Below are 288,358 nucleotides of genomic sequence, written 5' to 3'. Positions count from 1 at the left end.
ATGTCGTCATCAACATCATTAATGAGAAAAAAGGAATTCCCATCCTCTCAGGTTACTGGACTGGGTACAATTCAATCAGACAGCTAAAATTTTATTTTTTACCTTAGCACGGATCTCACAGCACAAATAATACTGCTCCTTCAGCCATCCCGAACAAGCACCGCTCAAAGTAAATTTGGGCGTCCTTTTCAATTGTGTTGAGTGAGGTACCTGGGAGGATACGGATAGGTTTCTTAATCGATAAGACCCTGTTCGGGCTGTTCCGTGCTTACGTAAACAATAAAAAGCAGTTTAAATTTTTACTTTTCCTCCCGCATCCATTTCCATCGGTGCGCCGCAACAGTGCCTAAAAGTCTTCCGGCTGTAAATTAACCTCACTTTCATCAGTTGAAAGTCTTCTCAGCCATACTCCAACCATTCTCTACAAGTATCTAACACCCAGTTTCTCAGCATACAAAGTGAGAACCATAAGCTAGTTGTGAAATTGAAAGTGAGAGAGAGAGAGGAGAAGGTGGCGGAGATGGATGCACTCCGAAATCTCGGCCTTTGCTTTATGCTTGTAGCCTCCTCTTTCATCATTCGGGACAACGGCCAATCCCCTGTCAGCACCGAAAATGCCTTTCCAATCTTTTCTACATTCATCCTCGGCCTCTGGATGGTAATGCTTTCTCTCGTACTTCACATGTTTCCATTAGCGGTGGTGCGGATGGTTCATCAAGAAATGGAGGCAATACATTTCTACATCTTTGGTCTTCGCGTTGATTTTCTCTTCTAGTAGTATTTCTACTTATGATATGTAGTCTGCTCTCTTTTTCTTATCCTTTTTTCTTCTTCTTATTTTGTCTTTGTTGTAATTTGAGGTGCTCTTATGAGAAGAGCCCTTGTTCTCATCAGTTTTGCTTGTATGCTCTGTTTAGCTCCGTTCTCTAGGTGTGGTGGAATAATTTATTAATAACAGTTAAAATTTTCCAATTTGGATAAACGACGGTTTTGCTCTGTTTTTTTGTGTGAGATGCTCTGTTTTGTTTGATTCTCTTGTTGTGGTGGGAAATTAGTTAATAACAGTTAAAATTTTCCAATTTGGATAAAATATGGATTTGCTCTGTTTTGTTCCGTTCTCTAGTTGGGATAGGATAATTAGTTAATGACGGATAAAAGTTCCCAATTTGGATAAAGAAGGTATTTGCTAACAGAGCATTCTATTCTAAGCTTGTTTTTGTGTGAGATGCTCTGTTTATATTTTCATATTTTAGGGCATTCCATTCTATTAAAGGTTGTTTTTGTGGGAGAATATGAGATGCTCTGTTTATCTTTGTAAGAGCATTCTATTCTAAGGATTCTATGATATAGCCTGTCATAGTTCCGTTTACGTATGACACCAACAACTAATCTAGAGCAGTAATATTAATATTAATGATTAAAACATACATGGTATATAACTTAATTATGGACTATTAGAATTGATTTTTATATGGTTAAGATGTTGAAATTAAAGAAAAAAAAAGAAATTGATTGCAATTTTCGGCACTAATTTTTTTATAAAATAAGTCATTTAAAAAAAACGTCTGGTATGCTTATAGAACCTTCTGTTATGTTGCCAAATATAAGGCTGCAACTGTATTAATATGTATAATCGAACACCTTCAAAATTTGAAGGATTGCAAAAATATAAGAAAAAAGCAACAACCATGGCACCATGAACAATAATTGTTCGTGCAGGATTTGATTTTCTCTCGAGTTAATTAATAGCTAAGATATAAATTTAATATTATTGGCATAAACAATTTGAAATAATTAATTAACTTAACATCATATGATATATCTTCTTATATTCTTTTTTGTCATTAGACTCGTGTTTTTAATAAAATGTAAAATGAGTGTTTTATAAATTTGAAATGAGTTTTAATAGAAAAGACAACAAAATGCATGGGTAAATTTGTGAGTTTTTGAAGTTTAGAAGGACAAATATGATATTATGAAGTTTAGAAGGGAAATATCTAATTTCGAAGTTTTTAGGGGTATACATGAAATTCCCCCTTAAAAATATTTCTTAAGGAATTTCTTAAAAATTATGACAAAATTAAATAGTTAAATTTGAACAAACGTGGCTCAAATGCTAAGATTATTAATTCACGTGATTTGATTGTCTTTTTTAGTTTGGCAACAACACGACGCGTAAAAATATGACTCGATCATGATAAGCTATGTGACTCAAGTTACAGTTGATCGGTAATAACACGGCACGATACGACACATATTTAGATTGGATTATAAAAAATATATATATATAGATAAAATTGGCCTGTAGTTGAAAATTTGAATTTCACAAAAATCCTGCCCACAGGGGCAGAGGATTTGATTTCTCACATAAAAGTGTTCCTATCAATGTTCCTATCAACAGTCCTAATATGTCAGAGGATTAATTTGGTTCTAATTAAGTAATAAATATGACATATATTGAATTCTATATATTGCTTGTGTTTTTCCCATCATTTTAAATTAAATTTTCTGATTTAGCGGTGAGTAATCTATATAGCAAAGATTGCATAAAATGTTCTAATTTCAAACTCTGATATTTTGTTCATCATTTTGGAATCTTAACATTTGATAATTTGTCAACAATTATCATACTTTATTTTTAATTTGAACAATGTTCAAATAATTCGTGTCTTTTATATTTTATTCATATCTCATATCTTTATTTTCATTTTTTAAATTTAAATAGTTCGATCTGATCAACTCAAAATTATCTTCCTATTAAGAAGTGCTTGGAAACCAAATTTTATATTTTTATAAAAAAAATTACTACTTTTAGATATATTCAAAATTTAACCAAATAATTTGGGTTAATTAATGTCTAAAAAACATATTATCAACATATAAAATTACCGATAACATTTCTTCCCCTCAAAGGGAGTGTTTTTTCGTGGGTTTCTTGGAAAATAAACCACAGAGTCAATTTTCTGAACCTTCCAAAAATTGTCATACAATTATCATAAAATTCAATGCTTTCGCAAGATCGGTTTATACAAGTTTTAATTTATTTGTTGGATTTGATAGGTCACGAAACTATATGAGATAGGATTTGACAAAGATGAAAATTCAATTTTGGGAAAAAAAAAAGATCTCGTAGATATGAATACGCACGAGATTGATTATACAAATATTTTTTAATAAATATTTTATTGTACCGTAAAATTTATTGTGAACAATCGTGATTTATTTATATATTCTTATCAATCTTTCTACTCAGGAAAATATATTGATACTTCTTCTGTTTTTCTCTTCTATTTATATATATTTTTATAGACAATTTTTTTTTCTAATAGTCTATCTTGAATGCAATGCTGTTTCCTGTACCATGTACTTTTTTTTTTTTTCTAAAAAAGACAATTTTGGAAAATTCTAAAAAGCCATTTTTTGTTTTTTTTTTTTTTTTTTTTTTTTACGAAGAAGGGTCAAATTTGAGAGGAAGCGTCTAATTGTCCACAGTCTTTTGTCCACCATTTGTCCACAGCTTTGACTTGCGCGAATACTGTAAAATAACTTCTACATGCTGTATAATTATACAATATATCATATAAAATATATCAGTTAATCACAAAACATCCAGCAAATATTTGAAGTGGTCTCATGATAGTTAGAAAAAGATTGCAACTTGCACAACATGACAAAATAAATATACTTTCAAACTGTACTTTTGAAAATTACAGTTATAGAAAGTTATTGGTAGTTAGAATTAGTTATTAGCAGTTATTGGCAGTTAGAGTTAATTATTAGCGTCCGCACTGGGTTGAATATTGTATACTGTAAAATTGAATCTTGTATACTGTAAAATTGAATCTTGTATACTGTAAAATTTTCAAATAATACTGTAAATTTTCAATTGAATCTTGTATACTGTAAAATTTTCACATAATACTGTAAATTTTCAATTGAATCTTCTATACTGTAAAATTTCTAAAACTAAACCATAAAATAATACAATCTATACTGTAAGATAAAATGTAACAAATGCTACATTTCAGTTTAAACTACAACCTACAAAGAATCATGTATACTGTAAAATTGCAAAATATAAACCATAAAATAATATCATGCATACTCTAAAATTGCTAAATCTATACATACATCCATCATCACACAAAAAATATGTTCACCACAAAACAACATATGTTCACCACAAACAACATCTGTTCAACACAAGATAAAAATATTCACCGCAACATTCAGAATAGCATAATAGCAATAAAAAAACTATGGACAAATATCTTTTACATTAAAAATCTCTTGTGTTCATTGTTCAGATGAGTAAGAAGCCTCTCTATCATCTCTTTCCTCCAGATTTTCACAAGATGAATACTGTAAAATTATAGGATGAATACTGTAAAATTACAAGATAAATACTGTAAAATTAACAAATCAATACTCCATATCGCCTTTCTATCATCTCTTTCCTTCAGATTTCCACAAGATGAATACTGTAAAATGACAAGATGAATACTGTAAAATTAACAGGGCAATACTATAAAATTAACATATCAATACTCCATATCGCTTCTCTATCATCTCTTTCTTCCAGATTTTCACAAGATAAATACTGTAAAATGACAAGATAAATACTGTAAAATTAACAGATTAATACTCCACATCGCCTCTTTATCATCTATTTCCTCCAGATTTTCACAAGATGAATACTGTAAAATAACAAGATGAATACTGTAAAATTAACGGGACAATACAGTAAAATTAACATATCAATACTCTATAATTATCGGTGCCAAGTACCATAGCAATTTATATTTAGAGCTGTCATGGATCTCTAACATCTTTATTCGATAGAGTAGATGAGTAAGGGGATCAATAATTAAAAGAAAGTGGATAATGTTTGACAAAAATGTCAGATGGAAACACATGGGTCAAATGACCACATGTACACTTAGATTAACCCGTATAGGCAGGTGCATGTCTAGTTACTCTAGTACCTATACATTTGGTATTAGAATTCTTTGCTTTGAAATTATTGCAAGTACTTGGAGTTCAGGATGAAACATGAAACTTAAGAAACTCAGAAGTACTTACTTGTGTCTAATTTTCCACCCAGCCAGTTACGCAAATAATTTGAACTTGCTGGCAAAGGATTTGTCAGTGATTGTGACGACTTTGGGTCAAATGGCCATGTGTGGAGGCAAGAGAAAATTGCTCCAGTACTTCGACCGGCATGGGTTCCTTTCGTAGTCATACGCTCGTACTCCAGCGCTGCCACCCGTTTGGCGCCGCTATGACCTTGCTTGAAAAGGATCGGTGTCATATGTAGAGAGATAAAGGGGTTAGCGAGACTGGCAGAGAGAGAACTCCGATCAGTGGTGCCGGGTCCGATCGGTGGTGCTGCGGCCGATTGAGATGATCTGATCTGATCGGGAAGGAAGATAATTTGTTAAAAAGTTGATCTGATCGGGAAGGAAGAGGATCTGATCTGATCGGAAGGAAGTTTATCAATTATTAATTTTGTGAGAATATCTATGGTGCTTTTTTTATCTATGGTAGATGAAAATCACGGAAGAAAAGAGATCACTAAATATGTAGAGGGGAGAGAGAAAGATTAGAAACAACGCTAATACTGGAAAGAACGGAGGGAGGAGAGAGATCAATAGTGATAATAAGAAATTTATTTATATATGCGTATTTCAGTTATGTAGGAACCAGAGTCGTTAAAACAAGTTAAATGAGAGTTGGATAGGGTTGTGGACAAATGGTGGACAAAACTCAGTGGACAGAAACCTTTTCTCAATTTGAGAACAGAGAATGAGAGAAGGTGGGAAGAAAATAGATGGAAGACAAGTACAGTGTGGTCATGTGTGGCGAGATCTTATGTAATAGCAACTCTAGTTTTTTAGTTGATTAGCTACCTTTCAATTCAGTTATTTAGTTTTGCCTCACTAATGTAACATTTTCCGAAGTAGGATGTAATGAACATTTTATATTTAACTAGTAAGTGCCGGCCACGCGTTGTCGTGGAAACTAAAAAATTATTTTGATCACCTTCTTTAAATGGAAATTTGTGCCATAATGGATACTTCATTAAATTTAATTATCTTACTATGAAATTTTTACACCTGAGTGCTTTTTTTTTTCAACAAAGTACAGACAAGAAAGAAAAAAAAATGTAAACTATATAACTTATAGCCCAAAAAAGTACTGAATCTTTCATATATTTCCTACATGAACATTCTCCACAAATGTACTATTTACTTCTTTACAATCTGCCACAGTTCTGATTCAGAATATCTAATATGATATCCAACACAACACATTTTTCCCTCAACAATCCTGATTGGAGCTTTCAGCTTTTCTTTTTCTTTCTTTAATTCCAAAAGAACACCATATAAAGATAATTTACAGAGAGATGAAAATTTTCTACACTATTTAAGAATCTAAACAATTTCCTATAAAGTTCCTATGAAGCAGGGATATCTGCAAATCAAGGAAAAGACCGTTCTTTAAACTTTCACAATAATTTGAGAATTGTTATTATTATGCAATTTCCCCCTTTTTGTACATGACTAATGCATAGTAATTGAAAAGGAAGAAAAAAAAAAGACGAAAGGCAATACATCTTAAGGAACTCCATAGGAAAATTAAAACAGTTCTTCCTCTGTGATTGAGGTTATGGTTTATTTGCTACAGAGAAAATAAACAAGCAAAATCAATCAATTAGGTCAAATTAAGTGTATCAAGAAAAACACAGAAATTAGCATGAGCTGCAGGATTAATTCTTTTATCTGCTCTTACGCGTGGCCAGACTCTTGAAAATTATCATAAACCCAAAATTGGAACTGAAGTTACTATCTAATAAAAATGGAATTGAAGTTACTTTCTAATGAAAAAATATCAATCCGGACTCCCAAAAACCCAAAATTGGAAATAAAGTCTTACATGTACCCATTTCATACCTGCCATTTTCATTACAAAATCCTAATTGTATCAGACAATTACCATTGATATAGCAATAGAAAGGTTGACAAAAATCAGCATTTCACATATGAATTAAAAGGTGAGCAAGATATTTCTGCCAGAGAAAAGTAAGAGCAGAGAGGGAAGTAAGAATGTCATTTTGAATTACCTCAGTAAATTTACCAGAGAGAATAGTAAGGTGTCGGCTGGAGAAGGTCGTTGACAATAGACCAGAGGTTCTTACAGGGCTCCCCCAAATGCTCACTTCCTCTGTCATTGATTCATACATACATCACACACTTTTGTTTTAAAAAATAAAATAAAAACAAAGATAATAAAATAGAACTAAAGAAAAGGCACTTGCAATGTACTTTTTACAAGCATGGTCTTCTCAATCAACCAAATTCTGATGTTCAGATATTGCAATTGAAGTTAACAAGACTGTTTACAAACTTTACGCTGACAAGATTGATTAAATACAGTGCCAAGTTCTCGAGTCAGTTCAATCACAGTTGCCATTTCAATTTCTTTTTGCACCCAATTAACATTGCATGATTATTTCTATATTAGCAACAATGTATAATTTTATTTTATCAGCAAGATCAAAAGTACATAATACACAGGAAATGGAAAGAACCACCGTGAAGTTAAAAAAAACTTAACCCTAGCCACACATCAACACTATACACATTCACATTCACATTCATGTTAGATGGAACCAATAATGACATTCAACCCTAAAAATTAGGGCTTGACAATATATAGAACCATTCCGAAGCAGAAAAAGCTAAAAAAAGAGAGTACAAACCCTTCTTTCTCTTCTCAGTAGCCGAGATTTTAGCCTCTTCATGCTTTCTCCTTCACTGTGCGATTTCAGCCTCTTCATTTCTTAGCTCTTCGCGTCGCTCAATACAAGAGCTTCGAACTTTGTGAATAGCCGGTGGCGGAGGAGGAGGGAGGTCGAGACAAGAGACGGAGGAGAAAGAACAGGGAGTAGGTCTGATGTGATGTGGAGAGGATCGCCAAAATTTTGATCTAGGAGAGGAGAGTCAAAGACGGAGGACGGGAGGAGAAAGAAAACGAGAAGGTTAGGAAAAGGAAAGAAGAAAAGGTGAGTCAGTTAGGGGAAGGAAAGAAGAAAAGAAAAAAGGCGGAGCAGAAAAAACGCGTGGAAAAAGATACCATTTCTGTACATATTTGTATGTGGCGAGTTAGTTTATAACTAATTTTAGACTTGTACACATATAGACACATCAAAAATATATATAAAATCTCATATTTAGATCAACGGATAAGATTTGATGAATTTTCTAAATGAAAGGCTTAGATTGCATCTGGATAGATACACCATTCAGTCCCTTTTATTTCAAGGTGCTATTATAAGAGCTCTGATTAAGCATGCCTTAGGGCTTTCATTAAAAATAAATAAATTAAATCATCCGAACGCCTCAAAAATATATCATCCGAACGCCTCAGAGAATCCCACAGGGGTTTATTACAAGTAAAAGTTTGTCAAACACTTGCAAATACCAGCATACATATCCAAAGTTCCGAACGCCTCAGCATAATCCAGCAAACACAGCAAACACATCACAAAAAGCACTACACCTGTCACTGAACAACAAACACATCTTTTTTTTTTGAGAAAAACCCGTAGGTATACTTTATTGAATGAGAAATTGTTACACTACGGCTCTTAAAGAGCATACAACAGCAATAACTTACTAAAGATTGCATCAGAAATTAAAATGTCAACAGTAAGTAAAATTAATCTAAAAAACTTCAACTTCCTAATCTAAGAGAACACTCTAAAATGTGTATTCAAGAGGTGTCTCTCAATTCCCAGTTGCTCAATCAGAGTTTCTGCATTGGTACCCGATAGACCAGTTCGGATTGCATTAGCCAGTTTGTGTGGTTGTGTCAAGGCCTCTCTTCTTATGTGATGCAATTGTGTGTTTTGGTTGACCCTTCTCCAAGCTGTGATGCACTGAGATACCGTATCTCTAGCTTTCCATGAAGGCAGGTCCTCCACATTTTGATCCTGCACAGCCCTGACTAGGATTTTACAGTCCGAAAAAATCAGGATTGTTGAGTCAACATTTTGAGTTGTTGCTCCAACATGTTGCAAGGCCATCTGTAGAGCCCGCGCCTCCGCTTCGAATGGGTCGGCTGCCTCAAACTTACAACTTATTGCATTTTGAAGGCACCCGATTGGATTAAAACACACAACCCCCGCTCCTGCCTGTTTGGAGGCGTCCCAAGACGCATCCACTAGAATTGTTGTTGCTCCCCTTGGAATCTGTACTAGAATCTGTGCCGATGATGGCATTTTCTGAACTTGCTCAGTTCCTAATGCCAACATTGCCCTTGCTCTAGTCAGAATCCCTCTTGGTAGTGTTTTCTTGCCTGCAAAAATCTCTTCATTTCTGGCCTTCCAAAGGTTCCATAGCAAGTTGCATACTTGGACCACTTGATTATCTTCTAGGTTGTGTGTAATTTCAAGCAGTGCTTTGTTAAAATCCGAAGGCATTTCATCTACCCTTAGAGAGAGAGGGGAAACAAACCATGTTTCTCGTGCCACTGGACAAAAAAAGAAAAGATGCATTAGAGATTCATTTTCAGCCTTACATCTTGCACAAATCGGGTTGACCGCACTCATCCTGGTGTGTAACACAGCAGTTGTTGGCAAACCTCCATGAACAGCTCTCCACATGAAAGTCCTGACACGAGGCAACAGGCCTCTCCATGTCCACACTTTTCCTAGAGCTGTCTGTGTTGGTTCATCATAGGTGGGTGGTTGTGCTACTTGCTCTCTCAGAACTTCATATCCCAACTTCGAGGTATACACACCTGTTTTGCTTGGTAACCATATCAGCTTATCCTTCAGTACCTCTTGTGCCCTAGGTGTTTGCACCGATTGCTGGATTAGTTGAAGGGCCTGACCTCCCATGAGTTCTTCAATCAGATCAGAATTCCAGTTGTTACCCGTACTGTCATAAAGCATGGCCACCGTGGTATCTCTTTGTTGGTTTGTTCTTACTCGTTGCACTTCCCATCCAGGAAACCATGGCTGGTTCATTGCCGGAATATCAGTGCCATCCGCTATGTCCCATTCTATCTGCCCCTCAAAGAAGCCTTTCAAGTTATGTATCGATCTCCACAGTTGGCTACAACTCTGACAGCTTTTAACCCCCCAAAAGCCTCCCTTTGGGTAATACTTCGCTCGCATGATCTTGACCCAAATTCGGTCCTGATTCTCCGCCATCTGCCATACTACTTTAAGTAACAGAGCTTTGTTGAACTGCTCAATGTCACGAATGCCTAGCCCTCCCTCTTCCTCCGTGCAGCAGATTTTGTGCCATCCAATAAGTGCCAAGTATCTATCCTGGCCTACCTTACCCCATAGAAATTTGCGCACCAGGGCTGTTATGACCTTAGTTGTCTGTTTGGGTAGCAGGGAAATAGACATATGGTATACCGGAAGGGACAAAAGGACTGATTTTATAAGAGTGAGACGGCCCGCGTATGAGAGCAAATTCATTCGCCACCCAGCTAACTTGGAATAGAACCTGTCAATGAGTGACTTGTTGGTTAACTCACTTTGTGCTGGCCCCATATAAACCCCTAAATACTTCTCATTTTCCTCTGCTAGTTTAGCTTGTAGTGCATCTTTTATCTCCGTTTGTGCTTCCTCAGTGCATCCCCAGCTGAACCACAAAGTGGATTTGTCAGGGTTGATTCTTAGTCCCGTGTGGGACCCGAACTCATCAAGGATTACTTTGAAATTATTCACCTCTTGCACTGTTGCCTCTCCCATCAATACAAGGTCATCCGCATACATCGCGTGGGTAATTATTGGGGCAGATCTTGCCAACCGAACACCATTAATTGCCCCTGTTTGCTGTGCCACTTGTAATTTCTTGGTTAAAAATTTCATTACCAGGATAAAGAGGTAGGGGGAGAGCGGGCAGCCCTGCCTAAGACCCCGGTTTGGCTTCAAGAAACCATCCCCCATACCATTTATCAGAATCGTCACTTTGCTAGCCTCGAGGCAGTACGTTCTGTGTGTTTTTTGTGATGTATGATGCTGAGGTATGCAGATGTGTTTGCTGTTTTTGCTGTCTGGATTGAAACAGCAAACACATCTGCATGCCTCAGCATCATACATCACAAAAAACACACAGAACGTACTCTATTCTCCAGTTCTTCACCTGTGCTGGCTATCCGTATTAAATGTCCACTTTTCATTTTGACTCCACTCATTAACCTGCTTATGACATAAATGGATTTCTTTATATTGCTTGTGTTTTTCCCTAGATATTATTTTAAATAAAATTTTCTGATTTAGCGGTGAATAATATATATAGCAAAGATTGCAAAATAACAAAATAATTAGATAGATTTAATTTCAATTTCAAACATTGAATTTCTTTTTGTTAAATTCTTACTATTTTTAGATAGATTTAAAATTTAATTAACAAAATAATTAAAGTCCATCAATGTCTTAAAAAAATGGATTATCAACATATAAAAATTGTCATACAATTTTTCCTAGACTGGACCATCCAAAAATTATCATACAATTATCATACAATTTAGTGCTTTCTGAAAGGTACACCTGTCTATAGAAGTTTTCATTTATTTGTTGGTTTTGACATATTGGTTTATCACAGGATTATATGAGATGAAATTGGATAGAGATGAAAACTCATTTTTTGAAAAATAAAAATCTCATAGATAAAAATACGTACGAGATTAATTGTGAAAATTATGTTCAAACAAATATTTGATTGTGCCCTGCATTTATTGTGGAAAATATTGATTTATTTAAAAATATACAATTTATTTAAATTTCTCATCTATTTAAAATTATTATTACAGTTAAATAAAATGAATTAAAAATAACATAACAACACTTATTAATTACTTTTCACAAAATACAACTATTTATTTTTCATAATTAATTTGGTTTTGTAAATGCTATCGGTTAGCATGGTACTGAATGAAAAGTGATTAGTTAGAGCTTGACGGTTGGAGAGAAAGCTGACTCATTTGCTTTCTATTTGTTTTCTCCTCCATCATGTCAGATGTGGGATTCCCTGAGGGCTGAGGCTTTGAAATCCCATCTATATGTATGGCCTGGATCTTAGCCAGATGTCAACAAATTAAATACTGCGGGTGGCAAGTGCTCAGCAGAGATACGTGTATCCCAATTCGATAATCATCCGAATAGGACTGGAGTATGATCGTACAGATCACACCATCCTCTACTTCCCTTCCAAGGCTTCTAAAATCCCATCAATATGACAGTACGTACAAATAAACACCGAGTATTATTAAGAGAGAGAGAAAACACTACACCTGTGACCTGTCTATAAGTATCCAACGAGGCAACGACCAGTTTCTCAAGTTGTGAAAGTGAAAGAGAAATAGAGAGAGAGAGAGAGAGAGAGAGAGGAGATCATTTCAAAATCATTTCAAAAAAAGAGGAGAAGGAGATGGAAGCACCTGGAGAAGTTAACGACCACCCTATGCTTCGTCAGCCGGCGAGATACCACATCTCTGATGCACTCTGGCATCTCGGCCTTTCCATCATGCTTGTTGCCTCCTCTTTTATCATTGGAGACTTCGGCCAATCCTCTGTCACCACCGAAAATACCTTTACAATCTTTTCTACGTTCATCCTCGGCCTCTGGATGGTAATGTTTTCCCTAATATGAATTTCACATGTTTCCATTAGAAGCGGTGCGCATAGTTCATCTAGCAATGGAGGCGATACATTCCTTCATCTTTGGTCTTCGCGTTGTTCTCTTCTAGTAGTATTTCTGCTTTCTGCATGTGATTTGTTTGCTCTCTTTTTCTTTCTTTTTTCCTTAATTTTTCCTTTCATGTAATTTGAGGTGAAGAGCGCTCGTTCGTACGCTCTGTTTTGTACTGTTCTCTAGTTGTGGTGAAATAATTTGTTAATAACAGTTGAAATTAACCAATTTGGATAAATGATGTATTTGCTCTGTTTTTATTCCGTTCTCTTGTTGTGGTGGGATAATTAGTGAATAACAGTTAAAATTATCTTAGGTTGTTTTAGTTATTTGATATTGTTATTCTTTTAGTTCATTTATTAAATACTTTCTATATATCCTCAATGATTCGCAAAAAATGAACAGTGTATGTATATATATGCAGTGTAGATTTCATAAATGCTGCTGCTTGTACAAATGCAATATAAAATTTGGCAATTAAAAATATTAATTTGCCTGAATATTTTAATGATTAGTTCTTATCACAAGAAAATCATTATTCTAATTTTGAACTCAATATTTTAGACTAATTAGATAAATTGGGCTTTTGATCAATAATTCTAATGGATGGAATCAGATAGATTTGACTTTGACTTTGACCTTGATGATTAAGATTGGTCATTAATTATATCTGTGAGATATTTCATTTTTATACAATCATCAATTAGTCAAAACAAATTAATATTTATTCACAAACCCACTAATATGTTATTTCACAATGTGACTACAAATATTATAACAGGTCAGCGAATATGTAAGGAAAAAACTGGATTTATAAAAAAAAAAAAACCATTACAATTTTTAATGTTCCGTAAGAATATATGTTCTCAAGAAAAATGGATGCGGTGTTTTAATGAAGTTCATTACCATTTTTAATCTTATCGTCCTCTGCCAGATTTAAAAAAGAAAAAAATGAAAAGACAAGTATATGTTCTCAAATATTATGCAATTAAATTCCATTGATGATAAGTGTGAGAATTGTTATATACCGAATAATTTTTAATTTGCAAAATAAATGAATGTACCAGCTTTATTTCCATATTACATAAAGAAAAAAAAATTAAAAAACATGCGTGTAAATTAAGGCACCTATCACATCTAATCAGCATGCATGGGACAAAATAATTTTGAAGAAAGTGACCGTTCCGCCGTCCTTGCCGTCGAACTTTGAACACTTTTATAGATGTCAAATTTATCGTTGGTACCCTATAAACGAATCAGATTTCCTGCCTCCTGCGGTGCAGGAAATTTATGCTCTCAGAGTCACTGCGGAGTGGACCCGGTTATTGTTAAAGGGTTTAGGATTAAAGTGATTTTAGATTTAGGGTTATATGAGGACCCACTCTGCAGTGACTATGGGGACAGAAATTTCCTGCTCCCAGGAAGCAGACGATTCGGTTCCCCCTATAAAATAAAAGTGCAAAGACTTCTTCATAGATACTTTGGGGATTGGTCATTAATGAATAAAATAAAAGGGCATGCATCGATTCTATTATATATTTAGGTTGTCATAGTTTGATCTGTTTACGGATGACAACAACAACTAATCTAAAATAGTAATAATATTAATGTTGATGATTAAAACATATATATACATGATATATAAATTAATTATGGACTATTAGAATTGATTTTTATATGGCCAAGATGTTGAGAGAAAAAAAATTTATCTTTGTTATCTTTCTCCTATTAGTTTTCTTTTCATAGTTAAGTTGGCTGGTGTCAAAAACTTGATAGTTGGTCCGATGTCCATCCGACCTACTTTAGTTCAACGGGTTCAACCACCGTTCAATCTGCTTTAAGATCCACTTCAAAATTCGTACTAATTTGTTTTAATTTTCGTGAATATAGATCTTAAAATGAATCAAACAGTTATATAATTTATTGAACCAAAAGTAAGTCCGTCGGATCTACTCCGTTCTCGGTGTCAAAATCTACAAACAGATAATAAGTAATTAACTTTAACATCTCTAAATTAGACTCCATCTACACCTCTACAATCAGATAATTTTGTCGAAAGTGACATGGATATGCAACTCAAATGTACAACTATTTGTACTCCATTTGACATAAATCAAGAATATATCTTAAAAACGACAACACTTGTATCTTTCAATTTAGTACAAAATTCAAACAAATTTAATATCTTATAAAAATGTATTATGCATGAGTTTCTTGATTTGAGATCATGATCAACGATCCTAATACATGGTTTAGGATTTGGCTTGTAAAAATATTAACATGAAAAAATTGTGATAATTCAATTTTTCTAAAAGTTAGCATCGTATCATACTCCTTAAGAAAAAAAAAATAGTATCGTATAGGTCATGTTTGATTACTACTTAAATTTAATTGAGACTTAAGTTGCTTTATTCATTTTACTCATATTTTATACTTTATTTAACAGCTCTGCTCATAACTTAAATTAATTTGTTTGAAAGAGTAAGATGTTGAGAAATAAATTTATGTCTATAATAGTGGACCTTACAAGTAGTTTAAGTGTAGAATAAATTAATCCACATGAATATATATAAAGCAACATATTCCAAACTAATTCATATTCTATTACATTTTAATTCTACTTTATTTCTCATTTAACAGTTTAAGTACAGAATATAAAGTAAGAATATTATTTTCATCTTTTACTTTAGGCTCTAGCTACAACCAAACTTAATCATAAAAAATTTACAATTATATGCACACAGCGACCATCCCGCGCTGAACCTATGTCACTTGAATATAATTATAATTTTCCACACTCAAAATAGAATTCTTAAACCATAATTAAAAAAATTCTTATGAAACCAACATGATTACTCTTTTTTTTTTTTTTACAAAAACCATAAAAATCAAAATGCTATTTCGGTCCCGATTTTTTTAGGACCGAAATGACAATTCGGTCTCAAGTATTTTAACAAATTTTTAATGTATTTTTTTTTTTTGAAATCTGTGAAAACAGTTAGGACCGAAATGATATTTCGGTTCTTATGATTTTTGTAAAAAAAAAAAGGTATTATATTGATTTCATAAAAAACTTTTTTCTAATTATGGTTTATAAAAAAAATTCCTCAAAATGATATGTTAGCCAAATCTGTGACCGGAATTTAAATAGACTTCATTTATTAAACAGTTGCTAACTTGCAACAGAAAATCCTCTCCTGGCTTAGCGGAGGGCCAAATTCTAGAAAAGGAAGCTTCCGACGAGCTTTCGTCCTCCCAACCGAATTAATCGGCAAATTGGCCATTTTTATTAAAACCCTAAAATTTTTTTTTTTTTAAAAAGTGCTTCAGTTTTTTTTTTTTGTAAACTGCCCCAACCGTCCGGGGCATGGTTCACTAGGGATCTAATTGTCTGGGGACCAAGCGGTCCTTTATTTTTATTTTTTTTACAGATCTTAATATTTTATTTAAATAATTTTGTGAAGTTTTAGTTTTCTTGTTTAGAGTGTATGCCAAAAAATAAGATATTTGATATATTCATCAAGTGATGTCGTAACTCTTTATAACCTTAACTTGATTTGTCAGTTTGATATCACAAGTTTAAAGATAACAATAATTAAGGACTTGGCCTTCATTTTTAATAATTTATTTTATCTAAATATACACAAGAAAATATAGTTCGATTGCCTCAATGATGTCAACTTCTTCTTCAAAAAATAAGACATTTGATATATTCATCAAGTGATGTCGTAACTCTTTATAACCTTGATTTGATTTGTCAGTTTGATATCACAAGTCTAAAGATAACACTAATTAAGGACTTGGCCTTCATTCTTAATAATTTATTTTATCTAAATATACACAAGAAAATATAGTTCGATTGCCTCAATGATGTCAACTTCTTCTTCATTTTTTAGAGATTAATTGGAGAGCGAGAGAGAGAATAATTGGATTATTTGATTATTGTCAACATATATCATTTACTTGAATAAGCAAACATACACAATAAATAGTAAATACAATTTAAAATAATTATATGGATAATTCTTGAATAATCTCTTAGACTTTTGACTAAACAAAATACCGATCATTATATGTCTACCGTTAATAGAAAACTTAAACTAAATTTTTGAGACACCAAACAACATTTCTTTGCAATTATGATGCTTTGGATGCCCGAGGATTCCCCCTCTTTCCGAAAAGTGGTTATACGCGCAAATTCAACTTTCCTAACCAAAATTATGGTTGTTTAAAGTTTTTTCAAAAGCTGAAATTTCGAAATTTATAACTAATTGTAAAAAAATCCAAATAAATTGAAATTTGTATCAATTATGTGTATTTTTGAATGCTCTACATGCTGGTGTAATCACTTTTGTTGGTCCCTGTATCAGTCCAGAATTGCTAATTTACCAGTAGAGGTTAAATTTGATGTTTTTAGTGCACTACACTATATCAGTGCCCTTTGCTTAGGGCTTGGCTACTGAGTTTAGACTTGGTACCATACCAAAGGTCAGACTATCGTGCTTTGTGCATGGACAGAGATCTAATTTGAGGTTTGAACATATTTTAGTAGCTCTAAACTACTGTTTTAGTACTATAAATAAATAGAAGAAAATCAACAAGCTGTCAGAGCTTAAAATTTTTTGAATAAATGCCAAGTCCTTAATTAGTGTTATCTTTACGCTTCTGATATCCAACTGACAAATTAAATCAAAGTTATAAAGAGTTACGATATCACTTCATAAATATATCAAATGTCATATTTTTTGGCATACACTCTAAACCAAAAAACCAAAACTTCACAAAATTATTTAAATAAAAATATTAAGATCTCTAAAAAAAATAAAAAATAAAAAATATATATATATAGGACCGCCCGGCCCCCAGGCAGTCAGGTCCCTAGTGAACCGCCCCTGCCCCGGCTGTTGGGGCAGTTTAAAAAAAAAAACTGAACTAGGCGGCATTTTTGTAAAAACCTTTTTTTAGGGTTTTAATAAAAATGACTAGAATTTGACAAACAAAACACTACACCTATGTCTATATGTATATCCAACCATAGTTACAAGATTCGCGAATTAAACTCGAATAATTTATTTTTTTGGTGATGCCGAACCGAATGCGAAATTATTTGATTGACTGAACTTTGACTGAATTAAACCCGAATAATTAGCAAATTTTACGAATTATTCACGAATTTTCTCCGAATTTTTCCCATAACATTTTCTTTTTAGTTTCTTTTGCTCTCTTGTATTACTGAGATCTTTAGTCCAGATAATTCCGAATTATATCCGAATTATTTTCGAATCATGATTTTTTGACCTTGCCGAATTGAATCCGAATAATTCATTTGTCACTATGTATCCAACACCCAATTTCTCAGCATATAAGGCAAGGACACATATTTTTCAAACAGAGAGAGCGAGAGAGGTTTTGATACTATTATATATATTTTGTAACCAATAAATTTATTATGAAAAAATTAGATCTAATTTATAAATGAAAAAAATATATTTAAATATTATTTTTTATTAGAATATATATGAATAATTTATTTTTAATTATATTATATTTATATCTGTATTTATATCTGTTTAATATCCAGTCCATATTCGTAGCTGAAACTATCTTTATTTATATCCTTATAACAAAAAATTATAATGAATAAAAATACGATTTTACCATATTCAATTCGGATCCGACAGTTACAACTTTACATTCCTACTACCAAATTAAAAAAAAAAAAATTATACGTGTCAATTTTCGGCTGTGGGGTGTGGGCCCACTTCTTTCCACTTTGAAAGATTTCAACAAATAAAAATTCTTCTCTGTCTGGGAAATAAATCTTCTCTGCTTTATCTAAATTTCAGGGTTCTGTTATTTCTAATTTAGTTCTTTATTTTTTAAAATGCATGAACTTCAAAAGAATTTGTTTTCTCTGCACTAGTGTTTAAAAATGCGGTTTTGTTTATGCATGCGGAAAGCCACTGCATACCGCATATGTAACATGTGGCCGTATATGTAGATGCACATATCCGATTTTATTATACTTTGTTAAAGAAATATAGATAAAATAAAATTAATTTATATCTACATAATTGTTTAGTCTAATAGTTTGTGCTCTTTACTGTGTTATAAAAGTTATAGATTCTGATTTCCTTCACTACAAAATAGTTTTTATGTTTTTTTAAGTCCACATGAATCATTTATGTGTCAATATATTCAAAATCGCATTAACTTGACTGCATAAAATTATGTATGTAGAAAACCACTGCATAAGTATATGCGGCCGTATTTTAAAACACTATTTTGCACTAACTTCGAAATAAATAAAGGGATGAATTTGAAATTATAGGGCCCCTGCAATTTTAAAGGATCGCAGCAGATTTATCTCACAGAGGGTGCTCCTGTGGAACTTTTGGGCTGTGCTTCCCAGTCAACAGTGGATCCCCCCAAGGCTTGGAAGTATATACGTAGGTTGATTAATCGACTGATTTGTCGTCAGCGGTGACGAAATCGTAATGAAATTTTCGACTAATCGATCGATTATTTCCGACTATAAGTGATTAATTCTCTTACGTATCCTTGGAAGTACCATTTCCGTCCAATGACAACACATCGTTATTTACAACACTGATTTCAACAAATACTAAGTGGTATGATTTTTTTATTAATATCCATCATTTAATAAAAAAAATACAGAAATGTCCAAATTTTTCAGTAATATACACTTAATGCACCTCAAATTGAAATAAAAATGAAATAAAATTGCAATTGAAAGTAAATAGATGAGTTTAGAGAAATTTGACATGCGGGATGTTAACGGAGTTCGGCAAAACAAAGGCCTACGTCTCCGGGGCTTCGCAACCTTGAGTGATGCGCCTTTCTATTACCCAATACGAAAGGATTACAACTTGTGAACCGTTGAGCCCTTACACACCAAGCGGGAAGTCAAACGACCAATTTAAAGAGATGAGAACAAGGTCTCTTAGTTCAAGCTACTCAAGAGAAACACTCAATAGATCACTCTAACCTAATCTAATTTGAGATTAGTGAAGTGTGTTTAAGAGTAGGCTAAGCTCTTAGAAAATCACTTTTTAGAAGATTAGGGTCGGCTCAGATCATTTGGGAAGAAAACCCAATATCCTATTTATAGAGTCAGCTCAAAAATGAGCTGTTTGACATAAAACGTTACAACGTTTTAGTTCAGAGTGCGATTTAGGATTTTAATTTTCTGACAGCTCAGTAAAACGTTACATAACGTTTTCTCCTGTAAAAACTTGATCAAAATAGATGTTTTTTGAAGCTCAAATTTAATTAAAATGTTACAACGTTTTGTGTAAACGTTGCAACGTTTAAATTTGAATTTAATCTTTGGTACAATTGTACTTAACATTCTGACATTCCTTAAACATTACAACGTTTCAAGTTGATTATGTACAGCTGTGCTTCAGTAGTTCTGTCACTACTCAAACGTTACAACGAATTTTGTAAAAAAAAAATCACGGTTAAAATCTAATATAAGCTTTTATTTAAATCAAGATTCTAAATAGCATTTATCGCGTTATAGCGAGAAGTCTACAAAAAAAGCTATAGCGAATAACGTCGCTATAACGAAAGCTATGCCACATAGTATTTTTTTTATTTTTATAAAAATTATATCATATATTTGTACTAAATATCAATATTTTCTAAAAGTAAAAAAAAAGTACTGTAGTATCCTCTCGAGCTACCGCGCGAACACGTCTATCTTTCACAATCGCGCGCACACGTCTGAAGAGAAAAAATCAATACAAGGTGATAATTGTGCCAAGCCATCACTATCACGCGCTGAATTCTCTGTTTTTTTTTTGAAAATTTGGTAGCGGCTACCAAATGATTAAATCACGCGCTGAATTCTCAACGGCGGATTTAGTCCTATCCTCTCGTTTATGCATTCAAAACCAGGAAGGGATATAATGCAGTTGGTAATGTTTTAGTACGTGGATATCTTAAATTAATTGTCGCAAATTCAATTTTAGCAAATACCAACATTTATCATGTCCATGTCGTAAATTCATAGTATACCAACCATTCTATTGATAGTGTGACCGTACAGACTCCAGCGTACACCTAAATATTTATATGTTTAAATTAGAACCGTCCGATCATTATTGGCACGAATATGATAGAGCTCTGTGCATTCTTCTTTGGACCGGATTTGCTCGGATTCTGATCAGGCGGTCCAGATCATACAGAAATATTCTGTTATCTCATAGGATATGGACAATCGTATAGCCCGTAAGCGAACTATAAGTATCTCCCAATATCAAAGTGAAAAATCGCAAGTCGTTAGAGGTATAGAGAGAGAGAGAGGAGTTAGGAGTAGGAGGACCACTTAACATCTCTCTGTCAGTTTTTCCAAAAAAAAAAAAAAAAAAGAGGAGGAGATGGATGCACTCTGCCATCTCGGCCTTTTCTTCATGCTTGTTGCCTCTTCTTTCATCATTCGAGACATCGGCCAATCCTTTGTCAGCACTGAAAATGTCGTTACAATCTTTTCTACGTTCATCCTCGGCCTCTGGATGGTAATGCTTTCCCTCGTACTTCACATGTTTCCATTATCGGTGGTGCGCATGGTTCATCAAACAATGGAGGCGATACATGTCTTCATCTTTGGTCTTCGTGTTGATCTACTCTTCTAGTAGTACTTCTACTTGTGATGTGTAATTTGCTCTCCTTTTCTTTCTCATCCTTTTTTTTTTCCTTTTATTTTGTCTTTTTTGTAATTTGAGGTAATCTTATAAGAAAATCATTTGTTGTCATCAGTTTAGCTTGGATGCTCTGTTTTGTTCCATTCTCTAGTTGTGGTGGGATAATTAGTTAATAACAGTTAAATTGTCCAATTTGGATAAAGGATGGATTTGCTCAGATGCTCTGTTTTAGTGTGAGTTTTCTTGTTGTGGTGGGATATTACTTAATAACAGTTAAAATTTTCCAATTTTTAAAAAAGATGGATTTGCTAACAGAGTGCGGGGGTTGTGAAGAGTATAAGAACATTCCATTCTAAGGTTGTTTTTGTGGGAGATGCTCTGTTTATCTTTACATATTTTAGGCCATTCCATATTTCCATTCTATTCAAGGTTGTTTTTGTGAGAGATGCTCTGTTTATTTTTTAAAAGAGCGTTCTATTTCTATGATATAGGTTGTCAAAATTCCGCTTACATATGACACCAACAAGGCAACAACTAATCTAAAGTAGTATTATTAATCTTGACGATTAAAACATACATGACATATAAATTAATTATGGGCTATTATAATTCATTTTTTATATGGTTAAGATGTTGAAAAGAAAAGAATAAAGAAATTGATTGAAACTTTTGGCACTAATTTTTGTATAAAAGAAGTACTTTATAAAGGAAAAACTTATGGCTTTAAAACGCGGCTCGTATGCTTATAGAACCTTCGGTTGCCAAATATATGGCTCCTTGCAAATCAAATTACAACTTTACAAGGCGAATTGACAGTCTCTGTCAATCGTTTCTTTTCCCTCCAGTTTTTCTGTGCTAATTGCAAATATAGCTACATCATGTTGCTGGGACACTGCGTCTAATACCAAAAAGATAAGGCTGAAATTGTATTAGTAAGTATGACGACTAATCGAATAGAGTACATATCAAGACAATTGTCACTTTCATAAGTTGAATGTCTTCCCAGGCATATTGTAAAATCACATCAGGTATTATTAAGAGAAACAAAAATAATGACGCCAGCATTCCAACCATTTTCTACAGGTATTAAGAGAGAAACAAAAATAATGACGTCAGCACTCCAACCATTCTCTACAGAATTTTATTTATAAACCATAATTAACTAAATTAATTTTAACAAAGCAGCATGATTGCTTTTTTTTTTTTACAAAACCATAAAGACCGAATCTCCAATTCGGTGTCCCTTTATTTTGGAACAGGGGCTATCCCTGACAGAAATAGCTTGTTCCTGGAAGAACAGGGGCTATTCCTGGCAGAAACAGGCCGAAACAGGGGTTGTCCCTGAAAGAAACAGGTCAAAACAAGGGCTGAAACACATGAAATACATCACATTAATACAGGGTGTTCGAGAAAAGCCGAAACAGGAGCCCAAACAGGACGAAAGAGGAGCCAAAACAGACCGAAACAGGCCGAAACAGGAGCCCAAACAGAGAAAAATGTGGAGACCGAATCCCCAATTCGATCTCTCCAAAAAGTAAAATTTGGAGACCGAATTGGGGATTCAATCCTTGTGTTTTTCTAAAAAAAAATAATCATGCTGCTTTGTTAAAATCAATTTAATTAATTATGGTTTGTAAAAAAAATTCTTCTCTACAAGTATCCAACACCCCGGAATGAAATCTGCTCTCCTATTCTTCAATCTGAACCGTTTAAAATCGATCAAACAGCTTCAATTCGTTTTAGTAGATTATATTGATATAAAAGAAAAATGTAATTGAAGCCGTTTAATCGATTTTGAACGGTTCGGATTGAAGAAGAGGAGAGTCCTCTTCTTAAGAAAAGGAGCCGATTTGATTCCCCAACACCTCCAGTTTCTCAACAGACAAAGTGAGAACAATCGCGAGTTGTGAAATTGAAAGAGAGAGAGAGAGAGAGAGAGAGAGAGGGAGGAGGAGAAGGAGGTGGCGGAGATGGATGCACTCCGAAATATCGGCCTTTTCTTCATGCTTGTAGCCTCCTCTTTCATCATTCGAGACAATTCGGCCAATCCTCTGTCAGCACCAAAAATGCCTTTACAATCTTTTCTACAGTCATCTTCGGCCTTTGGATGGTAATGTTTTCCCTCGTACTTCACATGTTTCCATTAGCAGCGGTGCGCATGGTTCATCAAGCAATGGAGGTGATACATTTCTTCATCTTTGGTCTTCGCGTTGATCTTCACTTCTATTAGTATATCTACTTTCTGCTTGTGATGTGTTTCCTCTCTTTTTCTTTCTTTTTTCCCTTAATTTTTCCTTTGATGTAATTTGAGGTGCTCCTATAAGAAGAGCGCTCGTTCACAGTAATTTTGCTCGGATGCTCTGTTTTGTACTGTTCTCTAGTTGGGATAGGATAGTTATTTAATAACGGTTAAAAATTTCCAATGGATAAAGGATGTATTAGCTAACATATATGACATATAAATTAATTATGGACTATTATAATTAATTTTTATATGGTTAAGATGTTGAAATTAAAGAAAAAAATATTGATTGCAATTTTTGGCACTAATTTTTGTATAAAATAAGTCATTAAAAAAAAGCCGTCTGGCTTTAAAAGGTGGATGGTATGCTTATAGAACCTTCTGTTATGTTGCCAAATATATTAATATAAGGCTGCAATTGTACTAGTACTTTAGTATGTATGACCAATCGAATAGAAGAAAACAGCAACCACCATGGCACTATCAACAAAATTTGCTCATGCAGGATTTGATTCTCTCGAGTTAATTAATTGCCAAGATATAAATTTAATATTATTGTCAAAAACAATTTGAAATAATTAATTAACTTAACAATTTTTCATTAGATCATGTTTTTAATAAAGATTAAAATGAGTATTTTATAAATTTAAAATGAGTTTTAATAAAAAAAGACAACAAAAATGGGTAAATTTGTGAGTTTTTGAAGTTTAGAAGGGTAAATATAACATTATGAAGTTTAGAGGGAAACAGATAATTTCGAAGTTTTTGAGGGGTATACATGAAATCCCCCCTTAAAAATATTTGCGGTTAAATACTTAAGGCCCCTAGCCTTAATAAAAATTAATTATGAAGGGCCCACTTAAGGAATCAAAGACATTATGGAAACATCTAGTTTTATGGGCCGAATTAAGAAATAAAAGGCCCACAAACTGACAAATTTGAGTAGGGTTGAAAATTTTGATTATGTTGGATATTCCTTCCCACTTTTTATGTTTAATTAAGTGTGGTTGTTCAATGTAATGTGGAATATTATGGGAAGGTATGAGGGGTTTAAGTGCAAATTTGTTACAAGGGGGAGAGAATGAACTTGCCCACAAATTGACAAATTGGCAGGATTGAGAGGTTTGATTGGTTTGGCCGTTCTTTCCTATTTTTTTTCTTTCAATTAATTAAGTGAGCTTCAATGCAATGGATATTTGTTTAATGCAAGCCTATGGACATTTTCGAAAAAAAAAAAAAAAATTATGGGTCAAATTCTGCACTGTTGGGTCAAATATTATTGCATGTTTATGTCTTTCTTTGAATATATCGTTCGCTGGAAGAGTGTTCACACGAGAAATCAAATGGATTTCGTGTAATAAAAGCACCACAGTCAAAAGATGCTCTGGGGATGTGATAGATAGTTACTTTTTCGGTTTTCCGTTAATGTTATAGTTTTCTTGTATGGCAAGTGAGTCATAGCTAGATTTATTATTGACTCGCTACACATAACTTATATGGAAATGTCCCATTAAAATCCTAAGGACAATTCTCGCCTCCCTAACAATTTAATGTTGTTAATTATCATGTCAATGTCAAGCTAGTATGTGACTACGTGGATGTCGTGAATTCACTGTTAGCAAATACCAACCTTTATCGTGTTTAGATTCGGACCATCCGATCATCATTCGCACGACTATTAAAGAGCTCCGTGCATTCTACCTTCAAGGATTTGCTCTGATTCTAATCAGGCGGTCCAGATCAAACAGAAATATTCTGTTATCTCAGAGGATATGGACAATCGCGTAGCCCGTAGCCCGTAGGCGATGTATATAAGTATCTTCCAATATCAAAGTGAAAAATCGCAAGTCGTTAAAGAGAGAGAGAGTTACGAATAGGAGGAGCACTTGACATCTCTCTGTCAGTTTTTCCAAAAACAAAGAGGAGATGGATGCACTCGGCCATCTCGGTCTTTTCTTCATGCTTGTTGCCTTCTCTTTCATTATTCGAGACTTCGGCCAATTCTCTGTCAGCACCGAAAATGTCTTTACAATCTTTTTTACATTCATCCTCGGCCTCTGGATGGTAATGCTTTCAATTCCCTCGTACTTCACATGTTTCCATTAGCAGCGGGGCGCATAGTTCACCTAGCAATGGACGAAATACATTTCTTCATCTTTGGTCTTCGCATGATTGATCTTCTCTTCTAGTAGTATTTATGCTTGTGATGTCTAATTTGCTCTTTTTTCTTTCTTATCCTTTTTTATTCTTATTTTGCATTAGTTGTAATTTCTCCTATAAGAAAATCGCTTGTTCTGAGTAGTTTAACTCGGTTGCTCTGTTTTGTTCCGTTATATCTAGTTGTGGTAGGATAATTAGCTCGGATGCTCATGGGAGAGCAGAAATAAAACCCCAACAATTGTGATCTCAAAGTGAAGAGAATGGAAAGGGGCATAAAGGAGGCATGAGTCAGAAAATCGTATTTCTGTTCTTTTCTTGGTGGGTTTACGAAGGAAGAGAGAAGAAAACAGAGAGATTGCGACATCGAATAATTTGTCTCTTTTCGTCAGCGTGGTCTTTAGAAATCAGATTTTTAATAAATGTTTTCTAATTTAGAAATTGTTGTCCGTGAAATAATTTGGATTAAAAATTGATGATGAAATAGTAATATTAATCTTGATGATTGAAACATACATGGCATAGAAATCAGATTTTTTTTTTTTGGTGGAAATTAATCAAAGGTTTAAATAGCATTTATCGCGTCATAGCGGACTGATTAAAAAAACAATGCTATGTCCAAATAGCGCCATAACTTTTATGGTATGAAAACGTTATAGCGCCGCTATAGTGCGCTATTGAGAACCTTGAAATTAATAGAAAAGTAGAGAGAGAAACTGAAATAGTACAACAGTTTTTTTATTGATAGAAAAATCGGTAACAATTCTATCAAAAATCTCAAATTTTGGAACGGTATAAATATTACCGATTCAAATTGTTTTCTTATTTTTCTTTAATTTGTCTGATCAGTAACAAAGGACATACCATAATCTTTAAAAAGACGGACACTCAGGATTTATGATTCAATTGTTCTGATCGGTAAAAGTATAACCGATACAAACATGCAATAGGCCTATTTTAATCAGATATAATATCATATTTTTTAAGAAAGAAAGTTTCATTTAAAATAAAAAAAATACTCCAAAGTTTAGATCGGTGTGAAATTTACCAATCCAAACTACAACCTTTTTTTTTATTTTTCAAGGAGTATGTGACAATTTATGTACTGATCGGACAAATTAAAAAAAAAAAATTTTAGGATCGGTAATATTTATACCGTTTCAAAATTTAAGATTTTTAGAATCGGTTGAATTGTTATCAATTTTTCTACTAATAAAAAATTTAATGTACTTTTTTGTTTCTATCTCTACTTTTCTATTAATTTCTACGGAAAAAAAAAATCTCCTTTGAATTGGATGTCTTTTTCTGTGTATTTTTGTTAGAATTTGGCCCTCCGCTAAGACGAGAGGATTTTCTGTTGCAAATTGCAACTGTTTAATAAATAAAGTCTATTTAATTTCCGGTCACAGATTTGGCTAACAAATTATTTTGAGTGTGGAAAGTTATAATTATATTCAAGTCACATAGTTAGGTTCAGCGCGGGATGGTCTCTGTGTGCATATAATTGTAAATTTTGTATGATTAAGTTTGGTTGTAGTTAGAGTAAGAGATGAAAATAATATTTTTACTTTATATTTTATACTTAAACTGTTAAATGAGAAATAAAACAGAATTAAGATGTAATAAAATATGAATTAGTTCCGAATATGTTGCTTTTATGTATTCATATAGATTAACTTATTTCACACTTATACTACTTGTAAGGTCCACTGTTATAGACATAAATTTATTTCTCAACATCTTACTCTTTCAAACAGATTAATTTAAGTCATGAGTTAAGCTGTTAAATATAATATAAAATATGAGTAAAATGAATAAAACAACTTAAGTCTCAATTAAATTTAATTAGTAATCAAACATGACCTATACCATACTATTTTTTTTTTAAGGAGTATGATACGATGCTAACTTTTATATAGATAAATTGAATTATCACAATTTTTTCATGTTAATATATTTACAAGTCAAATCCTAAACTACGTATTAGGGATCATCATCTCAAATCAAGAAACTCATGCATAATACATTTTAATAAAATTTTAAATTTGCTTAATTTGTACTAAATTTGCTTAAATGTTATCGTTTTTAAGATATATTATTGATTGATGCCAAATGGAGTACAAATAGTTGTACATTTGAGATGCAGATCGATGTCACTTGCCACAAAAAAATTATCTGTTTGTAGAGGTGTAGGTGGTGGAGTCTAATTTTGACATCTTTATCTGTTCAACATTTATTGCTTGTACAATGCAGGTCCCTACCAAACTTCTCTTTCTTTCTTTTTTTTTAAAAAAAAACCAAAGTTTGGCCGATCGGATTTAAATTTATACCTATAATTTTAATCAGATGGAACTAAAAAATTTGAGACTGGAGACGGTGAATAAGTTATTATAATAAGCTATTAGATTTTGACACTAGTCAACTAAACTATGAAAAGACAACTGATAGGAGAGAGGTAGGGGTGGCAACGAATCGAACCGAATCAAACTTATTCTAGGTTTGAATTTGGTTTGAATAATATTCGAACCGAATTCATTTCGAATCGAATTAATTGTGGACTACATATTTTTCGAATCGAACCCGAGTCGAATCACGAACTAAATTATTTTTTAGTAGCCCTAGTTATACCGGTAGTTTATACATTAATTTTTTCTTGCAGGACAAAATTCACATGGTTTCCTTTTACCTGTATGAAATGAGTGTTTTTAAGTTGAAAAATTGTTCATAAAAAATACATCACAACAAATAATCGTAAAAAGAGAATTAAGTACAAGAACTGAAATATGCAGTAAAACAAGTAATCGTACCTCGAGTGCTCACTCGATCAAACTCTCGATCGGACCATCTAATGAAATGAGAATCCGAAAGGTAGAGAAGGCGGAGGAGAGACGGCCGAAGAGAGAGGAGAAACAACCGTCTAGGCCGGAGAGAGGAGTGACGGCCGGAGAGACACCCAGTTGGCTAGGTTTTAGAGCGAGGGGGAGAGTGAGTTAGGGAGAGGCGGAGAGAGAACTAGATTATTGAGATTTGAGAGCGAGGGAGCGTCGGCTAAGTTAAATTATGACTCTCTTTCTTGGATTTAATTTCATCAAGTAAATGAACAGCCAGTGTTATTATGAGATTTGAACCATAAAAGTTCGCGAACCCATTTCGATTGAACCAGGCTAGGTTTGAATTAATTTCGAACCGAACCTAATTTGGTTCGTTTCAATTCAAATCTATTTCTAATCGAATTAAACTCGAATCAAACCCGAATCGAATCACGAACTACGAATTTTTTTGCCAACCCTAGAGAGAGGTAACAAATTAAGGTAATTTTGTTTTTCTCTCAACATGTTAACCATATAAAAATCAATTCTAATAGCCCATAATTTAATATATGAGGAGAGTTCAGATGCTTTTATTTTTTGTGTCTCTGTCGTGCCTTTATTTTTAAAAACTTTAATAACTCAAAATTTAAAACTTAAAAGTCAAAATAAAACTGTTGGATATAATCTACATTATTTTATCTATGCACTTGTAAAAAATTGTGACATATCAACTTTGTTTTGGTTGTCATAAAAAACTTGTAAAAACACACTAATGTGGATAAATTTCTAGATATTGATTTTTCAAATGATAGATTCACATAAAAACAAAATTGAAATATGATTTTTTTTTTAATGAGCACATAGAGAAAATAATATAGATCACATCTAACGGTTTTATTTTAGTGTTTATGATTTAAATTTTGATTTATTAACGTTCTTAAAAATAAGGGTATGATGGAGGTAAAAAAATAGAAGCATTTGAACCTTCCTCTTAATTTATATGTCATGTATATAAATCTAGCATCAATATAAAACTGAAATTTCTCACATATATAATTAATGGTCAATCTTAATCATCAACGTCAGAGTCAAAATTATCCAATTCCATCCAATAGAATTTCTCACACTGGGTCCGCCCCTGCCTGTTCGAACTATTTCTTAATTCAGCCCTTAAAACTAGATTTTCCAGTATGGCATTGATTCCTTAAGTGGGCCCTTCTTTAAATAATTATTTTAAGACAAGGGGCCTTGAGGACACATGGGCCATGTGGTGATGTGGATACAAACTGTAGTATTTCTTCGTTCATCGCAAATATTTTCAAGGGTGAATTTCATGTATACTCCTCAAAAACTTGAAAATTAACTATTTTCTCTCTAAACTTCTCATATTTTCCCTTCTAAACTTCAAAAACTCACAAAATTTACTCATTTTGATTTCAAATTTATAAAATATTTATTTTACTCTTTATTAAAAACATGAGTCTAATGACCAAAAAAAGGAGGATATATCATATGATGTTAAGTTAATTAATTATTTCAAAATTTTTTTGCCAATAATATTTAATTTATATGTTAGCTATTAATTAACTCGATAGAAATCAAATCAAATCAAATCCTACATGAGCAAATTTTGTTTGATGGTGGTTATTTTTTTTCTTCTGTTTTGTAATCCTTGAAGTTTTGAAGGTTTTCCTCTATTTTGCAATCCTAGAAATTTTGAAGGTTTTTATTAATTGTCTTGATAGTTAAGAGTGTGTATCCTCTGACATATCTCATATTTTGCATGACCAACGTATCCGCGATCCGGTGCCTATTCAGGGATAGTGAGATATCTCATATTTTGCGTGACCAACATGTCCGGTGCCTATTCAGGGATAGTGCAAGGGCAATATTATTTGAGCTTTGAGATTCGTAAATAACGTATTTGAACGGTTGAGATTTTCCAAAAAATTACACAAAACATGAGATATCTCAAAAAATGCAAATTATGTACTCTATTCGATTGGTCATAATTACTAATACAATTGCAGCCTTACCTTTTAGGTTTTAGACGCAGCATCCCTGTAACATATTGCAACTATATGCGCAATTAGCACAGAAAAACTGGAGTGAAAAGAAACAATTCATCTTGGTAGCTGGGCGGGTAGCCGCTACCAAGCTTTCAAAAAACAAAAAAACAAAATTCACCTTATAATTTGATTTGTAAGGAGCCACATATTTTGCAATTAACAGAATGTTCTATATATATATATATAAGCATACCAGCCGTGTTTTCAAGCGAGATAGTTTTTTTTAGAATAATTATATTCATCCCACACTCTTATTTTCCTCTTGTTCTCACAGCTACAATTTAAGAATATTGTACTATAGTCCTCACTAATTAAAGTAAATTGTCCAGTGGTGAAACGAAGTACATTTTAAGGGGTGTTAAGCTATCCTTTCATTTTTTTTTTTTTTAATCAAGTATATAAAAGTTAAAGTAAATTTTATTGTTTTGTACGTGGTAGCCTCCCTATATGATATTACAAACTTACAGGGTATAATAATAAATTTTCAGGAGCACCTTTTGACCGCTTTTTGATTTTCTTCTTGACTTCTAAATTTGCGTGCCATTAATTATTAAAAAATAGGAAATTTCTTGATGGAATTTAGAAAGCTAACCATATGAAGAAAATAAACACTGCTTCTCTTCCTGTTCACTAAAAATAAGATCAGACTAATCAATCGGCGAAATCTCACATAGCGCTCTATGTAGAAATTCAGAAAATAAAGTTAAACAAGAGCTGTAAAATTTAGTTTTACATGAAGTTTGTATTTATTTGTATCCTCATCGTTGGCTAACTTATGTCACCGACTAGTGGAAAGTGACAAATTCGCTGTATATCCTCTAGTTGATAGGTTGCTTCGACTAACTGCTACTCTTCTTATCTCAACTGCTACTACAGAACGAGCTGTTTCAGTCATGAAACTCTTTAAAACTGCGCTTCGAAATAAGATGGGTGACGAATTTCTCAGAGACTATATGCTTGTTTATATTGAGAAGGAAATAGCTAATAAGATTATTTCAGATGGGATTATTGCTCCATTTGATTTTTTAGGAAATCATAGGTCTAAATTTAAATAATATATGAATTTTATGTTTTTAATTTAGTTTTGATAGACATGATATTTTATTGATGCTAGTTATTTATTGTATCTTTTTATGAAGTCAAATAATGAAAGATTTTGTGTTATAAATTTTTTTATAAATGATATTTAGCCTCCTCTATATTCAAATTCTGGTTCCATCCTGATCATATCCGATGTCAAGGAATGCACGTGTATGTCGTAAATTATTTGTAGCATATGAATTCGTAGAAAGTATAAGCAATTTTTTTTTATTACATCCTAAACGATCTTATGTGATAATTTCTTAATAAATATGTTATAGCTATAAATATTATTATGACAATGTAATGAGGGAAGCGAAACTAGAAAATTTGAATAGAGGAGAAATTATGAAATATATAACATTTGAAAAGGTTAAAAATGTGTAGTTAGTGGGAGCTGAACTCAAGACTTCACAATTACCAAATGAAAATCTAACTATTAAGTTACGTGCATACATTTGTTATTTTATGAGGGAGGCTAGAACTATATAAAATTTTTAAACAAACGAAAATTTAATTAAATTTCAATATAACTAAAGATATTATTATGACAATGTAATCAAGGGTGGAACTAGAAAGTTTGAATAGTGAGCTAAATTATAAAATAAATAACATGTGAAAAGGTTAAAAATGTGTGGTTAGTGGTAATTGAATCCAAGATCTCACAAATATCAAATTAAACTCTAACCACTAGCTAGGATATATGTACACATTTATTATTTTATGAAGGAGACTAAACTATATAAATATAAAAGCTTTTTAAACAAACGAAAATTTAATTAAATTTTAATATACATAATTAAAATTTTAAAATCATATGCTAGTAATTTTAATATACATAATTAAATTTCTGAATGTAACTGTGTAATGGTATTATATTAGATATTAGTTATTTAAAAAAATTATTTTATAAACACTTTGTTTGTTTCAAGACATGTTTTTGAAACATTATAATAGGTATAATCTTAAGACATGTCTCGTAATGGTAGGAAAGCTCATTGTTGGTCATACTTTTCTACCATCACCGTGCCGAAATTTTTATTAGTAGTATAACAAAAATAAAACCAAAACACTCACGGAATTTCATATATATTCGGACCGCACAATCAATCTGCGGGCAGATTGGCTTAGAGGTCCCTCAAAACTTAAATATATTCAATATTACAGTGCACTTTTTGTACTTTTGGAGGACCTCTAAGTCAATCTGCGGGCTCCATAAATGGGCCGCAGCCCGGGTAATTATGAAAATCCTCTATTTTGGAAGTGTTTTGATTTATTTTAATTTTTTATTTGTATTTTAATTTTTTTTTTTGTGCTACAAATAAAATTTTCGGATCACCGTGACATGTTTTTAAAAATAAGTTAGATACCGGGGTAACCAACACAACATACTAGATCAAATGAACCGCACTACATTTCGACAATTGTCATACTTTAAAAATAGGTGTATGGTGGACTGAGTATAATGTTTTGTTTCTTTCTTTTAATATTAAAATAGTCGATGTTTATCTGTACCATCGTACTTCATGATGGCCACTGCGTCTAATTGACTCGCTACACATATCCTACGGGGAAATGTTTCTCTTTTACGACTACGACATCCACGTTACACAAACTCACATTACGCAAATTCAAATGTTGCGTAATGGGGATGTCGTCACATATTTGCATGACATAATGGGGATGTCGTCACAAATTTGCATGACATTATGTGGATGTCGTCACAAATTTGCATGATATAATGTGAATTTGTGCAATGTAGTCCATATCGGATTAAAAATTGAAATAATTTCTGGATCAAATTATAGTTCCGCTTACGTATGACACCCCAACTAATTGTTGTTTAAATAAAATTTCACTGACAGTCTCCCCCCCAAAAAAATAACTAATCTAAAATACTAATCTTGATGGTTAAAAGTTAAAACATACATGTCATATAAATTAATTATGGACTATTATACTCTTGTATAAGGTTTAGTCCAAAAATTCTTTTGTATAAGTTTAAATTTAGTCAAGATATAATATTAAATGGTACTGACAGACTATAATTTGCAAAGGGTGGGATTTGTCAATTTGGTGTCATCTCAACTTTGATTGTTTCAAATGAGGTGCTTATTGATATTGGGATAATTCATGCATTTACCTGCATAGGTGGAAAAGAAACAAAGAAAGCTCATGATATATTTTTTAGTTTGTTACTTTGGGAAACACTTATTGATATTGTTGGATCTCCATGGAATTGGATCTTAGCTTGAGGCATTTTCACTTGCAACATTGATAAAATTGAAAGGGACTAAAAGTATAAAGGATTAATTTTATCTCATTTCTATTTTGTACAGGGGAAGAACATGATTTGACCATCTTAGATGATCTCATTACAATTTCTGATGGTGGTGGTGAAATGGCATAAGATAATGCCAAGTTGAAGGCTTTAAAAGAAGGTGAGGATGCACGGGAGAGTTGGTGAAGTTGCGCACATTGATTAATAAACTGTGTTTTGTTGGAGTATGCAAAGTGTTGACAATAGTTGTCAAAGCATAAGATAAACTATGTTATTTTTTTAGAATGTCTTTTGTTTAGTCATTTGGAGTGTTGTAAATTATTTGTTTCTCCATTTGATAGGAAGCTTAGGGTAGTTGCATAGTTAAAAATGTAAATAGAGGAGTTTTACAATACGTATTTTTATCATTAATAAAATTGTTGGTGAGTATAAAGCTCACTGACATTAAAAAAAAGTTCATATATGGAACTTTGTTTCTAACATTGAACTCAATTAACAAAGAAAGACAAAAATTGAAGAAACCACATAAGGATATTGCAAGATTTGATAAATAATCCATACAACATTAATCATTGATAAATAACATCAATGAAAAAAGCAACCCAAGTCAAAGGAACTGCTAGATTTTCAATTTTATTTTCATTTGACTATTTTTTGAAGCTGATACTGTACCAGTATGTACCAGTATTTTCATTTGACTGTTTTTTTTAACTGTATTGAAAAAATAATCTGTACAAGATAGTCTCATTTTGTATTGAAGAAAGAAATGCAATCCACAAGAACATTTTAAACACAGTGAAGAAGTAAAGCATCATAATGCAAAGGGCAATCCATTACAATGAAGGGTAATGTTGTCACTAAAATTATAATGCCATACACAAGGAAACACAAATTATAATTATAATTCTATTACATCAACACAACTAAATATCAAGCACTACATTACATTCAATTTGAACAATAACAAGAGGGCTCGACAATGGTATGGCTTCAACATCTCTTGCAAAGAGGGCTCCACATATGCATCTCCATTGTTATTTCATCACTGCCACAAATAAGAGTTGGCTGAGATTGCCTCTTGAAGAAGAGTTGCTGCTGCCGCTGGAAGAGTTGCCGCCGCTTGAAGACGGGGTTGCCGCTACCGCCACTGGATCGTCTCTCTCTTTAGGTTATCGCGTGAGAGAGAATGAAAGGGTGGCTAATAGAGAGAAAGAGAGGAGGAGGGTCAGGGCTGGGGATCGGAGCTCTCTGCCGTGTGGTCGGGGCTCTCTGCCGCGTTTTGGTTGGGGCTGGGGTGAGGTCGCGTGAGAGAATGAAGGGGTCGGGCTGGGGAAAGAAAGGGTCGCTCTTTGAAATGGACCCTCCAGTTCCGAAAATATTCAAACCCAACGAAATTTTTAGAATCAGATCCATCTGATCTGCACGAATTTTAAAAGACATCCAAGGGATCAAAACGCAATGCACAGAGGGCCTTTTACATTGCAATGTATAATAGCCTATCCCTATATATATATATATATATATATATATATCTTATTCGTATCAATTTTTGGCTATGGGCCCACGATAGCGTATCCTCTGCGGAGGTTTTACCTGCAGTGCTGTGCGGTGGTTTTGATCTGGTCCGTTCGTTTCGGATCGGATGGACCAGATCAGATCTTGTCCGAATTTTAAAAAAACTCAAAATTTGATGAACCCTTAATCCAGCCCGTCCGATCCGAAACGAACGGACCAGATCAAAACCACCGCAGCACCGCAGGTAAAACCTCCGCAGAGAATAGCGATTCATGGGCCCACTTCTCCCCACCCTTTGTTCGTAGATCGATCCCAACAAACAAGAAGTTTCTCTTGCAAATAAATCTGCTGTGATCTTTTGGATTTGAAAGTATATACGTGTTTTTTTATCCCATAAACATTTTAATTTTAGTTATGTACTTTAAGTTGCCTCTTAACAAACTAATATTTCCCAACTAACTGTCACAGTTTGAAAAATATCAAAAAACCTCTTCTTATAATTCTGCAAACTTCACTACTAAATTATGTAAATCGATTCAACGAATTTTCATTACTGGTTTAGTCCTCAATAATAGTAATTTGATTATAATTAGAAAAAAGAACATAAAAGTTTTCCTTTTGTTTTTAGAAGCAGCCTACTAGCTTGTAAGTCTGATCAGTAGCATAAAGAATTGCATCCTCGACTATGACAGATGACCATCACGATCAACCTTTGAAATTTCGTTAAAATATGTCCGGATTAACCATCTAGTGTGTTATCAATTTTCCATTTGGAATTCATAACTAAGATTGAATTGATGAATTCACACTGAGAAAAGTGAAAAAGACAGGTCAAATTTGATTTCCTCTTTCACAGCTCCTTTACGGAGTATACAATGACTATTGTCATGATGCGGGTAAATTTTTTAACAAGATAGTTTTGACTTCACCCAGCGCATGACCTATAGAATTATAAATCGTTGAAGATGGTTCGTGCCCTGCGTGAAGTCAAAACATGCTCTTTTAAAATCAAATCTTTGCCCCACATGACGACATGCAGATACATGCGATATATTCCAAAAATTGGAATAACATGCATCTCTATTTCTGTCTCGTACCGACCATAGACAAAAGAAACTGAGCTATCCAAATTCCGACTTTTTCTGAGGTGAGGAGAGCAATCCGACAAAGAAATTTAGTTCAAATTTTCTATACCCATTCCATTTGCAGTAAAATATATCGTAACCAATTTTTTATCCAGGATTCTGTCAAAGCAAAGAAATTTATTCTTATTCCATAAATATATTACATATACTGAGTGCTGACACACAATCGACAACTACAGAATTTCAGAGAAAACGTGTCTTCTGATCTCATTGCCACAAGCCCACAACCTCTTCACCTTAACATCAAAACGGTATAAATTCCAACAGAGCTGCATGCATGTACCATCGTACCGCTCTCTCAGAGAACCGTCTATAACGGGTTTCTCAGCATAGAAAGTACAATCGCGAGTTGAGAGAGAGAGAGAGAGAGAGAGAGAGAGAGAGCGGAGATGGATGAAGTAAACGACTACGCTCTGCTTCGTCAGCCAGCGAGATACCACCTCCCCATTGCCCTCTGCCATCTCGGCCTTTTCTTCATGCTTGTAGCCACCTCTTTTATCATTGGGGGCTTCGGCCAATTTTCTGTCAGCACCGAAAATGCCTTTAGAATCTTTTCTACCTTCATCCTCGGCCTCTGGATGGTAATGCTTTCCCTCGTATTTCACATGTTTCCATTAGCAGCGGTGCGCATAGTTCATCTAGCAATGGAGGTGATACATATCTTCATCTTTGGTCTTCGCATTGATCTTCTCTTCTAGTAGTATTTCTACTTGTGATGTGTAATTTGCTCTCTTTTTCTTTCTTATCCTTTTTTTCTTATTTTGCATTTGTTGTAATTGCTCCTATAAGAAAATCGCTTGTTCTCAGTAGTTTAGCTCGGTTGCTCTGTTTTTGTGTGAGATACTCAGTTTTGTTCCGTTCTCTATAGCTCGGATGCTCATGGGAGAGCAGAAATAGAACCCCAACAATTGTGATCTGAAGAGAATAGAAAGGGGAATGGAGGAGGCATGAGTCAGAAAATCGTATTTCTGTTTTTTTCTTGGGTGGGTTTACGAAGGAAGAGAGAAGAAAACAGAGAGATTGCGTCAGCTATTAATTTCTCTTTTCGTCAGCGTGGTCTTTAGAAAAAAAAAAAATTTAATAATTTTTTCTAATTTAAAAATTGTTGTCTGTCAAATAAAAATAAAAATTAGCACATCGGATTAAAAATTGAAATAATTTCTGGATCAAATAGATTATAGTTCGCCTACGTATGACACCAACATACATGACATATAAATAGTAATATTAATCTTGATGATTAAAACATAGATGACATATAAATTAATTATGGGCTATTATAATTAATTTTTGTATGGTTTAGATGACATATATATTAATCGAGTAGAGGTAGTCGGGGACTCGAGTACGGGTATAGTCGGGTACGGATAAGGTCGGGTAGAGTAAGGTCGGGTATGGGTCCAAAAATGTGAGTCCGGTCCGGTTTTTGCCTCTACCCGCGTACCCGATCCATACCCGGGCTCGAACACGGATACCCCGGACGACGGGCACAGGCGGGTAGGATAGGATATACCCATTAAGGATATTGTTAATACTCTAGTCTGGGCGGTTAGTAACCGCCCAGACACAAATAATGACGTCAGCACTCCAACCATTCTCTAGAATCTAAAGTACGGTGAAAAATTTTAAAAGAGTAGTTTTAGCTTCATGCAGCGTACAGACTATAAAATCAACAAAGAGTTGCATATGGTTCTTGGCGCTGCATGAAGCCAAAACTACTCTGTTAAAATCTTTACCCCGAAGTACGCGTATCCCAATCGCTAATCACGTCAGCACTCCAACCGCGTATCCCAATGAGAAATAGAATCGCTAATCACGTCAGCACTCCAAGTCTCCAACCATTCTCTATAAGTATCCAACACCCAGTTTCTCAACATACAAAGTGAGAACAATCGCGAGTTGTGAAATTGAAAGAGAGAGAGAGAGAGGAGCACTTGCTAGCTTCTACCAAGTTTTCTCCAAAAGAGAGAGAGAGAGAGAGGAGGAGAAGGAGGCGGAGATGGATGCACTCCGAAATCTCGGCCTTTGCTTCATGATTGTAGCCTCCTCTTTCATCATTGGCGACTTCCGCCAATCCCCTGTAGGCGCCGAAAATGCCTTTACAATCTTTTCTACGTTCATCTTCGGCCTCTGGATGGTAATGCTTTCCCTCGTACTTCCCATGTTTCCATAGCGGTGGTGCGCATGGTTCATCAAGCAATGGATACAATACATTTCTCCATCTTTGGTCTTCGCGTTGATCTTCTCCTCTAGTAGTATTTCTACTTGTGATGTTGTAAGAAGAGTGCTTGTTCTCATCAGTTTAGCTCAGATGCTCTGTTTTGTTCCGTTCTCTAGTTGTCGTGTGTCCAATTTGAATAAAGAATGGATTTGCTCTGTTTTGTTCGGTTCTCTTGTTCTGGTGGGATAATTCTCTGTTTTGTTCCGTTCTCTAGTTGTCGTGTGTCCAATTTGAATAAAGAATGGATTTGCTCTGTTTTGTTCGGTTCTCTTGTTCTGGTTGGATAATTAGTTAATAACAGTTAAAATTTTCCAATTTGAATAAAATTTGGATTTGCTCTGTTTTGTTACGTTCTCTTGTTGTGGTGGGATAATTAGTTAATAACAGTTACAATTTTCCAACTTGGATAAAGGATGGATTTGCTAACAGAACATTCTGTTCTAAGGTTGTTTTGTGTGAGATGCTCTGTTTATATTTTTCATATTTTAGGGCATTCCATTCTATTAAAGGTTGTTTTTGTGTGAGAATATGAGATGCTCTGTTTATCTTTTTAAGAGCTTTCTATTCTAAGGATTCTATGATATAGCCTGTCATAGTTCCATTTACGTATGACACCAACAACTGATCTAAAGTAGTAATATTAATTATGGACTATTAGAATTGATTTTTTATATGATTAAGATGTTGAAAAGAGAAAAAAAATTGATTGCAATTTGTGGCACTAATTTTTGTATAAAATAAGTACTTCAAAAAAAAAAAAAAACGTCTGGTATGCTTACAGAACCTTCTCTTGCCAAATATATATCTCCTTACAAATCAAATTACAAGGTGATTGTTTCTTTTCACTCCGGTTTTTTGTGTGCTAATTGCGCATATAGCTACATCATGTTGCTGGGACACTGCGTCTAATACCAAAAAGATAAGGCTCCAATTGGATTTCAATAACATAAATACATTACAATTTGAGCAAACAATTCCGGTACATTTAGTTTTCTCCATTATTTTTAATGTATATGCGCATTTCATCATCTAATTTCTCTTAATTACCAACGCAGATTTTGATGGGCGAGCAGACTTTAATCTGGGTATTAACATGATTTGGCCTTGTTAAGTGCCAACTCTTTACATTTTAATTTTGTTCTATTCAGTGCCACCATGTGCAAATTTAAAATTTGAATGGAGATAATATAAAATGAAATAAGTGAAATCACTAAGATAATAAAATAAAGTAAAATCTTTAAGTTATAATTAAATTATCCGGATTGAAATTTCTCTATTTTTAAACATATTCTCTCTTATATATGCAAGACAAGTGGAATCACCATCAACATAGATATGATCAGTTCTCTAAGCTCGACATGGATGTAATATAGCTCATGAGATTTTTGTTAGCATTTTGTGCTTTAGTTCATGAGATTCTATATAGTAAAAATCAATTATTTTGAATTTTTATTAGCATTTTGTATCTATTTCTGACCGAAATTCTGAATTAACTCGGCAAATTAAGATGGTGACGGGGCAAATTAAGATGGCGACCGGGCAAAGATGGAGATGTTGAGAGGAATATGGACAAGAATAGAACATGTTCTTTGCTTTGTCTGTTGAAAAATTAGCATCTTCACCTACTCGTGCTAAATGCTTATCAATGTTTGAAATTGGAAACATTTTCTGCAATCTTTGCTATATATAGAAAATGTTCTAATTTCAAACATTGATACTTTTTGTTCATCATTTTGGAATCTTAACATCTAATAATTTGTTAACAATTGTCATACTTTATTTTACCTTTTCTCTTATATTAAGTACGCAGATGACTTAATCGCCAATGATAATTAAAATAAAATTTCAAATTGAATATCATCCATCCGATCAAATAGTATGCCTCTTTTTATATTATACATCTTTTTTTTTCTTACGTGTAGAAGTCTAAATTTATTTAGACACGTACTCGATTGCTGATTCCTCTCCAGTGCTCTCTATCTCACAGAATCTACGTACGCTTCCTCATTTTTTTTCAAAAACTTGCCTAAACTCTCTTATTTGATTGTCAAAAACTCGATTTTCTAATTGGTCTTGATTTCTTTCCTTTTTAAAATGTCATTTAAGAAATTTTTGAATTTATTGATAATTGATTGGTCACACCTTCATTCTTTTTTATATTAATTATAAGGTATTGTTACACTGCTTGTTTGGAATTTGCTTATAATTAATTGATTTTTCTTTTCTATCCTAGCTAATTATTAGTTACTTATAATTGATTGCTACACTGCTTGTTACATTAATATGGTCAAGAATTATTTTAATTTAATTGAAATTTTTGTTTTAATGAAAATTTAATTTCGTTTCATTTAACTAAATATAATAAAAGAATTGCTTCTGTACTCTGGTACCAATCGGTACCAGCAAATAATTTATCCTCTGGTAGCAGAAAATTTGCTTATAACAATTTCTCGATCTCAATGTAACAAGCACCTCCGATATATGATTAATTATTTTCTCAGATTCTAAATGTTTGTCTAAAATTACAGCTTAAAGTTGCTTCGGTTGAAATCCAAATGTCTTTTAGACTCGAGAAAATTCAATGAGTAAGATCAAAATGACTAAAGCAGTTGAATATTTATTTTATTTTCGATAGATACAAGGTGTATATATAATATAATACTACTATGATGCTTTCAATTTGCACCAATTAATTTCTCATTGGATTTTATTACTAATTAATTTTTTTATTTATAATTTCAATTTAGAACCAATCTATTTTAATATTATTCATGAATATTGTTGAATAATTATTTTTTTCATTAGTCTATTTTTTTTTATGAAAAGATGTCATTTTGTACAAATTTGTTTTTATTCTCTTATAATATGTATCTGTTGTAATGCACAGACACAATACTAGTTTTATGTAATTTTTTTTATATTAATGCTATTTGTATTTGTAATTCAAAGAAATATAATAGAAACCACATGGTCACATAGGAGATATTTGAAAATAAAATTAAGATGATCTACTCACCTAGATTATTGTGAATTAATTACAATTATAACTTATAACTTGACATGCTACTAGGGGTGTTCAAATGGTTCGGTTTATTTGGTTTTGAACTGAACTGGTAAGATTCAGTTTAAATGGTTCGGTTGTTCGGTTGAATTGGTTCGGTTCAGTTGATTTTGTGACTTAGTTCGGTTTAAATGGTTCGGTTCGGTTTTGATTTTTCAAAACCGATTAAACCAAACCGACCGATTTTATTGAAAGGTCGAGATTTCGAGTATTATTTTGGTTCATTAATCTTCGGTTCAACCGATCAAACCGAAATTATGAATGTATAGGTATATTGAGTTTTGATTTTTGAGAAAATTCGGTTCAACCGATCAAACCAAAGATTAAATCGGTTTAAATGGTTCGGCTTTAATTCGGTTTGTTATTTTAGTTCGGTCGATTTGGTTGGATTTTCAAACTTCGGTTTTAAGTTCGGTTTAAACCGAACCGACCGTTTGAACACCCCTACATGCTACTACTTATCTGTCAAAGCAACTTCACAATTCACATAATAGGATAAAATCCATTAATAGCAATCAATAGTAACAAATTAAATGAATAATTGATCAATTGAATCTGATTGTGATGTCTTGTGATTTGGGTGGTCCGGTGCCGCTATATATATTGTGTGATTTGGATGGTGCCGCTATGTTATGAATTGTGATTATGATGTCTGGTTTTGCATTGGTGTTGCTATTTTATGTGAATTGTGATTGTGATGTCTTGTTTGAATTGGTGCCGCTATGTTATGTGATGAATTGTGATTGCGATCGATGTCTTTGAATTGGTGCAGCTATGTTAGGTGAATTGTGATTGTCATATCTGGTTTACATTGGTGCCGCTATGTTATGTGAATTGTGATTGTGATGTCTTGTTTGGTGCCGCTATGTTATGTAAATTGCGATTGTGATGTCTTGTGATTTGGTTGTGTACTCTGTGAATTGATAAATGGATAACATTGTGTGAATTGTGAATATTATCGTTTAGGTCACAGTCACCCCACTTTAAAAAAAAACATGATGTGTTTCCTGGAAAGTACTCCGGTTTATGTGGAATTCATATCTTCTGCATTAACAGAACGTGTGTTATTAAATTTGGACCATCCGATTGAGATCTGTATTATTATTAAAAGGTCCCATGCGTTATAGATGTGGACTGGATTGACTTCGATCCTGATCAGACAGTTGAGATACATTAAACTAAAAAAAAAACTCTTTTGAGTTAATGCACAAGATGCGGACTCGTTTATCTGTGGGTGTCTGTTGAATTGTGCTGTACCTGGAGTATGATCTTACAGCTCACACCAGGTCTATGCTGGATCTAAATCTACTGTTATTCTCGTGCATGAACAATAACTCTGTTATTTCTACTTTTTCAAATCCAGTCATTTAATTGTTTCAAGATGCATTCACAGAAAAGTTCTAAAAAAAGTTGATTTGAGATTCATTCCTGAAAAAAAATGAACGACTAGATTTAAAAAACAGAGATAACAAGGTATTATTCACCAAAAAAAAAGAATAACAGCGAATTTGAATCCGTTTTATGCTATGCCTTTGAAATCTTGAAGTGTGACCGTCTATATAAACACCGACTATTATTAAAAGAAAGAAGAAGAAAAAAACCATACCAGCTAAGAGGGGTTATGCCTACAGGAATTGGCTGATTTGTAATATCTATAATTTTATTAGACTAGAGATGTTGTAAACACATTTATTCAATTCAATATTGGTAGCTGATACCAATTTTTCAAAAAAAAAAGAAAAAAACCATACCAGACCAGAGCATACACCTAAATATTTATGTTTAGGGAGACCGACATAAATTTGCCCAGAGGATATTCCGTTATCCTAACAGGAATATTCTGTTATCTCAAAGGCCCTGTTAAGTATCTCACTATATCAAGGAAAGAGAGAGAGTAAGGCGATTCGTTAAAAAGAGAGATCAACTGCCACTTTCAAGAAAAGAGAAAGCAAGGAGTAGGAGCACTTGACATCTTTCTGTCAGGTTTTAAAAAAAAACGAAAACAGAGAAGAGGAGATGGATGCACTTTGCCATCTCGGCCTTTTCTTCATGATTGTAGCCTAGTCAGGATTTGAGTCAGGGATAGGTAGAAATCGGGTTCAGTTTTTTTTTTTTTTTTTTTTTTTCTGAACATGTTCGGATTCAAATTGCCTCCATAATTCTCTTCTCGCCTCCACCCGCCTATCAAATTGCATCTCTGCCTATTGAGTCGGTTGTAATTTTTAAATTACTAATTGATGTCAAAATTACTAAAACAATTACTTGTAATTTCTAAAATAATTGGTATTAATTGGGCGGAGGAGAATCGATACTCCGAGTTGAATAAAGATTTAAAATACATTTTTTTCCTAATTAGATTAAACGACTCACGCATCCATCTCTGAAGTCTGAATTGATAATTGCTACTCCGAATTGAATTTAGGGGTAGGCAGAATTAAATCCAGGAGTAGACAAAATCCATTAAAGAACCTCGTCCAGAAAAAAAAAAAAAAAAATCCAGAGGTAGACAGCTACCTACCCCTGCAGCATTGTGGCTTCGCCACTAGTAGCCTTCTCTTTCATCATTGAGGATTTCGGCCAATCTTTCGTTAGCACCGAAAATGCCTTTACGATATTTTCTACATTCATCCTCGGCCTCTGGATGGTAATGCTTTCCCTCGTATTTCACATGTTTCCATTATCGGTAGTGCGCTTGGTTCATCTAGCAATGGAGGCGATACATTTCTTCATCTTTGGTCTTGGCGTTGATCTTCTCTTCTAGTAGTATTTCTACTTGTGATGTGTAATTTGCTCTCTTTTTCTTTCTTATCCTTTTTTTTTAATCTTATTATTTTGCCTTTGTTGTAATTTGAGTTACTCCTATAAGAAGATCGTTTGTTCTCATCAGTTTAGCTCGGATGCTCTGTTTTGTTCCGCTCTCTTGTTGTGGTGGGATAATTTGTTAATAACAGTTAAATTTTCCAATTTGAATAAATGATGGATTTGCTCTGTTTTGTTCCTTTCTCTTGTTGTGGTGGGATAATTAGTTAATAAATAATAACAGTTACAATTTTCCAATTTGGATAAATGATGTATTAGCTAACAGAGCATTCTATTCTAAGGTTGTTTTGTGTGAGATGCTCTGTTTATATTTTCATATTTTAGGGCATTCTTTCCACTCTATTAAAAGTTGTTTTTGTGTGAGAATATGAGATGCTCTGTTTATCTTTATAAGAGCATTCTATTCTAAGGATTCTATGATATAGGCTGTCAATGTCATAGTTCCGTTTACGTATGACACCAACAACTAATCTAAAGTAGTAATATTAATCTTGATGATTAAAAAAACCATGTCATATAAATTAATTATGGATTATTAGAATTGATTTTTATATGGTTAAGATGTTGAAAAGAAAAAAAAAAAAAATTGATTGAAACTTTTGGCACTAATTTTTGTATAAAATAAGTACTTTAAAGGAAAAAAAAAAGGAACTACTGGCTTTAAAACGCGGCTGGTATGCTTATAGAACCTTATGTTGCCAAATATATGTCTCCTTGCAAATCAAATTACAAGGTCAATCGTTTCTTTTCACTCCGGTTCTTCTGTGCTAATTAATTGCGCCTATATAGCTACATCATGTTGCTGGGACACTGCGTCCAAATTCTAGTACCTAAAAGATAAGGCTGCAATTGTATTAGTAAGTAATTAAGTATGACCAATCTATCACATATCAAGACAATTAGTAAACACCTTCAAAATTTCAAGGATTGCAAAGTAAAAGAAAAAAAAAACAACAACCTGGCGCCATGAAACAAAATTTGCTCATGCAGGATTTGATTTCTCTGAGTTAATTAATAGCCAAGATATAAATTAAATATTATTAGCAAAAACAATTTTAAAAAATTATTTAACTTAACATCATATGATATATCTTTTTTTTTTTTGCGATTAGACTCATGTTTTTGATAAAGGGTAAAATAGATATTTTATAAATTTGAAATGAGTTTTAATAGAAAAAGACAACAAAATGGGTAAATTTGTGAGTTTTTGAAGATTAGAAGGGCAAATATTGAATTTCGATATTTTTTAAGGGTATACGTGAAATTCTCCTTGAAAATATTTGCGTTGAACGCTTAAATACTACATTTCGTATCCACATGGCCCATGTTTCCTTAAGGCTCCTTGCCTTAATACAATTAATTAAGAAGGGCCCATTTAAGAAATCAAAGACATTATTCAAAAGTCTAGTTTTATGGGCCCAATTTCGAAATGAAAGGCCCATGTGTCCTCATGACTTAGTTTTTACGGGCCGATTGAATCAATTGTTGGGTGTACAGTAAGTTTCTGGTAAACGGCCCTTTAAAATTCTAGTTTGATTATTTTGATTGGAACCGATAAGTTAAAGATTTTTGAGATAATTCTTTCAACAGTTTTGATTAGAGTTATAGGTCGGAATTCCTTTGGATGACTAGCATTTGCTTTCTTTGGGTCATGTTTGGTTATAGAGTAAAATTAATGAAGATTAAATTACTTACTCTATGTTACTTTTTCATATTTTATATTTTGTTTGAAACTATGAATTATTGCTTAAATTAATTTATTTAGGGTGCATTTGGATGATCCAAGAATGGAGCTAATCTTAGGTTAGCTCCACTATTCACAAACCTTGGTGATTTAAACACAAATTAACAAATTGGATTAGCTCAAGAATAGCTCAATTGATCTACTAACTCATAGAAATGATGAGTTGGCAAGAACAGAGGTACTGCGGTTATTGATATAAATAAAATATTTGAAGAAGAACTAGGGTGTTCTTAAGTTCACCAAGTCCCGGGGTGAACTCAAGTCTAAAATCCATCGAATCAGCTTTTAACGTTGAATCTGAATTGTTGGAATCCACCTACTTTACGAGTGATGCGTCTACATGTAAAAATATTTAATTTTGAAACTAATTTTGCATAAAGTCAAGTGGTAAAAAAAATTCAAAAAAAATGAATGCATTAACATTAATTTATTTACCTTCTAATTTTAACTACTTTATACTATCATATTATTAGAAATACTTGTCAGAACCAACAAAACACTCCTTTTATGCAGTAATAATTAATAATATCGAGCTACACCAGTATAAACTCTAATTTAAAGAAAATTGCAAGTTCCAAATTACATGATTAAGCTTATGTACAACATGGTCATAATTTAGTAAGCTAGAAAACTAATAGTACAACATGCTACAGTGCACACATCAGTTTGAGTGTATATCCTCTGATATAAGTGAACTTCTCGGTTTATCTCAAAACCAAGACAGCTTTTTACGGAGCCGATTTGGATGCACATAGCAGTATTAATACAAAACATATTGCTTTAATATTCATGCTTTGAGAATTCGAGCAGTCCAGATTTCTCACAGATCAACACAAATTTTGAGATATCTTAGTGGATGTGAACTCCCTAAACCAGTTGTAGTTAGGCAAACCCTTGACTGGTCCTATTGCAGCTATTGCAACATCCTATAAAGAAAAAATAGCACATATATTAATCCATTATAGTTTTTGCTATGCTTACCGTCTTAAAATTTAAAGATGCGTTCTGAGTGTCACTGGAAAGGCAACCATACATTGTTTTATTTTCCTACTATAGTCAGGACTTGCTCCCGGTTGAGGTACATTGTTTTATTTATCCTTGTGGTACACTCACGAGACTTGCTCCCAGTTGAGGTCATTGGATGTGCCCATGCCCCTCCCATTGCTACAAAACTTTTGATTTGAAGGATGGAGGAAATTTATACCTCCCTATAATGTCCCAAGGTTGTAACACCAAGTAGAGGGTTACCACCCAAATATCGTCACCAGTGTATGTGGGACTGTGCAGCATAGGCCCACCCCCCCACCCCACACAAAAAAATAGAAAAATATAGATTTCTCCGAAGCAATGTCTTTTTGTAGCATTCCGTATTGTACCTGATCAAAGAAGAACCGGTTAGCCACACGCTTGACTTCGTTTGCATCAACTACATCAATTCTAGCAAAAAGCTCTGCGGCCGGAATTCGTCGACCATAGTTCAGTATCTTCACAACATAAGCAAATTATTGCAAGTCAGGAAACAGGGCCAAAAGAAATTTGTTTTAATTTAGGAAAATATAGCAAGCAAAAGTAAAAGAGCTGTGCATGACTGCATGTACCTGACAACCGATATCCTCAGCAACATTAGTGGTACTATCAAGGTGAAGCATAAGAGAGTATTTCAGCTGAAAACAAAAATATAGCCTAGATATTAGTCTGATTTTCTTGTGTGAAAATATGAATCTCTTCTACGAGCTAGTCAGCACTGCATCAATATAGAAACAAAAATCAAGCAATAAGCTGAAGAGTGCACCACCAAATTGAAAGAAGTTACAAGTGCCTACCTGATTGTGAGCTCGAGTAACATCATCATCTCTGACACGGTAACATAACCTGCCTATCGATCGCATAATAGCATATGACAGTCTGTCCAAGTGATCAGGCTACAACAAAAATAAGGCCCAGCAACAACAGAATATTAGGTTTGCGTAGAATGATGATGAAAGAACAGACCCTTCTGAAAATAACTATAGAAAGTAATGCAAGGTGAAAAAAGAGATGCAAGTACCTTAGCTACTGCATAAACACCAAAAAGACCGGTGTCCTTGTAATTAGTGTTAAATGTCATCACACTCTCGGAAAATTCCATGACTGCATCATTCCGCATAAGCTCTGATCCGAATATCATATCATGATTGATAAAGGTCCTGTATTATAATACCAATGGTGATGTTTAAACAAAGCAAATAAATAAGTCCAACTCAACTCATCTGAATTAATCTAGCGTTAGTACAATAAATTTGAGGGGCTAATCTGACCAAACCTGATGTACAAAAGCCAACCATTGTCTATTTAAGTACCAACCAAGCACTGGCTACTAGGATCAGTTGCTATGTTTCGCAGGAAGGTCAACACGTTGTTCATTAATACATAAATATATAACCGTGATGTTGTAACAGTTTGGTGCAAACCATCATTAAAACAAGCAAACTTAATGCCTAACCCTACAATACCTCATTGTATGAGAAATGAGATACACGGACCTCTACATATAAGAAATATCATCTCTACGTTCTTTTTAGTTTCTTCAACAGAGTTCAAAATAACACCGCTACCTTTTTCTGTCCACAGTAATCCAGATGGATAGAATGTAACAGAAATGGCAGGTACAGTATCTTTCTGATGAAATTCGCAGAGATAGTTCTACAAGATTATTATTTTTGGAGGAGTAACACATGATGTTTCACAAGTTTTCTACTGGTGTGCATGACATAACTTGTTATTAACAAGTATACATCACAATCAGTCGATTTTCAGGCTCACACATGAAATTAACATAATAAAAAATTATAACAGACAAAAGCTTAACAGAGACCCTGGGTTTTTGCATTGACCAGCACAGTTACTCCAGGAGCCGAGCATTGCTTGCATAACCATCAAAGCGATGCAGTCAGGATCAGTAGCTGCAGCACCCTCAAATGCAACTACAAATTGAGCCAGCTTGACGTCATCGTCAATGATACGGACCTGGACCAAAACTAGTAAACTCAAATAAAAAAGAAACAACAATGTAGCATTATGTTTGCACGTATAACTAGTTATTACCGGTACAGATGGAAAGTAAGTCAAATTGAATTTAAAGAAAAGAAATACATAAATTACCAGACATGTGGAATCAACACACTGAAATAAACACAGCAAAAGGAACTGCCAGTACATTCACTCATAAGCTATTACCAGAGTCATACTAGTAAATCTATAACATCAATGACAGATTATTTGCTCATGACTCACGTATCGACAATTTATTGGGTGTCGGGCAGCTGTGCGGCAACAAATTTATACAGTCCAAAATTTATATTAGAAGAATTGATGACATTGGACAATACTTACCTCCGAACCAGTAAAATAAGCAGGTGATTTGGCCACCAAATGGGACGCAGTGGTAGGATCAGATGACAGCTTTGTGAATAACTTCTTCACCAATTCCACTACTTCGTCATGCTCAATCGCCCCAGCAGCTGAAATAACCTGACAAACATAGCATAGTCATATCTTTAATTATAAGAAAAGAAATTACCTAGGTTTCAAGGCAGGTAAATGTTAACACAAATTTCCTCAATAATATAGAATGGTTACACAAATAACTTTGATGTTATAAGAAAAGATGTCATTTTTACCCCATACTTACCATACGCGGAGCGGTGTACTGAGTTGTTATGTAGTTTTTCAGGTGCTCTTGTGTGATTGACTTGACGTTCTCAGCAGATCCCAAGATGGTTCTACCAAGAGGAGTGTTCTGGAATGCAGTAGCATGTAGGTGATGAAAGAGAACCTTTTCAGTTTGGCCTTCAACCTAAATATCAAAAAAGTAAAACATGTTATGTTCATCAACATTTGAAACAACCAATCATTCAAGTATATATTTCAGATGTCCAATTTTAGCTCATCCGAAACTCCACCAAAAAGGAATAAAAAAGAAATAACCTAGCTTCTAAATTTTAGGATGCCATAAACTGCCTACCGAAAATTTTAAACAAAATAAGTTAGAAAATATATAATTATGCACTAAACAGGTTTGTTCCACTAGCCTGATATATTATTAATCAATACCCTTAAAAGTAATAAAGGAAATTTGTACATGTTGTTATATTATACATTGAACACAATCGAGAAACAGACAAAGGCATATGTTATGTTTCATTCTGCTAAGCTTGAAAGAACGACATGGATAAGGAGCAAGATAGACAAATAATGACAAGATAGTTTAAATTCACAATGATGAATGTAACAAGTACTTCGATGTGGGTGCATTTTAATTTCCTTTATCTTTGCTGCAATGTTGAGACCACCATACCATTTTTTTAGGGGTTTAGTTGGGTCCATTTAGAGGTTTTTTGTTCATCTTTGGTGTTGATGTAAATGTACTTGTTTTGTTTCCAAATAAAATAGAAACGGGTAGCTCTAATAGATGTTTTCCTTAGAAAAAAAAAATACATGTCTTAGATCAAAATAAAGAAAAATGAAAGAAAATTAAGATTAAATAGTAATGCATACTACTCTTACCCTCCTAAACATGTATCAGAGGTTAGGACCTTTCCATAATATACCAACAAACTAACATCCATTAAAAAAAAAATTATAAAATCAGCATACCTTTTGTATTTCACGGAAAATATCATCTCTCTCCCACTCCCATTTGCAATCATCAAAAGTAGAGTTCTGAAGAATATCTGCGAAAATCTCAAGCGCCTCACTAACATTCCTATAAAAAACCTTGGCATAGTAAGTTGTCTGCTCCCTGGAGGTGTAGGCGTTGAAGTGGCCACCCATCCTCTTCATCTTCTGCATCAGCTCATACTCTAAGTGTGATTCAGTGCCCTTAAATACCATATGCTCCACAAAGTGTGCTGTGCCGTTTGTTTCTTCGGCCTCAAACCGGCTTCCAGCATCAATCCATACACCAACCTGTGAAAGGAAATTAATTTGTCCTGGTTAAAGACTCGTTACAAGATGGTTATTATTTTAGTATACTCAGAATTTGTCCTACTTTGAAGATCATACAAAAAAATTATTTGCTGAGCTGTAAAATCATAAAAACAATATTGGTTCTCTAAACCCTTCTAAGCAAAAAATATGTTACTTTGAAGATTTAGATCAAGTGAGGTCCGACGGAATCACACAACCAATTTGTACTCATGATACAAATGACTGAAACAAATGAAGCTGTACTTGACTGAAACAATATTGGTTCTCTAAACCCTTCTAAGCTGTACTTGACTGAAACAAATGAAGCTGACTAAACCACTCACCGTAGCGATATTTATGTCACGCCTCGATTCAGTCGCAACACGAATTCCATTAGGCAGTGTTGTAACACGTGTCTCCGGCGTCGCCATTATACTGGTGTGATACGAGTCGGAGGACGCGTAGCGAATGAATCGATGACCGGGGCGTTCAGGCCACTTGAGCCTAGCATTAACCGCATCTGCCATCAGATTGGACCACATGACCGGGCGGACGAGCATATCGGGTACAGTAAATGTGGCGGCACCGCGCCTAGCTAGGCAGAGGACATTTTGGATCGTCATTCGGGCGGGGTACATGCGCGGATCTGAGCTAGGTCTATTATTGACAAGAGATCCGGCTGCATGGGATTAATCCGGACCAAAATATCTTTAGCGTCAATATTTTTGTTTCATATCTACTAAGATCAGGGAAAATTAATACATTGCCAATTAAGAAACTTAAAATAATAAATATGCTATTTTTTACTGTAAATGAGATATTTCCTTCCATTTTGAGTTCATTCTTTACGTTTATAAAAAGAAAATTCTAAAATAATTAGATGCATTTGTCCAAAAGAATTTACGCTGCTATAGCAACTCTGGAGACTGGAGATGGTAATAGTTCACGCTATAAATTATTTCGACTGAAATAGAAGAATTTCAAGGAATGAATGTAATATCAAAGAATATTATTTTAGATAATGTGTCATTACTATATTTAGTTTGTGTATGGTAAAAATAATATCGGAACTAGTATGATACCCGTGCGTTGCAACGGAGACATATTATAAGAAACAAATATATCAATGAAAATAATAATTACTAAAAATTAAGACACATGTTAATAGAAATTTTATATGATTATGTATATTTAATTAACTTTAATCATGATCTCTGATAATAATTTGATGATGTGATGATTCTTTATTTTTAAGTACCAATGATATCAAACAATAGCTTGATTCGAATCTAATATCAAATATCATACAAACAATTCAATATCAACATATAATATGATATCAAAAAACATGAATAAAAAGTGTTATCCGGTGTATGTATATGATATACACACACACACACATATTATAAGAGAAATATATATTCACACATGTTCCAATTTATATTATTTTTCTTCTTTGTTTCCAATTTAGATTATATACACACACACACACACACACATTGATATATTATATATTGAAAATATATTCTAAATTGCCTACACCAATATGTATAGAAACAAAGAAAGAGAAATAAGAAAATAAAAAAAAAAATGATTTCCATTGTGATCCGTATAGAAACGAAGAAGTAAGGAAACAAAGAAAAAATAAAATGGAAGGTGGAGTCTTCTCAATTGAAGAGGAGAAATATAAAAACAAAGAAATAAGGAAACAGATAAATATATCACTAAATTTCAGGATTTGTTCAATTTTAATTATAACGTATCATGTGGTGGCACATGTGGTGAGTATATTTTTAACTAAATTTAGACTTGTATATATACATAAAACAAATGCATTTAATTAAAAGAAGACAAATTATGTAATTAGAGGACTGAGATCAAATCCGAAGTTTCATCTTTCAATCGTAGCCGTTGGCGGATCGGACACCCAACGTGTTTAATAATAGAATGGATATCAGGAAATCATTTCTATAAAATTACTCGATTAGGAGGGAAGGTCCAATTTATACTTGTGAAAAATTGTAACAAAATCTCACTACTTTGAGAAATCTTGTATCTAATTCTTACAATTTCAGAGTACAAAATATTAAAACAATGGACCTTAACCATAACAACATGCCCAAAATACTAATTCTAAAATAAAAAAAAAGTTAATTAATCAATTTAACTGAACTCCGCCCCTATAGATCCAGAGAAATCTCTTGAATTAAAAAAAGAAAGTATATAAAACATTAAAACTTCATCAACTTTTTTTTACCCTACAGCGAGATTAATTAGATTTGAATACCATAACTTATGACATCTCCATTTGCAACACCTCCATTGTCAAAAGAAAAAAAAAATGTATACTGTTGTCTTGGGGGTGCCTCAAAGCCTTAACTGTTAAGGATCCAATCCATACGGTAAATGAAGAAAACATTTGGGTCTGATATTTGTTCTTTCCTGTCTCTCACTATATATGCAAATATGCAATCCCTGAGATGTGACAAATAAGTGTTTTATCAGTTTATACGCTTATGCATAGGGGAGCGCTATTTTGAAGGCAAGATTTCTATTATTGAGAGCTAAGAGAATTTTTTTTCTCTTCTGTATCAACTTTGTCCTTAATAAATTTTCTTGTAATCTTTCTTTTAGAGTAAGTTATTGTTAACAAAGAAAATATTTAAGACTTAACAATACAAATAGCAGATCTTATATAAATATTTATGGATTCATTAATAAAGAATGTAATTATTTTGACTTTTGTTCATATGATCATGATTACAATTAAAAGGAAAAGAAAATTGAAAGAAAGGAAAGAGAGAGTGATCTCCCGAAACTAAATGACCTTATTTTGTAACACCTTAGTGTCCTCTTTATTTCATATGACTAACATCAGCAGTGAAATATTTTCGAACTAAGGTATGTACCAGCGGCTAACAATATACATTGAAAATATTTGATACCAATAACATGCATGGCAAACTCTCTCTCTCTCTCTCTTTCTCATATACATAATTTATTTTTTTGGCCAAGCATAAATAATACTATTTCGATGTCCCATAATTTTTTTTTTCTTGACCAGGCTGCTTATTTTTTATTTATTTTAAAACTAATTAATTCAGTCAATACCACAACAGGTTAGTGCCATACTGGTGATTCTTCAAATTATAATTAATATAACTACTTCTATGTTGAACTGAGACAAAAATTGAAATTAATTTTTTTTTAAACCCAATCACATGACAATAAACAATCTCCACAAAATAAAATTATCTATTTAATTTACAAATCAAAAGAAACATTTATTAACTTTTTCAGGAGGTTCCATAATTTAACATGTTATATTTTTTTCATAATTTTAATTACACATATTGGAACTAACAAAATTTGACCATATTTTTTTATTCAAATATTTTTCGTTGGATCAAATAGAGAAGATTTGTTCACCATTTTTTCACTAGTCTCAATGAATTATCTCATCATTTAATTACTAAAATTTCTTTCAGACTGTTTGAAATTTGAATCAATATGTGATAGGCAGTAATTAATGGTAGGGATTATTTAAACAAAAAGCTTCATGAATTATCCTTCCATAATTGATAGCAAGAATTAATTAGGAGTATAATAAGAAGGTATTTAATTAATAAGAGGTAAAATTGGATTTAAATCAAAAGTATTATCTTAGTACTCAAAGAATTTATGCGTCTCCTCTTATGCATAACATAGCCACAAGTTTTTCGCTTCAATAATGTTGGCTAGTTATTTGTTCTCTGCAAAGGAAAGAAATACCTTATATCTTATAGTAAAGTAATAATCTTTACCCACCATCTTGCCTTGGGTCTAGTTATAACTAGGACAAATTCCCTTTTGACAGGTCGGTATTTGGATTGACGCTGGAAGTCGGTTTGAGACTCAAGTACCAAACGGTACAGCACACTTCGTGGAGCGCATGGCATTTTGGGGCACTCCAATATACACGGTGGATGAGTTGAAAAGGAAGATGGGGAACATTGGTTGCCACTTTATTTCTCCAGGGAGCAGACATCTTATTATGCCAAGGTCTTTTATAGTAATGTTAGTGTGGCACTTAATATTCTTGTGGATTTTCTTCAGAACTCCACCTTCAATCCTTTAAATTTCATGTTGGAAAGAGAGGCTATCTTGTGTAAAATAAAAGAGGTATGTTGATTTTATCATTTGTTTTTCTTGATTTGGATGTTAGCTTTGGATTGACTCAAAATTGGACATCTGAAATAGTTACTTGAATGATTGGTTGTTTCAAATATTGACGAACATAACATGTTATGCTTCTAATCTGAAAAGCAAAAGACCCAGAGTTCTCCTAGGGTTCTCCGCTCAGCTCCTAGAGTTCTCTGCAGAAAAGGAAAAAAGACGATCCAGAGGGTGAAACGAAGCTGAAGGTTTGAGAGTCGATTCGGGACCGGTTGCTCCACCTCGCTCCTCCACCCCCCCCCCCCCTCTCATCTATCCGGTTCATCGTGCTTTGTCTCAATTGAGCGGATGGATTTATTTAAGGATTCCACTGCTTGTTGTCTTTTTCATTCGCTTCGACTCTCCAGATTCAACTAAGAGTTTGTGAATTATTTCCGCCCCGTAGTATCTACTATATCTATATAAAATTAAATAAGGTATGTATTTTGGTTGTTGCTGATGACGAGACACAAAGAGTTGTCTATACACATATCTCTTTCTTCTTCTTTCTCTCTGCGTGGTGACTGTTCTAGTCTGGTTGATTTAGTTCCCGGTTCCGGTTTGATTCAGTGCCATCTCAGCTGAGCGGTAACTGTCCTGGTTCGGTTTGATTCAGTGCCATTTTCTTCCTTCTCTCTGAGTGGTGACTATCCTGATCCAATTTGATTCAGTGCCTCTCGGTTGTAAACTCCTCCGGGCAGCGTCAAATTCAGAAAAGAAGACAATGTTTCGTCCTCAAGAAAGAGTTCGATGCGGCATAGTCCGTGGGATATGCAACTCGTAGAAATTACTACTGTGTTTACATTCTCAGAGAAGAAAATTGGAAGGCCCACCTACTTGTTATTTGAGCGCGAATAAACCAATTCACATTCTCTGACTTCACATTTCTTTTATTTTCTGACATAGCAAATTAGATGATTGCAACCGCCTAGATGCTTTCAACCAAAAAAAATAACATGTTATGCTTCTTTAGAAGTGGCACAGCTGTTATTGTAATTAATAATTTAGTTCAGTAAGAAAATCTAATTTATTCAATTAAAAGCCACTTGGCATATTTAGGAAAAAAGTTCTTAATTCTTAAAAAAATGATTTGTCTAGATTGTTGAAAAAAAAATAATAACTTGGTACTCAAAACTATCTATACAGACAAAAAAACCCTATTGTTAGTGTTGTGATCTAGAAGTCAATCGTTGAATGATTCTATTGTTAGTGTTGTGATCTAGAAGTCAATCGTTGGATGATTGTATGTAGCGTGTATAGAAATCTTGTTTGATGAATTCATAACCACCTAACTTGTTTGATAAAACATCTTAATGACCTGCTTTTTCTTTTTCCTTCTTTCACATTTGTAAATGTGTTTTTTAAGATAATTCTTTTCCGAGAAAAGGATAATTCAAGGCCTTGGTTATAATTTAGTCATCTTTTGGACGATTAATTTATTGTCATTTGCATGTGAAAGAGAGAAAGAGTGGAAACGATGATTAAACAAATAATAGCTCAGACATATATCCAACAAGGGTGATAACAAATTGCTATACTTGCTCAGGAAAAGAGAAATCAGAAGGTTCAAATATCTGCACCAATGTATAAACACATAATACAAAAACCTCAATATATAACTATCATATTATTAGAAATACTTATTAGAACCAACAAAACACTCTTTTTATGCAGTACTTATTAATAATATCGGGCTACACCAGTATAAACTCTAATTTAAAGAAAATTGCAAGTTCCAAATTACATGATTAAGCTTATGTACAACATGGTCATAATTTAGTAAGCTAGAAAACTAACACTGCAACATGCTACTGCACACCTCAGTTTGAGTGTATATCCTCTGATATAAGTTACCTTCTCGGTTTATCTCAAAACCAAGCCAAAGCTTTTTACGGAGTGGATTTGGATGCACAGAGCAGTATTAATACAAAACATACTGATTTAAGATTCATGCTTTGAGAATTCGAACAATCTAGATTTCTCACAGATCAACACAAATTTTGAGATATCTTATTGGATGCGAACTCCCTAAACCAGTTGTAGTTAGGCAAACCCTGGACTGGTCCTATGGCAACTATTGCAACATCCTATAAAGAAAAAAACAAATTACACTGGTAAACAAAATAAATGTAACAAAAATGTTGATCTTGGAAAATCAAATCATCCTAGCACCAAAACTCATAAAAATAGCGCATATAATTAATAATCCACAGGAAAGGTATAGTATTTGCTACGCTTATAGTGTTAAAATTTAAAGATGTGTTCCAAGTGTCATAGAAAAGGTAACCATAAATATATAATACATTGTTTTGTTTTCCTACTACAGTCAGGAGCCGAGTTTATCCTTGTGGCACACCTAGGACAAGCTCCCAGTTGAGGTTAAAGGGCAGGTAATGTTAAGATTTGAAGGATAGAGGAGATTAATACCTCCTTAAAATGTCCTAATTAAGTTTGTAACACCAAGTTGGGGGGTTAGCATCCAACCGTCTCACCCCAAAAAAGAAAAGAAAAAATAATACAGTTGGCTTCTATGAAGCATAATCTTTCGGTAACATTGCATATCGTACCTGATCAAAGATGAACCGTCTAGCCACACGCTTGACAGCGCTTGCATCAACTGCATCAATTTTAGCATATATCTCTGCAGCCGGAATTATCCGTCCATAGTTCAGCATCTTCACAACAGAGGCAATTTTTTGTAAAATTAGTTGGGAAGCAAGCCCAAAAGGAATTTGTTTTAATTATGGAAAACATAACAAGCAAAAGTAAAAGAGTTATGCATTGTACCTGACGACCCATATCCTTAGCAATAGAAATGACACTATCACGGTGCTTCCTATGAGAAGATTTCACCTGAAAACAAAAGTATATTAGTCTGATTTTCTTATCTGAAAGGATGAATCTCCTCTAAAAGCTAGTCAGCAATATATTGATATAGAAATAAAAATCAAGCAATAAACTGAGAGTACGCCAGCAATTGAGCAAGTTACAAGTGACTACCTCCATGCGGGCTCGAGTAACATCATCATCTGTGACACTATAACATAACTTGCTTATCGATTGCATAATTTCATATGACAGGGCATCCAAGCAATCAGGCTACAACAAAAACAAGGCCAAATAACAACAGAATATTAGGTTTGCAAAGAATGACGATAAAAAAACAGACCCTCCTACAAATTACCATAGAACCACATTAGTCTATGCTTAACAATGCACGAGGCAATAAAAGATAAATTGCAAGCTGAAAAAAGCAATGGAAATACCTTAGCTACGGCATAAACACCAAAAAGACCAGTGTCCTTGTAATTGGTGTTGAATGCCATCACACTCTCGGCAATATCATTGATTGCAACACTCCGCACAAGCTCTGACCTGAAAATAATATCATGTCAGATCAAGGCCCTGTCCTATAATACCAATGGTGATCTTCAAAGCAAAGCAAATAAATCAGGACAACTCAACTCATCTGGCTTCAGCAAGCATTAGTAAAACAGATTTGAGGGGGCTATTCTGGCAAAACTTTGTCGACAAAAGCCAACCATTGTATTTTAAATACCAGTTTAGCACTACCTACTAAGGATCAGTTACTATATTTCAGAGGCAGGTCAACACATTGTTCATTAATACATAAAATATAACCATAACGTCTTAACAGTGTGATGCAAACCATAGATAAAACAAGGAAACTTAACACGTAACCCAACAGTACTTCATAGTATGAGAAATGATATACACAGACCTCTGCATATGAGATTAACACAATAAGAAATTATAACAGAATAAAACTTAACACAGACCTAGAGTACTTGCTCAAAATTTCACCACGTCGCTTATTCCCACAGCCAAGCATTGCTTGCTTACTCCCACAGCCAAGCATTGCTTGCATAACCATCAAAGCGATGGAGTCAGGATCAGTAACCGCTGCACCCTCAAATGCAACTGCAAATTGAGCCAGCTTCATATCATCATCAATTATACGAACCTGGACACAAAATAAGTAGACTCAAGTCAAAGGAAATAGTAATGCAGCATTATGTTTGCACACATAACAGTGTTATAAAATAATTTCATGCAGTCCAAAATTTCTAAAGGAAGAACTGATGACATTTGACAGTACTTACCTCCGAACCAGTAAAAGAAGTAGGTGATTTAGCCACCAATTGGGATGCGGTAGTGGGATCAGAGGACAGCTTTGTGAATAACTTCTTCACCAAATTCACTACATCCCTATGCTCAACTGGCCCAGCAGCTGAAATAACCTGACAAACAAAGAAAGCATAACAATTTCTTTAATTATAAGAAAAAAAAATTTACCGAAGTTTCAAGAAAGACAAATGCTTACTACACGAGAAGCGGTGTATTGAGTTGTTTTGTAGTTTTTGAGGTGGTCTTGTGTGATCGACTTGACGTTCTCGGCAGATCCCAAGATGGTTCTGCTGAGAGGAGTATTTTGGAATGCTATAGCGTGTAGGTGGTTAAAGATAACATTTTCCGGTTGGCCTTCAACCTAAATATGAAAGAAGCAAAGCATGTTATGTTCGTCAATATTTGAAACAACCAATAATTCAAGTAACTATTTCAGATGTCCAATTTTGAGTCAATCCAAAGCTAACATCCAAATCAAGAACAACAAATGATAAAATCAGTATACCTCTTTTATTTTACACAAGATAGCCTCTTTCTCCAACATGAAATTCGAAGGATTGAAGGTGGTGTTCTGAAGAAAATCCGCAAGAATATCAAGTGCTGCACTAACATTACTATAACAGACCTTGGCATAATAAGATGTCTGCTCCCTGGAGGTGGAGGAAATAAAGTGGCCATTAATGTTCTCCATCTTCCTTTTCAATTCGTCCACCGTGTATATTGGAGTGCCCCAAAATGCCATGCGCTCCACGAAGTGTGCTGTACCGTTTGGTACTTGAGTCTCAAACCGACTTCCAGCGTCAATCCAAACACCGACCTGTCAAAAGGGAATTTGTCTGAGTTATAACTAGACCCAAGGCAAGATGGTGGGTAAAGATTATTACTTTACTAAGATATAAGGTACTTCTTTCCTTTGCAGAGAACAAATAACTATCCAACATTATTAAAGCGAAAAACTTGTGGCTATGTTGTATTTTTAAGATCCAGCCAGATCAAGAGAGGTCCGACGGAATCACACAACCAATTGTAACGGACTGGAACACTTACCGTAGCCATTCTTATGTCAACCGTCGTAAAAGTGACCACACGAAGTCCATTAGGCAGTGTCGTGACACGTGTCTTTGGCACCGCATGTATACTCATGTGGTCCACAAGAGGCGGGAAGGGGGACGTGTAGCCAAGGAAACGGGGATGAGCAGCTGGATTGGCTGGAATCATCCTGGCAGCGCAGTGCCGCGCTAGGCGGAGGAGGTTTCCGGTTGACATTCCGGCAGGGTACATGTGCGGATCTGAGTTAGATTTGTTAATTATTAGCAATGCCAATGTTATCGAATCCTACTTCAACCATTTTAATTCTTTAACTTCACTCTATATATATCATATCATATTTTTTTAAGATACACTTTCTTTATTTTAATTATTCATTACTAAAAACTTTATTGAAATCTTTGGCAACTTTTTGGGAATGTTTCAATTATTTTTCCAAATTTGAAAATATAACATAAAGAAATTACTAAATAATCATTTCTTACATAAATACACATTTATATGGAGAAATACACATGTATATGAGTCCATCGAACTAAAGTAGCTTCAATATTAGACATCGGACCTACTCTGTATTCGTACCGAAGATGAGATGAGACATTTGAACTCTAGATCTTATATCATGGTTAAAAAAAATAATTTCTTTTGCAAAGGTAGGAACTTATTATTAACAATTTACTTACTTTTTATAACTTTAATTTCTTAGAAGTAATATTAAGTTCCAAATTTTACTCCAATTAATGTATTGGGTATGATCTATGACGTACGTGCTAAACGAAAAAAAAAATTATGCGTTTTCTCATTCATTGAAGTTTGAGCAATGTAATTATATTAATTAATTATAATAAGGAGAGTTCAAAATTCAAATGCCTTTATTATTTTGTCTCCTCCGTAATTTCACTTTTAAATTTGAGTAAAGCTAGGGTGTGATGTGTTCACTCAAAGAGTTTGGTGAGTACAACTCCAAAAGTTTATCGGATCGACTTCAAACACTAAATCTAAACCGTTGAAATCCATGTGCTTCATGAGTGATGCATGTGCATGCAAAATTTGGAAAGTTTTGAGTTTATTTGCTACATGGTCAAGCGGTCAAAGAAATAATAAAAATTGACTATATAAAACAACTTATAAATTAACTTAATAAAATGTTCATTTCTTTGACCGCTTGACCGCGTAACAAATGAACTTGAAAACTTTCAAAATTTTGCATGCACATGCATCACTCATGAAGCACATGGATTTCAACGATTTGGATTCGGCGTTTGAAATCGATCCGATGAACTTTTGAAGTTGTGCTCACCAAACTCTCTTGGTGAGCACATCACACCCTAGCTTTACTCTTTAAATTTTCTAATAACAAAAAATTAAAATGTATATATCAATATAAAAATGTTAGATGTGATTTACATTATATTATCTATATGTACATAATTTTTTTTTATTACTTTTCAAAAAAAATTTTATATGAACCATAAGTTAAAAGATCAACATTCTGAATTTATCCATATCAATATTTTTTTTTTTTTTGCAAGCTATTGACATCAATCAAAATAATATTGAAATGTCGTAATCTCTTATGTGTGCGTAGAGAAAATAATATAGAACAAATCTAATAGTTTTATTTTGATATTTCAATTTTAAATTTAAGTTATTAATGTTCAAATATAGAAGCATGATGAAAGCACAAGAAATAGAGGTATTTGAACCCTCTTCAATTATAATATATTATTATTAATCCAATGAAGTTCAACATGTGTTAGATTTATTGGTTAGGATATGAAACATTATAGCTAATTACTACTATCAGGACTTAATTTGTTTTAGGAATAGAAACTTGTGTCGAAGAAAAAAATTGAATTAGTCTATTGGTTATAAAAAAAAATTATATTTTCTACACTTTTTTAGTAATAAATTAAATATATTTAAATATTATTGATTGTATTCAAATTAATTAAAAATTAGACTTACGGCGCTCGTAAAAACAAACATGACAAATATTTTGATTATATGTTAATAATATGACAAAATTATTTTCTGAAGCGCAAACTTGTAATTTATAACAAATAAAAAGGATCTATATCATCTCCTCTAATTTATAATACATAAAAAAGTAGAAAATTGTCAAGAGGATTGTAGGGCGTGCGCGGACGATGGATCGACCGCACTAGTGAGTTCTTTATTTAAATTTATTTCTGCAATAACATGTGAAAGACATATTAAATTTTATTATTCATTAATTTATCTCTAATTTACAATAATTTATATTTTATAAGATGTGAACTCAAATTCTCTGACATTTTATACAAAATCAACGAATTATAAGACTAATTATCAATCTGTTTAAAAAATATATATGTTTTATTTTAAAAAAATAACCTGATTAAAAATATTTTTCAAATCGTAAAATCAATCTGTTTATATTGTAGTCCTATTTATTTGAAATGGATAATCTAAATATTTAGTATATAGTTGATTTCACAAGTTTCGTAATGATTATAAATGCAAGAATAGATAGTAGAGGTCTAATTTACCTGTTTTTAGACTTTATAAGGTACTAAGTTATCCGTGTTTACAAATATCAATTAGTTTTTGCCAACATCTTACAAGTTCAACAAACTATTTTTTAAATCAAATAAAAAGATTACACAAATATCAATTAGTTTTTGCCAACATCTTACAAGTTCAACAAACTATTTTTTAAATCAAATAAAAAGATTATAATATCAAATAGAAACAGAAAACATGATATTTATACTTTCCTTGTGATGTTTATTTGAAAACCAACACCAATGCATCATGCAAATTTTGTGCAATGTGTGTTTAGCTTCATGATACTCATCAAACTATCATTGTGATAACATGTGAAAGACATTTAAATGCATGGAATACACAACTGTTGCTCAATTAACTTTTCATAGTTACTCAATTTTAATAAATCTTTACATTAAGATAACTATATCTAATTTAGTGATTCTAATATTATATTTCTTATGATAGGTCAAAGTCAACTATTTTATAATTTGAATTAGTGTATATTGGTTATAAAAATATTTTATATTTTCTACATTTTTTTTAGTAATAAATTAAATATATCAGAAAATGACATTTTCTTCAAATTAAAAATTAGACTTATTGTGCTCTTAAAAACAATGAGACAAACATTTGAAATTTAATTTAATTAACTTGATCCACTTGTAGTCTCTAATCACAAGTGATTAAATAAAAATATTAAAAGTAATTAATTAAACGTTTCAATTCTGATAGAGATGTTAAGAAAATAATAAAAATATTTTCAGAAGTAAAATTTAAGACCTGCAATTTATAATACATAAAAAGTATCAAGTTTTCAAAGATTTTAGGCAATGCTATATCATGTCTTCTCTAATCAATCATTCAATCAAGTTTGTTTCTCTCTTTCCTCACTTATTTTGATGGGATAACTCATGGGCTATGATTCACTTTCTCATTTAAAAGAGACGTGTTTGATATATCAAAAATATAATATTATTAAAGAATCCAACTTTATTGTATATATTGATAACCATTAATCTATAATAAATATAATATTAACATGTCGTAGTTAAATGCTAAACTCAACTTAAATAATAGTATAATGTTAAAAAAAAATGAATTCATCTATGATTAAAAATCACAAAAACAGTGAAATATTGTGAAATTATACAGCTCGTCAGGAGCCACTACAAATTCAGACGGATTAAGCCCAATTTATAATAAACAAGCCACTATAAATTCAGATGAATTGAGTCCAATTTATAATGAACATGCCACTAACAGATAATGAGAATTTATAATAAACATGCCATTATAAATTCAGACGGATTAAGCCCAATTTACATGCCACTATAAATTCAAACGGATTAAGCCCAATTTATAATAAACAGACCACTAACAGATAATAAGAATTTATAATAAACAGACCACTGTAAATTCAGACAAATTAAGCCCAATTTATAATAAACATGCCACTGTAAATTTAGACGAAACAAGTCCAATTTAAGAAAATTTGAAGTGGGGTCCACATGTCATATTTGAGAGAGAGAGATTGCTGCCGCTTGAACCGTTCAAAAAACACTGTTTATATTTTTTGGAATTTTTTTGCTATTTTTTAAGATAGGTAGAAAATCACTGTTTTTGAACCGTTCAAAAAACAGTGATTTTCTACCCATCTTAAAAAATAGCAAAAAAATTTCATCCCTAACCATATTTTAGTATGGATATCATGTTGAACGGTTCGGATCAACAATTTAGAGTTTGAATATGAAGAAAATGAAGATATAAAATATGAGGTATAAAAAAAATGAGGCATTGGAACCCTCCTCTATTAATATTATATAATTAGTATCTTATTATTAGTAATTATTATTAATATATAATTATATAATTAATATTCTATATTGTTAATATATAAAATAATAATTATAATAATATTATAATATATTATAGTTTTTATTAATATATTAATTTTATATAATTAGTATCTTATTATTAATATATAATTATATAATTAATATTTTATATTGTTAATATATTAAATAATTATTTTAATAAGATTATATAATTAGTATATTTTTATTAATAATTATTATTAATTTATAATTATATAATTAGTATTTTATTATTATTAATTATTATTAATATATTAAATAAATTTTATAATAATATAATATATTACAATTATTATTAATATATTAATATTATATAATTAGTATCTTATTATAAATAATTAATCAATTTAGGCTTTCAAAACTTTAGTCCACCAACTCTAACCAAACAATAAATACTTTAAGCTGTGATTTAACTTTAGACCTCAACCAAACATGAATTTAGACCGGTCTAAGTTGGAATAATCAATTTAGGCCTTCTTAGCTTTAAGCCACAACCAAATATGGGTAGAATCTGAACCGTTCATGGATTACAACAACGGCCGCAAGAGGCACCTCAAGTTCTTTCCGGCAAGGCGGCGGTGATGTTCGCTGAAGGCATCTCGCTCGTGCTCTCGCGATGGACGGCGCTATGCGCTCCAGTTGGCCGTCGAAAATCAGTGGGGCGGGCACAAATCTCGAGGCAAGGCCGATCAACTCGTCGCCTCTATCCAAGAATTTTTCGGACAAAAAGAGGGTTAGTATTTTTTTTACACACCTTGCGAAAGTCTAGTATGTATTAAATTTGATCGTGTATAAAATTGGTTACAAACAAAATAGGAATTTGAAGATTGAACTATCTAATAATTGTTTGTTCAGTATAAATTTCAAATTTGGTTGGTTTGCAAGTAAGTTATGAAATTGAAAATAAAATTTGAAGAGTTTTTGTACAATTTCAAAACTCAAACTAAGTTCAACATGTAGTTTTTGAGCTGTTATCTCTTGTTTTCAGATCTTTACATCAATGAATTGGAGAAATTACTAGATGATTACATATTTACATGTCTGATTCCTTAAATACTGAAGTCGATGATGGATGTTTTCCGGAGGTAATTTTCTTATTGTTTTCATTTAATTCCAACTGTTGAATTTGCACTGGCAAATTCTGTTGAATTGCTTTGTATCAACTATCTGATGTGTGCAGGATTTTTCAAAGAAAAGAGAAAAAAAATTATGATTATACTTGTTGTGAACACTGTTCTTTTTGGTATACCAGTTTTAAATTACTACTATGAAACTGCGAAACGTATGCTTCCTCGTGAGTATTATTTTATAATCTGCACTAAATTTTGTATTGGGAAAATAAATGAGTTTGTTTCGGGTGTTAGAAGAATTGTGGAATCTTATTTTGATGGAGGTGAGAAAGTGAGATTTTACTATTTTAGGGGGTCATCTGCATTTTTTGTTTTCAAGCGAATTCTTAATTTTAGGAGGTCTTCTAAGGAATAAATAATTTCTCATCAAGGGATCATTTACATTGAGAATGTACTGCCTAGTATACTCTTAAACAAATGCATTGGATAAACTCGAAAGGTCTAATAATTTATAATACACTTTAACAATTGCTTTCATTTTTCATGTTTGTCACCAATTTACAAAGTTTGTTCCTACTCAAAAAAGTTTTTGAGATTAGAGAGATATTCAAGGTTTAAAATAAAAAATTGTGGTTAACAGGTGGTCAACAATGATGATGACGAGAGCTCTGACGAAGAGGGATCAGAGTCAGATTCAATGGAAATGGAGGCAATACAAGAGATGGATGTCGATCCGGCCAAGACGGGTACCAAACCCGGACCCGACCCTGATGGTTGGACTGTTGTTGCAAATAAGCGCAACAGAGGTAGAAGATCCAATTGATTTACCTAGCTAGGTGTAAAAATTTTGCTGTGACAGTAATGTAATTTTTTTTTAATCTCTAGATAGAGTTCTTGTGGATGATTTTATTATTATTTCATGTTATATAAACATATCGTAAGCTTAATTAATGAAGATGTTTTATAAGGGATTGGGTAATTAATTTATATTGTTTATACATTCGGATAGATTATCTTCTTGTGTAACTAATCTGACTTGTCCAACCACACACTGATTCACACAGTACAGTAGACGCAGGTACAAACAAATTCTAACAAATTGGGTTGTCTAAATTATCTTCGTGTTCATCTCTTATCTTCAAAAAGAAAATGAAGATGCTAGATCAACAATTCAGAAGTATTTTATTTGTTTGATTCTTGTTTAACCTTTTGGAGAAGGATTTTTGTTTGATGAGTGGTAATATGGGAAGATATATGATCTAGAATTTTGTGTAGGTAGAGCCGTAGAGCTATGGTTTTGATCTCGGCTTTTGAGTTCACCGGCTTGCCGAAATTTTTCTAAAAACCCTAAACCCTAAAGCACCGTAAATGTGCGTAGATTTCATTCGGTGTATAAACATATAATCTATCGTTCATCACATGTAATCAATAATTTAATTTAAGATTTAACAATCCCATACAAGTGTTCCCAGCCTTAAAATTAAAATGCAGTCTAATTAAGTAATTGATGTGACATATGTGGAATTCTATATATTGCTTGTGTTTTTCCCCTAGGTATCGTTATAAATAAAATTTTCTGATTTAGCGGTGGGTAATCTATATAGCAAATATTGCATAAAATGTTCTAATTTTCAAACACTGATATTTTGTTCATCATTTTAGAATCTTAACATTTAGAAATTTGTCAGCAATTGTCATACTTTCTATTTAATTTTAATTTGAGCAAGATTGAAATGTGTCGTGTCTTTCATGCCTCATTCATCTCGTATATCTTTATTTTTATTTTTTAAATATAAAAGGTCGATGTGATGCACTAAAAATGATCTTCCTATTAAGATAGATTTTATATGTTTTTTTTTATTTCTTTACTATTTAATTTTTAGATAGATTTAAAATTCGACAAAATAATTAGCGTCAATGAATGTCTAAAAAATATATCATCAACATATAAAATCACCAATAGCATTTTGTCCCCACGAAGGGAGTGTTTTTTCATGGATCTCTTGGTTTTTTCAACACGTACTGGACCATTCAAAAATAGTCATAACAATTATCATATAATTTAGTGCTTTTCTGAAAGGTACACCGTTTCATGTAAGTTTCCATTTATTTATTGGTTTAAGCACATGTTCATTTGTCATGAGGTTCCATTTATTTGTTGGTTTAAGGACATGTTCATTTGTCATGATTTTTTATAAGATGGAAACTCATAATTTTTAAAAAGTGGAAATCTATGAATATGAATAAGTATAGAACTGATTATGGAAATTTGTTGTAGAAAATCTTAATTTATTTTAAAATTATGTAATTTTATTTAAATTTCTCACCTATTTAAAATTATTATTACAATTAAATAAAATGAATTAAAAATAACATAAGTAGATAACAACACTTATTTATTACTTTTCTCACAATACAACTATTTATTTAATTTATCGGATAGCATGGTACTGAACATAGTAACAAATGAATTATTTGGGTTCAATTTGACAGGATCAAAGATTCATGATTCAGGAATAATTCGAGTATAATTCGAAAATAGTTTGGTCTCACAAGGGAGAAAAAAAAAAGGAAAATCCAAAAAAAAGGAAAAAAGAAAGAAAAAATTCACGTTCTTTTTGCGTTTTATTTACAAATAATTTGTGAAATACGTTTTTTTGTGTTTTATTCATTGTTCATTTCGGAAACGTCAAAAAAAATGTTATTCTCGAATAAAATGCAATTATGGTAATTATGGTACTAATGAAAAGTAATCAGTTTGGGAAATAAATATGTTGTGATTCAATGGAATAACAGGGTTTTGTTATTCTGATGTTATTTTGATCTCAATTATTCAAAGTTTTTTATGCGTGAATCTCAATGAAGAAATTTATTCATACACAAATCTCAACGAAATTGAATGGTTGAGATCGACATAACAGGACCTGTTATTCCATTGGAATCACAGCTGATGTATTTCCATTAGTTTGAGCCTGATGGTTGAAGAATTTGCATCCTCTGAGATATTTCATATTTTGCGTTACTTTTTGGAAAATATCAATCGTTGCAATACGTTATGCACAAATCTCAAAGCTCATATAATACTGGCCCCCTACATCACCCTGAATGGGCACCGGACACGTCGGTCACACAAAATATGAGATATCTCAGAGGATACGCACTCATGGTTGAAGGGAAAGCTGACTCATTTATTTTCTATTTGTTTTTTCTTACATCAGATTTGGGATTTCAAAATCTGACGTCATCATTTTAATGAGAGAAAAAAAAAATAGAGTTCTCAAATATGATTCCTCAACCGATAAAAGTCTTAATTAATCCCAAATCTGACGTCATCATTTTAATGAGAAAAAAAGTAGAGTACCCAGTATGATTGTTCAATCCATAAGTCTTAATCCCAAATCTGACGTCATCATTTTAATGAGAAAAAAGTAGGGTTCTCAAGTATGAGAATATGAGATTGGGCTTTGTCAAAGGGCTTCGTACAAAGCATCATTCAAACTTAAGATTAAATGTCTGATTTGCATTGAGATTCGTGTAAACATATTTAAAACTTAATAAATTTAAATAACTCCTTGAATTATTCAATTTTGGATGATGAGACTAATGTTTTTGTAATTATTCAATTTCAGTAATATGAAATGGGCTAATGCCTCTTTTAAAAAAAAAAAATAAATAACTCCTTGAATTTAAATATTTATACGAATTTTAATGCAAATTGGATGATTTAGATCAGGCTTTGGATGAGACTTTGTCCAAAGCCATTTGGACAAAAACTCGACCACTCAAGTATGATTCCTTAATACAAAAAAGTCTTAATCCCAAATCTGACGTCATCATTTTAATGAGAAAAAAAAAGTAGGGTTCTTAAGTATGATTCCTCAATCCATAAAAGTCTTAATTTCAAATCTGATGTCATCATTTTAATGAGAAAAAGGTAGAATTCTCAAGTATGATTCCTCAATCTATAAAAGTCTTTATCTCAAATCTGATGTCATAGTAGGATTCACAAGTATGATTGCGCAATCGATAAAAGTCTTCCGGGCTAATTGTCACTTTCATAAGTTGAAAGTCTCTGCAGGCATAATGTAAATGTAAAATCACGTCAGCATTTGCTTATTTAGGGTTTCCGTTTTCTTATTATAATATAGCATATTATTTTTGCTAGAACACCCATTTGCTTATTTAGGGTTTCCGTTTTCTTATTATATGACGCTTAACATCATGACAGTATCCACACGTAAAATATGAATATTATAACCAAAATGACATTTCACAATAATACATGCATTCCCTATTAAATCATAGAAATTATATCCACAATTTTAATTTTTATATGGTTTGCTATTTCAAAAAATATTATAATGGATATTACAAATACAATAATAGATGGATGGACTGTCCACTAGTAAATTAATAAAACAAATTATGATTTTTTTTGCAGGGTACACAAATAAAATTGAAGAAATATTAAATAGTTGTGAGTTTGTGACCCTTAGCCCATGGAAACCTCGTAAAGACATGCACTTGGCCAGACTAAACTAATCACTTCCTTTCCCAGTAACCTATATCTAATCATGTCTATAAGTACCAACCACCCTCCATCCATCTCTTATTATCCGAATTATTAGGAAGGAGAGGAGGAGAAGGAGGCGGAGATGGATGCGCTCCGAAATCTCGGCTTTTGCTTCATGCTTGTAGCCTCCTCTTTCATCATTCGGGACATCGGCCAATCCTCTGTCAGCACTGAAAATGCCTTTACAATCTTTTCTACATTCATCCTCGGCCTCTGGATGGTAATGCTTTCCCTCGTACTTCACATGTTTCCATTAGCGGTGGTGTGCATGGTTCATCAAGCAATGGAGGCAATACATTTCTTCATCTTTGGTGTTCGCGTTGATCTTCTCTTCTAGTAGTATTTGTGCTTCTGCTTGTGATGTGTTTGCACACTTTTTATTTCTCATTTTATTTTTCTTTATTTTGCTTTTATTGTAATTTGAGGTGATCTTATAAGAAGAACGCTTGTTCTCTTCACTTTAGCTCGGATGCTCTGTTTTGTTCCAATTAAAATTAAAATTGTGATGGGATAATTAGTTAATAACAATTAAAATTGTGCAATTTGGATAATGCATGTATTTCCTCTGTTTTTTGTGTGAGATGCTCTGTTTTGTTCCGTTCTCTTGTTATGGTGGGATAATTAATTAATAACAGTTAAAAAAATTCAATTTGGATAAAAGATGGATTTGCTCTGGTTTGTTTTGTTCTCTTGTTGTGGTGGAATACTTAGTTAATAACAGTTACAATTTTTCAATTTGGATTAAGGATGGATTTGCTAACAGAGCATTATATTCTACTGTTATTTTTGTGTGAGATGTTGCGTTTATATTTTCATATTTTAGGGCATCCATTCTAAAAAGTTGTTTTGTGTGAGATGCTCTGTTTATCTTTATAAGAGCGTCCTATTCTAAGGATTCTATGATATAGGTTGTCATAAAGATATAAAGATAGTAATATTAATCTTGATTATTAAAACATACTTGACATATAAATTAATTATGGACTTTTAAAATTGATTTTTTTATATGGTTAAGATGTTGAAACGAAAAAAAAATGATTGCAATTTTTTGCACTATTTTTTTTTTAAAAGAGAAATTTAGATATATGCCCATCAAAACTTTATAATTCAGACGTTTACCCATGAAAAATTCTAAATTAGTTATTTCCCCATACAAACTTAATTATTTTATTAATATCTCCATTTATTCATTTAATCACTTAAACATATACAAAAATATTCTTAAAAAATAAAATAACAATTTTATCTTTACTGTCAAAAGTCATCCCCACCTCCCTTGGATGAATATCGATCTCCAAGTCCAGTTCTGCTATCCTTTTCTGAAACTTTGTTTCGTGACATTGGATCTATTTTCAAAGATTAACAAAATATAATTAGAACAAAAGAATATAATATCTTGACCCTGATATGTTCGCTGGAGCAAGGTTCACACTTCACTGTCTTCACAGAAGAAATCAAATGGATTTCGTGTAATAAAAGCACCACAGTCGAAAGAGAATTCGCATCCTCTGAGATATCTCATATTTTGCGTGACTTTTTGGAAAATCTCAACCGTTCAAATACATTCTGCACGAATCTCAATGCATAAATAATACTGCTCCTGCGCTACCCCCGAATAGACACCGGACACGTCGGTCACGCAAATATGAGATATCTCAGAGCATACGCACTCGTCAAAAAATGTTACTGGGTATGGTGGGTAGTATATTTTTTTGGTTTCCGTTGATGATATAGTCTTCTAGTATAGCGAGTCATAGCTAGATTTATTATTGACCTGCTACACATATATTACATGGAAATGGCCGATTAAAATTCCTGAAGAAAATTCTCGCTTCCCTTATTTTCTCTTTTGACATACATTAATTATCATTAGAACAGAGAGATTGCGACAGCAAATAATTTTGTGTCTTTTCGCCACACGTGGTCTTTAGAAATTGATTTTTCTAGTGACTTTATTAATTTAGAAATTGTTGTCCGCTGAAATAAAAAAAAATTACATCATAGTTCCGTTTACCTATGACACCAGAACTAATTGTTGTTTGAATAAAAGTCCACTGACAGTTTGGCCAAAACAAAAAAAGTAATCTAAAATAGTAATACTAATCTTGATGATTAAAACATACATGACATATAAATTAATTATGGACTATTATAATTGATTTTTATATGGTTAAAATGTTGAAATTAAATGAAAAAAAATGATTGTAATTTTTGGCACTAATTAGAGAAGGGTTAAAATGCACTCTCCCTTTTGTGCTCCTAACATGCACTTTCCTCTCATATCTTCATTTTCAAAGTTCAAATAGTGGATTCGAACCTTCTAACGTGTTCTTCATATTAAAATGTACTTGGAGACCACATTTTACATTTTTTGAAATTTATTTACTATTTTTTCTGAATTTTTGATTAAACTAAACAATAATAAAAAAATTCACCAAAGTGATTATTTTCAAAAATTCAGAAAAAATAGTAAAAAAAAATTTCAAAAAAAATATAAATTTTGGTCTCCAAGCACATTTTAATATGAACAACACGTTAGAAGGTTCGAATTGACAATTTGAACTTTGAAAATGAAGATATGAGAGGAGGGTGCACGTTAGGAGCACAAAAGAGGGTGCATTTTAACCCTCCTCCACTAATTATTGTATAAAATAAGTCATTTAATAAAAAAAACAAAAAAAAAATGTCTGGCTTTAAAGACGGCTGGTATGCTTATAGAACCTTTTGTTACGTTATCAAATATAAGGCTGTAATTGTATTAGTACTTTAGTATCAAGACAACTTGCAAACACCTTCAAAATTTCAAGGATACGAGAGAGTTTGTCGTGTCGACAAGGCCACGCTTAGCTTCCAACAGAGATAAACCTTCTTGGTTGACACAGGATGAGAGATGGACATGATAAAAGAGGAAGAATGGGAGAAGAAGCCAATTTCTCATGGCGAGAGAGATCGAAAAAGCGCAAGAGAAAGAGAGAGAGAGCGCAAGAGAATGTTTGAATGGTTAATTGGGCAAATTTATGTCTTTCACTCTGTCTCAACTCAATGTATCTCATCTGACGAGAAATGACAAGAGATGAGATTAGTACATGGGGAGAGAGAGGCGTACTTACTCCAAGACGAGAGAGGAGTCCAAATCTGCTGAAATCTTAACTATATTTCGGAAACCAAAAATCCCCTCTCTATTTATCTATCTCTCTCCTCTCTCTTCTTTCTCTCTTAAAATCTTTTAAGAGAGAGAAAGAAGAGAGAGGAGAGAGATAGATAGATAGAGAGGGGGATTTCTGATTCCTGAAATTTCAACTGAATTTCAGCGGATCTCAATTCAGAGAGAAGAGACTTGTCAAAATTTTAAAAGAGAGACTTGGTTTCTGCGCTGTTTAGTTTACCGTGCGTGTGTGCTTTGGTGGTTAATGCCTTTATGGTTGCTTCATCGCTTGCTTCTTTGTTTGGTGTTTTTAAATTTTAATAAAGGGTAATGCTTTCAAATTCGTATCCTCTGAGATATCTCAGCTATTGCCCATGTCCATGTGTAACAGTGTAAGCAGTCCATTAACTATGGAGCCAGCCAATGGTTATTTTTCTGATTAGACCTCGGACTTTGGTTATACTTTTTCCCCAATTATAAAGAACCTAAGAGCCTTCTAGAGAAAGGAAGACCAAAAAAATATCGTCAAAATTATTCTCTGTGGGCTCCACCTGTCACCCTTTCTGTAGGGAGGAAAATTAAAAAAATATTTCTCCAAGATCCACATGTCAACATTTAATAGATTACTGAAAATGGGCCCATCTCTCAGTCTTACTGTAGCTATCACTGTAATAGTACTGTAGCAAACTCCCACCAAGATTATATATATATAATAGATTTGCAAAAATAGAAGAAAAAAAGCAACAACCATGGCACCATCAACAAAATTTGCTCATGCAGGATTTGATTTCTCTCGAGTTAATTAATAACTAAGATGTAAATTTAATATTATTGGCGAAAGCAATTTGAAATAGAGGAGGGTTCAAATGCCTCTATTTTTAAAAATTTTAATAACTCAAAACTTAAATTTTAAAATTCAAAATAAAACAGTTTGATATGAACTACATCATTTTATCTATGCACATGTAAAAAATTATGGCATTTCATCAACTTTGTTTTTATTGTCATCTTGAACTTGTAAAATTGTACACTAATGTGGATGATTTTTAGACGTTGATTTTTCAACTTTTTGATTCATATAAAAGCAAAATCAAAATATGATAATTTTTTATAGGCACATAGAGAAAATAATATAGATCACATCTAACGGTTTTATTTGGACGTTTAAATTTTAAACTTTGAGTTATTTAAGTTTTTAAAAATGGAGGCATGATGGAGACACAAAAAATGAAGGCATTTGAACCCTCCTCATTTCACGTAGATGTCTTCATTTTTTGTGCTTCCATCATGCCTCCATTTTTTAAAACTTTAATAATCCAAAATTTAAAACTTAAAAGTCAAAATAAAACCAGTAGATGTGATCTATATTATTTTCTCTATGTGCTCATAAAAAATTATTACATTTCAATTTTGTTTTTATGTCAATCAATAAGTTCAAAAATTAACGTCTATAAATCATCCACATTAGTGCGTTTTTTACAAGCTCTTGATGACAATCAAAATAAAATTGAAATATCATATTTTTTTACACGTGTATAAATAAAATGATGTAGATCATATTCAACGGTTTTATTTTGACATTTAAATTTTAAATTTTAAATTATTAAAGTTTTTAAAAATAAAAGTATTGTAAAAACACAAAAAATAAAGGCATTTGAACCCTCCTCCTGTGAAATTCCCCCTCGAAAATATTTGCGATGAACGCTTAAACTACATTTTGTATCTGCATGACCCATGTGTCCTTAAGCCCCCTTGCCTTGATACCAATTAATTAAGAATAAGGAATCAAAGACATTATGGAAAAAAATCTAGTTTTATGGGTCTAATTAAGAAATTAAAGGCCCATGTCCTCATGACTTAGTTTTTACGGGCCGATGGAATCAATTGGACGCCCATTTAAAAATCTAGTTTGATTATTTTTAAAGAGCCGATTGAATCAATCTTCTGTAATTACATATATAGTTTACTCCTCGTTTTTCTATTTTATTTCTCATTTGACGGCTTAAGTGTGCTAAAGGGCACCGGTGCTTTCTCAGTATTAATGGAGGCTTTGACGCTGCTTATGGTAATGAAGGTCGCTCTTGGGCTTCGGCGTGGCACTATTTCATGTGTATTTTTAACAGAATCAAAAGAATCTGAAAACTCTGCTTGCGTGTTCTGAGGTACCAGTAAGTGTTGTATATTGGAGAGCCCACGGTGAAGTAGTTAGTGATGGAGATATAGAATATTATGGGGAAGTATGAGAGATCCAAATGCAAATATGTTGTAAGAGGAGAGAATGAAATAGCCCACAAACTGGAAAATTTGAGTAGGATTGAGAATTTTGATTATGTTGAATATTATTCCTTTCCACTTTTCATGTTTAATTAAGTGAGGTTGTTCAATATAATCTGGAATATTATGGGGAGGTATGAAGGTTTAAGTGCAAATTTGTTGAAATAGGAGATAATGAACTTGCCTACAAATTGCCATCCTAATTGCAGCAAAAATATGCTAAAACAAATTAAAATATACTAAAATATGCAAAAATACGCTAATTACAGTAAAAATATTTATGAACAAGTGTAAAAATAAAAATCATGGCACTTCGCATTGCTAAAAAAATAGATAGTTAGAATAGTGAAATATTCTTTCAAATAAAGCATTCCTCTAGCAACACTTTATTTGTAATCAATAATCACATGAAAAAAATAATAATAAAGCTACATAAAATTTTATTGTATCATGCCTAAGTAAAACTAACAATCTCCAAAATTTTATTTACTGAAATTTTTTAAAATAAAAGTTTAATTAGCTCCTGTTTCAGCATCAACAATTTTTTTCCTTTTAGCATTATCAACTCGACATTCTTTTTAATTAAATAGGAACATAAACTTTTATAGTATGCTTAAAAAATTTAACACTTCATCCAAAAAATATACATAAAAGGTAAATTGGTCTTGTGCATAATAAAAAAAAATTGCAAATTTCATTTGCATCATATGTGCACTTAAATTGACATAAAACAAAGTAAAATAACTTCAATTTTCACCTATCATAAGGTCAATTGATACCCGACCCAACATGCACAATAACCACATCTGATCTAACAAATTCTAGCACAATCACAATTCGACCAATTCGAAAACACTCTAATTGAATTCAACAATTCACAATTCAATCATATCACTAAATTGAACTAATCGAATTAAACAACTAATTGAATTCAACCATATCACCAAATTCACAATAAAACTCTAACCCTAACCCTAAATTGAACTAATCGCATTCAAAACCCTAACCAATAACTAATAACTCTAATTAATTTAATCGCATATAACATAAATCATTTTTAATCAAATTTTAACCCAAACCAATAATCTAATCGCATTCAAAACCTTAACCAATAACTAATAACTCTAATTGAATTTAATCGCATATAACATAAATCATCTTTTAATCGAATTTTAACCCAAACCAATAACACTAACCCTAAACCCTAATCCAAAACCCTATTCGAATTTTAATCGCATTCAAAACTTACCCTAATCAAATTTTAATCGCATTCAAAACTTACCCGAAAATTTTAGTCGAGGAGGCGGCGGAGGCAGTGAGGAGCACGAGCGAGGAAGAGGTGGAGGGAGGAGAGGCGGTGAAGGGCAGTGGTGTAGGGGAGGAAGAATGGCAGCGGAGGAGAGAATGGCAGCGGGAGAGGGTGGCGGCGAGGGAGAGGGATCACCAACGGTGAAGGGGCGGAGTGGCGGAGCGTCTTCATTTTTTCTTTTTTCTTTTTATGGCGGAGAGGCGAAACAGAGAGGGGGAGAAGAGGGAGCGCTGGGTGGGTTTATAAAAAAAGTGGAACCGTAAATATTCTATACGGTCCGGAATTAAAATTTCAGTCCGTAAATATTCTGTACAGTTTGGGCATTTTTAAAATTTTCCCTAAAACCCAGTTATTCTTAATAATTTGTTTTATTTTTTGGGTATTTTTAAAAATGTCGGCGGATGAGGCATGATATGATTTAGATTTATTTCTATGAGGGGAGATCCACTTGCACTCTTTTCTTGTGACATCATATTATACTTTATTTTTTTAAAGTTCAAACAGTCAATCCAAACCGTTCAACATGATGGATATATTCAAACGTGCTTGCAGATCAAATTTTTCTCGAAACATAATGGATTTATTTTTCTCAAAACAGTCTATCAAAACCGTTCAACATAATGGATTCATTTTTTAATTTTTTTTAAAAAATATTTTACTCGAAACATAACTAAATTGTGGTGTCAATGGATCCTTTAATATTTTTATCCGGTCTGTACTGTATTTGATAATACGGATACGGGTCAGATTCTTTTTGTATTAACTTATCAGATACGGATAAAAATAATAGAAATTATTAGCTTAACGAATAAGGATATACAGATATAATATGAAAATATCCTAAAAAAAAGTTATTCTTTTCACTTTTGCTAGTATTTAGGAGTCTCGGCCAATAATTGGGGTTGGCCCAGCCCGCAAGAGGAATAAAAAGAAAATATGTTGGTATTTTTCCCGTGATTTTTTTTTATCCAAAAAAAAAATTTAATATAAATAACCACGGTTTAGCAGGAATTTTATTTTTGCCCAAACTGTATAGAATATTTACGGTCTGAAACTTTTTTTTTTTTTTGGAACCATATTGAATATTTACGGTCCGAAATATAATTTTTTTTTTTTTTTTGGGAATTGATTGAAGTTTCGTACGAAAATTGACCGACATACAGTTTTGATATCTCATGATCTGTTTGGTGATTTCATACGAAACTTCACAGCCTTGTTTTATGTTGTCAAGACTGCATGTCGGTCAATTTTCACGATTTTTAGAGATGTTTTGTTATTTTAACCATGGGTGCAAAGTTGGGCTCAGAATGCACTCCTTTAGCAGTTTGGGCAATTTTTGAGACCTGATATCTCATGATATGTTTAGTGATTTCATACGGAATTTTACAGCCTTATTCTATAATGTCAAGACTGCATATCGGTCAATTTTCACGATTTTTGGAGATGTTTTGCTATGTTAAGCTAAAATAGTTAAAAAAATATATATTTATACAAAAATTGAAATGCAAGACTAATAATAACTTCAAATTACATTTTAGTATTAGATTCTAATAAAATTTTCATCTATTTAACGAACACTTGTATTCTGAAATTTCTCATGAGTTAACTATAATTTTGACAAATTAAAATTCACATTTCTATATTAAAAATTCTCATTCTCACAAAATTACTATGGTGCTGACCGTGTCACTTTCACTAATTTTCATTCTCACAAAATAACTATGGTGCCGACCCTGTCAGTTTCACTAATCTGTCAGTTTCACTAATTTTCATTCTCACAAAATAACTATGGTGTCGACCCTGTCACTTTCACTGATTTTGATTCTCACAAAATAACTATATGGTTCCGACCCTGTCACTTTCACTAATTTTCATTCTCACAAAATAACATTGGTGCCGACCCTGTCACTTTCACTGATTTTGATTCTCACAAAATTACTATGGTTCCGACCCTGTCACTTTCTCTAATTTTCGTTGTCATTTTCATTCTTCATTGAGATCGTCCGAAGTACGCCCTTTCATTAGTTAATTCCATTGTCACTTTCATATTTTTGATTTAGATCATCCACTTGACACTACAACTAATTAATTGGGTTGACGTCACTTTCATTCTTCATTTAGATAATCCGAAGTACGCGTATCCCAATGAGAAATAGTTCGATAATCATCCGATCGAACAGGACTGGAGTATGATCGTACAGATCACACCATTCTCTACTTGCCTTGCAAGGCTTCGAAAATCCCATCTATATGACAGTACGTACAGATAAATACCGAGTATTATTATTAAGAGAGAAATGAAACACTACACCTGTCTATAAGTATCCAACGACTAGTTTCTCAACATACAAAGTAAGGACAATCGCGAGTGGAAATAAGTTGCGAAAGTGAAAGAGAGAGAGAGAGAGAGAGAGAGAGAGGAAGAGGAGATGGAGATGGAAGCACCTGGAGAAGTAAACCACTACGCTATACTTCGTCAGGCACCGAGATACCCCCTCCCTGATGCACTCCGCCATCTCGGTCTTTTCTTCATGCTTGTTGCCTCCTCTTTCCTCATTCGGGATTTCGGTCAATTCTCAGTCAGCACCGAAAATGCCTTTACAATCTTTTCTACTTTCACCCTTGGCCTCTGGATGGTAATGTTTTCTCTAGTGCTTGACATGTTTCCATTAGAAGAGGTGCGCATAGTTCATCTAGCAATGGAGGCGATACATTTCTTCATCTTTGGTCTTTGCGTTGATCTTCTCTTCTAGTAGTATGTCTGCTTTCTGCTTGTAATGTGTTTGCTCTCTTTTTCTTTCTTTTTTCCTTAATTTTTCCTTTGATGTAATTTGAGGTGCTCCTATAAGAAGAGCGCTTGTTCTCAGTAATTTTGCTCCGATGCTCTGTTTCTGTGTGAGATACTCTGTTTTGTACTGTTCTCTGGTTGGGATATGATAGTTAGTTAATAACGGTTAAAATTTTCCAATTTGGATAAATGATGTATTAGCTAACAGAGCATTCTATTATTAGCTTGTTTTTGTGTGAGATGCTCTGTTTATATTTTCATAGTTTAGGGCATTCCATTCTATTAAAGGTTGTTTTTGTGTAAGAATATGAGATGCTCTGTTTATCTTTATCAGAGCATTCTATTCTAAGGATTCTATGACATAGGTTGTCATAGTTCCGTTTACATATAAATTAATCTAAAGTAGTAATATTAATCTTGATGATTAAAACATACATGACTTACAAATTAATTATGGACTATTAGAATTGATTTTTTCTATTGTTAAGATGTTGAAAAGAAAAAAAGAAATTGATTGCAATTTTTGGCACTAATATTTTTACAAAAATAAGTACTTTTATTAATTTCAATATTTATTATTTTCATCCCTTTTTGTAAGAATTGAACAGAAGTGTCTTCATAAAAAGATAAGACCATTCACCAACTATGTTAAATACGCGATTTAACTTTTAACATTAATTAAACAATCATTTCCTAAAAGTGCTGTTCTAAGAATATCCATCAGATTGAGATTAAAAAAAATCATGGATCAAAATTACACATAATTTGTAAAAAAAATTGGGCGTTTAAAAGTCCACTAACAGTTTCCAAAAAAAAAAAAAAACAACTAATCTAAAATAGTAATATTCATCTTGATGATTAAAACATAAATGACATATATATTAATTATGAACAATTATAATTGATTTTTATATGGTTAAGATGTTGAAAAGAAAAAAAAAAGATCGTAATTTTGGCACTAATTTCTTTATAAAAGAGAAATTTAGATCTATCAACATTTACCCATAAAAAATTCTAAATTAGTTATTTCTCCATACAAACTTAATTATTTTATTAATATCTCCATTTATTCATTTAATCACTTAAACATACATAAATAGATTTCCGTTGATGTTATAGTCTTCTGGTATAGCAAGTGAGTCATAGATAAATTTATTATTGACTCGCTACACATATCTTACATAGAAATGGCCGATTAAAATCCTAAAGACAATTCTCGCTTCCCTTATTTAAATGTTAATTTCTCTTTTGACCTCTATCAATTATCATTAGAACAGAGAAATTGCGACAGCGAATAATTTTCTCTTTTCGCCACGTGGTCTTTAGAAATTGATTTTTTTTAGTGAATTTTCTAATTTAGAAATTGTTGTCCGCTGAAATAAAAATAAAAATTACATCGTAGTTCCGTTTATGTATGACAACAAGAACTAATTGTTGTTTTAATAAAAGTCCACTGACAGTTTCGCCAAAAAAAAAAAAAAGTAATCTAAAATAGTAATATTAATCTTGATGATTAAAACATACCTGACATATAAATTAATTATGGACTATTATAATTGATTTTTATATGATTAAGATCTTGAAATTAAAGAAAAAAATATTTATTGCAATTTTTGGCACTACTTTTGTATAAAATAAGTCATTAAAAAAAACTATCTGGCCTTAAAAGGCGACTGGTATGTTTATAGAACCTTCTGTTACGTTGCAAATATAAGGCTGCAATTGTATTAGTAATTGAGTATGTATGCCCATTCGAATAAAGTACATATCAAGACAATTAGTAAACACCTTCAAAATTTCAAGGATTGCAAAAATACAAGAAAAAAGCAACAACCATGGCACCATGAACAAAATTTGCTCATGCAGGATTTGATTTCTCTGAGTTAATTTATCTAAGATATAAATTAAATATTATTGGCAAAAGCAATTTGAAATAATTAACTAACTTAACATCATATGATATATCTTCATATCTTCTTTTATGTCATTAGACTCATGTTTTTAATTAAAATGTAAAATGAGTATTTTATAAATTTGAAATGAGTTTTAATAGAAAAGGCAACAAAATATATGGGAAAATTTGTGAGTTTTTGAAGTTTAGAAGGGCAAATATGATATTATGAAGTTTAGAACGAAAATATATAATTTTGAAGTTCTTGAGGGGTATACATGAAAACCCCCCTTGAAAATATTTGCGATGAACGCTTAAATACTACATTTCGTACCCACATGGCCCATGTTTCCTTAAGGCCCTTTGCCTTAATACAATTAATTATGAAGGGCCCACTTCGGGAATCAAAGACATTATGGAAACATCTAGTTTTATGGGCTGAATTAAGAAATGAAAAGCCCATGTGTTCTCATGACTTAGTTTTATGGGCCGATTGAATCAATTGTTGAGCATACTGTAAGTTTTCTGTAATTAGAAGGCCCGTTAAAAATCTAGTTTTTGATTATTTTGATTGTTAAGATTTTTGAAATAATTCTTTCAACACTATTGATTAGAGTTATAGGTCGGAAATTTTTTGGATGACTAGCATTTGCTCTCTTTGGTTATGTTTGATTATAGAGTATAGTTAACGAAGATTAAATTACTTCTTCTATTCTATGTTACTCTACATATTTTACATTTTGTTTGATAGTATAATTATTGTTTAAATTTATCTATCTAAAGAAGTAAGATATTAAAAAATGAACTTGTGTCTATGAAATTAGGCCCTAAAAGTGCAGAGTAAAGTTAGTCCGTTTGAAATACGAGGGATTCAAATACAAATATGTTGCAAGGGGAGAGAATAAGATTGCCCACGAACTGGCAAATTTATTGAGAATTTTAATTGATTGTGTTGGATATTCCTTCCAAGTTTTCATGTTTAATTAAGTGAGGTTGTTCAATATAATGTGGAATATTATGGGGAGGTATGAGGGGTATTAGTGCAAATTTGTTGCAAGGGGAGCGAATGAACTTGCCACAAATTGGCAAATTTCCTTTTTTTTTTCAATTAATTAAGTGAGGCTTTTCAATGGATATTTGTTTAATGTAAGCCTATGGACATTTTCGGAAAAAAAAATATTTATGGGTCAAATTTTGCACTGTTGGGTCAAATATTCTTGCATGCTTATGTCTTTCTTTGAATATATCGTTCGGTGATATTAATTTTTTTTATCCGTCTCATTTTTATGTATAAAATTAATTTACTATTGAATATATTATTCTCAACTATTTTGACATAGGTTTATATTTATTTGCATTTTGGCCCTGAGAATATTTACAATGTTGCCAGACAAGTATTTTGATATTTTAAATGCATATATCTCTCTTTGCGTATATCCCTGGAAGATAATTTTCTTTTCAAAATGCTCATTGCATTTTCCGTAATTAAGCTTAATTATATTATTCGCATGTATACTTATCTAGGTCAGAGGTGAAGGCATATCAAGGAAATGAAGTCAATTGACCTCCACTTATTTTCAAAAAAATTATATTTATACACAATTTTCTATATAATTTAAAGTAAAATGCTATGTATACTATCAATTGATCTTTATTTACAACACAAAAAATTTATATTATTGACCCCTATTCACATCTGACCGTCTAAATTAAAAGCCTAACTCTATCCTGATCAAAGCTATACACATGTGAAGCACAAACAATTGTGCTATGTATTATTTTACGCAATAAAGTATGTAGGTTAATCATATTTGTATCAGATAGGCATCTAATATCAATATCCATACGATAATCATATAAATACATGAAAATTTCATGCTATTTCTTTATTTTTTTAAAATAGTTTTGTTTATATAGTTCCGTGTATCCGTGCATGAAGGGTTTCAAAAATTAGGAGAAATGGACTGGTACTGTACCAGTAAATATCTTTAATTACCCTAATCTGATTTCAACAAATTGACTGCTGCTCTGCTCAATCCAAATAAATTTTTTTTTGCAAACTTTGACGTATAAGGCTATTAAATTTTAAAAATCAGGAGAGTTTCATGTATATCCCTCAAAAATCTTGAAATTACATATTTCCCCTTCTAAACTTCAAAATATCATATTTACCCTTCTAAATTACAAAAACTCACATTTACCTAATTTGTGGTCTTTTTTTATTAAAACTCATTTTTAAATATATCAAAATACCTATTTTATTCTTTATTAAAAATATCACATTTTTTTTGGCATATTTTATGAAGTGTGACTAAAAGGAGGGAAGGGAAAATAAATTACGATGGGATGTATATTTGAATATTATAGTGATATTTTATTAATAAAATTGGAGGAGAGAACTGAATCTTAACCGATTCGAGAGACAGAATTGGAAGATTTGGATATTTTCTTAAAATATTATTATCTTCAATTGACCGAAAAGTGTATAGAAGACATTATTCGATCTTTTATGACATATGATTTGAATTTGAAAAATAATGGTTTTTTTTTGGAGCATGATAATTGTACCTCAAATAAAATATCCGAGTGCGTCCCTCAAGTAGTTTAACAAAAAAAACTTTCAATGCTATCTAACTTCTATTTTCAGCGCTAATATCCAAATATTTAAAGCTCTGTTTAGAGTGAGTCTATGGTACTATGCATATCACTGGTTGTTACTGTGCTACGGCTCTATATTCGAGTTTTCAAATCCTAATGGTCGATCCGAACCGTTCATCTTGTTCTCCATATTAATATGTGTTTGGAGACCAAATTTTACATTTTTTGAATTTTTATTACTATTTTTTTTAGATATTTAGAAAATCACTTGATCTGAAAATTCTGGACAATCCAAAAACAGTGATTTTCAATAAATCTAAAAAAATAGTAAAAAAATTTCAAAAAATGTAAAATTTGGTCTCCAAACACATATTAATATGGAGAACAAGATGAACGGTTCGGATCGACCGTTAGAATTTGAAAACTCGAATATAGAGCCGTAGCACGGTAGCAAATCGTAATATGCACAGTACCATAGACTCACTCCTCTGTTTATAACATTTTACAACGCTACTCGCAAGCATTTAAACTTCTATCTGCAAGCATTAAAATTCTAAATCTGTATAGTTTTAACTCATAACTATTTTTGATTTCAAGCCAAAAACGGAAAGATTTATTTCACCCACTTTTTTTTTATTTTTTCTCTAATCATTCTCATCCATTTTCTCGACGATCCATGATGAATTTTGTGAATCTAAAAATATGAACATTTTTTACTCGATTTTCTCTTTCAAATGAGATCAATGAAGAATTATTTTCGAGTTATATTTGTGTCGTAATTTTTTTTACCATTTTAAATCTTTGTGACTTTCAGTTTTTTTTTTAATTTTTCTTCAAAATAATTTAAACCTCTGTTTACCAGCATATAAATCTCATTAATAATACTTTAAATCTTTAGAATAAAACATATAAACCTCATGTACAAGCATATAAACTTAATTAATAACACTTTAAATCTCTAGAATAAAACATATAAACCTCATGTACAAAGAATTAAAACCTCAACAATAACACTTCACAGCATATAAACCTCAACAATAACACTACATTTACAAAACTCATTTACAAAACATATAAATCTCATGTATAGAACATTAAAAATTTTAATGGTTGTAGACTGAGATTTAAAAACTTGAAAATTTAAAGTGCTCATGAGTTTTACTTTAAAAAAAATAAATAATTTTAAAATTACTTAAAAATATTTCTTCATGGATTTTATTTGAAATATAAAATCGAATAGAAAACGTTCGTATTTTTACATTCGTAAAATTTATCACGAATCGTCGGAAAAATAAATTATAATGATCAGAGAAAAAAATAAGAAAAAGTGGTTAAAAATAATCTTTCCATTTTTGGCTTGAAGACAAAAGTAGTTAGGAGTTAAAACTATGCATATTTAGAATTTTAATGCTTTCAGACAGAGATTTATATGCTTGCGAGTAGCATTTTAAAATGTTATAAACATAGCTTTAAATGTTTTAATATTAGGGCTGGAAATGATAGTTAGACAACATTAAATTTTTTTTCTATTAAACTACTTGGGAGACGCGCTCGAGTATGATGGTTCGAGGTATCAGAACATTTATCTTTCTTTTTTTACTAAAGATCTAAAAAATATAATAAGATGTACATGATTTTTAGGGGAAATTTCATATCTTCTTTATATCAACATCTGCAACTGTGTCGAAAAAGTTTTTTCTATCACTTTATGAAAATGTTTTATTTTATACTTCGAATCTTAAGAAGTGAGAATTTGGTCTCTTTTAAATATTTTCTGTGGTAAATAATATTAAATTGTTAAGCTAAGTATAGTAAGAATTATAAAGAAAAATTGATGTATTGTTTACTTCAACTAACACTAAATACATCCAATCCAGGTCAGTTAGGCCTTTGTTTCATGTCGAAATCCAATGCCTTATTAATTTCACCGTTGTTACACATCACATTTTCACATGATAGGATTATAATTTTTGTTATTTTCTTTTCATTGATCTTTGTATTATGGATTTGATTTTTACTTATTTGAATTATTTTTGACAAATTGTTTTTGAGACAGAAGGTGAAATTTTCATGGTACTCCAGCTGCCAAGAGACAGGGGTGTATCGAAGCTGACATAAAGAAAAATATTTTATGTATCTCTTGCTTCATACCAATTCTCTCTCTCCCTCTCTCTCTCTAAATAAATCTTAAAACTTTGTTTGCTTCTTTTTGTGTGGTCTTTAATGTTCATAAGATCAAATTGGGTTGCTCTGAAAATGGATTTAGTGAACTCCTATCATCTCTAAGTTATGTGATTCCTTCTATTTGTGAAATCTTTCCCATTCTGTATATATTGAATTTGTTCATATTTGACTGGAGAACCCTAAAAAAAAATGAAATGAGACATTTCAAGATCTATTGTGAGTGACAGTTGTTGTCTGAATTTGAAAGACTTGCTTGCCTTTTTATTTATTTTGCCGAAGCAATGCGGGACTTATCTCTAGTATAATATATGTTTGAACAATCACAGAAAAAACAACTAGCAATAAAACAACAAAACTATTATAAAAATGAAAAGGGGAGTGCTATTCAGCACGCATCAATTTAGATTTTGAGAGCTGAGCTCCTTAAATTTCAATTTTACCCTTACTCTTATCTTTCCAACTTAATTGGGAAACGAAGAAGACGGAGCTAATAAAACAAGTGGGCCCTTTCTCTTGTGAAATCTGTTTTACAGTGATTTCGTGTCTCATGTTTGATTCTGAATCGCTCTTTATTATGTAAGCAAAAGTGCAAAAATGAATCAATTAATGGGAGAGAAATTCAGAACGAAATCAAGGATGTCCCCTATCGGTAGCATAAAATCAATTTTTTTTTTAGGATCATTAGAAATTTGAGACCAAACCATATTCATGTAGCAAAACAATTTTCAGTTTTTCATCTACTCCTAAATTTGTAACGCAACCCACTTAAAGATTCAAATTTCAAGCAAGAGAGCAACGACAAGAGAGGCAAAGAGTTCTCCATCTTAAAGTTGAATTCAGCTCATAAATAATTTTTTAATCTCTAACCTCTAAAATTTGTAAAATAAGATGATTGGATTGTATGTTGATTCCTTGTATGAATTATCCATAGCTAACAATAGTTGAATGTCATTAAGGTGTTTGATGAATTGCTTGAAACAAAACCAAAAGTATATGTCATCGCTATCAACGCGAGTATCTACGGGGAATTCGCCGTAGGTACTTGTTATAGTTGCCCATTTTGGGAGCTCATTCGGATCTTTTGAAATTTCGTGGAATTTGCAGGTAATTAAGCACTATTTCATCTATCTTCTGATAAATTGAGCTCAATTTGAAGAACCGGTCCTACCCAGATTATTGTTTGCCATTTTTCTTTCTCTCTCTTTATGTTTCTCTCTAGTTATATCCAAACTACATGTATTGAACAGATAGTGTGTGAGAAATCAAATATTTGAATTCTAAAGAGATTTTTGTCTTTCATGCTATTTCATATGTGCTACCAAAATATTTATGATCTTAATACTTACATCGAAACCCAAAACTGAAATTTCATCTTCTACATCTGAAATAAGATATTTTAATTGAAGATTTTAAGACCATAATTAAAGTTTATGTAATTCTAAGCTTATATTGCAGCTTCTGAAGCGAAAATCTCATGCATCACCTTATATAGCTAAAAGCTGATAACTAGTTTCTTTAAGGAAAACAGTTTTCACATGGTATAAAATGTGCTAGTTTATAAACAAGAAAAGATGGTTGATATAAAATGTGTTACTTTATGACAGCAAGTGATACCAGCGGGTGGTTACCTAAAGTAATAATCACAAACTAAATTTCTGTGTCCATAGCGTGACTCAGTCTTTATAGCATCTAATTTTCGTGATTTGCTTAAACAAAAAAGTTACTATTTGGATAGTGCAAACCCAATAATTATTGAACCAACATGTATAGAGACTGTATACACTGAGTACTGAACCTACATGATATTGTACCAATTGAAATATTGTTGGTGGTAGGGTAACACTTTGTACCAGCTGAACCAACATGATATTACAGTTGAAGAGTCTATTGAGCACAAACAGTGAAGAATTGAATCAATTTTATTGAAATTAAATGAAAATGAGATACAACGACTTGAAAGTCAAACCTAGCTCAAACTCTAAAATTACCCAATAATAGTCTAAATTGGATCCACAGCCACATTCCCCTTTTATAGACGATCCTATTCGTGAAAAAAAAAACAAGAAATAGTCGAGAAATTGTCTCTAATGCACCACAGGATTCCATCTCAGCACCTCGACCTTGTTAGCATCCAATTTGGGTCAATCTTCGTCTCTCCAACAATCGCAGTCTCGCATCCAGTCTGTTCCGTCGTTCCTTCCTTTACTGACAAGCGTGGCCCACTTGTCAGCGACAGATCGCCTCTAACGGTCACGGGCACGTAACTTAACGCAACCCCTATGCAGTGATTAAATGAAAGCTGCCCGATTCCTTTCCGCTCTGACCCAGCTGCCCCTGCCTCTTTTTCTCCCTCGCGAGTCGCGACGTCCTCCCGAGTCAAAGTTGACCGGTTGTGTTCCAATTGCACGCTAGGGACGTGATATAGATTCGTAGAGTAAAGGCCCACTCTATTTCTTAATTAATATGCAAAGGGCAAAACCGGAATTTATGGACAAAATTTTCTTTCAGCGCTGAAAACCTGAATTTATGCGTGTAGAATAGCACTCCCAGTCTTCCACCAACAAAACATAAATAAGCAATAAATTTGCAGTGTCTCCGAAGTACAGCATTAAATGGGTAGTTTCAGTGAATGCGTATCCTCTGAGATATCTCATATTTTGCGTGACTTTTTTGGAAATCACAGACGTTAAAGTATGTTCTGCACGAATCACAAAGTTCAAATAGTACTGGCCCCCTGCGCTACCCCGAATAGGCACCGGACACGTCGGTCACTCAAAATATGAGATATCTCAGAGGATACGCACTCAGTTTCATAGTAAGAAATGAGATTTTTTTTTTTTATTTAGAATTACGTTTATTTAATTCATTCAAACAAGCCTTGTAAGGCCGGATTTTCTTGTAAGGCCGGATTTTCTGTAACTAGCCTCCACCGATCCCTAGGATCGGTGGAGCAAAAAAAATAACAACTACACCGGTCCCTAGGACCGGTGGAGGCCCATTTCGCCCTGCTGTGGCAGCTGCACGAAAAGCCACAAAAAAACAACCCTACACCGGTCCCTAGGACCGGTGGAGCCTCAAAACCATCTCTGCACCGATCCTGTGGATCGGTGGAGAACGCAGATATTTCATGTGCAACCCGCACCTCTCTTCTTCCCTCTTCTTCCCTCTTCTCCCTTCTTCACTTCTCTGCCGCCATTCTTCTTTCATTTTTTTTTTCATTATTTCGTTTTTTTCAATAGAATAGAGGAGTTGCCATATGAATAGATCGTCACCACCATTGTATTCAGCATCGTCTCCTGATTATTATTGTGAGTTTTTTTTTACTCATATGTTTATATTTAGTGTTGTAAAATTAAAAAATATTTGGAGTTAATTTAGAGTTTGATTTAGTGTTTATTTTTTACTCATATGTTTATATTTTAGTTTTTTTTTACTCATATGTTTATATTTTGAGTTTTTTTTACTCATATATTTATATTTAGTTTATTTTTTACTCATATATTTATATTTATTGTTTTTCTGTACTCATATATTATGTAGTGTTTTTTTATATGTTTATATATTTAGTGTGTTTTTTTTACTCATATGTTTATTTAGTATTTTTTTTTTACTCTCATATGTTTATTAATTTAGTGTTTAATTTTTGTTCAGCAAAATGTCACTGCTATTGATCAATGTGTATTATGGTGGTAACCTCCAAAGCACTTCAACAGGTGTTGGTTATGACATAGGGGCTGCATTTACCTTTACTGTATCTGATTCTACCAGTTTTGCTATTATAAAACGGCAAATATACGTTGGACTTGAATTGCTTCCGAGTCGAGTCAAATTGACAATCAGGGTACGTATGAACACAGCACCGCCCGGATCGTACCATTTCTCACTATTTCGGATAGAAAATGAGGAAACTTGGGATGTTATTAAACAAACTGCAGCTCAAGTGGCTGGATTTAAGGTTATAGAATTGGTAGCTGAGGCGCACCAGGCTAGAAACCAAACCAATTATGATCCGTGTCCAGATAGTTTGCCCGGAGGTAGTAACACATCGTCGGTTCAGACCGGCTTTGATCCTAATTCGGGCAGTGTACCTGTACCCACCTACACACATCCGGTTCAGGCCGGTGACGACCTTTGTGAGCAATCAGATCAAGACACAGAATCTGATAGAAGTTCTTTTGATGATGATGATTCGGATGAAGCATGGAACGCAGATATGGACGAAGCGGAGGCTGAAATGAACGACCGAGAAATATTGAAGGATTGGCACAACTCGATCCCATTTCTCAATCGAGGACCTAAGCATCCATGTTCCTCATTCCACGATGATTTGCCAATGCCATACGCGGATCGTGCATTTTTTGCGAACCCCCCCAGGTTAGATGAAAAATTTGCTGAAGGTCAAATGTTTGAATCCAAAGCCAAACTAAAATCAGAACTTGCTGAATTTCACCTGAACAAAAACACAGAGTTAGACGTGCTAAAGAGCAGCAAAACCAAGTATAGAGTTAAATGTAAATCTTCAAAATGCCAATGGAAATTGTATGCAATTGTAGTACCAACAGGTGCATGGACAATTTCCACCAACCCGTTTATCCACACATGTTTTGGCAGTGCTGAAAGGTTGGATAGTCATCAAATGACTTCTAGAGTAATTGCTGATATTATTAAACCGGCTTTGAAAGATGATCTGGAGTTAAGCATTAAAATGGTCAAGCATTTGGTTAAAGTTAAATTTGGGACAGTAGTGCCCTCGTATAATAAGTTGTGGAGAGGTAGAGAACTTGCAATTGCGGACTTGTTTGGGAGTTGGGAGAAGTCTTACGAGGTGCTGCCATCGTTTTTGGCTGCCATCAAAGCGTCTAATCCAGGTACACAGTACCTACTAGAAAGTGAACCATCAACCAAGTTTAATATCAATATTTTCAACCGGGTTGCATGGGCATTTGGGCCATGCATTGAGGCATGGCCTCATCTTCGACCCGTTATCAGTGTTGATGCCGGGTTCTTATCCGGAAGGTATAAGGGTAAACTTTTTATGGCTTGTGCTTACGATGCAGACATGCAACATCTTAAAAAATGCGGACATGCAACATCTTAACAATTCACCTTAAAAAATTAGTTATTTAAATTAACCGATAAACAACTTTAATTATTTAATTACCCTTAATCGGTAAGCCCCACAGACATGCAACATCTTCCAACGTCACTGTCATCTCACCGACAGGTAGATGAAATGTATTGGTCTCCGGCCTCCACCTCTCAACCAGAGCACTAATCAAATGCGGATCAATCTTGCAATCATTAAGGCGAGCAATTTGATACAACCCTAATCTCTTCAGAGCATCTTCCATCCGACTGTTGTAAGTAATACGAGTCTTATGTGAATTTATCTGGTTCAATGAAGAGGAAGGCTGCCAAAAAGAAATAAAACATTATAAACCCTTCAAATACTTCATATAATATTTATTTGCAACAAATAATTAATAGCTATAATCAAAATTACCATATCACGAACTTTCCATGCTCTGTGGTTCTGTGGTGCTAATTTCAACAGCTCCGGATAATTCACATTATCCATTGACTCTGTTAGAAAATTTGATAAACAATATTTTTGCAACTAATGAGAGTCATCACACATAATTATATAAACAAACATTTTTTTCAAGCATATGGCTACAATAATCAAAAATTATGTAAACAACATATCATCTAATTTTGATTTTAATAATAAACTTCATGAATATTACTAATTTTATACATTACAATTTTATCTAATTTTAAACTTCATGAATATTACTAATTTTACACATTTATAAATTTATACAAATTATAATACATATTACTAAAAAGTTACATTATACTACATGAATACTTTATTACACAAATTTATTCTACATAAATACTAAATTACACTAAATTAACATCAAATGAACTATAAATTAACACTACATTAGCACTACATTACACTAAATTAAAATCAAATAAATGCTAAATTAATACTACATTAGCTTAAATTACACTAAATTAAAATTAACACTAAATATACTCCAAATTAACACTAAATTACACCAAATACTAATTTCACACTACATTTCACAAAAACAATCTAAAAATACTAAACAAACTAAATTAAATTAGTTATTTATTTTAATTCGGCTAAAATAAAAAAAATAAAAAACAGAAACTTTTATCTTATCAAAATCGTAGATCTGAAGAGTTTCTAATTCTCTTCGACGATCTGAACATTTTGAAACAATTGGATGGAGAAATGGTTGAGTATATTGAAAGAATAAAAAAAAAATTTAGAAAAACTTACCGTTGGAGAAGAAGCCTCGGACGGGGGAGAAGAAGGAGAAATGGGTGAGCTGCGGGGCTGATTTTGAGAACAAAGCTCCACCGATCCCTAGGATCGGTGTAGAGCTTGCTGGGATCTTCTGTGGCTGAGTAACTGCGCTGAGGAAAAATGGCCTCCACCGGTCCTAGGGACCGGTGTAGTATTGATTTTGTTTGCTCCACCGATCCTAGGGATCGGTGGAGGCTAGTTACAGAAAATCCATCCTTACAAGGCTTGTTTGAATGAATTAAATAAACGTAATTCTAAATAAAAAAAAAAAATCAAGAAATGACTATAGAAATGTAGTAGAATTGCTTTTAAAATATTGGTCAATTGTTAAAAATCTATACACATTTCAGTCATATAAACTTTTTTTTGTTTAACCAACAAAACTAAACTATACAGTATGTTGTTTATAACTTAATTAATTTTTTACTGTAAAAATATAGATACCTTGATCCGAAATTTTTTTATATACCATAATAAAAAAAATCAAAACACCTCCGTTTGGCCAGAATTTCATCTTTACTCAGGCCGTAGATTGACTCTGCAGCCCCATTTTAACGGAACCGTACAGCCAATCTGCGGCCCCACTTCTTTTTTTTTTTAAAGAAACATTTATTAACTAGATGACAAAAAAAATCATTTTCTGTCAAAAAATACAAACCACGCTGCAAGATCCAAAACTTCAATACGTAATTTTTGATATATCTCTTTGAATTTTGACAAAAATAATAATAATCGTGTAAATGACATATATTGAACAATCATAGATAATTTCAATAATTTTTGAATAATAAATGAAACCGTAATCTATTAAAAAAATAAGCAAACGCACACAATAAATAGTAAATGCATTTTAAAATAATTATATGGGTAATTCTTGAATAATCTTTTAGGCTTTTGAAAAAAACTAATACCGATCGTTGTATGTTTACCGTTGTCAGAACATCGATGATGCACCCATGCTTAAACAGTCATAACTTTATTATGTGGGGTCACACAGCCAATCTGCAGCTTGGGTAATTATCGAATTTTGGCCAAACGAGGGTGTTTTGGTTTATTTTATTTTTTTAATATGGTATAAATAAAAATTTCGGTACCTTGACAAACAGCACAAGACGCAATTTATTGAAAATAGGGTTACTGTATTTACAAATTGTAAGCAATAATTTTTTTAAAACTTTTTGAAGCTGCAACTAGCAAAAAAAATAAAAATAAATAAATCGAAACTTCCAGTATATTTATTGTTTATAAATTCTTGGCGGTGAAAGCATAAGAAACCAAGAAACTGGAGAATTTGTGAGAATCGAATTACTGTATTTACAAAGAGGAGGGATCAAGTTACAACACTTGAAAGTTACAACAAAGTTACAACATCATTTTTTTTCATTTTCAAAGTCCAAATTGTCGATCCAAACCGTTAGATATTCAATCTATATTAAAATGTGCTTACAGACCAAATTTTACATTTTTTTAAATTTTTTTGCTATTTATTAAGATGGGTACAAAATTGCTGTTTTTAATGGTGCAGAATTTTAATAAAAACAGCGATTTTGTACCCATCTTAATAAATAGCAAAAAACTTTCAAAAAATGTAAAATTTGGTCTGCAAACACATTTTAATATAGATTGAATATCTAACGGTTTGGATCGACGATTTGGACTTTGAAAATGAAAAAAAATGATGTTGTAACTTTGTCGTAACTTTCAAGTGTTGTAAGTTGTAACTTGATCCCACCTCATTTACAAATTGTAAGTAGTACTTTTTTTATCCTTTTGAAGTTGCTACTTGAAACCAACCAAAAAAATTTTAATGAATATTTTGGAACACTGTTAATTATAAATTCTCACCAAAGAAAGCGCATATGCAACCAAAAAACAGTACAATTTGTGAACCCAAAAAGCTGGTCAACAATCAAACAATTTCAGGGTTCCCCATTTAGCAATCAAGAAGTTGATTTCAAACGGCCTTTAAAAATCAATCAATAATACATGCAAAATTTAATGCACTCTGATGGTACCTCTCAATGGTGGTTCATTGCCAGTGGATTCTCATAAAGAGATGACAGTAAAGTGTGTGTGTGTGTGCGCTTTTTACTTAATGCACCTACACCTACTAATGTACAATAATTCAATGCAGTGGTGCTCTCTGAAAAAGAACACAAAAGCGTGTAACTGTTATTGTCATTAATGGTGGAATTAATTCGTCACTCAAAAATTGAATTGTTATTTTTTTTAAATCAGCTGATAAATAGCCAGTCCATTTTGAATTTAAACCAAAATTTATAAATAATTTATGGGAGCAGATCACCTGCCCCCCGGGGTGCAGGATTTTCCTGCCCCCTCAGTCACTGTGGGGGTGGGGTCGGGTTTAGGGTGGGTGGGGCCGGGTTTAGAGTTTGGGGTAGGTGGGGCCCACTAACAGTGACTCTGGGGACAGGAGATTCAATCCCATAATTTATCTATATTGTATGGTGTTATGTTGGTAAAATATGTGTGCTCATTACTCAATGCACCCACTAATGCACAATAATTCAATGCAGCGCTTTCTGAAAAATAACACAAAAGCATGTTATCTGTTATTGTTATTAATGGAGGAGTAAAAATTTAATTCAATACTTGCTAAGTTATTTATATGGAAATGCATATTATTTGGTAGCCAAACTACAAAGATTGAATTATTATTTTTTTAAACCGTTCGATGAATGACTAATTGATTTTCAAATTATATCAATCTCTTTTAAAATATATTTAAAATGTTCGAGTTATATTGACTATTTAATATTATTTTATTTTGATAATAGTTTTTGTAAGTTGCCACAATAGCTAAATATAAAATTTTCCTATAATATTCATAAAATACAAAGCTTATTCATTACAAACTACTAAAATAAAATAAAAAAATCACTGCAAATTTCTGGTACCTGACTACATTCTATCATATTATATTTTAAATCCATTATTTTGCAAGTAAACTATTATCATAATACAAGTTGGCCAAAATAAATAATGTGGTAACTTCATTTACCAGATAAAATGCGTACATTACACATTTTATCAATGGGTATCTCGACTTCTCGAGTAAATGATAAAAAAAAAAAAAAATGCACTTCCTTCCTTGGTTTAATTTCCCCAAAAAAAATGCATGTGTATCGCGTTGTTCCTGTGGGCAGTACGCCAGTACAATTGAAAATAGTAAAGAAGTTCAATCTATATTGTAATATTTTCTTTGTATATCACACTATTTTGGGTACATTTTGATAGCCATAGAGAGAGGAGGTTAAATCACACTATTTTGATATGTTGATTTTATATGCTCTCGATGCAAACCGAAATAAATTTTAAATGGTATATTTTTGTTGTGTACGCATATTACATGTTATATAAAATATATCTAATCAATTGTTTTATTGTATATAAAATAAAAAAAATAGTTATTTGAGATTTATTTTTATTGGCATCGATCCATTTAACATTTATGATCATGGAATTCGATCCCTCATCTTTTTTTTTCGATGGTTGAAGGATCCCTTATCTTTTTTATTAGAGGCCAATTTTCGGTTTTTGATCTTATCTTCTTTATTCTTCATCCATTAGTATGTTAGGCAGATTTAGAAAAATGTCTCTCCATTTCTAGAGAAAGAAATGTGATCAACTCTAATCAATTTGGAAGGAAAAAAAAAAGAATAATTTTTTTGCATAAGGCAGCTAACATTTTGTCACATGAGTTGTAGAATTGTGAAAATAATTATTGTAATTATTCTTCACGAGAAATGCTTCACCAAGTTGTGCAAATATTTTTTAGACAGTACAACATCAACAAATTAACACGTGTTTTGAAAGAGGCTCTTTATCACTGAAGAACAATGAAGGAGAAGAGATAGCAGATGTATTTTAGTGATAACAATTCATTTGCTTTAGTTGGTCTTTTATCCTAAATCCTTTATTTATTGTAATTAATTGGGAATTTTACAGTTGTTATCTTCATTGATATTATGATCCTTATCATTGAACTGAACCAATCTATATATTATTTTTGAGGAGAAGAACCAATCTATATATGATATATCATTTAGATTGGTCTTAAAATTGCTTCAATTTAAATTAAAAAAAACTATAATTTCAACATAAGAGGAGGGCTCGAATGCCTCACGTCTTTCATGGCTCATTGTGCCTCATATTATTTATCTCTATTTTCAAAGATGAAATAGTCCATCCGAATCAATCAGCATAAAATCCATATTAAAATGTGATTGAAGATCAAATTTTATATTTTTTGGAAAATTCTTTACTTTTTTTAGATAGATGGAAAATCACTATTTTTGGATTGTACTGAAGTAGTGTTTTTGTACCAATCTACAAAAATAGTAAAACAAAAAAAATTCAAAAAATATATAATTTGGTCTTCAAGTACATTTTAATATAGATATCATGTTGATCAGTTCGGATCAATTTTTTGGACTTTGAAAATGGAGAAAAAAAATGTGAAGTACAATGAGACACGAAGAACATGAAACATTTGAACACTCCTCTCAATATAATTGTTTAAAATTTATATTTGTATTATTTACAAACTCAGTATTAAACTTTTCATACGTAATTAATTAATTTCAGTTTCATGAGATCTCATGGTAACCGTTTAGAAGAATTAAAGGCGTCATTTAATTAAATACCCATTCATTTTTTAGACTATCTTATAAGGAATCTGATAATTGTATCTCAACAATATAATAATTTAATTGTTGCTCTCAAATTTGATAAACTCAAATAACAAGCATTCAGTCTCTCCTAATTATAATATAAATTTATAAATACATGATAACATTTAATCTACCAAAAATGGTAAATTAAAATTAAAGGACAAGATAAATAAGAAAACACTTTGCCCTGGCAATTGTTTCGAAGCCCCCTCTGATGTTTTGAGTCGATTTCAATTTTGAAGTCACAGAGGTGACAGAATCATAAATCACCTTGGAAATTGGCTTTTCACTGAATTTTTTTTTTTCGAAAATTAGTAAAATGGTAAAACAATAAACAATAAAATGGTAAAATAGTGGATACTAGATTGCTTGTTTTTGCAATAAATAATACGACAACTCGACAGCTTTATCAGTCTTTTCTTTTTTTCTTGTTCAAAATTCATGTCAAATAAGGTCACTGAGATAAGTTTGCCTTAATTAGAAAGTTTACATATCGACTCCAAAGCCAGTCCTCGAATTCGCATGATATCTCAAACTTTGCGTGACCTTTTGGAATCTCTCAACCGTTTAAATAGTTTTACACGAATCTCAAAGCAAAAAGAATACTGGCCCCTGCGCTATCCCCGAATAGGCACCGGACACGTCGGTCACGCAAAAGTTGAGATATCTCAGAGGATACGCACTCCGCCTATCTTTATCCCATTTTTCTCCTCTTTCTCTCCATTTCCTTTCTTAATGGTCATCTCCATTTCCTTAATTTTATAAAAACATAAGACTCCACACTGTTTCTCACTCCCTACAGTCTTCCGATTACACATTCCGGCGGATTCCGCCGGAATCCGCCGGAAAGTACTTCCGAAAACTGTTCGGCTTAGCGCAGAGCAGACGGAGAAGTTTCCGTCGGCACCGTCGTCTCTTACTGCCACATCAGTCTCACGAGGTGAGTCTTCAAGTGATTTGAGTATTTCTTTTCTTTTCTTCACTGCCTAAGGCCACAGAGTTAAAAGGGTGTGTTTTGGTTGTATTAGGGCTGTGGTAAATTGCAAATAGTCTAGGGTTGCTTGTGATTGTGCAAGTGTTATATAACCCTACGTGGCATGCACTGGGGTTGAACGTTGTACACTTGTACTCTGGACTTTCTGGTTTTTCTAATACAATGCATCTGGCAGCCTCTGCCTGATTTCACTAAAAAAGAAAGATTTGATTATTTGAGATAAGAGAAATCGGAATAATAGAGAAAAATTGAGAGTAAATTGATAAATTGGTTTAGAGTTATGGGACAGTTTGGGTCATGAGTCATGACATGACCTCTAGAATTTTTTTTTTTTTTTTTTTTGAGAAATTACTGGAGAAGGATGTGGGGTTTCTGAGCCAATAGTTTCATAATTTTTACATTTTAATCCAATAGTTATTAATTTTTACATTTTGAGGTAACAAATAATTTTCACAGGTTGAATTATGGATCGATTTTGGTAGCCGGTTTGAAACAGAAAGAACCAATGGCATCGGCAAATTTATTGAAGAGATGACACATAAATACCACTCAGAGTTAAAAGAAGTGATTAAAAAAATTGGGAGCAACCTTATTACCCACATATCTAAAGAGCAAACATACTACTATTTCACGGGCCGTGACATTTATGTTTCCGAAGTGCATGATCCTTTCGTGAACTTCCTTCAAAATCCTTCGTTCAACATATATTGATATAATCAATGAGATGAAATGCGCCATGTTGCGTGAGATAGAAGAGGTATGCTAATTTCGTAATTTTTTATTTTGTTGATGTTTTTTTGGTAGTCTCATTTGATAATGCTGAACATCTCAGCAAAGAGAAATGAAATGGAAAGACACCCACATCAAAGTGTTGATTTCATTCTTCTTTTTATGAATTTAAACTATCTTCCTCTTATTCATGTCAATGATACATAGCATACGTTTTGTTAAAACTGACAGGATGATTATAAGGTGTTGCAATGCTACAACAAGCTCTGAGCCAGATTTGGCTCTAGGTTAGTTTATTTGTTTGTCAGGCACTATTGATATTTAATTGATTGGTAAAGTAAAATTAAAAATAGCAAACTGGCACCAGTTGGAGATTTCAAGGGCAGCTGGTAACAATTGGATTACTACTATACCGAGTCTTAAGTATCAGTTTCCGGCTCGACAACTATGGTGCTCACATGGTACAGTACTCTGTACCAAAAATGGCACTCAATGTGCCAACCAACCAATATTGTCGGACCCAAAACAGTACAGTACCTCTTTGCTGTTTTTTTTATTGGAGGAAGAAGCATAGTCCCTAATTAGGTCAATTAAACTTATATAACCTAATGTACAGGTTTTGACAATGATGAGAGACTTCGAACAACAGGATAGCATTGGGGAAATCAACATGGAAAGAAACGGGACCCCCTCGTCAGAAGGAACAATCACCAACTCCCGAGGAAAGACCAAAAGGGCGTAGAAAAACTAAGCATAGCACCGAATCACAATTACTGATGAGAGAGAAATAGGCGAAACAGGTATGTATGTTTATGATTCATTGTTTAACAGTATGTGCAAATTAAGTGTCATTGGTAAAGTTAAATTTGTTGGTTATGAGGTGCATTTTGTAATTTTAACAGTATGTGCAAAGTGCCTTTGGAAAAGTTAAATTTGTAGGTTATGATGTGCATTTTGTAATTTTAACACTGGATGTCAAAGCAGGGCCAAATCAAAGAAAAATGACTAAATTGCCCCTGTTAAAACTTCTTGTGAAGTCAAATTAGTTTACTGGAACATGTGATTAATTTTTGTAAATTTGAAACCTCTGGTCTGGTTGATAAATAATGAGGTATATATGTGTATGATTAATTTTTAACACGATGTGCAAAGAAAGCATCTTTGGAAAAGTTAAATTTGCAAAATTATGAGGTGCATTTTGTAATTTTGCAGCAACAGAGAAGCAATGACCTGGCCTCAATCTAAGAGACTGGCATGAAAACATGATACTGGTACTGCTTAAAATTCGATAGAAATACAATTCAAAATTAAAAACTAAATCCATTATAACCCATAAAAACATGATACTGGTACTGAAAAGTAATATTGGTACTGTTTGTGGAAATCATGGTTGCACTGTTAAATCATTCTCTTCTAACCTTCACTATAATAAATGGTTTATCGACTCTGGTTTTTGTGATAATTGTATTTAATCTTCACTGGTACTGACAATGGTACTGATGAAAATATTTTCTGAATAGAAAGTTAATTCTCTCACAAAAATGGTACTGATTTTTTTTTTTTGTTAAATATTTTTTTCGGAAAATTATTTATTGGTTTCTTGTATGTACCAGTGGATTTGTGCATCTAGTGCAGAATAAATTCTGTGTAATATACAGTGTCTGTTGTTTAATTAACAATAAATATAGCTGGCAATTGATTTCATATATATGTACTTGACAGCATCAAATTGATTTCATATGTTGTCATCTTTTGTTCTTTAAAATGCAAGTATTGTAAGTATTTGTGGTAGGACCTGACATACATATATACTGCTTGGTACTTGCTAGTAATATTGTATTTACAATCATGCATGCAGTGACTTGTATTTGCTAACTTCCTGTCCAATCTGTATACGGAAAAATGAAACCTTCACCCAAAGTTTTGCACAGATGGGGACATTATAATTGAGTAAAAACTCTAGATCATGTGAGCTTTTGCTTGGGTTCTTTGTTTCTGTTTTCCTGAATTTGACACCCGAGTCAGGAGAAAATAATGCAAAGGATACAGTTTATTAATAACTTGGAAATTAGGAGAAAATACTAAATTACTAATCATGTCGTGTCTAATCTGCTAGTATTTTTTAGGGAAGTGATATTGGAAAAGATTCTATATATAGCCTATATAGTCTTTTAGGCTGGCGAGTTTAACACCATGTGCAAAGAAAAGAAAGCATTTTTGGAGAAGTCAAATTTGAAATTTTTTGAGGTGCATTTTGTAATTTGCAGTTGAACCTGAATGTATAGTTTTTTTTAACACCAGATCAAGGGAGGGAACAAATTCAGCAAATGAATGTTAATGTTAGGTACATCGACTCTAAGAGAAGCAATGGCCTGACTCGATGCAAATAAGAGGTGTTGATCTCTTCTCTTTTAATTTTTATATCTAGCTTTTGTTCTAGAAATAAATAATGTACTATATAGGTTTACTCCACTAGCCTAACTAATTGGTAATCAATGCCCTTGCAAGTTTAAAAGAAATCTTTACGTGTCCTTATATTTTACATTGAACTTAAACAAGTAGCAGACAAAAAACATATGCTATGTATCATTGACATGAATAAGAGGAAGACAGTTTAAATTCATAAAAAGATGAATGAAATCAGCACTTTCATGTGGGTGTCTTTCCATTTCATTTCTCTTTGCTGAGATGTTGAGCATTATCAAATCAGACTACTAAAAAAATATCAACAATTTTTTTTTACAAAATTAGCATACTCTTCTATCTCACGCAACATGGCGCATTTCATCTCATTGATTATATCGCTGTTGAATGAGGGATTTTCAAGGAAGTTTGCAAAGAGATCAAGCACCTCGGAAACATAGGTGTCACGCCCCGTAAAATAGTAGCATGTCTGCTCTCTAGATACGTGGCTAACGAGGTTGCCGCCAATATTTTTAATCTCTTGTTTTAACTCTTAAGTGGTTTCTTTGAATCATTTGTTCAATGAATTTTCCGTAGCCATTGGTTCTTTCTGTTTCGAACCGGCTACCAAAATCAATCCATAATCCAATATGTGAAAATTTGATGATGACTGGGAGTCGTTATGTTTTTTATAAAAATTTGATTGTATGAACTTCGGATTATTTGGCATCCGTGATGAAACTGTATGGATTTTGAGTAGGTTAATAACTTGGATCATGGGTTGTGTGAGACCTGTCTCATTCCGGTTGAGTTGTTCTAATTAAGATGGCCTTACAATCAATCTCTATGTATTCTCTATGTATGTTAAGTTGAATCTATGTTTACCGTACTATGTGAATCAGTGTGTGGTTGGACAAGTCAGCATTTGACTTCAAGTTGTACGTATTACTCAAATTAGTTACACAAGAAGAGAATCTATCTGACTGTATAAAAAATATAAACTAATCGCCCTTTAAAACATCTTCATTAAGCTTATGATATGTTTATATAACATGAAATAATAATAAAATCATCCATAAGAACTTTTTCTTCAGAGATTAAAAAAAAAAAAACAAAATTACATTATTCTTACAGCAAAATTTTTACACCTAGGTATCAATTGGGAGTAGAACTAAGCTGTTCTTAAGTTTACCAAGTCATTTAGTAAACTCAAGTCTAAAATTCATCGAATCAGCTTTAAATAATGAATTTGAACTGTTGGAATTAGCTTGTTTTATAAGTGATGTTTCTACATGTAAAAAAAAATTATTTTGAAATTATTTTGTACATAGTTAAGTGGTAAAAAACAAATGCAATAAAATTAATTTATTAACCTTCTTATTTTGACCGCTTGACTTTATACTAAATTAATTCGAATGTTTAAATTTTTTACATGTAAATGCATCACTCGTAAGATAGGCGGATTTTAACGGTTTAGATTCATAATTTAAAGCAGAATTTGATGAATTTTAGACTTGAGTTCATCAAAGAGCTTGATAAACTTAAGAACAACCTAGTTCTACTCATCAATTGGATCTTCTACCCCTGTTGTGCTTATTTGGAACAACAGTCCAACGATCAGGGTCGGGTCCGGGTTTGGTACCCATCTTGACCGGATCCACATCCATCTTTTGTGTTGCCTCCATTTCCATTGAATCTGTCTCTGAATCAGAGCTCTCGCCATCATCGTCATTGACCACCTGTGCACCAAAAAAAAAAAAAATCATTTTGAGTAGGAACAAACTTTGTAAATTGGTGACAATCATGAGAAATGAAAGCAATTGTCAAAGTGTATTATTGGACCTTTTGTGTTGCCTCCATTTCACAATGTAAATGATCCCTTGAAGGGAACTTATTTATTCCTTAGAAAACCGCCTAAAAATCAAGAATTCATTTCAAAACAAAAAATGCATATGCCTCCTAAAATCTTACTTTCACATGCTCAAATAAGATTCTACAATTTTGCAAACACGCCGAAACAAACTCTCATTTAATTTCCCAATATAAAGAAGGAAGAGAAAATTAATCTGGGAATTATTCTTCTGTACAAAACTTAGTGCAGAGTATAAAAATAATACTCATGAGGAAGCATATGTTTCACAGTTTCGTAGTGGAACATTAAAACTTGTATACCAAAAAGAACAGTTTTGACCTGTTTGCTTTGAGAAACAGCATTTGTTCGCGGAGCTAATTGTTTCAGCTTTTGAATTGATTCATATTTGCCTTCTAAACAATCTTCATGCATTATTATCAATTGCTCAGCAACCTACAAGCAATATTATCATTTCAAATATTATATGAATCAACTCTAAAGAACAGTTCAAACATATTCAGTATTATTATTTCAGGGATTGTGGTCGCAATAAGTATAATCATATTTTTTTCTCTTTTCTATGAAAAATCCTGCACACACCAGATTGTTGATACAAAACAATTCAACAAATTTTTCCAGTGCAAATTCAACAGTTGGAATTAAATGAAAACAATAAAAGAAATGACCTCCGGAACACTTCCATCCCAGACTTCAGTACTTGAGGAATCAAGCATGTAATCAGGTAAAAACTTTAATTTTTTGATTCAGGTAAAAACTGAATTAGTAGGTCCATTACTGCATGCACTTGTGTTTTCCTCTATTTTTTTGTTCTATTCAAATTCAACAAATTTGAGGATGGTATTGTCGTTGCATAGTATTAGGGATATTGAAATTACATTTTATTGTGAATTTTTTAAAATGATATCTGCGAAATTGGTGAATCTAGTGTGTAATTGATGATTTTTTTTTTTATTAACAACTTGCTGATGTCAGGGATGACTCCTAACCTGAAAGTACATATTTGTTATTGTGATTTATATATTTTCTTCTAGCACACTCGATTTATATTTTTTTTAATAATTTGTGAGAAAGATTACAAGTAATTTGCATAATTTTGAATATGATGCATGACATTAATAGCTTAGTAATTGTGTTTTTATGTTATTCTCTATTCTAAATTAGGATTATTTTCCGGTTTCGTTCTGGAAAAAAAAATGTATAAAAGGAGATAATTTTTGCAAAATAATTGTTGTATATAAATTTTTTTTGACAGAAATGTTTCTCTTTAATAAATTTAAAGTTTTATGTTAGTAACAGTACAATTAGTCACGCGGTAATTCATTTATGGAAACACAAAAAAGTTGGTTTCTTTAATATTATATTTTTGATATATTTAAACAAATATCTCTTTTAAATGTGGAAGTGCATGAATCATAGTTAGGGGTGAAATCAGAGTGGATAGTGATAAAATCAGATCTATAACTCTTTTTAAAATTTTCTGGATATGGATACAGAGCGAATATCAGATATATAAGATGGATACGGATTTGAATTAGATCGAATATTTATTAAAATAATATAAATAAATATTAAAAAATATTAAAGTTCATAATATTTATCTAATTATAATGATGAATAACATAAATTTTTCATAATATATATTAAAATATATATTTGGTATATATCTACTATTCGGATACGGATAATTGAAACGTAAAATCATATCAATATCCTTATCCATACGGATATTCAGATATCGGATATCGATATCTAAATTTTAGAAAATTTAAAATGTTTTTATAATCAACCAATATAGACTAATTCAAATTTTTAAGTGCCAACCTTAATTAGCAAAATAAATGATTTTTTTAACTATGATATAAGAGTTAAAATGTCTTTCAACTCATCTCAAGTATAAGCAGTTGATTTTGGACACACTTCCTGTCATAATAAATATAATATTAGAATCAATTACCAATTACCTTAATGTAAAAAATTATTAAAATTGAGTCAATTGAGCAACAATTGTGTGTTCCATGCATTTAAATGTTTTTCACATGTTATCAAAGCTATATTTTTGTGAGTATCATGAAACCTAAACACGCAATGCACAAATTTTGCATGATGTGTATTGGTGTTGCTTTTCAAATAAACATTACAAGGGTATATATAAATTTAATGTTTTCTGCTTCTATTTGATATTCATATTCTAATGCCTTTATTTGATAAAAAAATAGTTTATTGAACTTATATGATATTGGTGAAAACTAATTAATATTCGTAAAACTATTCTTGAAATACGGACAACTTGACATCTTGTTACCTTGCAAACTCTAAAAATAGGTATGAATTAACCTTTTAATTTCTCTCATTTGCTAGTTTACTTCTTGAATTTTTATTTATATCTTGATGTATTGCTGAATAAGATTCATCATTTCAAATAAGCAATTCAAACTAATATATAGGCTGTGATTTTGTTTTCAGCTGAAGTTTGATCTTGAGACTATTTATTCAACTCAAGTTGCAGAGGATATCGGGCGTCAGGTACATACATGAGTATTTTATTTTATGTTTTTAATGTTTTCCTAATTTGAAGCATATTTTTTTGGCTTGTTTCTTGTCTAATTTTGCAATAACTTTCTTCTGTTGTGGAGAACTGACCTATGGGCGAAAAATTTCAGATAAATTACTCTATACTGAAATTGACGCAGTAAGTAAAAAAGATGTCAAATGCATGACTATCCAGTTTCTTGATAAGGTATGATACACAATTTCATGCTCTTCTTCAGAGAAATACACAATATATATGTATATAATATCTTGTTTTGGTTTATAGGATGTTGCAATAGCTGCATTGGGACCAGTTAAGAGTTTGCTTAACTACAACTGGTTTAACAATAGGAATGTCGGCTATATATGCACAATAATTTAACGCAGTTAATACATCTGGTTTAACTACTGGTTTATCGGCCGGTTATACACAAAAATTTAACGCAATTAATAAGTGGATATAAAACATGTTTTTAGAATATTACAATTACAATGTTGAATCAAGAATTTTCTGATTTCTCTTATTCATCTTTTTATGAATTTAAACCGTCTTACTCTTATTCATGTCAATGATACATAGCATATGTTTTTTGTCTGCTACTTGTTTAAGTTCAATGTAAAATATAAGGACATGTAAAGATTTCTTTTGAACTTGCAAGTGGAGCAAACCTACTTAGTACATTATTTATTTCTTTGTAACATTCTTAGAATTATTCTTCTGTACAAAATTTAGTGCAGTATAAAAAACTAATACTCATGAGGACGCATTCATTTCACAGTTAGGTACCGAATAAAACAGTTTTTACAAGTTTGCTTTGAGAAACAACATTTGTTCGCGGAGCTAATTATTTCAGCTTTTGAATTGATTCATATTTGCCTTCTGAACATACTCTTCATGCATTATCATCAATTGCTCAGCAACCTACAAACAATACTATAATTTCAATATTATACGAATCAACTCTAAAGAACAGTTCAAACATATTCAGTATTATTTCAGGGATTGTATTCACAAGTATAATCACAATTTTTTTTTTCTTTTCTATGAAAAATCCTGCACACACCAGATAGTTGATACAAAACAATTTAACAAATTTTGCCAATGCAAATTCAACAGTTGGAATTAAATGAAAACAATAAAAGAAATTACCTCCGGAACAGTTCCATCCTGAACTTCAGTACTTGAGGAATCAAGCATGTAAAGAGCTGAAAACAAGAGATATCATATCAGCTCAAAAACTACATGTTCAACTTAGTTTGAGTTTTGAAATGGTACAAAAAAACTCTACAAATTTTATCTTCACTTTCATAACTGACTTGCAAACCAACCAAATTTGAAATTTATACTGAACAAACAATTATTAGATAGTTCAATCTTCAAATTCCTATTTTGTGTTTTTCCCGAAAATTCTTGGATAGAGGCGATGAGCTGATCGGTCTTGCCTCGAGATCCGCGTCTGCCCCACTGATTTTCGACGGCCATCTTGCGCCGTCCATCGTGAGAGCATAGGCAAAGGGCAGAGAGGGTTGTGAAACGGCAGCAATCTTGGATATGACATGTGGGCCCCACTTACGGCAGAGACGATAGCTACAGAAGCTCACAATTCTCATTATCTGTTAGTGGCCTGTTTATTTTAAATTGGGCTTAATTGGTCTTGTAGAATTTACAATATTTCAATGTTTTTGTGATATTTTAATCATCGATGAATTTCAATTTTTTTAACATTATACTATTATAAGTTGGGTTTAGCATTTAACTACGACATGTTAATATTATATTTATTATAGATTAATGGTCATCAATACATTTGACTATTAATAATTATAATACTTATTTTTTGTTTTTCATTGCTCAAAAAACTATTTTTAAATTAGAAAAATTAGCAGCTCCTCAATTTATGAATAAATACAAAGTAATGACATATTGGAAATTCAATAATTTGCGAGAAAAAATACAAGTAATTTTCATAATTTTGAACATGATGCATGACATCAATTTATAGCTTAGTAATTGTGTTTTTATGTTTTATATTCTCTATTCTAAATTAGGATTATTCTCCCGGTTTCGTTCTGAGAAAAACTAAATATATAAAACGAGATATTTTTTAAAATAAATGTTGTATATAACAATTTTGTGGCAGAAACATGTTTCTCATTAATAACTTTAAAGTTATATGTTAGTAATTCATGTATCAAAACACAAAAAAGTTGGACTCTTTAATAATATTAGATTTTTGATGTATCAAACATGTTTCTTTTAAATGAGAAAGTGAATGATAGCACATGAGTTATCCCATCAAAATAAGTGAGGAAAGAGAGAAACAAACCTGATTGATTAGAGAAGAGATGATATAGCATTGCTTAAAATCTTTGAAAACTTGATTCTTTTTATTTATTATAAATTACATGTCTTAAATTGCACTTCATAACTTTTACAATGAGTGGACCTGGATAGTTTTTTTTTTACTCGGCATGAATTTGCGCTAACTCGAAAATTAAATCTTAAATCATAAAGTGAGGATAATCTTCTACAGTACAGTACCTAAGAAGATATTGTATAACGAGTAGAACTAGGGTGTTCTTAAGCTCACCAAAGTGTTTGGTGAGCTTAACTCCAAAACTCATCAAATTGGTGTATAACTCCACCTTGAACAGACGTCTTCTATGATCTATCACATTCCCTTTGCTTCTTTTTTCTCCCCCTCACCTCTCTCGGATCCAACCGTCAAGACACTAATTGTGGAGTAGATACAATAATTTATAACTCTAATTTTTTGATTCAGCTAAAAACCGAATTAGTAGGTCCATTACTATAACTCTAATTTTTTGATTCAGCTAAAAACCGAATTAGTAGGTCCATTACTGCATGCACTTGTGTTTTCCTCTATTTTTTTTGTTCTATTCAAATTCAACAAATTTGAGGATGTATTGTCATTGCATAGTATTAGGGATATTGAAATTACATTTTATTGGAATTTTTTAAAATGATATCTGCGAAAATTGGTGAATCCAGTGTGTAATTGATGATTATCTTTTATTTTTATTTTTTATTAACAACTTGCTGATGTCAGGGATGACTCCTAACCTGAAAGTAAATATTTGTTATTGTGATTTATATATTTTCTTCTAGCACACTCGATTTATAATTTTTTAATAATTTGGGAGAAAAATTACAAGTAATTTGCATAATTTTTAATATGATGCAGGACATCAATAGCTTAGTAATTGTGTTTTTATGTTATTCTCTATTCTAAATTAGGATTATTTTTCCGGTTTCGTTCTGGAAAAAAAATGTATAAAAGGAGATAATTTTTGCAAAATAATTGTTGTATATAAATTTTTTTTGACAGAAATGTTTCTCTTTAATAAATTTAAAGTTATATGTTAGTAACCAATATTATCAGAACCGGACCGGACATCAATCCGGTAAACCTCCGGGTTGATGGTTCACTGGTTGGACCGGTGAGTCAACCGGTTCAATTACTGGTTTTTTTTAAACAATAACAACTTATAACATGAAAGTCCAGAATGATATTTACTTTTATGTCTATAAATAATTCTATAAATTTAATCAAAAGGTACCAAATATACTTCTACAAAATTAACAAAGCAAGTCAATTGTTTAAACAAATTATATTATGTTAGCTTCATGCTATACTATCTTGCCGGCCTCCTTCAAGCATACTCTATTCCAGCATGTTAAACACATTTTTGTGCTTTTCAACATATCAATATGACAAAATATGTAACATTTGCATTTCTGTACGGTGCATATATATTTAATTCCAATTGTTTAATTTTTTCAACTTCATTTCTTGTTGGCCCATCAAATCACGTCTTAACATGCTGGCTCTACCTCGGATTAAATAAAACAACCAAGAAGCATCGTTCAATCCTCGTGAGCCAACCTGCATCTAGGTTTAGAGTCTTGTGCCCTGCATTGGCTAATTGACTAAGTCCAGTCTGAGAAATGCATTCCTTTCTTCTCAATTACAATGACCAAGCTCGGAACTGACGACTCGGACATGTTCTCCTCATCTCTTTAATTTGGTGGATGCAAGGAACTGTCTTAAGAAAGTCCGTTTTGTCATTTTCCATCTTTGCTGTTGGTTTTGCTTTCTTCTCTGTCGGGCATGCTTCTCTTTTGTTTTTGTGTTTTTAGATGGCATAGAAGACCCCTTCGTTCATCTAAACTTGGTGCACGTGAGCTGTGGAAATAGTTTATAAGTAGTCTTATGTGAGCCACGTTTAAATATGAAAATACCAAATAAAGTAAATGAAAAACTTAAGCGAAATTGTTTTGAACCGGGAATTTGGATCGATTTGATTTAGCGTTTTTTTAATAAAACCGGCCGGTTAAACCCCTTTTCAACGGTTCATTAACTGATGCGATATTCATGAAGAACCGAACCGAACAAGTGTCCGGTTCTGATTTTTTCCGGTTGAACCAACCGGTCCGGTCCGGTTTTAATAACACGGTTAGTAACAGTACAATTAGTCACGCGGTAATTCATTTATGGAAACACAAAAAAGTTGGATTCTTTAATATTATATTTTTGATATATTTAAACAAATGTCTCTTTTAAATGTGGAAGTGCGTGAATCATAGTTAGAGGTGAAATCAGAGCGGATAGTGATAAAACCAGATCTATAACTCTTTTTAAAATTTTCTGGATATGGATACAGAGCGAATATCATATATATCAGATGGATACGGATTTGAATTAGATCGGATATTTATTAAAATAATATAAATAAATATTAAAAAATATTAAAGTTCATAATATTTATCTAATTATAATGATGAATAACATAAATTTTTCATAATATATATTAAAATATATATATGGTATATATCTACTATTCGGATACGGATAATTGAAACGTAAAATCATATCAATATCCTTATCCATACGGATATTCGGATATCGGATATCGATATCTAAATTTTAGAATACGGATCGGATATTATCCATACCGTTTTCACCCCTAAATTTATAGCACATGCATCAAAACAAGTGAGGAAAGAGAGAGAAACAAACCTGATTAAATGATTGATTAGATAAGAGATGATATAGCATTGCCTGAAATATTTGGAAACTTGATTCTTTTTATGTATTATAAATTACACGTCTTAACTTGCATTTCAGAAAATATTTTTGTTATTTTCTTAATATCTCTATTGGAATTGAAACCTTTAATCAATCACTATTTAATATTTTTATCTCATCACTTGTGATATATTAGAGACTACATGTAGATCAAATTAATTAAATCAATTTTCAAAATGTTTGTCTCATTTGTTTTTATGAGAATCTAATTAATTTGAAGAGAATGTCAATAATCTTTTGATATATTAAATTTATTACTAAAAAAATGTAGAAAATTTAAAATGTTTTTTATAACCAATATAGACTAATTCAAATTTTTAAGTGCGCGCCAACCTTAATTAGCAAAATAAATGATTTTTCTAACTATGATATAAGAGCTAAAATGTCTTTCAACTCATCTCAAGTATAAGCAGTTGATTTTAGACACACTTCCTGTCATAAGAAATATAATATTAGAATCAATTACCAATTACCTTAATGTAAAGAATTATTAAAATTGAGTCAATTGAGCAACAATTGTGTGTTCCATGCATTTAAATGTCTTTCACATGTTATCAAAGTTATATTTTTGTGAGTATCATGAATCTAAACACAATGCACAAATTTTGCATGATGTGTATTGGTGTTGCTTTTCAAATAAACATCACAAGGGTAAGTATAAATTTCATGTTTTCTGTTTCTATTTTGTATTCATATATATTCTAATGCCTTTTTTCGATAAAAAAATAGTTTATTGAACTTATAAGATGTTGGTGAAAACTAATTGATATTTGTAAAACTATTCTTGAAATAGAGACAACTTCACATCTTGTTACCTTGTAAACTCTAAAATTAAATAGGTATGAACCTTTTAATTTCTCTCAGTTGCTAATTTACTTCTTGAATTTTTATTTATATGTTGATATATTTCTGAATAAGATTCATCATTTCAAATAAGCAATTCAAACTAATATATAGGCTGTGATTTTGTTTTCAGCTGAAATTCGATTTTGAGACTATTTGTTCAACTAAAGTTGCGGAGGATATTGGGTGTTAGGTACATGCATGAGGCTTTTTTTTTATGTTTTCCTAATTTGAAGCATATTTTTTTGGCCCATTAATTGACTAATTTTGCAATAACTTTCTTCTGTTGTGGAGAACTGACCTATGGGCAAAGAATTTCAGATAAAGTACTCTATACTGAAATTGACGCAGTAAGTAAAAAAGATGTCAAATGCATAGCTATCCGATTTCTTGATAAGGTATGATACGCAATTTCATGCTCTTCTTCAGAGAAATACACAATATATATGTATATAATATCTTTTTAGGAAAGTGATATGGGAAAAGATTCTATATATAGACTGTATAGTCTTTTAGGCTGGTGTACATGTTTAACACCATGTGCAAAGAAAAGAAATCATTTTTGGAAAAATCAAATTTGAAATTTTTTGAGGTGCATTTTGTAATTTGCAATTGAACCTGAATGTATATTTTTTTTAACACCAGATCAAGGGAGGGAACAAATTCAGCCAAGGAATGTTAATGCTAAGTACAGCGACTCTAAGAGAAGCAATGGCCTGACTCCATGCAAATAAGAGGTGTTGATCTCCTCTCCTCTTTTAATTTTTATCTCTACCCTTTGTTCTAGAAATAAATAATGTACTAAATAGGTTTGCTCCACTAGCCTAACTAATTGGTAATCAATGCCCTTGCAATTTTAAAAGAAATCTTTACATGTCGTTATATTTTACATTGAACTTAAACAAGTAGCAGACAAAAAACATATGCTATGTATCATTGACATGAATAAGAGGAAGACAGTTTAAATTCATAAAAAGATGAATGAAATCAGCACTTTGATGTAGGTGTCTTTCCATTTCATTTCTCTTTACTGAGATGTTGAGCATTATCAAATCAGACTAAAAAAATATCAACAATTTTTTTTTTACAAAATTAGCATACTCTTCTATCGCACGCAACATGGCGCATTTCATCTCATTGATTATATCGCTGTTGAATGAGGGATTTTCAAGGAAGTTTGCAAAGAAATCAAGCACCTCGAAAACATAGGTGTCACGCCCCATAAAATAGTAGCATGTCTGCTCTCTAGATACGTGGCTAACGAGGTTGCCGCCAATCTTTTTAATCTCTTGTTTTAACTCTAAGTGGTTTCTTTGAATCATTTGTTCAATGAATTTTCCGTAGCCATTGGTTCTTTCTGTTTTGAACCGGCTACCAAAATCAATCCATAATCTAATATGTGAAAATTTGATGATAACTGGTAGTCGTTATGTTTTTATAAAAATATGATTGTATGAACTTAGGATTATTTGGAATCCGTGATGAAACTGTATGGATTTAGAGTAGGTTAATAACTTGGATCATGGGTTGTGTGAGACCTGTCTCATTCCGTTGAGTTGTTCTAATTAAGATGGCCTTACAATCAATCTCTATGTATGTTAAGTTGAATCTATGTTTACCATACTATGTGAATCAGTGTGTGGTTGGACAATTCAGCATTTGACTTCAAGTTGTACGTATTACTCAAATTAGTTACACAAGAAGAGAATCTATCTGACTGTATAAACAATATAAACTAATCGCCCTTTAAAACATCTTCATTAAGCTTATGCTATGTTTATATAACATGAAATAATAATAAAATCATCCATAAGAACTCTTTCTTCAGAGATTAAAAAAAAAGAAAACAAAATTACATTACTCTCACAGCAAAATTTTTACACCTAGGTATCAATTGGGAGTAGCACTAAGGTGTTCTTAAGTTTACCAAGTCTTTCAGTGAACTCAAGTCTAAAATTCATCGAATCAGCTTTAAATGATGAATTTGAACTGTTGGAATTAGCTTATTTTACAAGTGATGTTTCTACATGTAAAAAAAAAAAATTTTGAAATTATTTTGTACAGAGTTAAGTGGTCAAAAACAAATGCATTAAAATTAATTTATTAACCTTCTTATTTTGACCGCTTGACTTTATACTAAATTAATTCGAATATTTAAATTTTTTACATGTAAACGCAATACTCGTAAGGTAGGCGGATTTTAACGGTTTAGATTCGTCATTTAAAGCTGAATTTGATGGATTTTAAACTTGAGTTCACCAAAGACTTTGATGAACTTAAGAACACCCTAGTTCTACTCATCAATTGGATCTTCTACCCTGTTGTGCTTATTTGCAACAACAGTCCAACAGTCAGGGTCGGGTCCGGGTTTGGTACCCATCTTGACCGGATCCACATCCATCTTTTGTGTTGCCTCCATTTCCATTGAATCTGTCTCTGAGTCAGAGCTCTCACCATCATCGTCATTGACCACCTGTGCACCAAAAAAAAAAAAAAAAAATCATTTTTAACACTATATCTCCCTAAGCTCAAAAACTCTTTTGAGTAGGAACAAACTTTGTAAATTGGTGACAATCATGAGAAATGAAAGCAATTGTCAAAGTGTATTATTAGACCTTTTGTGTTGCCTCCATTTCACAATGTAAATGATCCCTTGAAGGGAATCTTATTTATTCCTTAGAAAACCACCTAAAAATCAAGAATTCATTTCAAAACAAAAAATGCATATGCCTCCTAAAATCTCACTTTCACCTCCATCAAATAAGATTCTACAATTCTTCAAACACGCCGAAACAAACTCTCATTTATTTTCCCAATATAAAAAAGGAAGAGAAAATTAATCTTAGAATTATTCTTCTGTACAAAATTTAGTGCAGAATAAAAAAATAATACTCATGAGGACGCATTCATTTCACAGTTAGGTAGCAAACAGAACAGTTTTTACCAGTTTGCTTTGAGAAACAACATTTGTTCGCGGAGCTAATTGTTTCAGCTTTTGAATTGATTCATATTTTCCTTCTAAACACTCTTCATGCATTATCATCAATTGCTCAGCAACCTACAAACGATACTATAATTTCAATATTAGACGAAGCAACTCTAAAGAACAGTTCAAACATATTCAGTATTATTTCAGGGATTGTGCTCACAACAAGTATAATCACAATTTTTTTTTTCTTTTCTTTGAAAAATCCTGCACACACTAGATAGTTGATACAAAACAATTTAACAAATTTTGCCAGTGCAAATTCAACAGTTGGAATTAAATGAAAACAATAAAAAGAAATGACCTCCGGAACACTTCCATCCCAGACTTCAGTACTTGAGGAATCAAGCATGTAATCATACATCAAGTCCTCCAATTCATTGATGTAAAGAGCTGACAACAAGAGATATCATATCACCTAAAAACTATATGTTCAACATAGTTTGAGTTTTGAAATTGTACAAAAACTCTTCAATTTTCATAACTGATTTGCAAATTAACCAACCAAATTTGAAATTTATACTGAACAAACAATTATTAGATTGTTCAATCTTCAAATTCCTATTATGTTTGTAACCAATTTTATACAAGATCAAATTTAATACATACTGGACTTTATCAAGGTGTAAGAAAATACTAACCCTCTTTTTTTTTCCGAAAAATTCTTGAATAGAGGTGACGAGCTGATCGGAATTGCCTCGAGATTCGCATCCACCCCACTGATTTTCGACGGCCATCTGGCGCCGTCCATCGCGAGAGCATATGCAAAAGGCAGAGAAGGTTGTGAAACAGAAGCATTCTTGGATATGACATGTGGGCCCCACTTACGGCAGAGACGATAGCTACAGAAGCTCACAATTCTCATTATCTGTTAGTGGCCTGTTTATTTTAAATTGGACTTAATTGGGTTTGTAGAATTTTACAATATTTCAATGTTTTTGTGATATTTTAATCATCGATGAATTTCAATTTTTTTAACATTATATTTTTATAAGTTGGGTTTAGCATTTAACTACCACATGTTAATATTATATTTATTATAGATTAATGGTCATCAATACATTTGACTATTAATAATACTTATTTTTTGTTTTTCATTTCTCAAAAAACTATTTTTAAATTAGAAAAATTAGCAGCTCCTCAATTTATGAAAAAAATACAAAGTAATGACATAGTGGAAATTCAATAATTTGCGAGAAAAATTACGAGTAATTTTCATAATTTTGAACATGATGTATGACATCAATTTATAGCTTAGTAATTGTGTTTTTATGTTATATATTCTCTATTCTAAATGAGAAGGGTTAAAATGCATCATTGGTTTTGTGCCTCAATCATGCCCCACGTCTTTATCTCCGTTTACAAAGTTCAAATAGTCGATCCGAATCATTCATCTTGTTTTACATATTAAAATGTGCTTAGAGACCAAATTTTATATTTTTTGAAATTTGTTTACTATTTTTTTAGATAGGTACAAAATCACTGTTTTTGGATGGTCCAGATGCAGTGATTTTGTACCTATCTAAAAAAATAGTAAAAAAATTTCAAAAAATATAAAATTTGGTCTCTAAGCACATTTTAATATGTAGAACAAGATGAACGGTTCAGATGACTATTTGAACTTTGTTAACGGAGATAGAGACGTGGGGTATGATTGGAGCACAAAATCAATGATGCATTTTAACCCTACTCATTCTAAATTAGAATTATTCTCCCGGTTTCGTTCTGAGAAAAACTAAATATATAAAAGGAGATATTTTTTAAAATAAATGTTGTATATAACAAAATTTTGGCAGAAACATGTTTCTCATTAATAACTTTAAAGTTATATATATATCACACAAAAAAGTTGGATTCTTTAATAATATTATATTTTTGATGTATCAAACATGTTTCTTTTAAATGAGGAAGTGAATGATAGCACACGAGTTATCCCATCAAAATAAGTGAGGAAAGAGAGAAACAAACCTGATTGATTAGAGAAGAGATGATATAGCATTGCTTAGAATCTTTGAAAACTTGATTCTTTTTATTTATTATAAATTACATGTCTTAAATTGCACTTCATAACTTTTACCATGAGTGGACCTGGATAGTTTTTTTTAACTCGGCATAAATCTGCGCTAACTCGAAAATTAAATCTTAAATCATAAAGTGAGGATAATCTTCTACAGTACAGTACCTGAGAAGATATTGTATAACGAGTAGAACTAGGGTGTTCTTAAGCTCACCAAAGTGTTTGGTGAGCTTAACTCCAAAACTCTTCAAATTGGTGTATAACTCCACCTTGAACAGACGTCTTCTATGATCTATCACATTCCCTTTGCTTCTTTTCTCTCCCCCTCACCTCTCTCGGATCCAACCGTCAAGACACTAATTGTGGGGTAGATACAATAATTTATAACTCTAATTTTTTGATTCAGGTTAAAACCGAATTAGTAGGTCCATTACTGCATGCATGTGTTTTCCTCTATTTTTTTTGTTCTATTCAAATTCAACAAATTTGAGGATGGTATTGTCATTGCATAGTATTAGGGATATTGAAATTACATTTTATTGGAATTTTTTAAAATGATATCTGCGAAAATTGGTGAATCAGTGTGTAATTGATGATTATCTTTTTTTTTTTTATTAACAACTTGCTGATGTCAGGGATGACTCCTAACCCGAAAGTAAATATTTGTTATTGTGATTTACAACCAATATAGACTAATTCAAATTTTTAAGTGCCAACCTTAATTAGAAAAATAAATGATTTTTTTTAACTATGATATAAGAGTTAAAATGTCTTTCAACTCATCTCAAGTATAAGCAGTTGATTTTGGACACACTTCCTGTCATAATAAATATAATATTAGAATCAATTACCAATTACCTTAATGTAAACAATTATTAAAATTGAGTCAATTGAGCAACAATTGTGTGTTCCATGCATTTAAATGTCTTTCACATGTTATCAAAGTTATATTTTTGTGAGTATCATGAACCTAAACACGCAATGCACAAATTTTGCATGATGTGTATTGGTGTTGCTTTTCAAATAAACATTACAAGGGTATGTATAAATTTCATGTTTTCTGCTTCTATTTGATATTCATATTCTAATGCCTTTATTTAATAAAAAAATAGTTTATTGAAGTTATAAGATGTTGGTGAAAACTAATTGATATTTGTAAAATTATTCTTGAAATACGGACAACTTGACATCTTGTTACCTTGTAAACTCTAAAAATAGATATGAACCTTTTAATTTCTCTTAGTTGCTGGTTTACTTCTTGAATTTTTATTTATATCTTGATGTATTTCTGAATAAGATTCATCATTTCAAATAAGCAATTCAAACTAATATATAGGCTGTGATTTTTTGTTTTCAGCTGAAGTTCGATCTTGAGACTATTCGTTCAACTCAAGTTGCGGAGGATATTGGGCGTCAGGTAGATGCATGAGTATTTTTTTTATTTTTTTTTAATGTTTTCCTAATTTGAAACATATTTTTTTGGCTTGTTTCTTGACTAATTTTGCATTAACTTTCTTCTGTTGTGGAGAACTGACCTTTGGGCGAAGAATTTCATATAAAGTACTCTATACTGAAATTGACGCAGTAAGTAAAAAAGATGTCAAATGCTTGACAATCCGATTTCTTGATAAGGTATATATGATACACAATTTCATGCTTTTTTTTCAAAGAAATACACAATATATATGTATATAATATCTTTTTTGGTTTATAGGATGTTGCAATAGCTGCATTGGGACCAGTTAAGATGAGTTTGCTTGACTACAACCGGTTTAACAATTGGAATGTCGGCTATATATGCACAATACTTTAACGTAGTTAATACATCTGATTTAACTACTGATCTATCAGCCGGTTATACACAAAAATTTAACGCAATTAATAAGTGGATATAAAACATGTTTTTAGAATATTACAATTACAATGCTGAATCGAGAATTTTCTGATTTCTAATAAAATATGTGGACTCTTTACCCACCTGTATAAAAAAAATGTTGAATTGAGTTAATATTGTTGTTGTTGTAGATGTGTTTAAAATTTTTCATACGTTCTTTGGAATTAATAATAAATTAATACTTCTTGTATTGTTACAAATTGAGCCAAGTTAGTAGAGGTGTTTATCAGTTCAGTCTAATTTAAAATAAAATAGATAAACTAAAATTTTATTCGGTTTGAAAAATACAATCGAACCGAGTGAAATAAACTTATCAACCAAATTAAAACTGAATCAAACAAACCAAATTAAATTTTTGTTGTTCGGTTGAACCAAAATAAGAAAATAAATAAATTGAATTAAATTTTGGTTTTTCAATGTTGTGCTTGTATTTTTAAATTTCTGTTGTTCGGTATGGCGTCCGGGACATGCTCTTCTATTTTTAAATTTGTTCATAATATTTACTATTTTTAATATTGTTGTGTATGCTTTTACATATATCAGGTTTGATTAATTTTAATATTTTAGAAATAGTTATTTATAGGTTTCTCGTTTTAGAGATTTATGTTATTATAAATAAATTATGGATGGAGTGTTTGTCCAAAGGGTTTTGGACAAAATTTCATCCAAAGTCAATTATAAACCGTCCGATCTGTGTTAAAATTTATACGGATGGTTTAGATTTACAGAGCCATTTAAAGTTATTAAGTTTAAATGTGTTGGTACGAATCTTAAAGCAAATCAAACGGTAAGGTCCGGCTTTGGATAAGATTCTGTCCAAAGCGCTTTGGACAAAATTCAATTCCATAAATTATTTGTACTCTATGTCATTATGAAGTCATGAAATAAAACTAAAGCTTGATTGCGTGCTTGCATGCTTGGTTCCTTGTTGAATCTAGAGATTGTGCTCCGTTATCTTCATCGGTATTTTTCACTCTTTTTTATCTTTATTGGTTTCACTAGTTCATACTCGAATTTTATGAAATTGAGATTTGTTCTTGATGCTATCAAAGATCTGGGACATGGTCGAAATTGTAGAATTTTTAGAAGCACGAATTTTTAAGTTGCATAAATGGATATGTACAATAAAGGTTTTTATACACTGAACTTTTTTACAACTCAACATTATAAATTGGGTGGCTTATTGAAGTTTGGTCTTGATTTAGAGGATTAATGATGGTACTGTTATATTAATGGGTTTGATATTTTGGTATTTTGGGTGTTAACAGAAACCTTATAACTGAGCATACATTGTATTTCAAATCCGCTCTAAAAAAAGTGTCAAGCAAAATTTATATATGCTTAGTCTAGTCTGGTAATTTCTGATCAACTTTGTACTGGTAACTTTTTTGAAGTATGAGAGTCCAAACAAAAAATTTCATCTCAAAGTTCAAGGATCAAACAGATAGAGAAATATATAATATATATATATGTATAGTTATTTATTTTAATAATTTCTATAATATTTCATAATCTCAAAGTTTCAATGTTTTATGTATTGTGAAGGTAAAAGATGATCAATATTGAGACACATGGTAGTGAGGAGAATTATGACCTTGATAAGATTAGTAGATTGCCTGATGATGTTCGCATACATATCCTATCTTTTCTTAGTACAAGAGAGGCCGTGCAGACATGCATCTTGTCCAAAACATGGAGAAAGACATGGGCTTTTGTGCTGGATCTAAAGTTTGACAGTAAAGAGTTTTGGTTGCCAGAGATTATTGATGATGAAATGGCTATAGAATTTGTGACCAAATTTGAGCTACTGGTGAAAAATGTGTTGGAGAAACGAGAGATATCACGTGTTAACAGATTTCGACTTCGTCAGGATAACTGGCATCGAACTCAAGCTGTTGTCGATTATATTGGCGATGTGATGAAGTTGGGGCCTCGAGAGTGCTCAGTCGAAATGGTTTCACGTAAAAAATTGAATTTAAACACTGATCTCATTTTTACATGTGCATCACTAATATATCTCCAACTGTGGTTCTCTAATAAATCCACTCTTTTGGTAGCTATAGAACCCAACTCAGTAAACCTTCCTTACCTCAAAACCCTTGTACTTTTTTGTGTTAAAATGAGCAATGAATCTTTCAAAAAGCTTTTATTGGGATGTCCCGTGCTTGAAGAATTAGTGCTACGGAGCTGTTATACTGACATCGTTGAGATATGCTCCAACACTTTAAAGAAGTTGGTTCTTCGTTGTTATATTGACATCATTGAGATATGTTCCAACTCAGTAAACCTTCCTTGCCTCAAAACCCTTGTACTTGTTCGTGTTAAAATGAGCAATGAATCTTTAAAGAAGCTTTTATTGGGGTGTCATGTGCTTGCAGAATTAGTGCTACGGAGCTGTTATATTGACACCATTGAGATATGTTCCAACACTTTGAAGAAGTTGGTTCTTCAAAGTTTTGATAGAATAAAAATATTGCAGATTGCCACTCCTAATCTCATGCATTTTGATATTAAAGTCAATAATATGGAGGAAATTATGTTGCCAAGTATGCCATTGCTAGTTCATGCCTCCATCTTCATTCCTGGTTTGTATGTTGATGGTGAATATGTTACTAGGGGACCCCAAATGATTCACAACCTTTCAAATGTCCAAAGCTTACAGCTTGAATTTGATTATCCCAGTAGAAAGGTACTTTCTCTTGGCAATATATTTGAAACAAAAATCTGCAATGTTTCTGCTTTTGCAGGTACTCATTATCTACGCAAGCTGGATATATACATACCCTTAATTTTTTATTAGACATTTATTACTAACTCTCATTTGTAATTAGCTTTGTAAATTTACTTTGTAATGAAAATAGGTACTGAAGAAGGATATTTCTGATTATCCAGTCTTCAACAACTTAAAGCATCTAAAACTTATCAATTGGAGTTTGTATGACTTTGATCTTGCACCATTTCTTCTCCACTCTCCTATATTAGAGGAGCTCACCTTGTCCATTGATGTAATCTCTCTCTCTCTCTCTCTCTCTCTCTCTGTCTCTCTCTCAGTATTGCTACCGGTAAATATTTTCCCATGCCTCAATTAAGGGAGGCAGACAAAAAAAAAGTTAATTAATGAGATGGTAGAAAGTTTAGAAATTAAGTTAACAATATAGTAAAGGCCGTGTAATACCAGATGCTATTTATATTAGCCTACTCACAATTAAGCTCTTGTAGAAGGATATATGATCTATGAAATATATATAACTTGTTTGTTACTACTGAAGGGATGGATCATGCAATTTTTAGACGAGGAGGCAACTCGAGAGGGACCGAGAGATGCATTAGTTCAGCGGGAGTTCCTTAAGACCGTTAGAATTAAACAATATATGGATATATATATAAATGATAATGGATTTGTTGATCGGCTGATCAACAAGTTGTTTGCCCATATTAAGATCATTGGTGAAATCACGCGGTTTTGATTCCTGCTTTTCCCTCTCTTTTGTTAGATTATTATGTAAATTCGTGTGGTTTCCATAGTGCAACTTTTGTTGTATTTATGCCACTGAGCTTCAATATTTTTGTCATTTAGATGTTTTTCTCCTTTATATTTCTGTGCAAGATTTAATTACTCCTATTTGTTTTGTTCTTATTACTCGTAACAATGCAACGATCATTTTAGAAAAAAAAAATTACTTACATCAATTTTGCAACGGTGGACATATGCTTCTAAACAATTAAAATCATTAACTGAATGAAGAATGAAGGTAACACGTGTGTTTGAGACAATCTTCAAATTTGGTTCTGAAAAAAAAATGGTGACGAATCTTTTAGCGCTTGGCTGCTGCAAATGCTATTTAATTTCTATCTTGCAACATGAAATGCTATTAAACATGTGCTTTCTTAGATGAATACACAATTATAAACATGTGCTTGTTATTTATATATTTTTTGGCATGAATGATTTATTGGTAAGAATACACAATTAAAGTTTTTTTTTCTTAGATGATCATACACAATTAAACGTTTATCCAAATTTAACTATTGTTGTCATAATTAAATTAGTTTATTCAATATTTTCCATTCGATCAATGTCTAAGAGTCCTAATCATGCGTGACTTGCATTATCAAGTGTCATGTTGTGCTGTGATCAGATCTTTTGTGTGACGTGCCGTGCTAATTTTACGAAAGATAGTCATATAATACAAATGATTATGACACGAGACACAAGAATCACGGTATGTACGTAAGCTGTACATGTGCGGTGTCGTAACATATTATGTTATAACGTAATTTTTTTATATCCACAAGTCAAACTTTTTTAATCTGAATCGCTAGCTACATGTCCCTCTCTAATATATCATACATGTAACTCATCCGGTACAGCAACTCAGATTGTGTGAAAATCCAAAAAAATCGAAACAACAAAAGTAATTAATCCCCTGCATTTTTATTTAATGCTCTGCATGCCAAGCCTAAATCTTTGATTGATATTGACTCAAAAAAAATAATAATATAAAGTCTAGTTTAATTAAACTATACATATATGCATGCCAAATGGATTCCAGAAGTATATAAATCACTGAAACTTGTAGTCTCCAAATTCATAAGTAAGATGCATCATTAAACCATATTAATCACTTCAGATCCTTGATACATTCTTAAATAAATAAACTAGTTTCAAATTTTGGTTGTCTTCGTATGGCATCCCAATTTTGATTTTTCTTCTTTTTTTTCATTTTTATTTTCTGAATTTGTCTCTGATGTGGCGCCAGTTTAGGTTTTTTTTTTTTGGCAGGGGCCTCGATACAGTATGGCGTCCGGAACTTGCTCTTCTATTTTTAAAATTTGCTCATATCTTTTTTTTTTTTATATATGGTTGTGTATGCCTCTCATCTCATCATATATTTACATATGTTTGATTTAGTAGGATGTGAGAAATAGTAGGTTATTTTTGACATGCTATATTAAGGATGCAATTTTTAGTATTTAGTATGTAAACTATTTTAGAAATATTTATTTATAAGTTTCTCGTTTTAGAGATTTACGTTATTTTAAATAAATTAATTGTACTCTATGTCATTATTCAAGAACTAAAATTAAAGTTTGAATGCGTGTTTGCATGCTTGGTTCTTTGCTGAATCTGGAGGTTGTGCTCTGTTATCCTGATCGGTATTTTTTTTTTCCCCTTTTTCTATCTTTGTTGGTTTCACTAGTTCATACTCGAATTTTATGAAAGAGATTGGGTTTTGTTTAAAGGACTTTGGACAAAGTCTCATTCATAGCTAAGCTTAAATGTTCAATTTGCATTGAGATTTGTGTAAATATATTTAAAACTTAATAAATTTAAATGGCTCCTTGAATCTAAATGTATGTATAAATTTTGATACAAATCAGGCAGTTTAGGTTTGACTTTTGGATGAGACTTTGTCCTAAGCCGTTTGGACAAAAACCCCACCCTTTATGAAATTGAGATTTGTTCTTCATGCTATCAAAAATCTGGGACGTGGTCGAAATTGTAGAATTTTTAGAAGCACGAATTTGTAAGTTGCATAAATAAAGGTTTTTATACATTGGACTTTTTTACAACTCAACATTATAAATTGAGTGGCTTATTGAAGTTTGGTCTTGATTTAGAGGGTTAATTAATGGTAGTATTGTTATGTTAATGGCATGGGTTTGATATTTTGGATTTTAACAGAAACCCTATAACTGAGCATAAATTGTATTTCAAATCAGCTCTAAAAAAAGTGTCAAAGGATTAAATTTATATATGCTTAGTCTGGTCTGATAATTTCTGACCAATTTTGTACTGGTAGTTTTTTTGATGCATGAGAGTCCAAACAAAAAATTTCATCTCAAAGTACAAGGGTCAAACAGATAGAGAATCATATATATATGTAGTTATTCATTTTAATAACTTGTATAATTCATAATCTCAAAGTTCATTGTTTTCTGTATTGTAAAACAGAGTCTTGCAGGGAGGTGGTTAAGTGATTTTAATTGTGAAGGTGAAAGATGATCAATATCAAGGCACATGGTAGTGAGGAGAATTATGACCTTGATAAGATTAGTAGATTGCCTGATGATGTTCGCATACATATCCTATCTTTTCTTAGTACGAGAGAGGCCGTGCAGACATGCATCTTGTCCAAAACATGGAGAAAGACATGGGCTTCTGTGCTGGATCTAAAATTTGACAGTAAAGAGTCTGGGTTGCCAGAGGTTATTGATGAACAAATGGCTGAAGAATTTGTGACCAAATTTGAACTACTTGTGAAAAGTGTGTTGGAGAAACGAGAGATATCACGTGTTAACAGATTTCAACTTCGTTTGCATTTCCAAGTTTATTGGCCTCGCACTCAAGCTGTTGCCGATTATATTAGTGATGTCTTGAAGTTGGAGCCTAAAGAGTGCTCAGTCGAAATAGGTTCACGTGAAAAATTAAATTTAAACACTGATCTCATTTTCACATGTGCATCACTAATATATCTCCAGCTATGGTTCTCTAATAAATCAACTGATTTGGTAGCTATAGAACCCAACTCAGTAAACCTTCCTTGCCTCAAAACCCTTGTACTTGTTTGTGTTAAAATGAGCAATGAATCTTTAAAGAAGCTTTTGTTGGGGTGTCCTGTGCTTGAAGAATTAGTGCTACGTGGCTGTTATATTGACATCATTGAGATATGTTCCAACACTTTGAAGAAATTGATTCTTCGTAGTTGGGATAGACTAAAAATATTGCTGATTGTCACTCCTAATCTCATTTATTTGGATATTAAACTCAATAATATGGAGGAAATTGTGTTGCCAAGTATGCCATTGCTAGTTCATGCCTCCATCTTCATTCCTGGTTTGTATGTTAAGGGTGATCAATATGTTACTAGGGGACCCCAAATGATTCACAACCTTTCAAATGTGCAAAGCTTACAGCTTCAATTTAAGTATCCTGGTAAAAAGGTACTTTCTCTTTGCAATATATCTACTTTTGCAGGTATATATTGTTGGCCTTAGTTTAGGTATTCCATTGTCTACGCAAGCTCGATACATATATACCCTAATTTTTTATTAGGATATTTATAAGTGAGTCTATGGTACTATGCATATCACGGGTTGTTACCGTGCTACGGCTCTACATTCGAGTGTTCAAATCTTAACGGTCGATCCGAACCGTTCATCTTGTTCTCCATATTAATATGTATTTGGAGACCAAATTTTACATTTTTTGAAAATTGTTTACTATTTTTTTAGATATTTAGAAAATCACTTGATCTGAAAATTTTGCACCATCCAAAAACAGTGATTTTCAATAAATCTAAAAAAATAGTAAAAAAATTTCAAAAAATGTAAAATTTGGTCTCCAAACACATATTAATATGGAGAACAAGATGAACGATTCGGATCGACCGTTAGAATTTGAAAACTCGAATATAGAGCCGTAGCACGGTAACAAATCATAATATGCATAGTACCATAGACTCACTCGATATTTATTACTAACTGTCATTTGTAATTAGCTTTTTAAATTTCCTTTTGGTTTTCTCTCTGGAACATAGTTGTAATTTTACTTTGAAATGAAAATAGGTACTGCAGAAGGATATTTCTGATTACCCAGTCTTCAACAACTTAAAGCGTCTAAAACTTATGAATTGGAGTCTGTATGACTTTGATCTTGCACCATTTCTTCTCCTCTCTCCTAAATTAGAGGAGCTCATCATCTTGTCCATCGATGTAATCTCTCTCTCTCTCTCTCTCTCTCAGTATTGCTACCGGTAATTATTTTCCCATGCCTCAATTAAGGGAGGCAGACAAAAACAAAGTTAACTAATGAGATGGTAGAAAGTCAAAATTTATCAAATAAAAACATGACAAACTTCGAATATTTATGGTCAATATATAATTAAATGGACTAGATTAGAAATTAAGTTAACAATATAGTAAAGGCCGTGTAATACCAGATGCTATTTATATTATACTCAATTAAGCTTTTGTAGAAGGATATATGATCTATGAAATATATATAACTTGTTTGTTACTACTGAAGGGAGGCAGGGTCAGGCAATTTTTAGATGAGGAGGCAACTCGGGAGGGACCGAGAGATGCATTAGTTCAGCGGGAGTTCCTTAAGACCGTTAGAATTGGAGAATATATGGATAGATATATAAATGATAATGGATTTGTTGATCGGCTTATCAAGAAATTGTTTGCCCATATTAAGATCATTGGTAAAATTACGCTGTTTTGATCCCTGCTTTCCCCTCTCTTTTGTTAGATTATTATGTAAATTGTTTTGGTTTCTATATTGCAACTTTTGTTGTATTTATGCCACTGAGCTTCAAAAAATTTATCATTTAGTTATTTTTCTCCTTTATATTTCTATGTGCGAGATTTACTGATGCAACATCCTTAACTTGTTGCCTGAAGTTTAATTACTCCTATTTGTTTTGTTCTTATTACTTGTAACAATGAAAGGAACATTTTAGAAAAGAAAAAAAAATGTACTTCAATTTTGCAACGGTGACATATGCTTCGAAACAATTAAAATCATTAACTGAATGAAGAAAGAAGGTAACACGTGTTTTTGAGACAAAAAAATGTGACGAATCTTTTAGCGCTTTGGCAGCTGCCAATGCTATTTTCTATCTTGCAACATGAAATACTAAACATGTGCTTCCTAATTAGATGAATACACATTATAAACATGTGTTTGTATTTATATATTGTATGGCATGAATGATTTATTGGTAATAATACACAATTGAACATGTGCTTTTTATCTATACTCTATGTTCTTTTTATTTATATTTTATGGCATGAATACAAAATTAAAAACAAGTGCTTGTTGTTCTAATTAATGGTAATAGATTGATGATTTGATTACTGAGAACATTCATTTTACTGGTACTGGCATCAATGGTAGTGGTAAAAGAGATGTCTTAACAAAATGTTATGATTATATTTTCATATAGCTCTTGAACCGTTTACACAATTCACAACTTTTTCAGGGGCAAATCTGCCTAAAAAGGAAGCTATCTTTTGCCCAGTTCATAAAATTTTGAATATCTCGCTTGTTATTTATACTTCTTTTTAGTTTGTAAGGGAACCATTTTAATTGAACATGTGTTGCAGTTGGGTGGTTTTTAGATTATTGAATTTAAACAGATTGTTAAGTAATAAATTGGGTTAATATTGATTTAATCCATAGCAGAAAATTGTCAGACACTAATTATTAATCCCGTATTTTCAAATATGACAATTCAGTTTCTGTTTGCTTCTCCTTGCCCAATTCCAAAATAAATTCTCCCAAGAATCAGAAACAATGATTCTTCAATGAAAACCACAATATACCAAAAAATGAACAAAAATATATATATATATTATAGAGTTAGGCTACTATGACATTGGTGTTATTTGAAATTAAATAACACCAACTTTTAAACCCTTAGATCTGCCTTGAGATTCGTAATATCCGCTTTTACTGTTCAAGCACTTTATTTTGTACGAATCTCAAGGTAGATCTAAGGGTTTAAAAATTGGTGTTATTTAATTTCAAATAACACCAATGTCATAGTAGCCTAGCCCTATATTATATGCAAGCAATACAGTGTTTTTTTTTTTTGCCCAAATTACAAAAGAGAAGAATATGAAGGTCATGGCAAAGAAACTTTATTGATAACTTGATAAAAAAAACTTTATAGATAATTTTTAAAACTTAAACATAATTGGGCTGATTATGTCTCACTGATTTGTATCAACAATATATCAAAGATCAGAAACCCAAAACAATATAGAAATTTTTAAAAAAAGAAAAAAAGAAAAAATCCCAAGTACCAAGTCAGAATATGGCAAGCAAAAATATTGGTAGAATTCCATTGTCCTCAGCAAGGAAATAACCACTTTGAGGAATCTATCCAAATTGTTGATCTTTTAGATCTATATATCACAGACTAGGAATTTGGAGTCAATGATGTAAACTTAGGACTTTGATCCCTACGATTGATATTTTATATGGAATATAGTTAATGGGTTTGTCTAAATTGCTGCTGACAGCATTTCAGCAGAGGTGCTTCCGGGGCTATATTTAGCTGTGTGTTGTCCAAACAACAAATCCAAACCGTTAGATGTTTAATCTATATTATAATCTACTTGGAGACCAAATTTTACATTTTTTGGAATTTTTTTACTATATATTAAACTGGTTTGAAAACCGCTGATTTCAGTAAATTTCTGTAGCATTGAAATCAGCGGTTTTCAAACCAGCTTAATATATAGTAAAAAAATTCAAAAAAATGTAAAATTTGGTCTCCAAGTAGATTATAATATAGATTAAACATCTAACGGTTTGGATTTGTTGTTTGGACATCACAAAACAGAAAAATAGGCGGCAGCACCGCCGGCAGCAAATTAGCCATAGTTAATATTAGTATTAGTATTATTACCATCACTATTATTATCACTTTTATTTTTATTATTTTTATTACTACTTTATTACTACTTATATTTATTTTATTATGATTGTAATTGAATTTGTTTGGGACTAATTATATTTATTTTATTATGATTGTAATTGAATTTGTTTGGGACTAAAGGCTTGGTGGTTGGTCGTTGGGGTTGTTGTTTGATCTATATATCACACTGAAAGGTTAGAAGAAGAATATGTCAACCAAATATATAATGGGATGCTCAGTGTGCTATCTCTGGTGAACATTAATCTGCTCCAGCAATATATATGATTAAAAAAAATTTATAGGAATAGCTAAGCAACTCTTAGATATACATAGATCTGAGTAGAGTTGCAAAGATCAATGGCTCATATCTATTGCACTGCATCCTGTAGTAATATTACAAGCAACAAACTCTGTAATCAAAACACAACTTTTACAAGCTTATACTCACCACAAGAGGAGTTTCCCCCTTCTCCACATTAAAAGACCGAACCACTCTCTCTCCCGATGGTAAAGCCACCTCTACATTGTAACCGCCATGGTATCCTCTAAATCCAAAACCACCCGTTGCATCAATCCTTCCATCACAGTTCGAGAGCCATTCTTTCTTCAACTCAAGAAACCTCCTCCCTGCCTCATTAACCCTTCCATCGGCATCCACCAAATGTGAATTCTCTCTCCACATGAAAAGCTCCCAAAAGCCCCAAAAAACAACCCCTTCTACACTTGGGTGTGCAAAGGCCTCTCTCAAAACCACCTCCAAGTCATCCGCTCTAACATGCTCATTTTCGGCAGTTACATCTAGTTCGGTTATCCAAATTGGGATTCCCAAAATGCTCAATTTATCTAATGAATCACATATTATCTCTCCAATTGGGTTTGTGATATGGCCTTGAACCCCTATCCCACCTACCTTCGCACCTCTTTCTTGGAGGTCCAAAATTTGTTCAATGTACTTTTCTGGTGTAGATTTTGGGTCACATCCGTCTTCTACATTGTAATCATTTACAAAAAGAACAGCTGATGGATCAAGTTTGTGGGCCTCACAAAACATGTAGGCCCATATATCAGCACCTAGCTTATCTTTGAAAAATGACCCATGGAGCATCTCATTATTGACATCATGGTGCTTAAATTTCCCTCTATACCTAGTTAAGAGGCTCTTTAGCCGGTTATCGATACATGCCTTGAGGTCATGGTTGTTTAGACATTTGAGCCATGGTTGTACTGAGTCCTCAACCTCCCAAAAGATACAGTGACCACGTAACTGCTTTTTATGCTTCTGACAAAATTCAACGAGATAATCTGAGTCATGGTAATTGATTTTGCCTCTCTCAGCCTCAGTCCAGTACCATTTGAGTTCATTTTCAAACACAGCCCAGTTGAAATTTTTTATGAAAAAATCGGCCAGATCTTCATGGTCTATGTTGTACCGACCGATGCATGTACCAAAAGGGAAGCTGTTGTCTATTTGATTGATTTTTACCAATGCTCCTGTAAGATTGATATTATTTGATCCCTGGAACCTCAGGATTACATCTCGTTTTCTCACCTGGGGACAAAAACCATGTATTGACAAACAGTTCTGAGATGAAATTTATAGAAAAGACCCTTGATTACTCTACACATATAAATGCAATATTTAATGCTCCACGGAGGATTAATTGAGGCATAAAGTGCTGAATTGCATAATAGAATTAATTTGAAAAATTATCTCAAGGGAGCTTAATTTATCTCTAATGATGCTTAATTGGCATCGACCTCAAAAATTAAAATCACTATCAAACAGGGTTGTGTACAGGGCCAGTCAAATTCAATATTCAGGCTAAAATTGAAGTATGCACATAAGAGAACGGCATGCCAACTGGTTGACAAACAAAAAAAATGAATGACACAGAGAGAACTTTACCTTGTCAGTCTTCTGTTTGAGATACTCAAACCGTGCTTTTCTATCATTGGGGAATATTTTCAAACCCATGACGCACAAATCTACACCAGGTGCAGGGCCTTGCACATACACGGTAACCTTGCTCGGTTTCTTCTCCAACCGAAATGAGCCTCTGACCTCATACCATTGATCAGGGCCTGCATCAGTTGTACCCCCGTTGACCCACTGTTCATCTACACCTAATGCCACATTTACCTTTTGAAAACCGACCCCAGCAGGCCCCACACGGACCCATGCCGATACTTGGTATGTCAGGTGGAGTCTCAGTTTATCCGTTATGACTTGGGAGGGGCCCATCCACGTCTCCATACGTCTTGTACAGAGGATGTACTTGCCATTTAGGGGTTGCTGGTATGGGGTTAGATGGTTTGGATGCATAACAGGTAGCATGTGGTGCGATTCAGTGCAGACACTTAGTGAACACGAGCCAAGTGGAGCCCACCCAGTCAAACCACGTTTCAAGTCAGCATTGTGTAATAGATTTACCCCATGTTCTTTATTCTACAAAAGCAAAGTTAAACAAACTCGTAAGGAAAAAAGCTCAGTACAAATTAGGGGTACTAAATGGGTAAAAAAAAATTTCAAATCTTTGGAAAATAAAGGAAGATCAATCTTACCAATAGCATCCCACAATTACTTACCCCTACTCTGAGGTAATTTTGAGGATGCCTGCTCATAACTTACATTTTTAATAGGGCATTACAGCACCTTTGAAATTTTATGAGGTGACTGCCAAAAGAGATCTCTCCCAATTGATATATAAACATGATTTGTTTATCATAACAAAACAACAAAGAAATGTGTAAAAGTTGTTTTAAACCCACCTGAAGACCAGGTGGAGGTGAAGATAAGACTTTCTTTGCAGTTGCAACTGTAAAACTATTTACAAGAATATCAGTTCCAGCAGGTGGACCTTCTAGGAAAATTATAACTTTTTGAATTTCGCCAAAGAGGAGAAGCTTTCCTTGCAAATGCACCCACTCCGTGTCTGACACCTGGCCCCTTTTTTCCAAAAGTTAAACAGAATAAACATATTGCCAACTAATATATATAATTTTATTATTTGTTTACAATTTACTTGTGGGGCAATTTATAAAAAATGCTCAAAATTACAACTTACTTTGCAATGCCTCTGAACTCTTCACGACCATTCTTTCCTTTATACCATATAGTGATACGTACTTCAGACTTGTTACTACTACCTCTTATACGCACAATTGCTGTAACTGTATACACAGCTTTTCTTTGCACTCTTGATGTTATCTCTTGCTCAATACCGTTCCAAGTGTCCCGTCGTTCTGTTGCCACAGCAAAATGTTTTCCTTCTAAAGGTCGAATGTTACTTGCAGGGCCAAAGTCGTCATTTCTCAGGATCTTGCATGCTCTCCCAGTCCAATGGTTTAAGCCATGCTCAAATTGAGGGTTTAGGGTGATGGACTCGTGTTCAGTGTTGCAAACTATCGGATTTTCCAACTTTTAATCAACAAAAAAAAAAAAAAGAGATTAGATGGCAGTAGTGCAATAAAGAACTTGTAAATGGGACTTCTGAAAAAAAAAAAGAACTTACAGGCAATTGACTTGGACCCGCAGGCAATTGATTGGGACCCGCACAGGAAATTTTGACATAATCAATCAGCAAGTCCACGCCAGGTGGTGGCCCCTCAAAGAAGAAAACAGCACATTTTGGTGCAGTATTTAAGGTAAATGAACCTTCAAGCTTCTCCCATTTGTCTTTCCCAGCCAAAACCCTAATAAAGGAAAATTGCAACTGTTTCTTTCAAAGTTGTGACAACATTTATTATCAACTCATACTGTCAAAATTTATGGAAAGACAGTGCCTTCTGCCAAGCTTGTCTCTACACTGTTGGTTGGTTTTTCAACTCTGTGCATAGCTCATGAAGAAGAACAAGATCAATGATTCAGATTTGTTGTTTGGATTTTGAATGTTGAATTATTAATGAAATAGAGAGAATGTGACACCCAAAAGTTATGGCACCAAAGCAGTTCTCTTCATATAAGGAAAGCTAATGTCACCAAATCATTTCAAAAGAGTATGCAAATATCACCTAATAAGTTCATACTTAGTACCTTTCAACAAATAAATAGTTTGTAGTCGAATCAAAGTTATTCAACCGAATCGTGGCTTTCACCTCAACAGGCCCTTTAACCTCTCCGTAAACCCTTACATTGGCAAACAGGAAATATTTCACCCCAATTTTGACTTTGTCTGTGATGTCCTGCTCTAATCCTTGCCACTGCTGAGTTCGTTTGGTGACAAAGGCATAGTTATCCCCAAAATGCCCCTTGATATTATCAATAAAACCTGACCAGTCAGAGGCCACATATGCATGGCAACAGTTAGGTCTCCAAGGTTTGATCCCATCTGAGAAGTCATGGTTCAATATCATATTATCCATGCTTGTACTACTTGAATCAATTGCCCTAATCGCCCCGGGTTCTCTCTGTAGAAAGTCAACATACAATTTTGAAATAATTAAACTTAGTAAAATAAGTGATATTGGAGGGTATTTTCCAAAAAAAAAAAAATGGAGGGTTTTTTATTGTGATAAATGGCAATAATTGAAATATGTAATAATAAAGATAATTACCTTATATGAAATTGTGACGGAATTAATTAGTAGATCTATGCCAGCTGGTGGTCCTTCAAGATAAAAAACTACTTGTTTTGGTACATTTTGCAGCGAAAATGAACCTTCTAGTTTCACCCAATTAGCTTTGCTGACTGAAACCCTATATCGCAAAAGTAACTTAGTAGTAAAGGTTTGATTTGGTCAAAATTTTCTTGTGAACAGTACAAGCTTCTAACTTGAATTATATATGTAAATTACACAAAGTACAATGATTATTATAGTTAAAGCAAAGAAAAAAAATTTTAAAATATGAGATGTATCGTACCTTCCAACACAGAGATAGTTGTCAGAGTTGTCGTGGTTCTTCAATTTTAGTGTCGCTGATACAATAATTGGCCCGTGAACTTCACCAGAAACCGTGACATAAGCTGAAAGAGTGTATTTCATGTCTGGTGTAATTTTGTCTGTAATATCCTGCTCCAGTCCTTGCCAGTTTTGGGTTCTTTCTGTTACAATTGCATATGTACTCCCCGAATTCGGTCTTATTCCATTTATGTAGCCGGATTCATCATGGGCCACATATGCATGGCACGAATTTGGATTCCATGAATTTAAACCCTCAGAGAAATCAAAATTTGAAATTATATTCTCCATTGTTGGGTTTTCTGCTTCAATTTCCGTATCTGTTTTCTGTTTAAGAAAGGAAATCAGTTCCATCAGTTAATGCAACAAAATATTAAGGGAACAAGTCCTAAAAAAATCAAAGAAAAAGGATGCAAAAATCATACAAAAATGATATGCAAGTAACTTGTCATCACTGTAATATTTATCCTTATTATATTCTAGAGAAATTTAGATATATGCAGGTCATAACTTCTGAATTTAGATATCTCCATCAAAATTTTCAAATTAGTTATTTACCCATTTAAACTCAATGTATTTACAAATATCCCTATCTATTGATTTAATCCCTTAAAAATAAAGATTATTATTAATAAAAATTAAAAAGTACAATTTTGCCCTTCAAATTAAGCTGTGTTGCTCATCCTTCCTCTTTTATGCTTCTTTTTCTTCTTCTTTTCTGCAATTCAGCTGGAACTACGAGCTATTCCTTCAAACCAAATAAGATAAATATTGTAGCAAAAACAGGAGAACTATTTACCTGCCAAGGGCTGAATCAAGAAAAGATGGAATTGTGCTCGTTGAAGATGATGACCATAGGATTAGTCTAGGAGCATTGAAATTACCAGTAAACACTGACCTTGTTCAGTTTGAGACATTTTTCTTTCGGGTGTACTAGAATACTCTTGCGTAGTGTTAAAATAAAAACTTAATAAAAAAACTGATTTTACCCTTTTTGTCTTTAAAATATTTATTCGAATAATTTTCTTCAAAAGAAAAAGAAACAAACCAAAACTGAAGATGACAAATTGAGTTAGAAACTTAGAATTTCATTTCCGTAACAGTGGGCATTTCATGTAGTTAGCCTCCCCGGAGTACGATTAGATCATTTGTGTTGTAAACCATAACTAGTCATGGCTTCCTTCATCTGATACAAGAATCCCTAATTCTTACTTTTTCTATACAAATTGCCATAGTCATATCTAGTAATAATGTTCAGTTTCCCTTAGGATTCATCCCTTTAATTAATACATAATTATGCTTGTCTAAGCATATACTTTTCTTGCTTCAGTCTCTTCTTTCAACTCTTGTACAGCATGTATTACTCTTTACTGAATCAAATTAATATATATCTATCCTTCTAGTTGAATTTCTCTAGACGGCCCCTAAACTCAGAAACTCAAGATAATTTCCTTCAATTGAACCACCACCAAAATCAATAAGGACTAATAAAGTAAAAGAGAATATACCTCCAACCAAAAAGTCGAAAGGACAAGCTATTCTTTGATGCCCTTTTATAGTTTGAAGTGAGGGCAAAATTGTCCTTTCAATTTTTTCATTAATATTAATCTTTTTTTTTTCAGTGATTAAAACCAACAGATGGGAATATTATTAAATACATTTAGTTCAAATGGGGAAATAACTAATTTGAAATTTTTGATGGGGAAATATCTAAATTAAGAAGTTATGAAGGGCATATATCTAAATTTCTCTATATTATAAATAGTGAAAAATGCAACCGGATTGTATTCATCATTATCCCATTCATCATTGGTTCATTTTATTTTTTTGTGAAAATGCCCTCTATATCCCAATTATTGACGGTTTGAAAGGAATACCCAACAAATTAATCAAAATTTTGAAGGAAAAAAAAAAACAAAAAGTACTGGTTACCGGAGTCTTGCCACGTGTCTTGTCAGCTGCGGAGGATCGATTAAGTCGTCTGTGACAGAGAGCTGCTAACCACCTCTTCATGCGTGCTTCGTCTGAAGAAAAATGGAGATCTGAGAAAGGAGGAGACACATAGGCATTTTGTCGAACAGCTGGTAGGTGAAGAAAAGTTGTCGCCTGTAGAGGGAAATAGAATAGTTCGTAGAACTACGATTCGTTTCTTCTTCCGGGGTTTAACCTTTTGCTCTGCTATCGCGAAGAATTCAGATCCTGTGCAATACCTGACCGGGTAGAATGAGATCAGACTCGTCGGTTTTAATCTGGCACGAATCTTGAAACGGACTTTCTATTCCAAAATCCAAATAAGCGCCGAATTCCTGGGTTAAGATTTTTAACAGAGCTTTTTTGGCTTCATGCAGCTGAAAAACCATATATATCGCTGTTTTGATTCTATAGTCCATATTCTGCATGAAGCTAAAACTACTCTGTTAAATCTTTTCCCGATTTCATCCAATTTTTTGTCTTACTCGGGTGAGTTGAATCAATATATTTATAGACATCACCTGAGGTAACAGAAATTTTGTGTTTAAATCCGAACCGTTCAAAGTGCTATGGCACGAATATTACAGGACCACATGCATTCCAGCTTCAACCTAATTGGTTCGGATTCAGATCAGATGGTGTGTATCTAAAACGAAATATTTTGTTACCTTAGAGAAAAATGACTCGGGTTCAGGGTTTATGTCTATAATTTTTTCTCGTTCCACCCAAAATGTTTCAAATATTATTATATTTGTCCCAAAATTTTATTGTTCTTTATTTTAACCTCCCATTAATTATGTACGCTATAAAATCTATACCATAAGAAGCTAATGAATAATACGAAATAAAAGTTTTTTTTACTAGATTTTGAGTTAATTTAAATTTTAATGCTCTTCTAACACAATAGATGACAATTAAATAACTCTTTAAGTGAATTTGAATTTTTTTTTTATTTGTAATAGTAAAATATTACTATAAATTTTCATTAATTAAACTAATAAAACTAGTTTATATGACAGTAGAAGAAATATTTAAGTGCATATTTTAGACTTCCAAGTTCCAACTAATGAAATATTATTATATACTTAATAATTTAATAGTTACTGTAAAAAATATTAATTCATTATTTGTCTCCTTTTGGCAAGTTAATTATCAAAAGAAACGATTGAGTATTTTCCCTATGATTTAAATCTTATTCTTCACAAACTTCAAAATTCATTTTACCTTTCGAGCTATAAAAGTTATACCCATAAAACAACATGTTTTAATTTTTAATTACCATATAAAAAAATACAACTTTAAATATCAAGTTTTCCTCGAGTAGTTTAACCGTTTCAGACAAATAATTAAAAAAAAAATACAAGTTTTTTTTTCCAATTCCGTATGGTCATAAATCAAAATAATTTAGGCAATTTAATTCAAATAAAGAACGAGAAACAATCAAAAGTAAAAACGGTCGTACAATGTATTTTATATTTGCTGCAAAAGTCTCAACTAAAGCAATTAGAGAACCAGATAAATTTGCTGCAAAAGTCTGAATTCTTGCAACTAGATCATTGGTACATTGAATTTAAAAACATAGTCATTATTCTTGAATTGACCACAACTCGGTGGAAATTCACATCACAAAGATATTTTAAAAAGAGGCTTGAACTAATTTTGGTTGCCCTTTGTTGTCTGAGCTTGGCTCCTTTTTCTCCTCTTTGGGTTGCTCCTTTTTCTCATTTTTCTCCAATTTAGGGTTTTTTTTCTCCTCTTTCGGTTGCTCTTTTTTCTCCTCTTTTGGTTGCTCTTTTTTCTCCAATTTAGGGATTTTTTTCTCTTCTTTTGGAGCAGTATTATCTTTCTTCTTCAGACCAGCCTTCTCTCTTAGTTGTTCAAGTTTCTCCATTAGTGTTCTTCTCATATCTTGTTTCGCGATTCGTGCATGTGCATCTGCCGGTTCAGTTTGAATCAAGGCCATAAAAAGAAGTGTGCCCGTCACACATGACAAGGCATCTCTACGTGATATATTGCTTCCTCCATTTAGAATTATTTTTGGAGTACTCCTTTCAAACTGCCAAGGTTGAAAAAGAAAAATTAAATACAACAACAAATTGAGATAATCTACATGATAAATCTCACTTTGATAAGTAACAATAATATTTTTTTGTTGGGTTTCTTTGTATTTATGTTCCTGACTTCCTACATATACTTCTTTATTTGGTATTTTGCTTTCTCTTTCAGCTCCACCCCCCACCCAAACCCCCCAAAAGAAAGGCTTACTGGTATAGATCAAAGTTTGCAAGAACAAATGCTAGAGTAATAAAGTTAGTTGTAAGCCCAAATGTAAAGGGCATAGGATGTCTTTTGCACAAATACCCCCTAGAAGACTAGAATTCAGTATTTTAAACACTTCAACAGCAAAAGCTTTAAATTCGACTTCATAAAGCATGGTAAATTAGTTTGATATGAACCTAAAAGAGAAAAATTTATAAAAGAGTTTCCTCTTGTACATAATGCTAAAAATTGTTCTTTCTTTCATTTAGAACCTTTACAATTTTTTCCCATTATGTATAACACATCTCAAGAAATCTTGCCAAGAGAAATCATTGCAGAAATTATATACATAAACTTGCTATTTCCTGAAAAACCTGTGAAAGAAATTTTCACATAATGTTGCAAAAGTTTCACTTTAGAAAAGCAATCATAACTTTTTACATAATTCTTTCAGACAATTAAGACAACAAAAAGGTTTTGGTGCTAGTTTTAAAGAGTTTGTGCAAAACTTCTCCTATGCTACCAGTAATGGTGCAGCAAAAGCGTCTTTCTGAAAAAACATTGCAAAAGACTATCTTGAGTCTAAATATAAAATAATCCCAAATCATACAGTTTCTCAAGAAAATAATAAGAAACAAAAAGCTAGCAATAGCATTTATAGAAGTCTAATACACAATTGTTGCTGCAAGTAACACCCAACATTATTTTTATTCAAATTAAGAACAATAACATTTTGTACTATTTGCAATATACATCCAAGTGTGGTTAAACTGCTACCAGTAAAGGAAAAGTTGATCGATCCCTTTATGACTAGTTTACATGAACTTAAAAATCCCAAATGTATGTCTGTCAGACTTTAAGTTTTTAATCAAATTAGGTTAGAAAAATTACTAGATTAGGTTTTACCAGAACATAACATAAGTTAAAGAATTTCAATCTCACGATTATAATGGTAAGACATGAATTGTAAATATGCATTTGGTAAATACAATAAATAGTTGGTCCTATTTAGAAAAAGTGCTTTATCAACAGTTCGATAAAGCAAATCCAGGGAAATCACAGGTCAAAAGTCACTCGTTATTAAAGCAGATTTTGCAGATTAACCCCACCTTAATAAATAAATCACAACGTGCATTTTACCAATGAACTCAGATGTAATCAGTCCAGAGATCCCCTTAAACCGCTCTCCACAGTGAAATAATCACTAGCTCTTGCATTAATACAAAGTACTGACATTGCAACATTGTACACAAAAATGCAAAGAGAAAACAGATCTAGTTAGATATCAACCTGGAGAGAAGCTTGGGTTTTGAACGAAGAGTGTTTTCTGGTAACAACGTTAGGTATTGAAGGAGTAGTGCTTAGCTTGAGAGAAGAAAACGCCATGTTCTTCGATCTACAGTTGTCCTTTTCTAGTGGAGAAGTGGATCCGCAGAGGCACACTGCTAGTCTGCTATTTTGTTTTGTTTACAAGTTTATTGTTTACGAAGAAAAAAAGATAAAAAGAAAAGAAACCTTTCTCATAATAATTAATACCGATCAAGTAGGCCCCATCATATTGGGCCACGTTTTACTGACTCCATATCCTCTGGGGTAACAAAATATTTCTGTTTGGATCATGGACGTCCGATCGGAATCTTGGTCAACCATCTCGAGGCTGATGATGATTGACGGACCAGATCCAAAGAGATATTTTCTGTTACCTTAGGTGATACGAATTCCAATTTTTTGGGCCATAGTCCACTGCGAGTCCGTATCGTCTGCATTAATTCAGAAGAGATCTTTTGAGTTAATGCATTTTGTCCGTCTGATTGTAATCGGAGCCCATCCAGTCTCCGTCTATAATATAGGAGGTCTTTAATATTAGTGCGGATCTAATATACACAAATCTTAAAACTAATCGGACAGTCCATATACATTAACTCACAAGATTCCTTTTTGAGTTTAGGCAGAGGATACGAATTCGTCCACTGCAGCACTGCCCCTGTTTTGTTTTGCATGCTCCTCACCGACTCGACTCGACGAGGGAATCGTGATTCACATGGTCTTTGAAAGGTATTTTCTTCCTCCAGTTTGAACGAACTGCAGACGTCCAGTCATTCCACACAGAGCACGGAATCTGAAACAACGTGTTACAGGCAGTGTTATCAGAACCGGACCGGAAAAAATCGGAACCGGTGACTTGTCCGGTTTGGTTCATTTAAAGAATCGTTTGTGCATTTAAACCGGTCAAAACTGGTTTGACCGGCCGGGTTTAACTGAGAAATCGTGGAAATATTCGGAAAAAAACCCGGTTCAAACACATTCATATTTAGAGCTAAATCACTATGGAAAAACAAAGGGGATCGAGCTCTATTGAAAATGATAAGGGGAAGAGGAGATTCTGACAGTGTGGACCCATCTATAAAAAAGGTGTTTGCTGTAGCTTTTAAATTTTTTTAGTTTGACTCGATTCTCGAGAATTGGAGAATCAAGTGGCCTATTAATTTAATATTTTGAAAGATATTACACAACGCTATATTAAATGTTAAAAGATTATCATGACCAGTGATTGATTTTGATATTTTGCAAAAAGTTTTTGTTTTTTAATCTATCAAGTTCCTTTTTTAGTTGAAAAAAGTTATATGTATACTCTGAACATGCTTATTTTTATCATGTATGTAACATTTTCTATTTTTAAGAAAACAAAATTTACAATTTATTTTTATCATAGTTTTTTTCATTTTTAAATACTTTTATTGTATTGTTAAAGTGGATCATAGAGATATGAAATTTACTTTAAATCTTTACAAGCACCAATAAATATTGTATAGGCTTTGAATATTGTGTGGACAAGCCTTATATGTTCACTAATATACCGGTCTGCATCAATCTGAATTGAAAAGGTTTAAGAAAATTTTTTTTTGATGACTTATATAATAAAATATAAAAAAGTTGTATGCATCAAATTGGAATTGAAGAACAAATATATAAATATTATCAATTGAGTTATTTATCTAATGAATTTTATTCAAATTAAACTATATATACTGCAATTAATATTGTTTAAGATAAAGATTTAGCAGCTCAATAAAAAATCAAGCTATTTTAAAAAACCAGCAGTTGAACCGGTCGATCCAGTGGTCTAACCAGTAAACCGATGAACCGAAGCTTTACAAGTTTGATGTCCGGTCCGGTTCTGATAACATTGCTTTGCTAGCAAAGCCAACCAGGAGTCATGTTTTTTTTCATTTACATGTAGAAGTCAGAAGCTTCTTCATTAATATATAAGTATTTTATTATTATTATTTAGTATACTGGTTAAGAGACAGATCACTTGGTCGACTTCGCTAGCAAAGCCAACCAGGAGTCATGTTTTTTTTTTTTTATTTGCAAGTTGATATTTCGACATTTTATCTGTAATTTAAAGCGTAATTTACTATAAAACATTAAAACTCGATTGCAAGCTGTATTGGTATAGTCGTAAGCGATTACGTAATGTAGCATCTACTTGAACTCTGTTCTAAATTTTATGTCAATTGAATATTAATTCACAATTATAAAATAACAATAAAAAAATCATATCATGAATTTGATTTAGATTTAATATCATCTCACCAAAAACTACAACATATTGTTGTTATTGAACTAGGTAATATGTTTTGTATCTCAATTGCCGGTGCTAATTACCCGAATTCACATCACCTAAGGTTACCTGACTAAGTATAACTGAATTGAACGGCCCAAAACTGAAAATTTTAACTTGGCACGAATCTCAAAGCACAAATAATACTGTCCCTGCGCCATCTCGAGCAGGCACCGTCTGAGATTAAATCTGAGCCGTCCATTTCAATTGTGTTGAGTCAGAAACCTTAGAGCATCTACATCCCTGAAACTATTAGAGTTTCTAATCTAACGTGGCAGTTTCTAATACAGTTTCAGGAATGTGAGAGAGTTTCTTATTTAGAAACTATATATGCAGGAAAGTTTCTTATTAAGAAACTGTTTATAAACTCTATGTTGGCCAAATGATTGGTTCAAATTGTTTCTCCTTTTTTAATTTGTTGCTGACGTGGCTTAATAGAAACTCTAAAATGAGTTTCAGGGATGTGGGAGTTAGAAACTTTAAAGACCATAATTTCTAAAAAGTAGTTAATAGCTATTTAGAAATTTTTTTGAATTTTAGGGACGTAGATGCTCTTAGAGGATACAAATCCCAATTACCCACCGTCCCGTATCTTTAATGAAAGCCATCATTGCCGCCACCTCCGGTGCCAATTACTATCGAAACACAGAACAGAAGTTTAACTAGTTTTTTTTTTCATAATAATCAGAGTAAAAAGATGGTAATCTAGATCAACTAAACTAAAATTTGATCCACTACTCCAATTGTAACTTAATATATATTGCCAAATTTTATGTCAGAAAATTATTAATATAAATCACCATCCGAACTGAGAAAACGCTTAAGATTGTTGGATACATTTTCAGAATAATTCGGATCGTTAGATAAATTAATAAATAAAATGAATTAAGTTGAAATAATATTAGCCAGATTGTGTGCGAGACGCTGTCTAAGACATATTAATTTATATCGTGTAAGATTTGAAAATGCAACCAAGATAATTTGGAATTATCGCTTCTTAGATACAATCAGAGAAGCAAATTACCATAACTCTACAATAGCCAGCATAGATCAGTATTTAATCAAGAGAAATTTAGATATATGCCCGTCATAACTTGTTAAATTAGATATTTCTCCATCTAAAATTAAAATTAGTTATTTCTCCATCTAAACATAATTATTTTATTAAAATACCCATTTTTTATTTTTTATTAAAAATACAAACTAATATTATAAAATATCTGATTGGACAATTTTACCTCTTACTTTAAACTGTACTGTGTTACACTCAGACTTCATTCCTTCAACACCCAGGCTTGATTGCGAAAATAGAGAAAGAGAGAGAGAGTAAATAAGTTTGAATGTTTGATAGCCTCTTTTATTTCTCTTTGTTGCGTCGGATAAAGGAAATATAGAGAGATCTTTATTCTGATAATTATTTGGTACAATACTCAGGCTTTCAGTTTTTTTTTCCCTCTGTTGCGTCGTATAAAGGGAAGACATTTATTCTCATTTTATCTCTTTAGACCATATATATAGTAGTATAGCAGTTCTCATTTCATCTCATTTTAGCACTCGCTATCAAATCAATGATGAAAAACTCGAAATGAGTATAAATGAAACTTAGAGGGACAAAATGGGCATGCACTTTTACAATCAATGATAAAAAAAAAGAATCAGGTTATATTTCTAAAAACAATGACTAGTGATTTAAATCCAGAAGATTATCTGAAGAGAGGGGATAGAGCTGAACAGAAGGTGCGGAGAAGATGAAGAATCACGCAATGATTAAGCATGGTTACATTGGAATTGGGATCCCTCTTTTAGCTCTTTCCCTGCACCTTGCACCCTGATTTAAAATCATGGTGCTACTTAGCTCAGGGTGCTATTGGATATCACAATAATAAAATATATCGCTTATTTTAAATTATGGTGTAGAGGAAGAACTAATGGGAAGAGGGACGCAACACAATATTTTCAAGGTAAGGATATAATTGTCCTTTAAATTTTAATATTAGTATTAATTAATATTTTTAGACATAATCAAAGAATGGGGAGATCAATAAATTAAATGAGTTTGGACAGGGAAATAACTAATTTTCAATTTTGAATGGAGAAATATCTAATTGAACAAGTTATGATGGGCATATATCTAAATTTCTCTTTAATGAATTAAGATAAATAAAAAAAGTTGAATGAGAGTATAAAAGAATTGTTCATTAATTAAAGAGATTAATCTGGGAACAAAACCCAATCAGAGAATCAGAGGAGAGAGAGTGCATGTATAAATTGTAAGAATAAAAGGAAAAGCATCATTCCGGTAATTAAAAAAAGTATCATATCAATGAATAATCAAAGGTTAAACGGTCTTTAGCCAAGCGGCCTTTGGGCATTCATTTCAATTAATTCTAATAGATAAGCACTCAGAAAAACAGAAAATCAACTGAATTGATTATATATTGGATTTTCTTAGTTTAACCCCGAAGTTTAAAGATATTACAAATAACATTATAATTTTGAGTTTTCAAAATTTAGGTTTCAACATAATAGTGGACCCAGAATAATCATGAAAGTATACTGGTGCCAAGACATACACACTGATAAAAATGATATATTGGAAAAGTACTTCATTAGTAACTGCAAAGAGAGACTAGGAGCAGTTATTAAGAAGATTGAAAAACCTACTGCCAGAGGGTATATATCCAGCTTGAGGAGGGTATGTTCATCAATCTTGGAATTGAGAGTGTGGGTCCAGATAGAGACCACAAGGGAGACTATGGAGACGTTTTGGGAGATGGATATCAAATCAAGGATGGCTTTGGAGAGATTGCGCTTGACCACATTGGCATTTGTTATCATTCCTGGTGGAAGGTGGACTCGGTGTGGTTGTCAAGGTAACCAGGCTGGTACCACCATATGCCTTCTTCTTACATTTCTGACAGGTCGGCCCTGGTTGTCGGTCTCCATGCGTTGCTGTTTAGCTTGTTAGTGATGAGTGTGTGCTTGGGGCATTGATTTAACCTGGTTGAGAGAGTGTGAGTATTTCATCAAGATGTGTAAACCATGAAATATGCTGTCGTTGTACTGGTACAAAACCTGGCCAGTACAAATTGAAGCAAAATTAAGGTTTACTCATCCTCAGTTCAGAAAATGCTGTGGTTATACTGGTGCTAGACCAAACCTAGTTAATGCGACCATCAAATAAAATTGTATACCAGGAAAAAGTTGTGGTTATACAGATAACAGATAGGACCCACACCAATTGTATACCAATTATGATTTATGATTATAGACCAACACTCATTATATTATTTCATTTTGTTGAGAGTCTTCAAAAAATTTCAGTCTTCCCTGGCAGGGTCTAAAAGGAGGGACTAAAAAGCAGAAGTATGATAAAATCAGTGAGAAGAAAATGCTCACTCCAGTTGAGGTATTTATTACAGAGTGAGGCTATGGTACTATGCATAGCACAGATTGGTTCATACTATGGATCAATATATTAATTTTTAGAGTCGAAATAGTTGATCTGAACTGTTTAAGATGATTTCCAAATGAAAATGTACTTGCGACTAAGTTTTACATTTTTTATATTTTTTTTTAAATAGGTAGAAAATCACTACTTTTGAATGGTCTAGAATCTACTGATCAAGTGATTTTCTACCTATCTAAAAAATAGTAAAAAAAACTATAAAAAATAGTAAAAAAACTATAAAAAAAAGTAAAAATTGATCTACAAGTACATTTTCATACGGAAATCATGTTGTACGGTTCAGATCGATTGTTTAGACTTTGAGAATGGAGATATTGATCCATAGTATGGACAAATATGCGCTATGCATAGTGCCGTAGCCTCACTCTTCATTATAATATTTTTGTATTATTTGGGATCATTTTCAAATTATACTCCATACTTTATCAGAAGTGCAAATGAGATTACAAATATGCAAGTCAAAATTATGCAAATTTAGATAAAACCAAAACAAATTATTGTAGTTGGCATCTAATGTCCAAAGAATACCTTTCATCTTAAGTTTTTTACAGTAATAAGTGGTGGGTTTTTATCTGCCTTTTACTTTCATGATTTGGATAAAATCCATGCAATATATTATCATCAAATCGTGCACAAAAATTATCCATCAGAAATTACATCATATTATCCCTATTGTCGATCACCAAGATATGAAAATAAGCCCGATTATTCCTATCTAAAGAGGCTTTTTCATAAATTTATTCATTCATCCAATTTATTGCTATCTAAAGAGGCCTTTTCAACTCACCCCCATCCAATTTGACCCGTTCCAACCCTCCACATGATTTATACAAGTTCCTAAAGCCAGAATCTTGTTTGGTTCGCTATATGATTCTTGTATACTAGTCATAAGACACAGCTTCATGGAAGGAAAAAGAAGTGCATACCCTAAGAAAGTAGAGAAGTCCCATCAGTTGTTAACTCACATAACTGTCCCTTTTCTCTGCGTGTAGAATTCAGATCACTAGAAACCAGTAAAGGACATCGAAGTTCGAAAGTGCTTTGGTTCCTCTTGACCAAGATCAGGCATTCCTATAAGAGGCAAAAATGCATCAGATATGCTAACCTGAAAAATCTGACATCACTAATTTTTTGAGAGGAAGTATTTGAGAAACATAGGCATATGATGATACATTCCATTATCAAAATAATATGAGGCTTTATGTAGAACCATAAGTTCCTCACAACAAGGTTTGTGAAAAAACTGAAGTCTGAAGTGGTAGTATTGCTTAGTCAACTACTTGGCTTGAACTTAATATTGCAATAGGTCTCAAAAAGATGATATCCTACTTCAAGGGATTACAACACCTGCTGGTTCACCAGCACTGTATGGTATTTGGTATTGCTTATGAAAAAAGAATCTCATTCTATGTGGCTTTGACTGCACTTACTGGAAAAATTTAGTTTAGAGCCTTAATAATTTAAATAAATTAAACATTTCAAGGAGATAACAAGTCTAAAACTTACACAACAACCATAATTGTTTTTTCAAAAGTAACCAAAATATAACAAACAAAAAAATTGATATGACTTGAGATCAGAATCTTTGGTTACATGTCAGGTTCAACTTAGCCTAATCGATTCGAAGGAATAGTAGTATAGTACCCATACCTTTTCACAACTCTTCTCCTTGTTGAAGAAGTGAAGCTCCCAACTCCGCTGAAAAAGCAAAGGGCAGCCAGAACAAATGTGCATGTGTTGAAGTGATGGTGAGAGTGGGAGTTCGCGTAGCTGCGGACTGTGCTGTACATGCAATGTATTTACTGAACTTAGTTGTGGTAAAGTTTTCAGTTTGTTGCATTGCATGATAGTAAGTGTATGTAAAAGAGGCAGATCTTCCTTCTTGACCCCATCCCATTTCTCCAAAGCTTCCATCATTTTGAACTCTAAAGTCTCCAAGGCTGGAAAAGTATGATCAAGTTCTTGCTCAGTACCTCCACAAAACTCGGGTCCCACATTTTTTAGTTTGGGCAGGTTTTGTATCAGGAGGTGCCTAAGAACCTGGAGCTGGCCAAGGGGCGGCAGTTCATCACAATCCTGGCAATCTTTCAGAGTTATTCTAACTAATTTGGCAAAGCGTCGGTCCCCTACCCATTTGGGAAGTTTAGAACCACAAAAACCTTTTATTGTCAAATGTTGTAGGTTCACGTTAGGCTGGAGCCCTTCAAGTACCATATAAGAGGATTTTGAAGGTAGCGTTTCTGAACTACAAGGAGAAATTGACCATTGCAAAGTCAATCCTTTTAGTTTTGCCTTATTAACCAGGTTGGCCTTCTCGGCTTCTTCTTTATCACATATATTTTGCAACCCCAAGATCTGCAAGTCACTTTCCAAATTTACCAAATTATTCAATTCTCCAATTCTGCAACTCTGTGAATCACTTGTCACGAAAAATATTGGCAAGTCTATAAGATATTTTAACTTCCCAATGCCAGGCGGGATGCAGACACTGGAACACTTCGGCGTAGGTAATTCAAGATGACGTAAATTGACAAGATGCTTTATACCCCAGGGAAGCTCAGTTAGAGAGTAACAATCCTTCAGATCTAATGTTTGCAACTTGAAGAGACCACAGATTGACTCTGGCAACCTATGTAGTTTGGTTTTCTTGAGCACAAGATAGCGCAAGTGTATTAAGTGGTTGACTGAGCTAGGTAGTTCCTTGATGCTAGTGTGACTCAAATCAAGTGCTCTCAAGCATTTAACAAAGGAAAACAGGTCAATAGACACATTAATTCTGAAGCTTTCATGTTCAGAATTGAACTCCGTTCCACTGATAAGCAAAAGGCTCTGAAGGTCTTTCTCGTTTTGGAGCTGGAATTCTATAGTTTTCTCCAAATCCAAGCACGGAGGAACCAGTGATAAGTGCCTGGCCTTTTCATGCAAATCACACAGTTTATGACCTTCTATTCTGCAACACTTGAGTGCAATAGATTGTATCAACTCATGAAACAGATCATGCACTACATACCTCTCGACACCTGCACCATCCATTGGCAGGTTTTGGAAGAAACACCTCGATACCAACTCATCAAAGTATTTCCCTCCAACCTCTTCATGCTGCACACGTCTGTGTGCCTCAACAAATTCTTGCCCAATCCATAACCGGATTAATTGCTCTTTCTCAAACTCATATCCCTTTGGAAACAGGGAACAATAAGCATAACAGCGTTTTAAATAAGGCGGAAGGCGATTATAAGCAAGTTGTAAAGGTGACAAAATCTCGCTTAGAAGTTGATCATTACTATAAAATCCGCTATGCAAAACATCAAGCCATTTCTCTTCATCAGCAGCTGAGTGAAGAAAATCCCCAATTACTTTTGCTGCTAAAGGTAAACCTTTACACTTCTTGACAATCTCTCGACCTATTGGTTCCAAAGAGGACCAAGTACTGGTATTACGGCCTCCAAATGCCCTTTTCTTGCTGATCAACCAACAAATCTCATCAGGCAGGCAAAGTAGATTATGAACATGAGTAGATTTAACAATGTCACTCACCTTCATATTCTGGGTTGTAACAATTACTTTACTCCCTTTGGCAACGCAATTAAGCAATGCCTCCAGGCTCTCCCAATTTGATTTAACCCAAACCCAATTTTCATCACTCACCCAGAGATCATCAAGAACAAGCAAGACCCGCTTCCCTGTTAGAAACACTAGGAGCGCGTCCTGTAGCAAATTAAGTTCTCTCAGATCACGAGTATCTCCACCAAAACCCTGAATAATTGTTCGTGTTATATTGTCAGCATCAAAATCCTGAGAAGCACTTATCCAACAGCAATAGTCAAAATGATTTTGAACTGTCTCATTCTGGTACCAATGCTGAACCAGAGCAGTTTTCCCGACTCCAGGCATACCGACAATAGAGATAACACCAAAAGACCGATTGCAAGAATCCTCACGTAGCAACAACTTAAGAACACCATTAGAATCCTTCTCTCTGCCACAGAGATCTCCTGTGGTAAGAGAACTGGTCATAAGCCACTTTCTAGAACAGCCACGTCGCGGCGCATCCTCCTCACTCAACCATAGATTCCTCCGGTCAGCAGCAATATCATCGTACTTCTCCATCATGCTCTCAATTTTTAAATTGAAACACTCTGATGGAAAACAGGAGAACAGAAGGCAAACCTCGTGGCGCTTCCTGTTGCTGTCTTTAGACCCCAACAGTTCAAAATTGAAGTCCTCTAGTTGCCTGGCTCTGAAGGAGGAGAACTCGATCTCCTCCATTACATCCTCAGCACGACGCTGAAGGTCTCTGAGTTCTCTTATCCAGTGCTGATCGTACGCATTAGAGATGATCAGGTCATCGGCTGATTTGAGAGCAGCTCTGACTCGATCGAGCTTACATCTGAGCTTTTCCAATTCTTCTTCTTTGACAAAAGAGGGCTGGGAGCCATGAACGAATTGTGAGCTGAGGCGAGCCACCAGCTTCTGGCCCGTATTTCGGAACGAATTTAAGGCGTACCCTAGAGTTTTCAGTAATGCCTCTTGGTCAACCATGGCGTATGGCGTAGAATTATTGGGGAAGGGGTGAGAGATTATTGAGGGAGGGGACTGTGTGAGTGGAATCGAGCAAAATGAGATGGCAAGGTAGACTTCTTGGTTGGTTGACTTGTCGTCTCCAATGAGCAATAGATAGTAGAGGGGAGAGGGGGGTTTCCGATGGGCATCGGACCAAATCCTGTGTTGTTCGATGGGTGTTGCAACTGTCAGATCTGCTATCTGCTTTAGGATTTGTGTGTACGGATTTTAAAGTAGATGCGAAATTGCGGACGCGAATCCTAAAACATATTCGACGGTTTCAACAACCCATCAAACAGGATTTGGTCCGATGCCCATCGGACACCCCCCTTACCCATATTAGAGACGATCAAATAAATAAATAGAGATGAGCATAGTGAGAAATGAATTATTCGGTTTCGATTCGAGGAGAAATTCATAATTAGAAAATAATTTGTAATTATTTAATTCAGAGATTTTAGTTTTGTAAGAGAGAAAAAATAAAAATAAAATATTCTGAAAAAAATCATAAAATTTGCGAATTATTCACATTTAATTTAATCAAAATTCGATCAACTGAATAATTCAGCGTTTGATTTGACTTCACCTAAAAAATAAATTATTCGGATATAATAGACGAATCTTGTCCCTATAGAGACGAGAAGCACCTCTAAAAGGAATTCAGATCATCTTAAATATTGCACAAGAAAATCTTTTACAATTAATGAATTTGGACTGTTCTTTTTAACTTGGCTCGATCCCAAAGCCTAATGATACTGCTCTCTGAGCTAGCTCGAATCTCAAAGTTATAAGATTTAATCTCAAACCGTAAAATGAGACTCTTCCTTGAAGAAAAATTGAATCTCCTAAAAATAACCGATTTTTTTTATTAATATCTAATACACCTAAGATTTTTTAGAAAAAAATTAAAATATCGAACCGCTCAGCGCTCCATTTTTTTTTGTACTGTCAGGATTTTCAACAATCCCAAAAAAAAAGACCGTCAAAATTCTAAAATTAACACATAATATATTTTTTTTTTCATTGATTTGACATGTGTGTTTCTGTGACCGAATGTTTGGATTTGTGATTTTTAAGTAGAAAATTTTATGAACATTTTTTTCTATTAAATATTAAAAATACTTTTATATTTTTTTGAAAATAGATGAAATATTATAGAATTAAATTTATTACAAAGACTGCGACAAATAATCCGGATCAACATTTTTCAATCTGTAGTTTTTGCAATTGTAAGAAAAAATTAAAATATTTCTTTGTATATTACTAAAAAAAATTGAATATGAATTATTGAATATTCCTAAAGGTATTGACATAGTATGTATTTTTTGGTTTCATACAGTGCTGCTTTAATTCTATTATTTGTGTGGTGCATGAAGTCAAAACTTTTTTTTTTTTTTTATCCCATATATGTTTAGGTATGTGCATAGTAATTAAGGTTAAGTTTATTCATAAAATGCAGCTGACAGTTTGTCAATTATAGTGCGATTAATGTTAATTCCTAGTTAAAGATAAGAAGTAAGATGTAAATAATTCTGATTTTCACATGTGGCCCTGTTCGGCTGTGGTGGAGATTTTACTGTTCACGTGAGAAAAAAAAATTCACTCAGACTAAATTTTTTTTTCTCACGTAAACAGTAAAAAGCAGTTCAAATTTTCACCAATCTTATTCCTAAACCCATTCCCATCAGTGAACCGAACAGCGTCGTAAATCGTAATATCCCCATGAGATCTTCCTCTTCCGTGCCCTACGCGATTTTTTATTTTTATTTTTTATTTTTTATTTTTGCAATAATGAATCCTTCAATCGTGGAGGAATGAATATATTAGTTACCACATTGTCCAAACGCTCCTGTTTTAAATTACCAATTCATAGATAGATATCACTCATTAATTTTACAAACACGATGGGATTTTTCTTTGTAGAAATTAATAAAAAGGAAAAGAAAGAAACATAAAAAATACATTAGGTTTTGATTGATAGAAAGATATTCCTGTGATTTTGTAGTAACAAGCTTTCTTTTTTAAGTAGGATTTCTACCGATCCTGAAAAAAGAAGAAGTTTGTATTGGTAGGAATTCTACTGATCCAAACCAATTTTTTTTCCTTTTAATTTTCTTTAGTAAAATATTTTTTACGAAAATAGATATAGTATCTTAAAATTTATATATAATAGAAACATTCCATCTAATTTTAGAAAACTTTTTATATTTTACTAGAGATCTAATTGAAGAATTTCCTCCATCTATGCATCAGATTAAAAAAGACAAAAAAAAAATTGAATTAGTAAAACCACGAGGAAAAATATTTTACTTGTCATAATGATTAAATATTCAGATTATATCCGTATTTTGTGTTATTTTTATTTTCTGATGAGAAAACTAATTTGTTGCGTGATATGTTAATTTTGTTGTATTCGTATACATTAATTAATACTCAATATGTATTTGATCCGTATATATGTATATGTATAATTTTGATCTGTATATGTATATGGAAAATAAAAACAAATACAAATATAATTTTATCATTATCGGATCCGTATCAACACATGCATCATATCGTGCCATGGAGTATCCAGTCCAGATGCATTAACTCAAAAGATTTTTTTTTGAGTTAATGCAGAGGATACATTAATTCAACATGTTCTCCAAATTAATACATGTTTGGAGACCAAATTTTATATTTTTTGAAAAAGTTTTCCTATTTTTTCAGAATTTTTCAAAATAGTCATAAAAATATTAAAAAAAAAAATGAAAAACCATGTTTTGAAAAATTCTAAAAAATAGTAAAAAAATTTCAAAAAATGTAAAACTTGGTCTCCAAGTACATTCTAGTTTGGAGAACATGATGAGTACTTTAGATCGACTATTTGGACATTAAAAATGCAAAAACAACTTATAAGCATATGCCTTTATATGCTTATGGAAGTAGAGTAGCCATGGCCGGCCCTGGTGCTGGGCAGCCAGGGCGACTGCCCCGAGCCCCAAGATTCAAGGGGCCCCAAAAAATAAAAATATTTGTGTATATATAAAAAAAATTGTTTATATTAAAAATAAATAAAATATTAAGGCCCAAAGTTTGTATGTATAAATGGCTCAAATTTTTCTATAAATAAGTATGATTTTCTATAAAAATTAGACCGGCTAATCGCTTTCATAAATACTTTAACACCATATGCTTCTAAGTCGTTTTTGCATTTTAAAAGTCTAAATAGTCGATTCAAACCGTTCAACATGATATCCATATTAAAACATGCTCGGAGACCAAATTTTACATTTTTTTTACTATTTTTAAGGTAGGTAGAAAATCATTGTTTTTTATGGTTCATAATCTTCTGAATCAATGGATTTTCTACCTATCTTAAAAAATAGTAAAAAAAATCCAAAAAAAAATATAAAATTTGGTCTCCAAGCACGTTCTAATATGAATATCATATTGAATGGTTTGGATCGACTGTTTGGACTTTAAAAATACAAAAATAACTTAATAGACATATGGTTTCATAAAAAAAAAGTGTATATATAAAGGGCCCAAAATTTTCTCCCGCCCCAGACCCCAAAAACTTCAAGACCGGCCCTGAGTAGCTAACCTCTATATATATATCTTTGTCATATGTTTTATTTACAAAATTAAATAATATATGAGTTTCCAAAAAAGAGAAAAAAGAAAAAAAAATATCATAGAAGCAGTGTTAGTGGCTATATGTAAAATATTTATTCTATACGTACTAAACATTTCTAAAAAAAATTCATAGCCAATGGCTATTAAAGAGGACCACCCCAATGTGGGACAGTTGGGGCAGTTTTCAAAAAAAAAAAAAAAAAATACTGATGACAACTTTGTTAATTTTTATTTAATTGAGGATATTAATAAAACAATCGGAAGGCCGAGAGCGCAGGAAATAAAATGAAAAAAGAAAGCAGTTACCAATTAATGCGGCCCATATTGGCCTTTTAATATTGTGTTAGCGGTAGAGATGAAAACGGTATGAATAATATCCGATCTGTATTTGATTCGTATTCAAAAACTTAGTTGTAGATATTCAATTTTCTTATATCTGTGTGGATAAGGATGATGATATGGTTTTATTTTTCAATTATCTGTATTTAAATAGTAGATATATACTATATATTTTAATATATATTATCAAAAATTTATATTATTTGCCATTAATTAGATAAATATTATGAACTTTAATATTTTTTATATTATTTTAATAAATATCTGATCTGATTCATATTTGAATCTGTATCCGTATCTGTCTGATATGTCTGATATGTCTGATAACCAATCCGAATCCATATTCGGAAAATAAAAAAAGAGATGTCGATATGGTTTTACCACTATGCAAGCAATTAATATACCAATTCCACTTGCTTTTACCTTAGAATATATTAATGCCTTTGCTGAGAGATATGCAGTTAAAATTTTTCCAAATTTAATGAATATTTCTGCAAATGGACCAACATATGAATTCACATCCCCTCAGGTTACCGGACTGAGTACAATTGAATCGGATTGCTCAAAATTGTTTTTTTTTTAACTTGACACGAATCTCAAAGCACAAATAATACCCCCCACCCCCTTGCTCCATCCCGAACAAGCACTGGCTGAGAATAAATCTGAGCCATCCGTTGTAATTGTGTTGAGTCAGGTACCTGGGAGGATACAGATACCCAACATATATCGTCACTGCTGTTACTGTCACTTTTACATCCAGGTCCACAATTAATGAAATAATCTGATGTGGATGAATTGGTCCCAATGACGATTACATTTCAGGGCTCAACAAAACAAATTTGAATGAATCCGTTGGAAATTAATAAATTAAGCCTATAAAAACACTAAATAATTAAAATTGGGAATATAAATTTAAATAGTGAAGTTGTAAGTCTTATCGGTTGTATATATATTATTCAAGCTAGCATTACAAAATTTCATCAAAATGATTTATTAATTATAGAAATTTGAAGCATACTGAATTACAAGCCCAATGTATATATAGCTTATAAACTCCTACAAATAGGAAGGAGCATTAATTAATTTTCAAATTAACGGGACACACACGTACATGAGAGAATAATAAAGAGACCAGTTTTTTTCCTTGTGTTTCATTGGAATGGAATATATAGGTTTCTTTAATTAAGATGCATAGTCTAATTGAAGCGAGAAAAAGGCAGAGAGAGAGAAAGAATCCAGATGTCCTATATTATATCTTCAAGCAATACCAATTTCACATACTTTTACTTTAGAATATAACAACGCCTTAATTTGCTTGTGAAGTAGGTCAGGGACATGCAGGTAATATTATTCACAATTAATCTTATATATATATATAATTAGAGTGACTACCTTACCTGGGTGTATATATCCTCGTAGCCTAATATAATATATATCTCCACTTGTAATATATAACATCAATTATATTTTCAGAAGAGCTTGAGCTTGTTTGTTTGTTTGTTTGTGGATTGATTAATCGGGAAGAGGAAAGGAGTGTTTCTTTGTGGATTCAGATCTATTCGCCGAACAGTAAGTTTTATCTCTGTAAATTGATCAGTTTTCCTATGTAAACCGGGATATATATATATATATAGAGTTAGGCTGGGGTGCTATGGATAGCATAGTGGCCTCTATGCTACGGCTCAATATTCGAGTTTTCAAAATCCAAACGGTCGATCCGAACCGTTCATCTTATTCTCCATATTAATATCTGCTTGGAGACCAAATTTTATAATTTTCTGAATTTTTTTACTATTTATTAAGTCACTTTGAAAATCGCTAATCCAACGGTTTTACTGTTTTGTGCAGCCACCGTTGGATCAACAATTTTGTAAAATACTTAATAAATAGTAAAAAAATTCAGAAAAATGTAAAATTTGGTGTCCAAGCAGATATTAATATGGAGAATAAGATGAACGGTTCGGATCGACCGTTTGGATTTTGAAAACTCGAATATTGAGCCGTAGCATAGAGGCCACTATGCTATCCATAGCACCCAGCCTAACTCTATATATATATATATATATATATATATATATATTTGGCTACTTTACAGTGGCAATTTGTTTCATATTGTTTCTATGAATTAGTTATCTTTATAGTGGTAATTTTTTTTTTTTAAATGTTGATGTCGATGAAGCCCTTTAATTTATCTGTTTTATATTGCATTCGATAAAATAGATATGCGTAGGAAAAAAAATTATTTATTATCTTATCAGAGATATATGAATATGGATATAAGAGCCGTTTCATACCCATGCATTACACTATTAGGTTAATTGATAAAATAAAATTACATATTATAATTTTTATTTGTTCGTATAATTGTATAATTTGTATTATCATGATTAGTTTGATTTGTACCACATTTTAATATATCTATTTGACATGATGTATTATTTTTATATTTTATGATATTAATTACATACATGATGTATTTAATATATCTATTTATTTGCTATATTTTTTGAATTAAATTATATAAGCTATCAATTTATTTGATAATCACTTATTATTCGTTTTGTTACCCGCTATTTTAATATTTAACAGGTAATGAAAAATTTATATGAATATGTCTCTACCGATCCAATTCGTATGTACGTAACACATTATTGACACCCCTAGCTAGTTTACCTCCACGTACAATTAATTAAGTTGATTAGTTTCCTCGTGAAAGTGACAAATAATCTAATCAAATTAAGTTTAACTTTCCATTAATCTGGATATATATGATTTTGTCATGCTTCTTCGATTAGCATATCTGTGTTCACTATTTAATCACGTTCCACACTTCCACATTATTTTCAGACAGCTTGTTTGTGGATATATCGGGAAGAGTGTGACAAATGAGTAATGAAAGTCGGGTAGAAAGCTGGGTTGTGAAAGTAGGAGAGAAAATAAAGGACGTGTTCCCCGATATTCCCACCAAATCATTGCAAGCATCAACAGACAGTGAAGAAAAGCCATCAATATTTTGTGAAGATCTAGAACGGCATCTCCCATTCGTTTGTTTTGGGGAATTTTATTCGGTGTTACATACATGGGGTTCTACGTCACATGAGGTAGAAAGTGGTTTCAGTGGATGGCAATTTGTTGGATTTATGAGGCGGTGGTTTGATCTCGACTTACGTTCATACAATCAATACATCCAAGAGAAGAAACATCTAGCCCGGGGTTACTATCACCGCGAATGGGATACTAATTACGACGAACTTTTCCTAGAATACCTACTGATCAATAGTTGCATGTTAGTATTTGCCATTCTTTTATTCCAAAATGTTCGGAACGGAATAGAAATTTTGAGTGGAACAAAAGAGATAAATAGGGATCGGGAAGACCAAAGGTCCAAAGAGTTTTATATATTATACCAATATATAATGACAGACCCGATGAAGATCAAACTTCAGATGTTGACCATGGAGTACCAGATGCCGTGGTTTGTGGTCAAGCGTATATATAAAAAGTGTTCCAACTTGAGCAACCATGTTGGTACCCCAATCGACAAACTTGCTCTCTCATGCTTTCACGACCTCTGTCCGGGAATGCACAAGTCTAAAGTGCATGGCGATACCTGTACTCTTCCCCCAGGTGGCTTCAAACATCTACTACACATGTTCCATTGGAGCCGAACCCCCGAAGAGAACTTTCTCGTAGAAACTAGTTCATTGTTCATAAGGAAGATGGTCGACTACTATATACCTAGTGTAACGGAGTTGCAATTATTTGGAACTGTTTTCGAAAAGCATGCGGGTGGCTCCATTGACATGTCTTTCTATGACAGGAGACTATCTGGAGTGATGCAATTAGCACCCTGGCACATGCTCACAGACAGCAGTACACTAGTTACAGAACTTTTAAGATTTGAACGACAGTATGTGAACTGTGGGTTCCCCTTCACGGCCTATTTTGCAAGCATGGCATGCATGTTAAAAACGGAAGCAGATGTTCAAGTATTGCGAGCAAATGGCGTCATCATCCCAAGCACGAGGTTTGACGACAAGGATATTTTGTGTTGTGTACGAGAGCTCAAATCTGAAATTGATGATAATATCGCTATGCCGAACCCGTTGAAAAGTTTGGAGGAGAAGGTGATGGCGCATTATCAAAGAAGTTCCTATAGAGTATATGGAGAGTTCAAGAGACGCTACTGCTCGAACCCATGGATAACCGTCTCTGTCATTGCTGGCATCTGTTTGTTTTTCCTTAATTTAATTCAAACCTTACTTCTTTTATTCAAATGACCAAATATAGCGTGCTTAACTACAAACACCATTGATTGTGCTAAGCGAAGTTTGCACCTATATTTATACTTCGTCTTGTATCCTTATTTTGTTTTCTTTTATTTCATTATATCATGTATGCAATTTAAATTGTGTGTACCAGTGGATTATCTTTATTCAATTCACTATGTTGTGCTATCATGTGTGTTGTACCTTATTTTCAATGTAATTCATTTGTCATTTTTATGTGTGATTTTCATCTTTTCCCTTGTACAATATTAATTCACTATTAAACTATTAATTATGTATAAATCTTTCTTTATTAATTTTGAAATTCTCTTATTATGAGGTATGTACTTACTGCTCCTGAGTGTTTCTTTCAATGTTCTAATTTGTGATATTATTCAATTTACTCCGATACCAATAATCAATAACTCTATCCTTTCAGCAATCCATTATTTAAAGGTTGATTTTGTTAGGGGCTGTCCTAAATCAATAAAAAGAAATAAAGTACAAACAAAATAAAAGCAAAAAGAGAACCTGGTGACCCAATGCCTTATTTTAGTTCTACCAGTTTTTTAATGGCATTAGACATTTGACACATGGAAACAACACAATTACAACCCTGCAACTATTATATAATAATTGCAACCTGTATTTTGATATTTCTCATACAAATGTATTTTCTGATTGTGAACAGAGACTCAGTCTAGCACAAATCCAAACAGAAATTCACCTAGCATTAATTGTACCAAAAACCCACAAGCCAGTGTTGCAATTCCAATATACCGACAGTATCAGTATGCTTAAACTCTTTAACTAGAATTGGAAATCCATTATGGGCCGCATCTAGTTGTAATTCATTTATAAATTGAAAAAGGCCCAAGAATTCCTCACTGGGTCCAACCCATTTGTGCTTGCCATGAATGGACCGGGCCGGATCCCCTTTTAAAAGGGTGATGATTTTAACACAACTATATTTTTTTTATTAACACAACAGTTTTAAAATTTTCAAGTATATAGACAACTTCATTCCTACTTTATTATTATTATAGATTGTTTTATTTGATTGTGCAATCAACACTTTCTATAGAAAGGATTGATACTCGATTGAACATCTTATTCGATCAAGAGTGTATCCTTTGAGATATCTCAGCTTGTGCGTGATCGACAGTGCCTATTTGGGGATAGTGTAGGGGCCAGTATTATTTGTGCTTTATGATTCATGCAGAACATATTTGAACGGTTAAGATTTTCCAAAAAGTCACGCAAAGTTTGAGATATCTCAGAGGATGCGAATTCTTCGATCAGTCGGTCCCACAATAATCTCCTCTCTTTTTTCTCGAATTAGTTACTTAGAAATGAATGCATCCCTTTATTGATGGGTATTTGGACTATTGTTACCGTAGTTTTTGTTGGGTCCCTTACTCATTCCTCTTATTTCCTTTTTTATTTTCTGTTATTTGTAATAACTAAAGTTTGTAGGGTCTTATTTGTAAAATTTGTAAAGACTCTAATAAATCTCAGAAAACAGAAAATGGGAGTTGCTTTTTTCCCAACAAAAAATTCTTGATCTATCTCCTCTTTGATTTTCTCTCTTCAAAACCCTTGTTTTTCTCTTCAACTGGTATCAGAGCATAGAGAATCCTGGTGCTTCTGTTTTCTGATTTTGTTTTGCTTTCAGCGTGCTACAGTGATCCGCGAGCTACAGTGAACAGTGATTTTGTTTCTGGTTCGCTGCTCTCCTTTGTTCCACAGTGAGCTGCGATTTTGGGTGTCTTCTCTGTAGACCGCGTGGGTGAACCAAGATCCCTTTGGTTAATTATGCGTTGATTGCTGTAAGAATTATTTAATCATAATTTTTTAGTATTTGGTGCATCAAAGTCTCGGTTTAGTGGTGATTTAAATTTTTTTTGAAATAGAGGAGAGTAATAGTGGTACTATGATCAAACTTACTTCGTCCAACTATTCTATTTGGAAGTCTCGTATGGAGGATTTGTTGTATTGTAAGGATGCTTATGAACCCCTTACAGGTACAAAACCCGATAGTACCTCCGATGCGGCTTGGAAAATTTCTAACCGAAAGACTATTGCCATAATTAGACAATGGGTTGATGATTCCGTGTATCACCATATTTCAACCGAAACCGAGGCTAAAATTTTGTGGGAGAAACTTGAGGGTTTGTATGAGCGCAAGACAGCTCAAAATAAGGCCTTTTTTATTAGAAAGTTGGTTAATATGAAATATCAAGAAGGGTCTTCAGTGTCGGATCATTTGAGTCGGTTTCAAGATTGTGTAAACCGTTTGTCTACCATGAAAATGGTTTTGGATGAAGAGTTACAAGCCTTAATTTTGTTGAGTTCTCTACCCGATAGTTGAGAAACTTTGGTGGTGTCTTTGAGTAACTCGGCACCGGATGGTGTTGTGACCCTAGCCATGGTAAAAGATAGCATGCTCAATGAGGAGCTGAGGCGTAAGGAGTTAGGGATCACTGGTGAGTCTTCGGCTCTTGTTACCGAAAATCGGGGTAGAAGTACTCATAGAAACTCTCATTATGATGACAAGCGGGATAAGTCAAAGAAGAATGAGTCTAGAAAGGAAATTATTTGTTATTATTGCAAGAAGCCCGGTCACATGAAGAATGAGTGTCGAAAATTGAAAGCCAAGAATGATGGTATTAAGAGAGATCAATCTAGGGGTAAAGACGGTGATAATGAGAAGGTGCATACCACCGCCATTGCTTCCGATGGAGAAGTATTCATTGCTTGTGATGAAGGTTTTGTAAATTTCACTAGTCAAGACTCCACTTGGGTAGTGGACTCCGCGGCCTCATTTCATGTCACATCTAGACGTGACTTGTTTACTTCCTACAAGGAGGGTAATTATGGTGTTGTAAGAATGGGGAATAACGGAGTTTGTAAAATCTCCGGAATTGGAGATGTATGTGTGGAGACTAGTTTGGGATGCAAGCTTGTTCTCAAGGATGTTCGGCATGTGCCGGATATGAGGCTTCACTTGATTTCGGTTGGTGCCCTTGATAATGATGGATACCAAAGTTACTTCTTTGGAGGAAGATGGAAATTATTGAGAGGACATTTAGTTGTTGCTCGTGGTTCCAAATCCGGTTCGCTTTATGTGACTCAAGTAAAGGTATGTGGTGAGGTGAATGTCTCGGAATGTAACTCAACCGATTTATGGCACTTGCGGTTGGGTCACATGAGTGAAAAAGGCATTGAGATTCTTTCCAAGAAAAATTATGTGTCTTGTGATGGCACCTCTCTCACTTCTTGTATACATTGTTTGGCGGGCAAACAACATCGTATAAACTTTAAAAGAAATCCGACAAGCAAGAAACCGGATTTGTTGGACTTGGTGCATACCGATCTTTGTTCAATGGGAGATAGCACCATTGGTGGTGCTCTTTATTTTGTGACCTTTGTGGATGACCATTCTAGAAAATTATGGGCATATTCCCTTAAGACAAAGGATCAAGTGTTAGATGTGTTCAAGCAATGGGTTGTGGAGGTTGAAAGAGAAACCGGAAAGAAGTTGAAGTGTGTCCGGTCGGATAATGGAGGAGAATACCGTGGTCCCTTTGAGACATTTTGCAAGACCAATGGTATTAAGCTTGAGAGATCTGTACCTAAAACTCCACAACAAAATGGTATAGCCGAAAGGATGAACCGCACCATTTGTGAGAGAATTCGATGTATGCTCTCTCATTCTAAACTTTCAAAAGGTTTTTGGGGTGAAGCTTTGAACACCGCGGTGCACTTGATTAATCGTTCTCCTTCACATTCGTTAGACGGTGATGTACCGGAAAGGGTTTGGAAAGGTAAAGACATATCCTATGATTATCTTAAAGTGTTCGGTTGTAGGGCTTTTGTGCACATACCCAAGGATGAAAGGTCAAAGCTTGATAGCAAGACCAAAGAGTGTATTTTTTTTGGGTATGGAAATGGTGAATTCGGGTATAGGTTGTGGGATCCTATTGAGAAGAAGTTAGTGAGAAGTCGAGATGTGGTTTTCTTTGAGGAAGAAACCATTGAGAATGTGCAAAATCTCGACAAGGCCAAAATCTCTTCAAGAAACTTTGTTGATTTAACTCCTATCTCAACCAACAACCTAAATACCGAAACAAATCAGCCAACTTCAAGTCAACCAACCGAAACTAATGACCCACAAGAGGAGGAGAATGAACCCGAAATTACTATCCCTTCAAATGAGGCTTCTCAAGGGAAAGAATTAAGAAGGTCAACTCGAGATAGGCGGGCTAATACAAGGTACTCATTTAATGAATTTGCTTTGCTTGTAGATAATAGTGAGCCCGAATGTTTTCAAGAAGCCATGGTGTCGGAGCACAAGGATAAGTGGTTGGAAGCCATGCAAGATGAGATGAAATCTTTGCATGAGAACAACACATTTGAATTAGTGAAATTGCCAAGAGGCAAAAAGGTGCTCAAGAACAAGTGGGTGTATCGGGTTAAATTTGAGGGTCAAGAGGCAAAACCGAGGTACAAAGCTCGGTTAGTTGTGAAGGGATTTAATCAAAAGAAGGGAGTTGATTTCGAAGAAATCTTCTCGCCCGTTGTTAAGATGTCCTCAATTCGGGTGGTGCTTGGGTTGGCCGCTAGCTTGAATTTAGAGGTGGAACAACTAGATGTCAAGACCGCATTCCTCCATGGTGATTTGGAGGAGGAGCTCTACATGGAGCAACCCGAGGGTTTTGAGAAGAAGGGGCAAGATCACTTGGTATGCAAGTTGAGGAGGAGCCTTTATGGCTTGAAACAAGCGCCTCGAAATTGGTACAAGAGGTTTGAATCTTTTATGTGTGACAACAAATTTGAGAAAACTAATTCCGATAATTGTGTTTTTGTGAAAAAGTATTCTAGTGGTGATTTTATTATCCTCTTGCTCTATGTTGACGACATGTTGGTCGTTGGAAGTGATTTGACAAAAATCAAAGCATTGAAAGAGAGGCTTGGGAATGAATTTGCCATGAAAGACTTGGGTGCGGCAAGGCAAATTCTTGGGATGAGAATCACTAGAGACCGTAAGGATCGGAAGCTTTGGTTGTCACAAGAGAAGTACATCGAGAAGGTACTTCAAAGATTCAACATGAACAAGTGTAAACCGGTAACATCTCCTCTTGCTAGTCACTTTAAATTATCTCATGATGGTTGTCCCAAAGATGAAAATGAGAAGAATGAGATGAGAAATGTGCCATATGCCTCAGTTGTAGGCTCTTTGATGTATGCAATGGTGTGCACGCGACCGGATATTGCTCATGCGGTTGGTATGGTGAGTCGTTTTCTTTCTAATCCGGGTAAGGTGCATTGGAATACCGTTAAGTGAATTCTCCGGTATTTAAGGGGCACAACCAATTATTGCATTTGTTTTGGTGGCACAAACAATCCGGTATTGGAGGCATATACGGATGCCGATTGGGCCGGTGACATAGACTCGAGGAAGTCTACATCCGGTTATTTGATTTGTTTTGGAAACGGAGCCGTGTCATGGCAATCTAAGTTGCAAAAGTGTGTTGCACTCTCTACTACCGAAGCCGAGTACATAGCCATTACGGAAGCATGCAAGGAGTTAATTTGGATGAAAAAGTTCTTGCATGAGTTGGGTGTTCGGCAAGAGAGGTATGTATTATTTTGTGATAGTCAAAGTGCGATTCACTTGAGCAAGAATCCGATGCTTCACTCTCGCTCTAAACACATTGAGTTGAGGTATCATTGGATACGTGATGTTCTTGAGAGCAAGGAATTGGTGTTGGAGAAAATCCACACGAGTGAGAATGGTTCGGATATGTTGACAAAGTCGATACCATCATTGAAGCTAGAAATTTGTTGTGAGAAGGCGGGTTTGGTTGGAGGACACGCTCCATGAGTCGGGAGGAGGAGTTTGTTGGGTCCCTTACTCATTCCTCTTATTTCCTTTTTTATTTTCTGTTATTTGTAATAACTAAAGTTTGTAGGGTCTTATTTGTAAAATTTGTAAAGACTCTAATAAATCTCAGAAAACAGAAAATGGGAGTTGCTTTTTTCCCAACAAAAAATTCTTGATCTATCTCCTCTTTGATTTTCTCTCTTCAAAACCCTTGTTTTTCTCTTCAGTTTTGTCTTTCGATTTTCTTCTTATGCACGATTCTTAAACATAACAGATCAATGCGTGTGTCTACTCTGCTTCTTATCTGTCAACGTTTTATATAATCTATTATTATATGAATATGGCTCTCAAATTAAGGTACGTGACTTTCTTATGCTATAAATGCATTATTTTCTCCAAGTCTTTTTTTTTTTGAAAGCTTAATTGGTAGATGCAATATACTTCAAATGCAAATAATGAATTATTAAAATATCACTATATATCAGTAATCTAAAGGAGTTCGTAAGTAACCAAATTATGCGTGTAGAAATTGTCTTGCAATAGAAGATTCGAAAAAAAAATTATAATCTAAACTATTTTAAGGAGTACAGAAACTGAGGTTAGAGATAAGTTCTAGAAATGTGCAAGTTTGTGTAAACTGTAGTGTAAGTATTAAGAACTAATGTTTTTTTTGAAAGCTTGATAGCTGCTGTCTTAAGAACTAATTTTTAATATAGTAGGTATAGAAAATATTTTTCGCATGAAATATCGCATATTTTATATACGAAAAAATAGTCTTTTATAAATACTGAAATTAAAAAAAAAAATTTCTAACTTTGTTTCTAAGATCCACAACTTTGTATCTAACTTCGATAAGATACAAATTATGTCCAAAATATTAAAAAGTTGTAATAAATAGTATTCTTTTACATATTAAACATGAAATTTCGTCTAAAAGTAAATGAATGATAAAAGCAGTGTATTAAATGTGATTTTCTTAAAAAAAATTAGCACATAATTGTAGAAGCAAACAATTAGGGTTAATACGTTTATACTCATTTTAAATTAAGATCATACATTCAACATATGATATTATCTTGATTCTCATTAAAAAATTTAACAGTAAACACTTGTCTATTTCTGAATCTCTTTGGATATGTCAGCTTATAGTGCTTGAAGCAATATTGTGCATAATATATACTAAAGATTTTTTTTTGAATAAAGGTTGGAGGTCATGTCACCAAACTATTTAATATCTATTAAGAATTATCTCTTCTGAATTTTGAACCTACGACTTCCCACACAGAGAACGTTACTTTTGTCACTAGATCAAATGATGGTTTTCGGAACTAATTTAGATTCATATCAAGTTAGAGGAACGGCCCGAGTTTAAATTCAAATTTTTTAATTTTCTTAAAGAATCTGAATTCATGTTGATTGTACCATTTTACTTAATATGAGGGACGAATTAATTATATTGCCCTCTCATCTATTAAATAATTTGAAAATTATTAGATTCTTTCGGAATCACATTAATTTTCTTGTGAAATAAATAAAACCCCCAAGATTGATACTCCTTCTGGTCAAAGGAATCTTTTTGACCAAAACTCTGATTCGAGTAATTATTTATTTAATAAAAATTGGATTTCATTAGTCACCTTGTCTAGTGAAAAAATGATTGTGATTAAGTTGTTCGATCTTTCCTATAGACACCTTGTCTAGTGAAAATTTGTGAACTCCTTCGATTCAGATTTGAGTCTTTTATAGATCGGTCTCTTGCTGTTGTGTACTGTCGAACTGGTAACCTGACAATTTACCTGACAGATCGTACAGAAGCGGTTGCAATGATCACTCCGAATGAGCAATCTCGAACTCGGGCTGGGCCTATCGAGGGAGGCCTTAGCGGGCCTTGTCTTTGATTTTTTCGGCCCATTAGTGAGGTCTGGTTTGATGTCTTGTTCGGCGAATCCAATGCTTAGCTTAAGAGTAGTTTCTTAGAGCCTTTGGTACATAACCTTATCGCTGCTGAAAGATTATCTGGCAGGAGTAATTTCCAAAATAATTAGACATGCGCGCTTAACTTTCATAAGCCATTTCATTAAGCTTCTAACTATCCGATTTTATTTAATTTATCTGAAAACCTATTAGTTAAACAAGCAATATATTTATATTTTCAGTATTGAAAATGCAAAACAAAATAAAACAAATAAATGATTTCTTCCATATTTAATTTTTGCAACTTCCATGAACATGATTTAAGTTAAGAAAAAGCCAGGAAAGAGTTTCGTTTGCGTTAAATAACTAGAACAAATAAAAGCATGCAATGTATATTTTATAGCTGACAAAAACATCTAACCACGTACTCCATTAAGCAAAATTATTAAGAATATTATAATCTCTATTTATCTCTTTGAACAGAAGATAAAGCTTTTCTTTAGCTCCATCGCCAATTTCAGTTTATTTGTTGTTTTGATCTAGCTTTAATTTATACATTAATTTGAAACAACTAATTAGTTTGATTTATTCGCCAGATAAATTTATTTAATTTGCAGCATTAATTCAAACTTAATTTACAACATCAGCGGAGCTTTCTCTTTGCTCTTTTTTTTTAAAAAAAAAAAAGAGAGAAGTAGAATCATCCATCGATTTCCACTAAAATAAAGACCAATACATTGTTTACTGGTACTAGCATACTGGTACCAGGTACCAAAACAACGATCACCTACTCGTATTGGGAAATACCACTAAAAATATCTAATACACAAAACAAGGAAAATAAGCATGAAAGATCCTAGAATTTTAAGAAACTACAACAGTCGGTAATGAACAACTGCAACCACTATTAGAAATTAAGTACAAACCTTAATAACTAGCTACAAATCAAGAAATTAATCGATTAATAAATCAACAACAATGAAAAAAAAAAAACACCACATAAAATTAAACTAGGGGTTAATAGCAATCAGTTTTTGCTCCTTAATTCGATCATGTATTTTTGCTTCCGTCGACAAGCGCAATTTAATCTTCAAACATACGGCTCCACCATTTCATCAAACTTATCAACTGCGTTATCAAACTTTGAGGAAGAAAAGAAAAGACAGTAAACAAAAATTATTACGGAGCAAATTAATTTGCATTTTTATATGGTACGTACGTAGTTATACTCCAGAACCACTATATATGAGAACAAAGTAGGTCTGATGCTCATCGGATCTATTTTTGAGTCCAATGAGCTTCGAGACCGTCTGATCTGCTTTAAGATCTGTACACACAAAAATTGAAGCAGACGTGAATGCATTTTGAAGTGGTACGCATAGATTTTAATGCAAATCGAACGGTGGTTGAATCCATCAAACCAAAGTAGATCCAATATATGGGCGTTGGACTTACTCTGAATTCACTATATATATGTGCAACTTGCTAAAATATATATCCAACTTATTTATATGTGCAACTTACCACTCCACGCCATTATTGACCAGGTTCATGAATTATATATATGTACAACTTGCTAAAATTTTAATGCTAACTATCTGTTATTGTGTAGTTTAATTAATTAAGCACGTAATTCCAACGTACGTTCAATCCACTTGGCTTACTGAGTCTTCAAGGCACGTGCATATATATATATATATAGAGAGAGATGGGCTATGGTGCATTGCAATGCATAGGACATGGTGTGCATTGGACCATAAATCACCCATTGAAAGTCCAAATGACCGATCCAAACCGTTCATCTTGTTCTCCATATTAATATGTGCTTGGAGATCAAATTTTACATTTTTTGGAATTTTTTTACTATTTATTAAGCCACTTTGAAAATCGCTGATCCAACGGTGGCTTCTGATTTTACTGTTCCAAACAGTCACCGTTGGATCAGCGATTTTCAAAGTGGCTTAATAAATAGTAAAAAAATTCCAAAAAATGTAAAATTTGATCTCCAAGCACATATTAATATGGAGAACAAGATGAACGGTTTGGATCGGTCATTTGGACTTTGAATTGGTGATTTATGGTCCAATGCACACCATGACCTATGTATTGCAATGCACCATAGCCCATCTCTCTCTCTCTCTCTATATATATATATAGAGGTTGACTAAGATCAAAGTGGTAGTTCCGGAGCTTTGGTGCTACCAATTCGTTTTTCAATTTTGCAAAGTTCAAAACGTCGATCCAAACCGTTCAAGTTGTTCTCCATATTAAATCGTGCTTGGAGACCAAATTTTACATTTTTCTGAATTTTTTTACTATTTATTAAGCCACTTTGAAAATCGCTGATCCAATGGTGGCTTAACAAAACAGAAAAATCAGAAGCCACCGTTGGATCAGCTATTTTCAAAGTGGCTTAATAAATAGTAAAAAAATTCAAAAAAATGTAAAATTTGGTCTCCAAGCACAATTTAATATGGAGAACAACTTGAACGGTTCGGATCGACGTTTTGAACTTGCAAAATTGAAAAACGAATTGGTAGCACCAAAGCTCGGGAACTACCACTTTGATCTTAGCCAACCTCTATATATATATATATATATAGCTTCAATGTACTTTTAAACTTTTCATTGGCACGTTGCTTTTAAAAATGAAATATGATATAAATTCAAGTTTCCTCAACTTTGCTTAAGTATAGCTTAGAAAAGTTTAGCCAAGATATTAATAGCTAGGAAAAATAGGAAAAAGAAAGAACAATTTTCATACCTTCTCCACGACGGATTCTGCAACTTCTGCACCATTATATACATTTTCGGCAAATTTCTCTACTGTTTTTAACACTTTCATTACATTCGAGTTTTCTGGAAGTGATCGTTGCGCATTCTCGGCCATCTTATCTACCGTCTCTGCTCCCGACTCCACAGCATTTAACAAAGTAATCGCGGTTTTCTCAATTTTATCTGATTTTGCATATATTTAAAGAACAATTAAGTAGTTTAATATTAATTCATTTAGTATCTGATTTTGAAAGATATATTATATGATATGTTGCAGGTATCGTACCTTCAATTCGTAATAAGTTCTTGTAGAATGGAAAGAACACCAGAAACGACCCCAATAACCATTTTCCCCTGCATGAAACCTCAAGTTTAATTAGAACACCAAACTAGAAAACAATAATATCTCTGAAAAATTAAAATGGAAATATAATCTAATAACATGCTATTCTTTTATCAAACAACAAAGACAAAGAAAAAGGTACGTACAAACTACAGAATATCAGTAAATTGGGTCCTCCTCCAGCATTACTTTTCTCAGAATTTATCCTGAAAGTGTACCAGTAATACAAATATATAAAGATTAATGTCTCGGGGACGTGGGATCGATCGATGTATGTTAAAGATAAAAAAAAATTAAAATTAACCGCAGGTCAAAATTATTTACCTGTTGTCATCCTGGTTCTCTTGCTGTGGGTCTCGAGGGATGGCCGTTGTCGGTGCTTGCTTAGCTCTTACCACATGCAACAGCTTGCTTCCTAGTTGTGATGCACAGTACATCGTGAGACCGATAACCGGCCATTTGATGTTCACATGATTAGACCGAGCGCTAAAGGGGGAATTGGAGACATTTGATTTTGAGGGGTTGTTTTGTGGCACAAGTGAAGAAGTCATGAATATTGATTGGCTAGTGATCATTAGAATACATTTTTGTTGTGCTCAAGGAAGAGAGATTTTGGTTTTTGGTTGACTGGTTAGTTTCTTTTGTAAAGTGGAGAGGTGATCGAAGGGTCATATATAGAGGTCAGGTCGGTAGGGAGACTGCCAATGGATCCTTATTTTATTGGAGAAACTTTGAATCTTTATGTATCCGTTAACAGGAAAATAACATGTGCTAATTAACATATATATAATTATTTCCCAAAACTTTTATTAATACCGCTGTGAAAAAAAAAATCACAAATTATGAGAATTCGAAAAATATCAGGGCCTCCAATTCAATCTGCGGCTCTATACTTGAGGACCACATATTGAATTGGAAGCTCTGATATTTTTCGAATTCCTTAATTTTAGTGGTGTTTTTTTTTTTTAAATGGTATTAATAAAAATTTCGGAATTATTTCTTTACAAATAAGTTGTTTATATTGAAATCTTTCAGCAAAACTAGCATTTGATCTAGTTGCTAAAAACAATACTCTCTACAGGTTCAAAATCCGAACAAGCAATCTTTTATAGATATTTAAAGCTGAGGATTGTTTTCTATTATTAATTTATTATCTTAAATATTGCTGGGTGTGGCAATGCATGAAAGTGCTCATCATTTTTTTTTTTAATAATTATAAGAAAATTTAAGTTAATTGACGAATAAGTAAAAGAGGAGGGTTCAAATATTTTTATTTTCTGTGTCTCCACCATACCTCATTTTTTAAAAACGTTAATAAATCAAAATTAAAAATTTAAACGTCAAAATAAAATCATTAGATGTGATCTATGTTATTTTCTCTATGTTCCATATAGAAAAGTATCACATTTCAAATTTATTTTTTATGTGAATTAATAATTTGAAAAATTAAAGTCTAAAAATTATCCACATTAGTACGTTTTTACAAGCTCTTGATGACAATCAAAACAAAGTTGAAATGTCAAAATTTTTTATACGTGCATCGATAAAATGATGTATATCATATCCAATGATTTTATTTTGACTTTTAAGATTTAAATTTTAGATTATTAAAGTTCTTAAAAATAAAGGCATGATTGAGGCACAAAAAATAAAGACATTTGAATCCTATCTAAGTAAAAATATAATTTTGAAAGTATTTTATCCCGAATAACACAAATTATAAACAATTTCATCATCATGTATAAATTTATTTTAAAAAACAATATAAGCACATCTGAAGTACAATTAAGGAATTAATGTAGACCTAGGGGTGCAGTTATCATCAGTTATCACTCGTCTTATAATTAATCTAGCAGCTAACTGATGGATAAATTAAGTGAATAATTACTAAATAAATAATAAATAATGAAATAAATTTTCGAGTTCAATTAAATATATAAGACGAATTATACATTAAGAATATATATATATGAGCTATGCTGCGCTATAGAGTAATTGGAGTTTTTATTTTACCTTTTTGGTACGTTGGATGCGCTTCAAATATTGTGCGGATTGCATCTCATATCAGCGAATTTTGTCGCTAAAATTTTTCTTCAGTCGCTGGACGCGTCTACATGAACGAAAATTTTATTTGATAAGAAATAATAATTTGTCGAAAATTTTAGTTTAGATTCTTAACTAACAAGAAGATAACAGTAATGTTCCCGTTATAGAGAAAACGCATAAAGCACTCGAGCAGAGCTTTGCATTCGTCGGATGCTTCTAATATATTCTTGAAAACTTGTAATCTTGTTGCCTACATCAACCCAAAGAAAACTATATGTTATATTTCCAAAATGCATAAATTGACAGTTAATATTTTGTTCTTGTAAATTATATAATTTTATGAATTGCTTTTATATTATAAGGTAAGGAAAGTGTACAACATGAGGATTGTTTATAATCTCGGATCCTTTGTAAAAGAGTTAAAATTGACCAATATTGGAGGCCCATTACCAGGCTTTATAACAAATATCTATATGGAGCTCCAAAGCCTACTAAAAAACCCAACTTGTCGTTTATTTCAATTCCTTCTCCACCTTAATCTCCTCAGAGCATCTTTTATGAACTTGACGCAACCTTAAATCGATCCCACCGACCAAATTGGTTTTACCATCTTTCATTCTGATAAAAACGAAAAGGGTTTTAAAATCGGACGAAAGTACCACCCTTGATCTACATCTACTCCCCCACTCAACTACTCCCTGCGCCTCATTCTCCTGTCTTTCTCTACTCTCAGTCTCAGCTCACCGCTGCCTCATTATCTTCTCCAAACCTCTCACTAACAGTAAGCAACAACGTCAATCAATTGTTCTCCCTTTCTATTTCACTATCGCCTCTCTCTCTTACCCCAACTCTCTCCTCTCTTCCTCTTTCTAAGTGGTATACTACAATTCTCTTGCACATGCACATCAACTGTTTGTGAAAATGTCCCTCAGAGATATTCTCATTTCCAGCACCAGATTTTGATGGTTACGCTTCGTACACTTTTTCTAAACAAGCTTTCAACCTCTTCTTTGAATGATGGTAACAGCTCTGCTCTCCTCTGCCACTTCCTTTAAGCCGCTAATTTAGCACCTCGATTGATTATGGTCATTTTTTTTCCTAAAATCTGATTATGGACAAAAGGCAAACACAAAAAGTCCCAAGTAACTACTAAAATCTGGTTCATAAAATCGAAGTTTGTCTGATGCAGACCACTACTGGCTGAATAATTATTACTGGTATAAGAGGATCGAATTCGAACATTAAGTAAATAGGGAGTCCTCTATTTAGCCTTTTGCTACATTTATTATGATACTATGATTTATTATTTATCAAGTTTTGAGTCCCGTGTTGCTTCTTGATTCCTTAGATGACCTGCTCAATGACCAAATCCCTAATTAGAAAAATTGACCAAAAAGCCCTTTGGGAAGAGCCCAAACTGACCTTCACTGCCCACAATAAAGCACATCTAGTCCAAATAATAAAACATAACGAATGAGTATGACATTGTATAACACAAAAAGGCATCTAGTAGCACCCAGCAGTACATAAGAGTAGCAGCATGGTAGCTGATCTAAATTGAAATGGCACCAACCTGGAAAACTTCGTCTATTTGTGTTTTGACTATTTACATTGTGCATCACTATTAAGCAAAGGTGGGCATCACGTATCAGACTGATGCCTATCTAGTACTGTTCTGTTACCTATAGCCTTTGTCATGTTATGCAAAATTTGTTAACAATTACTTCATTTATTTTTCTCAGGGAATGTATTGATTAATTTTTACGACACCATATAGTTGAACAAGGGGGCAACCCATTTTTAGAGGCCACCAACAGCCTCTAGTGAACCATCTCCAAGGGGCAGTTGTGACCATTTTCAATACACGGCCATGGGGATCCGCCAATTGGAACTGGCTGTAAAAGAACGTTGTCGGTCGGGCACCCTTACTATTAAAGATGCTCTTCAATTTTTTGATCGCTTGTTGGCTGCTAAGAGCCCTGCACCATCCATCTACTCCTTTAATCATCTGTTTAAGGCCTTAATTCGTATGAAGAACTCAAACAACCATTATGCAACAATATTTTCACTCTTTAACCGTTTGAGCCAAACTAAAGGAGTCGCACCCTCACCCAATGTCGTGACCTATACTATGTTGATTGACTACTGTACTCGGATGAATCGGCTTGGACTCGGGTTGATTTTCTTTGGACGGTTTATTAGGGAGGGCCAGAGAGCTGATGCTTGCTTCTTCACTCCTATACTCAAGGGCCTCTGTTATGAGAATAGGATTAGTGAGGCTGTTGTCACGGTGTTACATAAAATGCCTAAGCTGGGCTGCACACCTAACGTGATCTCCTACAGCACTGTTATTGATGGCCTTTGTAAAGAAGGTGCGGTTAGTAAAGCATTTAGATTGTTTGAGCGAATGCTTTCAGTGGGTATTGTGCCTAATGTAGTCACATATAGCTATTTGATTGACGGCCTTTGTAAAGAAGGCACAATTAGTAAAGCATTTAGTTTGTTTGAGGGAATGCTTTTAGAGGGTATTGCACCAGATGTAGTAATATACAGCTCACTAATTGACAGCCTTTGTAAAGAAGGCGCAATTAGTAAGGCATTTAGTGTGTTTGAGCGAATGCTTTCAGAGGGTATTGTGCCAGATGTTGTCACATACAGCGTACTGATTAATGGCCTGTGCAAGGAAGGCGAAACTGAGAAGGCACAGGAACTGTTGCGCTACATGGTTTCTCAGGGAATTCAACCTGATGTTGTGACATATAATACTCTCATAGATGGGTTGTGCAAAAAAGGACTATTGGACAAGGCAGTGGAATTGCTTCAGTCCATGGTTTCTAAAGGGCATGATCCCAATGTTGTGACTTATAATACCATCATAGATACACTATGTAAGGAGGGGGCCATTGAAAAAGCAGAGGAGTTGCTTTGTATTATGATTTCTAGAGGTAAGGATCCTGATGTTTTTACCTATAGTTCTCTTATAGATGGGCTCTGCAAGATGAACAAACTAGAAAAGGCAAAGGAGTTACTGAATGAGATGGTTTCAAAAGGAATATTGCCTAACACCGTGACATGCAATATAATTATGGATTCGCTTTGCAAGAGGGGAGAACCTGACAGAGCAGAGAAACTATTGTGTGATATGCTTGATCAAGGTGCCACACCTGATCTTATCACATATAATATTATTATAAATGGATATTCTAAGCTAGGCTGTTGGAAAGAGTCGATTAGAGTTTTCAAGGATATGATTGATCGAGGCTTTTCGCCGGATGAGGTTACTTATGGATCAATGATGGATTCTTTGTGCAAACAAGGGCAAAGCAAGGAAGCTGAAAAGTTACTTGACTTAATGGTAAGGGGAGGTATAAAACCAGGTGTTGTGCCATATCGATTTATACTTCTTAGCTATGTAGATGATGGCAACATTGATGATGTGATGAATATGCTAGATAGAATGCATCTCAATCATGTAACCCCAGATATCTCGACTTACACTTCCTTGCTCAAAGCATATGCTAAGAAAAGAAAAGTTAACGAGGCTATGTGTTTGCTGAATAGAATGAAGCGAGAAGGGGTGAAACACGATTTAGCTGCCTCTGCACCAGTATTAGAACTGCTTTTGAAAATGGGAAGAGATGATGATGCGAGAGATCTCATGGAACAGACAACTGGTAAGACAAATGATTGATGTGCCAAATCGGGTTGAAGATGGCTTTTTTTAATGTAGATAATCAATTATTATGCTTTGGGCAGCTTGTTGCGCCATTAACTGAAGTTTTTGTATTGTCTTTCTGAATATTTATCTTATTCTGGATGAATTTTTTTTTTTCTCATTGTTTTTTTCTGTTATAATTTTTAATGTTTTATTTGCTCATTCTGCATTTTTTTTTGTGTGATTTCATTGTTTTTCACTTGCAGTCGTGCTGCATCCAATTTACTGATCAAGCACTTACCAGGTACAATTAATGTACCAGTATCTGGCAGCTACTCCACTACTGGCCCTTAATCTTAAGCCGTGTAAAGCTGGTGTTTGGAGAGCCAACTTGCACTAACATTTGAATTCTAAATTTCAAATTTTGTACCATGCAAATCTTCCTCAAATTCACAAAGGTTTTAGCAATTAATATCCATTCGAGAAAAAAAAAATTAACTGCAGGTCAAATTAAATTATTTATACCTTTTGTCAGCCTGGTTCTCTTGCTCTGGGTCTCGAGGGATGGCTGTTGTCGGTGCTTGCTTAGCTCTTACCACATGCAACAGCTTGCTTCCTAGTTGTGATGCACAGTACATCGTGAGACCGATAACTGGCCATTTGATGTTCATACGATTAGACCGAGCGCTGAAGGGGGGATTGGAGACATTTGGTTTTGAGGGGTTATTTTGTGGCATAAGTGAAGAAGTCATGAATATTGATAGGCTAGTGATCATTAGAATACATTTTTGTTGTGCTCAAGGAAGAGAGATTTTGGTTTTTGGTTGACTGTTTAATTTCTTTTGTAAAGTGGAGAGGTGAAGGGTCATATATAGAGAGAAGGGAGACTGCCAATGGATCCTTCTTTTATTTGAGAAACTTTGAATATTTATGTATCCGTTAACAGGAGAATAACACATGTTAACATATATATAGTTATTTCTCGAAACTTTTATTAATACCGCTGTCAAAAAAAAACCTACAAATTATGGAGAACTCAAAAAATATCAGGGCCTTCAATTCAATCTGCGGCCTCATACTTGAGAGCCACAAATTGAATCAGAAGTCCTGATATTTTTCGGATTCCTTAATTTTAGTGGTGTTTTGCTTTATTTTTTTTTTAAATGGTATTAAAAATTTTGGAATTATTTCTTTACAAATAAGTTGTTTATATATGAAATCTTTCAAAAAATATCATTCTTTGATTTAGTAACTAAAGTCAATACCGATCTGTGTGTGAAGTTACAGGTTCAAAACCCGAACAATCAGTCTTTTATAGTTATTTAAAGCCGAGAATTGCTTTCTATTATTATCTTAAAAATTGCTGGGTGTGGCAATGCATGAAAGTGGTCATCATTTTTTTCAATAATTATAAGAAAATTTAAGTTAATTGACGAATAAGTAAAAGAGGAGGATTCAAATGTTTTTTATTTTTTGTGTCTCCATCATATCTCAATTTAAAACGTTAATAAATCAAAATTTTAAAAACTTAAACGCCAAAATAAAACCGTTAGATGTGATCTATATATTTTCTCTATGTGCTCATACAAAAAAGTATCACATTTCGAATTTATTTTTTATGTGAATTAATCATTTGAAAAATCAAAGTCTATAAATTATCCACATTAGTACGTCTTTACAAGCTCTTGATGACAATCAAAACAAAGTTGAAATGTCACAATTTTTTACACATGCATAGATAAAATTATGTATATCATATCCAACGGTTTTATTTTGACTTTTAAGTTTTAAATTTTAGGTTATTAAAGTTCTTAAAAATAGAGACATGATTGAGGCAAAAAAATAAAGGCATTTGAACCCCATCTAAGTAAAAATATAATTTTAAAGTATTTCATCCTGAATAACACAAATTATAAACAATTTCATCATCATGTATAAATTTATTTTGAAAACAATATAAGCACATCTGAAGTACAATTAATTAAGGAAATAATGTAGACAGAGAGGTGCAGTTATCATCAGTTATCACTCGTCTTATAATTAATCTAGCAGCTAGCTGATGGATAAAGTGAATAATTACTAAATAAATAATAAATAATGAAACAAATTTTCGAGTTCAATTAAATATATAAGACGAATTATACATATAAGAATATATATATATATATATATATATATATGAGTAAAACTAGGGTGCTCTTAAGCTCACCAAAATTTTGTTGAGCTTAACTTTAAAACTCATCAAATCGATTTCAAATGACGAATCCTAACCGTTGAAACCCGCCTAACTTACGTGTGATGCATCTACATGTGAAATTTTTAAACATTCGAATTAATTTAGTATAAAGTCAAGCGGTCAAAAACGTTCAAAAATTGAATGCACTAAAATTAATTTATTAACCTTCTAATTTTGACCGCTTGACTTTATACTAAATTAATTCGAATATTTAAAAATTTCACATGTATATGCATCACACGTAAGGTAGGCAGGTTTCAACGGTTCAGATTCGTCATTTGAAATCGATTTCATAAGTTTTAGAGTTAAGCTCACCAAAACTTTGGTGAGCTTAAGAGCACCCTAGTTCTACTATATATATATATATAGAGAGAGAGAGAGAGATGGGCTATGGTGCATTGCAATGCATGGAGGGGTTTGTGCATTGGACCATAAATCTAAAATTCAAAATTTAATGACCGATCCAAACCGTTCATCTTGTTCTCCATATTAATATGTGCTTGGAGACCAAATTTTACATTTTTCTGAATTTTTTTACTATTTATTAAGTATTTTACAAAATTATTGATCTAACGGTGGCTTAACAAAACAGTAAAATCAGCAGCCACCGTTGGATCAACAATTTTGTAAAATACTTAATAAATAGTAAAAAAATTCAGAAAAATGTAAAATTTGGTCTCCAAGCACATATTAATATGGAGAACAAGATGAACGGTTTGGATCGGCCATTTGAATTTTGAATTTTAGATTTATGGTCCAATGCACAAGCCCCTCCATACATTGCAATGCACCATAGCCCATCTCTCTCTCTCTCTCTCTCTCTCTCTATATATATATATATGAGCTATGCTGGGCTATAGAGTAATTGGAGTTTTTATTTTACGATTTTGGTACATTGGATCACTACTAGAATAATCGTTTATTGCATGACAACGAAAATGGCTTGTTGTATGGCCTTTGGCATGCAACAAGCCCCGAAATGGCTTTTTGCAAGGCCTTAGGCATACAAGTGCAACTATGCAAATGCCTTCCATACAAATAGTTAGTATTTACAAGGGCAGCCATGCAAAAAGTCTGTTACATGAGACTTGTCATGCAATAACTAGCCATGCAACTACTTTGAGAGTTGACCCAGTTTGGAGTATATGCAAGGAAATAGAGTGCGGGACCCATCATACTATTTGCAAGGAGCGGACGTGGGTCCCACCTCGAATTAATTACAATATCTGACCTTCAAAAATCATTTGCATGACTGAACATCACACAGTTGCACTTCATACAATTGCATGCGATACCTGTTAAATGGGAATTCGCATGCAACAAGTTTAAAAAGTCAACAAACGCCATTTCTTTTGCATGGGCCTTCTCAATCATGCAAAAAAACGGTGCTGGGCATGCAAAAAACGATTATTCTAGTAGTCGATGCGCTTCAAAAATTGTGCGGATTGCATCTCAGATCAGCGAATTTTGTCGCTAAAATTTTGCTCCAGTCGCTGGAGGCGTCTACATGAACGAAAATTTTATTTGATAAAAAAAGTTAATTTGTCGAAAATTTTAGTTTAGATTCTGAACCAACAAGAAGAGAACAGTAATGCTTCCCAGTAGTTTTGTTTGATATGTTCCCGTTATAGAGAAAACGCATAAAGCACTCGAGCGGAGCTCATTCGTCGGATGCTAATATAGTCTTGAAAACTTGTAATCTTGTTACCTACATCAACCCAAAGAAAACTAAATGTTATATTTCCGAAATGCATAAATTGACAGTTAATATTTTGTTCTTGTAAATTAGATAATTTTATGAATTGTTTTTAGAGTGAGTCTATGGTACTATGCATATTACGATTTGTTACTGTGCTACGGCTCTATGTTCGAGTTTTCAAATCCTAACGGTCGATCCGAACCGTTCATCTTGTTCTCCATATTAATATGTGTTTGGAGACCAAATTTTACATTTTTTGAAATTTTTTTACTATTTTTTAGATTTATTGAAAATCACTGTTTTTGGATGGTCCAGAATTTTCAGATCAAATGATTTTCTAAATATCTAAAAAAATAGTAAACAATTTTCAAAATATGTAAAATTTGGTCTCCAAACACATTAATATGGAGAACAAGATGAACGGTTCGGATCGACCGTTAGGATTTGAAAACTCGAATATAGAGCCGTAACGGTAACAACCCGTGATATGCATAGTACCATAGACTCACTCTTGTTTTTATATTATAAGGAAAGGAAATTCTACAACATGAGGATTGCACAATAAATTGTTGAGAAATTTAGATATATGCCCATCATAACTTCATCAATTAGATATTTACCCATTGAAACTTTAAATTTAGTTACTTCCCCATCTAAACTTAACTAATTTATTAATATACCCATTGCTAATATTATGCCTTAATTTATAATTCAATAGTAATAAACAAAACTAAATAGACAGCTATACCCTTATTCAAAACTCTATGTTGCTTGCGTCTTTTTTTTTCCAATCCTGTGACTCTCTCCCTTCTCGTCTAGTTCTTCCCATGCTCTCTCTCTCTTTCCCTCCCTCCCTCTCTTATTTTGACATTCACTTTACTCTCATCTTGGATGTATTGCTCTCCTCTCTAGCACATATCATTATTTTCTCATTCTCGCTCTCACAAATTTGTATATCATGAGGACAAATTGTACCAGCAGCAGTGATGAAGAACATGTTTCATCTCGTGAAGATAATGCTTTAACATTTTTAATTCATAAAGAAGGGTTTCCCATTGTTAATTCACAAATTTTGGGAATAATTTTTTTTTTAGTACGAACTTCCAATTTGTGAAGACAGCTTTATACCGCTAAAATGTATTATTATCTTCTTTTATGTTACTGGTAATAAAGCAAAGAACTAATTCAGTGCTTATTGTTAATGATGGACCTTCTTTTAATCAGCTTTCCATGAAGAATTGCTCCCTTCTCCAATCTATGATGACGAGTTTTCATTTTTTGAATTATTAAATATTATTTTAAAGTGATAAAAGTTAAGCAATGGGTATATTAATAAATTAGTTAAGTTTAGATGAGAAAATAACTAAATTTAAAGTTTCAATAGATAAATATCTAATTGATGAAGTTATGATGGGTATATATCTAAATTTCTCTAAATTGTTTTTATAATATCGGATCCTTTGTAAAAGAGTTAAAATTGACCAATATTGGAGGCCCATTACCAGGCTTTATAGCAAATATCTGTATGGAGCTCCAAAGCCTTCTTAAAAGCCCAACAATTCCTTCTCCTTGATCTCTTTTATGAACTTTGCGCAACCTTAAATCCATCCCACCGACCAAATTGGCTTTACCTTCTTTCACTGATCAAAACGAAGGGTTTTAAAATCGGACGAAAGTACCACCCTTGATCTACTCCTCCCCCACTCAACTAATCAAAATTACTCCCAGCGCCTCATTCTCCTGTCTTTCTCTACTCTCACTCTCAGCTCACCGCCGCCTCATTCTCCTCCAAACCTCTCACTAATACTAATGAGTTAGGCTACTGTGACATTGGTGTTATTTGAAATTAAATAACACCAACTTTTAAACCCTTAGATCTGCCTTGAGATTCGTAATATCCGCTTTTACTGTTCAAGCACTTTATTTTGTACGAATCTCAAAGCAGATCTAAAAATTTAAAAGTTGGTGTTATTTAATTTCAAATAACACCAATGTCATAGTAGCCTAGCCCAATACTAATACTAGTAGTAATAGTAAGCAACAACATCAATCAATTACTCTCCCTTTCTATTTCACCATTGCCTCTCTCTCTTACCCCTCTCTTCCTCTTTCTAAGTGGTACACTACAATTCTCTTACACATGCACATCAACTGTTTGTGAAAATGTCCCTCAGAGATATTCTCACTTCCACCAGCAGATTTTGACGGCTACGCTTCGTACACGTTTTCTAAACAAGCTCTGCCTCTTTCTGAACCATTGTAACAGCTCTGCTCTCCTCTGCCACTTCCTTTAAGCCACTAATTTAGCACCTTGATTGACTATGGTAATTTTTTTTTTCCTATCCTCAAATTCTGGGTCCCTTATTTGGTACTTCACTTGTAAATTTTAGGAGTCCTCTGACTGTGCACGAGGTGCTTGATAAATTGTCCCAAAGAGAGTACATGGATTCAATTGTTTTAACCTTTCCATTAGGAAGTAATTTACCTTTCATTTCCCAAATGGAGAAATACACATAAAACCAATTCATTGCAGTTGTTAACCCTATAAGTTGGTAAATATGAAACTTTGTCTTGTATCTTCTTAGAAAGTTGAGTTAGAGCCTAAATTGTGGAAAATAAGATGCAAAAGCCTATGCAAAAGGCATCTTTTGCCTTGTCAACTACAAGTGAAGCTGGATTATTTAGGAAGGAAATATTGGTTTAGGTTATGTGCCAACAACCAGTTTAGTAATATTGAATACAAAAAATTAAAGAATGAGAACACACTAAGAGTATCATCCTGAGGGATACGTCTAATTTGTTTGTATATTTACTAGTTTATGAGGTAATTAGGGTTCTCATATTTCTTAGGATTAGTGCATGTTACCTCACAACATCTAAACTTGGTTTGAAGGTTACAAGCATAATGGTGACATAATATTATAATGAATCATGAAAAGGCAATTCATTATTTGATCAAGTATTTACTTAAGCATAATATCTTTATGAGCAGGTTACAGTACCAGTTGAAATCAAGGACTCCAATATCAGTTTATTTTGCAATTGAGCTGATCAAGTTTGGTACTGGCATGCTCTGGTTACCACTATGCATGCACATTATCTACTGCTACAGTTTCAATTTGTAAGGTTAAGTTTAATTTTAGATTTCTTTGGTTCAGTTATCTCCAGCAGGAGTAATTAGTTTATTGGGAAATAAAGAGGCTGGTATGAGATTGTTTATTCATAAGGTATTTGTCCAATCATACCAAATGTGGATTTCTCCCCTTTTTAGTACAGTATAGGTATTATATCTAAAATCCTCAACATAGCAATGACTTGTAAATTGGACAAAAGGCAAACACAAAAAGTCCCAATTAACTACTAAAATCTGGTTCATAAAATCAAAGTTTGTCTGATGCAGACCACTACTAGCTGAATAATTATTACTGGTATAAGAGGATCGAATTCGAACATTAATTAAGTAAATAGGGAGTCCTCTATTTAGCCTTTTGCTACATTTATTATGATACTATGATTTATTATTTATCAAGTTTTGAGTCCCGTGTTGCTTCTTGATTCGTTAGATGACCTGCTCAATGACCAAATCCCTAATTAGAAATTGACCAAAAATCCCTTTGGGAAGAGCCCAAATTGACCTTCACTGCCCACAATAAAGCACATCTAGTCCAAATAAGAAAATATAACGAATGACTATGACATTGTATAACACAAAAAGGCATCTAGTAGTACCCAGCAGTACATAGGGTAGCAGCATGGTAGCTGATCTAAATTGAAATAGTACCAACCTGGAAAACTTCATCTATTTGTGTTTGACTATTTGCATTGTGCATCACTATTAAGCAAAGGTGGGCATCACGTATCTGACTGATGCCTAACTAGTACTGTTCTGTTACCTATAGCCTTTGTCAGGTTATGCAAAATTTGTTAACAATTATTTCATTTATTTTTTCTCAGGTAATGTATTGATTAATTTTTAGGACACCATATAGTTGAACAAGGGGCCAAACCATTTTTAGAGGCTACCAACAGCCTCTAGTGAACCATCTCCAAGGGGCAGTTGTGACCATTTTCAATACACGGCCATGGAGATCCGCCAATTGGAACTGGCTGTAAAAGAACGCTGTTGGTCAGGCACCCTTACTATTAAAGATGCTCTTCAATTTTTTGATCGCTTGTTGGCTGCTAAGAGCCCGGCACCGTCCATCTATTCCTTTAATCATCTGTTTAAGGCCTTAATTCGTATGAAGAACTCAAACAACCGTTATGCAACTATATTTTCACTCTTTAACCGTTTGAGCCAAACTAAAGGAGTTGCACCCTCACCCAATGTCGTGACCTATACTATGTTGATTGACTACTGTACTCGAATGAATCGGACTGGACTTGGGTTGATTTTCTTTGGACGATTTATTAGGGAGGGCCAGAGAGCTGATGCCTGCTTCTTCACTCCTATACTCAAGGGCCTTTGTTATGAGAATAGGATTAGTGAGGCTGTTGCCATGGTGTTACATAAAATGCCTAAGCTTGGCTGCACACCTGACGTGATCTCCTACAGCACTGTTATTGATGGCCTTTGTAAAGAAGGAGCAGTTAGTAAAGCATTTAGTTTGTTTGAGGTAATGATTTCAGAGGGTATTGTGCCAAATGTAGTAACATTCAGCTCACTGATCAATGGTCTTTGCAAGGATGGAGATACTGAGAAGGCAGAGGAACTATTGTCCTACATGGTTTCTCAGGGAATTCAACCTGATGTTGTGACATATAATACTCTCGTGGATGGGTTGTGCAAGAAAGGGCTATTCGACAAGGCAGTGGAATTGCTTCAGTCCATGATTTCTAAAGGGCATGATCCCGATGTTGTGAGCTATACTACCATCATAGATGCATTATGCAAGGAGGTGGAATGTGAAAAGGCAGAGGAGGTGCTACGTAATATGATTTCTAGAGGTAAGAATCCTGATGTTTGTACCTATAATACTCTTATAGATGGTCTCTGCAAGATGAAAAAACTAGAAAAGGCAAAGGAGTTGCTGAATGAGATGGTTTCAAAGGGAATACCACCAAACACTGTGACATGCAATATAATTATGGATTCGCTTTGCAAGAGGGGGGAAACTGACGAGGCAGAGAATCTATTGTATCATATGATTGATAAAGGCGCCGCACCTAATCTTATCACATATAGTATTGTTATAAATGGATACTCTAAGCTAGGTTGCTGGAAAAATTCGATTAGAGTTTTCAAGGATATGATTGATCGAGGTTTTTGGCCGGATGAGGTTACTTACAGATCAATGATGGATTCTTTGTGCAAACAAGGCCAAAGCAAGGAAGCTGAAAAGTTACTTGACTTGATGGTAAGGGGAGGTATAAAACCAGGTGTTGTGTCATATCGATTTTTACTTCTTGGGTATGTAAATGATGGTAATATTGATGATGTGATGAATATCCTAAATAGGATGCAGCTCAATCATGTAGCGCCAGATCTCTCAACCTACACTTATTTGCTCAAAGCATATGCTAAGAACAGAAAAGTGAAAGAGGCTATGTGTGTGCTAAACAGAATGAAGCAAGAAGGGGTGAAACCCGATTTAGTTGCCTCTGAACCAGTATTAGAACTGCTTTTGAAAATGGGACGAGATGATGATGCAAGAGATCTGATGGAGCAGACTAGTAAAACTAATGATTGAAGTGTTGAGTTTGGTTAGAGATAGCTCATTTTAATTTCGATAATCATTTTATGTAATTTGGGCAGTTTGTTACTCTGATGAAATACTTGTACTGCTTTGCTCAATATTTCTGTTTTTCTAGATATTTTCATTATTATTTTTTCCACTGTACTTTCTTATTGGTAATGTTTCATTTATTTATTTTTTATTTTGTATTGTATTTTTCTTTATCGAATGCTTTGTGCTGCATCCGACTTGCTGTCTCAGTACTTAATTGCTAGGTATACAATTAGGTAGTGGTGCCTGGCAGCTACTCTACTACAAGACCTTAGGCTTTCATATAAAGATGGTTTTTAGGAGCAACTTGCACTGACATTTGATGCTGAACCATGCAAAACTTTCACAATTTCACAAAATTTACAAGATTCATTTGAGAGACCTGGGAACCTTTTGAAATGGTGAAAGGGTTTTCCATAAAGTTGAAACTAAATTAAGCTTTTTTTCCTTTTATAGTTTATAGTGTGTGCTTGCTAGTAACTGTTAGTGCATGTGCAGGCTAGTTCAGCCTCACTAATCTTGTCTGTGATTAATATCTTAACGGGGTTGCCGAGCATATAGTGCAGCTTGAAATTAATGGTAGGTTACTGAGGGAGGCACATTCCTCTATATTAAGTGCATCAATTGATGTGAATATGAACTTTAGGAAACTCCCTGACTGTGCTTAAAACTTGTTCGATGAAATGTCTGAAAGAAGCCTTGTACTGCGGGATTTGAATTGTACCAAGTTGATTTATATCAAAGGTAATTAACAGTTGAATTTGTTAATAAATATGGTTTTAAATCAGTTCAATGTTGGACAAAGAATTTTTTCTTCAAGTAATGACGATCTATTTGTGTGCAGGTTCAAGTGCTCTACTAGCATGTGCAGTTTAAAACTGATTGTGCATTCCTTCGTGCTGAGCTAATTTTGTAAGGCAATTTTCAAATTGAATGGTCAATCTCTCAAGAGTAAGTTGCACATTGAAGTCTTTCAAATACAGGTAACACTTTTCTTTCATCAAAACTGTATTGTAGTAAATAAAAAAAGAAAAGAAAATTGATTGATGAAGAGGAAACATTGATCTGCATCTATGCAGATGGGGTAATATCAGCTTTATCCCTTATGTTTCTTCTCCCTTTCTCTATTTCATACACAATTCTCCCTCTTGAATCTCATTGAAGATCCTTGTTCAGCCTCACTAATCTTGTCTGTGATTAATATTTTCACGGGGTTGTTGAGCATGCAGTGGATACTGATGGCATGGAGGCATGTTCCTCTGTGATTAATATGCCGCATCAATTGAGCATGCAGTGGTTACCAATGGCATTGTGGTCAGAACCTGTTCGATGAAATATCTGAAAGAAAACTTGTAGTGTGAGATTTAACTTTTACCAGTCCTGCCATGGGAAAGTCTGCTTGGAGGTTTTTGTCAAGTCCACAATGAAAATAAACCAAATGACTTCACTGACAGATTTATTGTAAAAGTGAGATGAGCAGGTTGTTGTTCTGGCTTGTGTAGCGTAAAATAGATGGTTCCTTCCTTCACACTGTACCAATTTCAATTTATAAGGCCACTTTCCAAATGCACTGGTTACTTCTCTTCCTTTGGAACTATAGACCTTTCGGGTGCATAGATGAGATTATAAATTGAGTTTTGCTGAACAGGCTAATAACTGACTGGACTCAGTTGTCGGTTCACGGATAAACCAATTGGTACTACAATCCTTATTTGTAAGTTACAAGAGACATTAAATAACTAGATTGGTTAAGTTTTCATTTTCATGTTATTAATTCCTGTTTGCTAAATTGTAGCTGAGTCTCCAAACTAGTACATTTTACCGCAATGACAGTAATGTTAGTATCTTGAAAAGGGGACAGGTGCTGAAGATGGAGACGAGAGTAAGGTGAAGCCCCACATGGCCACCGTTTGATGTTCTATGTGCAATTATTCATCGATCTGTATGAATTACAAGAAACTATGTAGCACAACAGTAAAATGTGCATCAAACCTCAAATTTTATTTCAAACAAAATAAGAGTTCGCGAAACTTTAAGATTTGAGCTTTGTGTGAATCTCATCATGGTCAAGAGGTTTTAAAGAAAGAAAACTAACATTGTCTGAATTTCTAATAAACTGACATCGTTGTACTCAATGCTCGTTTAGAAAAATTAGTTTGGTCAGTGAAATAGAATATAAAAGTCAACTATATTCCTTCATCCAGCTAACGTGAATCAAAATATAAAGTGATTTTGAACTTTTGTTGTATTTAGTTGAATCAAGTTTATAAACTTCTGTTCAATTAAGTCCCTCAATTATTTTACAATCTTCAATTAAAGTCTTCATCTTATTGCATATAATTTTTTCCATATATTTTGGGATTAGCTGAAATTGATATTTTAATTAGTCAACTAATAATTGACATAATATCAAAGTTGACGATATTTAGGATATAAGGTATTACAGAGTAAAGTCTTAATTAAATATTCTGTACAAATTTGACGAATGCAATCGGATCGAGTCCGGATGAGCGTGCAGCCTGAGCAGCTGTACCTTGTTCAATGGGTCTCTGCTTATTTGAACCCAAGAGAACAATCGGTCATTGAGCGTGCAGCCCACCTAGCGTATTTCCATATAGAGGTGACCAGAAAAATCGTAGCTCGTAGCTCATATCGACTCGTGACGAGTTTGATAAAAATTCGGTCGCTCGGACCCTGAAAACGAGTTTTTTTTTTTTTTTTTTTTTTTTTGAGGGAGCCCTGAAAACGAGTTGGTTCTGATTCGGTCGAGTGTCTTTTCTAATTAGATATGACTAGGTCGGTGTAGCACGGTGGCTCTGGTTCGGTCGAGTGGCACGGCTTAGTATAGGGTTTAGGGTTTAGGGTTTAGGTCTTAGTCCAAGTCCTGAGCTCTAATTGTCACTCCACGCGCGCGGGGAAATAAATCTGCTGCGATCCTACAGAATCGTAGGGTTCCTGCGATTCTAATCTCAACCGTTCATGTATTTTGAGATCCGTGCACAAAAACTATCTCTTTTAGAGATTCGTACATTGTAATAAATGAAGGGTTGAAATTGGAATCGCAGGACCCTGCGATCTTGTAGGATCGCAGCAGATTTGCTTCCCGCGCGCGGCGCACCGTAACCCCGTCCCCCTCATTCTCTGGCCTCTCCGCAGCTCCTTTCTACCTTGTCTGGTTTGCTTCAACCCCTACCTCTCTGCAGCTGGAACTTGTCAATTGAGCGAGCAGTCGCCCAATCTCTCTTCCTTCCAGCGCCTACTTCTCTGCTGCTCTAAAACTCTCAGCTCTCTTAAATCCTACCGACCAAAATTGAAATTGGCTTGACCTTCTTTTTTTATTCCGATCAAATGGAAGGGCTGTTTTGAAATCGGACCAAAGTACCACTCTACTTCATCCCCACTGAACTAAATTACACCAAGCGCCACACCGTCGCCTTTCTATTCTTCCGACGCAACTCCTTTCTCCTCTCTACTCTCAGCAGTAAGCTCACCTCCTCTCTCAACTCTCTCTTGCACTTCAGCTGTTTGTCAATATGCTCTGAGAAGTATTGTCGCTCCAAGCACCAGTTTTGTGTAGCCACGCTTCATACTTGTTGCCTGAAGAAGCGCTCTTCCCTCTTCTTGCAAATTATATAAGACAGACTATGACTAGGCTCTCTCTAACTGTAGTAAGTGCTCTTCCTTCCTGTGCCAGTTTCTTTTGGTGCTTTGCATTTAGGCCTGAAATTTAGCACTTTGGTAGATCGTGGTGATTTTGCATGCAAGTTGCTTGGAAAAATGTCCAGAGATGGTACAGTCTGGAATTCAATTTGTCAAATCTTTTCATGAAAAGTGTCCTTTGCTTCTTTTTGTCAAATAGATGCTTGGTAACACAAAATAAAACCAATTTACCAGTCTGGATGGTAATTATGTATCATTCTCTAATATTTTATTTAAAAAGTTGGGTTAGAGCAAAATTGCAAATACAGTTAGAATGGTTTTATTGTAGTAGTTATATGAGCTAATTACAGTTCTGAAAGTATTTAGGATTTGTGGTGAAACTATATACTTTAATAGATTGCATACAATAAAAGATATTCATTGCTGGATTAAGCATAATGATTACTATTATTCTATAAGCATGTTAACAGTTCAAGTTCCAACCTGGGACTACCAACTCGGGGTTTTTAGCTATTGAACCCATCAAGTTAGGCAATACTGTACGGGTAATAGGAATTATATTTTAGATCCTAAACATAGAACCAATGTGTAAAGTAAACAAAAAGCAAACAAAAAAGTTCCAATTAACTACCAAACTCCAGTCCTTAAAGTTCAAGTTGGTTTGATACAGATTACTAAATGCTCTGTAGCGACTGGTATAGGAGTACTGAACTTTAAACATTAATGAAGTAATAGGAGTTCTCTATTTAGCTTTTTTCTGTATTTAGCATGATTTATTATTTTTTAAGGTTTCGCAGTTTCTGGTTACTTGTTGATTCCTTGGATCACTCTTGACAATATCCCTGGCTGGCAAATGACCAAATAGCCCTTCTGGAACAGCTTAATTTGATTATACAACTGCCCTTTGCTATACCTACCTAAGCACAAATTAAAAAAAGATGCAAAAATGTATAGCACAAAAAAGACATGTGGCAGTACCAACTGTAGCCTAATAGCATGGTAGCTGATCTAATTGAAATTGTGCTTGCAAGATTCTGTAACTAATTGTGTTGGACTATTACATGTGCATTGCCATCAAACACGTCATGTACTGTATGGATTACTAGCTCCCAAATACTGATATTTACTAGTTTATGAGGTAATTAGGGTTCTGATAGTTCTTAGGATTAGTGCATGCTACCTCACAGCATCTAAACCTGGTTTGAAGGTTACAAGCATAATGGTGACATGATATTATAATGAATCATGAAAAGGCAATTCATTATTTGATCAAGTATTTACTTAAGCATATTATCTTTATGAGCAGGTTACAGTACGAGTTATAATCAAGGAGTCCAATATCAGTTTATTTTGCAATTGAGCTAATCAAGTTTGGTACTGGCATCTGCTGGTTATCACTGTGCATGCACACTATCTGCTGCCACAGATCCAATTTGTAAGGTTAATTTTTATCTTTAGATTTCTTTCATTTAATTATCTCCAGGAGGAGTAACTGCTTTGTTGGGACATAAATTAGGCTGGTATTAGAATGCTTAGTCGTAATTTATGAGAGGCATCGACTCTAGTATTTGTCCAGTCATACCAAATCTGGATACCTCACCTTTTAAGTATATGGTATAGTATTTATTTCTAAGATCCGTAACATGGCATCAACTAAAATCTGGTTCATAAAGTTGAAGGTTGTGTGATGGCAGACCATTACAAAGTCAGTAATTAGTAATTACTGGCATAAGAGTATTGATCACGAACATTAATTAAGTAAATGGGGAGTTTCCTATTTAGTCTTTTACTACATTTAGTATGATACTATGATTTATTATTTATCAAGTTTTGAGTCTCGTGTTGCTTCTTGATTCCTTAGATGACCTACTCAGTTACCAAATCGCTAACCAGAATAATTGACCACCCTTTGGGAAGAGCCCAAATTGACCTTCACTGCCCACAGTAAAGCCCATCTTAGTCTGAATAAGAAATATAACAAATGAGTATGACATTTTATAGCACAAAAAAGGCATCTGATAGTACCCAGCAGTACATAGAGTAGTAGCATGGTAGCTGATCTAAATTGAAATTGTACCCACCTGGAAGACTTCATCTATTTGTGTTTGACTATTTGCATTGTGCATCACTATTAAGAAAAGGGGGACATCACGTACTGGACTGATGGCTAACTAATACTGTTCTGTTACCTATAGGCTTTGTCATGTTGTGCAAAATTTATTAACCATTCTTTCATTTATGTTTTGTAGGGAATGTATCGATGAATTTTTAGGACACTATTATAGTTGAACAACAAGGGGGGTCACCGCATTTTGTGGACTTGTAACCAATTCCAACCCATGGCCATGGGGACCCGCCAGCTGGAATTACTTGTAAAAGAACGCTGTCGGTTGGGCACCCTTACTATTAAAGATGCTCTTCAATTTTTTGATCGCATGCTGGCTGCGAAGAACCCGGCACCGTCCATCTATTCCTTTACCCAACTCTTTACAGCCTTAACTCATATGAAGAACTCGAACAACAATTATGCAACTGTCTTTTCACTTTTTAACCGCTGGATCCAATCTAGACAGGTCTCACCCTCACCCAATGTTTGCACCTATACTGTCTTGATCAGCTACTGTATCAGAATTAACCGTCCTGGATTTGGGTTGATTTTCTTTGGACGGTTCATTAAGGAGGCTCAGAGAGCTAATGCTTTCATCTTCACTCCTATACTCAAGGGCCTCTGTTATGAGAATAGGATTAGTGAGGCCGTAGCCATGTTGCTCTACAAAATGCCAAAGCTGGGCTGCACACCTAACGTGATCTCTTACAGCACTGTTATTGATGGCCTTTGTAAAGAAGGTGCAGTTAGTAAAGCATTTAGTTTGTTTGAGGGAATGCTTTCAGAGGGTATTGCACCAGATGTAGTAACATACAGCTCACTAATTGACGGCCTTTGTAAAGAAGGCACAATTAATAAAGCATTTAGATTGTTTGAGCGAATGCTTTCGGAGGGTATTGTGCCAGATGTTGTCACGTACAGCTCACTGATTAATGGCCTGTGCAAGGAAGGAGAAACTGAGAAGGCACAGGAACTGTTGCGCTACATGGTTTCTCAAGGGCTTAAACCGAATGTTGTGACCTATACTACTCTGGTGGATGGGTTGTGCAAGAAAGGGCTATTGGACAAGGCAGTGGAATTGCTTCAGTCCATGATTTCTGAAGGGCATGATCCCGATGTTGTGACCTATACTACCATCATAGATGCATTATGCAAGGAGGAGGAATGTGAAAAGGCAGAGGAGGTGCTATGTAATATGATTTCTAGAGGAAAGGTTCCTGATGTTTTTACCTATAGTACTCTTATAGATGGGCTCTGCAAGATGAACAAACTAGAAAAAGCAAAGAAGTTGCTGAACGAGATGGTTTCAAAGGGAATATTGTCTAACACCGTGACTTGCACTATAATTGTGGATTCGCTTTGCAAGAGGGGGGAAACTGACAATGCAGAGAAACTACTGTATGATATGATTGATAAAGGTGTCACACCTGATCTTATCACTTATACTATTGTTATAAATGGATATTCTAAGCTAGGCTGTTGGAAAGATTCGATTAGAGTTTTCAAGGATATGATTGATCAAGGTTTTTTGCCGGATGAGGTTACATATGGATCAATGATGGATTCTTTGTGCAAACAAGGACAAACCAAGGAGGCTCAAAAGTTGCTTGACTTAATGGTAAGGGGAGGTATAAAACCAGGTGTTGTGTCATATCGATTTTTACTTCTTGGCTATGTAAATTATGGCACTATTGGTGATGTGATGAAAATCTTAGATAGAATGCAACTCAATCATGTTGCGCCAGATCTCTCAACTTACACTTCATTGCTGAAAGCATATGCAAAGAACAGAAAAGTAGATCAAGCTATGTGCGTGTTGAACAGAATGAAGCAAGAAGGGGTGAAACCCGATTTAGCCGCCTCTGCACCAGTATTGGAGCTGCTTTTGAAAATGGGACGAGATGATGATGCGAGGGATCTCATGGACCAAACAATTGGTAAGACTAATGATTGAAGCGCTTAATCTTGTTGTCAACAGATAGCTTATTTGAATTTAAATGATCAATTTGTGTGCTTTTGCGCAGTTTGGTGCTCCATTTAGTATTACTTGTAACAATAGAAGTGTTCCTGGATAGATTCTTTTTTTTATTTTTATATTTTGTGGTGATTCAATGTTTTGCAGCCACACTTTTGGCCTGCTTTTTTGGTTGCTTTGCATTCTAGTCTAAGTATATGTCAGATGTCAGTAAATTAAAACCCGTATTGTATTGTATCGAAATTCAATGTTGTTAGATGAGGCTATCTATGTTATGAACATCAAGTACAATTCTTTTAATTGAAGTGAGATATCTCTAGCATTTTACTATTTTGAACATTACATAATTTCTTGTAATTTTCATCAAAACTAAAATGATATGTGTCAAAGTTGAATGGCCCTTCCGAATGAAACATTCAGTGCACATGTTTGCAATGCATATTGGCTTCAACCATTACTATTTTTCATTTCCGTTAATTATAGTTTCTTTATATGATCCAGCAGACCTTTTCATTAGATTTAAGGTTTCGTCCAACCTAGATATAATTGACGTGGCTATATATTATCCCTTGTATCTTCATTTTAATTTGATGTCTGACAATATCTATCGGTATAGGGGTGAAGTTGCCAATATGTAAAGGTATATTAATACATGCACAAATTACGACAATGAATTAATGATTGGGTGTGGCTGTAAATTTTATCTCGGAGACATTGGGTGTTAGCTTCAATTTGAGAAATATTAGTTGGCAATTGCAAATATTTTTCAAGTTTTACATGTTTGTTTCTTTCAAGGGTCATAATGAAGTGACCGGGTTTAACCAAGGACGACAATACTGCTTGCTTCATCTATCGGTAACTTGTAAAATGACAAAATATAAAGTTAAAATATTAAACTTAGAGAATTTTTTATCTATAGAAAATATATATAAAAACAAAAACATAGAAACATAAAGAGTGCTGCTGAATTTTTATACACAGAAGGATCGGTAAAAATTCTACTTATTTAAACCATATATTTTTCTTTTCAGAAAAATAGAGATGTGTTTGGATTCTCTTTGGCTTCATCATATGAGGAGCACAGCATAAATCAAGGAGTCATAGATAATGGAGCCATAGAAAATCGCAACACATGGACAATTTGTATATTTTTTTAAAACTCAAAAGACATCTGTAATCCTTTTTTTTATGATTGTTTGTTTATTTATTTAGGAAAAATTTCATTAATCTAAGTGACTCGGAAAGACAAATTATGTGGAGATATAATATTTCTGGTACCATTTCAAGAGCTTTGATTGATTGTGGATATTTTTTGTGCCAGCTCTAGAGGTTATTCAATTTATCATTTTCCACAAACTTTTTTAGTATTGGAATGCTACTCTTCTAGTGGCCATGATTATTTGACTATTATTTAAAGACTAGTTATCGAAAATAAAGTTTAAATAAATTTGACATCAGTTCAAATAAAAGTTTAAAATTAGATTTAGGAAAAGAAAAAAAAATGAATAGGACTGTTCGTTTTTAGTGGGAAAATAAATAATTTTCAAGTTGTGATGGGAAAATGAGATATTTCAAAATTTTATGATGGGTATGACAACCATTACCCATTTAAAATCTATAAAAACTTGAAATTTTGAAATCTTCGTCCTTTTTATTTTCTGATCTTTTTTTTGTTATTTCTCTAGAGATTTATTTCAAACTTATATTTTATTTAAATAGAAAAGTTTTGGGAGACGAGAAATCCAATTCCGCATAAGTCTCTTTTGATTCGTTGTTTCGCACTTTAATTTATACAATATCTAATAATAAAAGTTTTTCCTTTTTAATTCAAAATAAGATATTGAATTAAATTCCATTTTTTGTGGTGCTGTGAAGAAAAAGCAAATGAATTACTCTGTAAGAATGAGTAATCTATGAATTAACTTAAAAGTCTTTAATTTAGTTTCAAATTGAAAGAAACAAATGTGTTTTATTTAAAAAAAAAAAGAACAATGAAATTTCATGTGTTACGTAGAAGTGAGTGATTATTGTAAGAAACACAAATTGCTTTGCGATTGCTACGAAATATAACTTGATAAATATAAAAAAAATGTTGTTTGCTTTCATTCCTTGCTGAGAGGAACATTTTGGAAGGAGGGTATTTTGGTCAACATTAAAAAATGTAGGGAAGCAACACTATAGCAGATCAAACTTTCTGTGACCGGAAAAGTGAAAAACGGTTGTTGAAGGCATTGTCACAGATACTCTCCCGATGACGTCACCGGTCGCTGAATGACGTCACCCTGTCGCTGATAATTCTCATTTTAGCAGGTTATACACAACTAAAGTTGCGTATCATGAAAAATTTTGATTGTGTTTTAGGTACTTGGTAGGTTGGCATCTCGGATCATTACAGTTCTTCAAGGCAAAGATAAACCGACATATACGCCAAATAGGCAAGATGGTGACATGTGTATTGTACTCAATGCAAAGGATAATAGCACACTGAGCAAGTTACTAATTAATTTTTCTTTTTTGTTGTGCGTCATTGCAAATTCAATTATCTGTGCTCCAAATTTTCCCAAACCATTTAGAACTATCTTCAAAATTTTGTTAAAAAGACAGATAAATTAAGCTTCAAATTAACTTAAATTATTTCATGCCAAATTAACTTATTAGAGAAACAGGAGGGTTTAAATGTTTTCATTTTATGACTTCTATCATGTCTCTATTATTTAATTTTTTAATAACAAAAATTCTAAAAGTTATGTCAAAATAAAAGAGCAGGGAAGTACCATGAAGTCTCGAGCTGATGCTGGAGTTGTATGAGCTACCGGCATCAACATTGAAACCTCTAGTGCTGAAATCGTACCAGCTACTGTTAAAGCCGCACAAGCTGTCACTGTACGAGCTACCACCACCGTCGTTGATACTGCATGAACTACCATCAATGTTGAAAAATACAAACTGCGCGGTGGAAGTTTTGTCTCGAATCCATCAGGGTTATCATGTAACTTGATTATTAATGTCTTTTCTACATTTTCAGACAGAACTAACTCAATTAATTGGTACACTTACTGAACGTGAAATGTCTCTTTCACCTTCAATAAGTGTACTAAACTAGTTTCGAAAGACGTAGAGAAGACACTAATGATCAATGACATGATCACCCTAGTGGATGCGAGACAAAACTTCCACCACATTTTCTCATGTTTAGGCATTTTATCATGGTCAGGCTCCTTTAGAGTAAATTCTACATTCAGAATAACACCTGACAATGGTTACCATATTTCTCACACGTAGTTTGGCTTTTGCGACATCAGTGGTAGTTCGTGCGGCTTTAGTGTCGGCGGTGGCTGCTCGTACAAAATCAGTAACAACTATTGTTGCTTCAGTGTCAGTGACGGCAGCTCGTGCAACTTCAGCAATAGCTATTAAGAATATCTAATATTAAGAAAGAAAATAGACAACTAAATGACAACTAATCTAAGTCTATACTTTTTATTAATTACGCAAATAAGAAGGAAAAAAATCTAAAAAGTAACATTATTTAATAGTTTATACTTCATGTTATTACATATTATAATAGACAAAGAGCAATTAATTTTATAAGGTAAATGAAGTCGATATACATATTTAAACATTTTATAATTATAATAATAATCAAAATCAGCTTTCAATTGAAACGAACGATAATAATTTTACAAATAAATACTATAAAAAGAGTAATCAAAATGAAGAATTAGTATTTGAACATTTCTCGATATAGAATGATAGAATAAATCACAAATAAAAATAGAAGCATATAGTTTGGTTTAATATACTTATTGTAGAAGACCATGTAGCATTAGAAATAAGAATAGAAGTACAGAAGTCCATATAAATTGCAAAAAAAAAAAAAAACCATGTAGCATAGAGGTAGCTATAGCGGGTCTCATATAGCGGTAATAGCGGTCGTAGCTGAGTTAGTGCAATTTTATCTCATAGCTTAGCGTTTATGGTCCGGAAAAGCTATAGCGCCGCTATAGCTAGCTATTTAGAACACTGATCAAAAGTCATAAAGGCATACAAATAAAAAAACAGTAGCACATCAAAAGCTAATTTCCGAACAAAATGAATACTAAGTATGCAAAAGCTCAAAAATCAGTAATATCTGAGAAGACTAGTAATCCAATAAATCCTTATCTGTCAACTCGTCTCCAGACATTTGACCTGGGAGGCTGCCAGCTCCAAGAGCCTAGGTTAACTCCTCTTCCCCCTCCATTATCTGACCTGGAAGGTCCTTAACATCACATGGAAGCATTAGGCTTAATTTCAAGTATGAATTTTCAGATCTAGATTTACACTAAAAAGTATCTAAAGAGATTATCTTAAACCCTAGTGATTTAACAGAAATAAGAGTAGTACGTATTATCATTAAAAATAACTCTATTTTTTTTTCTAACCATACAGTTCATAAGATAGCTCTCATTAACAATTCTACAAGTAATCTATCCTTTAAGGGGATAGAAGCATCAAGTAACCACAAATCATCTAGAGAATTACAATCAAAGGTGAATGAATTGTATGTTGCAATCCAATTTCATATCAATCGTACGTAAGAACAATGTATAAATAGATGATCAGTACTCTCATGTTGGTCACAAAATGCACAAGTAAGATTCCCTGGCTAACCTTTTTTTGCCAAGTTAGCTTAGTTAGAATTTTATCTCGTCGGACGAGTTAAAGAAATATTTTGATTTTTAAAAGAATGTGAGATTTCCAAATAGTATTATATTCAGAATTTGGAATACCACCATACTCTAACTATTTATAAAAAGAATGAACAGTGAAATTATTTTGTTTTATAATTAAGTGAAAAGAAAAAACAGTGAGAAATGCCTCAGCAATTTCTGCTGTTTATGTGAAATGCCTCAGAAAAATAGTATATGTGAAAGACTTTCAGTTTTCTTCTGTTTATCTAATCAGCGAACGGCGATATCAACATGGAAAACTGGAAGAGAAGTTTCTGTTTTGGTCCTTAAAAAAGTCTAATATATATTTCTACCGTTTTTGTTTGAATTTTATTAGGGGGAATGCCTCTAATAATATGCTAAGCCTCAATTTTTTTTTTTTTTTTACAAACTCTTTCTTACTGCATCTCTAATTCTCTATCATTCATCTCAGAGAAGAAAAAGACAAAATTTTTTGTGAGACACCTCTATCATTCATCTCACAGAAGTAAAAAAAATGAACCACTTGTACTAAAAAACCGATAAAATATAAGACCGACATTTTTCTTAAACAAACTACAAATATTTTATGCTTTTAATAAAGGATAAAATGGATATTTTATAATTTAAATTGAGTTTTAATATAAAAAACAATATAATGGGTAAATTTGTCAGTGTTTGAAGTTTAGAGGAGGGAATACATAATTTCAGAATTTAGAGGAGGAAATTCGTAATTTTGATGTTTTTGCGGAATATACGTGAAATTCCCCTAGAAATTGAAAGTTAATTTTAGGAGTGGAGAGGTTTAGAAATTAAGATTGGTTTTATTTTATTTAGTGCCATGAAGCTGTTTTTAATTGTTAATGAATTGCTGTGATGGAGATGGTCTAAATGGTCATGTCACGAAATCTTCTTCCATTCGATAACGGGCTTAAGACTAATTCTGTTAAACCCGCCACACCAGTCATCATACGGAGCAATGGATAATATGTGAATCTTATATTAAGCTCCTCCGTCTTAGTTGATTTTTCTACAATTCATTCGCACCACTAGCTTTCAGAGAGAAAGCAGAGAGGTAGGTAGAAGAAGAGAGGTCTTAGCATACACATACAGGGAAGTGTTTTCTGTATTCACAACAGAGAGAAAGCAGAGCAAGCAGAGCTGCAGAGGGACTACGGATAGAGAGGTACGGCTTTATATATAGACCTCATCTTTACAGTTTTGTTCTGCTAATGAATTTCCCCGGACATTATTATTTTCAGGGTATATTTGTCATGAAATTAGTTCTTCCAACATATTAATTACCATAACAAAGCATATGTAAGATCCTTTCTTTCTCTTTTTGAAAGAATACAATTACATACCCATGCATCAACCAAACAGCAATGAAAGAAACAAAAGGAAAATATTATCTACAACACCGTTGACCGTCCCTCAACGGTCCACTCAAGCCTTATTTTCCAGTACCAAAGCCGGTACTAGTGACCACAAAATAATCAGCTTTAACACCAAAAAACACTAAACCGAACCGGTGCAAACATCTAACTAGTTTATTGCAATTCGGACCCCCATAAACCTCAAAATTAGAACGGAGCCTTCCAAATTTATTTTGGCATATGTGACATGTAATGTCATAATTCGATGCCCTAGTTCCGAGTAAGTTTGTTATGTTTCAGGCTGTTAAAACTTTGATGTGAGTCAAATATTATGATGACCTCTCTTGATTTTAATCTGAGCTAACTTGGGATGGTATGGTTTGGAAAATCCGTCGAGTAGGAACTGTATCGACCGGATCCGAGCCGATATTTATCTTAGTTTCCGGCCAGAGCATTTTTTCCCTCGAAAATCGGTTGAATCATGTTGACTCGGCCGAGTTAACTGATTTATAGTTCAAGGTAGTCCGATTCTTCAGTTCTGAGCCGATTTCTTTTGAACTTTGAAAGAGAGGAGAAAAGAAAAGTCTGATGGTGAGACGAGTAATTGCAATTCAAAGAAAATGTGCTGATTTGTTAGGGTCTTTTCTGATTCAATACTTATTTTTCGATTAAAATTTTAATTTAGCTCAGACTAATTGGCTAGAACAGTCCTACTCTTTGCAGTATTGTACCAAAAATATTTCAATACCGTGTGTCAATCGACTTTATGATTATATACAACACGAAAGTTACACAAGAAAAATAATTTAGTATCAACAAAATATTTTTTATTATTTTCTTATCCTCGTTTACATTAGATCTATTTCAAAATATTTAATAACACAATTAATTTGGTCAAAATGTAAAATAGTATTATTTATAAGCTGTATTTTACTTACTACAATGTGGCTCAAATTATAGTTATTCCCCTAGAAAAGAAAGGAATCTCATAGTCTGATGATATATATATAGTAAAAAATAGCAGAATTGTTTAAAAATAGTAGTTTTATAAAATACTTAATAAATAATAAAAAAATGTAAAATTTTATCTCCAAGCACATTTTAATATAGATATCATGTTGAATGGTTTGGATTGGCTGTTTAAATTTTTTAAATTGCAAAACTAAATTATTATAAAATATTATAACTTACAAATGTTGTAAGTTGATTCCTCCTCATATATAAAATATGTCATCTCATATTGGTATTGCCTTTGTTATTTATGTTGGAATATTCTATGAATTAGTTCTCTTTACAGTGGCAATTTGTTGATGTCGATAAATTAAGCCTTTTTAAGTTATCTATTTCATATTGTATTCGATAAGACATATATGTGTAAGATTTTTGTTTGTTTGTTAATTTAACGAGTATGGATGTTGATAAGAAAAAAAATTCTTTATTATCTTATCAGATATGAATATGGATATAAGAGCCGTTTCATACCCATTACACTATTAGGTTAATTGATAAAATAAAATTATATATGATAATTTTTATTTGTACGTATAATTGTATAATTAGTATTATCATGATTAGTTTGATTTAGATAACATTTGAATATATCCATTTATTTATTTGACATGATGTATTATTTTTATATCATACATGATGTATTTAATATATCTATTTATTTGCTATATTTTTTGGAATTAAATTATATAAGCTATCAATTTATTTGATAATCACTTATTATTCGTTTTGTTACCCGCTATTTTAATATTTAACAGGTAATGATAAATTTATATGAATATGTCTCCATCCGATCCGATTCGTATGTAACACATTAATTGAAACCCCTATCTAGTTTACCTCCACGTACAATTAATTAAGTTGATTAGTTTCCTCGTGAAAGTGACAAATAATCTAATCAAATTAAGTTTAACTTTCCATTAACCTGGATATATATGGTTTTGTCATGCTTCTTCGATTAGCATATCTGTGTTCACTATTTAATCACGTTTACACATTATTTTCGGAACAGCTTGTTTGTGGATATATCGGGAAGAGTGTCACAAATGAGTAATGAAAGTCAGGCAGAAAGGTGGGTTTGGAATGTAGAAAGGATGTTACAGAAAGTGACGTTCCCCGATATTCCCACCAAATCATTGCAAGCATCAACAGACAGTGAAGAAAAGCCATCAATATTTTGTGAAAAAGAGAATCTCCCATTCGTTTATTTTGGGGAATATAATTATCCAATTTGTGGGATACGTAGTGATTTCAGTGGATGGCAATTTGTTGGATTTATGAGGCGGTGGTTTGATCTCGACTTACGTTCATACAATCAATACATCCAAGAGAAGAAACATCTAGCCCGGGGCTACTATCACCGCGATTATTTTGATAACGACACATATCTCCTAGAACACCTACTGATCAATAGTTGCATCTTAGTATTTGCCATTCTTTTATTCCAAAATGTTCGGAACGGAATAGAAATTTTGAGTGGAACAAAAGAGATAAATAGGGATCGGGAAGATCAAAGGTCCAAAGAGTTTTATATATTATACCAATATATAATGAAAGACCCGATGAAGATCAAACTTCAGATGTTGACCATGCATTACCAGACGCCGTGGTTTGTGGTCGAGCGTATATATACAAACTGTTCCAACTTAAGCAACCATGTTGGTACCCCAATCGACAAACTTGCTCTCTCATGCTTTGACGACCTCTATCCGGGAATGCACAAGTCTAAAGTGCATGGCGATACCAGTACTCTTCCCCCAGGTGGCTTCAAACATCTACTACACATGTTCCATTGGAGCCGAACCCCCGAAGAGAACTTTCTCGTAGAAACTAGTTCATTGTTCATAAGGAAGATGGTCGACTACTATATACCTAGTGTAACGGAGTTGCAATTATTTGGAACTGTTTTCGAAAAGCATGCGGGTGGCTCCATTGACATGTCTTTCTATGACAGGAGACTATCTGGAGTTGGAGTGATGCAATTAGCACCCTGGCACATGCTCACAGACAGCAGTACACTAGTTACAGAACTTTTAAGATTTGAACGACAGTATGTGAACTGTGGGTTCCCCTTCACGGCCTATTTTGCAAGCATGGCATGCATGTTAAAAACGGAAGCAGATGTTCAAGTATTGCGAGCAAATGGCGTCATCATCCCAAGCACGAGGTTTGACGACAAGGATATTTTGTGTTGTGTACGAGAGCTCAAATCTGAAATTGATGATAATATCGCTATGCCGAACCCGTTGAAAAGTTTGGAGGAGAAGGTGATGGCGCATTATCAAAGAAGTTCCTATAGAGTATATGGAGAGTTCAAGAGACGCTACTGCTCGAACCCATGGATAACCGTCTCTGTCATTGCTGGCATCTGTTTGTTTTTCCTTAATTTAATTCAAACCTTACTTCTTTTATTCAAATGACCAAATATAGCGTGCTTAACTACAAACACCATTGATTGTGCTAAGCGAAGTTTGCACCTATATTTATACTTCGTCTTGTATCCTTATTTTGTTTTCTTTTATTTCATTATATCATGTATGCAATTTAAATTGTGTGTACCAGTGGATTATCTTTATTCAATTCACTATGTTGTGCTATCATGTGTGTTGTACCTTATTTTCAATGTAATTCATTTGTCATTTTTATGTGTGATTTTCATCTTTTCCCTTGTACAATATTAATTCACTATTCAACTATTAATTATGTATAAATCTTTCTTTATTAATTTTGAAATTCTCTTATTATGAGGTATGTACTTACTGCTCCTGAGTGTTTCTTTCAATGTTCTAATTTGTGATATTATTCAATTTACTCCGATACCAATAATCAATAACTCTATCCTTTCAGCAATCCATTATTTAAAGGTTGATTTTGTTAGGGGCTGTCCTAAATCAATAAAAAGAAATAAAGTACAAACAAAATAAAAGCAAAAAGAGAACCTGGTGACCCAATGCCTTATTTTAGTTCTACCAGTTTTTTAATGGCATTAGACATTTGACACATGGAAACAACACAATTACAACCCTGCAACTATTATATAATAATTGCAACCTGTATTTTGATATTTCTCATACAAATGTATTTTCTGATTGTGAACAGAGACTCAGTCTAGCACATATCCAAACAGAAATTCACCTAGCATTAATTGTACCAAAAACCCAAAAGCCAGTGTTGCAATTCCAATATACCGACAGTATCAGTATGCTTAAACTCTTTAACTAGAATTGGAAATCCATTATGGGCCGCATCTAGTTGTAATTCATTTATAAATTAAAAAAGGCCCAAGAATTCCTCACTGGGCCCAACCCATTTGTGCTTGCTATGAATGGACCGGACCGGATCCCATTTTAAAAGGTGATGATTTTAACACAACTATATTTTTTTATTAACACAACAGTTTTAAAATTTTCAAGTATATAGACAACTTCATTCCTACTTTATTATTATTATAGATTGTTTTATTTGATTATGCAATCAACACTTTCTATATAAAGGATTGATACTCGATTGAACATCTTATTCGATCAAGAGTGTATCCTTTGAGATATCTCAGCTTGTGAGTGATCGACGGTGCCTATTCGGGGAGAGTGTAGGGGCCAGTATTATTTGTGCTTTATGATTCCTGCAGAACATATTTGAATGGTTGAGATTTTTCAAAAAGTCACGCAAAGTTTGAGATATTCTAGAGGATGTGGATACTTCGATCAGTCGCTCCCACAATAATCTCCTCTCTTTTTCTCGAATTAGTTATTTAGCAATGAATGCATCCCTCTATATTTGGATGGGTATATTTAGACTATTGTTACCGTAGTTTTGTCTTTCGATTTTCTTCTTATGCACGATTCTTAAAGATAACAGATCAATGCGTGTGTCTACTCTGCTTCTTATCTGTCAGTGTTTTATATAATCTATTATTATATGAATATGGCCCTCAAATTAAGGTACGTGCTGACTTTCTTATGCTATAAAATATTAATGCATTATTTTCTCCAAGTCTTTTTTTTTTTTTTGAAAGCTTAATTGGTAGATGCAATATACTCCAAGTCAAATGCAAATAATGAATTATTAAAATATCACTGTATATCAGTACGTAATCTAAAGGAGTTCGTAAGTTACCAAATTATGCGTGTAGAAATTGTCTTGCAATAGAAGATTCGAAAAATAAATAAATGATAATCTAAACTATTTAGGGATAACAGAAACTGAGGTTAGAGATAAGTTCTAGAAATTTGCAAGTTTGTGTAAAGTGTAAACTGTAGTGTAATTATATATTAAGAAGAGGAGGGATCAAGTTACAATAATTTTTGAGTTACAACAAGTTACAACAACCATTGTTTATATTTTCAAAGTTCAAGTCGTCGATCCAAACCGTTAGATATGATCTTTACAATAAAATGTGCTTGGAGACCAAATTTTATATTTTTTGGAATTTGTTTACTATTTATTAAGATGGGTACAAAAACTAGTCAAATTCAGACCATTGAATTTTGTACCCATCTTAATAAATAATAAAAAAAATTCCAAAAAATGTAAAATTTGGTCTCCAAGCACATTTTATTGTAGAGATCACATCTAACGGGTTGGATCGATGATTTGAACTTTAAAAATGTAGAAAATTGTTATTTTTTGGACATTTTTGAAAACTTGATAGCGGAACTAATTTTTTTAATATAGTAGGTATACATAATATTTTTCGCATTAAATATCGCATATTTTATATCGAAAAAATAATCTTTTATAAATACTGAAATTTAAAAAATTAAATTTCTAACTTTGTTTCTAAGATACACAACTGCAACAAGGGAAGGGAAGCATTTTATGCATTTTAGGTAAACATTGACTCATTCAAATAATGAGGCTATAAGTCAATTAATGATGAATTGCACTTTAAGCCCCCCAAAAAAGCTTAATTAACTTTCTTGCTAACATTTTGTCATGTCATGAACAGTTTGGATTTAAAGAAACAGGTCAGATCAATCCGCTGACCTCTTTTAAAGGCTCAAGTTTGGATTTAAAGAAACAGGTCAGATCAATCCGCTGACCTCTTTCTAAGGCTCTCTATAAATGAAAATAACTATTTTATTTTTTATACTTCATTATTTAATTTTAATAAGTGCTATTTTTCAACCTTTATAATAAATAAAATATCACTAAATTATCTTATTGAGCCTCTTATATTTTAATTTTTCTTTGTTGAACTTCCTTTATATTGAACTTTCTTTGTTGGTGCTTGACACTGAAGAATTCAGGATTTCGGTCTGAGATAGAAAAAAAAAATCCTGAAAAGATATAAATTATGTCCAAATATTAAAAAGTTGTAATAAATAGTATTATTTTACATAAATTTCGTCCAAAAATACATAAATGATAATTACGGTGTATTAAGTGTGATAATGTAAATATATTTTATTTTATTTAGAAAAAATAGAAAGTACATAATTGTAGAAGAAAAAAAACTAAGGTTAATAGGATCATTTCAAATTAATATCATACATTCAACAAATTAAATAGCACAAATATTAATACTCCTGCACCTAAAAAAAATTCAAAAATTAAACAGTAGACATTTGTCTATCCTTAAACCTCTTTGAACACGCCCGCGTATAGTGCTTGAAGCATTGTGGGTAATATATACTTAAGAATATATTTTCTTTTGAATATTTAAACAAACCAAACCCCAAAGATTGATAAATGATAACCCTTCTTACGGATCAAAGGAATCTTTTTGACCAAAACTCTGATTCCAGTAATTATTTATTTAATAAAAAATAGATTTAATTAGTTTGATATAGTTTAGTCATGCATGCTGTCGTTAAGCTTCCAACTATCCGATTTTATATAATTAATTTATCACAAAACCTATTAATTAAACAACCAATATATTTATATTTGCAGTGTTGAAATTGCAAAACAAACTATAAAACAAATAAGTGATTTCTTCCATGTTTAATTTACAACACCAGCGGAGCCTTCTCTTTGCTCTTTTATTAAGTACAAACCTTAATTATTATAACTAGCTAGCTACAAATTAAGAAATTAATCGATTAATAAATAAATCAACAACAATGAGAAGAACCACCACATAAAATTAAACTAGGGGACACTGCAATCAGTTTTTGCTCCTTAACTCGATCATGTATTTTTTGCTTCCGTCGACAAGCGCAATTTAATCTTCAAAAATACGGCTCCACCATTTCATCGAACTTATCAACTGCGTTATCAAACTTTTGAGAAAGAAAAGACAGTAAACAAAAATTATTACGGAGCAAATTAATTTGCATTTTTATATGGCACGTACGTAGTTATATTTCAAAACCACTATATATGAGAACAGAGTAGGTCCGATGCTCATCGGATCTATTTTTGAGTCCAATGAACTTCAAGACCGTCCAATCTGTCTTAAAATTTGTACACACGAAAATTGAAGCAGACATGAATGCATTTTGAAGTGGTATGCACAAATCTTAACGCAGATCGGACGGTGGTTGAATCCATCGAACCAAAGTAAGTCCGATGGACATCGGACCTACTCTGAATTCACTATATATATGTGCAACTTGCTAAAATATATATCCAACTTATATATATGTGCAACTTACCACTCCACGCCATTATTGACCAGGTTCATGCATTATATATATGTGCAACTTGCTAAAATTTTTATGCTAACTATCTGTTATTGTGTAGTTCAATTAATTAAGCACGTAATTCCAACGTTCAATCCACTTGGCTTACTGAGTCTTCAAGGCACGTGCATATATATATATTTCCAATTAGAGCTTCAATGTACTTTTAAACTTTTCATTGGCACGTTGCTTTTAAAAATGAAATATGATATAAATTCAAGTTTCCTCAACTTTGCTTAATAGCTAGGAAAAATAGGAAAAATTAAGAAAGATCAATTTTCATACCTTCTCCACGACAGATTCTACAACTTCTGCACCAGTATATACATTTTCGGCAATTTTCTCCACTGTTTTTAACACTTTCATTACATTCGAGTTTTCTGGAAGTGACCGTTGCGCATTCTCAGCCATCTTATCTACCGCCTCTGCTCCCGACTCCACAGCATTTAACACAGTAATCGCGGATTTCTCGATTTTATCTGATTTTGCATATATTTAAAGAACAATTAAGCAGTTTAATATTAATTCATTTAGTATCTGATTTTGAAAGATATATTATATGATATGTTGCAGATACTGTACCTTCAATTCGTAAGAAGTTCTTGTAGAATGGAAAGAACACCAGAAACGACCCCAATAACCATTTTCCCCTGCATGAAACCTCAAGTTTAATTAGAACACCAAACTAGAAAACAATAATATCTCTGAAAAATTAAAATGGAAATATAATCTAATAACATGCTATTCTTTTATCAAACAACAAAGACAAAGAAAAAGGTACGTACAAACTACAGAATATCGGTAAATTGGGTCCTCCTCCAGCATTACTTTTCTCAGTATTTATCCTGAAAGTGTACCAGTAATACAAATATATAAAGATTAATGTCTCGGAGACATGGGATCGATCGATGTATGTTAAAGATTAAAAAAAAAAAAAATTAACCGCAGGTTGAAATTATTTACCTTTTGTCATCCTGGTTCTCTTGCTCTGGGTCTCGAGGGATGGCCGTTGTCGGTGCTTGCTTAGCTCTTACCACATGCAACAGCTTGCTTCCTAGTTGCGATGCACAGTACATCGTGAGACCGATAACCGGCCATTTGATGTTCACATGATTAGACCGAGCGCTAAAGGGGGAATTGGAGACATTTGGTTTTGAGGGGTTGTTTTGTGGCACAAGTGAAGAAGTCATGAATATTGATTGGCTAGTGATCATTAGGATACATCTTTGTTGTGCTCAAGGAAGAGAGATTTTGGTTTTTGGTTGACTGTTTAATTTCTTTTGTAAAGTGGAGAGGTGAAGGGTCATAGATAGAGAGAAGGGAGACTGCCAATGGATCCTTATTTTATTGGAGAAACTTTGAATATTTATGTATCCGTTAACAGGAGAATAACACATGGTAACATATACAAGCGGTTCATTCCCTGAAGCGATCCAACTAAAGAACCGAACCGGATAGGTAACCGGGTCCGGTTTATTCCGGTTGAACCATCCGGTCCGGTCCGGTTCTGATAACACTGAGCTAGAATGACGTCAAGGGTTTTCATTTGTAAAATAAAAATAATAAAAAAGAGAGAAGTAGAACTTTCTAGCAACGCCAACAAGGAAGAGAGAGTAAATCTGATCTGACAATGGGACCCAACTGGAAGTCATACTATTCATTTTACTGTAGCACGCCATCAAAGATTAAGTATATAGTAATAGATATATAATTATTTCTCGAAACTTTTATTAATACCGCTGTAAAATAAAAAAAAAATCCACAAATTAATTCAAAAAATATCAGGGCCTCCAATTCAATCTGCGGCTCTATACTTGAGAACCACAGATTGAATTGGAAGCTCTAATATTTTTCGAATTCCATAATTTCAGTGGTATTTTGGTTTATTTTTTTAAAATGGTATTAATAAAAATTTCGGAATTACTTCTTTACAAATAAGTTGTTTATATTAAAATCTTTCAGAAAAATCAGTCTTTGATCTAGTTGCTAAAGACAACACTCTCTGTGTGTGAAATTACAGATTCAAAATCCGAACAAGCAGTCTTTTATAGATATTTAAAGCTGAGGATTGTTTTCTATTATTAATTTATTATCTTAAAAATTGCTGGGTGTGGCAATGCATGAAAATGCTCATTATTTTTTTTTAATAATTATAAGAAAATTTAAGTTAATTGATGAATAAGTAAAAGAGGAGGGTTCAAATTAATGTTTTTATTTTTTGTCCACCATAACTCAATTTTTAAAAACGTTAATAAATCAAAATTTAAAAAAATTAAACGTCCAAATAAAATAGTTTTATGTGATCTTTGTTATTTTCTCTATGTGCTCATACAAAAAAGTATCACATTTCGAACTTATTTTTTATGTAAATCAATCATTTGAAAAATCAAATCAATCAAAGTCTAGAAATTATCCTCATTAGTACATTTTTACAAGCTCTTGATGACAATCAAAACAAAGTTGAAATGTTACAATTTTTTACACGTGCATAGATAAAATGATGTATATCATATCCAATGATTTTATTTTGACTTTTAAGTTTTAAATTTTAAGTTTTTAAAGTTCTTAAAAATGGATGCATGATTGAGACATAAAAAATAAAGGTATTTAAACCCCATCTAAGTAAAAATATAATTTTAAAGTATTTCATCCCGAATAACAAAAATTATAAACAATTTCATCATCATGTATAAATTTATTTTCAAAACAATATAAGCACATTTGAAGTACAATTAATTAAGGAAATAATGTAGACAGAGAGGTGCAGTTATCATCAGTTATCACTCGTCTTATAATTAATCTAGCAGCTAACTGATGGATAAATTAAGTGAATAATTACTAAATAAATAATAAATAATGAAATAAATTTTCGAGTTCAATTAAATATATAAGACGAATTATACATTAAGAATATATATATAGATGAGCTATGCTGGGCTATAGAGTAATTGGAGTTTTTATTTTACGTTGGATACGCTTCAAATATTGTGCGGATTGCATCTCAGATCAGCAAAATTTGTCGCTAAAATTTTGCTCCAGTTGCTAGAGGCGTCTACAAGAACGAAAATTTTATTTGATAAGAAAAAATAATTTGTCGAAAATTTTAGTTTAGATTCTTAACCAACAAGAAGATAACAGTAATGTTCCCGTTATAGAGAACGCATAAAGCACTCGAGCGGAGCTTTGCATTCGTCAGATGCTAATATATTCTTGAAAACTTGTAATCTTGTTACCTACATCAACCAAAGAAAACTATATGTTATATTTCCAAAATGCATAAATTGACAGTTAATATTTTGTTCTTGTAAATTAGATAATTTTATGAATTGCTTTTATATTATAAGGTAAGGAAAGTGTACAACATGAGGATTACAACATGAGGATTGTTTATAATCTCGGATCCTTTGTAAAAGAGTTAAAATTGACCAATATTGGAGGCCCATTACCAAGCTTTATAACAAATATCTATATGGAGCTCCAAAGCCTTCTAAAAAACCCAACTTGTCGTTTATTTCAATTCCTTCTCCACCTTAATCTCCTCAGAGCATCTTTTATGAACTTGACGCAACCTTAAATCGATCCCACCGACCAAATTGGTTTTACCATCTTTCATTCTGATAAAAACGAGAAGGGTTTTAAAATCGGACGAAAGTACCACCCTTGATCTACATCTACTCCCCCACTCAACTACTCCCTGCGCCTCATTCTCCTGTCTTTCTCTACTCTCAGTCTCAGCTCACCACCGCCTCATTATCTTCTCCAAACCTCTCACTAATAGTAAGCAACAACGTCAATCAATTACTCTCCCTTTCTATTTCACTATCGCCTCTCTCTCTTACCCCAACTCTCTCCTCTCTTCCTCTTTCTAAGTTGTATACTACAATTCTCTTGCACATGCTCATCAATTGTTTGTGAAAATGTCCCTCAGAGATATTCTCACTTCCAGCACCAGATTTTGATGGTTACGCTTCGTACACTTTTTCTAAACAAGCTTTCAACCTCTTCTTTGAATAATGGTAACAGCTCTGCTCTCCTCTGCCACTTTCTTTAAGCCACTAATTTAACACCTTGATTGATTATGGTCATTTTTTTTATTTTTCCAATCCTCAAATTCTGGGTCCATTATTTGGTACTTCACTTGTAAAATTTAGGAGTCCTCTGACTGTGCACAAGGTGCTTGATAATTGCAGTTGTTAACCCTATAAATTGGTAATTATGAAACTTTGTCTTGTATCTTTTTAGAAAGTTGTGTTAGAGCCTAAATTGTGGAAAATAAGAAGCAAAGGCCCATGCAAAAGGCATCTTTTGCCTTGTCAACTACAAGTGAAGCTGGATTATTTAGGAAGGAAATATTGGTTTAGGTTATGTAACAACAACCAGTTTAGTAATATTGAATACAAAAAATTAAAGAATGAGAACACACTAAGAGTATCATTCTGAGGGATACGTCTAATTTATTTGAAAATTTACTAGTTCATGAGGTAATTAGGGTTCTCATAGTTCTTAGAATTAGTGCATGTTACCTCACAACATATAAACTTGGTTTCAAGGTTACAAGCATAATGGTGACATAATATTATAATGAATCATGAAAAGGCAATTTATTATTCAATCGAGTTACCACTATGCATGCACATTATCTACTGCTGCAGTTTCAATTTCTAAGGTTTAATTTTAGATTTTTTGGGTTTAGTTATCTCCAGCAGGAGTAATTAGTTTATTGGGAAATAAAGAGGCTAGTATTAGATTGTTTATTCGCAAGGTATTTGTCCAATCATGCCAAATCTAGATTTCTCACCTTTTTAGTAGTATAGGAATTATATCTAAGATCCTCAACATAGCAATGACTTGTAAATTGGACAAAAGGCAAACACAAAAATTCCCAAGTAACTACTAAAATCTGGTTCATAAAATCGAAGTTTGTCTGATGCAGACCACTACTAGCTGAATAATTATTACTGGTATAAGAGGATCGAATTCGAACATTAAGTAAATAGGGAGTCCTCTATTTAGCCTTTTGCTACATTTATTATGATACTATGATTTATTATTTATCAAGTTTTGAGTCCCGTGTTGCTTCTTGATTCCTTAGATGACCTGCTCAATGGCCAAATCCCTAATTAGAAAAATTGACCAAAAAGCCCTTTGGGAAGAGCCCAAACTGACCTTCACTGCCCACAATAAAGCACATCTAGTCCAAATAATAAAATATAACGAATGAGTATGACATTGTATAACACAAAAAGGCATCTAGTAGTACCCAGCAGTACATAAGAGTAGCAGCATGGTAGCTGATCTAAATTGAAATGGCACCAACCTGGAAAACTTCGTCTATTTGTGTTTGACTATTTACATTGTGCATCACTATTAAGCAAAGGTGGGCATCACGTATCAGACTGATGCCTATCTAGTACTGTTCTGTTACCTATAGCCTTTGTCATGTTATGCAAAATTTGTTAACAATTATTTCATTTATTTTTCTCAGGGAATGTATTGATTAATTATTAGGACACCATATAGTTGAACAAGGGGGCAACCCATTTTTAGAGGTTACCAACAGCCTCTAGTGAACCATCTCCAAGGGGCAGTTGTGACCATTTTCAATACATGGCCATGGGGATCCGCCAATTGGAACTGGCTGTAAAAGAACATTGTTGGTCGGGCACCCTTACTATTAAAGATACTCTTCAATTTTTTGATCGCTTGTTGGCTGCTAAGGGCCCGGCACCGTCCATCTATTCCTTTAATCATCTGTTTAAGGCCTTAATTCGTATGAAGAACTCAAACAACCATTATGCAACTGTCTTTTCACTCTACAACCGTTTGAGCCAAACTAAAGGAGTCTGACCCTCACCCAATGTCATGACCTATACTATGTTGATTGACTACTGTACTCGCATGAATCAGCCCAGACTTGGGTTGATTTTCTTTGGGCGTTTCATTAGGGAGGGCCAGAGAGCTGATGCTCGCTTCTTCACTCCTATACTCAAGGGCCTTTGTTATGAGAATAGGATTAGTGAGGCTGTTGCCATGGTGTTACATAAAATGCCTAAGCTGCGGTGTGCACCTGACGTGATCTCCTACAGCACTGTTATTGATGGCCTTTGTAAACAAGGTGTAGTTAGTAAAGCATTTAGTTTGTTTGAACGAATGCTTTCAAAGGGTATTGCGCCAGACGTAGTCACATATAGCTCACTGATTAATGGCCTGTGCCAGGAAGGAGAAACTCAGAAGGCAGAAACACTGCTATCCTACATGATTTCTCGAGGAGTTGAACCTGATGTTGTGACCTATAATACTCTAGTGGATGGGTTGTGCAAGAATGGGCTATTGGACAAGGCAGTGGAATTGCTCCAGTCCATGGTTTCTAAAGGGCATGATCCCAATGTTGTGACCTATACTACCTTCATAGATGCACTATGTAAGGAGGGGAAAGCTGAAAAAGCAGAGGAGGTGCTATGTAATATGATTTCGAGAGGAAAAGATCCTAATATTTTTACCTATAATACTCTTATAGATGGGCTTTGCAAGATGAACAAACTAGAAAAGGCAAAGGAGTTGCTGAATGAGATGGTTTCAAAGGGAATATTGTCTGACACCGTGACATACAATATAATTGTGGATGCACTTTGCAAGAGAGGGGAACCTGACAGGGCAGAGAAACTATTGTATGATATGCTTGATCAAGGTGCCACACCTAATGTTATCACATATACTAGTGTTATCAATGGATATTCTAGGCTAGGCTGTTGGAAAGAGTCGATTAGGGTTTTCAAGGATATGATTGATCGAGGCTTTTTGCCAAATGAGATTACTTATGGATCAATGATGGATTCTTTGTGCAAACAAGGACACAGCAAGGAAGCTGAAAAGTTACTTGACTTAATGGTAAGGGGAGGTATAAAAGCAGGTGTTGTGTCATATCGATTTTTACTTCTCGGTTTTGTAAATGATGTCAATATTGATGACGTGATGAATATCTTAGATAGAATTCATCTCAATCATTTAGCACCAGATCTTTTAACATACACTTCCTTGCTGAAAGCATATGCTAAGAAGAGTAAAGTAGATGAGGCTATGTGTGTGCTGAACAAAATGAAGCGAGAAGGGGTGAAACCCGATTTAGCTGCCTCTGCACCAGTATTAGAACTGCTTTTGAAAATGGGACGAGATGATGATGCGAGAGATCTGATGGAGCAGACAAGTGGTAAGACAAATGATTGATGTGCCAAATCAGGTTGAAGTTGGCTTTTTTTAATGTAGATAATCAATTATTATGCTTTGGGCAGCTTGTTGCGCCATTAACTGTAGTTTTTGTACTGCCTTGCTGAATATTTCTCTTATTCTGGATGAATTCTTTATTTTTTTTTCACTGTTATTTTTTGTTATAATTTGTAATGTTTTATTTGCTCATTATGCATTTAGTTTAATTTTCTGTGTGATTTGATTGTTTTATCACTTGCAGTCGTTCTGCATCCAACTTGCTAATCAAGTACTTACCAGGTACAATTAATGTACCAGTACCTAGCAGCTACTCCACTACTGGCCCTTAATCCTCAGCCATATAAAGCTGGTGTTTGGGGAGTCAACTTGCACTAACATTTGAATTCTAATTTCAAATTTTGTACCATGCAAATCTTCCTCAATTTCACAAAGGTTTTAGCAATTAATATCCATTCGTGAAAACTGGGAGACTATTGAAATGGGGAAATGATTGTCCACAAAATTGAAATATCATTTGAAACCATATTAAGCTTTCGTCCTTCATACTTTGCCTCTACCTTGGGTACCAATGTTCTTGTAAGTAGCCTAAATTGAGGCTGAATTATCAATGTTATTGTTAGTTCTGAACTTCTGACTTATATTTTAATTGCAGTTATTTAATCTGTACTCTTCGATTGAAATCATATGGTCCAAGTAGTGATCATGGTTTTCTGAAAAAAAGGGGTTTGGTTATATGGGTACTTTAAAAAGACTGGATATGTCTTTAAAATCATTGTAAATGATTTATCATATCGCTTAATTCTTTTTACTTATTCCATCTTGCATACATATCAATTTCAATGGAAAATTCGCAATCAATTATATGCCTATGAAATGGGAGATTTATTTCAGTTTGATTGGCCCATTTTGCACAATTCTTGACTGGTCTAGACATTTGGTAGAAATTTGAATTCTGAATTTACTGATTGCTTAAAGTGCAATTTGATGAACCCAGCATGGCAGCAACACAAAATAAAGGAATACCGAGCAAAGAAGAGGACATGTTTCTTTTTTAATTGTATCTTGTCACACTGGCAAATACCTAGATATCATGAGAGATTGTGGCCACCATGTCAACGTATTCACTTTCGGGTTTTCAACACTTGCACTCAAAAAACTTTTCCATCTTTGCCAGTACCTAATGCAAGTGGGGGTGGTCTAATGGGCATCAGATCAACCCAGTCGGAGCCGTCCGATTTGCATCAAGATTCATGCTGATCAAGTGTGTACAAATCTTGATGCAAATCGGTTGACTCTGACCAGGCATCAGACAGCCCCCAGTCACGTACTTAATACCTCTCAGTTCTTACCTTTGCATTTAGCTCTGAATATTTTTGGCTTATTTGCAAATAGCACCCAGGTGTATTTACTATTTAGTTACTTTGGCTTATATCAAGCAAGAAATGATTAACATTTTCATAGTAACTCCGGAGTGTGTACATACCCTCCTTATTAGTTTATTATATACTTGGAACCTCCAATGTATATAATACTTTGGCTTGATTTTGTTGCAGCTGGAGCTTAACAAAAGGAAATTCGTGATGTCAATAATTGATGTAATTTCAGAATAAATAAAGATTGGCTGATCTTTTTATTTCAAAATTATCCATTATCTTGAAGTTGACTTGGCCTTCAGCGGACAATACAATGCTGAGTCAATCAAAAAATGGATAGAAATTGCCACATGACAAGTGGTGAAAATTATTATTATTATTATTATTTTTTTGAAAAATAGTGGTATAATTACCAATTTTATAAAAATCAAGCATACTTGATTTGGTAACAAATGCATCTAGAGAATTACAATCAAATGTGAATGAATTGTATGTTGCAATCTAATTTCATTTCAATCGTACGTAAGAACAATGTATAAATAAATGATCAGTACTCTCATGTTGGTCACAAAATGCACAAGTAAGATCTTCTGGTCAACCTTTTTTTACCAAGTTAACCTTAGTTAGAATTTTATCTCGTTAGACGAGCCAAATTTTTTTTTTGATTTTTAAAGGAATGTGAAATTTCCAAATAGTATTATATTCAGAATTTGAAATACCACCATATTTTAACAATTTATAAAAAAATAAACAGTGAAATTATTTTGTTTTATAATTAAGTGAAAAGAAAAAACAGTGAGAAATCCCTCAGCAATTTCTGCTGTTTATGTGAAATGCCTCAGAAAAATAGTATATGTGAAAGACTTTCAGTTTTCTTCTGTTTATCTAATCAGCGAACGGCGAGCCGTCAGCTCGGGCGATATCAACATGGAAAACTGGAAGAGAAGTTTCTGTTTTGGTCCTTAAAAAAGTTTAATATATATTTCTACCGTTTTTGTTTGATTTTTATTAGGGGGAATGCCTCTAATAATATACTAAGCCTCAATTTTTTTTTTTTCACAAACTCTTTCTTACTGCATCTCTAATTCTCTATCATTCATCTCAGAGAAGAAAAAGACAAAATTTGTTGTGAGACACCTCTATCATTCATCTCACATAACTAAAAAAATTAACCACTTGCCCTCAAAAACCGATAAAATATAAGACCGACATTTTTCTTAAACAAACTACAAATATTTTATGCTTTTAATAAAGGATAAAATGGATATTTTATAATTTAAATTGAGTTTTAATATAAAAAACAATATAATGGGTAAATTTGTCAGTGTTTGAAGTTTAGAGGAGGGAATAGATAATTTCAGAATTTAGAGGAAATTCGTAATTTTGATGTTTTTGAGGAATATACGTGAAATTCCCCTAGAAATTGAAAGTTAATTTTAGGAGTGGAGAGATTTAGAAATTAAGATTGGTTTAATTTTATTTAGTGCCATGAAGCTGTTTTTAATTGTTAATGAATTGCTGTTTTTAATTGTTAATGACTACCTGTATGAAGCTCCTCCGTCTTAGTTGATTTTTCTACAATTCATTCCCACCACTAGCTTGCAGAGAGAAAGCAGAGAGGTAGGTAGAAGAAGAGAGGTCTTAGCATACACATACAGGGAAGTGTTTTCTGTATTCACAACAGAGAGAAAGCAGAGCAAGCAGAGCTGCAGTGGGACTACGGATAGAGAGGTACGGCTTTATATATAAACCTCATCTTTACAGTTTTGTTCTGCTAATGAATTTCCCCGGACATTATTAATTTCAGGGTAAATTTGTCATCAAATTAGTTCTTCTAACATATTAATTACCATAAGAAAGTAATTACAAGCATAGTAGGAAATATCGGCCAATACCGATATGGATCGGCCGAGTCCGATCCGATCCTGAGCCGATACTCCGATCTCTTATCGGTATCGGCTAGGACCGATCCCGATCCCGATACCGATAATTCCTACTATGATTGCAAGTTCTTTTTATAGCCAATTCACTCATATTCTTTTTTTATGTTAAAACTTTAGATTTATATCCATTTTTATTCTACTAATTCCTTTGTAACTGTCTTTTCTGTAATGAGAAATTGAACAATTAATTTGGTGCAAATTGCAGTTACTTGGCAGTTTGCAACTCGGAAAGCACAAATTCTACAGCATAATTTCATATGGCTTCAAAAGGGCTTTGCCATGGGAACTCCCAAGAAGAAGGGAATTATGTCCAACATACACCGAATGCACCACAAGCTGTTTTTGACTGTTACCAGACAAGACCACCAACTTTTTCGAATCACAACATAAACCAGAATGTCACACCAGAATGCCAAGAGGTTTGCGATCTCACGTCCAATGCAGTAATCAACTACATAGGCCAAATTCTGTTAGAAGAAGATATAAATGATGATATAAACCTATATCAAGAAGAGGCAGCTATTCGAGAAACTGAGAAATCATTCTATGATCTCCTTGGAAAAGAGTACACTCTTTCACCTACCTTGATCGAATTCCATCCTTAAAATTGATAACACTATAAGTATTGGTTCCAGTAATACTATTAAAAGTGTTTCAGAAAATGATGTGCCAACACACAGTAATTTGAGATCCCTCTTGACCAGTGATGAAAGTATATCTTCTTTATTTATGGAGAACTTTCCGGCCACGCAAGTCCAAAAGGGTGCTGAAGAAGCAAGGAAGTTTCTTCCAGCAGTTGAAAAGTTGTTTGTTGGTTTAGAGCCAAATACAATTGACTTTCATGAAGAACTCCAAACAAACTACGTCAGCGAGAACAAATACGCATGTTACGAGACCTATACAAAAAGGAGTACTCTTAATGGTAGAGAATCAGATCTATCAGAGGGGCGAGCTTGCAAACAACAAGCAGTTTCCTCAAATGAGCCGGCGAGAAATGAGAACTTGGATCAATTTCTCCTTTCCCACGGTAGTGAATATGAGAAAGAGGTAATCTCCATACGTGAAATTGTGAAACAAGAAATGAAAAATGAGTCACTGGAGCGTCAGGTGGACATAAGAACTAAGAAGGCATTAGGAAAGGTGGAAATTGGAGATGGCATGGTGAATCTTTGTTCTCTCCTAATGCACTGTTCTGAAGCAGTTTCTGCTGATGATTACAACAAGGCCTCTGAACTCATCAAGCAAATAAGGAAACACGCATCCCCTAGGGGAGACTGCGACCAACGTTTGGCATATTATGTGGTGAATGCACTCGAGGCACGCTTAGTTGGTACGGGAAGTGACATCTACCATGAACTATTGTCAAGTCAAGGAAATGTGACCGAGTTTTTGAAGGCATTCCGAGTTTATCATGCAATTTGCCCATTTTTTAGGGCATCATATTACTTTTCTAACCAAACAATCCTTAACGTCTCAAAAAATGCCACAAAGGTTCACATAATTGACTTCGGAATCCACATGGGATTCTTATGGGCATCTTTGTTTGAACGTCTCTTGAGCTTAGGAAGTACGCCGCCTAAAATCCGTATAACTGGAATAGAATTTCCGGAAAAGGGATTTCGCCCAGGCAAACTAGTTGAAGAGACAGGAAGGCGGTTGTCAGAATATGCTCAGAGGTTTAATATCCGTCTCAAGTATCAAGGTATAGCATCCACATGGGAGAACATTAGAATAGAAGATCTTAAAATTGAGAAAGATGAGATTTTAGTAGTAAATTGCTTGTATCAACTTGAAAAGCTTGCTGATGAGACAATTTCCATGAGCTGCTCTCGGGATAAAGTTCTAAGCATCATAAGGGAGATCAAACCACGTGTTTTTATTCATGGGATTGTTAATGGCTCATATAGTACGCCGCTCTATACAACCCGATTTAAGGAAGTTTTGTCCAAGTTCTCTTCAGTTTTGGATATTTTTGAGTCAAATATGCCTCGAGAGAGTGAGGTGAGGCTCCATATAGAAAGAAATTTTGCGAGTCCGAACGCAATTAATGCAATAGCTTGTGAGGGTTCTGAGAGAGTGGATAGGCCTGAGACGTATAGGCAGTGGCAAGCTAGGAATCTTCGGGCCGGTTTTGTGCAGTTGCCGGTGGATTCACTGATCAAGAAAAAGATAAAGAGAACAGTGAGAGAGCTCTACCACAAGGACTTTTTTATTGAAGAAGATAACAAATGGCTTCTATTGGGATGGAAAGGAACAGTCATATTTGGGTTGTCCACATGGATCTCAAATGAGGATGAGAGCGTTCATTGCCAGACTAAATAGTACGGGCATGCATGATAAACTTAATTAGCTATAGTTTGTGAATGGTTTTGATGTATCATTTTAAGCATTTTATTTATTTTTCACTAATAATTTGAAAAATGGAGCTTGTATAAGTCTACACGAATTGTTCCAAAGTTTCTGGATTGGTGTACTTTTAATTGATATCCATATTTTATTTAGTATTTTTTATTTTTTTGTAAGTCTACACGAAATGTTCCAAAATTTCAAAGAAATTAGGAACAATATTTCAAAAGAGCTTCATAATTAAAATAGCACAAATTTATCTGTGTGACGTGCTCATCAGCAACTAGATGAAATGTACGTAGCGAGACTCTGGATTCCCAATCCATGTGACCGATGCATTTCTCTTATGGCCTTCACCGGTATTCAAAGGTCTAATCCTAATTATAACCTGTACATGATCTTCGTTCTTATCAGAATTAAACTGCGAATAAAATTGTTGGAAATTGATGAGCTATATATGTAAGAAAGGTGTAATTGAGGAGTTGTTGGGATGTGTACATGATATGATTGTAAATGGTTGTTAGGAAGATTTTTGTTAAAACTTAATTTAAAACAGTTTTGTTGGGTTCTTAAACAATCTACCTAAAAAACAGGTTATTCAATTTATCATTTTCCACAAACTTTTTTAGTATTAATGGAATGCTAAAAAAGTAAAAATAAATCAACCTAATTTAATAGAAGAGTGCGAGAGTAGTCACGGCACGTTTGTCGGTTATATGCCGTGACTCGCGTGCCCCATGCCGTGACCGTTTTAGAAAATTTGACACGGCATGCAAAATATTTAGTCACAACACTGCACGACACGTGTTCCCGCGAGTTACGTGTAATTAGAACCGTTAGATCTTGATCAAATGGTGAATCTTGAATAAATTAACTGGTCACGTTTAGTCACGACACGTTTAGGCACGACATGACTCATGCGGCATGACCATTCGTGTGCCATGACCACCCCTTGACATTTCCATTACGACATGGCACGTGAAAAAATAACTTAGTCACAACACAGCACGAGATCAAAATCACGGCATGTTAATCACGATACGGCATGGCACAACACGTTTTTTACACTAGTAGGCAGCTAGATTAAATACAACAAACAAACTAATAAATGCACAGCAATTATAAGACTTACCGTCATACAGCTGTGTGTTTCATGAACGCAAGTCCAAGAGTACACAGGTCTAGGTCTAGCATGTAAGTCTAAGCCCTTAATTTAGGAAATAAATCTGCTACCATCCTAGCTAAGGGATTGTAGGGTCCCTACAATTCCAAATCCAACCTTTCATTTATTTTGAAATTCGCATATACAAATTAATTTCTATAGACATTCATACAATCTAAAAAATGAAAAGTTGTTGATTTGGAATTGTAGAAACCCTAGTTTAAAGCCATAGTAGCGCCTAGTTTGAAGTTCATGCAAACTGTACTGCATGCTAGCATCTATATTAACCCAAAAAGGAATCTTTTGAATTAATGTATATGAATTGTCCGATTTACTTTAAGATTCGTACAAACTAAATCTACATTAATATTAAAAGAGACAAATTGATTTCATTTGAAATTAGACGCCGAGTTGCATTCATTCAAAATATGCTTCTTCTTTTTTTAATTAATATAGATGATGCAGACTCGAAGGAATTGTAGTCCATATCCTATGAGGTAATAAAATATATATTTTTTTAGATCCAAACCGTCTGATCAGAATTTGGGTTAACTAAATTCGAGGTAAAATGTATGGAGCCTCTTTAATATTTGTGTGAATTCTGATCGGATCGTTTGGATTTAAATAGAAATAGTATGCTACCTTAGGTGTTATGTATTCAAGAAATTGAGGGTGGTCTAATCGATGAGCACAAGACCAAATTTGATTTGATTTTCGATCGAAGTTGTCCGATTCACGTTAAGATTCATGCTGATTAAGTTTGCATGAATCTTAACACGGATCAGATAGTTATGATTGAACATCAAACCGAATTTAAGCTAGGCCTATCGGGATGCCCTCCACTCATAGAATTTTTTTTATAAACCACAATTAAAAAAAAAAGATTTTTATGAAACCAACATGATTACTTTTTTTTCACAAAAAAAAAAACATAAGAACTGAACGCTATTTCGGTCGCAATTTTTTTTTCTGGACCGAAATGGTAATTCGGTCCGAGATATTTTCACAATTTTTTAACGTTTTTTTTTCTTCTGAAATTTGTGAAAATGACTCGAACCGAATTGTCATTTCGGTTCCAAAAAAAAAATGGAACCGAAATGACATCTCGGTTCTTATGATTTTTGTAAAAAACAAAACAATCAAGTTGGTTTAGTAAAATCTATTTTTTTATTTATTATTTCTAAAAAAAAATCCCACTCTTATGGGTGGAGCTTCGATTTTGAATTAATTGAGGAGTCAAAATAATCAGCCAAGCGGCAATTATACAAAGACACGTGCTAGTTTGGAAAAGGGTTGAAAAAGATTACTTAAAGCGATAAAGTGTAATGATTTTGCAAGCTTGAGAAAAGAAGTCCGTAGAAAATAATTACACGCTAGTTGAATTCTACGATTCCATCTTAAGAAGAAGTGCTGAAAATAAATAATTAATTAGAGATCAATTACATTTTAATGTCCCTTTAAATTCCGTAGCATAAAAATAGATACCATATAGAAAATTAAAATCATATAAAAAAATCAATAAATTTTAGTTTCTTCTCTCTCAAAATTCAGCAAACTTCAATATATATGCTAAAAAATTTCACACTAGGGCAAGTTCGGGCCTACGACATATTCTTCTATTCTATATTATATAAGTTATGTTTTATTTGATATTTCTCATAAGTGTTTTACTATTTTAAAAAAATACTCTTTTTTTTTATTTGAATGTGGTTAGAGGCTTATGATGATGTTTTGCTATTTTATTTGTAAAAATCTTTTAATTTTTAAACAATACTAAAACTTATATCGATTTCACTCTAATACTAATAATCATATGAAATTTAAAAATAATGTGACATAATTAAGTTTCTGTGCATCTTTTTATTGTTACAGACATGTAAATTGCAAAATAAAAAAAGTTATATTGTTATAATTGATGTATTTTTTTTCCAATTTTTAGATATGCGAAATCTCAAATTATTCAGTTGGTATTATGGAGATAATGTATTTAATAGGGTAAAGAAGTTTATTTTTATTTTTTATTATGTACATTCTAAGATAAAAGTAAATAAGATTGTCTGTATTTATTATTATTATAGTCTAGAATCACATGATCTTTCTTAAAATAGCACATACACAAACAATTTTTATCTTTGTAACGTCCAAAGATAAAAAAAAAATGAATTTTTAAATTAATATATTTTATATCTCCACAACATATGCATTTATAAAATAATTTAATAGATGAAACAGTAGGAGAGTTCACAGTCAAACTCATAGAAAAAGAATGCACCACAAACAAAACAAGATAGTGGTGTGACTGCTTAAATGTTAATACACAGAGAAAATAATTACTTGGGTTACCAATTCTGTTTTAACCTGAACTTTTCAACAAGATTTAATTAGCTATAAACTAAAATTTTCGACAAATTAATTTTTTTTTTATCTAATAGCTATTTGCAGATGAAAATTTAAATCTAAACAAATTATAACTAAATTAAAATTTTCAAAAGATTTGAAACCATAAATCCAATGAAAATTGAAAATTGAAACTTTTCGGTTATAAAGAATAAAATTTGGATTTAAGAGAGGAAAGTAACAACCCGGCTACACGAACGACCACATAGTGCCATCCTCAAATCCTTTCTTCCTTTCTTTTGTATCTCACTTACAATATGACCCCACCCCAAATTAATCTTTCCTTTATTTTCTCTCTCACAGTCTCACTTACCAGCGGACCCCACCCATTATTGCTTCTCTCACAGTCTCACTTACCAGCGGACCCAACCCATTATTGCTTCTCTCACAGTCTCACTTACCAGCGGACCCCACTGAAGTCGAATTGAATTTGGTGGTTCAAATCCGCGCACTTACTAGTTACCAAGGAGAAAGGAGATGTCGGAAGGATTGAGAGAAACTTACCAATTATTGTGAGTGAATATGACTAGAATGCATAGTTGACAATTATTAAGTAAAATCAAAATATTAATTTTATGGCAAACTGACGGCAATATTCATCAAAATTTCAAACTAAATATATTGCATGACAAATTGTATATCAAATTCAAACAGACTTGAAATGCATTTGATTATCAATTAAATTAAATGTGACAAAATCAAATTGTTAAGTTTTTAAATTGCTTGATGGATGATGAAAAAACAATTTTATATAAATTGGACATGATACAAGCAATAATTCTATTTTTTTTTCTAAGACTGGGCAAGTTTTAGATCATTCTAAGTGATATTTTATATGAATAGGATAATTCTAGTATACATCCAATTTAGTTGTTCATTTATAAATATTATTCAAATATAAAAAAAAATTATGAGGATAAATATTTTTCTTTGTAATCATGTAATAAATATAAAGTGAAAGACAAATATTTTTCTTTTTCTATTTAAAATTCGGCCAATCCAAAATTTTACATTTTAATAAAGGAAAATGCCAATATGCTATGACTAGCATAGAGGACCTCCGTGCAATGACTCAATATTTGAATTTTTAAAATCTTAACGGTCGATCTGAACCGTTCAACATGATCTCCATATGAATATGTACTTGCTTACCAAATTTTATATTTTTTTAGATAGGTAGAAAATCACTTGATCTGAAAATTCTACACCATTCAGATCAAGTGATTTTCTACAGATCAAGTGATTTTCTACATATCTCAAATATTGAGTCATTGCACGGAGGCCTTCTATAAACATATGCAAGTAATCAAACTTTCATGCCAAAATTTGGAGGCTGACATGTGGGTCCGTCCAAGCGTTGAGCAGGACTGGCCCTGACCTAGGGTACCCAGGGTGATGGCTCCAGAAAGCCAGGGGGGCCCAAAAGAAACTTTCTAGCTTCTCCCCGCCTCCTTTGTGAAACGAGAAAAAAAAAAAAAACCAACTCCCGCCTTGTGAAAGTGAAACGAGAAAAAAAGAAAATTAAACTTTAGTTTTGTTAGCAAATATCAAATTTCTTTTGTTTCTACAGCGAATATCAAACTTTTGCCAATTTTTGCCAATTTTGTTTCTACAGCAAATATCAAGGTAACTCAAAAAACCTAACTTAGCATAGCTTTTGACACTTTTTTATTATCAAATTTTGTTTGTACAGTGAATATAAAAAAATGGCAAAAAAATGTAACTTAGCGTTTGCCATTTTTTTTAAGTCATAGTTCGATTCAAGTTAGCACAGCAGCAACGACTCAGCGACACAGCGACTTTGTCTCATTACCTAGGTTCAATCCTTTTATTATTTTGTTTATCAAGAAGCAAGAAGCATGATGTGAGTATATTAATCATTGACTCATTATATATGTTTTATTTTGAGGAGTATTGGTTTTATGTCCCTCTATTTTGTATGATCTAATGATATATTAATAAAAATTGTGTATATTAAGAGTTCAAATTTTTGTCTCGTCCCGAGCCCCAGAATTTTCAGAACCGGCCCTGGCATTGAGATTTGTTCAAGTAAATGTAAAATGTTGAGATCTTTATCAGACGGTGAAGACAGGAAAACTGAGTAGCTATTAAGAATATCTAGTATTAAAAAAAGGAAATCTATATATAATTTATTGAATGTTAAAACTCTAATTGATAATACCTAGTAGCTGTACTCTGTATTTGACATTCAAGTTGTATATACTTGTATATATATCGTGTTGCAATATATAGTGCAATTGAACTTGTTAATTACGATATTAGGGCGTGTTCGGCCAGATCACTATTCACGTGGGAAAAATAAAATTCAGTTCAACTGAATTTTTTTTTTCCCACGGGAACAGTGTTTTTCAGTTCAAATCCCGTGCCCGCGCCCATTCCCATTTGTCGGCCGAACACGCCCTTAATTGGTTATTACCTTTTCTTTTCTTTTTTGCACAGTGCACAAAAAGGCAAATATACCCTTCTTAATATATAAAAAAAAATATATCTTGCAAACATAGATCATCTCTAAAATGTAAAACCCTACCATGATAGCTCTCATATGCGCTAGGAACAAAACAATCTAGATATATCTGGTGGTCCAATTCATGAAGAAACTTCAAATTTACATTGACGTTGTATAGGATTTAAAAAGAAAAGGACGTAAAGTGTTACTTTAGATTTTTTTTTTTTTAAAATGTATTTTTGAGGGGGCTGCTATTTATTTTTTCATAAAATGATTAAAATTTACACTCAAGTTTAAGTGGATGATGTCTTACTGTATATCTATTTAGGCGCTGGCTAAAATAAATTTGAGAGATATAATATTTTATTATTTTTTCATTCATAAAAAGAGTATTTTAATTATTCTAGTTCACATATATATAAAGATTAATGAATGAGCATATTACACAGCTTGCATTGTGGACCTATGTATTCATTTTTTAAGTTCAAACAATCAATACGAACTATTCAATATAATTTTCATATGAAAAATATATTTGCAAACCAAATTTTATATAATTTTTAAATTTTATTTCTGCTTTTTTAGATAGGTAGAAATTCACTTGATTTGAAAATTCCGGACCATCAAATAGTAATGATTTTCTAAAAGAAATAATAAAGAAATTATAAAAAAATATAAAATTTTCATATGAAGATTGTGTTTAATGATTTAGATTCATCGTCTGCACTTTGAAAATAGATATATAAAAAGAAAAACTATCTTTAGAGTATCAAATTTCAAAAATAAAAATTCATAAACTATGTGTGTGTTGAAAATTGAGATACGTAAATAAATATTTTGACAAAAGAAATTAATAACCGGATGCAATCAAAATTTCAGCCAAAAACAAAAAGAAGATAATGGTCTCCTGCGCAGATCGAAAGTAAAGACACCAAATTGTCGCATCTTCGACCCCTTGAATCCCAGACACAGATCAGATTGTTGCTTGGTTGTTTCAAAATCGGACCAAATTACCCCTCTGCTTCTCCCCCACTGAATGCCACACCGCCGCCACATTCTCTATTCCAAACCTCTCACTAATACTCTCCCTTTCTATTTCACTACTCACTAATCATATTTCACCATCTCCTCTCTCTCTCTCTCTCTCTCTCTCTCTGTCTCTTACCCGACCTCTCCTCTCTTCCTTTTTCTAAGTGGTATAATACAATTCTCTTGCACATGCACATCAACTGTTTGTGAAAATGTCTCTCAGAGATATTCTCACTACCAGCAGCAGATTTTGACGGCTACGCTTCGTACACGTTCTCTAAACAAGGTTTCAACCTCTTCTCTGAACAATGGTAACAGCTCTGCTCTCCCCTGCCACTTCCTTTAAGCCAGTAATTTAGCACATTGATTGATTTTGGTGATTTTTCACTAAGAGTATCATTCTGAGGGATACGTCTAATTTATTTGAATATTTACTAGTTTTTGAGGTAATTAGGGTTCTCATAGTTCTTAGGATTAGTGCATGTTACCTCACAACATCTAAACTTGGTTTGAAAGTTACAAGCATAATGGTGACATAATATTATAATGAATCATGAAAAGGCAATTCACTATTTGATCAAGTATTTACTTGAGCATAATATCTTTATGAGCAGGTTACAGTACCAGTTGAAATCAAAGACTCAAATATCAGTTTATTTTGCAATTGAGCTGATCAAGTTTGGTACTGGCATGTTCTGGTTACCACTGTGCATGCACATTATCTACTGCTACAGTTTTGTAAGGTTAAGTTCAATTTTAGATTTCTTTGGTTTAGTTATCCCCAGCTGGAGAAATTAGTTTATTGGGAAATAAAGAGGCTGGTATTAGATTGTTTATTCGTAAGGTATTTGTCCAATCATACCAAATCTGGATTTCTCACCTTTTTAGTACGGTATAGGAATTATATCTAAGATCCTCAACATAGCAATGACTTGTAAATTGGACAAAAGGCAAACACAAAAAGTCCAAAGTAACTACTAAAATCTGGTTCATAAAATCGAAGTTTGTCTGATGCAGACCACTACTAGCTGAATAATTACTGGTATAAGAGGATTGAATTCGAACATTAATTAAGTAAATAGGGAGTCCTCTATTTAGCCTTTTGCTACATTTATTATGATACTATGATTTATTATTTATCAAGTTTTGAGACCCATGTTGCTTGATTCCTTAGATGACCTGCTCAATGACCAAATCCCTAATTAGAAAAATTGACCAAACAGCCCTTTGGGAAGAGCCCAAATTGACCTTCACTGCCCACCATAAAGCACATCTAGTCCAAATAAGAAAATATAACGAATGAGTATGACATTGTATAACACAAAAAGGCATCTGTTAGTACCCAGCAGTACATGAGTACCAGCATGGTAGCTGATCTAAATTGAAATGGTACCAACCTGGAAAACTTTATCTATTTGTGTTTGATTATTTGCATTGTGGATCACTATTAAGCAAAGGTGGGCATCACGTACTGGACTGATGCCTAACTAGTACTGTTCTGTTACCTACAGCCTTTGTCATGTTATGCAAAATTTGTTAACAATTATTTCATTTATTTTACTCAGGGAATGTATTGATTAATTTGTAGGACACCATATAGTTGAACAGGGGGGCAACCCATTTTTAGAGGCTACCAACAGCCTCTAGTGAACCATCTCCAAGGGGCAGTCGTGACCATTTTCAATACACGGCCATGGGGATCCGCCAATTGGAACTGGCTGTAAAAGATCGTTGTCGGTCGGGCACCCTTACTATTAAAGATGCTCTTCAATTTTTTGATCGCTTGTTGGCTGCTAAGAGCCCGGCACCGTCCATCTATTCCTTTAATCATCTGTTTAAGGCCTTAATTCGTATGAAGAACTCAAACAACCATTATGCAACTGTATTTTCACTCTTTAACCGTTTGAGCCAAACTAAAGGAGTCTCACCCCCACCCAATATCATGACCTATACTATGTTGATTGACTACTGTACTCGAATGAATCGGCCTGGACTCGGGTTGATTTTCTTTGGACGATTTATTAGGGAGGGCCAGAGAGCTGATGCTTGCTTCTTCACTCCTATACTCAAGGGCCTTTGTTATGAGAATATGATTAGTGAGGCTGTTGTCATGGTGTTACATAAAATGCCTAAGTTTGGCTGCACACCTGATGTGATCTCCTACAGCACTGTAATTGATGGCCTTTGTAAAGAAGGAGCAGTTAATAAAGCATTTAGTTTGTTTGAGGTAATGATTTCAGAGGGTATTGTGCCAGATGTTGTCACATACAACTCACTGATTAATTGCCTGTGCAAGGAAGGCAAAACTGATAAGGCACAGGAACTGTTGCGCTACATGGTTTCTCAGGGAATTCAACCTAATGTTGTGACCTATACTACCCTCGTGGATGGGTTGTGCAAAAATGGGCTATTGGACAAGGCAGTGGAATTGCTCCAGTCCATGGTTTCTAAAGGGCATGATCCCAATGTTGTGACCTATACTACTATCATAGATGCACTATGTAAGGAGGGGGCAGTTGAAAAAGCCGAAGAGTTGATTTGTATTATGATTTCTAGAGGTAAGGATCCTGATGTTTTTACCTATAGTACTCTTATAGATGGGCTATGCAAGATGAACAGACTAAAAAAGGCAAAGGAGTTACTAAATGAGATGGTTTCAAAGGGAATACCGCCAGACACTGTGACATGCAATATAATTATGGATTCGCTTTGCAAGAGGGGGGAAACTGATGAGGCAGGGAAACTATTGTATCATATGATTGATAAAGGTGCCGCACCTAATCTTATCACATATAATATTGTTATAAATGGATATTCTAAGCTAGGCTGCTGGAAAGAGTCGATTAGAGTTTTCAAGGATATGATTGATCGAGGTATTTTCCCAAATGAAGTTACTTACAGATCAATGATGGATTCTTTGTGCAAACAAGGACAAAGCAAGGAAGCTCAAAAGTTGCTTGACTTAATGGTAAGGGGAGGTATAAAACCAGATGCTGTATCATATAGAATTTTACTTATCGGCTATGCAAATTATGGCAATATTGGAGATGTGATGAATATACTAGATAGAATGCATCTCAATGATGTTGTGCCAGATCTCTCAACTTACACTTCCTTGCTGAAATCATATGCTAAGAAGAGAAAAGTAGACGAGGCTATGGGCGTGTTGAACAGAATGAACCAAGAAGGGGTGAAACCCGATTTAGCTGCCTCTGCACCAATATTAGAACTGCTTTTGAAAATGGGGCGAGATGATGATGCGAGAGATCTCATGGACCAGACAATTAGTAAGCCTAATGATTGAAGTGCCGAGTTTAGTTGAAGACAGCTCATTTGAATTTAGATAATCATATGTAATTTGGCCAGTTTGTTGCTCTATTAAATGAAGTACTTCTTACTGCTTTGCTCAATATTTCTCTTATTCTGGATATTTTCTTTCTTCCTTTTTACTGTTCTTTCGTTATTTGTAATGTTTTCAAATTTGGATCTGGTTTCTAGTGTGTGTGTTTTTTTTTTCTTTTTTTTCTCTTTGTAAATTTTACTCAGCACTTTTATATATTGTAAACGCATACGGGCATGTTACACAATGCACTTACTCTCTATTATAATGAATATGCAATATAAATAATAAATAATGCTATGTTTTCTTTTGAGAAATATGTATTTTATGACAAGCTATATAAGTATTAGATGCCTGGTAGAATAGATGATCTCTCCTTTCAGAACTAATTCACTTGCCAAAAAAATTAGCAGGCAAAACGACATTAATTGCTTACCTAATAGGATATTGAAATAGCCGTTTAAAAAAAATTCATGCGATTCCAATCTATTTATTAGCTTCACATCATACATCACTTCGTGGTAACCAGCTGTGAATTCCAAATAAGACGAATATATTTTTCTTTTTATTCATACATCTACTTTGAGCAGATGATCTGAATGAATTAAATGAGGTGGCTACTCAATTCTTTTATTCCTCACATGGTTTGTGTACACAATGGATAATTTTCTTGATGGTGGATGACTTTACTAGTTTACTAGCACTTGTGGGTTATATATCGAAATGTTAAGAAAATAATGGGTATAAATGAAATTTTGTTTTTTACTTTATGTTGACTCTGCAGTGTTTGTTTTTAATTTTCTTGGTGGGTGTCTTTACTAGTTTACTACCACTTGTGTGGTAGATATCGAAATGTTAGAAAAACAATGGGTATAGATGCAATTTTGTTTTTTTTTTACTTTATGTTGACCACCGCAGCGGTTTGTATAGTTTTCTCTTCCGCTAAAATTAGGTCTCAAGTGTCGGGTGGTACAATAGAACTCTTCCGCTAAAATGTATAGTTTTCTCTTCCGCTAAAATGTATAGTTTTCACTAATCATATTTCCCCATCGCCGCCTCCATCTCTTCTTCAGACGCCTTCCTCCTCACAAATTCCTCTCTTACCCCAATTCACTGCAGATGGTATAATAGAACTCTCTTGCACGTCAAGTGTTTGTGAAAATGTCCCTCAGAGATTTTCTCACTTCCACCACCAGATTTTGACGGCTACTCTTCGTACCCGTTTTCTAAACAAGCTTTCAATCTCTTCTCTGAAATGCAAGAATGAAGAAGACATACTAGTCTCTCTTTAACCATGGTAACACCTCTGCCCTCCTCCGCCACTTCCTTTAGGCCAGTAATTTAGCACCTTGATTGATTATGGTGATTTTTTTTTCCTGTCCTCAAATTCTGGGCCCCTTGATAAATTTAGCACCTTGATTGATTACGAGGTGCTTGATAAATTGTCCCAAAGAGGCAGTACATGGATTCAATTGTTTGAACCTTTCCATTGGGAAGTAATTTAGCCTTCATTCCCCAAATGGAGAAATAACACATAAAACCAATTAATTGCAGTTGTTTACCCTATAAATTGGTAATTATGCACCTTTGTCTTGTATCTTTTTAGAAAGCTGAGTTAGAGCCTAAATTGTGGAAAGTAAGAAGCAAAATCCTATGCAAAAGGCATCTTTTGCCTTGTCAACTATAAGCGAAGCTGGATTTTTTAGGAAGGAAATAGTGGTTTAGGTTATGTACCAACAACCAATTTAGTAATATTGAATACAAAAAATAAAAGAATGAGATCACACTAAGAGTACCATTCTGAGATACATCTAATTTATTTGAATATTTACTAGTTTATGAGATAATTAGGGTTCTCATAGTTCTTAGGATTAGTGCATGTTACCTCACACATTTAAATTTGGTTTGAAGGTTACAAGCATAATGGTGACATAATGTTATAATGAATCATGAAAAGGCAATTCATTATTTGAGCAAGTATTTACTTAAGTATAATATCTTTATGAGCAGGTTACAGTACCAGTTGAAATGAAGGGCTCCAATATCAGTTAATTTTGCAATTGAGCTGATCAAGTTTGGTACCGGCATGTGCTTGTCACCACTGTGCATGCGCACTATCTACTGCCACAATTTCAATTTGTAAGGTTGAAGTTTAATTTTACATTACTTTAGGTTTAGTTATGTCCAGTAAGAGTAATTTGTGTATTAGACTGTTTATTCATAATTTACGAGAGGCATCGACTCTGGTATTTCTCCAGTCATACCAAACCTGCGTGCCTCACTTTTTTTAGTATGGTATCAGAATTATTTCTAAGGTCCTCAATGTAAGTATATAACACCAACTTGTAAATTGGACAAAAAGCAAACACAACTTGTACTATTCTTGGCCATGTTTCAATTTCTAAGGTCAATTTTGAATCTCTGGTTGATTTTTTTTTTATTCTCTTCTTAAATAATAAAGAGTAATTAGTTTGTTGGGACCATAAATTAGGCTGGCCGGTGTTCCAATGTTTATTTATAACTATGAGAGGCATCAACTCTGATATTGGTCAAGCTGTATCGATTCTAGAGGCCTGTGCTTCTTACTTTGGTATTGTAAATTATAGATTATATCCTAAATTGTATCGATTCTGGCAGTACCTAATTGTAGCCTAATAGCATGGTAGCTGATCTGATTGAAATCGTGCTTGCCAGGTTGTAAAATCAAACAGTATCTTCAAGAGGAGTTGTGACCATTTCCAACACACGGCCGGTCATGGGGATCCGCCAATTGGAACTGGTTGTAAAAGAACGTTGTCGGTCGGGCACCCTTACTATTAAAGATGCTCTTCAATTTTTTGATCGCTTGCTGGCTGCAAAGAACCCAACACCGTCCATCTATTCCTTTAATCAACTCTTTACAGCCTTAACTCGTATGAAGAACTCCAACAACCATTATGCAACTGTCTTTTCACTCTTTAATCGCTGGACCCAACCTAGACGGGTCTCACCCTCACCTGATGGTGTCACCTATAGTGTCTTGATCAGCTACTGTATCCGAATGAATCAGCCTAGACTAGGCTTGGTATTCTTGGGGCGATTTATTAAGGGCGGGCAGAGAGCTGAGCCTAACATCTTCAATCCCCTACTTAAGGGCCTTTGTTCTGAGAATAGGATTAGTGATGCCGTAGCCATGGTGTTCAATAAAATGCCAAAGCTGGGTTGTACACCTAATGTGATTTCCTACAACACTATTATTGATGGCCTTTGTAAAGAAGGCACAATTAGTAAAGCATTTAGTGTTTTTGAGAAAATGCTTTCGGTGGGAATTGTGCCAAATGTAGTGACATACAGCTCACTGATTGATGGCCTTTGTAAAGAAGGCGCAATTAGTAAAGCATTTAGTTTGTTTGAGCGAATGCTTTCAGAGGGTATTGTGCCAAATGTTGTCACGTACAACTCACTGATTAATGGCCTGTGCCAGGAAGGAGAAACTCAGAAGGCAGAAACACTGCTATCCTACATGATTTCTCGAGGACTTGAACCTAATGTTGTGACCTATACTACTCTCGTAGATGGGTTGTGCAAAAATGGGCTATTGGACAAGGCAGTGGAATTGCTCCAGTCCATGGTTTCTAAAGGGCATGATCCCAATGTTGTGACCTATACTGCTATCATAGATGCACTATGTAAGGAGGGGGCAGTTGAAAAAGCCGAAGAGTTGATTTGTATTATGATTTCTAGAGGTAAGGATCCTGATGTTTTTACCTATAGCACTCTTATAGATGGGCTATGCAAGATGAACAGACTAAAAAAGGCAAAGGAGTTACTAAATGAGATGGTTTCAAAGGGAATACCGCCAGACACCGTGACATGCAATATAATTATGGATTCACTTTGCAAGAGGGGAGTACCTGACAGAGCAGAGAAACTATTGTGTGATATGCTTGATCAAGGTGCCACACCTGATCTTATCACATATACTAGTGTTATAAATGGATACTCTAACGTAGGCTGCTGGAAAGAGACTATTAGAGTTTTGAAGGATATGATTGATCATGGCATTTTGCCGAATGAGGTTACATTTGGATCAATGATGGATTCTTTGTGCAAACAAGGCCAAAGCAAGGAAGCTGAAAAGTTGCTTGACTTAATGGTAAGGGGAGGTATAAAACCAGATGCTGTATCATATAGAATTTTACTTATCGGCCATGCAAATTATGGCACTATCGAGGATGTGATGAAAATCTTAGATAGAATGCAACTCAATCATGTTGCGCTAGATCTCTCAACTTACACTTCCTTGCTGAAAGCATATGCAAAGAACAAAAAAGTAGATCAGGCTATGTGCGTGTTGAACAGAATGAAGCAAGAAGGGGTGAAATCCGATTTAGCTGCCTCTGCACCAGTATTAGAACTGCTTTTGAAAATGGGACGAGATGATGATGCGAGGGATCTCATGGACCAGACAATTGGTAAGACTAATGATTGAAGTACTTAATCCTGTTGTCAATAGATAGCTTATTTGAATTTAAATGATCAATTTATGTACTTTTGCACAGTTTGTTGCTCCATTTAGTGTTACTTGTAACAATAGAAGTGTTTGTGAAAAAGGCCTGAACATATTCTTTTTATATTTTTTTTATATTTTTGGGTGATTTAATGTTTTGCAGCCACACTTCTGACCTGCTTTTTTGGTTGCTTTGCATTCTAGTCTAAGCATATGTGAGATGTCAGTAAATTAAAGCCCATATTGTATTGTATCAAAATTCACTGTTGTTAGATGAGGCTGTGTTATGAACGTCAAGTACAATTCTTTTAATTGAAGTGAGATATCTCTAGCATTTTACTATTTTGAACATTACATAATTTCTTGTAATTTTCATCAAAACTAAAATGATATATGTCAAAGTTGAATGGCCCTTCCGAATGAAACATTCAGTGCACATGTTTGCAATGCATATTGGCTTCAACCATTACTATTTTTCCTTTCCGTTAATTATAGTTTGTTTATATGATCAGCAGACCTTTTCATTAGATTTAAGGTTTCGTCCGACCTGGATATAATTGACGTGGCTATATATTATCCCTTGTATCTTCATTTTAATTTGATGTCTGACAATATCTATCGGTATAGGGGTGAAGTTGCCAATATGTACAGGTATATTAATACATGCACAAATTACGACAATGAATTAACGATTGGGTGTGGCTGTAAATTTTATCTCGGAGACATTGGGTGTTAGCTTCAATTTGAGAAATATTAGTCGGCAATTGCAATATTTTTCAAGTTTTACTTGCTTGTTTCTTTGAAGGGTCATTATGGAGTGACTGGGGTTTAAGCAAGGACGACAATATTGCTTGCTTCATCTATTAGTAACTTGCAAAATGACAAAATATAAAGTTAAAATACAAAATTTAGAGAATTTTTTATCTATAGAAAAAAAATATATATATATAAAAAAAAATAGAAACATAAAGAGTGCTGCTGAATTTTTATGCATAGAAGGATTGGTAAAAATTCTATTGATTTAAATCATATATTTTTCTTTTCAGAAAAATAGAGATGTGTTTGGATTCTCTGTGGCTTCATCATATGAGGAGCATAACATAAATCAAGTAGTCATAGATAATGGAACCATTGAAAATCCCAACACATGTAAACATGTGCAAAAAAAAAAAAAAAAAAAAAAATCGTTTGAATCAGTAGAATTTCTACCAATTCAAATATTAAATAATTTTCATCGGTAGAATTTCTACTAATTCTTTTATTTACTAAAATTCAGCAGCACTCTTTCTGTTTTTTTTTCTCTCCAAAACTTACATGGACAATTTGTATATTTTTTAAAAACTCAAAAGACATACGTAATCCTCTTTTTTTATGATTGTTTGTTTATTTATTTAGGAAAAATATCATAAATCTAAGTGGCTCAGAAAGACAAATTATGTGGAGATATAATATTTCTGGTACCATTTCTAGAGCTTTGATTGATTGTGGATATTTTTTGTGCCAGCTCTAGAGGTTATTCAATTTATCATTTTCCACAAACTTTTTTAGTATTGGAATGCTACTCTTCTAGTGGCCATGATTATTTGACTATTATTTAAAGACTAATTATCGAAAATAAAGTTTAAATAAATTTGACATCAGTTCAAATAAAATTTTAAAATTAGATTTAGGAAAAGAAAAAAAAATGAGAAAGCCTGTTCGTTTTTAGTGGGAAAATAAACAATTTTCAAATTGTGATGGGAAAATGAGATATTTCAAAATTTGATGATGGTTATGACAACGATTACCCATTTAAAATTTGTAAAAACTTGAAATTTTGAAATCTTCGTCGTATTTATTTTCTGTTTTCTTTTTCTTTTTTGAAATCTTCGTCGTATTTTTTTATTCATATCAAGTTGGTACGAAAATATTCTAGAATAACAAAAACTATTAAGTGCATCATCGATTGATATGAATAAAAAAATTGGAGAAATCCATGTCTGTGGTCTCAACTTGTTTGATTAAAAGTATGAAAGAAACCTTTATAACGAATAATATCTGTATGGAGGTCCAAAGCCTTCTAAAAAGCCCAACTTGTCGTTTATTTCAATTCTTTCTCCCCCTTAAATCTCCTCAGAGCATCTTTTATGAACTTGACGCAACCTTGTATCCATCCCACCGACCAAATGGGCTTTACCTTCTTTCATTCTGACAAAAGGGAAGGGTTTTAAAATCGGACGAAAGTACCACCGTTGATCTACTCCTCCCTCTCAGCTCTCACTCTCAGCTCACCGCCACCTCATTCTCTTCTCCAAACCTCTCACTAATACTAATACTAATACTAAGCATCATCAATCAATTACTCTCCCTTTCTATTTCACCATTGCCTCTCTCTCTTACCCATCTCTTCCTCTTTCTTAGTGGTATAATACAATTCTCTTGCACATGCACATCAAGTGTTTGTGAAAATGTCCCTCAGAGATATTCTCACTACCAGCAGCAGATTTTGACGGCTACACGTACACGTTCTCTAAACAATCTTTCAACCTCTTCTCGGAACAATGGTAACAGCTCTGCTCTCCCCTGCCACTTCCTTTAAGCCAATAATTTAACACCTTGATTGATTATGGTGATTTTTTTCCTTTCCTCAAATTCTGGATCCCTTATTTGGTACTTCACTTGTAAAATTTAGGAGTCCTCTGACTGTGCATGGGGTGCTTGATAATTGCAGTTGTTAACCCTATAAATTGGTAATTATGAAACTTTGGCTTGTATTTTTGTAGAAAGTTGTGTTAGAGCCTAAATTGTGGAAAATAAGAAGCAAAAGCCCATGCAAAAGGCATCTTTTGCCTTGTCAACTACAAGTGAATCTGGATTATTTAGGAAGGAAATATTGGTTTAGGTTATGTACCAACAACCAGTTTAGTAATATTGAATACAAAAAATTAAAGAATGAGAACACACTAAGAGTATCATTATGAGGGATACGTCTAATTTATTTGAATATTTACTAGTTTATGAGATAATTAGGGTTCTCATAGTTCTTAAGATTAGTGCATGTTACCTCACAACATCTAAATTTGGTTTGAAGGTTACAAGCATAATGGTGACATAATATTATAATGAATGATGAAAAGGTAATTCATTATTTGATCAAGTATTTACTTAAGCATAATATCTTTATGAGCAGGTTACAGTACCAGTTGAAATCAAAGACTCCAATATCAGTTTATTTTGCAATTGAGCTGATCAAGTTTGGTACCGGCATGTTCTGGTTACCACTGTGCATGCACATTATCTACTGCTACAGTTTCAATTTGTAAGGTTAAGTTTAATTTTAGATTTCTTTGTTTAGTTATCTCCAGCAGGAGTAATTAGTTTATTGGGAAATAAAGAGGCTGGTATTAGATTGTTTATTCGTAATGTATTTGTCCAATCATACCAAATCTGGATTTCTCACCTTTCTAGTACAGTATAGAAATTAGATCTAAGATCCTCAACATAGCAATGACTTGTAAATTGGACAAAAGGAAAACACAAAAAGTCCCAAGTAATTACTAAAATCTGGTTCATAAAATCGAAGTTTGTCTGATGCAGACCACTACTAGCTGAAGAATTACTGGTATAAGAGTATTGAATTCGAATATTAATTAAGCAAATAGGGAGTCCTCTATTTAGTCTTTTGCTACATTTATTATGATACTGTGATTTATTATTTATCAAGTTTTGAGTCTCATGTTGCTTGTTTTCTTAGATGACCTGCTCACTGACAAAATCCCTAACCAGAAAAATTGACCAGAAAGCCCTTTGGGAAGAGCCCAAGTTGACCTTCACTGCCCACAATAAAGCACATCTTAGTCCAAATAAGAAATATAATGAATGAGTATGGCATTGTATAACACAAAAAAGGCATCTGGTAGTACCCAATTAACAGTACATAGAGTAGCAGCATGGTAGCTGATCCAAGTTGAAATTGTACCAACCTGGAAAACTTCATCTATTTGTGTTTGACTATCTGCATTGTGCATCACTATTAAGAAAAGATTGACATCATGTACTGGACTGATGCCTAACTAGTACTGTTATGTTACTATAGCCTAGTCATGTTATGCAAAATTTATTAACCATTCTTTCATTTATGTTTTGTAGGGAATGTATTGATGAACTTTTAGGTAACTATATAGCTGAACAAGGGGTGCAGCCATTTTTAGAGGCTACCAACATTCTCTAGTGAACCATTTCCATGGGGCAGTTGTAATCATTTTCAATACATGGCCATGGGGATCCGCCAATTGGAACTGGCTGTAAAAGAACGTTGTTGGTCAGGCACCCTTACTATTAAAGATGCTCTTCAATTTTTTGATCGCTTGTTAGCTGCTAAGAGCCCGGCACCGTCCATCTATTCCTTTAATCATCTGTTTAAGGCCTTAATTCGTATGAAGAACTCAAACAACCATTATGTAATTGTATTTTCACTCTTTAACCGTTTGAGCCAGACTAAAGGAGTCGCACCCTCACCCAATGTTGTGACCTATACTATGTTGATTGACTACTGTACTCGGATGAATCGGCCTGGACTCGGGTTGATTTTCTTTGGACGGTTTATTAGGGAGGGCCAGAGAGCTGATGCTTGCATCTTCACTCCTATACTCAAGGGCCTCTGTTATGAGAATAGGATTAGTGAGGCTGCTGCCGTGTTGTTCCATAAAATGCCTAAGCTGGGTTGCACACCTAATGTGATCTCCTACAGCACTGTTATTGATGGCCTTTGTAAAGAAGGTGCAATTAGTAAAGCATTTAGTTTGTTTGAGCGAATGCTTTCAGAGGGTATTCTGCCAGATGTAGTCACATATAGCTCTTTGATTGACGGCCTTTGTAAAGAAGGCACAATTAGTAAAGCATTTAGTTTGTTTGAGCGAATGCTTTCAGAGGGTATTGTGCCAGATGTTGTCACATACAATTCACTGATTAATGGCCTGTGCCAGGAAGGAGAAACTCAGAAGGCAGAAACACTGCTATCCTACATGATTTCTCGAGGACTTGAACCTAATGTTGTGACCTATACTACTCTCGTGGATGGGTTGTGCAAAAATGGGCTATTGGACAAGGCAGTGGAATTGGTCCAGTCCATGGTTTCTAAAGGGCATGATCCCAATGTTGTGACCTATACTACCTTCATAGATGCACTATGTAAGGAGGGGAAAGCTGAAAAAGCAGAGGAGGTGCTATGTAATATGATTTCTAGAGGAAAAGATCCTAATATTTTTACCTATAATACTCTTATAGATGGGCTTTGCAAGATGAAGAAACTAGAAAAGGCAAAGGAGTTGCTGAATGAGATGGTTTCAAAGGGAATATTGCCTGACACCGTGACGTACAATATAATTGTGGATGCACTTTGCAAGAGAGGGGAACCTGACAGGGCAGAGAAACTATTGTATGATATGCTTGACCAAGGTGCCACACCTAATGTTATCACATATACTAGTGTTATCAATGGATATTCTAGGCTAGGCTGTTGGAAAGAGTTGATTAGGGTTTTCAAGGATATGATTGATCGAGGCTTTTTGCCAAATGAGATTACTTATGGATCAATGATGGATTCTTTGTGCAAACAAGGACACAGCAAGGAAGCTGAAAAGTTACTTGACTTAATGGTAAGGGGAGGTATAAAACCAGGTGTTGTGTCATATCGATTTTTTCTTCTCGGTTTTGTAAATGATGGCAATATTGATGATGTGATGAATATCTTAGATAGAATGCATCTCAATCATTTAGCACCAGATCTTTTAACATACACTTCCTTGCTGAAAGCATATGCTAAGAAGAGTAAAGTAGATGAGGTTATGTGTGTGCTGAACAAAATGAAGCGAGAAGGGGTGAAACCCGATTTAGCTGCCTCTGCACCAGTATTAGAACTGCTTTTGAAAATGGGACGAGATGATGATGCGAGAGATCTGATGGAGCAGACAAGTGGTAAGACAAATTATTTATGTGCCAAATCAGGTTGAAGTTGGCTTTTTTTAATGTAGATAATCAATTATTATGCTTCGGGCAGCTTGTTGTGCCATTAACTGAAGTTTTTGTACTTCCTTTCTGAATTTTTCTCTTATTCTGGATGAATTCTTTATTTTTTTTCACTGTTCTTTTTTGTTATAATTTGTAATGTTTTATTTGCTAATTATGCATTTAGTTTAATTTTCTGTGTGATTTGATTGTTTTATACTTGCAGTCGTTCTGCATCCAACTTGCTAATCAAGTACTTACCAGGTACAATTAATGTACCAGTACCTAGCAGCTACTCCACTACTGGCCCTTAATCCTCAGCCATATAAAGCTGGTGTTTGGGGGGGTCAACTTGCACTAACATTTGAATTCTAATTTCAAATTTTGTACCATGCAAATCTTCCTCAATTTCACAAAGGTTTTAGCAATTAATATCCATTCGTGAAAACTGGGAGACTATTGAAATGGGGAAATGATTGTCCACAAAATTGAAATATCATTTGAAACCATATTAAGCTTTCGTCCTTCATACTTTGCCTCTACCTTGGGTACCAATGTTCTTGTAAGTAGCCTAAATTGAGGCTGAATTATCAATGTTATTGTTAGTTCTGAACTTCTGACTTATATTTTAATTGCAGTTATTTAATCTGTACTCTTCGATTGAAATCATATGGTCCAAGTAGTGATCATGGTTTTCTGAAAAAAAGGGGTTTGGTTATATGGGTACTTTAAAAAGACTGGATATGTCTTTAAAATCATTGTAAATGATTTATCATATCGCTTAATTTTTTTTACTTATTCCATCTTGCATACATATCAATTTCAATGGAAAATTCGCAATCAATTATATGCCTATGAAATGGGAGATTTATTTCAGTTTGATTGGCCCATTTTGCACAATTCTTGACTGGTCTAGACATTTGGTAGAAATTTGAATTCTGAATTTACTGATTGCTTAAAGTGCAATTTGATGAACCCAGCATGGCAGCAACACAAAATAAAGGAATACCGAGCAAAGAAGAGGACATGTTTCTTTTTTAATTGTATCTTGTCACACTGGCAAATACCTAGATATCATGAGAGATTGTGGCCACCATGTCAACGTATTCACTTTCGGGTTTTCAACACTTGCACTCAAAAAACTTTTCCATCTTTGCCAGTACCTAATGCAAGTGGGGGTGGTCTAATGGGCATCAGATCAACCCAGTCGGAGCCGTCCGATTTGCATCAAGATTCATGCTGATCAAGTGTGTACAAATCTTGATGCAAATCGGTTGACTCTGACCAGGCATCAGACAGCCCCCAGTCACGTACTTAATACCTCTCAGTTCTTACCTTTGCATTTAGCTCTGAATATTTTTGGCTTATTTGCAAATAGCACCCAGGTGTATTTACTATTTAGTTACTTTGGCTTATATCAAGCAAGAAATGATTAACATTTTCATAGTAACTCCGGAGTGTGTACATACCCTCCTTATTAGTTTATTATATACTTGGAACCTCCAATGTATATAATACTTTGGCTTGATTTTGTTGCAGCTGGAGCTTAACAAAAGGAAATTCGTGATGTCAATAATTGATAAAATGTAACCTTTCTGGTGCTAGCCAATGGTTGTATCACGTTTGCAAAGAATGTATCATGATTATTTGCAAAATTGTAGTTTCAATCGAATAAAATATTTGGTGTCTCAGAGGATCTCTTAGATTATTCATTGAAAAACTGAAAAAAAAAAAAACACCAGTTTAGGTAATTGTCAGTGAATTCCAAACTTACAAGCTTTGGACCAAATAATGAGTACCTAGAAAGAATCAAGGCTGCTTATGATTTTGCAAGTGGTGAACTCCTCTATAATTTCAGAATAAATAAAGATTGGCTGATCTTTTTCTTTAAAAATTAATTGATCCATTATCTTGAAGTTGACTTGGCCTTCAGCAGACAATACAATGCCGAGTCAATCAAAAAATGGATAGAAATTGCCACATGACAAGTGGTGAAAATTATTTTGTTTTATAATTAAGTGAAAAGAAAAAACAGTGAGAAATGCCTCAGCAATTTCTGCTGTTTATGTGAAATGCCTCAGAAAAAAGAGTATATGTGAAAGACTTTCAAATGAATTCAGTTTTCTGCTGTTTATCTAATCAGCGAACGGCGAGCCGTCAGCTCGTGCGATATCAACATGGAAAACTGGAAGCGAAGTTTCTGTTTTGGTCCTTAAAAAAGTCTAATATATATTTCTACCGTTTTTGTTTGATTTTTATTAGGGGGAATGCCTCTAATAATATACTAAGCCTCAATTCTTTTTTTTTTTTTTATAAACTCTTTCTTACTGTATCTCTATCATTCATCTCAGAGAAGAAAAAGACAAACTTCGTTGTGAGACACCTCTATCATTTATCTCACATAAGTAAAAAAATAAACCACTTGTACTCAAAAACCGATAAAATATAAGACCAACATTTTTCTTAAACAAACCACAAATTTTTTATGCTTTTAATAAAGGATAAAATGGATATTTTATAATTTAAATTGAGTTTTAATATAAAAAAACAATATAATGGGTAAATTTGTCAATGTTTGAAGTTTAGAGGAGATAATACATAATTTCAGAATTTAGAGGAGGAAATTCGTAATTTTGATGTTTTTGAGGAATATACGTGAAATTCCCCTAGAAATTGAAAGTTAATTTTAGGAGTGGAGAGGTTTAGAAATTAAGATTGGTTTAATTTTATTTAGTGCCATGAAGCTGTTTTTAATTGTTAATGAATTGCTGTGATGGAGATGATCTAAATGGTCATGTCACGAAATCTTCTTCCATTCGATAACGGGCTTAAGACTAATTCTGTTAAACCCGCCACACCAGTCATCATACGGAGCAATGGATAATATGTGAATCTTATATTAAGCTCCTCCGTCTTAGTTGATTTTTCTACAATTCATTCCCACCACTAGCTTGCAGAGAGAAAGCAGAGAGGTAGGTAGAAGAAGAGAGGTCTTAGCATACACATACAGGGAAGTGTTTTCTATATTCACAACAGAGAGAAAGCAGAGCAAGCAGAGCTGCAGAGGGACTACGGATAGAGAGGTACGGCTTTATATATAGACCTCATATTTACAGTTTTGTTCTGCTAATGAATTTCCCCGGACATTATTATTTTCAGGGTATATTTGTCATGAAATTATTTCTTCCAACATATTAATTACCATAACAAAGCATATGTAAGATGCTTTCTTTCTCTTTTTGAAAGAATACAATTACATACCCATGCATCAACCAAACAGCAATGAAAGAAACAAAAGGAAAATATTATCTACAACACCGTTGACCGTCCCTCAACGGTCCACTCAAGCCTTATTTTCCAGTACCAAAGCCGGTACTAGTGACCACAAAATAATCAGCTTTAACACCAAAAAACACTAAACCGAACCGGTGCAAACATCTAACTAGTTTATTGCAATTCGGACACCCATAAACCTCAAAATTAGAACGGAGCCTTCCAAATTTATTTTGGCATATGTGACATGTAATGTCATAATTAGATGCCCTAGTTCCGAGTAAGTTTGTTATGTTTCAGGCTGTTAAAACTTTGATGTGAGTCAAATATTATGATGACCTCTCTTGATTTTAATCTGAGCTAACTTTGGGATGGTATGGTTTGGAAAATCCGTCGAGTAGGACCTGTATCGACCGGATCCGAGCTGATATTTATCTTAGTTTCCGGCCTGAGCATTTTTTCCCTTGAAAATCGGTTGAATCATGTTGACTCGGCAGAGTTAACTGATTTGGTTCAAGGTAGTCTGATTCTTCAGTTCTGAGCCGATTTCTTTTGAATTTTGACTGATTCTGCATATTTAACTGTTTTCCATATCTGCAATGACTCTGTTTCGTAAATAGAATGAAAGAGAGGAGAAAAGAAAAGTCTGACGATGGGACCAGTAATTGCAATTCAAAGAAAATGAGCTGATTTGTTTGGATCTTTTCTTATTCAATACTTATTTTTCGGTTAAATTTTTATTTTAGCTCAGACTTCATTTTACTAATTAGCTAGAACAGTCCCACTCTTTGTAGTGTTGTACCAAAAATATTTCAATACCGTATCAATCGACTTTATGACTATATACAACACGAATGTTACACAAGCAAAATAATTTAGTATCAACGAAATATTTTTTATTATTTTCAATGATTCAAAGATTTAATTTGTACGTACTCTACATTTTTTTTATAATACCATCCATAAAAATAATTTATGTTTTACATTAATCTTTTGTCTTAACATAATTGTTGGAGAAATTATTTTTTTACAATTTATTTTTCCTATTTTTAAATACAAAACAAGATTTTTTTCAAAAAAATCTGAGTTTCCAATCCGATTCAATGGATTCCTACCAATTCACCCGATTTTGATTTTGTGGTCAACTTACCGATTCTAATTCTGATTTTCATAGCCATGATGGTGAGAAAATAGAATAATCAGTATAAAAAAATAGAAATAGAGATAAAAAAAGGAAGTGAAACAATCTTTGTTATCTCAATTACATGTACAATCATCTGGCTTATATAGAGAATGATTACAGCATAATCTTACGTTCTAAGCTAACTAACAGAATGTTGTTTTGCTAACTAATCCTGTAACTGAATCTACAATTCTCTTTGAGTCTCTGATTGTGTTTTGACTTCCAGTAGAGTCTAGAATGGACATCTCCATTGTAATCCTATTAATCAGAAATTCAGAACCAATTTGCTCAATACAGAATGAAGACGTAACAGCCACATTCTTTTATAACAAAACTTCAAGTCTAGACCAAAGAAACCTGAATTATTTATACCCCGACTCATCCAAGGATGCTAGAGAAAAGCATTACACGAATTTTCTTCTTCCCCTTTGTTTTTCACTTTAATGTTTCAGTTCAGTTTCTTTGCTTCACTTCGATGTGAATTGATGTGAAAAATGACATGCAAAGTTGCAAACAGCCTAAGATTCCAACAATTTTTTTCTCCAAGTAATTGCAAGTTCTTTTTATAGCCAATTCACTCATATCCTTTTTTTACCTTATAACTTTGGATTTATATCCATTGATATTCTACTATTTCCTTTGTAACCGTCTTTTCTGCAATGAGAAATTGAACAATTAATTTGGTGAAAATTGCAGTTACTTGGCAGTTTGCAACTCGGAAAGCACAAATTCTACAACATAATTTCATATGGCTTCAAAAGGGCTTTGCCATGGAAACTCCCAAGAAGAAGGGAATTATGTCCAAGATACACCGAATGCACCACAAGCTGTTTTTGACTGTTACCAGACAATACCACCAATTTTTTCGAATTACAACATAAACCAGAATGTCACACCAGAATGCCAAGAGGTTTGTGATCTCACGTCCAATGCAGTAATCAACTACATAGGCCAAATTCTGTTAGAAGAAGATATAAATGATGATATAAACCTATATCAAGAAGAGGCAGCTATTCGAGAAACTGAGAAATCGTTCTATGATCTCCTTGGAAAAGAGTACACTCTTTCACCTACCTTGATCGAATTCCATCCGCCTCAAAATGATAACACTATAAGTATTGGTTCCAGTAATACTATTAAAAGTGTTTCAGAAAATGATGTGCCAACACACAGTAATTTGAGACCCCTCTTGACCAGTGATGAAAGTATATCTTCTTTATTTATGGAGAACTTTCCAGCCACGCAAGTCCAAAAGGGTGCTGAAGAAGCAAGGAAGTTTCTTCCAGCAGTTGAAAAGTTGTTTGTTGGTTTAGAGCCAAATACAATTGACTTTCATGAAGAACTCCAAACAAACTACGTCAGCGAGAACAAATATGCATGTTACGAGACCTATACAAAAAGGAGTACTCTTAATGGTAGAGAATCAGATCTTTCAGAGGGCCGAGCTTGCAAGCACCAAGCAGTTTCCTCAAATGAACCGGCGAGAAATGAGAACTTGGATCAATTTCTCCTTTCCCACGGTAGTGAATATGAGAAAGAGGTAATCTCCATACGTGAAATTGTGAAACAAGAAATGAAAAATGAGTCACTGGAGCGTCAGGTGGACATAAGAACTAAGAAGGCATTAGGAAAGGAGGAAATTGGAGATGGCATGGTGAATCTTTGTTCTCTCCTAATGCACTGTTCTGAAGCAGTTTCTGCTGATGATTACAACAAGGCCTCTGAACTCATCAAGCAAATAAGGAAACACGCATCCCCTAGGGGAGACTGCGACCAACGTTTGGCATATTATGTGGTGAATGCACTCGAGGCACGCTTAGTTGGTACGGGAAGTGACATCTACCGTGAACTATTGTCAAGTCAAGGAAATGTGACCGAGTTTTTGAAGGCATTCCGAGTTTATCATGCAATTTGCCCATTTTTTAGGGCATCATATTACTTTTCTAACCAAACAATCCTTAACGTCTCAAAAAATGCCACAAAGGTTCACATAATTGACTTCGGAATCCACATGGGATTCTTATGGGCATCTTTGTTTGAACGTCTCTTGAGCTTAGGAAGTACGCCGCCTAAAATCCGTATAACTGGAATAGAATTTCCGGAAAAGGGATTTCGCCCAGGCAAATTAGTTGAAGAGACAGGAAGGCGGTTGTCAGAATATGCTCAGAGGTTTAATATCCGTCTCAAGTATCAAGGTATAGCATCCACATGGGAGAACATTAGAATAGAAGATCTTAAAATTGAGAAAGATGAGATTTTAGTAGTAAATTGCTTGTATCAACTTGAAAAGCTTGCTGATGAGACAATTTCCATGAGCTGCCCTCGGGATAAAGTTCTAAGCATCATAAGGGAGATCAAACCACGTGTTTTTATTCATGGGATTGTTAATGGCTCATATAGTACGCCGCTCTATACAACCCGATTTAAGGAAGTTTTGTCCAAGTTCTCTTCAGTTTTGGATATTTTTGAGTCAAATATGCCTCGAGAGAGTGAGGTGAGGCTCCATATAGAAAGAAATTTTGCGAGTCCGAACGCAATTAATGCAATAGCTTGTGAGGGTTCTGAGAGAGTGGATAGGCCTGAGACGTATAGGCAGTGGCAAGCTAGGAATCTTCGGGCCGGTTTTGTGCAGTTGCCGGTAGATTCACTGATCAAGAAAAAGATAAAGAGAACAGTGAGAGAGCTTTACCACAAGGACTTTTTTATTGAAGAAGCTAACAAATGGCTTCTATTGGGATGGAAAGGAACAGTCATATTTGGGTTGTCCACATGGATCTCAAATGAGGATGAGAGCGTTCATTGCCAGACTAAATAGTACGGGCATGCATGATAAACTTAATTAGCTATATTTTGTGAATGGTTTTGATGTATCATTTTAAGCATTTTATTTCTTTTTCACTAATAATTTGAAAAATGGAGCTTGTATAAGTCTACACGAATTGTTCCAAAGTTTCTGGATTGGTGTACTTTTAATTGATATCCATATATATTTTATTTAGTATTTTTTATTTTTTTTGTAAGTCTACACGAAATGTTCCAAAATTTCAAAGAAATTAGGAACAATATTTCAAAAGAGCTTCATAATTAAAATAGCACAAATTTACCTGTGTGACGTGCTCATCAGCAACTAGATGAAATGTACGTACCGAGACTCTGGATTCCCAATCCATGTGACTGATGCATTTCTTATGGCCTTCACCGGTATTCAAAGATCTAATCCTAATTATAACCTGTACATGATCTTCGTTCATATCAGAATTAAACTGCGAATAAAATTGTTGGAAATTGATGAGCTATGTAGGAAAGGTGTAATTGAGTTGTTGGGATGTGTACATGATATGACTGTAAATGGTTGTTAGGAAGATTTTTGTTAAAACTTAATTTAAAACAGTTTTGTTGGGTTCTTAAACAATCTACCTAAAAAACAGGTTATTCAATTTATCATTTTCCACAAACTTTTTTAGTATTTGAATGCTAAAAAGCTAAAAATAAATCAACCTAAAATAATTTAATAAAATAATTTAATAGAAGAGTGCGAGAGTAGGCACGTGTGTCGGTTATATACCATGACTCGCGTGTTCCGTGCCGTGATTATTTTAGAAAATTTGGCACGACATACAAAATATTTAGTCATGGCACGGCACGACACGTGTTCCTGCGAGTTACATGTAATTAGAACTATTAGATCTTCATCAAATGGTGAAACTTGAATAAAGTAACTTAAATTATGATTAAATAGTTACGTGAGTCACGTTTAGGCACGACGTGACTCATGTGGCATGACCATTTGTGTGCGGTGACCACCCTTTGACATTTCAATTACGGTATGGCACGTGAAAAAATAACTTAATCATGACACAACACGAGATCAAAATCATAGCATGTTAATCACGATACGGCACGGCACAGCACGTTTTTTACACTCTAGTAGGCAGCTAGATTAAACACAACAAACAAACTAATAAATGCACAGCAATTATAAGACTATACCGTCTATACAGCTGTGTGCTTCATGAACGCATGTCCAAGAGTACACAGGTCTAGGTTAAAAGATATTGTAAGTCTAAGCCCTTAATTTAGGAAATAAAAGACGGGTAGGGACACGCCAGCTCACCTGACAAGCTATCTGGCGTGTCAGATACGTATCGTACACGTATCGGTGTCGAATACGTGTCGGACACGAGTACGATGGTTTTCTAGAAGTGTCAGGGTAACATAGCATTCATACAATCTAAAAAATGAAAAGTTGTGGATTTGGAATTGTAGAAACCCTAGTTTGAAGCCATAGTTGCGCCTAGTTTGAAGTTTATGCAAACTGTACTGCAAGCATCTATCTAGTGTGAAAGGAATTGAATTCATATCCTCTGTATTAACTCAAAAAGGAATATTTTGAATTAATGTATATGAATTGTCTGATTTACTTTAAGATCCGTACAAACTAAATCTATATTAATATTAAAAGAGCTGGATTGATTCCATTTAAAATTAGACGGCCGAGTTGCATTCATTCAAAATATGCTTTTTTTAAAAAAAAAAATTAATGTAGATGATGCCGAAGGAATTGTAGTCCATATCCTACGAGGTAATAAAATATATTTTTTTTAGATTCAAACTGTCTTATTAGAATTTGGGTTAACTAAATTCGAGGTAAAATGTATGGAGCCTCTTTAATATTTGTGTGAATTCTGATCGGATGGTTTGGATTTAAATAGAAATAGTATGCTACCTTAGGTGATATGTATTCAAGAAATTGAGGGTGGTCTGATGAGCACAAGACCAAATTTGATTTGATTTTCGATCGAAGTTGTCCGGTTCACGTTAAGATTCATGCTGATTAAGTTTGCATGAATCTTAACACAGATCAGATAGTTACGATTGAACATCAAACCGAATTTAAGCTAGGCCTATCGGGATGCCCTCCACTCATAGAATTTTTTTTATAAACCACAATTAAAAAAAAAAGGATTTTTATGAAACCAACATGATTACTTTTTTTTCACAAAAAAAAACATAAGAACTGAATGCTATTTCAGTTGCGATTTTTTTTTTCGGGACGGAAATGGTAATTCGGTCCGAGATATTTTCACATTTTTTTAATGTATTTTTTTTCTAAAATTTGTGAAAATTTGCGAATTGTCATTTCGGTTCCAAAAAAAAAAATGGAACCGAAATGGCATCTCGGTTCTTATAATTTTTGTAAAAAACAAAGTAACCAAGTTAGTTTGGTAAAATCTATTTTTTTTTATTTATGGTTTCTAAAAAAAATCCCACTCTTATGGGTGGAGCTTCGATTTTGAATTAATTGAGGAGTCAAAATAATCAGCCAAGCGGCAATAATACAAAGACACGCGCTAGTTTGGAAAAGGGTTGAAAAATATTACTTAAAGCGATAAAGTGTAATGATTTTGCTAGCTTGAGAAAAGAGTCCGTAGAAAATAATTACACGCTAGTTGAATTCTACGATTCTATCTTAAGAAGAAGTTCTGAAAATAAATAATTAATTAGAGATCAATTACATTTTAATGTCCCTTTAAATTCTGTAGCATATAAATAGATACCATATAGAAAATTAAAATCATATAAAAAAATCAATAAATTTTAGTTTCTTCCCTCTCAAAATATAAGTTATGTTTTATTTGATATTTCTCATAATTGTTTTACCATTTAAAAAAAATACTCGTTTTTTTTATTTTTTTTTATTTGAATGTGGTTGGAGGCGTATGATGATGGTTGTAGTTTTATTTATTCAAGTTGGCCTCTAGAAACTTGTAAAAATCTTGTAATTTTTAAACAGTACTAAAACTTATATCGATTTCACTCTAATACTAATAATCATATGAAATTTAAAAATAATGTGATATAAGTTTCTGTGCATCTTTTTATTGTTACAGACATGTAAATTGCAAAATAAAAAAGTTATATTGTTATAATTGATGTATTTTTTTTTCCAATTTTTAGATATGCGAAATCTCAAATTATTCAGTTGGTATTATGGAGATAATGTATTTAATAGGGTAAAGATGTTTATTTTTATTTTTTATTATGTACATTCTAAGATAAAAGTAAATAAGATTGTCTGTATTTATTATTATTATAGTCTAGAATCACATGATCTTTCTTAAAATAGCACATACACAAACAATTTTTATCTTTGTAACGTCCAAAGATAAAAAAAAAAATGAATTTTTAAATTAATATTATTTATATCTCCACAACATATGCATTTATAAAATACTTTAATAGATGAAACAGTAGGAGAGTTCACAGCTATGTTGCATAGATACGGGTACGGGTATCGTGTCGGACACGACACGGGTACGGCGATACGGCAATTTTCAAAAACCAAAGATACGACACGCCTATTATATATATATATATATTTATTATTTTAATTATATTATTAATTCTTTTTATATAAATTACATATTAAAATACAGCTTACTATACATTAAATATAATATATACTGTAATTTAACACAAACACAAAGTGGCGTAGTGGTAATGTGCTGTTGATATGCTGTGATGGATCCTGGGTTCGATTCGCCTCAGCCACAAAAAAAATTTTGGTTTGGCGCGGTGCATGGTGGACCATGCGCTGTGAGGGTTGTATGCGCGGTTCACCGTGAACCAAGCGTATCCCAGACGTATCCATTCGTGTCAGAGGCGTATCCCAGCGAGTCAACCCGTATCGGAGACCGTATCAAGATGGTTGGGACACGCCAGCTGGCGTGTCTGATACGTATCGGGCTCGTATCGGAGGCGTGTCGGTGTCGTATACGTGTCGGACACGGGTACGATGGGTTTTTAGGAGTGTCAGGGTAACATAGGTTCACAGTCAAACTCAGAGAAAAAGAATGCACCACAAACAAAACAAGATAGTGGTGTGACTGCTTAAATGTTAATACACAGAGAAAATAATTACTTGGGTTACCAATTCTGTTTTAACCTGAACTTTTGAACAAGATTTAATTAGCTATAAACTAAAATTTTTGACAATTTTTTTTTATCTAATAGCTAATTGCAGATGAAAATTTAAATCTAAACAAATTATAACTAAATTAAAAATTTCAAAAGATTTGAAACCATAAATCCAATGAAAATTGAAAATTGAAATTTTTCGGTTATAAATAATAAAATTTGGATTTAAGAGAGGAAAGTAACGACCCGGCTACACGAATGACCACATAGTGCCATCCTCAAATCCTTTCTTCCTTTCTTTTGTATCTCACTTACAATATGACCCCACCCCAAATTAATCTTTCCTTTATTTTCTCTCTCACAGTCTCACTTACCAGCGGACCCCACCCATTATTGCTTCTCCTCTCTGGAGAGGGAGGGAAAGACGCTCCCAAACCGAAGTCGAATTGAATTTGGTGGTTCAAATCCGCGCACTTACTAGTTACCAAGGAGAAAGGAGATGTCAGAAGGATTGAGAGAAACTTACCAATTATTGTGAATGAATATGACTACAATGTATAGTTGACAATTATTAAGTAAAATCAAAATATTAATTTTATGGCAAACTGACGGCAATATTCATCAAAATTTCAAACTAAATATATTGCATGACAAATTGTATATCAAATTCAAACAAACTTGAAATGCATTTGATTATCAATTAAATTAAATGTGACAAAATCAAATTGTTAAGTTTTTAAATTGCTTGATGGATGATGAAAAAACAATTTTATATAAATTGGACATGATACAAGCAATAATTCTATTTTTTTTTCTAAGACTGGGCAAGTTTTAGATCATTCTAAGTGATATTTTATATGAATAGGATAATTCTAGTATACATCCAATTTAGTTGTTCATTTATAAATATTATTCAAATATAAAAAAAAAATTATGAGGATAAATATTTTTCTTTGTAATCATGTAATAAATATAAAGTGAAAGACAAATATTTTTCTTTTTCTATTTAAAATTCGGCCAATCCAAAATTTTACATTTTAATAAAGGAAAATGTCAATATGCTATGAGTAGCATAGAGGACCTCCGTGCAATGACTCAATATTTGAATTTTTAAAATCTTAACGGTTGATCTGAACCGTTCAACATGATCTCCATATGAATATGTACTTGCTTATCAAATTTTACTATTTTTTTAGATAGGTAGAAAATCACTTGATTTGAAAATTCTACACCATTCAGATCAAGTGATTTTTTACATATCTCAAATATTGAGCCATTGCACGGAGGCCCTCTATAAACACATGCAAGTAATCAAACTTTTAGGCCAAAATTTGGAGGAGGCTGACATGTGGGTCCGTCCAAGCGTTGAGCAGGATTGGCCCTAGCCTAGGGTACCCAGGGCGATGGCTCTGGACCCCAAAAGCCAGGGGGCCCAAAAGAAATTTTCTAGCTTCTCCCCGCCTCCTTTGTGAAACGAGAAAAAAAAAAAAAAAAAAAACCTAACTCCCGCCTTGTGAAAGTGAAACGAGAAAAAAAGAAAATTAAACTTTAGTTTTGTCAGCAAATATCAAATTTCTTTTGTTTCTACAGCGAATATCAAACTTTTGCCAATTTTTTGCCAATTTTGTTTCTACAGAAAATATCAAGGTAACTCAAAAAACCTAACTTAGCATAGCTTTTGACACTTTTTTATTATCAAATTTTTTCTGTACAGTTAATATAAAAAAATGGCAAAAAAATGTAACTTAGCGTTCGCCATTTTTTTTTTTTATTTCTATGGCGGATATCAAAATTTAGGTAAGTCATAGTTCGATCCAAGTTAGTACAGCAGCAACGACTCAGCGACACAGTGACTTTGTCTCATTACCTAGGTTCAATCCTTTTATTATTTTGTTTATCAAGAAGCATGATGTGAGTATGTTAATCATTGACTCGTTATATATGTTTTATTTTGAGGGGTATTGATTTTATGTTCCTCTATTTTGTATAATCTATTGATATATTAATAAAAAATTGTGTATATTAAGAGTTCAAATTTTTGTCTCGTCCCGAGCCCCAGAATTTTCAGAACCGGCCCTGGCATTGAGATTTGTTCAAGTAAATGTAAAATGTTGAGATCTTTATCAGACGGTGAAGACAGGAAAACTGAGTAGCTATTAAGAATATCTAGTATTAAAAAAAGGAAATCTATATATAATTTATTGAATGTTAAAACTCTAATTGATAATACCTAGTAGCTGTACTCTGTATTTGATATTCAAGTTGTATATACTTGTATATATATCGTGTTGTAATATATAGTGCAATTGAACTTGTTAATTACGATATTAATTGGTTATTACCTTTTCTTTTCTTTTTTGCACAGTGCACAAAAAGGCAAATATACCCTTCTTAATATATAAAAAAAATATATCTTGCAAACATAGATCATCTCTAAAATGTAAAACCCTACCATGATAGGTCTCATATGCGCTAGGAACAAAACAAACTAGATATATCTGGTGGTCCAATTCATGAAGAAACTTCAAATTTACATTGACGTTGTATAGGATTTAAAAAGAAAAGGACCTAAAATGTTACTTTAGATTTTTTTTTTTTTAAAGGAATTTTTGAGGGGGCTGTGCTATTTATTTTTTCATAAAATAATTAAAATTTACCCTCAAGTTTAAGTAGATGATGTCTTACTGTATATCTATTTAGGCGCTGGCTAAAATAAAATTTGAGAGATATAATATTTTTTCATTCATAAAAAGAGTATTTTAATTATTCTAGTTCACATATATATAAAGATTAATGAATGAGCATATTACACAGCTTGCATTGTGGACCTATGTATTCATTTTTTTTTAAGTTCAAACAATCAATACGAACTATTCAATACAATTTTCATATGAAAAATATATTTGCAAACCAAATTTTATATAATTTTTAAATTTTATTTCTGCTTTTTTAGATAGGTAGAAATTCACTTGATTTGAAAATTCCGGACCATTAAAAAGTCTTTAAAAAAATATAGAAATTATAAAAAAAATAAAATTTTCATATGAAGATTGTATTTAATGATTTAGATTGACCATCTGCACTTTGAAAATAGATATATAAAAAAATATATCTTTAGAGTATGAAATTTCAAATAATAATAATAATAATAAAATGTGTATGTGTTGAAAATTGAGATACGCAAATAAAAATTTTGACAAAAGGAATTAATAACCGGATGCAATCAAAATTTCTGCCAAAAACAAAAAGAAGATAATCGTCTCCTGCGCAAATCAAAAGTAAAGACACCAAATTGTCGCATATCTACCTCTTCCCCACTGAATGCCACACCGCCGCCACATTCTCTTCTCCAAACCTCTCACGAATACTCTCCCTTTCTATTTCACTACTCACTAATCATATTTCACCCTCTCCTCTCTCTCTCTCTCTTACCCCATCTCTCCTCTCTTCCTTTTTCTAAGTGGTACAATACAATTTTAGACTACTCACTAATCATATTTCACCCTCTCCTCTCTCTCTCTCTCTTACCCCATCTCTCCTCTCTTCCTTTTTCTAAGTGGTACAATACAATTCTCTTGCACATGCACATCAACTGTTTGTGAAAATGTCCCTCAGAGATATTCTCACTACCAGCAGCAGATTTTGACGGCTACGCTTCGTACACGTTCTCTAAACAAGGTTTCAGCCTCTTCTCTGAACAATGGTAACAGCTCTGCTCTCCCCTGCCACTTCCTTTAAGCCACTAATTTAGCACATTGATTGATTATGGTGATTTTTCACTAAGAGTATCATTCTGAGGGATACGTCTAATTTATTTGAATATTTACTAGTTTTTGAGGTAATTAGGGTTCTCATAGTTCTTAGGATTAGTGCATGTTACCTCACAACATCTAAACTTGGTTTGAAGGTTACAAGCATAATGGTGACATAATATTATAATGAATCATGAAAAGGCAATTCACTATTTGATCAAGTATTTACTTGAGCATAATATCTTTATGAGCAGGTTACAGTACCAGTTGAAATCAAAGACTCAAATATCAGTTTATTTTGCAATTGAGCTGATCAAGTTTGGTACTGGCATGTTCTGGTTACCACTGTGCATGCACATTATCTACTGCTACAGTTTTGTAAGGTTAAGTTCAATTTTAGATTTCTTTGGTTTAGTTATCCCCAGCTGGAGAAATTAGTTTATTGGGAAATAAAGAGGCTGGTATTAGATTGTTTATTCGTAAGGTATTTGTCCAATCATACCAAATCTGGATTTCTCACCTTTTTAGTACGGTATAGGAATTATATCTAAGATCCTCAACATAGCAATGACTTGTAAATTGGACAAAAGGCAAACACAAAAAGTCCAAAGTAACTACTAAAATCTGGTTCATAAAATCGAAGTTTGTCTGATGCAGACCACTACTAGCTGAATAATTACTGGTATAAGAGGATTGAATTCGAACATTAATTAAGTAAATAGGGAGTCCTCTATTTAGCCTTTTGCTACATTTATTATGATACTATGATTTATTATTTATCAAGTTTTGAGTCCCATGTTGCTTGATTCCTTAGATGACCTGCTCAATGACCAAATCCCTAATTAGAAAAATTGACCAAACAGCCCTTTGGGAAGAGCCCAAATTGACCTTCACTGCCCACCATAAAGCACATCTAGTCCAAATAAGAAAATATAACGAATGAGTATGACATTGTATAACACAAAAAGGCATCTGTTAGTACCCAGCAGTACATAGAGTACCAGCATGGTAGCTGATCTAAATTGAAATGGTACCAACCTGGAAAACTTTATCTATTTGTGTTTGATTATTTGCATTGTGGATCACTATTAAGCAAAGGTGGGCATCATGTACTGGACTGATGCCTAACTAGTACTGTTCTGTTACCTACAGCCTTTGTCATGTTATGCAAAATTTGTTAACAATTATTTCATTTATTTTACTCAGGGAATGTATTGATTAATTTGTAGGACACCATATAGTTGAACAGGGGGGCAACCCATTTTTAGAGGCTACCAACAGCCTCTAGTGAACCATCTCCAAGGGGCAGTCGTGACCATTTTCAATACACGGCCATGGGGATCCGCCAATTGGAACTGGCTGTAAAAGATCGTTGTCAGTCGGGCACCCTTACTATTAAAGATGCTCTTCAATTTTTTGATCGCTTGTTGGCTGCTAAGAGCCCGGCACCGTCCATCTATTCCTTTAATCATCTGTTTAAGGCCTTAATTCGTATGAAGAACTCAAACAACCATTATGCAACTGTATTTTCACTCTTTAACCGTTTGAGCCAAACTAAAGGAGTCTCACCCCCACCCAATATCATGACCTATACTATGTTGATTGACTACTGTACTCGAATGAATCGGCCTGGACTCGGGTTGATTTTCTTTGGACGATTTATTAGGGAGGGCCAGAGAGCTGATGCTTGCTTCTTCACTCCTATACTCAAGGGCCTTTGTTATGAGAATAGGATTAGTGAGGCTGTTGTCATGGTGTTACATAAAATGCCTAAGTTTGGCTGCACACCTGATGTGATCTCCTACAGCACTGTAATTGATGGCCTTTGTAAAGAAGGAGCAGTTAATAAAGCATTTAGTTTGTTTGAGGTAATGATTTCAGAGGGTATTGTGCCAGATGTTGTCACATACAACTCACTGATTAATTGCCTGTGCAAGGACGGCAAAACTGAGAAGGCACAGGAACTGTTGCGCTACATGGTTTCTCAGGGAATTCAACCTGATGTTGTGACCTATACTACTCTCATAGATGGGTTGTGCAAGAAAGGGCTATTGGACAAGGCAGTGGAATTGCTTCAGTCCATGGTTTCTAAAGGGCATGATCCCAATGTTGTGACTTATAATACCATCATAGATACACTATGTAAGGAGGGGGCCATTGAAAAAGCAGAGGAGTTGCTTTGTATTATGATTTCTAGAGGTAAGGATCCTGATGTTTTTACCTATAGTACTCTTATAGATGGGCTTTGCAAGTTGAACAAACTAGAAAAGGCAAAGGAGTTGCTGAACGAGATGGTTTCAAAGGGAATATTACTTGACACTGTGACTTGCACTATAATTGTGGATTCGCTTTGCAAGAGGGGGGAAACTGACAGCGCAGAGAAACTACTGTATGATATGATTAATCAAGGTGTCCCACCTGATCTCATCACATATAATAGTGTTATTAATGGATATTCTAAGCTTGGTTGTTGGAAAGAGTTGATTAGAGTTTTCAAGGATATGATTGATAGTGGCTTTTCGCCGAATGAGGTTACTTATGGATCAATGATGGATTCTTTGTGCAAACAAGGGCAAAGCAAGGAAGCTGAAAAGTTACTTGACTTAATGGTAAGGGGAGGTATAAAACCTGATGCTGCATCATATAGAATTTTACTTATCGGCTATGCAAATTGTGGCAATATTGGTCATGTGATGAATATACTAGATAGAATGCATCTCAATGATGTTGTGCCAGATCTCTCGACTTACACTTCCTTGCTGAAATCATATGCTAAGAAGAGAAAAGTAGACGAGGCTATGGGTGTGTTGAACAGAATGAACCAAGAAGGGGTGAAACCCGATTTAGCTGCCTCTGCACCAATATTAGAACTGCTTTTGAAAATGGGGCGAGATGATGATGCGAGAGATCTCATGGACCAGACAATTAGTAAGCCTAATGATTGAAGTGCCGAGTTTAGTTGAAGACAGCTCATTTGAATTTAGATAATCATATGTAATTTGGCCAGTTTGTTGCTCTATTAAATGAAGTACTTCTTACTGCTTTGCTCAATATTTCTCTTATTCTGGATATTTTCTTTCTTACTTTTTACTGTTCTTTCGTTATTTGTAATGTTTTCTTTATTTAGTTCGCATTTTGTATTCTATTTTTCTGTGTGATTTTATTGACTATTTACTTGCAGTTGTACTGCATTCGACTTGCTGTTTCAGCACCTACCCGGTATTCCATTAGGTAGTGGTACCTGACAGCTACTGTACGACTAGACCTTAGTTTTCATATAAGGCTGGTTTTGAGGAGCAACTTGCACTGATATTAACCGAGCAAAACTTCCTCAATTTCCCAAAATTTAAAGATTCGTGTGAGATAACCGGGGAAGTTTTCAAATGGGGAAAGGGTTGTCCATAAAATAACCAAACTAAGCTTTTGTCCTCACTGTTGTTTGTGATTAATATTTTTCATGGGGTTGTTGCACATGAAGTGCAGCTTTAAATTAATAAGTGATTGCCGTTGGCTTGTAGGCACATTCCTCTGTATTAAGTGGCTCGCCAATTGTTATGAATATGAAAATTGGGGAAATCCCTGACTGTGCTCAGAACTTGTTCGATGAAATGTCCGAAAGAAACCTTGTAGTGTGTTATTTATTATTATTTTTTTTCAAAGTCTTGTCATGGGAAAGTCTCCTTTGAGGTTTTTATTATTCTAGTTCTTTTCCTTGTATTTCATTGGAATGGAATATATAGGTTTCTTTAATTAAGATGCATAGTCTAATTGAAGAGAGAAAAAGGGAGAGAGAGAGAGAGAGAGAGAGAGAATCCAGATGTCCTATATTATATGTTCAAGCAATACCAATTTCACATACTTTTACTTTAGAATATAATATTGCCTTTGCTTGTGAAGTAGGTCAGGGACATGCAGTGATGCAGTTAATATTATTCACAATTTATCTTATATGTATATAAGAGTGACTACCTTACCTGGGTGTATCCTCGTAGCCTAATATAATATATATCTCCACTTGTAATATATATAACATCAATTATATTTTCGGAAGAGCTTGAGCTTGTTTGTTTGTTTGTGGATTGATTAATCGGGAAGAGGAAAGGAGTGTTTCTTTGTGGATCCAGATCTATTCTCCGAACAGTAAGTTTTAATTACCTCTGTAAATTGATCAGTTTTCCTTGGCTAACCGTGTGTGTAGAGGTTGGCTACTCTACTTACGTAAGTATATGAGGATATATTTATAAGTTATCTTTGCATTTTCAATGTCTAAATAGTTGATCTAAAGCATTTAATTAACATGTTCGCCATATTAGAATATGCTTGGAGACCAAAGTTTTCAAAACAGTGGTTTTATATGGTAAAAAAAATAAAATAGAATAAAAAAAATCTGGAAAACACTGTTTTGAATTTATTTTAAAAACATAGTAAAAATAAATTCAAAAAATGTAAAATTCCATTTCCCAACACATATTAATATAGAGAACATGTTGAGTGCTTCAGATCGACCATTTGGACATTGAAAATGCAAAAATAACTTATAAGCATATATGCTCTCATATGCTTATATAAGTAGAGTCGCCAACCTCATATATATATATATATATATATATATATATATATATATATATATATATATATAGAGAGAGAGAGAGAGAGAGAGAGAGAGAGATAGGCTAATATTTTTTCGGTAGCATATGGGCCGAAATATACAAGGTCCAAATTTGAAATTTCAAAATTCAAAAAGTCGATCTGAACCATTTATCTTGTTCTCCATATTAATATGTGCTTGGAGACCAAATTTTACATTTTTATGATTTTTTTTACTATTTATTAAGTCACTTTGAAAATTGCTGATCTAACGGTGGCTTAACAAAACAGTAAAACCGTTGGATCAACGATTTTCAAAGTGGCTTAATAAATAGTAAAAAAATTCAGAAAAATGTACAATTTGGTCTCCAAGCACATATTAATATGGAGAACAAGATGAACGGTTCAGATAGATATTTTGGATTTTGAAATTTCAAATTTTGACCGTGTGTATTTCAGCCCATATGCTACCGAAAACATATTAGCCTATCTCTCTCTCTCTATATATATATATATATATATATGGTTTTGCCATGCTTCTTCGATTATTTAATTTCCTTTGAAATTTTGTAGATCATTTTAAGATTGAGTAATGATTTGACTTCAAGTTTAATTACAATCTCTAATTAGTATCTAATTCAGGCTTAAAGCTTAGTCTAATATTACTCATATGGTATTAATATTAAGATTAAAATATTTAATAACACAATTAATTTGATCAAAATGTAAAATAGTATTATTTATAAGTTGTATTTTACTTTCTACAATGTGGCTCAAATTATAGTTCCTCCAGAAAAGAAAGGAATCTCATAGTCTAATGATATTTATATTTAGTAAAAAATAGAATAATTGTCTAAAAAATAGTAGTTTTGTAAAATACTTAATAAATAGTAAAAAAATTAAAAAAATATAAAATTTAATCTCCAAGCACATTTTAATATAGATATCATGTTGAATGGTTTGAATCGGCTGTTTGAATTTTTAAAATTACAAAACCGAATTATTGTAAAATGTTATAACTTACAAATGTTATAAGTCCCTCATATATAAAATATGTCATCTCATATTGATATAGCCTTTGTTATTTATGTTGGAATATTCTATGAATTAGTTCTCTTTACAGTGGCAATTTGTTGATGTCCATAAAGCCCTTTAAGTTACCTGTTTCATATTGCATTTGATAAGATATATATGTGCAAGACTTTTTTTTGTTTGTTTGTTAATTTAACGAGTATGGATACTGATAAGAAAAAAATTTCTTTATTATCTTATCAGATATGAATATGGATATAAGAGCCGTTTCATACCCATTACACTATTAGGTTAATTGATAAAATAAAATTATATATGATAATTTTATTTGTTCGTATAATTGTATAATTTGTATTATCATGATTAGTTTGATTTGTACCACATTTTAATATATCTATTTGACATGATGTATTATTTTTATATTTTATGATATTAATGACATACATGATGTATTTAATATATCTATTTATTTTCTATATTTTTTGGAATTAAATTATATAAGCTATCAATTTATTTGATAATCACTTATTATTTGTTTTGTTACCCGCTATTTTAATATTTAATAGGTAATGATAATTTTATATGAATATTTCTCCATCCGATCCGATTCGTATGTAACACATTGACACCCCTATCTAGTTTACCTCCACGTACAATTAATTAAGTTGATTAGTTTCCTCGTGAAAGTGACGAATAATCTAATCAAATTAAGTTTAACTTTCCATTAACCTGGATATATATGGTTTTGTCATGCTTTCTTCGATTAGCATATCTGTGTTCACTATTTAATCACGTTCCACATTATTTTCAGAACAGCTTGTTTGTGGATATATCGGGAAGAGTGTCACAAATGAGTAATGAAAGTCAGGCAGAAAGGTGGGTTGTGGAAGTAGGAGAGAGGTTACAGAACGTGTTCCCCGATATTCCCACCAAATCATTGCAAGCATCAACAGACAGTGAAGAAAAGCCATCAATATTTACTGAATATTACCCATATTTGGTTTATTTTGGGGAATCTTATTATTATACATATAATGATTCACGTCGTAGGAGTGAATTCAGTGGATGGAAATTTGTTGGATTTATGAGGCGGTGGTTTGATCTCGACTTACGTTCATACAATCAATACATCCAAGAGAAGAAACATCTAGCCCGGGGCTACTATCACCTCGAATGTTTTAGAAACGACGAACTACTACTCCTAGAATACCTACTGATCAATAGTTGCATCTTAGTATTTTCCATTCTTTTATTCCAAAATGTTCGGAACGGAATAGAAATTTTGAGTGGAACAAAAGAGATAAATAGGGATCGGGAAGATCAAAGGTCCAAAGAGTTTTATATATTATACCAATATATAATGACAGACCCGATGAAGATCAAACTTCAGATGTTGACCATGGAGTACCAGATGCCGTGGTTTGTGGTCAAGCGTATATATAAAAAGTGTTCCAACATAAGCAACCATGTTGGTACCCCAATCGACAAACTTGCTCTCTCATGCTTTGATGACCTCTATCCGGGAATGCACAAGTCTAAAGTGCATGGCGATACCTGTACTCTTCCCCCAGGTGGCTTCAAACATCTACTACACATGTTCCATTGGAGCCGAACCCCCGAAGAGAACTTTCTCGTAGAAACTAGTTCATTGTTCATAAGGAAGATGGTCGACTACTATATACCTAGTGTAACGGAGTTGAAATTATTTGGAACTGTTTTCAAAAAGCATGCGGGTGGCTCCATTGACATGTCTTTCTATGACAGGAGACTATCTGGAGTAATGCAATTAGCACCCTGGCACATGCTCACATACAGCAGTACACTAGTTACAGAGCTTTTAAGATTTGAACAACAGTATGTGAACTGTGGGTTCCCCTTCACGGCCTATTTTGCAAGCATGGCATGCATGTTAAAAACGGAAGCAGATGTTCAAGTATTGCGAGCAAATGGTGTCATCATCGATATCCCAAGCACGAGGTTTGACGACAAGGATATTTTGTGTTGTGTACGAGAGCTCAAATCTAAAATTGATGATAATATCGCTATGCCGAACCCGTTGAAAAGTTTGGAGGAGAAGGTGATGGCGCATTATCAAAGAAGTTCCTATAGAGTATATGGAGAGTTCAAGAGACGCTACTGCTCGAACCCATGGATAACCATCTCTGTCATTGCTGGCATCTGTTTGTTTTTCCTTAATTTAATTCAAACCGTACTTCTTTTATTCAAATGACCAAATATAGCGTGCTTAACTGCAAACACCATTAATTGTGCTAAGCGAAGTTTGCACCTATATTTATACTTCGTCTTGTATCCTTATTTTGTTTTCTTTTATTTCATTATATCATGTATGCAATTTAAATTGTGTGTACCAGTGGATTATCTTTATTCAATTCACTATGTTGTGCTATCATGTGTGTTGTACCTTATTTTCAATGTAATTCATTTGTCATTTTTATGTGTGATTTTTATCTTTTCCCTTGTACAATATTAATTCACTATTCCAACTATTAATTATGTATAAATCTTTCTTTATTAATTTTGAAATTCTCTTATTATGAGGGTATGTACTTACTGCTCCTGAGTGTTTCTTTCAATGTTCTAATTTGTGATATTATTCAATTTACTCCGATGCCAATAATCAATAAATCTATCCTTTCAGCAATCCATAATTTAAAGGTTGATTTTGTTAGGAGCTCTCCTCAATCAATAAAAAGAAATAAAATACAAACAAAAGAAAAACAAAAAGAGAACCTGGTGACCCAATGCCTTATTTTAGTTCTACCAGCTTTTTAATGGCATTAGACATTTGACACATGGAAACAACACAATGACAACCCTGCAACTATTATATAATAATTGCAACCTTTATTTTGATATTTCTCATACAAATGTATTTTCTGATTGTGAACAGAGACTCAGTCTAGCACAAATCCAAACAGAAATTCACCTAGCATTAATTGTACCAAAAACCCAAAAGCCAGTGTTGCAATTCCAATATACCGACAGTATCAGTATGCTTAAACTCTTTAACTAGAATTGGAAATCCATTATGGGCCGCATCTAGTTGTAATTCATTTATAAATTAAAAAAGGCCCAAGAATTCCTCACTGGGCCCAACCCATTTGTGCTTGCTATGAATGGACCGGACCGGATTCCATTTTAAAAGGATGATGATTTTAACACAATTATATTTTTTTTATTAACACAACAGTTTTAAAATTTTCAAGTATATAGACAACTTCATTCTTACTTTATTATTATTATAGATTGTTTCATTTGATTATGCAATCAACATTTTCTATAGAAAGGATTGATACTCGATTGAACATCTTATTCGATCAAGATCAGAGTGTATCCTTTGAGATATCTCAGCTTGTGCGTGATTGACGGTGCCTATTCGTGGATAGTGTAGGGGCCAGTATTATTTGTGCTTTATGATTCATGCAGAACATATTTGAACGGTTGAGATTTTCCAAAAAGTTACGCAAAGTTTGAGATATCTCAGAGGATGCGAATTCTTCGATCAGTCGGTCCCACAATAATCTCCTCTCTTTTTTCTCGAATTAGTTACTTAGAAATGAAGAGTTAGGCTGGGGTGCTATGGATAGCATAGTGGCCTCTATGCTACGGCTCAATATTCGAGTTTTCAAAATCCAAACGGTCGATCCGAACCGTTCATCTTATTCTCCATATTAATATCTGCTTGGAGACCAAATTTTATAATTTTCTGAATTTTTTTACTATTTATTAAGCCACTTTGAAAATCGCTAATCCAACGGTTTTACTGTTTTGTGCAGCCACCGTTGGATCAACAATTTTGTATAATACTTAATAAATAGTAAAAAAATTCAGAAAAATGTAAAATTTGGTCTCCAAGCAAATATTAATATGGAGAATAAGATGAACGGTTCGGATCGATCGTTTGGATTTTGAAAACTCAAATATTGAGCCGTAGCATAGAGGCCACTATGCTATCCATAGCACCCCAGCCTAACTCCATATGCATCCCTTTATTGATGGGTATTTGGACTATTGTTACCGTAGTTTTGTCTTTCGATTTTCTTCTTATGCACGATTCTTAAAGATAACAGATCAATGCGTGTGTCTACTCTGCTTCTTATCTGTCAACGTTTTATATAATCTATTATATGAATATGGCCCTCAAATTAAGGTGCTGACTTTGTTATGCTATAAATACATTATTTTCTCCAAGTTTTTTTTTTTAAAGCTTAATTGGTAGATGTAATTTTCTCCAAGTCAAATGCAAATAATGAATTATTAAAATATCACTATATATCAGTAATCTAAACGAGTTCGTAAGTAACCAAATTATGCGTGTAGAAATTGTCTTGCAATAGAAGATTCGAAAAAAAAAATTATAATCTAAACTATTTTAGGAATGACAGAAACTGAGGTTAGAGATAAGTTCTAGAAATGTGCAAGTTTGTGTAAACTGTAGTGTAAGTATTAAGAACTAATGTTTTTTTTAAAGCTTGATAGCTGCTGTCTTAAGAACTAATTTTTAATATAGTAGGTATAGAAAATATTTTTTGCATGAAATATCGCATATTTTATATACGAAAAAATAGTCTTTTATAAATACTGAAATTAATAAAAAAAAAAATTTCTAACTTTATTTCTAAGATGCACAACTTTGTATCTAACTTTGATAAGATACAAATTATGTCCAAAATATTAAAAAGTTGTAATAAATAGTATTCTTTTACATATTAAACATGAAATTTCGTCTAAAAGTAAATGGATGATAAAAGCAGTGTATTAAATGTGATTTTCTTAAAGAAAATTAGCACATAATTGTAGAAGCAAACAATTAGGGTTAATACATTTATACTCATTTTAAATTAAGATCATACATTCAACAAATAATATTATCTTGATTCTCATTAAAAAATTTAACAGTAAATACTTGTCTATTTCTGAATCTCTTTGGATATGCCAGCTTATAGTGCTTGAAGCAATATTGTGCATAATATATACTAAAGATTTTTTTTTTAAATAAAGGTTGGAGGTCATGTCACCAAACTATTTAATATCTATTAAGAATTATCTCTTATGGATTTTGAACCTACGACTTCCCATACAGAGAACGTTACTTTTGTCACTAGATCAAATGATGGTTTTCGGAACTAATTTAAATTCATATCAAGTTAGAAGAACGGCCCGAGTTTAAATTCAATTTTTTTTAAATTATCTTAAAGAATCTGAATTCATGTTGATGTTGATTGTACCATTTTACTTAATATGAGGGACGAATTAATTATATTGCCCTCTCATCTATTAGATAATTTGAGAATTATTAGATTCTTTCGGAATCACATTAATTTTCTTGTGAAACAAACCAAACCCCCAAGATTGACTCCTTACGGTCAAAGGAATCTTTTTGACCAAAACTCTGATTCGAGTAATTATTTATTTAATAAAAATTGGATTTAATTATTCACCTTGTCTAGTGAAAAAAATGATTGTGATTAAGTTGTTCGATCTTTCCTATAGACACCTTGTCTAGTGAAAATTTGTGAACCTCTTCTTCGGTTCAGATTTCAGCTTTTTATAGATCGGCCTCTTGCTGTTGTGTACTGTCGAACTGGTAACCTGACAATTTACCTGACAGATCGTACAGAAGCGGTTGCAATGATCACTCCGAATGAGCAATCTCGAACTCGGGCTGGGCCTATCGTGCTGAGTAAGCCTATTGAGGGAGGCCTTAGCGGGCCTTGTCTTTGATTTTGTCGGCCCATTAGTGAGGTCTGGTTTGATGTGTTGTTCGACGAATCCAATGCTTAGCTTAAAAGTAGTTTCTTAGAGCCTTTGGTACATAACCCTATCGTTGCTGAAAGATTATCTGGCAGGAGTAATTTCCAAAATAATTAGACATGCGCGCTTAACTTTCATAAGCCATTTCATTAAGCTTCTAACTATCCGATTTTATTTAATTTATCTGAAAACCTATTAGTTAAACAAGCAATATATTTATATTTTCAGTATTGAAAATGCAAAACAAAATAAAACAAATAAATGATTTCTTCCATATTTGATTTTTGCAACTTCCATGAACATGATTTAAGTTAAGAAAAAGCCAGGAAAGAGTTTCGTTTGCGTTAAATAACTAGAACAAATTATAGCTCACAAAAACAACTAACCACTCCATTAAGCAAAATTATTAAGAATATTATTATCTCGATATATATAACTCTTTGAACAGAAGATAATTAGCTTTTTTTATCTCGATCGCCAATTTCAGTTTATTCGATGTTGTTTTGATCTAGTTTTAATTTACACATCTGAAACAACTAATTAGTTTGATTTATTCGCCAGATAAATTTCTTTAATTTGTAGCATTAATTCAAACTTAATTTGCAACATCAGTGGAGCCTTCTCTTTGCTCTTTTTTTTTGTTTTTGTTTTTTGTTTTTGAAAGAAGTGGAATCCTCTATCGATTTCCATTAATGGAAACCAATACATTGTTTATCATTACTAACATACTGGTACCAGGTACTAAAACAATGATCATTAGAATTTTAAAAAATGCAACAGTCTGTAATTAATGAAGAACTACAACCACTATAAGATATTAAGTACAAACCTTAATAACTAGCTACAAATTAAGAAATTAATCGATTAATAAATCAACAACAGTTAAAAAAAAAACATAAAATTAATTAAACACGGGGGCACTGCAATCAGTTTTTGCTCCTTAATTCGATCATGTATTTTTGCTTCCGTCGACAAGCGCAATTTAATCTTCAAAAATACGGCTCCACCATTTCATCAAACTTATCAACTGCGTTATCAAACTTTAAGGAAGAAAAGACAGTAAACAAAAATTATTACGGAGCAAATTAATTAATATGCATTTTTATATGGTACATAGATATGAGAACATATTAGGTCTCATGCTCATCAGACCTACTTTTGAGTCAAATGAGCTTCAAAATTGTCTGATCCGCCTTAAAATATGTACGTATGTACAAAAATAAAAGCAGACACACGTATTTTAAAGTGGTACACACAGATCTTAATGCAAATCAGACGATGGTTGAACCCATCGGACCAAAGTAGGTCTGATGGGCATTGTCAAAAGAAGCAAGCTGGCGAATTGAGAAACAGAGCAGAGAAATATCTGGTGACCAAGAATTGGAAAGCATGAACTAAAAGGAAAGACATATCAGCATATTGGAGGAATTAGATGTATTTATTTTGTAGTTAGGCAATAGTGCTGGTATAATCTAAGTTTAGAATGTAATTTACAGTTTCCAAATATTAAATATAGAGAATGATAAATGTAGGCTGTGAAGGTAGGATATGTAAGAAAGAAAAAGAACCATTTGTAATTTCGTTTTTATGAAATAAAATTCTGGGTGGGAGGGAGTTTTTCTGGGAGTTTGGTGTTCTTGATTCGTAACATGGTATCAGAGCAGTTAGAGTAACCTGCTTTTGAAAAAAATTGTTACTGATCCTTTGAAATATCACCATGGCAACTAACCCCAACACCTCTCATGACACAGCCGGCCTAATCGAAAAACTTGCACAACTGATTACCTTGCAGCAGAATCAGTTGATAGCTATGCAGCAGAATCCTACCAAACCACCACCATCATCGCATGTCACCTCTGATACAACCCTTCATCCGAATCTCATTCCCATCAAACTTGATGGAAAGAATTATTCCCTATGGTCACAGTCGATACGTATGTGTCTCAAAGCTCGCGAAAAACTGAACCACATCACAGATCCTCCTCCGAATACTACTGACCCGCTGTTTAATCGGTGGGATGTTGAAGACACAGTAGTAAAAGGCTGGATTTGTAACTCTCTGGATAAGAACCTCTACGGCAAGTTCCTCCGTTATCCAACGGCCAAGGAGGTGTGGGAAGCCATAGCCACTACCTTCTATGACGGAAGTGATGCAGCCCAAGTGTTTGATTTAAATAAAAAGGTGAATAGAGTCAAGCAAGCAGGGAGAACCATTGAAGAATACTACAATGACCTACAAGACCTGTGGTTAGAAATCGATTTCTGTCGTCCGAATCCTATGGAGTGTACATCCGACATCGAAAAATTCGACAAGTTCATCCAAGAGTCCAGAGTTTATTCATTTCTAGACGGCCTTGATGATAAACTGGATAATGAACGAGCAAATGTTCTCCAAATGACCCCGTTTCCAACACTCGAACAAGCATTTGCGAGGGTTAGAAAAGAAGCCACTAGACAAGAGATCATGAATGAAGGAAATGAAGGGGGTTCCCACGCATCAGCTGCTATGATCTCGAGGGGGCAGAAGAACTTTGATAAATCTAGGTTGAGATGTACCCACTGTGGGCAAACGAAACACACCAAAGAACAGTGCTTTCAGTTGGTAGGGTATCCCGAGTGGTTTAAGGATAGGCGCAAAGGGAAAACTAATTGGTCAGGGAAGGGCCAAGTAGCTGTTGCAAAAGTTGATGCAGGAACTCGTGATGTAGCCCACCAAGAGGAAGCAACACAGGGACCGGGACTGGAAATTTCAGTCAAGGTGCTGGGTCACAACCGAACCAGTGGGCAAATGGAGCTGGCAACCGAAGTCAGGGTGAAACAAACAATTCAATGGAGCAGGCAAACCAACAGATAAGAGGACTTCATGCAGCAGGTACCAATAACCCTGGGTTTCCAATCCAAGATGCATCAGGATATTCAAACCAAGAGAATTCTTGGCCGTGGTACTAGGAAAGGAGGGTTGTATTATCTCGACAATATGAAGACTGGAGATGTGCTACTCAGTATGAACGCTACAGATGTGGAGAATAAAATTTTACTATGGCATAAAAGATTAGGGCATCCGTCCTTCGGTTATATGAAAAAACTCTGCCCTCAGTTATTTATCAATTCTCATCATAAAAATTTTGTATGTGAAACATGTATTAAGGCTAAAAATCATAGGTCCACATACTTACCGAATAATAATAAAAAACCTGCTCCATTTGATTTGGTTCATACAGATGTGTGGGGCCCATCCCCAATAATTTTGAAATCCGGTTACAAATGGTATGTAATTTTTGTTGATGATTTTTCTCGTATGACATGGTTATATTTGTTAAAAACCAAAGAAGAAGTTAAGGGAATTTTTAAAAATTTCATAACCATGATTAAAACACAGTTTGAAAAAACAATCAAGGTAATTAGGAGTGATAATGGAACTGAATATATAAATCGTGAATTACAAACAATTTTTCATAACGAAGGAATAGTGCACGAGACATCTTGTGTTGGAACGCCGCAACAAAATGGGGTTGCCGAACGGAAAAATCGGCATATCCTCGAAATTACAAGGGCCCTCCTGATTGAAACTAGCGTACCGAATATCTTTTGGGATAATGCAATGATATTTGCTATATATCTCATGAATCGAACTCCAACACAGGTAAATAATTTTCAAACACCTTTACAACTTTTCTCTACACATCTTAAAATTAATTCAATACTCAACATAGCGCCTAAAGTCTTTGGGTGTACAGTATATATTCATTTACAAAAACACCTTCATTCAAAACTTGAACCAAGAGCAGAAAAATGTGTGTTTCTAGGAATTGAACAAAATAAAAAAGGATACAAGTGTTATAGTCCGAATACGAGAAATTTTTTTACTACAATGGATGCAATTTTCTTAGAGCATGAATCATTTTATAAAAATTTTCAAAATTCAATTCAGGGGGAGACATCTAATACAACACCAGAGGAATTGAATTTTAATTTCTTAATGTTTGAAAGAAACATAGAAACAACACAAAGTGACACATCTAATACACCTAATACGCCTAATTTAGAGACAACACAAAGTGACAAATCTAATACACCTAATAATTTAGAGACAACACAAAGTGACAAATCTAATACGCCTAATTTAGAGCCAAGTCCGAATTTAGAATACCCAGACTTACTATCCGATCAAACACACACACAAAACACACATTTAGATCCAAGAGAAAATATATATCAACTTCTTGAGATGGAGCCGAACCAGGGTGATGCATCTACCTCAGAAACAGATGAAAACTTAGAAGAACCTACCTTTGAAGAAGAGATAATACAACCCGCCAATCCTCCACAGCGGTCTGATTCTCTTGGAAAATCTAAGGTAAGTTATCCTGAACCCACAGTTAAATTACCATTTAGGAAAAATAGGGGACACCCACCAAAGCGGTATATACCAGAGGACGGTACCAGTACAGGTGAATATTCAATTGCAAAGTACACAACCACCAACCATTTAGGTGAACCATTGAAGGGTTTTGTGAACCGAGTATTATCAATAACTATACCTGAAAAATTGGAAGAAGCTATAGCAGACCCGAAATGGAAAAATGCAATGAATATAGAAATGGATGCACTACTAAAAAATAATACATGGGAAGTAACTAATCTACCCGATGGAAAGAGAGCCGTGGGATGTAAGTGGGTATACACGGTAAAATATGATGCACAAGGAAGAATAGAAAGGTACAAAGCCCGACTTGTGGCAAAAGGGTATACCCAGACTTATGGGATTGATTTCCAAGAAACATTTTCTCCGGTTGCTAAATTAAGTTCTGTTAGAGTTATACTATCTATTGCAGCAAACTTTGAGTGGCCACTGCATCAATTCGATGTAAAGAACGCATTTTTACACGGAGAGTTAGAAGAGGAAATATACATGGAGATACCCCCTGGCTATCAAACACCTGACACTACAAATAAGGTATGTAAATTAAAAAAGGCTTTGTATGGATTAAAACAATCACCAAGGGCCTGGTTCGGAAGATTCAGTCAAGCCATGAAGAAATATGGATATACCCAGAGTGATTCGGATCACACAATGTTTTATAAAAGGACTCAGGATAAAATTGTTATTTTAATAATTTATGTCGATGACATGATCATAACTGGAAATGACAAGGAGGAAATAAAAAGGTTAGAGGAAAAATTATTCAGGGAATTTGAAATGAAAAACTTGGGCGGGTTAAAATATTTCCTCGGAATAGAGGTGACCCGAAATAAAGGAGGAATTTTCCTATCCCAGAGAAAATATATACTTGATCTACTGACTGAAACAGGAATGCTAGATTGCAAACCTGTTGACACACCAATGATTCCGAACCTAAAATTAGAAGCCTACACCGATCACACCCCTACAAATATAGATAGATACCAAAGATTGGTGGGAAAGCTTATCTACTTGTCTCACACAAGACCTGACATTGCGTATGCTGTAAGTGTGGTAAGTCACTTTATGCACTCTCCCAAGGAGGAACACTTAGAAGCTGTAATGAGAATTATTAGGTATCTGAAGGGAACACCAGGAAAAGGTATAGTTTTCAGGAAAAATTCACATCTTCAAGTAGTTGCATACAGTGATGCAGATTGGGCAGGATGCGTGATTGATCGACGATCAACGGCAGGATATTTTACTTTCATAGGAGGTAATTTGGTCACTTGGAAATCAAAGAAACAAAATGTAGTGACTCTCTCAAGCGCAGAGTCAGAATTCCGAGGCATGGTCAAAGCAATCTGTGAATTACTGTGGCTAAGGAAATTTTTAACGGAATTAGGATTTGAACCACAATCTGAGATGAAATTATTTTGCGACAACAAAGCAGCCATAGATATTTCTCACAATCCCGTACAACATGACAGGACAAAGCATGTAGAAATTGACCGACATTTCATTAAAGAAAAATTAGATGCCAAAATTATATCAATGCCATTTGTGCGATCTAATGAGCAACTTGCAGATGTACTAACTAAACCTGTGTCAAGTAAAATCTTCGAAGAGTCAATTAACAGGTTAGGAATGAAGGACATATACGCATCAGCTTGAGGGGGAGTGTCAAAAGAAGCAAGCTGGCGAATTGAGAAACAGAGCAGAGAAATATCTGGTGACCAAGAATTGGAAAGCATGAAGTAAAAGGAAAGACATATCAGCATATTGGAGGAATTAGATGTATTTATTTTGTAGTTAGGCAATAGTGCTGGTATAATCTAAGTTTAGAATGTAATTTACAGTTTCCAAATATTAAATATAGAGAATGATAAATGTAGGCTGTGAAGGTAGGATATGTAAGAAAGAAAAAGAACCATTTGTAATTTCGTTTTTATGAAATAAAATTCTGGGTGGAAGGGAGTTTTTCTGGGAGTTTGGTGTTCTTGATTCGTAACAGGCATCGATCGGACCTACTATATATGAATTCACTGTATTTATGTGCAACTTGCTAAAATATATATCCAACTTACATATATCTGCAACTTACCACTCCACGCCATTATTGACCAGCAGGTTCATGCATTATATATATGTGCAACTTGCTAAAATTTTAATGCTAACCATAGTAGGAAATGTCGAACGATACTGATACGTATCGGCCGATCCGATCCTGAGCCGATCCTCATGTAGCAAATTATAAAGAAAAAGAAAAAAAAAACTCCGATCCTGAGCCAATACTGATCCGATATCCCGATCCCATATCGGTATCGCGGCCGGGACCGATCCCGATCCCGATACCGATAATTCCTACTATGATGCTAACTATCTGTTATTATGTGTATTTTAAGCACGTAATTAATTCCAAGGTTCAATCCACTTGGCTTACTGAGTCTTCAAGGCACGTGCATCCAATTAGAGCTTCAATAATGTACTTTTAAACTTTTCATTGGCAATTTGGCACGTTGCTTTAAAGATGAAATATGATATAAATTCAATTGCTTAAGTACTCGTATATCTTAGAAAAACACCTTAATTTATATCCTAGTCAAACACCTTTTCTGGACGATTAGTAATGATACTGAAGTTTCTGATAATTCATTTTTAAGTTTTCTCAACTTAATTTGCTCAAGTATAGATTAGAAAAGTTTAGCCAAGATATTAATAGCTAGGAAAATAGGAAAAAGAAAGATCAATTTTCATACCTTCTCCACGACGGATTCTACAACTTCTGCACCATTATATACATTTTCGGCAAATTTCTCTACTGTTTTCAACACTTTCATTACATCGAGTTTTCTGGAAGTGACCGTTGCACATTCTCAGCCATCTTATCTACCGCCTCTGCTCCCGACTCCACAGCATTTAAGGAATGTTTCACAGAAGGAATTTGGAGGATTGGGACTGTCTAATCTGCATCTAAGGAATGTTTCACTTTTGCTACGATGGTGGTGGATAGGTTACAAAGAACCCAGCTCAATGTGGTCCTCTGTAATTTACACAATCAGATGGCAAGGAAACTACCGTCAGGGGCCTATTTTATGGTCAAAAAAAGGTTCTTTTTTTTGGACTCAACTCATCTCAATTAAAACAATTTTTTCATGCGCAACCTCCTGGGAAGTGGGAAATGGAGAATCGATCTCCTTTTGGTATGATAATTGGGGCCCGGAAACACTTCTGGAAACGGGTACTAGACAACGGAATCATGCATGGTCCCTGGAACAAGCTATCCGTTCAGGCATAACCCTACCGCTGATGCTCCCATCCCTGAACAACCAGTCTGACAACCTGGTTTGGATATGGCAACCAAATGGTCTCTACAGTGCAGCTTCTGCCTATCGGGTCCTTAGTGGTTCCGGTCAGACAAGATTTGAGTTTAGATCGCTGTGGCAATTTAACATCCCCCCATCGGTTAGGATCTTTGTTTACCTCCTGCTTAAGAACAAACTCCTAACTAAAGAGGTCATGTTGCACAGGCATTTCAACTGTCAGGATGCCTTCTGCTCACTATGTCCTTCCAGCCATCTAGAGTCGTTGCAATTAACACTTGCTTTTCCAGTGTTCCTATGCAATGGCCATTTGGGACAAGGTTGAAGGACGGGTGGGTTTCGGAATTCTCAATTCCGGCGACACAGTCTGTGATACTTGGAGACGATCCTGGGATCTACACAAAAACAGGTAAAGCCTACATTCACGTTGGAAGCGATTGTTTCCTGCAACATGTTGGGCAATATGGCGTCAAAGGAATACTGTTATCTTTGAAGGCAAGCACACTCCTCCAGATGTGGTTGCGCAGTGGGTAATCAGAGAAGCAACGCTGTGGGAAAAAATTGAAAGAGGAAAAATTGAAAGAAGACAGACTCCTTGAAATTTACGTTTGCTCTTTTGTTTTTGTAAATTTCTTTCAGGACAAGGATAATGTATGTAGAGAGTAATAGATAGGCGGGGCTGTATGGAGGTGCATGCATTGCATGGCACTGTGCCGCACAGTACTGGGCTAAGGCCCATAAAATTATTCCTTGTATGATTGCGGTTTTATTATAAAATCAACCGACAGCCTCTGTCAGGTTTTCTCAAAAAAAAAAAAAAAAAAAGACTCCACAGCATTTAATACAGTAATCGCGGATTTCTCGATTTTATCTGATTTTGCATATATTTAAAGAACAATTAAGTAGTTTAATATTAATTCATTTAGTATCTAATTTTGAAAGATATATTATATGATATGTTTGCAGATACTGTACCTTCAATTCGTAAGAAGTTCTTGTAGAATGGAAAGAACACCAGAAACGACCCCAATAACCATTTTCCCCTGCATGAAACCTCAAGTTTAATTAGAACACCAAACTAGAAAACAATAATATCTCTGAAAAATTAAAATGGAAATATAATCTAATAACATGCTATTCTTTTATCAAACAACAAAGACAAAGAAAAAGGTACGTACAAACTACAGAATATCAGTAAATTGGGTCCTCCTCCAGCATTACTTTTCTCAGAATTTATCCTGAAAGTGTACCAGTAATACAAATATATAAAGATTAATGTCTCGGGGACGTGGGATCGATCGATGTATGTTAAAGATAAAAAAAAATTAAAATTAACCGCAGGTCAAAATTATTTACCTGTTGTCATCCTGGTTCTCTTGCTGTGGGTCTCGAGGGATGGCCGTTGTCGGTGCTTGCTTAGCTCTTACCACATGCAACAGCTTGCTTCCTAGTTGTGATGCACAGTACATCGTGAGACCGATAACCGGCCATTTGATGTTCACATGATTAGACCGAGCGCTAAAGGGGGAATTGGAGACATTTGATTTTGAGGGGTTGTTTTGTGGCACAAGTGAAGAAGTCATGAATATTGATTGGCTAGTGATCATTAGAATACATTTTTGTTGTGCTCAAGGAAGAGAGATTTTGGTTTTTGGTTGACTGGTTAGTTTCTTTTGTAAAGTGGAGAGGTGATCGAAGGGTCATATATAGAGGTCAGGTCGGTAGGGAGACTGCCAATGGATCCTTATTTTATTGGAGAAACTTTGAATCTTTATGTATCCGTTAACAGGAAAATAACATGTGCTAATTAACATATATATAATTATTTCCCAAAACTTTTATTAATACCGCTGTGAAAAAAAAAATCACAAATTATGAGAATTCGAAAAATATCAGGGCCTCCAATTCAATGTGTGGCCTCATACTTGAGGATCAAAGATTGAATTAATTGGAAGTCCTGATATTTTTCAGTTTTCTCAATTTCAGTGGTGTTTTGATTTATTATTTTAAATGGTATTAATAAAAATTTCGGAATTATCTCTTTACAAATAAGTTGTTTATATTGAAATCTTTCAAAAAAATCAGCCTTTGATCTAGTTACTAAAGACAATACTCTCTGTGTAAAATTAAAATTACAGATTCAAAATCGGAACAAGCAGTCTTTTATAGATATTTAAAGCTGAGGATTGTTTTCTATTATTAATTTATTATCTTAAAAATTGCTGGGTGTAGCAATGCATGAAAATGCTCATTATTTTTTTTTAATAATTATAAGAAAATTTAAGTTAATTGACGAATAAGTAAAAGAGGAGGGTTGAAATATTTTTATTTTTTGTGTCTCCACCATAACTTAATTTTTTTAAAAGTTAATAAATCAAAATTAATTTAAAAACTTAAACGTCAAAAAAAATAGTTTTATGTGATCTATGTTATTTTCTTTATGTGCTCATGCAAAAAAGTATCACATTTCGAATTTATTTTTCATGTGAATCAATCATTTGAAAAATCAAATCAATCAAAGTCTAGAAATTATCCATATTAGTACGTTTTTACAAGCTCTTGATAACAATCAAAACAAAGTTGAAATGTCACATTTTTTTACATGTGCATAGATAAAATGATGTATATCATATCCAATGGTTTTATTTTTACTTTTAAATTTTAAATTTTAAGTTATTAAAGTTCTTAAAAATGGATGTATGATTGAGACATAAAAAATAAAGGCATTTGAACCCTATCTAAGTAAAAATATAATTTTAAAGTATTTCATCCCGAATAACACAAATTATAAACAATTTCATCATCATGTATAAATTTATTTTGAAAACAATATAAGCACATCTGAAGTACAATTAATTAAGGAAATAACGTAGACAGAGAGCTGCAGTTATCATCAGTTATCACTCGTCTTATAATTAATCTAGCAGCTAGCTGATGGATAAAGTGAATAATTACTAAATAAATAATAAATAATGAAACAAATTTTCGAGTTCAATTAAATATATAAGACGAATTATACATTAAGAATATATATATATATATATATATAGATATATATATATATATATGAGCTATGCTAGGCTATAGAGTAATTGGAGTTTTAATTTTATGATTTTGGTACGTTGGATGCACTTCAAAAATTGTGCGAATTGCATCTCAGATAGCGAATTTTGTCGCTAAAATTTTGCTCCAGTCGCTAGAGGCGTCTACAAGAACGAAAATTTTATTTGATAAGAAAAAATAATTTGTCAAAAATTTTAGTTTAGATTCTTAACCAACAAGAAGAGAACAGTGATGCTTCTCAGTAGTTTTGTTTGATATGTTCCCGTTATAAAGAAAACGCATAAAGCACTCGAGCAGAGCTTTGCATTCGTCGGATGCTTCTAATATATTCTTGAAAACTTGTAATCTTGTTGCCTATATCAACCCAAAGAAAACTATATGTTATATTTCCAAAATGCATAAATTGACAGTTAATATTTTGTTCTTGTAAATTAGATAATTTTATGAATTGCTTTTATATCATAAGGTAAGGAAAGTGTACAACATGAGGATTGTTTATAATCTCGATCCTTTGTAAAAGAGTTAAAATTGACCAATATTGGAGGCCCATTACCAGGCTTTATAACAAATATCTATATGGAGCTCCAAAGCCTTCTAAAAAACCCAACTTGTCGTTTATTTCAATTCCTTCTCCACCTTAATCTCCTCAGAGCATCTTTTATGAACTTGACGCAACCTTAAATCGATCCCACCGACCAAATTGGTTTTACCTTCTTTCATTCTGATAAAAACGAAAAGGGTTTTAAAATCGGACGAAAGTACCACCCTTGATCTACATCTACTCCTCCACTCAACTACTCCCTGCGCCTCATTCTCCTGTCTTTCTCTACTCTCAGTCTCAGCTCACCGCTGCCTCATTATCTTCTCCAAACCTCTCACTAACAGTAAGCAACAACGTCAATCAATTGTTCTCCCTTTCTATTTCACTATCGCCTCTCTCTCTTACCCCAACTCTCTCCTCTCTTCCTCTTTCTGAGTGGTATACTACAATTCTCTTGCACATGCACATCAACTGTTTGTGAAAATGTCCCTCAGAGATATTCTCACTGCCAGCACCAGATTTTGATGGTTACGCTTCGTACACTTTTTCTAAACAAGCTTTCAACCTCTTCTTTGAATAATGGTAACAGCTCTGCTCTCCTCTGCCACTTCCTTTAAGCCACTAATTTAGCACCTCGATTGATTATGGTCATTTTTTTTTCCTAAAATCTGATTATGGACAAAAGGCAAACACAAAAAGTCCCAAGTAACTACTAAAATCTGGTTCATAAAATCAAAGTTTGTCTGATGCAGACCACTACTAGCTGAATAATTACTACTGGTATAAGAGGATCGAATTCGAACATTAAGTAAATAGGGAGTCCTCTATTTAGCCTTTTGCTACATTTATTATGATACTATGATTTATTATTTATCAAGTTTTGAGTCCCGTGTTGCTTCTTGATTCCTTAGATGACCTGCTCAATGGCCAAATCCCTAATTAGAAAAATTGACCAAAAAGCCCTTTGGGAAGAGCCCAAACTGACCTTCACTGCCCACAATAAAGCACATCTAGTCCAAATAATAAAATATAACGAATGAGTATGACATTGTATAACACAAAAAGGCATCTAGTAGCACCCAGCAGTACATAAGAGTAGCAGCATGGTAGCTGATCTAAATTGAAATGGCACCAACCTGGAAAACTTTATCTATTTGTGTTTGATTATTTGCATTGTGGATCACTATTAAGCAAAGGTGGGCATCACGTACTGGACTGATGCCTAACTAGTACTGTTCTGTTACCTACAGCCTTTGTCATGTTATGCAAAATTTGTTAACAATTATTTCATTTATTTTTCTCAGGGAATGTATTGATTAATTTTTAGGACACCATATAGTTGAACAAGGGGGCAACCCATTTTTAGAGGCTACCAACAGCCTCTAGGGAACCATCTCCAAGGGGCAGTTGTGACCATTTTCAATACACGGCCATGGGGATCCGCCAATTGGAACTGGCTGTAAAAGAACGTTGTTGGTCGGGCACCCTTACTATTAAAGACGCCCTTCAATTTTTTGATCGCTTGTTGGCTGCTAAGAGCCCGGCACCGTCCATCTACTCCTTTAATCATCTGTTTAAGGCCTTAATTCGTATGAAGAACTCAAACAACCATTATGCAACTATATTCTCACTCTTTAACCGTTTGAGCCAAACTAAAGGAGTCTCACCCTCACCCAATGTCGTGACGTATACTATGCTGATGGACTACTGTACTTCGATGAATTGGCCTGGACTCGGGTTGATTTTCTTTGGACGGTTTATTAGGGAGGGCCAGAGAGCTGATGCTTGGTTCTTCACTCCTATACTCAAGGGCCTCTGTTCTGAGAATAGGATTAGTGTGGCTGTTGCCATGGTGTTACATAAAATGCCCAAGCTGGGCTGCACACCTAATGTGATCTCCTATAGCACTGTTATTGATGGCCTTTGTAAACAAGGTGCGGTTAGTAAAGCATTTAGTTTGTTTGAAGGGATGCTTTTAGAGGGTATTGCACCAGATGTAGTAACATACAGCTCACTGATTGATGGCCTTTGTAAGGAAGGCGCAATTAGTAAAGCATTTAGTTTGTTTGAGCGAATGCTTTCAGAGGGTATTGTGCCAGATGTTGTCACATACAGCTCACTGATTAATGGCCTGTGCCAGGAAGGAGAAACTCAGAAGGCAGAAACACTGCTATCCTACATGATTTCTCGAGGACTTGAACCTAATGTTGTGACCTATAATACTCTAGTGGATGGTTTGTGCAAGAATGGGCTATTGGACAAGGCAGTGGAATTGCTCCAGTCCATGGTTTCTAAAGGGCATGATCCCAATGTTGTGACCTATACTACCTTCATAGATGCACTATGTAAGGAGGGGAAAGCTGAAAAAGCAGAGGAGGTGCTATGTAATATGATTTCTAGAGGAAAAGATCCTAATATTTTTACCTATAATACTCTTATAGATGGGCTCTGCAAGATGAACAAACTAGAAAAGGCAAAGGAGTTGCTGAATGAGATGGTTTCAAAGGGAATATTGCCTAACACCGTGACATACAATATAATTGTGAATGCACTTTGCAAGAGGGGGGAACCTGACAGGGCAGAGAAACTATTGTATCATATGCTTGATATAGGTGTCACACCGAGTCTTATCACATATAATATTGTTATTAATGGATATTCTAAGCTAGGCTGTTGGAAAGAGTCGATTAGAGTTTTCAAGGATATGATCGATCGAGGCTTTTTGCCGGATGAGGTTACTTATAGATCAATGATGGATTCTTTGTGCAAACAAGGCCAAAGCAAGGAAGCTGAAAAGTTACTTGACTTAATGGTAAGAGGAGGTATAAAACCAGATGTTGTGTCATATCGATTTTTACTTCTTGGCTATGTAAATGATGGTAATATTGATGATGTGATGAATATCCTAAATAGGATGCAGCTCAATCATGTAGCGCCAGATCTCTCGACCTACACTTATTTGCTCAAAGCATATGCTATGAACAGAAAAGTAAAAGAGGCTATGTGTGTGCTGAACAAAATGAAGCGAGAAGGGGTGAAACCCGATTTAGCTGCCTCTGCACCAGTATTAGAACTGCTTTTGAAAATGGGACGAGATGATGATGCGAGAGATCTGATGGAGCAGACAAGTGGTAAGACAAATTATTAATGTGCCAAATCAGGTTGAAGTTGGCTTTTTTTAATGTAGATAATCAATTATTATGCTTCGGGCAGCTTGTTGCGCCATTAACTGAAGTTTTTGTACTGCCTTTCTGAATATTTCTCTTATTCTGGATGAATTCTTTATTTTTTTTCACTGTTCTTTTTTGTTATAATTTGTAATGTTTTATTTCCTCATTATGCATTTAGTTTAATTTTCTGTGTGATTTGATTGTTTTATCACTTACAGTCGTTCTGCATCCAACTTGCTAATCAAGTACTTACCAGGTACAATTAATGTACCAGTACCTAGCAGCTACTCCACTACTGGCCCTTAATCCTCAGCCATATAAAGCTGGTGTTTGGGGGGGTCAACTTGCACTAACATTTGAATTCTAATTTCAAATTTTGTACCATGCAAATCTTCCTCAATTTCACAAAGGTTTTAGCAATTAATATCCATTCGTGAAAACTGGGAGACTATTGAAATGGGGAAATGATTGTCCACAAAATTGAAATATCATTTGAAACCATATTAAGCTTTCGTCCTTCATACTTTGCCTCTACCTTGGGTACCAATGTTCTTGTAAGTAGCCTAAATTGAGGCTGAATTATCAATGTTATTGTTAGTTCTGAATATGGTTTAATCTGTACTCTTCGATTGAAATCATATGGTCCAAGTAGTGATCATGGTTTTCTGAAAAAAAAGGGGTTTGGTTATATGGGTACAGACTGCTGTTTAAAAAGACTGGACATGTCTTTAAAATCATTGTAAATGATTTATCATATCGCTTAATTTTTTTTACTTATTCCATCTTTCATACATATCAATTTCAATGGAAAATTCGCAATCAATTATATGCCTATGAAATGCGAGATTTATTTCAGTTTGATTGGCCCATTTTCCACAATTCTTGACTGGTCTGGACATTTGGTAGAAATTTGAATTCTGAATTTACTGATTGCTTAAAGTGCAATTTGAATAACCCAGCATGGCAGCAACATAAAATAAAGGAATGCCAAGCAAAGACGAGGACATGTTTTTTTTTTAAGATAGAACTACATCAAGGGTCAACTTTGGGCCCCTATATTTTTGCTCTAGTGGTGAACGAAGTTTTTTTTTTTTTTTTGAAGCAAGGCAATAATTTGCCCGTTTCATATATTGAAACGAATATAATATTTACATGATACTAAATGTTAGATGCCTGCGTAATGCATCCCAGGAAATCAAGAAAACAAAAACAGCTAGCAATTTTGGACCTCACTAAGAGGTGTACACAGATATAGCCCAAGATCAAAATACTCAAAAGCAAAGTTAAACTAGAAAATAAATTAGATAATGTGCACACATGCACAGTCATAACAAAATAACAAAGAGGATCACTCATTCTCTTCTCCTGTCACCCAGTCCAGCAGAAGCACATCGTCAGGATCCAACACTTGAAGAGGAATAGCATCAATATCTTGTGGCAGCCACAGCTGTGTAGCTTCCCGCACTTCTTGCTTAACGGTACCTGTCCAATAAGAGACCAAAGAGACAATTTGTAAGATAAGATTTCTTGAAGTATAAATAACAGTACTGTTAAAACAAAGATCATTGCGATGCTTCCAGATGCTCCAAATAACTGCACAAACAACAATAAGAAATGCAGCTTGCTGGAATTTAGGGAGAGAAATAGCATACTGCATCGCATCAGCAATAGAATGCCACTGTTGATGTAAGACCTGACATTGACCCATCCAGAACCAAATGTGTTTAGCATAGTGACATTTGTTAAATAAATGATTAGAATCTTCTATGTGGTGACAAAACTGACAATTCATATCTCCAATCCAACCTTTTTTTTGTAAAACTTTTTTGGTCAAAATTCTATGTTTATGTACCAGCCACATAAAGGCTCTGATTTTAAGTGGCACAGGAACTTTCCACCATAACAGTGGATTTTTAACAGTAACCCCCCTGAAATTGAGAAATTTGTACAAGGATTTGACAGTAAAAATTTCATTTGCTTCCCATCACCAAGCAAGGTGATCACAATTATGTGTAAAGGAGAGAGTGCTAATCAATTGCAATAGTAGTCCCCATTCATGCAACAGCACACCACTTAATTGTCGTTGAAAAGACATGTCAGCCCCTTGAGATACCACTACCTGTTGGACTGTAATATGTTGTGTTGTGCTTAATTCATAGAGTTGAGGAAATCTGTGCATCAAGGTACAATGGTCAACCCAAATATCGTGCCAGAAAGAGACAGACCCTTGATTACCTGGATAGCTGTGAGTGCTAAGCTTACCAAGATGTTCTTTTTGAACAATTGCCTACCAGAAGGGAGAAAAAGACAAGGCTGGTGCATTGGAATAGTATTTAAGTGTGATGACAGTTTTCCAAAGACTATGGTAAGAAGGAGTTTTGAATTTCCACCACCATTTTAGTAACAATGCTATATTCATTTGGTGGAGATCCAAAATACCCATCCCACCAAACTGTTTCGCCAGACATACCGTTTCCCAGTTACATAATGCATATTTTCGTTTATTCCTAGTGCCCTGCCATAAGAACATCTTGGTAATGAGTGTAGGAACGCTCAGTTTATTCTCCAATGGAGCAATTAAAGTTAATTGCTAAAGAGCCACGTCATTATCTTTAGCAATTAAAGAGATTCATAATTGCTAAAACACTCCATTCCAGCAATTATTAATAGATTGTAATTAACGCCACATCAGCCAAAAATTAAAAAATGAGACCCTTTCTCTTCTTCTCCGTATTTTCTATTTGGTTCTCTTTTTGTTGGATTCGCTCTTGCTCGCTCCTCGTTTTATCTGTTCTGATATGCTCTTGCGCACTCCTCTCTCATCTTCTCTTGCTCTCTCCTCTTCTGCCGCTCTTGCTCTCTCCTTTCGCTCTTGCTCTCTCCATTCGAACAGTATAATTTAAAGCAAAATAGTGAGCAAATAAAGTCCGCTGGTTTGGTAAATTCGGACCATTTCATATATTCATTTATAAATATTTTTGCCTTATCTTCGAACTTGAGATTTTAAATATGTTTCATCCATCTTTAGCAATCAATTGCAAAATAGAGAGTTGTAGAAATAGGTATCATCCCACATGGACAATATTTGTCCATGTACAGTTAATCATGCTTTACAGGATGTATCAATCAGCCCTGGTACCAGTAAGTCATATCCAAAATTATAGTCCTTGGAATGAACAAAATCAGTACTTTAAACAAAACATTTAGAACACTGCAAAATAACAACAACAACATCAAAATAATTGAAAATGGAAATTTGAACATGTGATCCAGAATGTTAAAACAGCTGCAGTTTGATCATTTTTGGGCATAAGTTAATTTGGCATGTGTATCATCCCAAAGTTGTTGCCCGATATACCCAGCGCTCAATATAACTTGTTCAAGATCGATCGGGAAATCTTCATCAATTGAAGAGTTCATCCCTGCATGCAAATAAATTATTAACAAAGAGATGATTCAGAGTACTAAAATAATAATTTTAGAGGTAATGGTAAAGAAACAATTACTTTGTTTATCACAAGTGTAAAGAAATATATAGGAAGTATGAATAAAGTTTGATGATTTGAATATCACTCTATCAATGCTTTATTTATAGACATCAATTTCAGCACTCCGCAACATTAGAAGAAATTGGAAAAAAAAAGGCTCCGTTGGTCACCAACCGATGATCTGAAATTATGTGGCGCATGGCTATTAGTTAGCAAAGATCCGGTAACTGGTAAGGATCAAAGTGACAAAAGTTTTTGGAAATGTATATACACAGAGTATGTATAGTCTCAAAAGAGAAGCAAAACTAACACTACCAACAGCCAGTATGTAAACACAAAAGATACCCCATCAACTGAACATACAGGTTCAAAGAGAAGCAAAACTAACACTACCAACAGCTACACCTCGAATGAAGATTCAGATATAGTTATCTCTCCTTGCCCTCCAGGAAGGAAATTTTCAAAAGCCAAGGGAAAACAAAAGGAGGCGTTGGCAAGCGAAATAGAAAAAAAGAAGGAAGCACTGGAGGCTCAGCATAATGTTGAATTACAGAAGATTGAAAAAATTGATAGCTTCAATAAGACTATGGAAGGGTTGTGCAAGGAGATTAAAAGGGTGCACAATCAGAATTTCGCACTTAAGTTTATGGAACTGGATCCATCAACAATGACTGAAGATCAAAGGAAGGTGTACGACAAAACACTTGAGAGTGTTTTGAGTGATGATTGATGAATCAATATAGTTGATGTTAATTTCTTTATCCTTCCATAAAAATGTTTTGCTTTTTTTTTTTTTTTGGTACGAATAATAATTTGTTCTGCTTAATTATAAAATGAATAGAAAACACTCGTTCTGCTTAAATTGAAACAACCATTTCACTATGATTTGTAATGTACCAGAGGAGCAGTCAGCTCCAGTACATGCTTGGTACCATACTGGTCTATATTCTGGTATGAACAAGTCATGATTAATACTAGAATCATGGATATTGGTTCCGACTGTTAAGAAATGAATAAAAAAATAACAAGTACCTTCTCTTTTGTCTAATCTGTTCGACCTTGTCAAAGGAGCTTTTCGGATCGTAGCATCCAAGAAGAAACTCCCAAAAACCTCGCCTCTAATTGAAGGATGCCCTGTGGTTACATCGACAATTTAATAAATTAAAAAGCCAGTAAGTCGTATCCAAGAATTCAATTAATTTTCTACCTTACTAAAAGATTATTACTCAATTCGGCATCGATACAACAAATAAAATCATTACAGCAACAATTTCAGAAAAACAATATTGAGAAACTCGTAGAAACATCATATTCAGTAGCTATAGAAAGAATTGTTCGCATAAAACCCACAAATATGAGAAAAGGGGCAGCAGAAAAAAGGAAGTACCGTTCTAATTGACGGAGCTACACGTAGCTTTTTCACATCGGAGATGGACTTTGGCACTCAGCACACCTCGGCTCCCAAACCCTAGAAAAGACCTAGCTCCAAATCCCGTCCATCCCACTCTCCCTCGTTGAGAGAATTTTGTCGTAGAAAATACATAAATTGTGATAAAACATATCCTCCAACAATTGAGATGTCAAAATGAAGTTCGAAAATAGGCGAATTCATTGGAGAAATCGGCAAGAACAACGATAGTCGGTAGTAGCCAAATTGATGAAAAAATGGAGTGAAAGATGTTTCGTTTTTTTAGGAGAGAGAGAGCGCTGGAGTTACGGAGAAAGAAATGATTTGGTTCAATTATTTCGCCAGCGTGTCATTAAGCAACGATTTCTTTTAAAACAAATTTGCTTAATTAGAAATTCCGATGCATTCCAGCAATAGCTTAAGCAATTAACACGTCAGACTAAGCAATCCGAAAACAATCTGCGTTGTAGATGCTCTAATGATGCAATTCTCTGTCGCACAAGGTGGCCTCGCGTGAGACCTGCTACAGGTGTCATCCCCTTCTCTCTCCAGTAAGATGTGACGTTTTGGCACCTAATCGGAAGTTTCTGGAGCGTCTCTTTGAATGAAGGAACCTTGGACGGTTGTGTAAACAGATCTGGGCCAGACGCCATTAGCAGACCTTGTTTCAAGGCCTGTATAGATTTTGCTATTTCTTCAATCTGTAAAGATGGATCGAGCCCAGCGAGAGGAGAAAATTGATTGGCGGCCATTTCTGTTTTGTTTTTTCTGCTTGGATTTTCCTTTTTTCTTTTTTTTTTTCTTTTGTTTGATCTTTTTTTGTTTTTCTTTTTTGTTTTTTTTTTCTTTTCTGTTTTTGAGAATCGCCTAATCGCCAAAAAAATCGCCTACTCAGTTAGCAACCCTCAAATCGTGATGAACGAAGTTACAAGGGATATACAAGGGGAGATTCCTTGGTGTATGTTTTTTACTGATGATGTGGTGCTAATTGACGAGAGTAGGATAGGAGTTGATAGGCAACTAGAGTTGTGGAGACAAACTCTAAAATCGAAGGGTTTTAGACTTAGTAGGACTAAAACTGAATATATGAGGTGTGAGTTCAGCGGTGTCCGGTCAGATGATGGAGATGTCACTTTGGCTGGACAAGTAGTGCCTAGGAAGGACACCTTTCGATATTTAGGGTCGATGTTGCAAAGTGATGGAGAGATTGATGAAGATGTTAGCCATAGGATTCGAGCGGGGTGGGTCAAATGGCGACAAACATCTGGCATTCTATGTGACAGAAAAGTTTCCCAAAAGCTCAAAGGCAAGTTCTACAAGACGGCTATCATACCTGCGATGTTATATGGTGCATAATGTTGGGCTACTAAAAGGCAACATGTTCAGAAGATAAGTGTAGCAGAGATGCGTATGTTGCGTTGGGGTTGTTGGCATACAAGACAGGACCGCATCAGAAATGATGATATATGTGACAAACTTGGGGTAGCACTGATTGAAGAGAAGATCATTCAAAATCGTTTGAGATAATTTGGACATCTCCAAAGGAGGTCTCCTGAAGCACCGGTGCGTACTGGAATTATAAAGCGTATCGAAAATACAAGGAGAGACAGAGGTCGGCCACGATTGACATGTGACAAAGCAGTAAAAAGAGACTTGAAGGAGTGAAATATAGCTAAGGAGTCGGCTTCGGACAGGAGCGCGTGGAAGCTAGCGATCCACGTACCACAACTATGACCTAGTGCTGGTTAGGAATTATTTAGGAATAGTATTATAGGTCTTAGATCATAGGAGTAGAAATTTGGAGTCTAGAATGTAAGCTTAGGACTTTGACATCTACGATTAAGTAGAATATAGTTAATATTGTTAGTTTGTAATAATCTAGAAGTCAATAATACGATAATTTATCATAAAGCTTTGTTCATGAATTAGATGATTAATATCATTTTGTTGCCTTGAGTATTATTGAATTTATGGATCATTTCGAGTTCATGACTGAAAT

At 33.5% G+C, this 288,358-nt stretch overlaps 17 protein-coding genes, 4 long non-coding RNA genes and 1 pseudogene across 30 annotated transcripts; 13 read left to right on the top strand and 9 right to left on the bottom strand.

Moving 5' to 3' along the window:
- Window positions 1-47,354: 47,354 nt before the first annotated feature.
- On the bottom strand, window positions 47,355-52,001 carry LOC144548342 (putative mitochondrial-processing peptidase subunit beta, mitochondrial). Its single transcript, XM_078297013.1, has 10 exons — window positions 51,819-52,001; window positions 51,163-51,474; window positions 50,198-50,362; window positions 49,900-50,037; window positions 49,386-49,533; window positions 48,575-48,687; window positions 48,351-48,449; window positions 48,126-48,191; window positions 47,904-48,011; window positions 47,355-47,453 (listed from the first exon to the last, which is right to left on the bottom strand). The coding sequence occupies exons 1-10, from the start codon at window positions 51,999-52,001 to the stop codon at window positions 47,355-47,357; spliced, it is 1,431 nt and encodes a 476-aa protein (XP_078153139.1).
- Window positions 52,002-57,656: 5,655 nt separating this feature from the next.
- On the bottom strand, window positions 57,657-61,083 carry LOC144548341 (putative mitochondrial-processing peptidase subunit beta, mitochondrial). Its single transcript, XM_078297012.1, has 10 exons — window positions 60,865-61,083; window positions 60,323-60,634; window positions 60,014-60,178; window positions 59,793-59,930; window positions 59,478-59,653; window positions 58,935-59,025; window positions 58,669-58,767; window positions 58,456-58,521; window positions 58,236-58,343; window positions 57,657-57,755 (listed from the first exon to the last, which is right to left on the bottom strand). The coding sequence occupies exons 1-10, from the start codon at window positions 61,081-61,083 to the stop codon at window positions 57,657-57,659; spliced, it is 1,473 nt and encodes a 490-aa protein (XP_078153138.1).
- A 4,721-nt stretch (window positions 61,084-65,804) lies between these two features.
- LOC144548340 (uncharacterized) lies at window positions 65,805-67,166 on the top strand (annotated as a pseudogene).
- Window positions 67,167-100,087: 32,921 nt separating this feature from the next.
- LOC144548742 (uncharacterized) lies at window positions 100,088-103,065 on the top strand. Its single transcript, XR_013509453.1, has 5 exons — window positions 100,088-100,149; window positions 100,479-100,662; window positions 101,075-101,133; window positions 102,164-102,255; window positions 102,614-103,065. It is a non-coding gene; the product is annotated as an uncharacterized LOC144548742 (long non-coding RNA).
- Window positions 103,066-103,830: 765 nt separating this feature from the next.
- LOC144548339 (uncharacterized) lies at window positions 103,831-108,278 on the bottom strand. The gene is made up of 4 exons (XM_078297010.1): window positions 108,134-108,278; window positions 107,818-107,873; window positions 104,457-104,570; window positions 103,831-104,004 (listed from the first exon to the last, which is right to left on the bottom strand). The coding sequence occupies exons 1-4, from the start codon at window positions 108,276-108,278 to the stop codon at window positions 103,831-103,833; spliced, it is 489 nt and encodes a 162-aa protein (XP_078153136.1).
- A 6,636-nt stretch (window positions 108,279-114,914) lies between these two features.
- Window positions 114,915-116,013, bottom strand: LOC144548338 (uncharacterized). The gene is made up of 3 exons (XM_078297009.1): window positions 115,912-116,013; window positions 115,566-115,679; window positions 114,915-115,094 (listed from the first exon to the last, which is right to left on the bottom strand). Exons 1-3 carry the CDS (start codon window positions 115,969-115,971, stop codon window positions 114,915-114,917), a joined length of 354 nt encoding a protein of 117 aa, XP_078153135.1. The 5' UTR covers window positions 115,972-116,013.
- A 5,799-nt stretch (window positions 116,014-121,812) lies between these two features.
- Window positions 121,813-123,078, top strand: LOC144548472 (uncharacterized). Its single transcript, XM_078297148.1, has 3 exons — window positions 121,813-122,207; window positions 122,380-122,523; window positions 122,788-123,078. Exons 1-3 carry the CDS (start codon window positions 121,845-121,847, stop codon window positions 122,983-122,985), a joined length of 705 nt encoding a protein of 234 aa, XP_078153274.1. The 5' UTR covers window positions 121,813-121,844; the 3' UTR covers window positions 122,986-123,078.
- A 2,413-nt stretch (window positions 123,079-125,491) lies between these two features.
- Window positions 125,492-127,748, top strand: LOC144548337 (F-box protein At4g22280-like). Its single transcript, XM_078297008.1, has 3 exons — window positions 125,492-126,463; window positions 127,088-127,234; window positions 127,548-127,748. Exons 1-3 carry the CDS (start codon window positions 125,522-125,524, stop codon window positions 127,746-127,748), a joined length of 1,290 nt encoding a protein of 429 aa, XP_078153134.1. The 5' UTR covers window positions 125,492-125,521.
- Window positions 127,749-130,216: 2,468 nt separating this feature from the next.
- Window positions 130,217-137,000, bottom strand: LOC144548471 (endo-1,4-beta-xylanase 3-like). Of its 2 annotated transcripts, none has more exons than XM_078297146.1 (9): window positions 136,783-137,000; window positions 134,813-135,177; window positions 134,506-134,647; window positions 133,985-134,358; window positions 133,464-133,644; window positions 133,017-133,369; window positions 132,721-132,898; window positions 131,858-132,397; window positions 130,217-131,500 (listed from the first exon to the last, which is right to left on the bottom strand). In XM_078297146.1, the coding sequence occupies exons 1-9, from the start codon at window positions 136,861-136,863 to the stop codon at window positions 130,382-130,384; spliced, it is 3,333 nt and encodes a 1,110-aa protein (XP_078153272.1). In that variant the 5' UTR covers window positions 136,864-137,000; the 3' UTR covers window positions 130,217-130,381. The 2 variants fall into 2 exon arrangements, with proteins under 2 accessions (XP_078153272.1, XP_078153273.1); XM_078297147.1 differs by lacking the exon at window positions 136,783-137,000 and adding an exon at window positions 135,500-135,601.
- A 1,289-nt stretch (window positions 137,001-138,289) lies between these two features.
- LOC144548583 (uncharacterized) lies at window positions 138,290-140,565 on the bottom strand. Its single transcript, XM_078297286.1, has 2 exons — window positions 140,371-140,565; window positions 138,290-138,877 (listed from the first exon to the last, which is right to left on the bottom strand). Exons 1-2 carry the CDS (start codon window positions 140,464-140,466, stop codon window positions 138,458-138,460), a joined length of 516 nt encoding a protein of 171 aa, XP_078153412.1. The 5' UTR covers window positions 140,467-140,565; the 3' UTR covers window positions 138,290-138,457.
- A 4,574-nt stretch (window positions 140,566-145,139) lies between these two features.
- LOC144548571 (putative disease resistance protein RGA3) lies at window positions 145,140-150,778 on the bottom strand. Of its 2 annotated transcripts, none has more exons than XM_078297276.1 (3): window positions 147,825-150,778; window positions 147,101-147,245; window positions 145,140-145,705 (listed from the first exon to the last, which is right to left on the bottom strand). In XM_078297276.1, the coding sequence occupies exons 1-2, from the start codon at window positions 150,714-150,716 to the stop codon at window positions 147,102-147,104; spliced, it is 3,036 nt and encodes a 1,011-aa protein (XP_078153402.1). In that variant the 5' UTR covers window positions 150,717-150,778; the 3' UTR covers window positions 145,140-145,705; window position 147,101. The 2 variants fall into 2 exon arrangements, with proteins under 2 accessions (XP_078153402.1, XP_078153400.1); XM_078297274.1 differs by having other exon boundaries at window positions 145,644-145,780.
- Window positions 150,779-167,796: 17,018 nt separating this feature from the next.
- LOC144548539 (uncharacterized) lies at window positions 167,797-169,982 on the bottom strand. Its single transcript, XR_013509381.1, has 3 exons — window positions 169,828-169,982; window positions 169,531-169,724; window positions 167,797-167,907 (listed from the first exon to the last, which is right to left on the bottom strand). It is a non-coding gene; the product is annotated as an uncharacterized LOC144548539 (long non-coding RNA).
- Window positions 169,983-172,548: 2,566 nt separating this feature from the next.
- On the top strand, window positions 172,549-175,751 carry LOC144548529 (uncharacterized). Its single transcript, XM_078297221.1, has 2 exons — window positions 172,549-172,950; window positions 173,673-175,751. Exon 2 carries the CDS (start codon window positions 173,801-173,803, stop codon window positions 175,619-175,621), a length of 1,821 nt encoding a protein of 606 aa, XP_078153347.1. The 5' UTR covers window positions 172,549-172,950; window positions 173,673-173,800; the 3' UTR covers window positions 175,622-175,751.
- A 5,998-nt stretch (window positions 175,752-181,749) lies between these two features.
- LOC144548530 (uncharacterized) lies at window positions 181,750-281,629 on the top strand. Of its 8 annotated transcripts, XM_078297229.1 has the most exons (4): window positions 188,875-188,914; window positions 190,213-190,341; window positions 279,598-280,227; window positions 280,333-281,629. In XM_078297229.1, exons 3-4 carry the CDS (start codon window positions 279,726-279,728, stop codon window positions 281,439-281,441), a joined length of 1,611 nt encoding a protein of 536 aa, XP_078153355.1. In that variant the 5' UTR covers window positions 188,875-188,914; window positions 190,213-190,341; window positions 279,598-279,725; the 3' UTR covers window positions 281,442-281,629. The 8 variants fall into 8 exon arrangements, with proteins under 8 accessions (XP_078153353.1, XP_078153356.1, XP_078153351.1 ...); XM_078297227.1 differs by lacking the exons at window positions 188,875-188,914; window positions 190,213-190,341; window positions 279,598-280,227; window positions 280,333-281,629 and adding exons at window positions 181,750-181,844; window positions 182,513-182,646; window positions 191,156-193,253; XM_078297230.1 differs by lacking the exons at window positions 188,875-188,914; window positions 190,213-190,341; window positions 279,598-280,227; window positions 280,333-281,629 and adding exons at window positions 182,310-182,646; window positions 183,475-185,334.
- On the top strand, window positions 198,728-202,708 carry LOC144548536 (uncharacterized). The gene is made up of 2 exons (XM_078297237.1): window positions 198,728-198,865; window positions 201,076-202,708. Exon 2 carries the CDS (start codon window positions 201,110-201,112, stop codon window positions 202,481-202,483), a length of 1,374 nt encoding a protein of 457 aa, XP_078153363.1. The 5' UTR covers window positions 198,728-198,865; window positions 201,076-201,109; the 3' UTR covers window positions 202,484-202,708.
- LOC144548537 (uncharacterized) lies at window positions 210,348-214,102 on the top strand. The gene is made up of 2 exons (XM_078297238.1): window positions 210,348-210,705; window positions 212,175-214,102. Exon 2 carries the CDS (start codon window positions 212,552-212,554, stop codon window positions 213,911-213,913), a length of 1,362 nt encoding a protein of 453 aa, XP_078153364.1. The 5' UTR covers window positions 210,348-210,705; window positions 212,175-212,551; the 3' UTR covers window positions 213,914-214,102.
- Window positions 228,288-230,127, top strand: LOC144548535 (uncharacterized). The gene has a single exon (XM_078297236.1). It carries the CDS (start codon window positions 228,324-228,326, stop codon window positions 229,932-229,934), a length of 1,611 nt encoding a protein of 536 aa, XP_078153362.1. The 5' UTR covers window positions 228,288-228,323; the 3' UTR covers window positions 229,935-230,127.
- Window positions 231,032-238,965, top strand: LOC144548540 (uncharacterized). Its single transcript, XR_013509382.1, has 3 exons — window positions 231,032-231,267; window positions 237,629-237,757; window positions 238,588-238,965. It is a non-coding gene; the product is annotated as an uncharacterized LOC144548540 (long non-coding RNA).
- On the top strand, window positions 245,649-247,715 carry LOC144548335 (scarecrow-like protein 9). The gene has a single exon (XM_078297007.1). The coding sequence runs from the start codon at window positions 245,649-245,651 to the stop codon at window positions 247,713-247,715; it is 2,067 nt and encodes a 688-aa protein (XP_078153133.1).
- On the top strand, window positions 256,842-258,707 carry LOC144548628 (uncharacterized). The gene has a single exon (XM_078297343.1). It carries the CDS (start codon window positions 256,905-256,907, stop codon window positions 258,513-258,515), a length of 1,611 nt encoding a protein of 536 aa, XP_078153469.1. The 5' UTR covers window positions 256,842-256,904; the 3' UTR covers window positions 258,516-258,707.
- On the top strand, window positions 262,040-263,419 carry LOC144548334 (uncharacterized). Its single transcript, XM_078297006.1, has one exon. The coding sequence runs from the start codon at window positions 262,040-262,042 to the stop codon at window positions 263,417-263,419; it is 1,380 nt and encodes a 459-aa protein (XP_078153132.1).
- A 3,007-nt stretch (window positions 281,630-284,636) lies between the features above and the next one.
- Window positions 284,637-286,823, bottom strand: LOC144548712 (uncharacterized). The gene is made up of 3 exons (XR_013509431.1): window positions 286,339-286,823; window positions 285,984-286,085; window positions 284,637-284,885 (listed from the first exon to the last, which is right to left on the bottom strand). It is a non-coding gene; the product is annotated as an uncharacterized LOC144548712 (long non-coding RNA).
- Between the last annotated feature and the right edge of the window lie 1,535 nt (window positions 286,824-288,358).

The sequence above is a fragment of the Carex rostrata genome, chromosome 33, assembly GCF_964058835.1.
Source record: "Carex rostrata chromosome 33, lpCarRost1.2, whole genome shotgun sequence".
In the NCBI taxonomy this organism is placed as follows: domain Eukaryota; kingdom Viridiplantae; phylum Streptophyta; class Magnoliopsida; order Poales; family Cyperaceae; genus Carex; species Carex rostrata.
This window is presented reverse-complemented; position numbering and strand designations above follow the sequence as displayed.

Coding starts and splice junctions, on each gene's coding strand:
- LOC144548342 (XM_078297013.1), bottom strand. CDS start 52,001: ATGGCAGATGCGGTTAATGCTAGGCTCAAGTGGCCTGAACGCCCCGGT. Junction 50,363..51,162: donor TTTTCCGTGAAATACAAAAG/GTATGCTGATTT, acceptor TTTGATATTTAG/GTTGAAGGCCAAACTGAAAA. Junction 48,012..48,125: donor CTGAGGATATCGGTTGTCAG/GTACATGCAGTC, acceptor TATGTTGTGAAG/ATACTGAACTATGGTCGACG.
- LOC144548341 (XM_078297012.1), bottom strand. CDS start 61,083: ATGTCAACCGGAAACCTCCTCCGCCTAGCGCGGCACTGCGCTGCCAGG. Junction 59,026..59,477: donor CGTGGTGAAATTTTGAGCAA/GTACTCTAGGTC, acceptor GCTTGTGCGGAG/TGTTGCAATCAATGATATTG. Junction 58,522..58,668: donor TTACTCGAGCCCGCATGGAG/GTAGTCACTTGT, acceptor TTTTGTTTTCAG/GTGAAATCTTCTCATAGGAA.
- LOC144548339 (XM_078297010.1), bottom strand. CDS start 108,278: ATGAGAATTGTGAGCTTCTGTAGCTATCGTCTCTGCCGTAAGTGGGGC. Junction 107,874..108,133: donor AAGATGGCCGTCGAAAATCA/GTGGGGCAGACG, acceptor TCTTGTTTTCAG/CTCTTTACATGCTTGATTCC. Junction 104,571..107,817: donor AGGATGGAACTGTTCCGGAG/GTAATTTCTTTT, acceptor TATTGCTTGTAG/GTTGCTGAGCAATTGATAAT.
- LOC144548338 (XM_078297009.1), bottom strand. CDS start 115,971: ATGTATGATTACATGCTTGATTCCTCAAGTACTGAAGTCTGGGATGGA. Junction 115,680..115,911: donor GGGATGGAAGTGTTCCGGAG/GTCATTTCTTTT, acceptor TATCGTTTGTAG/GTTGCTGAGCAATTGATGAT. Junction 115,095..115,565: donor TTGTTTCTCAAAGCAAACTG/GTAAAAACTGTT, acceptor TTTGGTGCACAG/GTGGTCAATGACGATGATGG.
- LOC144548472 (XM_078297148.1), top strand. CDS start 121,845: ATGAGCAATGAATCTTTAAAGAAGCTTTTATTGGGGTGTCATGTGCTT. Junction 122,208..122,379: donor TTGATTATCCCAGTAGAAAG/GTACTTTCTCTT, acceptor TAATGAAAATAG/GTACTGAAGAAGGATATTTC. Junction 122,524..122,787: donor AGCTCACCTTGTCCATTGAT/GTAATCTCTCTC, acceptor TTACTACTGAAG/GGATGGATCATGCAATTTTT.
- LOC144548337 (XM_078297008.1), top strand. CDS start 125,522: ATGATCAATATCAAGGCACATGGTAGTGAGGAGAATTATGACCTTGAT. Junction 126,464..127,087: donor TTAAGTATCCTGGTAAAAAG/GTACTTTCTCTT, acceptor AAATGAAAATAG/GTACTGCAGAAGGATATTTC. Junction 127,235..127,547: donor TCATCATCTTGTCCATCGAT/GTAATCTCTCTC, acceptor TTACTACTGAAG/GGAGGCAGGGTCAGGCAATT.
- LOC144548471 (XM_078297146.1), bottom strand. CDS start 136,863: ATGAAGAGGTGGTTAGCAGCTCTCTGTCACAGACGACTTAATCGATCC. Junction 135,178..136,782: donor AGACACGTGGCAAGACTCCG/GTAACCAGTACT, acceptor TTTCTTAAACAG/AAAACAGATACGGAAATTGA. Junction 132,899..133,016: donor GAGTTCAGAGGCATTGCAAA/GTAAGTTGTAAT, acceptor TTTGGAAAAAAG/GGGCCAGGTGTCAGACACGG.
- LOC144548583 (XM_078297286.1), bottom strand. CDS start 140,466: ATGGCGTTTTCTTCTCTCAAGCTAAGCACTACTCCTTCAATACCTAAC. Junction 138,878..140,370: donor AAACCCAAGCTTCTCTCCAG/GTTGATATCTAA, acceptor CAACCTTGGCAG/TTTGAAAGGAGTACTCCAAA.
- LOC144548571 (XM_078297276.1), bottom strand. CDS start 150,716: ATGGTTGACCAAGAGGCATTACTGAAAACTCTAGGGTACGCCTTAAAT. Junction 147,246..147,824: donor AGGAGAAGAGTTGTGAAAAG/GTATGGGTACTA, acceptor TGCCTCTTATAG/GAATGCCTGATCTTGGTCAA.
- LOC144548529 (XM_078297221.1), top strand. CDS start 173,801: ATGGGGATCCGCCAATTGGAACTGGCTGTAAAAGAACGTTGTCGGTCG.
- LOC144548530 (XM_078297222.1), top strand. CDS start 188,891: ATGACTAGGCTCTCTCTAACT. Junction 188,912..191,191: donor TGACTAGGCTCTCTCTAACT/GTAGTAAGTGCT, acceptor ACACTATTATAG/TTGAACAACAAGGGGGGTCA.
- LOC144548536 (XM_078297237.1), top strand. CDS start 201,110: ATGAGTAATGAAAGTCAGGCAGAAAGGTGGGTTTGGAATGTAGAAAGG.
- LOC144548537 (XM_078297238.1), top strand. CDS start 212,552: ATGACCTATACTATGTTGATTGACTACTGTACTCGCATGAATCAGCCC.
- LOC144548535 (XM_078297236.1), top strand. CDS start 228,324: ATGGGGATCCGCCAATTGGAACTGGCTGTAAAAGATCGTTGTCGGTCG.
- LOC144548335 (XM_078297007.1), top strand. CDS start 245,649: ATGGCTTCAAAAGGGCTTTGCCATGGAAACTCCCAAGAAGAAGGGAAT.
- LOC144548628 (XM_078297343.1), top strand. CDS start 256,905: ATGGGGATCCGCCAATTGGAACTGGCTGTAAAAGATCGTTGTCAGTCG.
- LOC144548334 (XM_078297006.1), top strand. CDS start 262,040: ATGAGTAATGAAAGTCAGGCAGAAAGGTGGGTTGTGGAAGTAGGAGAG.